The 288,358-nt window shown below is 40.1% G+C and overlaps 11 protein-coding genes across 14 annotated transcripts in view; 6 read left to right on the plus strand and 5 right to left on the minus strand.

Moving 5' to 3' along the window:
- Nucleotides 1-4,231, plus strand: part of snap47 (synaptosome associated protein 47) — a 6,679-nt gene extending 2,448 nt beyond the window's left edge. For both annotated transcript variants that reach the window (XM_070919480.1, XM_070919481.1), the window contains exons 5-6: nucleotides 2,335-2,536; nucleotides 3,703-4,231. In XM_070919480.1, the coding sequence (XP_070775581.1) occupies nucleotides 2,335-2,481 (147 nt within the window). In that variant the 3' untranslated portion in view covers nucleotides 2,482-2,536; nucleotides 3,703-4,231. The remainder of the gene's footprint in view (nucleotides 1-2,334; nucleotides 2,537-3,702) is intronic.
- Nucleotides 4,232-65,906: 61,675 nt separating this feature from the next.
- Nucleotides 65,907-82,757, minus strand: wnt9a (wingless-type MMTV integration site family, member 9A). Its single transcript, XM_070919428.1, is given in 4 exon segments — nucleotides 65,907-66,576; nucleotides 69,194-69,456; nucleotides 69,610-69,869; nucleotides 82,552-82,757. Coding segments are annotated over 4 exon segments (1,239 nt in total). The 3' UTR covers nucleotides 65,907-66,066.
- A 10,785-nt stretch (nucleotides 82,758-93,542) lies between these two features.
- wnt3a (wingless-type MMTV integration site family, member 3A) lies at nucleotides 93,543-107,047 on the plus strand. Of its 2 annotated transcripts, none has more exons than XM_070919676.1 (4): nucleotides 93,543-93,591; nucleotides 99,804-100,046; nucleotides 106,210-106,475; nucleotides 106,568-107,047. In XM_070919676.1, the coding sequence occupies exons 1-4, from the start codon at nucleotides 93,552-93,554 to the stop codon at nucleotides 107,045-107,047; spliced, it is 1,029 nt and encodes a 342-aa protein (XP_070775777.1). In that variant the 5' UTR covers nucleotides 93,543-93,551. The 2 variants fall into 2 exon arrangements, with proteins under 2 accessions (XP_070775777.1, XP_070775776.1); XM_070919675.1 differs by lacking the exon at nucleotides 93,543-93,591 and adding an exon at nucleotides 94,659-94,729 and having other exon boundaries at nucleotides 99,805-100,046.
- Nucleotides 107,048-122,381: 15,334 nt separating this feature from the next.
- arf1 (ADP-ribosylation factor 1) lies at nucleotides 122,382-126,233 on the plus strand. Its single transcript, XM_070918282.1, has 5 exons — nucleotides 122,382-122,435; nucleotides 123,811-123,999; nucleotides 124,189-124,299; nucleotides 124,471-124,595; nucleotides 124,717-126,233. The coding sequence occupies exons 2-5, from the start codon at nucleotides 123,855-123,857 to the stop codon at nucleotides 124,873-124,875; spliced, it is 540 nt and encodes a 179-aa protein (XP_070774383.1). The 5' UTR covers nucleotides 122,382-122,435; nucleotides 123,811-123,854; the 3' UTR covers nucleotides 124,876-126,233.
- Nucleotides 126,234-127,557: 1,324 nt separating this feature from the next.
- Nucleotides 127,558-131,989, minus strand: c14h1orf35 (chromosome 14 C1orf35 homolog). Its single transcript, XM_070918134.1, has 8 exons — nucleotides 131,388-131,989; nucleotides 130,071-130,221; nucleotides 129,933-129,978; nucleotides 129,737-129,819; nucleotides 129,185-129,257; nucleotides 128,914-128,993; nucleotides 128,640-128,762; nucleotides 127,558-128,083 (listed from the first exon to the last, which is right to left on the minus strand). The coding sequence occupies exons 1-8, from the start codon at nucleotides 131,482-131,484 to the stop codon at nucleotides 127,828-127,830; spliced, it is 909 nt and encodes a 302-aa protein (XP_070774235.1). The 5' UTR covers nucleotides 131,485-131,989; the 3' UTR covers nucleotides 127,558-127,827.
- A 72-nt stretch (nucleotides 131,990-132,061) lies between these two features.
- On the plus strand, nucleotides 132,062-140,031 carry guk1a (guanylate kinase 1a). The gene is made up of 7 exons (XM_070918136.1): nucleotides 132,062-132,133; nucleotides 135,707-135,820; nucleotides 136,398-136,439; nucleotides 136,559-136,794; nucleotides 136,995-137,079; nucleotides 137,164-137,249; nucleotides 137,824-140,031. The coding sequence occupies exons 1-7, from the start codon at nucleotides 132,100-132,102 to the stop codon at nucleotides 137,860-137,862; spliced, it is 636 nt and encodes a 211-aa protein (XP_070774237.1). The 5' UTR covers nucleotides 132,062-132,099; the 3' UTR covers nucleotides 137,863-140,031.
- On the minus strand, nucleotides 139,446-192,438 carry obscnb (obscurin, cytoskeletal calmodulin and titin-interacting RhoGEF b). Its single transcript, XM_070918133.1, has 77 exons — nucleotides 191,352-192,438; nucleotides 189,034-189,303; nucleotides 188,560-188,820; nucleotides 187,923-188,228; nucleotides 187,552-187,818; nucleotides 187,244-187,350; nucleotides 186,514-186,682; nucleotides 186,070-186,345; nucleotides 185,700-185,981; nucleotides 185,041-185,322; nucleotides 184,240-184,521; nucleotides 182,369-182,650; nucleotides 181,871-182,146; nucleotides 181,506-181,778; nucleotides 181,138-181,404; nucleotides 180,774-181,043; nucleotides 180,411-180,677; nucleotides 179,962-180,228; nucleotides 179,758-179,870; nucleotides 179,518-179,671; nucleotides 179,256-179,417; nucleotides 179,047-179,151; nucleotides 177,885-178,151; nucleotides 176,862-177,131; nucleotides 176,459-176,725; nucleotides 176,070-176,336; nucleotides 175,526-175,792; nucleotides 175,158-175,427; nucleotides 174,795-175,064; nucleotides 174,295-174,561; nucleotides 172,434-172,700; nucleotides 171,936-172,202; nucleotides 171,437-171,703; nucleotides 170,938-171,204; nucleotides 170,439-170,705; nucleotides 168,570-168,617; nucleotides 165,409-165,489; nucleotides 163,874-164,140; nucleotides 163,119-163,385; nucleotides 162,367-162,636; nucleotides 161,013-161,279; nucleotides 160,205-160,483; nucleotides 159,413-159,670; nucleotides 158,888-159,154; nucleotides 158,373-158,645; nucleotides 155,312-155,578; nucleotides 154,805-155,080; nucleotides 154,452-154,724; nucleotides 153,941-154,231; nucleotides 152,077-153,405; nucleotides 151,515-151,796; nucleotides 150,813-150,894; nucleotides 150,571-150,692; nucleotides 150,243-150,440; nucleotides 150,119-150,151; nucleotides 149,927-150,025; nucleotides 149,604-149,822; nucleotides 149,450-149,483; nucleotides 149,279-149,331; nucleotides 149,033-149,131; nucleotides 147,908-147,964; nucleotides 146,976-147,115; nucleotides 146,235-146,435; nucleotides 146,052-146,128; nucleotides 145,798-145,968; nucleotides 145,466-145,625; nucleotides 145,160-145,276; nucleotides 144,870-145,034; nucleotides 144,601-144,759; nucleotides 144,308-144,485; nucleotides 144,076-144,189; nucleotides 143,772-143,939; nucleotides 143,435-143,537; nucleotides 143,177-143,306; nucleotides 142,836-142,929; nucleotides 142,578-142,620; nucleotides 139,446-141,852 (listed from the first exon to the last, which is right to left on the minus strand). Exons 1-77 carry the CDS (start codon nucleotides 192,436-192,438, stop codon nucleotides 140,739-140,741), a joined length of 18,630 nt encoding a protein of 6,209 aa, XP_070774234.1. The 3' UTR covers nucleotides 139,446-140,738.
- Nucleotides 192,439-200,837: 8,399 nt separating this feature from the next.
- Nucleotides 200,838-208,872, minus strand: atg9b (autophagy related 9B). The gene is given in 14 exon segments (XM_070918480.1): nucleotides 200,838-201,104; nucleotides 201,158-201,186; nucleotides 201,720-201,814; nucleotides 202,117-202,210; nucleotides 202,339-202,577; nucleotides 202,815-203,060; nucleotides 203,214-203,393; nucleotides 203,601-203,754; nucleotides 204,187-204,935; nucleotides 205,138-205,279; nucleotides 207,113-207,283; nucleotides 208,099-208,163; nucleotides 208,507-208,550; nucleotides 208,694-208,872. Coding segments are annotated over 14 exon segments (2,424 nt in total). The 5' UTR covers nucleotides 208,803-208,872; the 3' UTR covers nucleotides 200,838-200,997.
- An 858-nt stretch (nucleotides 208,873-209,730) lies between these two features.
- Nucleotides 209,731-215,242, plus strand: abcb8 (ATP-binding cassette, sub-family B (MDR/TAP), member 8). The gene is made up of 16 exons (XM_070918911.1): nucleotides 209,731-209,834; nucleotides 210,449-210,779; nucleotides 210,895-211,050; nucleotides 211,667-211,761; nucleotides 211,917-212,022; nucleotides 212,128-212,289; nucleotides 212,818-212,903; nucleotides 212,999-213,096; nucleotides 213,207-213,312; nucleotides 213,415-213,448; nucleotides 213,569-213,705; nucleotides 213,816-213,910; nucleotides 214,004-214,137; nucleotides 214,219-214,366; nucleotides 214,448-214,698; nucleotides 214,885-215,242. Exons 1-16 carry the CDS (start codon nucleotides 209,731-209,733, stop codon nucleotides 214,966-214,968), a joined length of 2,127 nt encoding a protein of 708 aa, XP_070775012.1. The 3' UTR covers nucleotides 214,969-215,242.
- A 1,304-nt stretch (nucleotides 215,243-216,546) lies between these two features.
- Nucleotides 216,547-221,667, plus strand: cdk5 (cyclin dependent kinase 5). Of its 2 annotated transcripts, XM_070918337.1 has the most exons (12): nucleotides 216,547-216,587; nucleotides 216,921-217,009; nucleotides 217,104-217,171; nucleotides 217,318-217,378; nucleotides 217,460-217,516; nucleotides 217,722-217,817; nucleotides 218,046-218,120; nucleotides 219,892-219,988; nucleotides 220,276-220,345; nucleotides 220,505-220,565; nucleotides 220,673-220,753; nucleotides 221,012-221,667. In XM_070918337.1, the coding sequence occupies exons 1-12, from the start codon at nucleotides 216,551-216,553 to the stop codon at nucleotides 221,096-221,098; spliced, it is 879 nt and encodes a 292-aa protein (XP_070774438.1). In that variant the 5' UTR covers nucleotides 216,547-216,550; the 3' UTR covers nucleotides 221,099-221,667. The 2 variants fall into 2 exon arrangements, with proteins under 2 accessions (XP_070774438.1, XP_070774439.1); XM_070918338.1 differs by lacking the exon at nucleotides 217,722-217,817.
- A 5,821-nt stretch (nucleotides 221,668-227,488) lies between these two features.
- Nucleotides 227,489-243,516, minus strand: asic1c (acid-sensing (proton-gated) ion channel 1c). Its single transcript, XM_070918238.1, has 11 exons — nucleotides 242,875-243,516; nucleotides 239,824-239,974; nucleotides 239,120-239,247; nucleotides 234,571-234,721; nucleotides 234,420-234,476; nucleotides 233,810-233,963; nucleotides 233,489-233,580; nucleotides 233,065-233,144; nucleotides 232,136-232,207; nucleotides 228,738-228,790; nucleotides 227,489-227,567 (listed from the first exon to the last, which is right to left on the minus strand). The coding sequence occupies exons 1-11, from the start codon at nucleotides 243,514-243,516 to the stop codon at nucleotides 227,489-227,491; spliced, it is 1,659 nt and encodes a 552-aa protein (XP_070774339.1).
- Between the last annotated feature and the right edge of the window lie 44,842 nt (nucleotides 243,517-288,358).

A 288,358-nucleotide genomic window follows, 5' to 3' on the forward strand; every position in this document is an offset into this window, starting at 1 on the left:
AGATCATTTTAAAGCTTATTTGATATAGGAGACAGATAAATAATGTAAACACCTCCAACACAGAAGTAACAAAACCATCATTGCAATCACTGCTACAAAGGTGGGACATATCAGTGTGAATGCCAGTTAGAACTGTAGATGGTGGGTTTCTGAGGCTGATACAGATAAATGACCAAATGTGACCAAAATATGTACTGAGAAGGACAATACAAAATTAACTTACCTGTACTCTCCGGTTGACAAAACATTGTAATATTCTAAACAACTTCAAACTTATCTTTGGCATTTCTGTACTGACGTTTCTTGTTGCTTATCAGCCGGCTTATACGCAGACACCAATATATTTGCGATAAGCTAAAATCGGTCGATATATCAGCCCAGCCAATTTATCGGTTGGGCTTTAATTGGAGCTATTTGTTAGCTATAAAAGATGTTCAGCAATGTTTGATATGTGAGTTATGAAAGCTACATAAGACTGATTTGTACCAACATTACAGACACGGTGATAAAGAATTGGTACATGATTTAATATGTCACAGAGAGCAGCAGAAAAAGTAAAGACTATATTCGCCAAACTGAAAAATTCGGAATTCTTGTTGGTTTGAAGTTAAAACCAACAAGTAAGAATGTGATGAATATGTACAGTATATTGGGGCTCACAAATGCCGGGCACTTGACCCACCTTTGTTGCAATGTTTTCCATTGTGGTTTAGTTACTTAAAAGTCCTATTTCATGATAGGACACGTTATTTTGTTTATCCACTGCATGAATCATATCTCAAACGAGACATTGTTCACACTTTATACCTAATATTTAGTTAATTATTGTACTTAATAACAATGTACAGTGTTTCACTATTGTTTTTGTCACATTCACATTTATCATAGCAGTAATAGCGTTGGGCCAGTCATACAGGTTGGCTTCTCTATTGTGTTTATAAATGGCGTATTGTCTACAGCTGATAATGGTTCAAACTTCAAAGGCTGCCAATTTGGACTTAATGCCATGCTTCTGCACACACCCTACTCTTAATGTAATTCATGTCAAGATTAGAATCTACAGTGGGGCAACTTGTACAGAGGGTCACTCAGTTTAATGTGCTGCCCTAAGTGCTTGAGCAAATACTCCCCTTTGTCCAAGCATTTTTATACGAGTATTATTGTTTGAGGTTGGAAATTCTTACTTGTTAACAGTACAAACTGGCTCACTCATAAGAATGATGAAGCGTTTTTTAGATTTCATGTGCTGTATTTTTCTGTTAATTCACAGTCCTGAAATCACCCCACTCATGCACAAGGCATTTTAGCTCATGTATTTTTCTATTAGTTCTAGCCTAAATGTTTAATTTTAGGGGTTTCTACATGACTTAAGTCCTCTAACCATTGTATAAGCAGCAGCTAAAAATATTCATTTTCTATGTTTTTCTATGACACACCAAAACTCCTGTGAATGTTAACTGCAAGGTGGGATTCAGTCATGTTCTCCCAGTTGAAATTGTAAAGTCGCAGACCTCACTGAGTGAATACAGTCGTTCCACGGTGTGTATTGACATACTATCTGTTTTTCAAACTGCTGTCTGGGACTGTTTCTGTGCTCGGTTGCAATGTCCGTGTGTACCGGCCAGTGAAAACTGACATAATGTCAGTGTGAGTGTGTGTGTGTGTGAGAGCATATGTAGCATAACATAATATTAGTTTAGAAACCATGGTGGTGGGGTTTGGAGGAGTGTTTATTAGGTTTTGCTTGGCACATCATCGTGTATTTAAGTTGTTCCATCAACCATAACATACACAGATGTTGGACTATGGAGGTGCAGGCGCACTATTCCTTAACCCACTGAGAGCAGAAAACAGTATTGTATGATATCAATGATCCCAGGAGATAAGCCAAGATGTCTCTCTGAATATCCTCTCAACTTTCATAGACTGCATAAATTAAATATTATCATATCTGCCATGTGAGTAGCTGTTATTGCATCATAGCCAGTGTTGAATTGCAAATACCCTTTCTCATCTGCAGACATTAAGCAGCAGGCTGTTGTCTTGGAAAAAAAAACTCTGAATTAAATTAAAATTTCACTGTCATCTTCTCCTCTTTCTCTGTTTTACTTACACACTTGCTTTCTAACTCACTGACCCCGTCTTTACACCTCCCCACATATGGTCCACATGTTCCACCCTCCAACTGCTCACCACTGTTCTGTAGGTTTCAGTATTTAATCTTCTTTTATTTGTGTCTTGCTCCTTAGTTGTCCATGTTCACTGGGGGCCAGTGTGTAATTACTTAAAAAAATGAGTGTGTGTGTAAGTACTGGCTTGTGTGTGTGTTTGCAGATGCTGATGCAGCTGAAGAACCTTGCCCTGGAGGCAGAGACGGAGCTGGAACGTCAGGATGAAGTTCTGGACGTCCTGACCAGCTCCACTGACCAAGCCACCATGCACATAGAGAAGCACACCTGCCGCATGAAGAGGCTGCTGTAGCTCTGACAGTCCAGCAGACACATGCGGTTGCCTTGTCCCTCCTGAGAAATGCACTGTAAGCTTCCTCATTGTCCTCACGGGATCGGTACAGTGTGAGAACACTGGAGTACAGCCGTAGGGACGTGCATATACTCTAAATAGTTCATAGGATTTGTGTTGCATTTGATGGAATAATCACATGGGTTCAAGTGTCAGTGGTTTCTGGGGAATGCAACAATGTTAAGAGCAAAGAATCCCTGAAATTTGCACATCAGTGATTACTTTAAACGAGAACATACCTAGGTATTTCTAGAAATTTAGTGTTTCGTATGTGGGCTCATAGGTTAATCCCTTGTGTGCTGTTATTTCGTTTGAAACAATTAAAACGTGTGTGACTGAGATGAATGAACCATCTTTTTGAACGGTAAAGTCTGTGCTCTGCCCTCTGAATGTGCGTCCTGCACCACTTAGCAGCTGTGGCTAGCATTGTTAGCATTGCATTTGGCTTAGATGCTATCAGCCGCGCAACTGTCATTTTGAAAACACGTTTTTAAATGTTCTTACTTTTTTGAGTTGCCATATTCAAATGATATACTTGACCACCACTTGGGCCAGATTATGTGGAGAGAAAAGTGTGCTCTCATAATTGAACTCACCCAGCACTGGGTTCAGTGCCTGGTAGTGGTGCATATGACTTGGCTCAGCCTTCTGAACCCTATTGGTGATGTCTGTGGTGGGAAGCCGGTGAGGGATTACATCCTTGTGCACTGGTGACTGCTTCTGATTGGTCGTGGCACATGAATAGGATTTGGGGGGAATAGCATGAATCCTCATTACATGTCACGCCCTCCCAGTGACGCTGGCAGGTGAAATATAAGCTGATGACTCCGTACGTATCAGAGGAGACACATAGCAGTTTACACCGTCCCCCGGGCCCAGCAGGGAGACAGCAATGACAATGACTACAGTGAAGGGAAAAATAGACATTAACTAGTTTAACTAATTTATTCTCTCTGCACAAATGAATTTAAAACAAACTGCATGTTGTTTCCATAGGAGTCATAGGAGTGCAAGACATATCTGTTGGTGAAGGATAAAATTTGAGCTTGTTGACGTAAGTTGGGTGAAGTAGTTTGCCATAGACTGACAGAGTAATATGACAGTAATATCTGTGTTTCTGATGATGTACTGCCATTATTCCTTTTTATAACCATTTCTGTCCTGATGACTTGTCTTTCTCAGGTCCTAGGTGTCACTTATCCTTTCTGGACACGGTTTCCTGTGGCTTAATGTTGCATGTCTCAATATTACTGCTTTGTATTGCATCAAGTGAAAATGTCCAATCAATAGCAATATAAGACTGTAAATGCGCAACTAAGTTCTGGGACTCTTGAAAACAGAACAGAAAACACTCCCTTCTTTGTTTTTAAATATTATACATTAAATACTCCTTGTTAAGGTCCACATCTACTGTATATGTCTTGCTAAAGATTGATACAATTCTAAATCTGCATTATCTGTAAATGACTGACACACGTGTTGTAATTAAGTGATTTTATTGTGGTCTTGTAATTATCTGTCAGTTTAACTTGAAATATCTGTCCCATGTTTTTAAAATAATGATTTCAACGCTGTATAGAGGCTTCTTTTTGTTAATGATGCCAAATTTATCTTGACGCTGGATACAACTAAACAATTAGCTCTGAATATGAAAGGGAAAAGAACATCTGCATCTTCCTTATAGCAAACAAATGAATACATGAAGCCTGTAATAGCATATAATCTGCAATAAAATACAATAAGTTTCAAATTATTATAAATAAGATCAGTCATTTGTTATTTCAGATACTTTTGTTGGTATAAAGCTGCTATATTTTTAAAAATATATTAACAATGGATCAAATTATGTAAAAGGTGTCGGTCGGCGTGACGAACCCACAGTTAGGGTTCCCTTCAGGTCTGTGGAACATTTCAGCGTCTTTCAGCTCATTGTTTTGTTTCACTCAGTGCTCTCATCAGTTTCTAGCTGCAGTTGTTTTTAGCAAAAAAAAAAAACTCTGATGAATCCACAGTACGCCACCTACCCAGCACCAAATGGCAGACAGACAAAGTTAGTGACTAGCTGGTGAACATAGTGGATCATTTAGTAGCTAAAGAGCCAGATATTTTCCCCCAGGAGTTGGTGGAGACCAAAACAGAGCAAAAAACAGAGTGAATACTGAACCCCAAATGAAATGTGGCTCAAAATGAATGATGCAGAATGACAGATTTGCAGCAGCCTTTCTGAAAGAAAAGTTTGTCACCATGATACACATAAACTGTAATGTAAACAGTATGTTTATCCCATGAACCTAAGGGCTAAGTTGTAAACAGCATCAACAGGCCTGAGTCTGAGTAAAGGTGTTGACAGCATCCTCATAAAGTGTTTCCTTAATTACGAACTAAAAGAAACAACACCCTTTGTTCTGCAAGACATTGTAAAATAGGTGCTGTTTTCACCCTCAGTTTCTTAACTGTTGCCAACGTGTGTTTTGGAAGATAAATTAGGCAACATGTGGATCTCACTAGTTGAGAATTTTAAGCTCTTGCAAACAAGGTAATATGGGTTTTATCGCCTTTTAACACCAGTTGGAGATGAGGGCCTTGGAAATATTTTTAAAGGCAAGCTGAAGGTTTTGAACAACCAATTGACTGAAATCGGCAGAACACTTGGAGTATAGTATCCTGGCATAAAATGACCATTAAAGCCGAAGAAACAACATAATTTATTAACTGGAAAGCAAATTAGGTTTAGTTGTTTGGAAGAACTCAGAGCCAGTGAAATGAGCCTCCTGAATCCTAACCAGGCTTTCTTTCTTAACAAAAAGTCAACAGGCAACGCCCCTCGTAGTCGGATCCCATGTGACAAATTGCAACAGAGAATATCAAAACATGTGCAAACTAGAAACGGATGTTAATTACTGTTTCAGCCGCTGTGCATGCTGTTGTGTGGAAGTGGCTCATTTTATACGCTCTACTATTATAACGTTCTGTTGGCATCAGTTGACCACTTTCACCAAGAGGGGGGGGGCTGCTTTATGTCCACAGTGGACCAGATTTGATTTGGCAAGTGGTTGGGCACTCAATTATATATCAGGAAGACGCCTTACACAAAGGGGTCTGAAAGAAGACCGACAGCCTCACTCAACAGTCTGGTCCCAGTTAGCATGAACTTATCACTTCTGTTAAACCAAGCCCACCATGAAAGATGTGAGTCTGAAAGCACAAGCACATGATAACACAAAAGGGATGCCTAGTTATGACATTATGAACAGTTCCTCTAGCACGGTTGAAAATGTTTTCTCTGTGGACTGTTTATTTTTGTTGATTTGAGTGATAAACAGTGAGATTTTGGAGATCCCAAACTCCAGAAGCACACCACATGGTTATGTGAATTCCAACCCTTAAAAAAGGTTAGGGAAATAAAGCACACACTGGCGTGGTTTTGAAGCAGCCTTGCAATACGAGGAAGTGGTGGCGGTCTTGTCTGACCACAGATACATGAGATCCGGCTTTGCCTTCCTAACGGATGGTATGGAGACACAAGGGATTTTGCTGGCCTTGACTTCCAAGTCTGTTTACTCGATAGTTCTGTGGCGAGCGCTCTCATTCGAGGAGCGTGTCTCCGTTGATGGCCAATCAATCAACTCTTGCTCGGAAAAAAAACAGCCCAAGTCTGTGGGCTACGAGGGCACATGTGGGTTGCAGTGCGCTCCAAAATATAGAGCCATGTGACTGCAATACAAAAAGACCAGAGTCATCATCCACAGGAATATGTTTTTCAATGTCTATTTGTAACATATTTGTAAAGTTAAAGCACTTCACTCCTATTTCTTGTTTTATTTGGCAAAGTTTAAATAAGGCAGCAATTATCTTTTCGAATCACGTGCTCTTATTTGGATAATGTGTTTTAGCAATGCACAGTATCTGTCACCAGTTACACGTATAAATGTATGAGTAATTGTTGATGTTGAGCAGACCTAGAATATATTAACAAAACATTAGAGAAATTTCACTTCCAGTGCACTATTAGAGCATGTCTCGGTCTAATGGCCTGATTTTGGACTCACGTCCTGGCCGTCCTCTTACTAGTGCAGGTGTTGCTGGGTTTCCTTTTGCTCAGGGAGTTTCTGGTTTCAGGAAATAAGGCCTGTTGGTTAATGTTAGAACTGGGAGAAAACGTTCCTGGAAGGAAGGTGCTTGAGTCCAACCAGGGAGTGTATATGTAGTCTGCGACAGAAAGTGATATGATACTCAACATCATCTTCTTGTGTCTGGCTATCATCGTGGTAACATTTTCTCTTCTGACATTACTCTACAGGCATAAGTTAACCTTACATTCTTTGTACATACATTGTTTGGATTCGGATCTTTCTTTGGTTTTGTCAAACCATAAATGTGCTCTGCATGGCTGTTAATATGGTACTTTCCCAGATGCTGAGCTGCATGATGATATCATGTGCTCTTGCACTTATTGTTATGTTTTCCTTGGTCTTTGAGGCGCACTTTGGTTTTCTGGCTTTTATTTCACAAACTTTTCTCATTTCTGTGCGACAGAGTTAACAGCTAGGCAGCCAAACCAAACTTGGCTGCGGTTTTATACAGTAGTATCAGTCTCAAATCAGCTCCAGGTGAAATCCCACATTACAACCTACCTGAACTCTGCTGAAGTGCTTGCCTTTCCAGCATATATGCACTGTATTGCTTGTTACTTTGTTCAGTATTGTTACTGTGATATGTGATATAGTGATATGTTCAACTGAAAGGAACAGTTCAGCAGAAAAACAGATTCTAATTATGTTAACATTGTACTGTATAAGGCGTTTTTAACAACTTGAGTCAGATCTCTTGTCCTGTTATGATTCTTCTTCACCCCCAGCCAACAAAACGCAGGGTTAACTAGTTTAATGAATCATCCTGCTGTCCATGAGGTGACAAAATATTCCATAAAAAAACAAAATTATTGTTAAAGCATTGGATTCAGTAGAGGGCAGCAGTGAGTTGCTGGTGATGAGTTTCAAAAATATTGCATTTACATTGTGTGGGGTCAGGTACTGTGTGGGGTACAGTGCTGTCTACTGGGTATGAAGTACACATGTAAATGTAAATCAACATTTTCTTGGGTTCAGGGTCATATATTTGATCTTAGTAGCTGAAATTAATGGCTGCTCTGTATTTTAATCTTTGCGTATGCAAAGCACAGTAACAGTAACCAACAACAGAAATTTCTTTGCAGGTCTTGTTTATTTTCTTTGGGAAAACTCCTTTAAAAAAGCATCCCACTCCTCTGCATTAGGTGAATAAGACCACAACAGTCCTAAGTTGCAACTTTGGCAAGTGTGAAGAGTCCTTTGTGATGGCTGGATTATGTATTCATTAAAACCCCATCTATACAGCTCCCCAAACAGGTTGTCAGGCCATGAGCCAGCTCACACTGCATCAGAACTTTTACAAGCAGGCCCCCCAGAAACCTTCAGCGAGTCTGTTTTTAGTGGCTCTTACTGCAAATGGAAACACTTAGCTCCCACTATAAATTACCCACCCAACTGATGCCACACTGCATAGACCCCCAGCTAGTCGCAGACAGACTATGGATTTATATTTTAACATTAAATCCTCTTGGAATCTGTTATAGTGACTTTGGGTCACATGAGCTGACCAGAGGACAGGAAAAAAATTTATCACGCGAAGGTTGTTGCACTAGCATGCAGCCTGCAGGGCCGGCAGTTTGATTAAAGTTAAGGATGTGTCCCCCCCTCACCTCGGTGGGGTTGACACTGGGGTCATTCCAGGATAAAAATAGACTTTCTTGGTTACTTATTTTCCCTGGAAAGTAAATAGCCATTAGTGCAGCAGGCCAGTGATCTCAAGGGCAACACCAGTGTTCAGTCTAAACTATTGTTTATACTGTAGCCGGATGATTAAAGGAGACAACGGAGTATAGCAGGCCCTGCTGTTAAATAGAGCATCCCCAGCAAAAACAGTAATGATGGTGCTCCTGTGAACACAGTCCAGTGGGGTCAAGTTCAGACACTGTGAAAACATACTTAAAAGCACTTGACTTAAACTTCTGTATTAAATGTCGAGGTGTGTTAGGAAATACGACCAGCGTCTAGGACCCTTGCTAAGACTGCCTGTGAAATAATCCTAATTATCATTCCAGCAAACTAATGTGTTTGACCACCTAGTGATGTAATTGCAGCTGACCAAATAGATTGTTGTTGAAATATTGCCCCGCTGTTATAGCTACGTTGTGACAGCGTTATGTGTTCACTGAGGGCCGGCGCAACCATAACAAACACAGCTGAATCTGGGGTTTACATTTCAGCAGGATGACAGCGCACGCAGCGTCTGGGTGGAACTTGGGAAAAAGGAGCAAGGGCCGGCCGTCTCACCTGGCTCTCTGCCAGCATGGTAAGAACTTGACAGTGGGACCTGTGAAGTCATTGCCCAGATGCACCAGTTTATGAATGCAAATTAATGAATGGGCAACATTGGTCATATCTTTGCATCAACACAAGGCAAAGAGCCTTGCAAGTTTGACAAAGTAGGTAAAGCCATGCCAGGACAATAGATTGGGCCTGTAAGGAGGGTGTGGACCTTCAAGTTCAGATTGGAATTGTTGTGACGTGTTCTTTGAAGAACTTCCATAAAGGAAGCCGCCAGCCTAATACCATGGGCTGCGACTTTTTGAAGTCAATGCAACCACAAACGGAAAGAATAATTGTAACCATCTTTGGCCTAAGAATGGGTTTGATTCAGAAACAAAGTGAAACTTTTGTTATGCTCTTGGTCCAGCAATTTATACATGTCCTCTCTTCTTTAGCACAACTAAAAACATAATGAGCCATTAAAGGTTTTGTCTGTTTTTACGTGAATGCCTGTTGAAAGATTTTGCCTCTTAAATTCTTTCACTTCATCGCAGATTTTGGAGATGAAAAAGTTAAAAACAAAAGAAAACAAGTCCTGGTTAAATGTACCCAAAAGGCATGCCCATAAGCTCATTGTCTCTACTCTTCCCAGTCTCTATATTGCATTCTCTTTTTGTGGGTTTATTTCCATAACTGCAAGGAATTTTTGGACAACACCTATTTTGTGGAAACTCCTTCCGCAATCCCAAATGGTTGTCCACGTAACCTCAGGGGAGCAGCCAGCGACTATGTAATTGGAGAAGATTGAGTACACACAGAGAGACCATAGCCTGGTGAGCTATTGAAAAGCTGAAACAAAGATTACCAGATGTTTACCCAGCCCTGCCATATGTGAGGTGGTTACTGAACCTATGTGCAAACTGTGTGAGTGGCAGACAGAAGGAGTGTGAACCTTTGACCCAGTGTCCATTACAGGTACAGAAAAAAAAAAACTGTAATGCCGATTGACCATGAAGCCAATGCAAAACAATGACGTGTTACCCTGTTTGGTTTTCCTCTAAAAGGAAATCTAGTGTTCCTCAGGATATCACTCAGGAATCCCCTTTTACTGATGGAAACCATGGAGCCGTCAAAACAGAGCTCTGTAATTCTGCCGCCTGGTTTCAATTAAAGCATTGAATATCAAAGACAATCACTCCCATTTTAATGTGCATTTTTTATGTGTTCCCAGTTTATTTTGATGGAAAATTTGTGGGTGGAGCACTTGCTAATTGGTATGGAAAACTTGCACCTGTGGTAGACCAATGTTTTGAGAGTCAGAAACTTGAATATTTGCGTTCTCTTCTTGAAAGAAGGAGCCCAACTTCATCCCAAAAACAATTCCAGACTGGATCTGATGTGTAAGATTGTCTGGAACAATACAGTTACACAGTGGTTGTGAGGTTTTCAAGCTTTGACTTCACAGCGCAGTATAATTTGTCATTCATCTTGACCATTTCCAAAGCATTTAACCATTCACTTACCGTAAGTTACAGGCATCAAAAAAACAAAACGTAAGAAAACTTTGATACCATACTCTTTGACACTGATACATAGATCTTAGTAAACGTAAAAGATCATGTTATGTGGTCTTACACTGGTGGTAATAACAGTTAATAATGATGTACTTTGATTAGACAATCCCCGGTCAGAATTGAGTTTTAATATATGTTGTGTCATTGTTTTTGTAGCACAGGTCAAACTTTCTGACACATAGCACTAATGGAATGGAGTCTGTGTGATTTGCACTGCCACACTCACATGATGCACTCCATTCAATGCTTACATCTTACATCTTACATTAAACTCACCCTACACAAAAAGACTGTCTATTTGCTGCTGCCGGCTAACAGCTCCAATCAAGTCGCTTTAGGATGGATTTGTGGAGGAAATCATCATATTTGCACTGCGTTCCTCGCCGCTGCCTGCATTTCTGTTCATCTACCATTCTTCATATTAGCTGTCAGTTCACCTCAAGCATAACGCCAGCGTTTCCTGTCTGTGCTGTCACACCGTTGGATTGTGGCAATCCTTGCCGATTCTCTGCTGAAATGATCAGAATCGCTGCTTCACTTCACCCAGGTATTTTCTGCTTGTTCAAATATGCTTATTGAGCAGGTGTCTTGGCTCTTTGCTCTGTTTCAGTGCTCTCCTGCTGGAGGTCTTCTTGAGATAATGTTTGGGCGTCTGGTGGCTGCTAATTTACCACCTGCCACCAGGGGGAAAAATTATTGTCACGCCCCAATCTCTCCCTTGCTGAAGTTGCTTTATGCTTGCTGGGAGTGACAAGGTCAGAGCCTAGACAGCAAATATAAACTCTGTACATATGCTGATTGTTTCACAGTTTAACTTAATAACTGTATAGTGACTGTTGTAAAATACACATTTATTAAGCATTATATTCACAAGAATGGCTGCACATTCATTTTAGGTTCCTATGTTAGCGCTATTTTTCTGTATGTGTGTATGTATGTGTGGGGTGGATCTATGAAGAAATTCCTTCCGTTCTGGTGAGAGAGAGGTGGAATCACCGGGTCTATATATATGACAAAGTGCGTCACTCTCCGCCCTCCTCTCCTCCTCTGTGGTTTTCAAGACTAGAAGGAGATCTATAAGTTACTGTGGTGTTCTGTCATTAGTGGTGAGCTTTAATCTCCAAATTAGAGGGGTAAATCATTAAATATTGCTTACATCTGCAAACAGGAGCACATATGATGAGTTTCCCTTTTAATAAAACAGCTGGCTGACATGTAGTCCATGTGGTACACTGGCTGCTAAGTGACTTATGACCATTCTGATATGAGTGTAAAAGAACAGTTTGAAAACACAACGACAAAGATTTATTGCATCATCATTATCTATATCAATAGAAGCATTAATTAAACTCTTTGATTATACACATCTGTTTAAACTGTACATCTGGGTGTGAACTTACATTATGTCAAGGCCATTCATTTTGCTGTAGGGTACTTTTGGTTTCAAAGTAAGCCAATTGTATAATCCTCATTAAGTTTTACAAATGAGGCTATGCATGACCTGTTACATTATGTGTCTGAGGGATTGTGATAATGAAATGGCAAACTATAGTCTCAAACTAACCTTAACTAACTAACTCAATGTACCTTTTAAATGTAAATGCATTAACTGCTGAGTGGACCAAATCCTGATCTGTATTTTAAGATGCATCATCAAGTAATAGCCTGTTATCATCTGTCTGATTTGGAAGCCATTAGCATTCACACAATTTAAAATATTTTAGTATCAGTAATTGTGCTATCACATTTCTTTAAATTGAGCCTGTTGAAATCTAAAATAATTCAGTTGTATAGCTCTATACAAAAGCATAGCTTGTAAGGAAATGTCATTATTCCATTCATCATTTCATTACTCTTAATTATTTATATGAATTGAAAAAAAGTAGCAGATCAGAAACATTGGATTATCATATTTATTCCCCCCAAAAAGTAAAAAAAGTCCAGTTTGTTCACATCCTATTACTGAATATATACTGTGTTTAACCTACTGTGCTTTAATTCATTCTCATGAAACTCCAGTGGGTGAAAGACCAGAGTTTTGGTGGGTCACTAACTTGCTCACGCCCATTGTTGTCAGGTTCCTTAACTTGATTTATAGTGGTTTAACATTTCACGACGTATTAGCGCTAGAATTTATTAGTTTGGTGCTCACAATTTGTTTTCCGTAGAGATATGATGGACCTCTGAGAGGACCAAGAGTAAATGTTGCGTTTGTTAGATCAGCTGCAGAGTTGTGAAGCAGCTAGGGCCATCGGGGTCTACAATCCTCCGAGCACAGAAACACATCATTCAATGACGACATGAGAACATCACGTTGAGGTGATACCAAAACCAACCACCTAATTGTAATTACATCATGCCTCCCCAATGAGTGGGCCAACATAGATGTCACAGCTTTGCGTAAGCATTAAATTGGACCTGACCATGGAAGGATGACAAGGAAAATGACTTACCTTGTTGTAGACTCGCACGATATCTGAACTGTTTTGGACTGCTTTCCGATAATATTTCCCTTCATGGCTATGGACCCCTATTAACCTCCTTGGATGATTGCTTTAGTTTCATATGCCCAGTGCGCAGTATTATTATTTTTCAGGTGTCGAATAAAGTTATTTAATCTCTTCATTTTGCAAAGTCATATGCTGTGATTTTGTTATGGTTTTTATATGTGCACACCTGCTCTTGATACGTTCTCCTTGAGGTCTTTGGGGAGGTAATAACCACCATCGATTATGTGAATTCATGGGACACATCCTGCATTTTTACAGTCCATTGAAAACGTACTGAGAACCAGAGAAGCAGTAAATGAGTGTTCAACTATGACACCATGTCTGGTTTTATTATTACCCTCATATGTCAGTTCACACATTACTCCCCTCATAACAAGTGAATACTCTGCGCTCATTGTCTTGCACATCATTTAAAGTAACTGCTATGCATCAGATTTACTCTTCGAATACATTTTCTTGCTTGAATCAGAGCCAGCTTCTCTTTCCTTCTCAATGATCGAGGGATTCACTCCATTCTGCGCTCTTAAGGAGCACAAAGGACAGCCCTTCCTCTGTGGAGTGTTTGGGGTGATCAAGTATCTTCTCTCTGGTTCACCCCTCAAACTGAAGCTACATCTGGGAATATTTCCCTACAGTGACCAAGCCGTAATTTAAGACTTGCGACTGACTATTGGAGATGATGACCTCTTGTGATTTGGGCTTACGCTGCAGCTTACAAGGCCACCACACCAGAATGGGGGGGGAGTACGGGTTTTACGGGCCCACCCGCAAGGAGAACGCAACTATTTCCTCTCCATAAATCAAAACGGACACGCTCTGTCTGGGGGCTTTCAATGGGAACAGAGCATGTTCATTTTTAAAATAAAAAGAGGCTGAAATTAACCTTTTTTGTGCTGCAGTGAATTTGGCCTTACACATACACATACCGTACATGCAGTGTGAACTTACTTTACTTATTTTTATACGAGACAATCATCAAATATTTCATTGAAAACTTTTGTACACCAGAGCAAACTTGTGCCGAAAAATGTAGATATAATGTAGATATCACCAAAGACTATAATTCATGTCCATGATCTTTAAACAAAATAAGTGCTGTTTAAAAGCTGCATTCAATTATTAATTTTGTCCACTTGGGAGCAGCACAACTAGCTTTAACCACAACAATGATAAATTTTCACCTTATGCTGATATAGCCAACATGTTTGCAAACTGTTGCATATTTACACATCCAGCAGACACAGAACAACATTAGAATTTCATTTGGAGTTGTGTTTCTGTCCACCTCACGAATGTAAGTCCAATATTCACTCTCCTTTTAGTTCTGTTTTGGTCTCCACCAACTCCTGAGGGAAATATATGGCTCTTTTGCTTGTTAGCTAGTCGCTAACTTTGTCTGCTGGTTGTGTGCAGTGGGTTTTTAGAGTTTTTTTCACTGAAACATAATGATGAGAGTGAAACAAGACAGTAAATTTGCAGGCCATGAAACCAAAACAAGCTAAAAGATGCTAAAACACTCCGTAGAGCTCTGCAGAGTTGAGTAACCTGTGTGGGTTAGTCACTCTGAGTGAGCCCTTTTACATTATACATAGTCGATTGATCCACTGTGAATATAAGTATTGATTACAGCTGCTTTGAGATGTTTTCAGGATTTTCTATCAGGGCAGTAGACACAGCAGTCCTTTTGCGTCTTTACGTCTTGTCATTAATATTACTTCCACTCTGCAAACTTTCCAACACGGTGTTCGTCTGTGCCTTGACATATCTAGATTCCTCCTCCCGTCACAAAAAAACAATTACCAGAATTTTCCTTGTAATGAGATTCTCTGCAGGGACCAGGGGTTATGGAACACACATACAGACGAGTCATGACATGACTCACCCCACCAAACAGCGTCTACAAATATGTGCCGGATGTCAATGACACTATGTCTCGGATACTAAAAGCATTCACATCCCTGAGAAAATATCAGGGAGTAATTACACATTTCCTCTGAGATATGACAATTATTAAAATGTGTTTTAGAAGTACGAGCAATGATGTGTCACTGAATGCACCTTTAGTGATTATAAAAAGGAAAGAAGAGACAAGAAATTAAGAAATAATTCTTGCCTCAATGCAAATGTATGTCCACCAGCCACTTACTGCAACTGGCATGTACAAAATCAAACCCTCACGTCCTCTGTGTATTGGTTAGTTGATGAAAAAATGTCAGTCGATGGCAGCCCATATTTCCAATGTAAACCCACAGGAGGATGTCCTGGAACAATTCAGCCAAAGCGTCTGGCTGAGACTCCGCAGAGCTGCGTGCGTGGGTAATTGGTCCAGCAGCAGAGGAATGACCTTAAGTTTAGATTCAGGCAGTTAGGAGACCTTGGAGACGGCCTTGATCCCCAGGCTGTCCCTCACATGCTTATACTTTTGAGACTCTGCTTATACTTTGCCACTGGGGAAGTGCACATAGACATTAAAGTGCCTGTGCAATGACAGCACAAGGCCTTATATGATATAAGTGTTGTAATAATCTCTTTATTAATGAATTCTGAGTACTTAGTGAATGGCAGTGGAAAGATACAGTTTTCATTTCTCAAACTGCGGAGCATGCACTCACTTCACCGGCTCCCCTGGTGTCTGTATAAGCACATTTTCAACACCAGAACAGCAAAGAAACATCCATCAAAAAGGAGGAGAGCCCAGTCCTCCCAGTGAATAAAGTTCATATCTGTGTTGAGGAAAAGGTTTCTTCTGGATGACCATCAGTGTGAGGCCCTTATAGACACACAGCCGCAGTTCCATACAGAGAAAACTGGCTCCCACTCAGCAAAGAGCTTGATAGAAGAGCAAATTGTACCCTCAGCGCCCCTCCTCCTCTTCGATCCGGTCAATATACAGCACCAGTGGTGGCTGTAAGTGCAGGGAGCTCCCCATTGATCAGTAGTGGAACAGAATCCAGATCCAGCCAGCTGGGGCTGTTAGCTGGGGAAGCCGTGTTCTTTGCAGTGAGGTAATACTTCAGACATCTGCAGCAGGTTCTAATTATGCCAGAACAACTCAGTGTCTGGCTGCGTTTGGCTAGAGGAATAGCCAACACAAGCCATTCTCCTCTTCTCTGTGCGTAAGACATAAAGGCCAAGGGGATGCCCTCATACCGCCCAGCTTCGTCACCGGCTGTGTAAGAAATTCTCAAGAGCGAAAGTTGCCTTATATTAAAAGATTATGAGATTATGTTACGCATCTCTGGTCTCTATTCTTTTCCTTGCATCACTGGTGAGCTTAATTTTCTTTATCTTTAATGTTAATAATGCAGGTCTTTTATGTTCCTCAGTCTAGGGACCATTCTGTCCACTTAGTTTCCCTGTTAATGTTAAGTTAAGTTTGATGAAGATTAAAAAAAGGTATTTTTGCAGACCTTTTAACCTTTTGACTGTGCCACAACACAAGGTGGTGCTACTGTATCTTCCTGTACTGTTGCTATGCAGTTGCACGTCTGCAACACAGCCAAACAGGCAAACAGGGTAAAGGCCATGTGTTTAAGGTCAGGACTGTTTTATAATCTCAGCATCCAAACTGACTTCCTGTAAGTGGGGAATGATTAAGAATGTCATCCTGTGCTCAGACTACACGGCCTCAGGGGTAATGCATTCCCAAAAGTTACAGCCACGTCATTTTTTAAAATTCATAGTCAATCTAATTATCTTTGATCTTTACCCACCTCGAAGGTTTCTCTCATAAAAAGGCACAGCATGGAAAATTCATTCATTCATTTCATTGTCAGAATTAAACTGATATTTCCTTCCATGTGACAAAATTAAAGGTTAGTCAACAACGCCCCGGTCTTTAACTAAGATGGTAATAAGAGCAAAACTGCACATTGCAGTGAAACCCTTGATTTGACTGAGCTGTAAACCGTAAGTTGACAGTGATTAACACAAAAACATTTGCTGCTATAGTAACCGATCGGCACACTGTGTAACAGAGGTGCCTGTGTTATGGTGCAGACATACCTGACAATTATGTTTCATCTGTTTTAATTGTTCTTAGTGAAGGACTATAATTCTGCTTTAATAAAGAGTTTTAGATTTACAATCAGTCAGATGACGAGGTTGCTCTGGTAAACCTCACAGGTCTTTTACATTACTGTATGTGCCGTGCTGTTGCCCTCTTTGACCTCATCCAGCACACACACATATGCACACGAGGACACATATGAACAACATGTGCCCGCAACACCTCCACATGCACATACTTGCCGCAGCTCAACGGTAGCTGCAAATGCAATCTTGAGTTTTGATTACACACACAGCAAAGTGGCTGACTGACCTCAAATCTCATCATTACCAGTGCTACAGGGGACGAGAGAAAACCCTCTATAGTCCCACCACAGAAATAGAGTGGTGACAGTTTAATGGTCTCCGAGCTCAGAGCACCACACCCTTTGCCACTCTATATCAAAAGACCCTTCTCCCACCTCAGCATGTGACGTCAGGTGCTTGAACCTGCTCTGCAAAGCTTTCTGGGATTGTTAATCTACAGGGGGGTAAAATTCCCTTTAAGTGATGACATTACTGTGCGTGACTGCAAATGGAAATTTTTCAGCCCTCCATCACTGTCAAGGCTCCTAACGCTAACATTTACTTCTCATTTATTTATGCTAATCAGTAACAACTGGAATTTTTCATTGTTTTTTTTAATGATTTGCAATTTGATATGTCTAAATGATTAAAACCTGGAAGGACACGTAAAATGTTATCATGCTTTGGGAATTCTTTCTCAGCTGTGTGAAAGGGAGGAGAGGAAGCTCATTCCATCGTAATGAATTCTCTACGCCTGCCTCTGTCCCCCACATCCACTCTGAATATTCATTAATTTTCCCCTTCAAGGCTTTTCCAAATAATATGACCACTTTTTCCTGTGCACTCAGCGAGCCATCCGTATGGAGAATTACAGCCCACAGACTTTCTGTCTCTCTGAGCCCCATATTCCACAACACGGGGACCTGGTTGAGACAACTGTTGAAGGTTTGCTGGAGCCTCAGCAGCCTCTGTGGCCTGACAGTCTTTTGTGTGAGACACTCCAGATGGGATCCCACACTTTTAGCTGTCCTAATGACCGGCAGTATCACCAGAACTATAAGTGAAAACCTCTGATGTGACAGAGAGGGAAGTAACATCATTAATAAAGATAATGAAGCAGATGGGTGCTCTAATGGGTGGCTGGAGTAAAAACTGACAAGTCAGTCAGGGGTGAAGGCATGGGGTGTGCTTGTTGGGTGACACTCGAATATAGAAACCGGATGCTTATCGCTGCATGCTTTTGACCTTGAATAACCACAGTAAACACATGTCAGTCAACTTTGCCAAAAACAAGTCAATTAACATATATTTCATTGTCTTGATGGCCACAAGTAGCTGTTTTCTATCTCTGATATGACAAGCAGTGGAAACAAAGTAAGCAATTTCATTTGCTGTTTGTGCCAAGGTTTGTTTGAATTGGCCCACAGGACACAAAGTTCAGGAGCCCAAGAGGTCAGGGAGCCCAAAGACAGAACCACTGTATAACATGACTTTAACATTTCTTGTTGGAGAGTCACAGAATTTTGTCTTGCATCTTGACATTCAAGATATCCCATTGAAGAAAGGAGAGGGGTCTATGTGGGATGAGGGCCTTTTTAAGCATCTGTGCCCAGGGGCCCATAAACTCATAAACCATCCATGCCAGTGTCTTTCTTAAAAAAGGAACTCTGTAGAGTTTTTCACCACTTGTAGAGCGATGGAGTAATGTTTTTACATGTGGGTTCCCTTTTGTTTGCAGAAGGACATTACATGCATGCGCACATGCAATTCCCATTCTTTGCCACTATTCCACTTATCGACAGGTGGTGACAAGAAACGTAGCAATGTGCCAGCAAAGGCAGGAAAGAAGAAGCCTAGTAAAAAGCCAAGTAAACATGGATGTAGGTTTCATAAAAATCGGCTTCACAGATGTTTTATGAGGAAGAAAATGCACTCGACACATTTGCAATGTGTTTTGGTGAGTAATACTGGATGTAAACGAAACTTTGTATGTTTACAAGGAAACTCCACAGGCCACCTTTAAGTTGTCTCATAAGTTTAATTCCATTTATATGTACTTTGGTTCAAGGTCCGACTCCATTTACATGATCTCCACATAAGATAATTACATGACTCCCATTTTTTCCCTGTTGGACGAATTGGAAGAAACTCAAACATAAAATTTAAAATATCACATATGAACATTTACTTTTAAGGCATGTCTATGTTTCCAGCCTTGTGTACAGTATGCCTTCACATTTTTAGCCCTGAGGCCGGGAGATACAGCCCTCTGAGAAGGGAAACAGTGTGTTGATACGCCCAGGGGCAGTGGAAAAAAAGGCCTGTGTGAACTGTCAGCACCAGATAGACACAGGAGCAGCTAATCTGCTCCCAGGCCACCATTCGCTACCATGTGCCACTTGCACTCTCACTGACCGACTTCCTCCATATGCACACAGAAGGAGGTGGAGAGGGTCTGGGTGTACCCGCGGCTGGAAATCCTGAGTATAGATATACATGCATGAGGAGACGATTACCAAACATCAGATGCAATTGAACTCTGGGAAACACACTTCCTGGCAAAAGACCCCCGTTTGGAAAACCACTTTGAATGCAGGCTTAAGTGTGTGGGTCGCCTACAGATTGAAGACACAATGACATGTGAGCACAACTGTATTATCTCATGCTGTACACTGGGGGAGGTGTTGACATGCAGCTTGTGCTTTAATTAAATATACCATTTTCCAGACAATGGAAAATGGATCATTTAATCAGCCACTCCTGGCTGAATGAGAAGAGCAAATAAAGGATTGTTTGCTCAGTGACTAAGATTTGGAGATGGATTGAAGATGGATAGCTGCGAAGGAGACCAAACCCCATGATATCATATTCTTTTCTGTAAATCTCCTCCATGAAACTTACTTCACGATTCATTTGTGCTAAACAAAGTCTGTCTTCTCATTAAGACTGTTTAAATCCTTTGATTGCAGTTGAGCGATCAATAATAAATAATACTTGATTTGGATGAAGCGGGGAGTTGTCATGACACTGAACAACATAACATCATGTGTAGGTATGTTTTGGGATGACCTGTCAATCATTTACAGTGTAACAAAGGTCAACAAGTCTGCACAAGTTAGACTGCACCTGCTGCTATTCCACTGGATGCAGGAGTGTTTATGCCTTTTATCCAGACAGGTGCTGTCCAAGCATCAAGCTAGACCCTTTGTGGCTGACACAGTGACCTTATGGCTTCTGCTGCCCACAAGGCGGTCCAGGAGCTGGTCTGCAGACAGATCAAAGTGGGAATCATGCCCCACCAACAGAGATAAATACACACTTCCTCTCTTCCCTTTCACACTGGTGTTTCCCACACTCCTCGAACCCCCATGCTGTAGCAGAGCCAGCTCAGAGGAAATGACAGACCACATCAAGAGGCTCACTGCTGCTTTGACAGGAGTGCTTGCGCCAGCCTTCAGGAGAGAGGGAGACGGTCTCGCATTCATCAGCGGGCTGCAAGTTATTTGTGTGTCTTTTGCAAATGCTGGCAGTGGCAGCAAAGCACATCCAAATAAAAATGGTTTCACACTCATTTTGTACGGTGAATGGCTACGTTCACCATATTCACACCAGATGCTGTAAAAGAATGCTATTTAACCTGTGCCAGTATTTTTATACTGTAATCAACCATAACTTGGTCATCAATTGCTCTAATGGCATTTGTTTATTATTCTGTTTGTGCTCTATACGTTATCTACAGAATCTACAAACTGAGCCATTTCAATGGACAAAAAGAAGGGTTGCAGGCGAACACAGTGAAAATGAACTTTTGTTCACTTCGTCATGATGTACATTTGCAAACCGGTGAAGTCCATTACAAGAATTGACCACCAACATCAGTGAATGATGCAAAAAGCTAGAAAAACTTGTAAACAGCCTTTATTGAAAAATCTGTGACAGCTTTAAACTCATCTGCTTTCTGATTTCAGAGAGTTAATAGAGAGACATTAGAGATTATTAAGTCAAATGTAATGATGTTCACTAGTGGTTAAAGGAATACTTTGTCATTTTGGGAAAAATGCTTCTTTGCTTTCTTTCCGAGAGTTAGATGAGAAGATTGATACCATTCTCATACTGTATTTGTCCAATACAAATGAAGCTACAGCCAGGAGATGGTTAGCTTGGCTTAGCTTAGCACAAAGACTGGAAACAACTAGCCTGGCTCTGTCCAAAGAAAAGGGAAAAAATCTACCTAACGGCACCTCTAAAATGTCTTAAATTTACACATTATTTCCCATTTTTTTCAAAAATCAGTGTGATGGTGGTTGACCAAAGATGTGGTTTTACAGGGGGTTATTTAGTACATATTTCCAGGAAGTCACTGCAAAACCACAACTTGTTGTTTTTCACTTTGGTTTTTGTACAGATTAAACACATGAGATACAATGTGTTAATTTGTGAGTGTTAGAGGTGTTGTTAGGTCTATTTTTGAACTTTGGACAGAGCCAGGCTAGCCGTTTCCCCCTGCTTCCAGTCTTTATGCTAAGCTAAGCTAATTGGCTACTGGCTCTAGCTTCATATTTAGAGGACAGACATGAAAGTGGTAAAGATCTTCTCATCTAACTCTCGGCAAGGAAGTTAACAAGGGTTGGTCCTAAAATGTTGAATTATCCCTTTAACCTGTAACTTTATTAGTTATGAGATACTTGAAACGAAACCACAAACAGAACATTTGTTATTTGTGTAACCTATGAATGCCCTGTCACTTTATAAATAATTTATTGACTTGTCCCCTTCACTAGTTGACTGATGTTCTTCCCACTGAGTGGTATATCACAGGCAAATACCTTCCTAATGGCTTAGTTTTACTGCCTATTAGGCTGCTAGCTGTTCCTGGGCATTGCAATGTAACACACCAGAATGCATTTAAATAGCATTTAAATCCTACACATCTGATCTCATCTGAGCCGTATAGACTCGACAGGCCTTGCTGGAAATACGAATTTTGCCTAACTGGTGCTAAACAAAAACCTGTGAGAAATGAATAATGATCGATTTTCTTCTTCCAAGGTCGAGTCATTTTATTATCTGTCCTGTCCTTACTTTCTCAAACTGCCCGTCACAAAGTACTGCACTGTAGACATGCCTCTGTCCTTGACGTCAAGAAACAGTAGCTCAGAAACAAGTTGTTTTTCTGGGTTTGGCCTTGATAGTTACCTGTTTCCTCAATCTGTGTCTAGCAACAAAAGCCCCTCTCATTTTGAGCAACTCATGGAGTAAATCAAGTCTACTTCTAGCCAATGTTTCTCCAACATGATCCTTCTGAGACATGTACTTGTCATGGCAAAATATGGCAGCTGCAAGGAAAAACCTCTCCTCAAGCAATGAATTATGTTTGGGCATTCCCTGAACAGCGGCTGTTTATATTTTCTTGGGGGGATATGCAAGGCCACCCAAAACAAAATTGTGTAATGTTATATTATTCCACTGCTTTACTACAAACAGGAGAAAACGCCAGGTCCTCCTAATAGGGCTGTGCTGCTTTTCCAGTTTTCTGCTCTATTTTATGCTTCTCCTCAGGAAATCCACCCATGCTCATAAGTTTCTCCACCTGTTTGGAAATATCTTTGAATGGTTTCTGGTCCCTGTGACGGATCATAAGCAAGGCCCTTAATGAGCAAATAAAGTTTGGCAATGCTTTGCACCCCAAAATCGGAGAGAATGAATCATTCTACAGATTCATCTTCTGCAACACCTAATATTGTTTGTGATTCATGTAGACATGTCAAAAGGAAGCTGTGGGAGAATGGGAGAACTGAGCCTTGATGTCCCATAGCTGAGTCCAGCTCCATTAAACCTAACTGGACAACTGTGTCCAGCTCCATTAAGTCTGAACATTTAATATTTGTACGCACAAAAACTACACTGCTTATGGCTGGAACAGATCTGAGAGCGAATGTGCTCTGACAGCACAATTTCTATAAAATAAAAAAACAACCTCTAGTCTTATATAGGATAATATCTTTTGACACAGATTCCAGCACACATAGAATCCAAAACACAAGAACATTATTTTGGATATATAAACTAATGTAATTAATTTAATCTTTCTATAATTGATGGGGGAAAAAACTTTATATCAGGCAGCTGTGACACCCAGAACTGTTTTGAAGTCTGTGAATGCAGATGCGCATGCACGGCCGTTCAGAAGGAGATAGTCTGATACAATGGCGGAAAACACAGCAGGAAAATTTGGCATGGCAATTAAGGGTAACTTTGTAAAAAGCAACCGGTTGACCCAACAAACTCCTGGGCTGGCTTGCTGGGGGTTGCCTGTAGTCAAGATCAAACTTGTTGCGTGTGCATATGAAATGCGTGGACGTGTCCATGCTTGTCTGATGGGCGGGGCGTAGAACAGAGAGGGGTGAGCTGCTTCTTTTAGCCTTTTCCAGAAAACTGCCTACCCCAGCTTTAATGTTTACAAGACAAATTCAACAAGTACTCCAAATTAAACAACAATACGTTGTTTTTCCATGACCTCTAAAAGAACACAAGGGACAATATCATTTGTCTGTGCCTTCCTAAACCATGACATATCACTGTCATGTGAAATAAATCTGTTTAATGATGCGACAATGCTCTGGTTAAGGTTTGGTTAGGTTTAGGCACAAAAACAACTTGGTTAGGTTTAGGGAAAGATCATGGTTTGGGTTAAAATAAGTCATGCCATGTGTAGTCGTGATGGTTACAATAATAAACACGTGGTTAAGGCTAGAGAATGACCGTGGTCATGTTTTAAAAAAAAACAACAGTCTCTGTGTTTTGAACATTTCTTTCAAACTTCAATGGGACTAACTAAACTTCTAAAATTCAATATTCAAGTTGTGTGACTATGCAAGGCCTGCTTGTTGCAGTCTTGTTTATTTTCAAAGTCAAAACTTCAGACTTGAATGTTTTTACATAAGTCTCAAGAAAGTCAAAACTCACAGCAGTCAAGTCCAAGTCAAGTCTTAAGTCCTAATTTCTGTGACTCAAGTCTGACTTGAGCCCAAGTCCACAGTTTTGATAGCACCTTATATTAACAAACACTATGCTTACATAGAGTCACAGTAACACAGTAGGTAACAGATAGAATACATGTTCTGTGGATTCACCAAAATGCAGATAGGTACAATTTATTTTGATTCCTGCCGAGTGCAAGAAAAGGCCTTTTAAAAACCACTGTGAACTATACTCCTGCCAGCCAGGTTTAGGCCATGGGAGCAGAGCGGCTGCCTCAGCTAAGAGATGTGGAGGGATACCAGAAGTATGTCTGGCCAATGAAAAACAGGTGGCTGGAAGTGAACGAGTTGTAAGGACAAGTGTTAATTTCTGTTGGCAATAATTAAAAGGACTTTAAGGCTAGGTGGGAGTCCCGTGGGAGATGAGGTGTTCAAGATAGGACCATGGCCTCGTAGATACATTATGTAAGACAGTGGAACAGGTCACTTCGATGCTGACCATTTAGCTTCTTCATCATTCTCTTTGTTCACAGCCCACTGAACTAATACGTCTCATGTCATGTCACTGTTCATCATCAGAGATCATGAACCCCAACCTCAGCTACCTCCGCTTGACAGTCGGTGTCAAGGGAATGTCAGAGAAAAAAAGTGCCAGGGCTTTTTAGCAATGTGTTTGTTTATTTTTCTTTCAGTTCCTTTGTGGCTCTTTTAAAGCCTTTGGCACGGGATGATTCCGCCTGGCAGCCCCCCTCCTCTCTACCGCACACCTTCCCTCTTGCCATCCGTAATTACCACACTGTTCGAGTCCTAGCCTGTCCAAAAGCCACTGCAGGTTTGATTTTTTTTGGCTTGGCTCTTCTCTGACATGCCTGGGAAGGGCAAGGAAAGGAAATGGGTGGACCAGCCGCTCTCCGTTCCCCCAGAGCAGGCCTGGGAGAAGCCAGCCCAGTGTTTTTCGACTCAGCCGAGCTTGTAAGGGAGCACAGCCCATCTGGTTCTAATAAATCCTCCATGCGGCTTCGCAACTGGAATTGCCTGACCTGTTTGGGGACGTGATCACTGATACAGTCATTTTGCAAAACAACAGGGAAGAGCTCGAGAGCAGTTGTGAACGTCAGACTTGTGGTCCCCAAACATCTTTGTACTGTAGTGAAGAAAGCTCACACTAAGCAGACCTCCCCAAAAATGTAAAGGGCTAGGTGATGGATGTGTGGGGTAATGGTGACCATATTGTAAATATGCATTCCTGCCAACGGTGGGCAGTATATCACTGTTTTTTGCTTCATGGCTCTTGGTAATTTACCAAACACAGACTAAGGGGTCACGGTCATATCAACACTGATTTTTATAATGGGTCTTAAGTGCTCAATTAGCAATTTGTTATTCCATAACAATCATGCAAGTATTAGGTCAAGGACATCTCATTGGCATGACCTCTGTAATAAGTACAAAGTTTAAAAACACTTTCCTGCCGCGACCATGCAAGTGTAAATCTTCTAACTTCTCTTAGGTTTGCATTTTATATCATATCTTTCACCTCAAATCAGAAGAAATGGCACCCTAATTAATTAGTATCACCTTTACTTCCATTACAGAACAGTAAATGTATTTTGCTGTGTGAATGAATGGTAGTATGGGCACACCAAAACAGCACACTACGCTGTCTATAGCTTGCCAGATCATTAGGTCATGCAGCGCTATGTTGGTAATGTCTGCCTCCCGATCCCAGGCACATATTTATGACCTGTTGGCTGCGAGAGTCCTGCTGACTCGCGCTCATGAGGTCAAAGCCATCAAAGTGACCTCACCATCAGAGACAACACAACATCTGTCCTCATCTTTCACACCTTCAGTGGCTGGGTTTCCTCAGACCTCCCTGCCTCTCCCTGCACTCACTTCCCTCTAATTAGAAACAGTTTGATTTAGCACTCCGAACACAGTAGATAAAATAACAGAAGTCAAGCCTATTAAGACTTAACAGGGAAAAATTTACAGCAGTGTATTTTACAGATCAGCGTAATGCATTTAAAATAACACTCTACATTTAGAATCAGAAATGACTTAATTCACAATTCACATGACATGAAAATAGAAGGAGCAGTTGCTGTCTTCCAATATAAGCTCGTCCACTCTGTCTGCTGACATTTGACTGCCAAAGCTTGTGTGGAATGTGTGGGATTCAATGGTAGCGCCTGTTTCCCCATTTAAAAACACATCTACTGTATTAACAGTAGCAGTCTCTGTTCACATATTTGTCTTCTCGAGAGTGAAATGGCATCTTAAAAGCAAAGCATGTGATGCAAGTGTCAATCAGTTGTATATTAATAATATTAGCAACAATAATGATACAATATCCCACAGGTATTATCCTGTAAGTAAAATGGGTAATAATAGGATTTGGGTGGAGGTTTAGGGCAGGAGACCACACATTGGGTAAGCTTGTATTGTACATGCTTAATCTGATTAAAACTTTAAATGTGATTATGAAAAAGAGTGACACAGACTTCACAGGAGTGTTGACATCCACCGGGTTTGTTCTTACAGTCCCTCCTGATAGGGCAGGGCTATTAATGTTACTATAATTCTCCTAGCTGCAGCTTTAAGAGACATTTTTTGGAGGATTTACACTCCCAATATGGGCTGACAGAAAGTTAGCGAGCTGCTCGTATGGATTTGCACATCTGGTACTGGATCATCTGGGTTCAGTAAAACATAGCAAAGTGTAATAGGACTTGCGCTTCGAGGCGAGGGAGTCCACATATATGATTCATCATTGTTATTGCGGATTTTTGGGGGTGAATCATACTGGGTCGGTGTTTGGTGTTACCTACACTAATTATTGTGACAAAGGCCTGTCCTGGCAACTTTATCTACTGGTGGACATGACCATTACCTCACTTGAAGAAGTCATGCAGCTCCTTTGTCAAACACCCTCTGATCTAAAGGATTGGAAATTAGCTGATAAATTAAGGACATTTTTTTTCTCCATACCAAAATGGTATGACAGATATGAGTACATCACTGTGATAGATTCACAACAGAACTTCACCCCACCTTTTCCATGCATTTTTCTGTGAAGTGTGTGATATTGACCACCCCTTGACTATTAAAAGGAGACACCCATCAGCACAACCTGACAGGCAATGAACAAAGCCTCTCATTCCTTCCTCTTATCTGTTCACTATCTACGCACAAAATTCTTGTGGCAGTTTTTGTTCATTTTGTCAACTGCACTGTTGGCCTTTGCAGCATGTGTTTGGGGAAAAAATTCATGCCTCTTTCCTTCACTTTGTGTCCTGGAACTCTGCTATAATAAATTGTCTTAGCACAGTGGTAATAACAGAAACATCTGAGGGCCACATGGGATGCAGCAGACCGCTTTTCCTCTTAGACAAAGAAATTAGAATCCATTTCAGCCACAGGATAACACAATATATTTTGGAAAAAGGCAGCCTCTTTCACTGTAGCAGACCAATATGTATTTTTTTTCCATTTTCTTCCAGGAATGAAACCTTTATCTTGAGAAGGCGACATGAAAAGTATAACACCTGGTATGTATCAGTAAATTGAAGGGAGGAAAGGGAAAGCCATATGTCCACCTTCAGTCTTCAAAGCAGCCAGAATGTCTATCTAAGTGCATTCGAAGATTGAAACAATCCAAAAAGGAAATTTATCACTGAGCTGAAATTTCTGGGCTCTTAAGGATTTAGTTTCATAAACATTGCATGCTGAATGCTTTTCAGCTCAGACTGATGCCATTTGAGCTCGTGCATCTGCAACTGTCAGTATATTTTCTATGTATTTGCTCAGGCCGTTCATGAGTTTCTGTAATAGTTTTAGTAATGCCACATTTTTAATTTCTGTCTTTACACACAAGATTACACAATACACAAGATTCTTATACATATGCTTATTTGCTTTCTTCTTCTCTCAAGTGAGAAGATCAATATCACTCTGTATGTCTCTTTGTAAAATATGACGCTACAACCAGCAGCCGGTTAGCTTAGCATAAAGACTGGAGGCAGGGGGAATCAGCTAGTCTGGCTTTGTCCAAAGGCAAAAACACCTCTAAAGCTAATGAATTAACACGTCATATCTTGTTAATTTAATCCATCCATTAACTGAAGTGTAAAAATGATGGGTTGTGGTTTTACATGGTGTTACATGCCAGACTATTTCTAGGCCAGTTGCATTGATTTCTTCGAGTCTTGTCGTCACCTTAAGGTTGCCAGGCAACCAGCAAGACTCCAGTCTTTATGCAACGTTAGCTAACCAGCTACTGGCTGTAACTTCATATTTACACACATATTGATGTTCTCATCCAACTCTCAGCAAAATAAGCGTATTTCCCAAAATGTCAAACTGTCTCTTTAACATTCATTTTATTCACGAGAAATGTAATCATGTCACATTTGGGATAACGGTTGGATTATTGTGTCTTGATCTGGACTCCCCCTTAGTAAAACAGGCTTGAACATAAAACTTCGTGCTGGCTATCCAGTTTCCTCTTTGTGGTCCACCAACTGCGACATGATGTTGATAGGATTTTTAATGGTCTTCCTGTGTCATAGTCTGCCTCCATGAATCATGCCCACTTCAGTAGGCTCTCCGGACAGTGAGGTGTCATTTCATAATAAATAACATGCACACTGGTTGGGGGGGCGGATGATAAGTGGACAGAGAGAATCATCATTTACTCTACTGGGGAAAACAAATACATATGGTAGTTAGATAAACTTCAAACAGGGGACAGACATCCTGAGACCAGAGGGCTGCTTTGCGTGTCTCTTCAGACCAGAGAGGAAAGAGAGATTTGGCTGTGTTTAGAAAGCAGAAGTCCCTCCCGATAAGATATATTTAAGATGTCTAAACAGAGATAGAAAAGGTATTTGTTGTGTTTCGCTGCTTTGAATGATGCAGTTTTGTTTTGCCTCTTATCAAAAGCGCTGTAGCAGTTCAAATATTTATCATGCTAAATTTATAATAACTTTCAGTTTTAAATATTTGTGTTTCCCCCCATTTAGAGGGTTTGATTATCATATCTGTCACATCAAACAGAAAAGGTGAGATTTGATTTGGTCTACTGTGGCAATGTAATTACCACGTTGTTGCTGAGGATATTTCTATTTTTTTTTACAAAATACTTTCATCAGTATACCTTTACACTGTTGGAATACACCACATGATGCGTTTTCTATCTACACAGTTTGCTATGTAAAAAATATAATATTTTTATAATATAAAAAAATATTCAGATTGCAAATTAATTATATAAAATAAAATACAAAAACACTGATGTTTATGGAAACATACTGTGGCTCTACCAGTAAGTAGGTTAGTGATTAAGAGTCTGCCTCATTTAAATGTTTAATTGTGAAGTTTAAATAGATTTGAATAGATCACTGGTTGTTGTTGTCAAAAGTGGTCAACAGCTTCTTACATCAAAGACAAAAATGGGGAAAGGTTTGAAAAAAAAATACTACAATATAGTGGCCTCCAAACTTAAGACTAAACAAGCAATGTTTTGACCCTATGGTCTAAAAAACATAATATTTGATGTGCCACAAACTACCCTGCAAAATAAATGCATACGATGTTAATAATGATTTTTTAAATCATTGGGCATGAAGAGTTCAGCATTCATTTTGAGTGAAACCACAGACATATACTTCAAGTGAGATCTCACTGTAGTCTTGAATTGACAACAAATAGGAAAAGATTGGGATGGTAACAGTAACAACATCCAAGGGGACGTTTTCTTCTCATTCAGATGTAGATTATTCAGATTTGAGCTCATTTGCTGTGAATGAAGCAGCTGCAAGTTGTAAATCTGTAAATCTTGATTATATGAACAATTTATTGTATGATTGGTGTTGAGGTCTTAAACTGGTTATTGACTATTCCAGGCCAGAGCATTATATGTAATTCATTGTAAGTGGTATTCCCTTCATAATGAGGGGAACATTTGAAAATGTTTCCCTCATAAGCCAGACGGCATGCAGAGAACTAAACAAACAATTAATTTGTAAAACAAGCAGACAAACATGTTGATGGACGGGCCTCACACCCTCCCTCTTCAGCTGTCTGTCTCTGTTTTCTCACTTTAGGTCATCTTTTACCTCCTGCTGCACTACCTTTCCCTGTGTAACTGGCTCAAGGTCTCTCGTGGCCCTCCACCCTCACGGGGCCCGCAGCCTACATGTGTGGCACCCATCAAGCTAACACCAACAGATAGCATCATTGCAGTCCTGACCGAGGCACGGACAGTGAGTGATGGTTTCCCCTGGGTAAAAATTGGCCCACAGAGAATGAGAGAGTTTGAGAGAGCGCTTGAGCTGAGACACACAGAAAAGGGAGTTTCCCAGTGTTTTCTCCAAGGGACTGCATGTTTGTCTGGTACCTGCACCGTCAAAACAAAACATTTATACATCTCTCAGTGATATTTAGGCTTTTCAATTACCCCCACACATGGAAACATGGTGGAAAACACCCCGTCACAGAACTTGGGATACCCTCAGAGCCACCATAGTAACATGATAAACATCATGTCTGCCATTAGACGGAATAAAGCAAATAAAGTGAGTCACCGATTCTCATTTTTCATTCCTCTATCCATCCTGCATCAGCAACATATACGCTAAAGAAAACAAGTGGGCCAAAAAGCACTGGGTGGGTTTGTGCTTCAGTTTCAACCTTGGCTTTGCACTCATAAAAAATTGGTGGGGGAAAATGTGAGCTGAGGACGGTCACGCCCAGTCAGCGTCAGGTGAGTCATGTTATGTGGCAGTTCAGGTTGCAGTCGGTCCAAACCGCCTGCGTCTTCTTGTGGCCAGCACAGGTCAAATGCTGGTTGTGGGAGAGAAGGGAAAAACGAGGTAGACTTAATTCATCTTCGCCTGTGACAGGTGTGTTTTTATGTTTTTTTTTTTTTCTAGTTTACCTAAATAACTCTTTGCTGGACAGGAGGCAAGTCCCTGGTGGCACTGCCAGATGACTGCATCTGTCACTGTGAGGCTTTCAAGGCCTCTTCACCTTGTTGTTTAGACAACCTGCTGAAATGTTATTTTGACAGAAAATGAGGTAGATCGAAATCATGTTACTCCAATCCCACCAGTGCCGTTACAGACAGTACACAATCGGTTTTAACTGTTCACCTGCATAGACGTGTGCATCTGACTGTTTTTCTACTGGAATAATGGGCGAAATATGTGTCTATTGTACAACTAGACAAGCTAGGCTGAAAGAAACAATCAATACAAATTAAAATAATTCAAGCCATTACAGAACGTTTTTTTCTTATGTATCATGTAGGCATAATGTTAACATTAAGAGTCTACAGCATGCTAGCAGCTCTGTGAGGCTGTAAGCATAGTAGTGTTTTGAGCAAAATGTTCACATCCGCATGCTAACATGCTCACAATAACAATGTTGACGATGTTTACTAGATATAATGTTTACCATGTTCACCATCTTTGTGTGTTAGCATGCTAGAATCTGCCAATGAGCACTAAACATAATGTACAGGTGAGCCTGATGGGAATTTCACCAGATATGCAAAAGCTTCAACCTGCTGGTGGCACTATAAGAAAAGTCAGGGGATCACAGAAGTTAGCAGCCTTTATCATCTGGGGAACATGAATGTTTGTACAAAATTGTTTAGCAATCCATCCTATAGTTGTTGAGATATTTTATTTATCTGGACCAAAGTGGTGGACCAACACTGCCATCCTTTGAGCCACTGCTATGGCTAAAAACATACAAATAGCTTCCTTGTAAGTCAGCTTTGACTGTCCAATTAGCTTCCAGCAGTGTGAAAACTTCAGTGTGTGAATTTCCCACAACTATTAGGAGGAGGAAATATGTAATGTCTCACAATAAGTAGTGGAACCAATTAGACAAGAATTTTCATGCAGATTATCAAGTGCTGCTGCTTAAAACCAGGTGATGGCCATCAGAGAAGAAACGGCTGGGAGAAGGGTTGTGCTTTGGGGGGTTCCATCCATGTGTTTTTATTTTAAGAGAAATATATAAAACTCTTTGTTTTAGAATCTAGAAGTTGACCTGTGCTGTGCCTCCCTCCTTCTCACCCTCTCCAATCACGTTTAAGCCTTTAATCAAATGGACATCTGGATTGCATTGTGTGTTGCAGGGAGAGAGGCCTGATTGCTGTTTAGCAGACCACGCGATGATGTCACTTTTCATTAATAATGATGCTGCCCATAGCCGTCGCATTTATCTTCCTGTCTAACATTGCAGAGACCACAGGCTGAGGACATGACAGTGGCCGTGGACGCTCGACTGGCCAGCTGAGAAAACAAGCAGACGCTGCGTGACGGCTCCTCGGTCCGATTGACTCAAGAAACACAACAATGAAACCAGAAGAGGACTACTTAAAGAAGACAATACCTAAATGACCACTGACAGCACATGTAATGTGAAGATGATCACATGACATGAAACTAACAACTGTATCACTGAGAGTGATGGTCTGCAAAATGTGGAAGAAAATGTAACTGCAGTGTGACCAGGACTAGCCAATTTAAATTTCAATAACTATGATTTGTCACATTTTCTTATATTTTCAGGCCCATAATCTCTTTATTTTCGTCCTCTCAGTCATGTTCTTGCCGTGTCATCTCATCTGGGTTGTTGAGGTGAATTCTTTAATGATTACTTTGAAACCAATTATTGCACAATTCGCTGACAGCAGAAATAATTGGGAAATAAAGTGAAAATCAGTGAGATACTTGTGTTTCTTGAATATGAAGACACATTTGGCGATTTCTGTGGTACTTTCTTACATTTTAGAGTTCCCATCACACAAATGTTGCCAGTGCTTTGATGTGACTACAAGCAATCAAATCCAGAGCTGATTTATGATGGCATATCCATATCAAGACAAGCAAAAAAGAGAAAATCACGCACGCAGGTATAAAATACATCAGCAGCTCTTCCTCATAATGAGTGATGTTACGTTCGTGGAATAAAAGTTCACGTCTCCATGTGCACACGAACTGGACGACCCAGCAAAAGTTCATTCCTGACACACGACTACTCTGAACTTTCCGAGCCTTTTCTCTGCACTCAGGTTTCGTTTAGTTTTGACAGTCAGGGGTGGGCTCAGTTTTAGCCCATTGTGTCCATAAATTTAATCTGTTACTGTTAAGTCTACGCCCTTTTCCAAAACTGTGTTATGACTGGTTTATATGCTGTGCAACAGTGTCAATGCAGATTAAAAGCAAAATGAGGAGGAGGGGGGTAGAAGTAGGCCTTTTTCTCTCCTATGAAAAAATTGCGTTATGGTAGAACACACTTAACTCACAGTCTTACTTTTTAAATGAATATTAAATTAATATCCCTCAACAAATTAGTAAGTTCATTTTTAATTGATTTATTTGATTTGATTTATATGGAAAGACAATGCATTTTTACTTTAACCATCTCAACTGAATTACAGTTAATTCAGTATCATTAGTGTGCAGATAAAACCTCTAATAAAATAAAATCAACTCATTTCAGAAATTTGCAGTGATGTGTGGCAGCACCTGTTGCTCTGCCAGCCTCACTTCAAAAAGTCAAATGATAATGAAAATGTTCCCGTTATTTCCGTCAGGAGATACAGACTGAAGGTGAATGAAAAAAAAAGTCTGCAGTTTGTATAATGTGGGAAAAACATGGAGCACCAGGAGAAAACTCATGCACCCAAGGGATGTATTTCTTGCCAGCAGGAAATTATAATCATGATGTACTAATCATATATTAGAACATGGTTAATTATTTTTCACCATTTTTGCAGCCTACTCAGAAACAGTGACTACAGACACCAATCACCCTACTAACAACGCTGCCTTGCAAAATGACTGGCCATGATGACTTGGCGAACATTTTTTGTGAGTTTGTGAGGCTCCTACATTTGGAAGATGTCAAGCTCATTCGCTGATGTTTTTACACACTTCACTTTGACCACTTTGTCTGGAGATGCAAAAGGGAGCAAATGTACAAAATACATCACCTTCAAATTAGTCATCTGAGAAATTATACAGAGAAACATTTCTTTTCCTTTATGTCCAGCTGAAAGTTGGTGTGACTGATGTGTGTCAAATATACACGGCTGCTTTGTAAACAATTTCTCAATTAGATATTAGGAAAGTTCCAACGAGGATAGTTTCCCCAAGGTAATGATATTCATTTAATTAGCAATAGATGGCAAAATTGGAATAGGGTTTTTGTCTTTTGTCTCTAAACAAAAACAAAAGTTGTTATTAGAGATGAAAGTGGCCCCTCTCCATCATCCATGAGCAAAATAGAAATCATTCAGGTCCTGTGTTTGAGGTAGGAGATCACACATGTAGGTTTGATGAGGAAAAAAAGCTTTTCATCAAAATTAACAGCAACCAAAACAGAGATACATTTTACATAAATACAATGGCATAGTGCAGAACTGTGTTCAAAAGACAGAACCAGACCAAAGAGGGAGCAGAGAAGGAGGAAGGAAGTGAGCAGGTCGGCAGCCCAGGTGAGCCTCGTCGGACTAACGACCCACCGCCACTCGGCAGGCTCATTTCCTGAGAGGACAGAAGAACCTGCGACAGAGAAAACACAACCAAACCTGGTCGGATAATGTACACCCCTGACGTCATTCATGAGTTTATGAACAACCTGTCCACTTGCTTCCAAAGTCTGTGCACTCTCTTATATGTCAACAGAACTGCAGTCCGTCAATGTTACCACATGATATACCTAAATCTATATTTCTAATCTCAATATTTAAAATCTAGAACCTATTTTTTCTCTTTTTGCTGGAGAAATGTGTGCTGAACTTCTCCAAAAGGAGCTAACTGTATCGATGGTAACACACACTCAAAATAACAACTTGGAAATAAAGTGCAGGCTTTTTGGAGATGTTAAAATGGTAAATCACCCCATTTCTTTCTTTATTTCCCTTCTACTTTTCAGCCCATTGCTTTCCCAACTGAATTCAGCTGTACAGTTATTGGATTATTGTTAAAAAAAAATATCTTATTGATTATTTTCATGTAGAAGGAATATGTTCACACACAATTTTGTTTTAGTAATATTTACATTTTTCCTAACATCCTACTATTTTCCTCATATTTCAATTATTTTTTACATATGAAAAATACGACTACATTGTCTTACCAACCAAAAGAAAAGTGTTTACAACTGGATAAATCACTTCTTCAGAAATGTAACTCAGATGAGTACAGCACATACTTAAGTGTAACCATATGTTGTATTGTATTTCAGTTTGTCTGGATAACTGTAGAGTGTAATTGAAAACAGCAGGGGACCTCATGTTGGGTGCTTTTAATTTGACATCAGCTGATGGTTTCTAACAATGGAAAAACTTAATCTTCACTAAATTAAATTTGTCAAATGTTTTTGGTGTTAAAACAGTTCCTGGAATGAAGCGATAGTGTAACGCACCATTTCTGAAGTTAATAAAAGAAGCTGTTTTTTTAGCACATTAGTGTTGTTGAATGACCACATTTAAGCATAAGACACATGTGAAAAGTGCTTTTTTTTAAGCAATGAGAGGCCTTTTAGGTATTTAAAATGTTTTAAAACACAGGATTAGGCAGAATTACGTGTGATTCATGAATATTTTGCATTGTAGATTTCACATCAACAAGAGGAGCAGAAGTCTCTATATTTGGACATCTTTTCAGCATTTTAAAACATTCCTCTGCCATCTGCTTTTGATAGTCATTAAGTTCTGTTTCTACTCTAAATTATGTCTTGCTGTTTTGGTCTGTCTGTTGTAAGACTTGAAAGTTATGTAAATGAAAACTCAAAAGGATCGTTTTATTTAAAAAATGTGAATCTGCAGCTGGGATGCTCCTTTGTAATTCTGACATAAAACACTTGGGTAGATACAAAGCCAGATTAGATTTTTTTTACATGTATTTTTCATTTTCACTTAGAAAATTCCTGTTTTTCATGTTCTTTTTGTCAAAGCCAAAATAATTGGAGTGAGTGACATCTTTCTAAACCCATTTGCTCGTGAACAATGAAGCTTCAACTTTTCAAAGGTTCAACAGAGCATGGACTATATCCAAACTGACTTGGGGTGCAAACAAGAATGCCCTGCTTCAAAGTGTGCTAACATTAATGAGGGAAGTGTTTTGCTGATTATGCTGCTTATCCAAATGAGGAGTGGGACCTTTCAAAAGAGGAAGCCATTTATCTGCGCAGGGACAGCAGAGCTGGTCTGGAGAGGCTCACTGTGCTCCTCTTATCATGAAAAACTTGAGGAGATTCAGTGCATAATGGCACTCATTTGATCTTGATGGGGCGGTGGACTGTCTACTGTCAACTACTGACCCTATCAGTTTTATATATCCAGAGTATTTCAGCATTCCACCAAAGTGATAAATTGAACAATTATTATTTTGCAATATGCACACATGGGCCTGTGAAAACTGTGAAAACGATGGCTCGATGTGGAGAAGTTGTCAATAATAGCGTGAAAGGTTTTCACCCCATGACTCGCAGAGAATATTTCCATGAAATATTCTCCAGATTCAGAATAATAAACCACATGCCTGTTCTGTCCCCGAGCAACAGCATGCTATGATCATACGCAGGCTTTCTGTCAGTGTAGAAATCATCATTACCGCAACTGTGCTTCTAAAAAAAGATGAAAGACTGCATCTGGACCAGTGAGGTGGCCTTTAGTTGGTCTGTTGCACCATTGCGTGCTATCTGCTCCATCCTCTAAAACCTCAAGGTGAAGAGGATGAACAAAAACATATGTGACCTGGGAGTGATTTCACACTGCAGAGCCGGGTCAGGTCATTCTCCATCTTCCTTTGTTTCAGGATGGTTCTTTGAACCCAGGGGCCAGAAGCCTGCTAACTCCATCATAAACACGACATGAATCTTTCAAGCCAGTCTGGTATGCGGCCAGAATATTTCAATAGCTAATACACTGGGATTTGTAATGTTAGAAGATGTTACTATAACCCACAGTGCTGTAAATCAACTCACCTGTAATCCAAAAATGTTAGTGGATTTGAGTGTCATTCAGAACACTAAAACATAAAAAAATAAATGCACAAAAATGATATATATGAATGCTTTAGCCCATTTACTAAAAATAACATGAACATGAACAACCATTTTACAAACCCTGCTGCCATGTTTTAGATTTTTTAACGTCTTTTTCTCACCTTGCAGGCACCCATTAGTTTGTATTTATTTATTTCCTCTTGTTCACTGCGATAGATTACACAACTGCTGACACAGTTCAATGGAAAGTAAGCGCTACTGCGGGAAATATTCCATCTAGCATGCCCGTAACCTGAGTGTCTCTCCATGCATGTTAAAGTGTTGTGTTTGACCCATCCATCCATCCCGACTTCCTCCCTACAAAGTCTTGGGAGTTGTAACAATGTCACCTGACTCCTGTCACAGTTACTACAGCCCGTAGAGGGCTATGTCACTTAAATGTAAACATATGTCATTTTGGGCACAATTGATTCTGTTGCTCTTCTTGGGAGGACAGTCTCCATTTGGTTACAGACATCACAGTTTCCACTTGGATATTTTCCACTGAGGTATAGAGATTGATTCCGTCTTTTGTACGTCCCGATCTCTTCCTACAATCTAACATCTCCACCGTTGCTCTCCTGGTGTTTCTCAAGTGTCGCATCAGTAGCTAATTACCAGTCAGTCCCGTCCCCCCATGTGTTCAGTTCTGACCCTTAAATCTCTTTCTACACATGCCTTATTCTACAAAAATAAAAGGACTTGAAATTGTACATATACGATATACATAAGGTAGGTGGTATGGTCCTTTTTAAAGACCAGGCACACCTACAGAGGCGTTATTCTGGTTGATTAGACCTCTTCTCAGGTTGAAGTTGGGCAGAGCTGCTGTATGCTGGGAATTGACTTTCTATCCTAACAGGTGCACTTAATGAGAGAGTCGGGGCGATGTCATTCAAACACTCTGTACACGCCCACACAGTTCTGAGAGGTGGTCCACTCAGCCAAAACTGAAAACACCTGTGCTGTCGGGGCTTCATATTATCTCACATTATATATCCTCATCCGAATGGAAGGTCTAAGGACAGAGGGTGTTGCATGCCATCGTGATTTGTGATACTGGGCTATATAAATAAAACTGGCTTGACTATATTGTGCCAGGGTGGATCTACAATACTTACAATTTTACAAAAAACAAGACATTTTGAAACAACGAGAGAGTTTTGAGTTTATTTTCATTCAATGGACGAATTGTTTAGACTATAAAAATGCCTCCTGCATGTTCATAAAGCCTAAGGTTTCATCTTCCATCTGCTTATTTTCTGTCAATAACAGTTTAAAAAGCTAAAGGGATTCAGTTTATAATGACAGGGAAAAGAGAAAAGCTGCAAAAATTCACAATGGACAAGCACGAACCTACAAATGTTTGTCATTTTCATTTAAAAAAGAACTTAAGCATCTACAAGAAACCCTAATGTGTTCAGGAAAAGGGTGATTTGAGACTTCATATCTCTATTGCTGTCCTCCAGCATCTCTGATATTACTTACTTTGGTCTGTGTGTCATTGTGTTATCTCTGTCGAGGCGAGCCCTTCCCAGCTGGTTGGCAGAGGCGAGTTTGTAATTGTTTGATGAAAGGCATCCAATTAAAAGGAAACATGTAGGTCCTGATGTTTGTGTCCTGACAACGCTGGTGGTCACGGAGGCCTGCTGTATAGCAGACTGTCATAGTGTGGGAAGTTGACATAAGCCTTTGAGACATTGCCGTGGCTCAATATTAATTCCTTTAGTCATTAATGGCCTTTGCGCAAAGTCTTTCGTATATTGTTTTAATAGGGGAGCAGTGCTGACGTAAGGAGGGAGCAGTGTTCTGACTGCTCTAAAGGGAGGGGAGACCAAAAGGTTTCCATTGTCTCAAATTAAGTTGGCAGTGAGAGTGGTTTACTTGGATTCTCCCTGCATGGTGTAATTTGTGAGTATTATATTGATAACCTGCATTCAGCTTCACTTGTGTGTCTGTAATAAGAAATGATGCCACATGTAACTGAGGCCAAAGGGAATAAAATTTCATCCAGACGGTTAAGTGAATCACCAACTGTGTTGCATGTGAAGTTTACATTCGCGTGACTTGTTGTTTATTGCCCACATTCAGCTTCGTGACTGTCTTCCAAATTTGTGCCAAGTCTGAGGCCACGTTTTTAAATCTCTCCAGTTTGTTGGTAGAGAAAGTGGCTTGTTTTCTTCGCTGGATAATTCTGGTCCATTTCACATCCATTATATGTCCTGGGACATATATGTTATATAAATACAGTACTTAACCCAGTGTGTGGCATAAATGATTAGAAATGTTACCCCGAAGATTTGATTTCTGCCCAGTTTTTGATTCTTGTGTAACAATGTCCTTTTTCGTTCATTTATATTCAAATATTTATGAAAATTAGCGACCGTTTTTTTAGATGTGGAGCCCCATCCCTACTTAGAACTCAGTGGAAAAAATTTACCTTCCAGGATCAACAATCTGAAATAACTTTGACATGAAGGCAACATGAGAAGAGACTCACATGACTGGCTGAGCGCTGCCAACCAGCATGCAGGATTGTTGCTCTGACTACTGGTCCAGATACAGCTTTGAAATACTGAAACATCCAAGATTCAAATCAGTCAGTCATCAATAATCAAATTAAGCTAACTTCTCTCAGACATAGACCCTGTTCTCTGTACATGGATAACTGTGTTGATTGTTATAAAACATGCTCACTATTATTTGCTATTTTCATTTTAACCTTCTGTTGCTAATAAAAGCATAGCCTACTTGTATATTAAGGATACATAGTTTTCATAAAAACCATCTAATATTACTATACGATCAGATGCATGGCAGAAAGTAGTTATGAAATATAGGTAAAGTTTGATAACTGTGTGTCTGCAGCTGAACTTCACATGTTGAAGCTGAGAAGCAGCTGTGAACCAGCGTGTACCACTGAAAGCCTCATTCAAATCTGTCAGATGTAACATTAATGTTCGCTAGAGACACATCAAGACACATGAGTGAAAGGAAATGAAGGAGATTTAATAAATAAAAGAGCAGCACTGAATGAAAAGGGATCAGTCATTACATTTATTACCCTGCACTTCAGTTATTCAAAAATATATTTGCTGAGTGAGTGGTTGGCTGATAGACTACAAGACCGACTGCAGGTAAACCTATTTAATCCACTCTTTTCTCACTGTTTTTACTCCAGAAGAAAAGAAGGTTTACGTTTATAGTGCATCATACAGATTATATATTTTATATTTCATTCGTAGTTTTCTCCTAATGTTTTCAAATGAAAATGAAGAGAATTTCCTTGGGGTTGTCATACTGATGTGCAGGCCTCTCTTGCACTCTTGTGGATCCATGTGTTGTATTTGGCAAGCTGGCTGAGCACGTAAATGTGTTTGGCAGATCCATAGCGCAGTTTTGTGACTCATTCACAAGTGTTACATGTTAGGTTTGTAGAGGCGAACTCAGCTGGTTTACAATTTGTCAAAGGTGCCCCTGCCAATAGGTCCGTTTTAATTTTATGGCAGTGCCAATCAAATTTACAGGGGGGACCTCTGAACACTCCTGTGAACTTAAAAGGGTCAGGCCTTAAAAATGCAGCGTCTTAAAATCCGATGACATGTATATCTTTCCTACGAGGATTGTACCATTTGCTTCACTCAGCACACTCAAGGGAGGAAGTGGGGCCACATGCCAAAACTAATATCTTAATTATCAATATTGCATGTTAATGTTTTTTACATGTTTCCTGTTTTCGCAGTGATGAGCAGCATCTGCAAACTATTGGAAGTAAATATAAAACAATGGACTTAAAGTGGAGGTTCACAAATACTATCGGTAGCTGTACTGGTATCAGTGGTCATACAGCTGCTACTTCACATCAGCAAATACATTTGTCTCTTTAGCCACATTGGCTGCATGGCTGTCGGTCGGTCCACTACTTTTGTCCTGACTGAAATATCTCAACAATTATAGGATGGATTGCCATGAAATTTTATACAGACAGTCATCACCCCAAGAGGATGAATCCTTATAATGATCCCCTGACATTTTCTCTACAACCACCATGAGGTTCACAGTTTTGGTTTTGAGTGAAATTTCTCTTGAACTATTGGATGGATTTCTATGAAGCTTTGGTACACACACTCATGCCCCCCTCAGGATGAATTGTAGTAACTTTGGTGAGCACCCGAATTTTCCTCTAGCGCCACCATCAGGTAAAGTTCCAATACTTTGGTTTATGACCAAATACATCCAAAACGAGTTTTTAAAAGGATGCGCCTTCCCGGTACTTTGTTTGTGGTGCTAAACCAAAGTCATATTTCCATCTCTACTTGTGTTTTGTGTTAATTAGCAAATGTTAGGATGCTAACATGCTACACAAAGATGGTGACCATGCTAAACATTATACCTTCTAAACATTGCCATGTTAACATTGTCATTGTGAGCATGTTGGCATGCTGATGTGAGCATTTGCTCAAAGCATCTCTCTGTTTCAGTACAGTATTTTCAAACCTATAGTTTGTTTGCTAATGAGAGAACGTTCACTCTGCTCAATTGTTATATGTGTCTTGGGCGGGAGCAAGAGAGTAAACACTAAAAGAAGGCCCTGAAAAAGGTCCCAAATATCAAGAAAGCAACATACTTTGTTACTTGAAGAGTACACCTTGTAGTTGGGTTTGTTCAGAGTTAGGATGTCGTTCCCACCACGAACAAAACCACTGCAAAATGTTGAATCTCTCCTTTTGTAGTCATTTTTCATCAGTGAACTACACAAGCTGCTTAATTTTTTTGCTGTTATTCAACTTGTAGAGGTATATCTTCTTGTGCATCACTGACCGAGCACAGTATGTTACAGTATTGTGTTTAGAACAGATTTTGTATGAATAAACATCCACATTCATGTAGGTGTTTCTTTTCTTCTTATGCGACAGACCATGCATCTGGCAAAAAGCTAAATTATTATTTATACAACACTTGAATCAGTGCTGTGCATTAGCCAGTCCATTTAATGAGGAACCTACTATGACAAAAATATGTATTGGTTCATTTTTATGCTAAAAAATCAAAATGTCCATGAGTGAATGTACACAGATGAATATGTCTGCAAGTTTTGCAAAAAGATAACTTTTTATATGTTTTCAATTCAAGTCAAAACTTCTTATCTTTTTGATTCTGAGTTGCTCGTCAAGAGAGCCACTTTTATCTGCCTCCATCTCCTTAGGGTTAGGGTTAGAGAACTGTGCGTAGTTACCGGCTCTGCTAAGGAAATTACTGTGACATGTCAGGTTTGTCGTATTCCAAAGCCAAGCAGGTTTCTAACTGTTGGAGCTGAGGGACTGCGGCGTACATCAGCAGACGATTGTTAACAGCATCAGCGTGTTTCAGACGACAACGTCTCTAGGACTGGGAGGAGGTGTTCAGACAGCAACAATTAAGAGTCCCATCTTGAAGAGTGATCATCATTTCAGTGCCACTTTTATATACTTTCCCACAGCCTGTCCCCTGCCCAGTGGGACTGCCGATGCTATCTACTGCCAAGTGTTTACCTAAAATGTTAAAAGGAAAAACATCAAGAAAATTTTTAAATCATGTTGATATATAAAATATATGTGTCTGTGTTATACTGAAGCTGTCATATGTCATCTGTAAAATATCATCTGACTGTTTGGGTTTTGCAGATTTATGGGAGAAAGTTAGACGCCACACAAGTCCATATTATCTACAAACTGATACAAGTGGAGCTAATCCAAACACTGACCCACCCTGTGATTGAATATAATTACAGATGGCCTTCCCGACATCTCATTTGCGTTTCAGTTTGCGTCAGATTTTAAGTAAGTAATATTAAAAGAGAGAAGTTAGAAATGTTGTTTATCATTTATCCATTTTATTGGAGCTACTGAATGACCAAAGTTTTTCTTTGTTTTTTTTTAGGGATTACAGTTTTTTACGTCAAACCCAGACTGACCACGATGCGAGGTAAGGTTGGGTTCAGCTCAGATCAAGAGGTCACATCCTTCAGTATTTGTCAAGTTGATATACTGCTGGCAGCATAATTGAAAGGCAGGAGGTTGTCGGGCTGGCGGCGCAAGCACTTTACAGAGTGTTGTTTTCTTTGGGCGCATGGTGAATCTTGAACTGCATATTTTTCTTTTTCCTGTATGGATTTCACATTTGCATGGAAAAATCTTTCTTGTGTGTTTGGATTTCCATTGTGTGGACAACATAAAGGGCTCTGGGATGGGATGTGGGAAAAGGGAGTGTGCAGTTTGCCTAAGTGCATGTTGTTATGTCTATTTGACAGCCTTGGTCAGTGGCTGATGTCAGTACATACACAAAGTTAACAGCCATCCTCTTTCCTACTCTTAAATTCACTGAGGGAAACCAGTGAAAGGCTGCTACTGCAGATATCCCACAATATAAAAATGTGGAACACCTCCAGTACATACAATGTTCAATCATTATGCTAGGCCTGGAGCACTTTAAACAACCGAAAAATGTAACATTTGTGGTTGCAATGATATAAAATAACTTGAAAGCTTCAAATTGATCAAGAATCTCTGTAATGTGGACTGTAAACGTGCTTGCCCTTTAATTTGAAAATAAGGGCTGATTTTCATATTTCAGTGGTTCCTTAAACACTATTTTGAAAGGAAGTATCTCAGTCATATGATTTGTCCTGACAAATTGTGGTCATGGACCAATTGGGCAAACAATCACTTTATAACTTTCACAGAAGTATTTCTTTTTTAAACTGGAAATGGATGTCTGCTCAAAATGTATCCGATTTTATCCTCAGTGCTAATTATTTGTATAAAGCTCAGATTTTCCCATGACTGATCTTTAGTCTGGTGCAGCAGACACTGAATCGAATGTGGACATTGGCATTCATTTAAAATAAAATAAAAATATATACTTTTTTTTTTTTTTTTTCAAAATGACCATCTGTCTTCTGCAGTCATCTCTGTGTCTTGGCTATGCCCAGCTGAAGAAAGTTTGCTATGGCTGGCCCTCATGGAAGAAAGAGAGCCTTGCTGCTTCAGCTGAGCATGAAAAGTACCTGAGCACTTTGTCACCTCATCAAGTCTGCATCATGACCTTAGGTAAAGCTTTTGACAAATGCAGGGTGTTGTCTCCAGATTTAACTTCCTAAAAAACTGGCACACTTACTTTCCCCATTCTTCTCCGGGTTCCCCTCTTTATTGCTTTTTCCGGCTTCTTTCGTACAAAAGTCCCGAGTATGAGGTGTTTAATAAGTGTCCACATTTCCTCTGTGAGAGGAAATAATAAATCCCAACTCACTATTTCAATAAACAAAATGTACTACTATCCCTCAACAGCTAATGAGAGAAAAGTGTGTTTGGCACATGCATGTAACAATGATATGCCAGGTGCTGCTATTCTGTTATTGAGACTGTCTGGCAAAGATGGTTTCTTGGCATAAACCAAGGCAGTCATAATTTTGCTTGACACTTAGCAACTGAGCGTGAGAGTTTTTTTTCTGGGTTATAATAGGAACTGACCTTGTGGTCATAAGTATGGAGTCATTGACTAAATATTGGAGCATGAGGTAAAGAAATGTCGAGCTTCAAGCAAACGTCAGCAGTCCAATTGTTCCTGCTCTTCTCTGTGCACCGAAACTCAGATATGTCAAGCTACCTGCAGCCAGCTTTGCAGGCCTGGATCAAGGTAGAAGTCAACCCTAGTGACATCAAGAGTATGAGGCTGTTGGCATGAAGGATTGAAATACCTTTCACATCCCTGTGACTGATGTCACCTCCACAGGCTAAATAAAGCCATCCTGGGTCTTGTTACACATGCAAGTTATCTACCGCTCACAAAAGTGAGACGGACTACACACAGTTTTCAATACGGACTAACTTTGTTGTGTGTACTGAATATGCAGTCCTGAGAGCACCTTGGTAGCCAAGTGGTTACATTGCATGCCACATAACTGCAATGTTGTTCAATTCCGGCTGTCGAGTTTGTAGCATGTCATGCCCCCCACTCTCCCCCCATTTCCTGTCTGCTTCTTCACAGAATGCCCCAAAAAATATATGCTGTGGTGGACAAAGTACTTAGAGTCTTATATAGAATATCTCACTGTTAAAATACTCCATTACTGTACAAGTAAAAGTCCTGCATTCAAAATTACACTTAAGTAAAAGTATAAAAATGTTAACAACAAAATGTTTTATAAATTATCAGAAGTAAAAGTAATTATAATGCAAAATGATCCATCAGAGTGTCACGTTATTATGTATTAATGGATTATTATTATTGAAGCATAGTACAATATTTTTCCTCCTAGAGTATAAGTGAAGTAGCATGAAATAGAAGCACAATGTACTGTACGGTAACTTGGTGTGAGTGACCCATACAGGTGTGAGTTGCAAGAAATCAACAAATTTAAAACTCGGTTCCCCCAGTTTTCTTTGTTTGTGGCCCTCTGCACAGGGAGGTCAATGTGCAGAGTCAGCAACAGAAGATTAAGTGTCATCCTCAAGGACTCTGCAGCAGGGTGGATGTTAGCCAAAACCAGGGCTTGAACCTGGCTTCTCCAGTTAAAGGACAGCTGTCTCCCTCCTAACCGCAGTAACTCTGGCAGCAGCGGTATCACCGCCAACATGGGACGGAAAGAGAGCCGAAGAGGTGACCCAAGTGCAAAAGACAATAGAAAATATGACATGGGAACGTCTCAACTCTCTGGTTCTCCAACACTGAACACCACGAGTCAGACCAGTGAGGGGATCCCCAGTTCCAACTTGGGAGCCTTTGCTTTGTTGAGGGAACTGCCCCTCATCCTGTCTTTTTTTTCCCCTGTCCTGCGGGTGACCACGGCCAGGGATCCCCACGCTTCTTGAATGTGGAAAATGATGGCCCTGTGTCATGTGGACAATGACTGACAGTCTCTCACATACTCCAAAGCTGTGAGGGAAGAGGAATTTCCACGAGTGTAAGCAGACGTGGGAAGCTTTGTTACAAGTCGGAACCGGGTGATGTGGTCACTTTTGAGGCACTGACTCTTTCAAGACATCTCAGTCATAGGAAAATTTTAATTAACTGATGTCAGAAATCAATCACTAAATCACTACTGACATACCAAAGTTCTGTTTTTTGTGAATAACAACCTGCAACTGGGATTCTGGATTTAATCCACTCCTACTAGTCCCATGCATTTAACGGGTGCCTTTCAAGTAACAGTACACAGTACTTAACTAAGTCCCTTTTCTTTCATTAAGATATTCATAAAATATATCACCATGAATTTGAACTCAATTGAAATCAAATACACAGCTTGGAGCATTTAAGTATAAATTGAATTAAGGGTTTAGTATGCTTGAAATTAAGCGTACAACATTTTGTTTGACCATGTCTACAGGAAAAAGTGTTTATACCTGTTCCGAATTGCATCATGGCCTCCTCCTGCATCACACTGTTTCCCTGATCTCTCTCCCGAAGCCCTGACTCTTTTTGTAATCTTGATCAGATGACACTTTCTCCTCAAAGGCATTTATGGTGTTGCGCTTCGATTTATGCGCATAAAGTGATGGAAGTAGTTATGCAAAGAATGAGAAAAGAGAGAGAGAAGTTCAAATCCTGCCTTAACTGGCCAATGGCTGCCGGAAGTGGGCAAGATTGTCAGATTGTCTGTTTCAGAAAGTAGACAGCTCCTCCTGATTCTGACATTGGAAATTGTTGTTTAGACGCTGGTAGAAGATCCAGCACACACTCCAGTATATTGAGGCCTTTAGTGTCATCTCCTTAGTGAATCTTGTTGATAGAAAATACAGTCTTCTGACCCACTGGTGTGTTCTTTGTGTTGATTTCTCACCTATCTGACTAATCTCCATTTGAGCCCTGTGCTCAGGATTTTGCTTTGTTATTTGGAAAGTCTTCCATTCCTCCAGTCTCCTCATCATCTATTTGCATTGGACTCCACTGCTGTCTGTAGATATTGGCCTAATAAAAACATAGCTTTCATCACACCAGGGGGTCAGTTCAATGGTCAGGTCAGGGGGTGGACACAAACATCCCACCCCTCAAACCTAATTCTCCTGCCGCTCTCTCTTCCAAGACCCATACAAATCCCACAGCCAGCAGCCTCCCACCATCCTAAAGTGCATGCTGCAGGAGCACAAAAAAGGAACAAGAGCTGCCTGACCAGTGGGGCTCTTTCTTTTGTTTAATCGAGGTTGGCATTCTTTCTCCCAGCCTGGGCCTGCTCTGTACTACAAGGGTGCAGCTCCAGTGGCTTAGGCCACTGGTGGCACCTGTCTCCTCTTCAGCGCCAGGCCGGGGAGACTGCCCTGCCTTGATCCCTGCGCTAATTATTTTCAAAGCAGCCGGGATTTATATCACACTCATGCAGGCGCCAGTGGCGCTACAGCTCCCCCAGGAAGCAGCTTTTCTGGCTTTTCTCTCTTGGTTGGTGGGCAGAGATTGTTACCATGGACGTGAGCGGTGCTCAGGCACCACAGAAGCATCTGGCCAGCTGGTTGGATTTGGATGTTTTCCAGATTCGGAATGCTTCAGTACATGCACAAATGGTCTCAACATTAGTTCCTCAGCAACTCAACAAGGTGATTCAGTAAAGGAGGGAGGAGCTACACTGGAATATTTGACTACAACTGAGCCTGACCTGATTCTTCCTTAATGTTTTTGTTTTTTTTTGAGAGGAAGTCAGTGGGATCATGAAAAAAGTTTATTGATCAGGATGGAGCAAACAGCACAGGTTTTAGGAAAAACATATATTTAAAAGCACACAGTATTATAATGTTGTGTGCATATAATATAAATATTTTTGCACACTAATTTTCTTACATTAGTCTTTACTAGTTCCATTATTATCCACTATATTTAAGGCCATGGATACCTAACGGTTTTCTTAGTGTGTACAAATGAACTACATGCAGCAACAAGAATTCAGTTCCTTAAAGGACCTTAGACCGCTTGTCTAGTGGAAAGAAGGGTATTTTAAGAAAAACTCAAAGGTTAAAACCTTGAAAACAAACAATACAATGGAGCAGGAAAACCTTATCTGTCTCTCCTCCAAGCAGACACTGTGGCAGATGTCTAGCTCATCAACACTTACAGTAACATTATGGCTCTATATAAAACAAAGCAAGCTAAGTGTCTTAAAGTAATAACGACATTTTGACCAAATCAGGACATTTTTATGATTTTTAGCGGTTTACAGCATGAAATTGTAGAGAGCAGCACCCAGCCAGCCATTTAAAAAGAGAGTCCTCTACTAGCAGTGCAAGTGTTTGAAGACAAGCTGACAAAATAAGGTATGATTCTAGTAAATGGGTTTGCAACATGTCCTTAAATTGTATCAAAGCAGTTTACATTTTCTTGGCATGTGCCCAGATTCTTCCCAAGCTGACGCCACATCCAGTATGTAAAGCTTGCCCATTTTTAAATAGGTGAAACATTATGGTTCTGCAGATTGTAAAACACACAGGAACTTGAACTGTGGCCCCTTCCATACAGTAGCCTTTTTACTCCTCTCTTTGTTTTGTGCAGAAGTCAATCTGGATCATTAATTTTACGGGCTCCTCGGGGCTCGCTGCATTCTTTGATGTTTTCTGATACACAGCACTTAACATTCCACAGGTACTTCTCGTCACTCTCAGGCCTGACGTGACCAACGAATAAGTTATATCCCATGCAACACGCACTAATCTAAACGCAGAGGAAAGTAAGGAAAAGGAATTCAGCCATTTCTCCTTAATCTATTTTCTCTCTCCCCCATTTAAGCCCATTGTTACGAAATGTTTACACTTCCCAATCTGGCATGTCCATAAAGAAATGTTTGTCTCTAATTGACCAACTGGCAGGGGTGCTGTTGCTCCTTATTGCCTACAGGTAAAAAACCTTAAAGTTATTCACTCTGCATCCCAAAGGAATCCTAGAAAAAACAAACCACCATGTTTGACCTTTGCAGAGACTCTTGTAGCAACAGGCTCTTCTTACAACTCATATCAGCTTCCATTGAAGTACAAACAAAGGCTCAGTAATAGTAACCAAATAGACAAGCTTAGCAGAGGTCTGGCACAGGTGGGGGAACATTATGAACGTGAGGCAGATCCAGACTACATTTAGACACTTATTATAACCAAAAACAATAAATAACGTTTTTTAAGTGGGTTTCCATGCCCAGTGTTTGTGGACAGGTGGTCTGGTAGCAGCAACAGTTTGATCATTTTTATCAAAAAAAACATTTTGTTTAAATTTTATGAATAAAATCTGATCAACAGAAGTTCACATTTGACATCGAAAGTCACAATTTTCCAGCTTATATCCACAGTGACACTGGACAGGATGGTACTGCCAGGGGAGTAGCCCATTACATTTATTTAGGCTTAGCCACATTAAGCTGATTTGGGTACTTTACTCTGCTGGTCTGCCGTGAACACTTGAGTCTAAATCTGCTTAATTTGTACTGTGCCACCCCGCGCGAGTTTTGCATTCCCTTGAGATAATATAAATGCCTGATTTTGCAGTTACATCATCATGCATTTCTTTATATTTAATATGTGATTCATGGATCCTGGGAGGCTTTTTACTTAGTCGCTGATGACAGTTTCTTAGAATTTGATCTGGTGTTTTTGGAGGCTCTGGGTACAAAGAAGGCTCCCATCATCAGCTGGGAAAGTCTGAGCAGATCTGTGATAATTGATTTGGGAAGCCGAAGACCCTAGAAGTCCTGGCAGTTGGGAGTTAGTGAGTAAGTATCCAATACCAGGTTATTGTGGCGAGACAGCGGAGATGTTGTGGTCAAGGGCTAGGCTAAACTCTCTGGGTGAAGGGTAGTGATACCTGTGGTTGACTGAAAGAAACAATTACTGGAAGATTAAAAAGGGCTTCTCAAAAAAGCATGATGAGCATTATAAAGGGCTGAAATTGAGATGTTTGTTTTTCCACTAAATGCTTCACTCCATTTTATATGTTAGACATTTTTGTGGAGCTCAATCATAAAAGGGGATGTAGACGAAGAGACTGTGGTTCATCTTTGATCCCTGGTCTCAAGGTGCTGGCTCTGACCACACTGCAAAAAAAGGGGAATTTGATTCTGTTATAAAATGAATCCCAATGGGTGTGTTTCATACCAAGTACTGGACAATTTGTAAGAAAAAAAAACATAATTGCTCTATTTCAACAAGACTAAGAATCTACAGCCATGCTAGTGTCTCTTTGAGGCTGTACTTAGCTATCTCAGCAGTGCTTTGAGAATGCTAATGTCAGCATGCTTACAATGACAATGCTAACGTGCTGATTTTAAGCAAGAATATTGTTTACCATGTTCATTATCTTAATTTAGGGTTAGGGTTAGGAGCAAGCTAACATTTGCTAATTAGCTAATTAATTAGCACTAAATACAAACTACAGCTGAGGCTTATGGAAAATGTATTTGTTTTTGTTTTACAGGTGTTTGGTCATTAATCCAAGTATGATGATGATGATGGCACTATATAGAAAGTGAAGGGATCACCAAAGTTGTTACAATTCATCCTGATAGGGGCAAGAACGTCCGTACCTAATTTCATGGCAATCCATCCAATAGTTGTTGAGACATGTCACTCAAAACCATAAATGTGAACCTCATTGTGGCGCTTGAAGAAAAGTCAGGGGATCCCCTAAGTGATTAGGATTCAGCCTCTGGGGGCCATGAATGTCTAATGGCAATCCATCTAATTTCAATTTCAAATGCTGTGAGATATTTCAGTCTGAACCAAAGTGGTAGACCAGCCGGCCAACATTGCCTTCCCTAGAGCCACCCCACTAGTACAGCTAGAACATTACTTTGGAATTAAATATTGCATGTTTATATTCTTGCAAAAAAGGCACCCAAAATATTTACAGTGATACCCATCGAACGCCCCTCCTTTTCTGTGCATCAGCGCTGCAATTCAATCTGTGGAGAGCCTGTTACCCTCACCAGCCTCTCCCTCACTGAATCTACTATCTTGGGCAAAATTCTTAACACAGCCACCGAAGAGCCAATGACAAGCTGGTCACACAAGTATTATGTTTTATGTTTTCCCCATTGCTGTCTAATGTTTCACATTGAGGTTGGGACCATCAAGCAAACTACAGCTCACAAAAGAATGGGCCCATTGATTCCCAGAGGAATAATTTTAGTGGAGGGAGTATTTAGCACAGGCCCAGCTAGAAAGAGCTATTAGCTGCTTCTCCAGCTCTGTGATCCATGACTGGAGAGGCTCAGTGTGAGGAGAGAAAGAGGACCCTCGCCTGGCACCGCATCCACACTCATTTCACCCCGCACAGGCAGTGTTTCGCGGTCTCATCTCGGCCATAAAAACACGGCCAATATGACTTCCTTCTCTAAACAAATAAAGGCATCTGATTTCAAACAACATCATTTTACAGAAATGCTATCTCTTGATATGATAACACAAAAGAAAAAAAAACACTGGAAATGGTCTGTTGCATCTGAACAGCAAACTAGCAGAAATATAACATAAACAATGTCAGTGTGTGTATATACAGGTCTTAGTCTAGTCAGGACCCTCTGAGATTGGGCCTGAATTCCTATTTCTCAGGAGAAACCAAAGTGGTCCATCATTACCTCCTCCAAACTCCCCCTTTTCCCATTTCAGCACCACACTGAGCTAAGATATCAGCTAACACATTATCCTCTTAGCCCTGGAGACTGATAGCCAGTGAGGGCCTCGAGCCAGGAGCGGCCATACAGGTCAGGGAATAACACAGGCGTCACAGTTACAGCAACAGTAAATTAAGCACAGATCAGATTGCTCACTTATTGATCTGTTGACCAGTTGTAATGCATGCCGATTGCACGTTTAATTTTCCCTTTTTTGCAAATTTTTTTTTTAAAGATAGAGTTGAGAAATGTGTTTTTCTTGCACTGAGCATACAAATCTTATCAACTTTTGGATTCAATAATTGTTGTTTCAGGACGATAAAAAGCAGCAAATATGAGGATCGATTAGCAGTGGGACTGTAAAATCAAAGTAGATATATCATTTGTCATTTCAAATGTTTGCTTTTTTAGTAATTCACACTCAGTAAATTAGAATAAATTAGTCCCACCCTGCCCATTAATACACTAATACTACAGTAATCATTAGTATGAGACAGTGTCTTCAAACCATTATCCCAATATCACTGAATATCAGGTGACACTATCCTGTCTGTGTTGCCCACCATGACGGACTTTTTTCAAGAACATTTGATTGTATTTCTTGGCTCAGACCGCTCTATGTCAACACAGGAAGCCAAACCCACCAGGTTTTTATGATTAAGTGGACAAAGTCAGAAGGGTTTTATTCCAGACTTCTTGCCAAGCCATTTTATATCACTTCAACAAGCCAAAAGCCAAACTTATGAAATTACATTAATAGCTGTCAATGTAAGAGAAACAAAAGTCCATAATGGCTGAGAGATGTTTTACAAGCATTCCTCAGGCACCATGTTTTTCATCAGAGCTCAGAGGCATTTTATGTAATAGCTCGTGCCCTAAAAGTGAGATGTCATGCAGCTAAAAACATTACAGCAGCCCCACATGCTGGCAGTGGCCCAAGATGCACCTGCACTTTCAATTACTCAGCGAGTGAACTTCTCTCTGCTAGTCTAGACACCCAACACCTGCTGCACATTAATCTGTAATGGTCACCACTGCCGGATATTCCCGGTGAACAAGACAACATCTGATTGCCACACCTTTCCCTCCTGCCCAGTAGGGCCACGCTCCTCGGTCTGTTTTGCAGAGGCCGGCATGCTCAGCTTCACTTAAGCTGAGCACAACCAACTGATACCTGTCACAGAGTATGTGGTTTGGGGCTCAGCGGGGGAAGCCAGGAAGGTGGCAGACCCGCTTCATATGAATTTGCCTTTTTGGCAGGGGTATCATGAACTTGGATGAAATTGAACACCTCCATACTGCTTCATTGGATGGTTACAGTGTTTCTGGATGTGGTCCATGGGCTTGGTCCTCACCAGTCACCCTCTTCACCAGCCGCACAGTGACGTCATTATTCCCTGTAGTCACAGCTCAGAGCTCGCTACAAGTTAAAAGTAATCACAATTTGAACTACATGCTTACATTTTAATGACCTCCAATTTTTTAATACCACTAAACTCAGCATGCATTCTGCTTGTGCACACATACCGCACATTAGCCACCCAAATGTTCTGGTAAGTCAGCTGGAACTGAATACTCAGTCTTAAAAGGGGCTTTAATATGAAAAAAGGTCTTTCAAAAACAGTGACGTAATATGTTTTTTCAATAAAATACTATTCAGTTTCTTTTTGTTTGAGCTTCATTTTAAAGCCCGGAAAGTTCTGCAGGAATACAGGGTAAGAAATTTATTGTTTTTTAGAACAACAAACCTGGAACAACAAACTACTCAAGAAAGGAAAGGCTCAGCAAAGTGTCAGTACACAGCTGTGCACTCTCGCAGAGTCAATACATTACTAATACTAGTGTATTAGTGGCCAGTGTGCACGTTAAACTCAAATGTCAGAGGTCATTTTACAGAAAACACACCTGTTCTATAATTAATTGTATTCTTTGGCTGGAGCAACAGGTGGTACAGTAACAGCCTGCAGCATCAGCACAATGTTTAATACGTTTTCAAAACTGGCAGACAGTAAATTATTCTGTTAAACGTGAACACATTTCACTCCTCTCAGTTGTAATGTCTGAGAGCTTGCACTGAGATGAAACACCCCCTTAGAGGTCACATTAGCCTCTGGACATACTATAGACTAAATGATGAATTGATTTGTGGGAGAATAATCAGTTAATTAAATTACCAAAATATTATGAAAATAATGATCAATTGCTGCAAAGTGTAGCGTGACATACTACTGATCAACTGACAGAGGCTGCTCCATACAATCCTGCTCCAGTTTCATTGGTGGACCAGCAGAGCAGAATGATTGTTGAACTGAGGCCTCAACCAATTCAGAAACTTGTGAATTTGCAAACCCTATCACCAGACAAGTACATCAATAATGGACAATTCTGCAAAAGTCTGACTCTAGTCAACTGCACTAAAGTCTCATGTACTACATGCCCATCTACATCCTTAACTCTCCGCTTTACTACATAAAGAGAAAACTACCTTCTGCATTGAATGTTGGCATTGGACGTAAATCGGTAGGTGCAGAATCATCCAACATGGACTTAATTCCTAGGATTACTGGGCTGAAATTGGCTGTTGCCGGGTGAGTTTCTTGAGTCTCTTGACTGGTGTTTTGAGGTGCAGGATGAATGATATCGACCTGAGGTCACTGCGATCTGAGCCTACAAGGTGCACTCATCTACCCTGTCTGGCTGCAGCCAGGGAATGGAGCGCACACTGACAGCTGCAGCGCCGTGTTGAGTTAAGTGAACGTAAGGAAACACAGAGAGAAGGAGACAGTTGCTCAACCTGTCGACAGCCTCTCCATAATTCAATAAGTCAAGGTGGAGGACCATTCCTGCGAGGCTACAGCAGCTCCGTAAATAGCTGTCTAGCATGATGAGTGTTTTTTTTCCATGGTAATCTTGCTTGTCTCTCTCAACAAGCCTGTGAACATAATTGAAAACACGGACGTGAAAAAACACAAGTTTCACTGACACAAGGAATGTTTCTTTGTCCTGGACGGTTACACTTTCACTGTCCTGTTTTAACATGTTCCAAGAATCTCTGAATCCGTCTACAGGTCAACGTGCTCAACAATGCACTCCTTGTTCCATTATCTTTCAAATGAAATTATTCATCACTGTTTTCATGCACGATGACAATGTTTCTCATGTTTACCTTACCAAGGACATACTGGTCTGTCAGTGTGCTACAAAGGAAAACATTTATTTAAGATTTTTGGGCTTGATTGTGGATTTATGAAATTTGTCTTTTCAATAAATCAGCTGATGGGGCCTGCCTGTTTTTAGTATGTCAAAGGTTCCTCTGTGTTTTTCATGTTTTACAATCTCAAAATATTAGCAAAAGCAAATCACAAAGAGTAGTGTGGACAGTTGTTAAGGACATTACGACAAACCTACTGCAGACTGTTGCTTCAATTTCCTCTTCAAATCCCCCTTTTTGTCAAAGAAAAGAGGTATTTCAACTTTCCCACCATCTCCTCTCAATATATCTGCCTCACTCCAATTGTGGCTTAAGTCTCTCTTGGACCCTGGCCAGCGTGTTAACTCCAGCTAAATCAATGGATTAACAATTTAGCCCAACCCCACCACACACACACCACCACCACTACCAACACTAATCTTAAGGAGCTGACCTCGGCCAACAAATGACCAAATTCACACAAAATGGAGACCCGCCCCCCCACCGACATTGTGGTCTTTCCTTTCTTCTGTCCTTATGAGAGGCTCCTATTGAAGCAGCCAGCCACACTTGTTGAGATCGTGGTGACAGATCCTCAAGTACCTCTCTGTTAAACGAAACCCCACTATCCTTTTGGGATTCAGTTTAGTTGGCAAATGCTTGTCACCAAACCAGCAAGGGTGGGAATCCAGTTAAAGCAAACTATCTTGCATTTATAAACGGGATTACTATCTCCTTAGCTCACATTCCCACACCAAATTTGTTGTTGGTGTTGTAACGGTAGAAGTGGTGAGTGAATGAATGAGTTGCCTTTGGCCTATTTGTGTGACACTGTCTTAATTTATGGGCAATAGCAATGGTTTCACTGCCTCCAGTTTAGCAGGCAGCGCTGGTTGTGACCCATGAGGTCAGCGTTACTGTTGAACCTGTGCCACAGCGTCTGGTACAGTCAAGTGGGCAATGTGCAGCTGTGCAGGGCTCGGGCCTGGAGGGGCCGCTCACACACACACACCATGTTGTCACACTGTTTGTCATTCCACATGTCAGTCATTCTGAGTTCTCCCAAGCCAACATGAACACGTTTTTAGTGAGAGGATGCAGGAGGAAAAGTACTGCCTCTTCCTGTGTTAGCATCAATGTTTCCCATATTTTAAAGCTTTCCCATGCTGTCCAGTGTGAATATGTTCCAAGAGCTACCATTCATGACAGTTAGCACATGTGTGAGCCTTGATTTAGTTTAGGCTTTTTTTAATGATCAGCGTAGATCATGCCACACCAAGATTGGATGCTTTTTAAATGTCCAAAGCAACTGGATTCCAAGAATGCGACCTGTGACTGTTGGCAGATTTTATAATTGGGCATTAAGGGGTTACAGGGTACCTAAAGAGGCTATATGTGCAGGCTGTGTAGGTGCAGCATAGCTAACGTGCACCTTCTCAAAAATCTCCCTTCGTCTGGGCAACAGCAGAGACCACAAGAACTGTGATTGCGATTTCTTGTCTTTTCCGGGTAATTCTTAATTCCACGTAACTGTAATTCCCTAATCGTTTCCTAGAAAGAACTATGTAATTTGATACTAATTACAAGGGGGAAACTGACTGAATCGCTTCATATAAACCCAATTAAATATGTATTAATTATTGAAAACTTAATTCTCCATATAGTATATGTTGAATTTTATGCTTTTCTGTTAACACATTTCCCATTTTTTGCATGTTCAGCTGCCCTACAGTGCTCTGAGTTAAATACTCTAGATTACCCTAGTAATTCATTGTAATAAATAAAAACAAACACTGTCTTTTTTTATTCTGTCATTTCCAGTCCCAAATTAGATATAGTTCTTTCCAAACTTCTTTGGAAATTATTAGGAAATTACAGATTTGTAAAATAAATCATTTTCTGCCTGCATGTTTCTGATGACGGTGGAGAAAACATCAAGGGCCCAGTAATTTTCTACTTTTCATTAACACTAAATATATTTTGTGATCCAGTCTCCTGTTAAGGAACATTAGCAAAGCAGACCTGTGCATTGTATATCACAAAGTGGTTTAAAGAATGAAAGCAACCTGACAATGTATAACACATTCATCTTATGTTGCAGCTGTGCTATCAATGGGCAAAATTGAGACTGAACTAGAGGCATCGACAGCAGGGCCACCATACGCTGACACACATGTATAGATCCAGCTTTAGGAATAAATATTGGTCAATAACAGTCAAATCCTGTTTTTGAGAACGACTCTGTCCTGATTATGTCCTTTATGTCACAAAACTACTGCCTTTGATACCTACAGTAAGCAACAGGCTTATTTTCCCCCACATGGACTCAACAAACCCAGGTGCTGTGTTGGGTGCTCAGTGTTCGTGCCCTCCGCAGCATCACCCGTCCATCCTTTTTCCTCCCATCTCATCTCATTCTACATTCTCCGGGTCAGAGGCGCCTGGTCTAGCCGCGGTGCCATGTATCCTAATCACATAAGCACACGGGCTAATCCGCAGGACAGCTGGGGAATCTTTACTGCACAATTGAAGCATGAGCTGGACAGCAGCTTCATGGGCCATCTCTGTTAACCCCCTCCCTTTCATCAGCCTGCCATTGTAACCCCCCTCCCACCAACACACACACACACACACACAGTCACCACAACTACAAGTAATTTCCCCACCATCACCCCACACACAGACACAAATGAGTGGTCGTAGGTCAGAGCAGCTGCTGATAGAAACTTCCATGTCCTCCTCAATTCACAGTTGTACAACTTTTCCTTATGTGCTTATATAACATCAACATTTTGGGAGAAAACAAAACCCCAAATTTGTCCCAGAAGTTAATATTTCATACATGTCTGATGCACAAAACAGGTGGTGACCTGGTTGAAGCAGATTTCTCCTTCACAATTGTAAGTGGCTATCCTACTCTGACATTTAATGCTGTGTAGTTATGATATTGAATATCCATTCAGTGATCTCCAAAGTACTTACTGTCCAGGTAAATTGATGGACTGAGGAGTATATGTCCATCGCATACATCCTACTGGTGATACATCAGAACACTCTCTTGTCTAAGATATCTACTATGATGAACTGTTTTCCTCCTAACGGTCTCTGCTAGAGCAGTTAGAGCATCTATCTCCTCAGAGATTCTGATGAATAATGGAGTAATAGGAGGAATTTCCTCAAGAATAAAATGTCTCTAACCCTGCACCTCTCCTGGCAAGCCCTCCAATTCTCCTGGTGCAATTGCAAGTGCAGCAGGCTTGCCAAAAAACCCAGGCGTCCACACAGATCTATGTTTATCCCATCCCCCTAGAAACCCCGCTATGGGGTCTCTGGGGCTTTCCCCCCTCTCCAAGTATGTTTGCCAATGAAAGAAACACATGCTCCATTATTATTTATAGAATAAGTTGTTTGTTTATTATTCTATTTTTCCAGAAGCAGAATGTCGACTCAGGTCCGCTCAGATTTTGTGCAATTTATGGATTTGGAGCGCAGCGGTTTATAACAGAGGGAGGGGTATTTGAAAAATGAGCTTTGTCATGTGAAGCTGACATTTTTATGATTGTGAGCAAGTGTTGAAAACCTTCTGAGCCAGTTATCATCATTATCCATCGCATCTTGTGAGGAGGCCTTGGACATGGTCAATGAGCTGTCTCCCTAGTTGAGGAGAAAAAAAAGTGTAGAGACCTCCAGTACAGAGCAGCTCACTTCCAGTAAGAAAAACACTGATAGTTTTTACAGCGCATGTATCACAAGACATATTCAAGGCATATTACACTTGAATGCTCTTCCTGGTGTTCAATCATTTGAGCAGCCTGTCCTGTAATCTTAGCTGAAGTTATTATTGAGTTAATATTGTTTTTGCCCAAGGAGCATATAAATGAAATGTGTCTCTGTGTCACTAACAGCACTATAAACCTTTTCACTCACCTTGACTGACAGTCTGCATGCTGATTCAAACAAAGTCATCCTTGTTTGAACAGCAGATCCTCAGCAGCAGATATATACAGTGCACTAAGTATTTTTCCTTGATGCACAGCATTTTCTTCATTCGCTCCTGTTTAGAGAGATGCTGAGCTCACATGTTTTTCCAGGCACTAGGGACAAGCGGGAGTTTTGACAGGTACTTAACAACAATCAAAAACAGTTATAAACAGGGTAAGCTATTGGGCAGGGCGCAGGAAGGAGGCAAGGAAGGCACATACCCTTCAGACCCCTATCACACTTTCCAGAGAGGAACTCGCTTTTTCCCAACACGCTGAAAAAAAATCATAAATCTGTGAGTTCCACAGACCTGCGGCATGAGCTAAGGTGTTTTCATAGTGCTCGGCACATATGTTTCATCCAATGAGTCTGTCTTTGAGGAACTAACGCTTGGATTCTCATTAATTACCCACATTTTTGTTGAAACCTTTGTCAAATGTCATTGTTTTGAAATCACTGAATTGAAGTGAGACTATGTAACTTTTGAAGGAAAGAAAATAACACATTCTTCTTCATGAAAATGAAAAGTTTGAATTCACAACCAATACAGTGCTACAGCCTTAATTGATCTGGTTTGACAAGTAGCTTATGGTGAGGTGGCTAATATTAGCCCATATTTGTAAACTTAAGATATTGCTGTGCAACATGCAACTTTTGAAAACCTTCAGGGCCTTTAAATCAATTGCTTACTATGGGCAGTGGGCTCCAGGCTAGCTGTTTCCTCCTGTTTCCAGTCTTTGTGCTAAGCTAAGCTAAACATCTGCTGTTGGTAGCTTCATATTTATCGTACAGACACAAGAGTGGTATCTTCTCATCTACCTCTTGGCAAGAATGCAGATGTTTCCCAAAATGTTCAACTATAGTTTTAAAGGCCAGTTAATTTGTCTTTTTTTGCCACTAGTTTTACTTGTTCTGCATCTTCAGCCATGCATTTAATGCCATGAAGTCTGCATCCACTGACATATATCCAACACAACTAGACCACAATCAACACTCCTCAGTAAATCCTCCACAAGGCAGCACGCATACATCCTGTGCAGTAGGGTGATGTTGGAATAACAAATCCTCTGCCACTTTCAGCAGTTCAAGAATTATCTCACTATCCACTCTTTCTGCTTGACAGCCGTATGCATGTCCGAGCAAACCAGGAGGATGAGAGTGGGAATGGACGTAGTCAGGAGGTGGGGGGCGTGCTTGATTTTTTTTTCTACCTTTTTTTCAATATGTGCTTTAGTTGCACCCACTTCCTTCATGCTAACAGCTGTCAAAACATTGTCGGATTACAGTGCACCGCAAAGTTACAGCTCATATTAGAGCCTGGTACAGGGCAGGAAGTTAGGAGGAGTCCAGCAAGCGGGGTACATTAAAGCCTCTCAGTTTCTCAGAGCAAAGCAGCTAGGACCCAGGGGAGGAATAGCTAACACCAGGAGGGTGCTGCTCCTGCACTGCTAATTTAGGTACACGTGTCAGGGATATCATGGGCTTTTCCACTGATGTTTTAGGTATTAGGACAGATACACTCCGTAATTGTGTATTGTTTTCGCAACCAGGCATGAAGTTCCTATTCGCAGCCTGGGATCACAAAGCCCCTTTTCTCTTGGATTAGTCAAGCTTCAGCGCTTGTATGATGAGGCCGCAAGATATTTGCAAGATTGTTGAGAGAGAAAACTCCCTGAAATCTCCTTTCATCTGCTGAGGGAATAGAGCTTGTTGAAATAATATCAGTTCAACAGGGGTAGTTCTCCGGCACATACATACGTCTGAACGCTGTAAACCCAAAACAGAAATGTTTATATCTTTCACTAATGAGTTTCATAGTAACTTTGTTTGACATGGAAGTAAAAACATCATTGCCATGGCACTGCGCAGTGTAATATGACAGAGGCCTTGATAATCACTTTACTATAAATCAATATAAAATGTCATAGCAAAGTGAGGGTGATCCTGCATGAAACTGTGAAAATCCAACAACGTCCGTATCAGATTCCGATAAACATTTAACCTCAACAATGACGTCTGATTACATAGACGGAAGGCTTTCTTGCTTCGGTCACTGTTCTTCTATCAAAAGGTGGACCTCAGACATTTTCCCAGCCAGTCCAGGGATTTGAACAGGAGACTGGTCACTTCCCATTGCCTTCCCATCCCGTTTGCTGCTGTAGCAAAGGGGAAAACCTGTAAGTGACTGTGTTTTTTGGAGATTTTTTTGAGTTGGAGGCAGAACTGTATGAATGATAACCAGTACACAAAGGTTTACATTCTATCCAATCCATTTTTAAGTTTTTGACTAAACAATCTCAACTCAAGGTCCACTTGCTTGTTCTTGATTTTCGACTCCGTCACTTTTAAGTCAACGTGACTGAGAGGTCCCAGAGGCTCTGAAAACCAAGGAAATAATAGCAATTGAAAGCTCCAAAACGAGTCAGTAAGTGCACCTTGAGTTGAGATTGTTTGGTCAACTGCTGTTTTAAAGAATGAACTGTCAGGATCAGCGTTTTAAGTTTGATTTGCTTCCACTGGCAGAAAATCTATTGCATAAGATGTTTGCTGATATTCTCAATGCAGTGGAGTGACAACTTATCATAATCAGCTGCATATTATTTATTTTTGCAGTTATTTTTGCTAAAGGCAAAGGCTGTTTAGATTGTATTTAGTTGATTCTCCAGCAACACTGTAAATGTGTTTGTTAAAGAGTTTTGTTAATTTTGGCAAAAATTGGCATGACTTGAAAATATGCAGCAGTACAGGGCTGCAAGTGGAGAATTATTGACTATTTAATCTACAAACTGTCAAAAAGTTATGAAAAATACTCATTTAAAAATACATTTCCTCGAGCCAAAGACAATATTACATTTTATATTTGTGTTGTTTGACAATCAAAAGCCGAATGGTATCAAATTTACAAAGATAAAAACCTGACAAAAGTAGTAAACTCTTATATTTGAGAAGCAATTACCATTAAACAATTATTCGATAAAAATAAATTGTTGCCCATTATTTTTTGTCAATCAACTAATCGATTAATCAACTTGATTCAGCACTACGTGTCAGTGTACCATTCCAAGCCATTCTAAAAGAACTAATAAAAGATTACTATTTCAGGATTATCATATCATATCGTATTGAATTCAGGGTAACCGACTGAATAAACAAAATAAAACGCCACTAAAGAATGAAAGCACACATGAAATAATTTAAAAATTCATTTATTATTTCAGATTTTTTTCGCCTTTGTTATACAAAGATGTTAAATAACTTAAATACATTCTTACCAGTCATTTGTGATCTGTTTATACCTACAAGCTATACACATGAGGTAGAGGAAAATAATTTAGGGTTCCCATAAGACATGAATAAGTGAACATGGACAAAGCTTTGTTGGTGTAGTATCATCACAAAGGGCAATACATGGTTGGTGTGTTTTATCTTTGTTTTACAAGCACAGCACAAATCCTAACAAAAAGTACATGTACATGTAAAATGATCCAAAGGTGAGTATAAACTAGTCAACACTGATGCAATCATGACTTTATGCCGCATCATGTGGTGATAACCAACATTACAAAGTCTTTTCACAAAATAGTCGATTATACAAACAGATCAAATCCTATAAAAATATATTGCTGATGAATGTGATTTTGTTTGAATACGCTCAGAAATGTGTCATGATCGTGCGCATGAATAAACGACAGCTAGACATGAGTTGATTCTAAATTTGTTAGGATTTGTTAGTGCTTAGATAACAGCAAATGATGAGATATGAAATGAAATATGTTTAAAAGTATACACTGCTTCTCGAAGCCTCCACCCCAAAAAAGGAACAAACACCCAAAAGAAAAACAGAGTAAAAAATACAGGATATAAAATCAATTTAGACTTTGACGTTATTTACACTAAACACATGCTCATAATATATTTAATAATAATTTATCTTTTTTTTTCTCTACAAAACAGAATTTTGTACATGATCCACTGACGACTAAAACAGTGCAGAGTTTTGGATTTGAGAATATGGACGACTGCGACATCTAAAAACCGACTGGCTGCTGCATCATGCTCCTCTTTCTCTGGAGAAATTTTTAGGCCTATGTACAATCTATAAACAAACAAAAATGCACTCAGAGTGCATTCTGTATTCCTGTTATGTGAATCCATTCAATAGTAGTGTGTGTGTGTGTGTGTGTGTGTGTGTGTGTGTGTGTGTGTGTGTGTGAGGAGAACGCACACACCGAAAGCTGTGGGAAGCAGGCATTTATGCTTCGAGTCTCAGCATAGCTATTATGGTTTCCATGTAGCGTGCAAAGTTCTATGTATATGTTTTGACCAGTCTTTATTTGGCATGCCTTCTCATATCAAAATGCTTGGAATTCATCTCCTCAGGACGAATAACCCATGCAAAGGCTCTCTTCATAAAGCATGATATTGCTGTTGAGGACGGTGGTTTCTTTTCGAGTATTGCGATAATAATCTTTAAAGGCTAAACTGTCTGTTAAAAGGTAAAAGCCACTTTTAAGGATGTTTGGCATGGTGCTGTATCGCTGATTACAATCTGTAACCATCTTGTTACAGCAGCTGTGTGCTGTTTCCACAAACGTCTCAGCCTAACGTTTCTTATTGCTACCCATTTCTGTTTCAGTTGCTTGTGAGAGTTGAACATGTGCCTCACTCTTGTCTCTATACCACAGGAGAAGAAACCTTTGCTATTTACAATTTAAAAAAAGAGATTCTGCACTGCACTGTATCCATAAATACAGATCTTAAAATACTTTAAAGGGCTGTTGGGCTTCAGTGCGTGAATGGCGCTATATTACAAAGCTGGGTCCCTCACTCAGTAGTTAATTCACACCCATCTAAAACAAGGCATATCTTATAGTATATAACATAATGTTCTCAGAAGCTAAGTGCTGAGAATACAATGAAATATTTCTTGTCTGCATTGTTTGTGTGTACAGAGGCATCTCTTTTTAAGTTAAACCTTTGATTTCATGGTTATGTCTTAAAGCAATAGTTCGACATGTTGGGTAATATATTTAAGTCACTCTCTTGCTGAGAGTTAGAGAAGGACATCGATATCATTCTTATATCTGTCCAGTAAATATGAGACTACAATTTGGCTTAGCATAAAATATGAAATCGGGGTTAAACAGATCGCTTGGCTCTTTCCAAAGGTAACAGAATCCACCTAGCAGCACCTCCAAAGTTCACAGAGTAACATGTTATATCTTGTTTGTTTAATCTTGTTTGTACAAAAACTGAAGTGTAAAAAAGACACAAGACAACACAAGATGTAACACGCTAGTTAGTGAGTTTTACAGGTGCTGATAGGCTGATTTTGTTACCTTTGGATAAAGCCTGGCTTGCCATTTTCCCATTTCCAGTCTTTATGCTAAACTAAGCCAACTGGCTGCTAGCTGTGGCCTTATATTTACAAACATGAGAGTGGTATCAATCATATAACTCTCTGCAAGAAAGTGAATGAGAATCTTTTCCTAAAATGTCAAACTCTTCCTTTAAACTGTCACTGTAGTTGCATGGCAGGGTTCAGTATGCTGCATTGTGTTAATTGTGTCACTTTGTGCCAAGCAACAATATGAAAAGGCAAATTAACTCGTGTATCATAACAACTTCACTGACTTCTGAATGAAGACAGCATATTTGCAAAACCCCAATGTTTGCATTTAGACATCAATTTGCTGAACATTTCACAAATATTAGTCTTATAAAATATATTTAGCTATGAGGCTTACACATTCATCTTCACTCGAGCAACTCTGCAGACACGTCAAGTTAGATTACCGTCTCAGTTGCCCCATACTGTTTGGACTGACTGACGGAGCTCCCACTGTTAGTGCTGCATGTCTACATGTGTTGAATATGGCTCAATCAAATCGTGGCAGCTGAAGAGGAAAGAAGGGTGTGAAATGGTAGGGGGCTACATTCCTCCAGTTCTCCACAGTTTACTTTACAACTTCAAAGTATTAAAAGTCAAACAAAGACAAAAAAAAATAGATTTAAGCTCCGCAGAGCTCCACAATTTCTGATCTGAGTCACACGTGGACCGTTTGCTGGTCAAGTGATCACCTGTTGCAATGATGTTGGCTGTAATAACAAGGCCACTGTCATCTCCAACTTGGATGATTTCTCTCCTATTTTATCCAAATAGTTATAGTGGTTTAAGTTATTCCCTGAACACTGGTTCGCTCAAGGCCGAGAATAGCCTAAACTGACTGGTTTAGTTATTTTCTGTTAATGCATTTACTAACAGCTTCATATTATATTATTACAAAAACAAAAAAGAAAAAATGAGATCTTTCTTTCTCCCTGTGAAGGAGTAGTCCCAAAGGATCTATAAATTATCCACAGCAAGACGACGGACACAAGTGTGCTGCTTTCCAAAGGGCCTTGTCGACATGAATCAAGAAGAAAAACGAGCGAGAGCACACAAACAACAAAACATTTGTGTGGTTAGTGGTTTGTTTTAACATAGTTAGATAAGTGGCTTGTATAATATCATTACAATATAACTGAATTTATTTACATACATATGCAAACACACAATGTGTGTGAGTGTAAATATGTGCGTGTAGAGTAAATCTTACACCCTGTCTTTTTTTTTTTTCTTTTTAGCAGTCTCTGAATATGGTTTTCATTGCCATAAAAGTCGTCATTCGAACCCCCCCCCCGCCCCCGCCCTCACTATCTATCACATGCTCACATACAAACACACACATGTACAGATTGACAAAACACACACACACAGACACACACCATTCTCCTTTGGGCAAGGCCCCAGAAACCAGTCTGTTGGTGTCCTTGTGTTGGATCCTCATTAACCGGGCGCTAATCTCTGTTTGTGAAAAGATGCAATTGGATAATTTTAGTAGGAAAATAAAAGCTTCTCTCTTCAAGGCAAAACCGTGATAAAAAAAAAAGCTTGAGATGTTGACCCAGTTGTCTGAGAAGGTTTTTTTCCATCTGCAGACCCCAGACACGGGGGGGTCACAGGAGCTCTGAAACCAAACGCACAGAAATCCCTCAAAGTGCTTATTGCTTCTCCATCGGCTCGCTCCTCTTTTGTTTGCAGAACACTGTTTCGACAGTGGAAGCAAAACCTTGCTTGAGAACAAAACAACCACTCCTCTTCAACACAACCATCTTTCACTTGCTCCACTGATCGTAGGGGCTGACAGGTGACTGGTTTACCCTTTGCAGGTGTAGACCTCTTCTCTCTGCGTGCACTGCTTGCATTCGACGTAGCAGCACCAGCGCACCTGGCACTGGCAGGGCCGGGTCACCTCCCTACTTTGAGTGTTGTGGCCTCGCCCGCAGCAGATAGCGTCGCAGTTCTTGTCCTTGTAGCACTTGCGGGCTGCCGTGCCCGACGAGTACTTGCTGGGTCTACAGAAACTGGGCGAGTCCTCAATGTGGAGCAAGTCCATAGTGCGAGGGATCTGATCGTTCAGGCCAGGCAGGGGCAGCTGCTGCTGCTGCTGCTGCTGCTGCTGCTGCTGGTTCCGGCCTGTGGAGATCTCTCCCTCCCCAGTGGCCTCGTTGGTGGAGCTGCCGACCTTGATGGAGGTCTCGTAGCGCTGCTTCAGCTGCTTGCCGATCTCGTGGAAGGGCAGGAGCTGCCTCCAGCAGGTCTGGACGGTGCAGGAGCCGGAGACGCCGTGGCATTTACAAGTGGTCTCTACTCCGGCCTTGATTACCTGGTTCAGAGACAATGAAATGCTGTTAAGGAATGCAATGAAAGCTATGTGATTTAATGAGCCTTTGTCTAGTAAGCAGCATTTCAAAGAGCCAAATTACCCAAATATGCTCACAATTAGACGATTAGGGTGGAGTGCAGTGGTTTGGGGAGGAATGTAAAAATACAATGGAAATGATTACATTCACTGCTCTTTTTGATATCTTAATAAAAAGGGAGAAAACACAGAGCCTTCACTTATTGCATGAACTATGATCAACATAATTCTGAAGGAGAACAATATAACACTTTGTCTAAGCCTTCATATAAAAATTAGTTAGTGGGAGGACAGATTTGTTATGATAACCTCCAATGACATTTTGATTAAATTCAAAAACTGTTATTATGATAAGTGAGGGGAGCTAAGAGAAGTACTCTCAAATAGACAATCCATTCAGATAGCCATGGGAAAGAGGGGACTTTAATATGTAGACGCTGGGCAACCTTTTATTGTAAATGTGTTTTCTAAACCCAGAGTTGATCAGTCTTCTAGTGTGGTAATTATGTCATAACACAGAGAACAAGTTATGCAAACAGGAAAGAGAATAGTAAAGAATGTCTTCTCTTATATTAAATCATCCATAATTGCAGGTGAAACATAGAGATCATCAGCAAAAACTACCACAACAAGTTATTATAACGCTGCTTGACCTCTTCGCGGTCAGCCAAAGTTCACTTCAGCATCAACCACAATGTCAAAAGCAGTGTGTGTGCGAAAAATCAATGACAATAACACATTGTCTTAGATGGGGGTTTGGATAGCATCTACTGTTCTTTTCTCAGACTGTGAAAGAGATCGGGGAACAGGAAGTGCATATTCATCACACCAGCAGGTCAAGAAAATTTGATAGGTCAGCTTTTAAGTGTCGGGGGGATGCAGAGGCTAGCACATTCCAGTTTGGTCCTCCGTGTGGGAATTCATCCTGAACGAATGCGGTGTACCTCATTACATGTGCAAGTCACAAAAAAAAGAGCAAAAACAATGTTGTAAATCTTTTATCACAAATAAAATCTCCTGAGAGATTGGATTTTGGAGAGCCAAGCTGAAAAGGAAGAGCCTGCATTGGTCTTTTGGGAGAGTTTTGTGTCTGCTAACATTTGGGAAGTGTGCCTCTGCTATAATTCATTTTGAAACCAAAATGAAAATGGCTACAATATGAGAAAAGCCGAGTAAAAGCAACAGATTCCAGACCTTTAGTTTGCTTTGGCTTGACAGATTTAAGACCATTCCCTCTTTTATATTTTACTATTAAAAACACTTCCAAGATGAAAAACCCATATTTGCTCACCACAAACAATTGCTGAATTGAGCCAGAGCACAAATGAGAGTCGTTGCCTATCTAATCTGGGAGAGAAAACCAAATATTGACTAATGAGCACTTTTGGATTTCACCAAATTTACAGTGGCAATTACTTTAATCAGTTTAGGTTTCTTTTTTTTCCCAAGTTTCTTGGAGGTGCTTGAAACTCAACACTGTTTTTTCAGTAATTTCACTCTCCCAAGATGCCCCATGTATAACTCTGTCAACGTCATTCTTTTGTAGTCATATTAAATTCCTTTTTGGTCATTTTAACCATATATTTGGACAGTGTGTTTGGTCTTGGACAGCATTCATTTACCAGCACTGTAATGTTTAAACTCCAGCATTACAAAAGCAAAGATATGGTAGTACAGCATATCCGGGATAAGACACACAATGAATTGGCACTTCATGTTGCTGTTTGTCTACATAATTGCACAGAACTCAGACTGTATTATATTATCGCAGTTTTCCCACCAACATTTTTGTTTAAATACTGTCTGTGACTCCAAATGAACTCTGACCCCATTCAAAGTGTTTTCTTGATGAGTGTGTCCTGGTTGGCCTCATGTGTGCGTAATAACTCAAACTCTTGCTTTCAAATTGTTGGAATTATTACTTTAATAAAGATACTGCTATGAAATTATTGTGTAGTTAACTTTCTTTTCCTTTGAATGTTACTCCTTAAAAATTCTTCTAACATCACTAAGTCATAGTTTAATGTTTCAGACAAATTATTAGCTTATAAAATACTGTTGCTGTCAAAGTCACAAGCTTGATAATCAATGAAGGAGTGAATGGGAAATTAAATGAGACCTTAAAAGGTGCGCTCCGGCAATAAAGCATTGCACTTTCATGAGGTTTTGGGACTCAAGAGAGACAGATTAAAGCAAGAATGGTCAAAATCGATGCAGAAGAGGACTTTTCGTCCCTTGTATGGGTCAAGCTCCAAAAACAGTGGAACCTACACTTCCCATAAAGCAACATTAGCATTCATTTGACGTTGTGTTTCTGATGAATGCAATCCATAATTTACTCTCCTTTTAGCTCAATTTTTGTCTCCAGTAGCTACTGAGGTAAATATTTGGCTCTTTCAGTGCCACATGTTCCATTACGTTCACCAGCTAACTTTGTCTGCCAACAACACTGATGAGAGCGGTGACATTGACATATGCAGGTCAGAAAACTTAAACAATGACCTAAAAGATGCTAAAACGCTCCGTAGAGCTGAGGGGAATAGCAGAGCCAGCTGATAATTCCCTGATCCTGCACACTTACCTTCATGCCCACATTTGTGTTGTGCATGTCCACGCGTGCACGTAGGTCCTTGTTGGAGCGTTTGCCCAGGAAGTCCTTGACAAACTTGTTGGCGTATTTGAGGTTGTCTCCGCAGCCTCCCCACTGCCACGCCTTGCGGTTCTCCAGGTCCGGGGCCTCGTCACACGTGCAGCGTTCCATGCGTCCTGCGCTGCAAGCTTTGGCCATCGCATGGGTCAAGCCCGCCGAGGAGATGGCATACAAGAAGGCGGTCTCTTTAAATCCTGGAAAAGCATGTTGGAGAGTGACAGAGTGCTCTTTTATTTCTATTTTTCATTTTCTGTCTTAAGCACGGGAGTAAAATGCACAGATGTTTCAGTTGCCTTCTTCACTGTGCAATATTAGAGAGATACCAAGTTTGTTTTTAGAGTTCATACCTCTCTTTAGTATGTTGGCTCGGTGGCGCCCCTCTAAGGTGCAGTTCCACCTCTCAAAGCGGAATTGGTACTGGCATTCTAGGGCGCTCATGGTGATGGCCTCTCTCAGGGTCTCCGCCACGCCCGGGTCTCGTCTGCACATCCTGCGCTGCTTCTTTTCCAGTTTGAGCCGGTCGCACAGCTTGTAGTGGGCCCTGCCCACGTTCTCCTCTGGTAGAGAGTTCAGTGGCAGGATAGACAACGGTTCATTACCTGTCAACCTAGAGGGAAAGATCACAGACACACTCAGGTCAGTGGATACATCTAGATAAAGGTTCCAATAAAGCGCAGGATGCTGACCTTCCTGGATAAACAATAAGAGTTGCAAAGATATACTACATAAACAGCACAGGAAGCACAGCTGGGGCATATAATGCTCAAAAGTTTGGTTAATGTTCAAATGAATTCAGCTGTTCAGTGGTTAATGTTCAGGGGAATTCAACATTTGCTGGAGATTGAGATCAACCTCCAGCACAGGCGTGTCTGTGTATAGAGCAAATTCTCTGCAGAGGTGGAAGAGTTCCTTCTTTTCATAAGAAGTTCCTGACACTCTCTTGTCCCTGTTTTAGACCTCACACACGAGTCAAGTCACAGCACCAGCAGCTCACCGCCTGCAGTGTTGAGAATTTCAGATTTCTTTATTATAATTTGTATACATAATAAAGCATTCAGATGGTATGGAGACGTATTTTAAACAAGCAGCGTGCAGTGAACGTGACAGTCACACCCCATGCATGTGAAACAGTAGCCAGCGGATACTTGGTTTAATATTTATATCACTTCCTGGGGGAGGGGGGTGTCACTCCCAGCAGCGTTGTATAGATTTGAACATGATCACACAGCAGGATTTACACTCTCATTATAGAATCCCCATAACAAAAGTCCCATATTCAGGATCTTAAAGCTGCAATCCATTTGAAATATAACAAGCAGCAGTATCAGTTCTAAACATGGTATGGAGAACATGTGGTAGACTTGCACTCCTTTCGTCAGTTTATTTAAGGGAAGCGTATATAAAACACACAAAGCAGGGGCTGCCACATAGCTGGCAAAACCGACGACCAGCGTTCTGAGGTTGTGATGGGGAAAGCAGAGCATTACTTTCATAAACACACACAGGGGACATGACTGTCAGCCTGTGACCATTTTGGTCACACCAACTGACAGGATTGGCACTGTAGTTGTTCATTATGTGGAATTTCTGGCCTCCTTTACACCCTTAAAGTGAAACTGAAGAATAAATGGATTTACAGAACTCACAAAAGCACAAGTCTTCGGGCCAGCGTGCCTTTGCAGACGGACAGTTAAAGGACACTTTTGTGCATGGATGGACGCCTCGCCTAATGCTGCACTGATAAAATGCAGGACTCCTACTTTTTGCTTTCACTGTAGAATGAAGAGTTCATTCCTCTTCTTTGTAAAAAGTGAGCAAAAACAAGGATTAAAGCACCCAGTTTTGCAAGTGAATGTCTTGACAGATACAGAGAGTTACAATGGGATTATTTTAGTTTAAAAGGAGGGCTGGGTAATGTCCTTGAAATCAATATCACCAATCATTATTACTTTCATTTTTGGCACTGACATAGACAGTATCACGGTATAGTTTATGGAAATTTGATACACTGAACTAGATCGCAGCATTATTAAGTAAACAATCTTAAATTGTTGTCCGTTCCTTCGTGCTTGTTAAAAGTGTACATACAGCAAAATAAATTAGAAGAAGTCCAACTGTGAAGAGTAACCACAACAAATGGGAAACCTGCCATATACTTAGATTTGTGTAATAGAAATTGTAATAGAAATTATTCCACAATATTTTTGTAAAAAGGTGCAGAGCACCTGCTATTAAGTCCAATAACTGACAGAAATGTTTCCCCTCGAGTCCTCAGTTTCATACCAATGGACTGAGGACATATGGACATATGCTATACAATATTGTTTTACAGTGCATTCACTGTCTGCTTGAAAATCCAAGCAGTCGAATCAAACAGGAGGCATCAGGATCTGCTTTCAGATTGGGTCAAATGGTTTCCTATTTACAAAGCGTGTTTGCCTTTCCTTAACGTGTCTGACAGCTCTGAATTTTCAAATGGAAACCTGGCAAGCTGTGTCTTGACAAAGATTGCTCTCCCAACACACTTAGTAAAAAAAAAAAAAAATGTATGGTTTGAGGCATACAGCAACGCACTAGGAGTGTGTCCCTCAGCGAATAACTAAACATTTTCCTCTTATTTGTTTCATGCTTTGTTAAAATACGCTGTTTTAACAACGCCAAGGAAACATATTCAAAGTGCCAAAACAAACAATTCCAGCCGACCCAGTATGTTTCATGTGACTGACAACCGTTTCACAACATTTCTATGGCAAGCAAGCAGTCAAGGATAGAATGATGGCGCCATGTGGAGTACCTGCCTGAGTCCATTTGGAACACCAGTGGGGAATTAAAGGTCATGTAAATTCAACATGTATTTCAAATTCACACTACACCAGGAAGCAGTTTACTACTGCATATGTCTGCAATCTGTTGTACTATAGATAGCTTAGCAAAGAGATCCAACCAACAAATGGTGGTCTTGACTTACTCAATACCACCAACATGACGCGCACATTCCTCAGTAAGACATGCATAGTAGCACGTATCAGCGTCAAATCTTCCAAAAGCCCTCATGCCTGCCAAAACAAGAGGCCATTAGAGTGGCAAGCCTCAACTGTCTGTGTGACGTCCGCCTGTCTGAGACAAAAAGATGGTCTGAGCGGAGCTGGAGGGCGGCCAAAGATGACACGACACTGATCTCAGCGCTACTGTCTCCGCGGCTTTTTTTACACAAAGGCATATTTCTAGCTAGTTACAGAGACAGCCCGGGGGGGGCAAAGCGTGGAGGGGAGAGATTTGAGAGTGGAGGAACACTTCACGTCTCCTGAGAAGAAACTACTGGCCGGGACTCGCTCTCGCTCGTGATTGTTTCCACTCTGTGGGAGACCAGAAAATAGACAAATAGTATCACAGATGTACACTGAATCCATTTCTCTCTGTCCAACTATCTATTCGTGGACGCACTTTGATATTTACAAGATTAAAAGCAGAGTTGATGACAATCTGTCCTCTTTATTAATTCAAATCCACTGGAAATTAAAGACAATATTTTCACTGGATGCAGGACCGTGACCCCTGCTGTCACACAAAAAAAGGGTCACACATTCCAATATGGTGATCTGCAAAATAAAAAAAAAATATCACTCTGCTGTTTGCTGAAGAATGAACTCATTCAACTCACTTAGAGGAAAGGAGAATTGGAAAACAGTGCAGTGGGTGAATCACCAAAAATCATTACAAATATGAACTTGAAATCTTCGGTCAAACGGAAATCATTATTGTTATTGTTTTCCCATAACGATGACCGCTTTTATGGGAGGGAAAATGGAAAAACACAACCACACGTCACCTCTGACAACTCAATGAAGCTCAGTTATTCTACGAAATATAACCCTTTATAAAGGGTTTATAAATTGTAACTAATGGCTTTATTAATGTTTAATAAATCATTTACTAAAGCTTTTATAGATCAGTTATAAGCCATTATTAAGCACAACTTTTTCTGGTGCCAAACTCCCCAAAAATCCCTTTGACTGATTGACCACTGTAAGACCACTTTCCTTCCACAAAAGGGCTGCATTGGATCTGGACCAAAATCCATTTACTAACAGGAATTAATAAATGGATTACCAACATTTTAGGTCTACATCAAAAGATTATTTTCTTTAATTTATCAATTGTTTTGGTTTTTAATATGTGAATTTAATGATGTCAGTTTAAAAGAAATGCCCAGAGCTCATTGTGACGTCTGAAATAAGTTTTTGTCCAAAGAACCCAAAGATATTCGATTTACTGATGTATAAGACAAAGAAAATGTTCACATTTTAGAAAATTTAAAAGCAAATTTTCAATTACTTGAAATGTTTTAAAGATGAATCACTAAAAATTGTTGCCCATTAATTTCCTGTCGATCAATTGTTCGATTAATCATCTAATCTTTCAGCTGTACAACATTTATAACACCATTTGTACCAAACAGAAAGTATAAATAATCTAATCTAATAACTGATCTGTAAAGTATTCATTAATTATTTACCAACCATTAATAAAGCCATTAGTTACCTTTTAGAAAGGCTGCCTTTTTGGAGGGTAGCACCAAATGCAGACTGCAGTTGCTTATCTTAAAGGCAAACATTAGTTAAAGAGTAAGTGAAGCTCACTTACACAGTATGTCCGCCACACTGAGTTAGAGAGTACGAACATGTAACTCTGTGTTTTCACATCATGGACCATTTTCTGTAGGTGTTTTTGTTTGAGGTGTTGTTTGAGGTGTTGGCACAGCAACACCAATTACACGTGGAATATAACACCAACAAATAAAACTCATTATTATCCTACGTGAGGTGGGATTCTTGCTGATGTTTGCTCAGCTTTGCTTTTTCCAGTCACACACTTGCCTCCACACACTCCTCGCAGACATCACTGACCCACTCTCTCACGCCGCGCCTCCTCCACTGTCTTTCACTTGGTAACACTGGAGTTTGTTTAGTCCTTTCTCTACACCTGTCGGCACCTACCACTGCCCGTGACATTTACTTTATATACGTTTTCCAATGCAGCGGGTTCAGTGAAAACGGTTAATTTCACACCGCGGAGCCTCTGAGTCGATCCCTCGAGGAAATCATTGACTAGCACTAAACCTCGCCATCATCACTCCCTCTCTTGCTTTACATTACAGTCCTGGAAGTGACCCTCAGCTGGTAATTCTGCTCGTTCTTCACTGGTTTGGTATGTAAACAGTTAAGAAACTGTAATAATACCTAAACTCTTAGGCAGTGGAAAACATTATCTCTCGTACTTTAAACTTTCTTGACCTAATTGAAGTACCTGCTCCGTGTATAGGGTGCAAACACACTTAGCTGTGTAACTGCTGGTGTTATTCATATACTCACACAACCATATATAAACAAAGGTAGCTCCGAACATGTGGTATAGATTAATCTCAGGAGACCAAAGCAGTCCAGACAGAAACTTCACAAATATTAGATCTAGTGCTAAAACTTGAATAATCAATGAATCACTGGTTCCAGCTTTTAAAATGTCAGGATTTGCTGCTATTATCTGTTTTATATCATTGTAAAGAGAGTATTCTTGGGTTCTGGACTGCAGTTTTGGTAACTCTCAAAAGTCTGATTTCGGGCTCTAGTTGCTGCCCTATTTAGAGGTTTTTTCACAAGTAATGTTACCAATACCTACAATAACGTCACAATCAATACTTCAGTGTTTCCAAAGGAAAGGCTCTCTTTGGCATTTCAACTGTCGGACAAAAAAATGTTTAAACGACAACATTTCTGGCATTTGGAGATAAGAATGAAAACAGCAAAGCGAGATTTTCAGCCATGTTTATCATCTCCATTCCACAAGACTAACAGGTGCTGGCTGCGTTTGTGTATGTAGTTACCATATACACATGCATATGGGCTCTTACTACCTTAAGTCAACACCTACAAGAGTCGGTCGTGGCTGAGCGCGCCCAGGCAGAAAAAGCACAAAAGCCACGGTTTCTCCATCAGCCTGAACTTGCAGGTTGTGTGGTCTGGTGTCTCCTAGATCACAACGAACCCCCCTCCTCCTCCTTCTCCTCCTTTTTCCCCTTCTTCTCCAAACGTCCCCTATTCCCACTGGTCAATTACTCTAAACGAATGCCAATCATTCCACCCAGCTGTTGGCTCAAAACAAAGCCCCCTCTAGACAAAACCACCGCTGTCTACGAACGTAACCTACACAAGACAATGACAGACATGAACATTTGTCCTGGAACAGTTCAACTGTCATGAAGACAAACTACCCTGCTCAAATGAGATGAATCTGTGTATATTTCCTTAAAAAATTAAACGTTGAGTTTTGTAGGAAATTAAACTTGCCAGTGCTGATCTCCTTTTCTCTCTTTCACTTTTTCCTCCTACCTTCGCAGTGTTTAAAATGCTCCTTTTGGGGGGAAAAAAGTGTGTGCTTTTCTCAGAAATGTTGGATGAACTTCAGACCACCCTGCCCAAGTCCCATCTGGTGTATCACAGCCCAGGCCATGCCAGAGGTTGTAGGAATGCGAGTGTGTGTGGTGTTTTCCCTCTGGCCCACTCTAACTATGGCTGACAATGTGCTCCACAGCTTAAACTTGAATAATTGAAGAAACCATGAATCAGTGTCGAATGACTCTCTGGTACAGGGAGTCTCCAGGCTGTTGTCCACCTCCAAGAAGTTTATAAGAGAAGAAATCCTGCACTGAACTCAGACATTTTCTCCCCAACAGCCATGGTGACACCATTCATTCCCAGAGTCATTAAAACCAGAAATAGGGGAAAGAGTAAACGATTATGTATGAGGCTAAGATAAGATTAGTCACTGGTTGAAAGCACTGGGTGTTGTGACTACTCCTAACAAGCTGTGACTGACACAGTACAGTAACATGACAAAACGACTTTGAAAACAAAGTGGTACCGGGGACTTAGCAAGTCATTATTAGTTGAGTAATGAGCCTTTCTGCGCAGTGGGGATGTCATGCAACGTCTAGAAGCACTGCTATTTCACAAAGTTAGGGGGAAAGTCCACTATCTTGTATGACTTAACAGGATATGACCCAATGTTATGTCATCTGCTGTCCCTTCTGGTCACTTACAACCCACACAGGCCGTGTCAGACTACTCCCACTAATGGACCGATCGGGTCAAGTTCCTGTACATGTGCTCTCTTGATATTTTAAATGTGAATGACACGATGCATTAGGCATATTTTCTTTTGAGTCAATGTATTCTCAGTTTTTCCACACAAAAAGTTGCACTAGAAAAATATTAATTCATAAAAAAAAGGGGGGGGGGGGGGGGTTACTGTGCAGCCTAATTTTTTAATCCACAGCCGTGTATGCGAGCGCTGGTAGCTGAGCAGCAGGACTGCAGGACCTGGGTTTGGGAATGGGAGTGTGGGGCATGGTAAGAGGTTTAACTGCTATGTGAGAACTCAAGGCTTCTAAGGTCAGCAGCTCAGTTATAGTCACTGTGTGACTGGCACAGATTGGGCGCGCAGCAGTGTCCGCATGACTCCCCTGTTCTAGCCTACACCATGGCACAGAGCAGCCCTGTACCAGCGCACCGACGCACCAAACACGTTCAGGCACACATCGGCTCTCACCGATTCGCACATGCTGACACAAGACCCAGACTGCGGTTGTTTGGTGAGAAAGCAAAACAGTGTGACAATAAACTTGGTGCAATTCTTTAAAGCAGATATTCAAAATTGTGCAGAGGCTGGAAATGTCAGGTTTGTTCAGTCCTGTTACGCTATGCTGAAGCACTTCTGTGAATAAACCGAGCATGCAAAGTCAGACCACAAAATCCAAAACAAAACAGTAGCTGTTGTGAATCACTCATGCCTCAGTTACTGCAAGTGGCTGAGTTCATTTACGGTTATTTACCCTTACTACTGAAATGCAAAAAACTGAAAACGCAACATGTTATTGCTGTGAAAAACACTTGTTGTGGCAGTAATTTCCAAGTTAAGACGGAAAGTGTGAAAATATTCCTCACCAGCATGAGTTTCTGTGCACATATACGCACATTATTTTATCGCCTGGAGTGAAAAAGTTGGACTTTTGACAACTGACTGATGATTAAAGCAGCACTAACCAGTTGAAAGTCATGCAAATGGGCTATTTTCAACGTGATACAAAAACTCCTTCAGGGTTAATCGCAGCGGAGAACGCCTGCCATGCCTAGGCCCATTCATGTCACTGTACATCTGACTGCGTCCACTCTCAAACTAACTCCCAGGCTCTATGGATAAATATGCCTGTTGGGTCTATGTAATAACACCAATCTGGCAAACAGGCTTCTATAGGATTGTGTTTATGCAAGATGATTGTCCTGATAAAGTGCAGTAAAAGTCTGACCCTGCAGTTTTGAAAAGGTACAGTCAACATTCCTTCATTCTTTATGAAATGATACATCTTTGCAAACAGGTGCATGAGATTTTCATGTTGGCTGCTGGAGAAAAACAAGTTTTAAAATATGGAAATTGACCAAAACAAAAACTCCTGAAGTTAGACATGAGATATGCGCTGATGTTCTCTAGAAGGCCAAAGCCTTAAATGAGGGTTTGTCAATCTGCTAATCTTGGCACACGTGAAGCACCATGTCCCTTCTATTCCCACAAACCAGGCAGAGAAAACGCCTGTGGTCAAGGATGGAAAACACAGGACATAGTGGTCGCACTAACTAGCATCATCTCATCAATGCCTGACCACTAAAAGTATCTTGAGTCTATATTAGTTTTCCTGTTTTGCAAATTGCCCATGTCTCCAGCTCCATCTGCAAAGATCATCACGCGTGCACAGTTTTACCAACAAGAGTTTCCTTCAACGACAGTTTCCTTGCCATATCTTCTGACTATCCACCAATGAAATGCACAGCTGACTGGCGAGGACAGTCCTTTTAAAAATCAAATAAGTCTTAGCTGCGGTCTCTTCGGCATGCTGATGACACCAGAGCTGTAAGTCCTTAGGATGTGAGCAAGCCAAACACATTTTAAAACCCTTACCAAACCATGTAATCTTCAAAAATATTCAGAAAAAACATGTTATTATACAGTGTGAGCCCCATAACAACCCACTGCAGACACCACTGAAACCTTCATAACAAAGGTGTGTACCACTCTCTGCAATTTTTGATGAGTCAAGCTGTAAAATAAACAGTAACACTGTGCATTACTTAGTTCAGAGAAGACATGATATTCTGTGCGAGAGGTGAATTTTTGCTCTGTAAGCTGAAGTTGTTAGACACTTCGTACATGTCATGCAGGTTGACCACAGCTAAGCATACGTAGAACTATTTTCCTTCCCTAAATTATTTTTACACAGACTTGGCTGCCTTTACATTTGATGTTTTCACATTTCATTTCCCACTCTCCTACAGTTACAAAGGTTACAAAGTGCTGATTGAGAACCATCCTGCACTCTCAGAAGGCGCTGCACCACCCTGTGGCATCCACGGGCATAGCAGGCCTTTCCACAGGGATGTTATAGAGCAGAGCACTCAAAGCACAGCGTGGCTTAGCTCAAATCCGGATGTATCAAACAGAAATATAAAGAAAGCAAAGCTCTCTCTTTTCAGAGGCCATGCGATCTGTTATCTAAGCCTCCAGATTTGCGTGATCTCACCACGCTACATGGTCACAGCACCAGCGCTGAGAGAATCCTATCTTCTTGGCTCACAGTAAAGTGATACCCTTTGAGGTGTGGCTATAGCCACAGGATATCCTATGAAGTTGGGAAATCCCTCTATCTACGGTGCTCCCTGCCCTGCTGCACGTCAGGGCTAATCAGTCCTTAAGGCCTGGTAATGAGACGCCCGCCACCACTGTCTGCCAGGCAACGCCAGCCTGAGCCCACACTAACTCTGCTGCTCCTAATGAGTGGTAATCACCCAGCAGCTCCCCACAAACCACCGCAGGGATGCCGGCACGCACATGAGGCAGGCAAACCAGCCGATGGGAGAGAGAAAGAGCAGGGGACCAAAGGAAATGTTTACATGGAGCCGCTTAAAAAACAACTTGTAACATTTCTGTGCTGTGCTAAAGAAATGAGGCTCCTCTAAACTTTAAAATGCGCTGCTGTTTGATACACACCAGGAACTAATTCAGCACAGTGATAAAAAACCTTTTACAGCTGCAAACTGAAAAATCACTCCTCAGTAAATTTACACACATCCCATTTGTTATCCTGTTGTTTTTGGCATCCTGCCTCACTTAATGGAGCGCTGAAAACAATGATACCATCTGAAAGGGCATCAGCTCTGCTTCGGGAACAAACTGATGATAGAGTGTTTAAGGATATGGCAGTAATTAAAAAGCAACCACTATATTTGCTTGTTACGGATGCTGCGGTGGCTCTGAGATTGGTAAGTCCCAGTTGCATGACTGTGGGCAGCCTTCCTGTATATGTCGCACATGAACTAAATAAAAACAAACTCTTGACTCAGTGTTAGGACTCGCATTCAGCACACGTTACAAGACCACAGAATGACATGCCTTTTACCAAAAACTCAAATTTAAACCAACAGTCGTCTCTCAGAGCACCCTGAGCTCTGACGGGGTCAACAGAGCAAACAAATCACTTCCTCCTCCGACAGTTTACACAATATCTCATCAACGTGCTGTAACCGATTAAGTCAAGTAACGAAAGCTCAGCGACCATCTCCGATTCAAACTGTAATGATAACGGATTTAGCAGAACCAGCACCTGCCACAACAGGCTGAGGGAAAGAAAATGAGTGCTCGCATTCTTGTGGCAAAGGATGACAATTTAAGCGGTTGCTTGACTACGCCAGGAATCCCACCCCACCCTCGGCTGCGCAGACTATGGGCAGGAGAGATTGTGTTTATGTTACACTTACGCTCCACCGCACTCTGGAAATTGGGTATGCAACATTGACCCTCTATTTTGAGTAAATCAGTACTCAAGAGGCCCTAGGATGCCTCGTGCTCGTGGAATATTTATTTGAACAGGTTTGTGTTAGCGTGGCCCACAGTCAAAGCCGAGCAGGACTGCGCTGGAGTGTCACCGGTGTCGAGTTTCTGGGAAGTTGGCCACGGGGCAGTCACATTTTGTATCTGTGTCACCTGTGCAGGCTCTTTCAGTATGTTTCGTGTTCCTCAGCTGCAGGGCTAAATCATTCACTGACACTCATTCATATTCCCTCCTCACCGAGCCGCAGAATAATAAATCTGGAGTATCGTAATACCACATGTCTCTCTGCACTACACAGGCCACAGATAGAGAACAGACTGACAGAGGGAATTGAAAACAAGTGCTAACCGAATAAGTAAATATGCATTACCATTAGGACCATTAAGGCTGATGTGAGTGCCAATTTGGCACGTCAACCTTAATACATACTGCCTGCCAAGGGCGACACTGCTACAGGGAGGGAGACAGAAACAGAGAGCGGGGTTACATTTGTCCTTCTAATGCAACTTAAGAGCTGAAACCAAAGACAGAGACAGAGAAAGTGCTTGATGCGTGCATGAGCATTACAGATGATGACGTTTTCATGAGAAGGGCTGAGATATTTCCAGCATACAGAGCTATTACAGGTGCCATACAGCCTGTTTGCATCACTCAGATGAGTGCCAACACTTTGGTGCAACACCCAAGAGAACAACATTTACACAGAGACATAAAGAACTGCGGAAATTACAATAATCAGGTTTATTCAGATAGTTGGATGTCTAGAAGCACTTTTCCTGCTGTTTAAACTTTTCCTAAGATGTTTATACCAGCATATCCTATTAAGGATGGTCTAAGAGAAGGTAAAACCCACTTCAACAGGTGGGCAGGTCTAGCACAGCAGTCTAACGGGCCCTTATGGGACACTTCCTGTGCTCTCCTGCAGATTGACAACAGTTCCCAGATCACCTAACACTCCTGGATTCTGCACAACAGCCATACCTATCATAAATTTGACTCTGCTGGAAAGACTTCAAGTGTCATCACTCCACAGTCTACAGCCATTTGTTTCTATGCGCGTCTGCAATGTTTGCAGCCAAGGGGAGCACTAACAACACCCATCAACACAGATATTTGTAGATACTACAGAAAAGCACTACGGTCTTGCGCTTGTAGGAGGTGCCCAAAAAGGTACATTTTGTTCTGTCAATTTCCAAAGATTAGGTGTCACTTTTGAGGATTTTTTGGGGATAAAAACTCTTCAGTCCCAGCTGAAACATGGCTGCTCTCCCACCTGACACGCTGACCTCATTCGAATGACCTTGGCTTCCCTGCAGGGTAAATGTTCTTCTGTAACTAAGACAGAGGAGAAGACTAAGAGTGCAGTTCATGTGAGCAGACAGACCGGAGTTCGATGCATTAGTAGCCACTCTGAAGTGGAGGTCACAGTGGGCTACACCTAAATCCAAGGCGTTCCCGGGGAATGACTTACTTTGAAATATACACCCTTGTGCTCTCTCTAAATTAAACATTATTGTGTATATGACATGATTCATGAAACGCTACATTTTTTCAGATTGATTTCATAACACGTGTTCTAGTGTTTTTTAAAGATGATGGAGGCAGCAGAAAAAGAAAAGAAAAGAAAAAACCCTGCCAGAGTTGTGTGATGTTTATGCTGGATGGGGGAATTTTTCTGTGCAAGCTGAGCAGACGTTTCGGGCCACCAGTTCAGTCAGTCAGATTGCTTTATTGTTACCAGCTGTTGAGTCTGAGGCATATATACACTCACCTTTCGCTCCTCGGCTGCTTTCAGAGTCGACTAACGATGTGATTTCACAAGTGTTTCAGCAAAAATAATCACTCGACTGCTACCTGCCATTCAAACGTGCCGGGGGTTTACTTTACAGTGGCCGCTGGCTCAATTGTCAGGGAAAGAACGGGGTGAACTCCCCCCGGCCAACATTACTCCGAGGCTGCGTGCATCTACCTATAATAGACGATATGTGCCCGTTGCCTGCTAAGATACTCACTGACACTGCTTGTCGCAAAAAAATGTAATTGTCAGCAGCTTCAGTGAGGCTAAATCATGAGCAGGCAACCTGCTGCAGCCACCAGCTGGGCGCTGCGCAACCGCCGCCAAATGACACCTCACTGACCCGCAGATATTAACGCAATCAAAACAACTCATAAAAACAAAAAATCTAAATGAATGAGACTGATTTTTGTTGCAGACTCGCTGAAATAAACTTCTGTTAAATGAAGTTTTCAGTGAGTTAAAAGAGAAATAAAAAGTTGTTACCTGCTTTCAGGAACCAATCAAATCAATGAAAGCAGCAGCATGGACACACACTGCACGTCTGTCAGTCCTTACCCGAAATATGCTGCGGTTGGTCCAGGCAAGTTGAGAAGATACACTATAACTGTGAACGATAACCATCCCAGGAGTAGGTGTCCATCCAGCATTTTGCTGCGGCTCCAGGGCAGATCATTTCGTTTCTCCTGAGTAGCTGTGTAAAATCCCTTGTTGAACGTTCAACACTTCTTATACAGAGAGGAGCTGCGCTGCGCTCCTCCCATCAGCAGAGAGAGAGAGGGAGAGAGGAGAGAGAGAGAGTAATATGGCAATACATACAGAGAGCTGAACTGATTCAACAGTTGTCTTAATTTATGATTGGCAGGACGTTTTAAGCACCATACCGCCGGTCTGAGGTCAGTCTGAGCTGGCCTGTATATGATAAAATACTTGTTTACCTTCAGTCACTGACAGTTTATTTCCAGAGTGGAAAACCCTGAATTTGTATAATCCAGCACAGGCAGGATAATACAGTAAAAGTGGTCCATATACTGCACTGTATGGAAGTGTATGAAGCCCATATTGGCTATTGTATTGTTGACTTTGCATTTTAAAATAGTTCATTTTTTTGCAGTGGTGGTAAGTAGCAAAATATGTTTACTTCATTGTTGTATTTAAGTACTCACGTGTTGCACTTTAGTATAGTTTTGACATAGATGACGCAAGGGCAACTCCATCTGCAGAGGAAGATCGAGTGATACGACCGAAATCTCCAGAACAGATACTGGAGCAATTTTAACACAAGTGGACCTCATTGTTGAAATTGTTCTGTCAACTGCTGTTTCCAAGGTCAAGAATTAGAAGTTTTGACATATTTACTTGGTTATTGAGAGGACTACAATGCTTTATACTTCTACTCCACAAACTGGCAGAGGCAAATGTTGCTTTTCATTCTACATTTGTCTGACAGCTGGAGTTACAAGGAAACATATGATGGGATGTCAATACAACTGTATTAACAAGTTTAAATTAGCTCCACCTCGACCAGTTACAACAGTAAAAATGTATTCACCCAGGGGCCATTTTGCTGCATACTTTTACTTTTGATACTTGCATTTTGCTCAAAGAGCTACTTCTGGGTTTTTGTTTTGTTTTTTACTCAGGTAAGAGTATTTTTACATTGTAGAATTGTTATTTTTACTAAAGTAAATGATCTCAATACTTTTCCCACCACTGCTGCATTGTATGGAAAGGTTTACTCACTATCTCAAACTTTTGTTCCAGACTTTGCATTATAAACCAGTTCACTCATATGCTCCATACATCGTCATGTCTGCGTTGATTGATCATATACTGCAGAAAAGGCTTCCTGTTTAGTAGGTTTTTGGTTAAAGATTGTCTGTCGAAGTTAAATATCAGTCTGGTCTTGCCTCTTGTGAGACACAGCAATCAGTTCTCCTAAACCACATGCACTGAGGTGAGTTCATCAGCAGTTCACAATGATGAGAGCAAATTTGTCCGCAAATATAACTGCAGGCGATTTCGCAAGAGCTGAAGACGAAACCTTTAATCACTTTGCAAAATATCATATTGAGCACCATAAATCAATTGGCAAACTATCAATCACTCTGGGAAGTAATCTGAACCCTTTGGCAGGCCTGCACTTGAAAAATATTTACTCTTCCTACGCATTTGATTGCATAAGATTTGGAGATTACCAAAAGGTTTAGTTATTGTTACAGAAAACCTTCTCTAACATGCAAACACTATTGACTCACTTGAATTTGAAAGTTACATGTTTGTAAAATACATACATGAACATGTAATGTAGCGAATCTTTATTTGATTTAACAATGGATTCTTTCACAACTAAAGTTAACTAAATGACTATGGTTAATATTATTTGTTTTTCCATTTTATATATATCATTTCAAAACATTGACTTAATGGTTGGTTAAATGACAGTAATTCCCAGGAACATTTCACTGGTGTGACAGCAGTATTGACAGGTTTATTCTGAAGCATGACAGCCATAATGAGTAAGAAGCAGCATTACAGATTTGTTGACAACATTGACCTCTAGATTAGTAAATAATATCCACAGACTGTTTGTCAGCTGAGAAGGTCTTTAGTCGGGGACAACCCTACTTTACTCCTGTGTAAACACCTTTCAGTGGCTCAGCTACCAACTGACATCTTTTGTGTCCGCACACACCTTGATTTCTGGCACGTAAATAAGACAGAGGTATCTGAACTTGGGAAGGGTCCAGGTTTTCTCAGCTACACCTGGGGAGCGCTCCTGCCAGGATTCAGGATGAATTCTATTCATTCCCAATCTCAAACAATATCCAGCCCGTTCACCGCAGATCACAAACAGCCACAGATGGGCCAAGTGGCTTCACAGAGCCAAGTTTGTACTTACTGTGTGTAAACAAAATAGAATTAGAGATTAAAGTGAGAAAGCTCGATAGTTATGGTTGCGTGTTTCACATGATATTGGATCTCCCATGATCACGACCATCAACACATCACCAGTTATTCAGCTTTTGCATGGTGTGCTATCTGAGTATGAGCGAACAAGTGACAGGTTGACTTGCTGCACTTTGGAAGGCTGTTTTACAGCAGCGGTTTGACATTTTGGGAAATATGCTAATTCGCTTTCTGGCAGATAGAAAAATTACAAAATTGATCCCATCGTCATATCTGTCCGTTGAATATAAGGCCACAGCCAGCAGCTGTAACTTAGCATAACAAAGAGCTAGCCAGGCTCTGTCAAGTGGTAACAAAATCCACCAGCAGCTCTAAATCTCACTAATGAACACATTATATCTCATTTCTTTAGTTGTTTTAAGTGTAAAACCTTCATCTTGGTTTTTGGTTTTTGACTGCAAATCATGCGTGGAACTATTTCTTGGCCAAGTGCAGTGACTTCCTGAAGTCAGGCTAGCTGTTTCCCCCTGATTCCAGTCTTTATGCTAAGCTAAGCTGACCAACTGCTGGCTGAAGCTTCATATTTAACAGACAGACATGAGAGTGGTATCGGTCTTCTCATCTAATTCTCAGCAAGAAAGCCATTAAGTGCATTTCCCAAAATGACGAACAATTCCATTATTTGTCAGTATATTAGGAATGAAGAGGTCACACCTGATTTCTGTGTAAACTTAAAGGCCTAAAATCAGTCTGTGCATCTGCATGTGCAGCCTGTAAAGTTATGTTAAGTGCCATATTATTTCTTAACTTCCTAGAGTCTCCGCTGGTTGCCTGGCAACAGCTCAGAGCCAAGGAAAAGTCGTGCACATAACCCCCAGTAAAATAGCGAAGTGACGTTTTTACACTTTGATTTTTGTACAGTTTAAACAAACGCAATAAAGCTTTGGCTTTAGATGTGCTGGTGGCAGATTTTGCTGTCTTCAAATAGAGCCAGGGTAGCTTGTTTCACCGTGTTTCCAACCTTTGTGCTAAGCTAAGCTAATTGGCTGGCTGTAGCTTAATTTTTAGCAGACAGATGTGAGACTGGTATCTATCTTATCATGTAACTCTCCACCAGAAAGCGAATAAGCGTATTTACCAAAATGTCAAACCATTCCTTTAACATTTAAATGAAATGCTGCTGAACTGTTCAAACAAGATGACAGACACATACTAAGCAGTCACAGCTAAGGTTGTAAGTCTTATGAATTTGCTGTGTGCGTGATTTCACTTTCAACTCACGCTCAATATCATTTGAGAATTCACACAGATGAGCGCATGAAAGCACAGGAATGTACTTTTTTTTTAGCATTATAAGCTTGTCAGTCATTCCTAAAGGGCAGTTATTCAAAAGCCTATAGGCCCCCAGTAAGGGCCCTGCTTCTTAATAACACCTGGTTTTAAGGAGATCAGCGGGAGGGTTTGTCAGTACATGACAAGAATGGACACTAATCCCAAGCAATACCCAATGGTCCTGCATGTCTCTTGAGTGGGATAATTGATTCCCACACCCTTCTTAAAACACACTCGCCCCCTCTTCTCAGACCCGGCAACGAAGAAAACAGAGCTTGTTTCATTCTGGTGTCGAGGGAACATGGCCGTGAGGACAAAAGCGTGTGGGGTTTTTTTTTTTTTACCAGGGCTCCTATGAGGGTTGAACTGAGGGCTGTCATAAGTGTTGTAGGTGGTAGCAGAAATTTGTTTGGTAATGGACACTAATCTCTTTAGGCTGTCAGGAAATTTTCCCTCCCTGCTGTTGGAGATACTACCTTACCCTCCTCTACCATTTTCTGCCTTTCCGATTCTCTCTCGGAAGCTAACACGCATATATAAATGAACAAGATGCATTTTAGATGTGAATATTATAGATCCATCGTATCAGATATCCATGAGAAAGTCACCCTTAAGTAACGGTGTAGAAAAGTCAGCTTGCTCCAAGTGTGACTAGAATACTCAGCTCAGATTAGACTGTTTGCCTGCAGTGTTACATTTCTTTGCAATTACAATGAGGCTCCTCTGGCCATTGAGGTTAGTCTGTGCACCGATTATTCAAATGAGATGGAATGTGCTATGGGATGTTCATGGAGTTTGAGGTATTTCCTTGAAAGGAACAATCTCCTAAAATGCATTCAAACATTTCATTGTACTGTTTATATTTTTGACAAACACTGTGTGCAAAGGATCTGCTGCATGTCCATATAAATTAGACAAATAAAGAGATCTAGAAAGATGTAGATAATCAATATAATGCGAGAGATTGTATCTCGTAGAAGGTTATGAGTTAACATAAAATAAGGTATTGTATTCTACATAAAAAAGTCATTTTGAGTAAAGAGCAAAGATTAGATTCCTCCTCCCTTTCCTCAGAGTCTTATGTATTAGCCTTGGTCTGACCTTGTCTTGATATCACATCCCTGGAGAGGAATGTAAATCGTATCCGTCCAATCCCAACCCAGTTACCACCAAACTCCTCGTTCTCACCACCCCTACTCCGCTGCAGGGCCACATGATCTTTTCCATGTACCAGACATAATTTGTGGCTTAGGTTTGGAGGCTGACGGTGCGTCTGCGCCGCTCTGCTGTTTCAGGCGTCGGGTGCACCATGTGCAGCAGTTCTCAGGAATCAGGAAAAAGCCCGTCCTTAGGGGCTGGAGAGGTGGCTGTTGTTTTTGAAACCCCAGTAAAAGAACTGTCAACCTCCTGTCTTGGTGTGATTGCATCGCAGAGAGAAAACAAATTAGACATTGCTAATGAACGCAATTTAAAGGAGGTTAAAGGAGAGCAAGAAGCAAAAAATTCCCAACAGAAAAGTAACTAAATGAAGAAAAGATAGCAGGATTACAGAATTATTGCTTAATACTGTCTCCTGGATTTACCTTGTGTGCAGAAACCAAAACAGTAGCTGCAGTTTAAAGAAGCACCTTACTATCAAAAAACACCGTAGTGGAACTTAATCCCAGTGCTTCATTTGTGGCATGTAACCTATGGTCCATGCACATTTTCTAGTGAAGTGTTATGACACACTTGAGCCAAATTGTATGTGTGCATGTGGCGGCTTGTCCGTTCTTGAAAGAGTTTAAGTAGGCTCATCTAAACTGCTGCTGTGTAACTGTGGGAGGAAACATGGAATACCTTTAATGCAAGGTGAAATGGTTGGTTGTAGTAAACATGATCTTCCAAAAGCCAACATTAAATTATCTTTAAGGCATTTTTTGGGTTTATTTTATTAACATTTTCATCCCATTGTCGGCCAGCAGCTTTGCTCAATCAAGCATTACTTACATTTCCGGTCTTGCAAACAATGGCATTAATATCTGACATTAATATCAAACCGCAGTCTACTAGGTTTTTTTTTGCCAAAGCCGCATGATACGATCCACTCTTTGGTTTCCCAGCAACCTACGAAACACCTTGCTTGAATGGTGTTTACATGATCGCAATTTTCTATTTGCCCTTGAACAAACACGGCCATTCATCCAGATTCACTTCATCTCACTGGAGAACGCATCTAACAATGACACGACACAGTCTCAACAGTAAAGTAGTGACATGTGGAGAGTTCGAGCCAGGAAAGTACAGGTTGCTGTACGAAGACAGACGATATGGTAGAAGTACAGTGAATGGGTCGTGCTCTTGACCAGCAGGTGGTGTTGATGGAATGGTATGATCTGCTTTACTTAGCGTTAATGAAACAAGACAGAGTCCAGCTGAGCAGCTGCAGTCGGTGCAGCCTCCCTCACAGCTGATTGCGACCTGGGATGACCCAGAGAAAAAGTGTCCTTGTGTGGAAAAGACCAGAGAAGAAGAAGAAGTGACTGAAGAAACAGGGAGAAATGGAGCCGCGCACTCTCGCTCTCAGAAGTTGATGTAAAACACTGCACCCTGATATGACACATAGGGCTGTTCCTGTAATTAAAGCTGCGTTGTCTCTTCTTGTTTTCTGGCCTCCGGAGCTTCATCTCGCTTGCTTAATGTGTGACCTCAGCACTAACATAACTATCTGAGTCCCTCTGAGGAAAAACCTTCTGACCAAAAGCTTAAGACTTCAGTTACAGACAAAATGAGACAGGCTACACATGCAGACAGACAGAGGGATTCTAGGCCTTCAGGTGCATCTATTTGCTTCTCGTTGCCGACATTAGTTGTGAATCCTTTTAAATTAAAGGATTAATTAATTAGATGTGTTTTATCTCTCTGAAAGTACAGTTGTGTGGCTTGAGATAACTGTAAGTCCTCCAACACCCATTTCACTCATGGAGTACCGCAAGGATCAGTCCTCGGTCCTCTACTATTCTCTGTCTACATACTACCTTCATGCTACCTTTAGGTCAAATGTTTCAAAAGCAGCATATCTATATTAACACAGATAATTCTCATAATTAATAAATGAGGAGTTGTTATCAAATGTCCAGACTCGTCACTTAATCAAGATTCTCACATTTAGGGTTCTTGTCATTAAATGTTGAGCCACATTGCAGAAGTCCCATTTGATAACAAGCTTAATTTTGATTGTCATGCTGAGACTGAGTCTTGCTTCCTGTCTTTAAATATCTTTTTTTATCTGCACTTGGAAACTCAAATTTCTTTTGTTACATTCTGATTAGATTGCTGCAACTCTCTATATCTATCAGTAGCATCTATCTAAGCTTCAACTGGTGTTTTTATGGTGGTGAGGAAAGAGTGCTATCTAACATATTGGTCTAAGATCTCACATCATACTACTGCATGCATTATGTTTCTCCACTTATTCATTCACATGTTTCATTTATTTTGCTATCCGTCCTCATGCTCAGCTAACATACAGTACAATTAATGACGTGTGTAGGTGTGTGCTGAGCTCAAAAGCAACAAATGTGACCTCAGAGACCACAAAGACAGTTTACATTAAGATTTAGAAGTTTTCTCCCATGATTTCTCTTATCAGAAGCCTTTTTACACCCTGTATTGCCAAGAGGGCAAGCAGACGAGATAGGGACGTCAACGCCTGTGGTAATGCCCATCCTGAAGATAAAGTCAAAGCAGAGGCAGACCCTTTGCTTTGTTTCCCATGTCTGGAGACCAACAGAGACGTACAAGGGAAAGTGATGAGTTGTTTCCAGGTGTGAGCTCGTGGGATGTGTCACAACTTACTGAGGCACAACTCTCCTCCCTTTCCCTTGGAAGGATTGTTACTCAAACAGAATTACACAAGAGGAAGAGTCGTTGTTTACAAGTCCTGTTGGTCTGCATTTGGTCATCTTCTCTCTGTCCCTTACTGAACATCTGAGTTTGTTTTTGATGATCATCTACTGAAAGAATTTAGAAACACAACAGAACAGATTCAGTTGGATAGTAAATTCTGATAGATGTCACAATGCTCAGCCTATATTTGTTTTAGTTTAGTAGTTTCTTTCATGTTTGCTCGAACTAAACAGCATCAAAAACTTATCAAACTTCAAAATTGTATTTGCCAAGTCCCCTTCTAGATAATTATAATCTCTATATGAGATTTACTGCCACTGAAAACCTCCTAAATATGAAAATAATTTTACAATATTGGACTGTGGTATGTGTATTTCCGGTCTATTACTTTTTGTATTGTTTTTTATTTTAAGTATGCATGTTTATTCATTGTGTTGTTCTAATGCATTTCCTTGCTTTATTAAAGTACTTTGAATTGCCCTAATTACCATAACGTTGTAAAAATATATATATATATATACATTATATATGGGCCGCATGTGCTTCCAGTTGAGATTTCTTTCTATTTTAAAGCTCAGCAGTGACAATAGATATTGTAATTCCATTACAATGCTGACATCTAGTGGTGTGGTCACATTTGTACACAACAAAGATCTTGAAATGTTATGTGCAGAAGCTGTGGTTTAATCAAATGTTCTTTGTATGTTGCGTCTTATTAAGACACTGGAATGCACAAATGAGCATTAACAGCTTTGTGGCACATCGGAAAAATATTCATGGAAAACTCAGTGAAGTAATGAAAATGTGATTAGTTCAATATTTTCATATTACATGATGTTGGTGTAGCTGTGTTGTGTCAAACAGAGGGAGTCTGACTGAGGCCTATGATGCAGAGGAATGACAAGACTCACTTGTCGGACATGACTCGCCGCTAACGGCGCTAAATGACATCATGATCACAGTGAGGTCACCGTGGGCGCACAGAGGTGCCATGATGTCCTTCTGTTTGCTTGAATGGATGGACTGCAGAGACAGGATTGGTGTTGGTGTTGATGGAGATGAAATTAACATAAACCAGTTTACAGTTTGCTGAATAGATTATTTCAAAAAAGTGTACTCACTGTGCGACCACTGTACATAAAACTCTAACTTGATTGATGTTTATGGTATGTAGAAGTTAAACGTTTCACACACATTTTAGCACTTATTAAGTTTCTTGTTGAACTATATGATCTACAGTCAGTTGCCATACGCTGAACAGGCATCACATTTTTCTCATGCATTTAACACCCTCGCTGACTTGGCCTCTGTGCCAGTGCTGACAGCTACTGGGGAGAAAAAAAGGTCCCAGTTCATAGCTGCTCAAACTCCCAGATTTCCCCCTCTGCAGCTGCCCAAACTCTCCAACTCCTCCTGTGCAGCTCTCCAGTTATTAACTGTACGTATGGAAGTTTGATCATTTAGTGACAAATCATTCAACATTACAGAACAGATATTTACTTGATGATGATTATGAATATTATTATGGTTAAAATGAATGACAGACATTGCCTCTTTTGAATCTTTCACAAGGACTAATAATAATAATGAAGTCTGGTCTCATTCATGTACATAAAGAAAGAAGCATAACAGATTTAAAATGTTACCACCATTTTTTTAAATGAAAATATGCTACTTCATTTATGGTGTACTTATGTGGTATTCTATTTATACTTTGAGCCCCTTTTTTTCTTTTCTTATTTTGTTGGTGAGGCATATTTTACTAAAGTTACATGTGCCCAGATTTGTTCTGTTTTTCTTCGTTGATTTACTATCATATGTTGTCTTGTCATTATGTTGTTTATATTTTGGAAAACGTAATAAAAAAAACTTGAATTACAAAAATAGTCATAGTGATAGTGATATTATTATTATTTGTAGAAGTAGCAGCAGTCATTGTTGTCAAATGTATAACTTCTTGAATTTGTTATGATTGCAATCATCCCTACTACTGTTAAGATTATTATAACTGTTACTTCATTTATAATAATTTGAATCACGGGTCTGTTGACTCTAATTTTGGTGGAATAAATCCTTATCAGAGTAATATTAATCAAAAGCCATTCATGATGACATCCTGGTGAAAGAAGTGTTCAGGTCTTACACTTAGTAAGTAGGTAAGTAACGGGTAAGTTATCTTTAGCTGTCAAATAAATGTAGTGGAGTAAAAAGTCAAATATGAAATAAGATAAGATAAGCGATAAGATAAGATAATCCTTTACTGATCCTTCAGCAGGGAAATTTGCATTGTTCCAGCAGCATATAGGATAGTGCAATAGAAACATAAGCAGAAAATCAAGTTATAATAAATAATAACAATAAAGACTGTTACAAATAAGCTACTAAAATTTAAAAAAACAACAGTTTTTTACATTTACAATTTCACAGAAAGAAAAAAATAAAGGGAAAGGGATAATAAAGGGAAAATAAATGTAGTGAAGTTGAAGTATAAAGTAGCCGAAAATGTAAATACTCAACGTACAAGTACCTCAAAATTGTACTCAGTACTTGACCAAATGTACTTACTTCCCACCTCTGGTGATGAAAAGCAGTTATTTTAGGTGGCATGCTTCAGTCTGGTTTATAACTGTAATATGAGGAGAGTTTTACTGAATTTTGCCAGGGTTGCAGTGCACAATGATCTCCACTAGATGGCGCAAACATCTCGTCTCTCTGCTGCATTCAGGGGCTTTGAGATGTGTGTAACCATGTTTCCCTCCTCCAGGCGAGTCATTAAAGTTTATAGTATATGAACACTTTTTGGAAGTTGGAGAACAATGGCAGGTTTGACTGAATAAAATGTTGTATGACTGAACGACGAGTCAGTGGAAAGAATCATGGATGAGCAGGCCTATGTATCCGCACATCAAACAGAGTTGATACATCTCCCTGCAGTTTGGAGATCAGACACTGTGAAAGGTAAATAAACATTTTTTGGCTTATGTTGTGATTACACATCTAGATGAAGATGAGCTCCAACAGGTCAAGTAAACTTCAACTCAAAAGCTCGGAATTGGAGCAAGAAAACAAAATATTTGAATAAGAAATTCTAATTCAATTCGTTTCAGGTTTTAATATTAGCTGTCAAACAAATACACAGTCCATCATTTGGCTTCTGCTCTCTCTCCATATATATATATATATATATATATTATTAATCAATCATCATTGTTATTATTGTTATTTCATAGCCTACAAAACAACAACAGATGTTGACTAAAAATAGAGAAAAATACAGTGAGAATGTTAAAGAAATGGCGACAACTCAACTGATTTAATTTATTGCGTTAAATTTAGAAATTGTCTTTTTGTTCCCTTTTCACAACTCTATTAGTCCTCGTGTTGCACAACCGGGACAGTTTTCATCAGGTAAGCGTCAGTGGCTGTCAATGGAGAGACCGATCAGCTATCAACAGCTACTTGACATTGAAAGAGGGAAGCAGACACTCTGCCATTTAAACTCGGTGGTGCGGCCAATTTTATTCAATATTTTCGTTGGAATAAGCAGTCTGGCACCTTATCATGCGGGCCGGTTTAAACAGTGCATGAAGTAATACCATTTGAGAAAGTAAACTTTCCCTTCCTTAATGAATGCTCAGAATATGTTCTTTTAAAGCTCAGGATGCGTCTAATTTATGATGACAAGAACATTAACATCACTGTTTTTCTTTTGCCATTTTACAACCTCAGAGCACAATTTAAAAGAACACACAGTGCAATAACAGAAAGCCTGAGATTTTAATCTTTATTTCACATATTAAAGTTTAAATGAATGCAATAGTTGATGAACTCTTTAATCATGTCTTTGGGAAAAATTTAAAGCAATTTAGCAAATCTAGTTTTATTCATTGTGAATCCATCAGTCTGTAGGCAAAAAAAAAAAACTTCTCAACTTCTAATTTTACATTCATGGCAAACAGGCACAAATAAAGGACTAGAGACCTTAATAATGGTCTCAAGCAATTCACACATATTTATTTCTGCATTTTAGAAGCTTCAAGCCAGGGAGTGAAATCCGGACAGGTTGTTATAGCTACGCAATCCACAGGGGTTCCGATGTCTATTTAAAACCCCTCAGACCCTCCCTCTCTCCTTTAAACAACATTATATATCACACACACTGCATGCTAATGCGACCAATTCCCAATGAGCACTAAAACACATCTTAAAATTAGCTCATTCTGGTGTCTGAGTTCAAACTGCCTGACTAGGCAACAGAGGGAACATATCATCAGAATTCCCCCTTTGGCGATACCTGCTGATTGGGTCCTACAAGAAGCAAGCAGCTTTTAACTTTTAATATTTGGCTCCCGAGTTCTGCCACGAGTAGTCGCGAAAGAATCTCCCTCGGTTGTTTTAGGAGGATAGAAATAAAAATCGATCAGCGCAGGTTTTTTTTTTTTTTTTTTTTTTTTTTGCTCTTCACTTAAAATCTCAGTGCGCGTCTGAGCGCGCATGAAGGCTTTCTACTGGAGAAGTTTTGCGAAACTTTAAGGATGATATACCTTGGATGTTTCCTGCTGCTCTGTGGGCTTACTCACGTCATGGCAAGTTATCCCATCTGGTGGTAAGTTTTATTTACATTATATCCCGGACAAATGGAGACATATATTATTTCTGAGAAACTGTTGAGAAGGATCCGATCATCTCTTCTGTGTGACTTTGAGAGGCTGTGGTTCTGATTTCGTTTCTGACAGCAGCGGAACATTTAGCTGCTCTGAAGGTAAACGCTGTTCCAGCTTGATTTAGAGAAGTTTGACTGTGTTAACTACCTGAGGTGCAATTCGAGTAAAAACACGTGAGTAAATGACGCTTTTAATCTGCAGAGAACAGACGTCTAGAAACCAAACTCACTGAACACATTATATTTTTTATATTTTTTATATTTTTAATGCTTTAGACTCCGACATTTGCAGCATGAACGATGCAATTTGACTGAGAGCAATTTTCATATCAGACTGCAGCAGGTGCAAAGTTTGTGTGCTTGCAAGTGTGTACGTGTGTGTGTGTGTGTGCACGCGGGTCCACTCCTGTGTGTGTGTGTGTGTGTGTGTGTCTGTGTGTAGGTGGGGGGTCAAAGTGGCACCGAACAAGTATGAAATCTTGCCCAGGGTTTAGCCTTAAGAAACTGATAATGTAATACATGCTGTATATGCACAGTCTATTCTTTATGTAGGCTAATTGGTATTATTTGTGGTAATGTTATGATTACAATCAGTACAACACTTGAAATAGAATCATGTAATTTTTCTTATCAGACTTGGGATGCTTCTTTCACTTTTAACTAAACATAACCGAAGGCTTATTCAGCACAGTTTGATGTGTTGTAACAGCATTTCCTGTAATAGATATCATGGGTATGGATATCTCAGTCCACCTCTGATTGTTTCCCATCTGTTTCTTCACTTTCAAAATGTCCTCAAAAATCAAAAACCTGAAAAATCACGTTGAGGGTTGCAGCATTAACACTCACCTCACCTACAATAACTGATTTTTCTTTCTGTCTTTGATCCCACCAGAAGCACAAGGAGTCCCTGTAGTGCACGCACTAATGATATTGTAAATGAATGGTGCAGTAGCCGAATCATTCCTCATATTTAAGAAACTGAGAAGTGACGTTTATTAGCACTATTTCTTCGCATTCTATTTCTTGGTTAAATGGGCTGTCTCATCTCCTGGAGAAGTTCCTGTCTGGTTTCACAATGTTCATGCTTGATCCATCAGCTACACACTACAATCCCAAACGCCTTTTTAGCACTAAGCAAACAAACAATGTCTATTTTGTAATTTTATGATAAATAATTTCATATTTGGGGCTGCTTAGACATTGGGTGTACCCTAATCTACTTCCCTTAATGGGTCCCCTGGTGGTAATACCGATGAGAAACTAATTACACGCACAGCTGGAAGGAAATCCTGATATAACAGTGGGCCCTCTGGACCGAGAGGTGGGAAAAAATGGACCCAAATCAGTAGAGTCCCGTTCTAAAAGTTAGTGCATGCAGTCAAAATGGATGCTTTACCAACTGACTTGATGTTCAGTATATTTCTTTGAACGTTTTGTGTTTTATCATCTGATATGAGCGTGTTTTGAACTTTTGTGTTAGTGTGTTAGCGCCGCTGATTGACACACTGGCGAGGAAAGGCCTTGAATTTCAATCTCCGTAAGAGCTTCTTTTTTTATTTCTTTTTTTGTGGAGCCAGTTATGAATGACACAGTGGAAGGCAGGTTTCCATTCTGTCATAACAAAGTCAAGAACCAACTTCTGTGTTGATGCTTTGATTCTGGAGGGTGGGTCAGGTCTTTGATTGAAGAGTGTAACTACAGAAGCAAGTAAACATAACGGGAGCAAGTTTGCTGTATCACTCCTTCCAATACAAACAATCTTTGACTGCAGAAGTAGCACATGAAGTCACCTTAAGTTGAACATTCTTGACGTAATACTGTAGTTTTTTTTTTCTTCTTGCAAGACTGCTGATGTATTTTTTGTTTCATGGCAACTCATCCCAAGTCAAACAACGTGGTTCCTTTTGGATAGCGCTCAATACGCCTGCATTGTCTCTCCGTTTTCAAACGGCATGTCGGTTATCTAAAAGCAATCGCTTCTGTGAAAAGCAACCTGTGATGTTTTGATGACAGACTTCGCTGAGCTTGGCTTCAAGTGGCCATCGGAGCTGCATCGCACTCAACCTCCTCTGTGCCACAGGAGTCTCCGGGGATCGGGATATGCACCAAGACAGGTTCATGTCTGTCTCTTCTCGACCTGCCATGACATAGCCTGGCTGCACCCGCCACCCCACCGCCCCCTTCCCTAGTCCACCCCACCTTAGAAGATAAATACCTGGAGGTGAAAGCTTGCCGCACATTCCTTTTCCCAAACATATTCTCTTGATGTCAAAGTCGGCTCCAAGGCCCCAGGGCCCACGAGCAAAGTGGTAATTCTAAGGTACCCTGCTTGGGCTTGCTGAAATATGCATTAAACCTGCGCTGGATACACTTAGATGAGCGGGGGAAAGTCTGCGCTGAGACAAAAATTGAATGTGATATATGTTTTGCTTAAGTATTTATTGTAACAGTTTTCACTCAAGTGTTCATTTGACAACATAAACCTCAACAACATGAGGGAATCCTCTGTTTCTTTTTCACTTATACTGAACATCAGTTTCTTTGGAGGTGCAGCTGGTGTGAGGAGGATAAATGAAAGCGAGAGCACTCAATCGATGCTTTAAATCCACCATTTTTTAACTATCTGTAAGAGTTGGTATCCAACAACACTGTTCTTTATGCAATTGTTCCTTTTTTTTAAAAAAATCATAAATCATCCCTGGTGGAACATGCCCAGCCTCCTCTCTTAGGCCATTTCCTAACACAGGAAGAGGTGGCATGGATTACTCAGCCCCACTGAGACAGACACAGAGACGCATGAGTGGAGCAACCAAAGCACACTGACTCATGATGGTTTTGTGTGACACGGTTCAAGAAGACGACCTGGCAGAAATGCACGCAAAAAGACCCTCACAGGTGTAGTCCTGATGAGTAGTGAGGGTTCATTACAGACTCTGGCCAAGAGGAAACTCCTGTGTTTCTGGAAGAACAAATCCAGCTGTTATTCCTGCCTTGAAAAGAGTTAATCTGACCTTTATTCTACACTGGTTCCTGCTGTTGAGATACATTTGGTGCTCATTCACTAATGCAAAATGCTTTATCAATGATGGAGTGGATGAAAATGCCATGGAAACTCAAAGACGACACATTTTTTCTCTGTAGAGGAAAAGGAAGCAGAGGTTCAAAACCGGACTGACAGGGGACTACTGCTTTAAAAGAATGCAGGCCTGCAGCACTTGAGCGATGAATTGTGGTACATGGTTTTCTTAGCATTTCAGCTCTATTTGTTATGCGTGTTTTAGAGGTAAAACCAAAAGTCTGCACCAGTTTGGGATGTGGACTCAGGTTTCTGCTGGGAATGATGTGCTTCAGGGTATATGGACTGACAAGGGCCAAAGAGAGGTCAGCTTGTAATAGGAGTGCCCTTGTTTACTGATGGATGTTGCAGACAATCTGCAGACAAATGCGATTTCCTCTGGGGTCATTTTCAACTTGCCATTGCTCGCTTACTGGATGTCTCATTTATGATTAACTCGAGCGGTCTAGTCTGAAGAAATTAGGCGAGAAATTCTGTTTAATTCTGTGTGACACATAACTCTGACATTTGCTTGCGGGAAATAGCAGTGGTTCACCCACCAGGTCACCTGATGGCTTACACACACCTTGACACCTGACAGACAACATTGAAGTGTAATATAGAAAATGGAATTAGCCTTTAAATTTCAAAATATAACTGAGGTATTCAAGGTCAACATGTTTGCTGCCATCAGACGTCGTCAGTCAGGGGTCATTCGACTGACAAGATCTTTTCTTGGTGAGGTTTTAAAGAAAGCAGCCTGAGGCCAGTGTCAGGAGTTTTGGTAATCTTGTTGTGATCAGCGATTAGTCCGTGAACAACAGTGAACAGGTCAACAGACAGTGAGCTAACTGAGCAGCAAAAGGACTGCACACCTGCTCTGTGCAAAAGCCACAGTAACTGTTATCAAGCCCATATCACTCAGGGGAGGATCAGCATTTTACTGCTGCCAGTGTTCAGTCTTTAATAGACAGTTGAGGTGAAATGAAGACCTGTCTGGATTGCCAACAAGCTACTTTGTAGCTACTCTGCAGGGCATTTGCCAAAAATAATAGGAACTCTGCTATTAAATAATCATGTAGTCAAAATATTGATTTAGGTGGCATTTCAATAAAAACTAAAGAGCTCAGGTCAGCAGGTCATGCAGTTCTAGAAAAAATGGTATCTAAATTACAATAATTAACACACAACATTTATACATGTCCTTTAATCAAACCCATTATCCAAACCCAGTACAGCAAAATGTCTCTTACAATTGGCAAAATGACACACTACACAATGACACAATGGACATCCCATTTCTATGATTGCTGGTTACTAAAAGTCCTAATTGAGAGGACACAGAAAAGAAAGACAGAGAGAAAGCAAGAAAGAGAGCGAGACAGTGAGATGTAATCAGTGAACCAAGTTTGCACTTGTTGTATCCCAGAATACCTTCCTCAAAGGAAAAGGGGGCGGGGGGGGGGGGGGGGGGGGGGGGGGGGGGTTGGGTTCAGTGTTACACTTAATACACTCTCTGAAGTTTCAGTGTAGGGTTTGCACTCTTATTACCCTAAGCTGAAGGCCTGTTAAGTGTGCGGACAGTTAATAACAAGGTGTAGTTTTCCAAGTTGTCAGCTTAAGGCCTATGAAGATCTCTAGATGCATTCTGGACTTTCATCTTAGACAGAAGCCTTGCTTGATTCTGTTGTAGCAGGGCTGCAATTTCAATGCACACAAAGGCCAGGTGTCTGCAGAGAGGGTAGTTGAAGGGATAAAGGATGGACGCCTAATGGTAGCATCTGATACAGCAAATAAACACACACAATCAAACCCACTCAGACGTAAATTACACTGCACCTGCAGAGGGAAATTAGTCTCCCACTTCAATGGTGTTGAATCAATAGATAAAGACACAGGCAGACAGGTAAGATGCAATCATGAAAATGCACTGACAATATGACTTCCTCTCTCCTTGAAGGTCACTCGCAGTGGGCCACCAGTACTCATCACTGGGCACTCAACCTATCCTCTGTGGCAGCATCCCGGGGCTGGTGCCCAAGCAGCTGCGTTTCTGCCGGAACTACGTGGAAATCATGCCCAGTGTGGCCGAGGGGGTGAAGATTGGCATCCAGGAGTGCCAGCACCAGTTCAGAGGCCGACGCTGGAACTGCACCACGGTCAATGACAATCTGGCCATTTTTGGGCCAGTGTTAGATAAAGGTAATGTTACACAGCAAACACATTCATGTTGATTTTGATGAGATGTGCAGTGCCCTGTCTTTAACATCATCATAGTGCACATATGTGACCTGCCTTTGCTACTTTTTCTTTATGCAAAGAACCTGTCAATGTACCTCGAGCACAGGTCGGCAATATTCATGTTTCAATTCCTACGAAAGATTCCTGGAGTTTTAATTTGGTACCATCCCTGTTTACAAGGCTCGTTTGTAATTAACAGAAGTCACCTTTTCCAAACCTTTCACCAGCTTTTGAAAGGTCAGACAAAACCACTGGCTTGGTAGCATTTGCCAAAAGTGCTACTTGTCCGTAGTTCAATTATCAAAGTACATTGCTGTCAAGAGTCTACATTACCGAGAAAAATATGACAAACGTGACAGTAACACATATATTCTACAGGAAAAGAATGAATTAATAGGCCTAGTTTCATCATGTAAGACCTAGTTTTATGTAAAGATTGTATTTGGAAGGAAAGTATAATGCTGCTAGTGACTGTATGTGACTTTACACCTACAATACTTTTACTTTGGTGATGCTGTCTGACCCAACTGCCCCCAAATTATGTTTCCTAAGTTCTTAGAAGTTCTTAGATCTTCAAACCACCTGGAAAAAGACTAGACCTGAAAAAAATGAACGTGACTTATTGTATCTCCATGCTGATTAACTCTTCCATTAACAATTCTGTATTCTCTTCGTCTTATATTTGCATTAGAAAAGCTGCACTCCCTGCGTGCATCATTCATTACGCTCATTCAAATCCTTGTTTAAATAGACTTTAGACTGGACAAGCTCTGAGCAGCCTATATGCATGAAATAATGTACACAATTAAGACGAGTGAGTTCTGTCTTGTTTGAGTTTTCTTTAGGAGGGAATCCCCTGTGATTGTTCTGCTCTACGATCCTCTGAAGTGCCTTACACAAGAATGTAAACTGAGTTCTGGTGTTTTCCAAAATACATTTTCCCCATTAGATTCTGTGATGATGTATTACAACTTTCAGGCGTATGTCAATTCTGGTCTAATCATGGGCTCAGACTGCAGAAATCCCCACTGCACAATACACAATTCAAAAAAAGTTGTGTAGTTTGTTTTAAGTAATCAGAGCACTTCAATATAATTTATCTTAAAGCATTAGTTTGACACTTTGGGAAATTCTTGCAGGGCGTTAGATGAGAAGATGGATACCACGCTCATATCTGTCTGTTAGCTATATATGAGGCTACAGCTAGCTTAGCTTCTGTCGTTTTTACACTTGTTTTTTGTACAGATTAAGCAAACAAGATATAACGTGTTAATTAGTGAGCTGGTGGTAGGCAGATTTGGGTACCCTCAGACAGAGCCAGGCTACTGTTGGTCTTTGTGCTAAGATAAACTAACTGGCTGCTGGCTGTAGCTTCATATTTAACGTATCGATATGAGAATGGTATCGATCTTCTCACCTAAGTCTTGGCAAGAAAGTGAATGTGGTATTGCCTTAATGCCTTCAGTGAGAAGAGCAGATGCTTTTTATAATATAGTGTTCCAGGACGCTCTTTTTTGCTAACTCTAAAATGAGTTACAGGCTTCAAATTGAGAATGAGTGCAAGGCATAGGGGTAGAGGGTCGGGGATCTAAACCTGTCACCTAGTTTACAGAGGATTGATGCAAACACAGGGGGTTGGAGGTTAGTCAGGGCAATTGCTTTTAATAAACTCCTGAGCCAGTTGATAGAAGAGGCTTGAGCTCAAGTAGGTGGCTAACGATAGGGGTTCCCCATCTGAGCCCTATTGTGGTGCAAAATGCCACCACATCTCTCCCATTGCCTCCCTTCCCAGGCCTAAATTGCAGGAGTACTGAGTGGAAAGAGGAGGCAGCTACTGGGCTTTAGTGAATCATTTTGATTGGATTAAGGTCACTGAGGCACCTTAATAATGTGAGAGGTCAAAGTGGCTGGATTAAGTGCCTTTGTCAGAGGCCAAGGAGAGTGACTCAGGGGCTCACAGGCCTTTGATAGGGCTTAGTAGGAGAGGGCTTCCATTTCATTGGATTTGATTGATGCTGGTGTTTGTCTGTGCAACAGGGCCATTGTCCTCACTGGTGTCTGTTTGTCTGCGATTCAGACTGTTGTGTGTCGGTTTCCTCCTGCCTTTTTGGGGTCCAAAGCTGAAAGGAAGAGTAGGCGCCTTTATAGGCTTCAGAGGCTTAGTTCCTATCAGTTAGCCCATCACTGCCCGTGTTCTCCTCACCTTCGCCGAGGACATTAGAAGTTTGTTTTACAGAGGCGGATTAAGCAGAGTACTAGAAGAATGAAAGACATGGACCATTAAGGAGAGAAGGCGATTCTGTGAATTGAGTTGAGACTACAGCTAAAAGAATTAAAGACTGAATGGAAAACATTTTACAGTTGCTGCTTGTGGAAAAATGCTTTGATCACTAACACGACCTCCTTTCAAATTCATATGCATAAGCATGCCAAATGTGATCATAGATTGGCATGGACACACACAAACATTCATCCATCTAAATGCACACTGTCACGCATATATCCAACCTCATGTGCCAAAACATTAAAGAGTTAAGTTATTCCTGTCTTTAAAACGGACAATGGACTATGTGCATGTTCTCTCTCCCTTACACATGGCCTGATCCTCTCTCTATGTCTCTCTCTCACTCCACACCCCAAACCACGAGCCCTGCCTGTAGGCTATGTCTGCGTCAGCACTCATTAATTTACATTAACTAAAGTGTCAAAACATGCACTGCTGGAATCTGCCTGTGATGAAAGGTAATAGAAATCTGCGCAGGTGTTCTTAGTCCACAGAGCCGATCCCAGAGCTGTTTCGGCATTCTTGGTATTTACAGAACACCTACCGACTCTATGGGTATAATCAGGCTCCATATGAGTCATATGATTATTAGTGAATTAGTGAGGGCAACCTTGCTACAAAATGTGGACATTCACAATTTTGCAGGTGTTATCACCCACACAGGCATAGACATGCACCGTCACTATTCTACTTGAAACCATTAAATTAAAATGTGGTTCATAGGAAACTATTACGTAATATGTAAAGCATGTGGAAGGGATTGCAAAGTTTCACACTGTTGTAGCTCTGACCTCTCTACCCTTCATTCCCTGTACCTCTGCCTTGACAAAACTCTGTTTACCAGGAAAACCAGCCGATAAATTAACCCAAATAAGTCCCATCTAAACTAACTGGGAAAAGGTCAGGGGATGTGGGTTACGACCTATGACCTGAGGATGAGAAAGTGTAACTATTTAGGATGAGCTAAGAGGTCTCTGCTTTTCATGAGACGTATGTCTCTCCTTGCTGGGGGAGGGAAGCTAGCACACCAGTATATCATTAACTCTGGGCAAGAAAGAAAGAAGGGGTGTGGTAAATGGAGTTGATGGGGGGACCTTAGCCCCACTCCCTGCTGAGCACTGCTCAGAGCACAATATCTTCGCAACCATGAGATTAAGCAGGAGAAAAAGTGCTTTTCCCCATTCACACGCCCTTTAGATTGTTTTATTAAACCATTTGAATAGGGATTTCCCCGTCTGCCGACAAGCGGGGTCCGGCCAATGCATAGTTCTCTGTTGCTATGACTTAACTTGGTCCCCACTAATCACTGGCCAGGGCAAATTTCATATAAAATATCTGGGGCCATTGTGGGACTAACACAGCGTGACAGTGGCAGCACAATAGGGGATTCAACCCCCCAGCAGGTTGTAGGGACCACTTGGCCTGCCATGGTCTGGCAAAGTTTGGTGGAGGAGCACAGTCGGAGTAAAAGTGTCCTAAGATACCATAAATTGGTCGTAAGACCAAGAAAAGCTGAGCAACTAATGTAAGAGCTGGTGTTTCCAGGTGGGGTAAATGCTAGTACAGGTGTCTATAGCCCCTGAATGCTATATGAAACAGAAAGTATGATACACAAGTAGTAGTTTGATAAACATTTATTTTTTTCTTCTAAAAATAATAATTGTTGAAGCACACCCAGATGTTCTCAATAACATTTCAAAATTTGAACTTTTGTTGGCTTTTTGATACAAAGTGTAAATGTCTCAACCACACACCAGCTCAAGAATATTCCTTTGAGTTGGCACCAGGTTCACAACGTGGTGTTGAGGTGTATATAGAGACTAATACTCCTCAAAAACCAACTATGCTCTGTAATTGCATGTGTTAAAAATATGTTGTGAGTGGTTAAAACAACCGATTTGATCAAGTAAAAAGTGCAGGTTTGCAGCTTAATTGTGAAAGTTTCTGCACAGCCAATAAGAGTTTAAGAGCTATATGGACAACAGCATAAATCCTTGGCATAGATATGCATATGCTTGAATGCAGTTAACCTGTTATATGTACAGTATGTATGTATGTATCAACACCAGTCTTCGTATTATGTAAATAGCGATCATGTAATGTACTGAACTATGACCTGCGACCTTAGAGACCTACTGTTTTTTTCTAGGTTAGCCTGTCCTCTCACACACAGAGACACCAGGACTTATTTAATTTGCCCTGATCCTTCTCCTTTGCTCATTTCATCCCAAGAGAATCCTCTATTCCTCTCCCATTTTAAGTCCTCCACCCCCTTACGCTCTGCAGCATCATTGCCACTCATCCGTAAGATCACATTTCCAAAGGGGTTCCCCAGGGTTCTGTTTTAGGTCCACACAGGTTCTTCGCTCTTTTCATAAATAATGATCAACGTTTTGAGACACACTAAATTAAATTATATTTCTATGCTGATGATACAGTCTTGTGTAGCAGAGAAGAATCTAACTAAAGTGACACCCAAATCTTGATTCAAATACAGGCAGAAGCTTTTATTCAATATCACATTTTGTTATTGTCACCCCAAAACTAAAAACATGAAGCTCACATTTTGTTGGTTTAAGATTATGAATGGTGATATATAATTGATCACTGTTCCCTAGGTTGTGATTTACATCTTAAAGCCTTCAGCTACTTTGATTGCAAAGAAAATAATACTATATCAAAGTTAAATGATCTGGATTTGAGGAAGGAAAGCAGAGGTTCAGATGTATTGTGAACGTTAGTAACCTTGTGTGCACACAATAGTAGTATGAAGTGGGTGGTGGAGGATGCCAGTAGACCTTTTCTCTTGCATCATTGTTTATAATGCCCTTTAGTCCTCAAACTGGTTGGAACCTGCTGTAAGGGAGGAGCTCCTACTCCCTTTAGCTTTATACTCCTCCCTTCTTTCTTTTCTTTCTTGCCCTCTGTCGTTCTTGTTCTTTAGACAGAAGCATGCACTGTCTCTTTATCTATCTCATACACCCACATATATGCACACACACAATCCCAAATTTCTTTTATCTTTTACCCTGTCTGTCCATTTCTTTACTCTGTTCATTTCTGGTGTTTCCACTTTCTTTATCTTTTTCTCTCTGTCTCTTTTCTTGTGATTGTGCAAGACCATACAAGTATGTGTATTCAAGGCAACCTCCCCATCATAATGAAATCTGTTAAAGCAGGGAATGCTGAAGCAAACAGTTGTTCGGGATTGCATATCTGGACACTACCATCCCATCTCCATGTTGGGGTTAAGATTTATCCCCGCAGTGTGAGGCCGTTTCCTAACCTTTCAAAAGCTTAATTGAGTCTCTTAATTATAGGCCTGTCAGGCTCGTCTCTTCCTCTCATCTCTCTGGAAGATCCTGATCCCTCTGACTCATCAGTTAGCTATGTCAGACAGAGACATAGAGGCCTTACTGGCCTTATTCAGAGACAGGACGATTGATGTCTGGGCTGAATGAACCCACACACTGGTACACCTTGGTAGATACAACCTAAACACGTGTAGCCAACAATAGTAATGGACTCTACAGTATGTATAGGTTGTTTGATGTGGTCTTGTTGGCTTGGGTTGAGAAATATTTGCTTGTGCAATCATACAAGACCAAGCACAAGCGGATATCCATATAAACAGGTGGTGACCTACATTCTCTAGCAATTATAGTTATGCAAGTTTTCTATAAATGAAATCTTGAAAATAATCATTAGCTTTTAAAATTCCTTACTCATGTGCCAATCCATGATTATTTAATTCTGCAGAGGTGTTTCTCTGCAGGATGTTGCCTCCGAGTATTTTTCCAATGCTCTATGTCTTACAGATATCTGAACTTCTCGTTCCAGCCACTCGAGAGTCAGCGTTTGTTCATGCTATTGCCTCGGCGGGAGTAGCATTTGCAGTGACCCGTGCCTGCGCTGAGGGTTCAGCCACCATCTGCGGATGTGACACGCGCCACAAGGGCCCCCCTGGTGAAGGATGGAAGTGGGGAGGCTGCAGCGAGGATGTGGAGTTTGGGAGCATGGTGTCCCGGGAGTTTGCCGACGCGAGGGAGAATCGCCCTGATGCACGCTCAGCCATGAACCGCCATAACAATGAAGCAGGAAGAATGGTGAGTTTTCTTAAAGCTCTTTTTGCTGATTGTGTTGTAGTTGTTTTTCTACTATCAGATGTTTGATTAACGCATTGATTTTCTATCCTTAGTCCCTCAACGACAACATGTTCCTGAAGTGTAAATGCCATGGGCTCTCGGGCAGCTGCGAGGTCAAGACGTGCTGGTGGTCTCAGCCTGACTTCCGAGTTATTGGTGACTACATGAAGGATAAGTATGACAGCGCATCAGAGATGGTGGTGGAGAAACATAAGGAGTCCCGTGGATGGGTGGAGACCCTGAGACCCAAGTACAACTACTTCAAACCCCCCACAGAGCGCGACCTGGTTTATTATGAAAGCTCACCCAATTTCTGTGACCCTAATCCTGAGACCGGCTCCTTTGGCACCCGTGATCGCATCTGCAACCTGACGTCCCATGGTATAGACGGATGCGACCTCCTCTGCTGCGGCAGAGGTCACAACACCAGGACTGAGAAGAGAAAAGAAAAGTGTCACTGTATTTTCCACTGGTGCTGCTACGTCAGCTGTCAGGAGTGTGTGAGAGTCTACGACGTGCACACCTGCAAATAAAAGACGTCTGGTTCTCGTCTTTTCTCACCAAAATTGAAAGACTTCAGTAGGCAGAAGAGCAAACACAGCAACTTATCTACAAGACTGAGAGACTGTAAAGCTGTCTGACCTGTCTGTGGACTCCAGTGGCAGACATGCCTTAACCTACTGAAACGGTTGAGTAGATGTTGACATCACAAAACATCATCCGTATGAATCAGGATGATGGTGACGATGACAACAATGTTGATATCTTTAGCGATGACGAAAGGCTAATTGACAAACACCATATTGGTGATTTTTTTTCTGTGTTTCTAAGTAGTTACTTTTTTTGAGAATAGTACGGTACTGCCAGTGCTTTCAAGTCCATGGGGAAAACAATGAAAATGTCACATTTTCTTCAATGTTTAATCATCACTTGTTTTTGCCACAGAAAGTGATAAAATGTACATGATCGAACACTCAACAGCAGGCATTCTCCTCCTCAACATTATAAGTATGTGTGTGTATATCTGAAAACTAACATTATCGTTGTGTGAATGAGTTTTTTTTATAGTGTTAATATGTTACTAATGTTTGGGTAAGAATGCACTTGCACCTGAGTGAATGTAGTTATTATGCTGCAATGTGTTTACATAATCTCAAATCCTTAAGCTAACGAGTTAATATCTGCTTTAAATTACTAATTTTATCTTGAGAGTAGACATGAGCCACATCAAGTGAACATAAGGCAAAACAAGAAAATACACAGTCTGCACATTTCCTGAAACACCTGAAAACACTGGAAGCTTTTTTCTTAAGAGCAACAATGCTTTGAACAACGTCGAGAGTTATGACCAAAGACCAGAAAAGAACCCCCCCCCCCCCCCCGCCACACCGCAAGTCTGCGGTGGTCAGAGAGGTATAAATGAATCTGAAAGGTCAGCACTTGTGTCCCGTTGAGAAATATGAAGCATGTTCTCCTTGTTTTTATCAGTATTAGCAATGTCTCATGTGACTGGGTGTGGGGAAAAGCTGTTATTTATAAAAGGGATAGTCCCACTATATTTTTGTTTCATTTACACACATATAATATTCTTTTATTTTGATATTTGATGAAATAGAGGTCAATTCTGTTCTCCCTGGTAAAATGAAACACAAATGGCAAACAAACCGCACACTAAGCTGTATCATATAAGCTCTGTATAATGCAGTATAATTTGCAGTTGTAGTAAAATGATGACCAAAACCTGTGACGATTCTCACCTGTGGCTTCTTGTTCCCCAAACTAAACAACAAGCAGCATCACTGAAACTATCAATACTTCCCTTATTTTAATGCTGCTAAGTAAAGATAATATTTGTGTGTGTGTGTGTGTGTGTTTGTGCATGTGTTTAGGTCCTTACATACAGTATGTCTTTGTCTATTTGTGTTATGTGTATATTCTTGCTTGTTATGATTCTTTCTGTGAAAGAAATCTGTTATATGTAGTTTGGAAAAAAAATGTGAAGTTTTGACTAATTCTTGCATACAGTAATTCCCATTTTAACCAGATAGACCAAAATAGAGTTTATGTTATTTTAGTTGCCTATGGATTTGTAGTCCTACCAAACATAAGGGCAAAAATGATTCATGTTGCTCTCCCTTAATTTGAGAAGAAATACAACACAGTATTTATTTATTTGGAAAGTGAAAAACTACTGAAAGCTGAGACAAGACGTCTAGACAAGTAACATAATGTTTATGAAAAAGTGTGCGTGCCATTTCACTGATAGCCTCGACTATGGAGAGATGTGTAAAGTCACTGATGAATTATTGTTTACAGTCAATGTAATGCTATGTCTCAGGCATATATAGTTCTCAGTTTTCAATCAGAATTGCCCACCCATGATTACTATTCCTCCTGACTGAAAACATTAATGAGCAGTCTTAACCAGTTTCACAATTTAAGTCATCTTAATTAACTACACAGCAACCATTATCGGTACAAGATCTGTTATCTTGCATTTATTACTGTACACTTTATATGTGATTGATTGCTTGTGTGGACAATTCGCTTATGTTCTAATTTTTCTTTAAATCCAAAGTTTTGTACAAACTAGTTTTTGCGTTTTTATGGATTTCTAAAAGTTGATGTTTTTTTATAATTATTTATTTCATTCTATGTACATATTAGTAAGTAAAAGTATATATTTGCAGAAATACATTTTTTAAACAGTGTTGTGACTTGTAACACTGTAGCCTTTTTACCTCATGTCTGTTTTTTCACTGACTGCACACAGGTATTGTTTGTCCTACTGCCTGTAATAGATTTCTAAAGTTAACTCTGTAACACCAAAATAAAGCAACATAAACAACCAAACTGTTGTTCGGTTTGCTATGACTGAACTTATTTTGTAGATTGTTGTGAATCATGAGTGCCAAGAAATAAGTACAGTCAAAGATGGATCAATTTGCAAGTGCTCATTGACCCCTGACCTCTGGGGGCTGACCTGAGGGAAGACACACAGGCCCTAATGTCATATATATAATATGTGTACAAATCTGAAGATGATAGCAGAATATGCCAGTAACGTTATCCTGGATCTTCAGCCTCCAGATGCCTTGGACAATGAAAACTAGTTATTTTAAGACAGCACAGACCCAAAGCTCTGACTGTCTCAAATTCAGATCATTTTGTGTAATAGCTTGCTCTGATCTTGAAGGAAAAAATATGTTTAAACAAAGCAGTTTTCCTTTTGATTGAGTTTAGGGTGGTCGGTGGTGGGAAGTGGTGTCGATGAGTTTCAGTTATCTTGAAGAGCTAGTTAGCTAGTTTATTTTGAAATGTGTTAAATAATTTGTATTGATGGATAAAAGAAAAAAAACATACAAGATAGTTTATCTATAGAATTATTTAAAAAACAGCCCTGAGGTGAAAGTCATACAAATCTACACTTTCCCAAAGAGTAGTGGTCCAGAATTACAGCTGTAGTTGTACTATGAAGCGCGAATGTCTAAAAGTCAATGTTTTATTAGCTCAGAAAAACAGCTCTGTTTTCAGCTTTCAGGAAATCCTGGGGGGGGGGGGGGGGGGGTTATATAGTTTATTTAGCTGAAGAAGTAGAGGAATGTTCTCAAACCACTACATCTGTCAGACTATCAGAAAAAAATCAAACTCAAAATCACCAAATGTGGAGATACATGGTCTGAAAAGTAACTAGAGCTATAAAATGTAAATATCCCCCTCTGACATGTAGTGTAGCAGAAGTATAAAGTGGCATAAAATAGAAATACTGAAGTAAAGTACAAGCACCTTGGATTTTTTTTAAGTACAGTACTTGAGTAAATGTACTTAGGTACATTCCACCACTGCCAAAGAGGACACAAATATGTGTAATCACACATTGTTTGCTATGTTTAAACAGCAGTATTTCACATCACAGTAATGCAGCTTTTCACAATCTCTCTCCACTGGCACCCAGTAACAAAGTAAGTTTTATTGATTCAAATTATGTTGAATTAAAGGACATGTAGTGGTGCATTCAGGTTCAGCTGATGGCAACTCAAACAGGTGGCCATGTTCAAAACAAAAAAACAAACAAAAAGAAATATCTGTCACAATATTACTGTTTGCAAACAGGAGCATTAAGACTACTGACAGGTCAACAAACTCTGAACCATTTTCAGTGACACTGATGCAGGTAAGCTTGTAGCACAGAGGATACAACCATGCAGTTACCATGTTATGGTAACTACTATGGTAAATACCACTGAATTAGCCGCAAGACTGTCTGTTTGCAGATAGTGCCTCATTATCTAGATGCTATTGCAACCTACCACAGATAATACTGATGCCTTCCATTGATTTCTTAAGCACAAAATGAAAAATCTAATCACAGTCACACACAAGTTAGGCCATAGTGCCTGGAGTGGATTTGTCATAGAACGAAAGAAGAAGAAAATAAAGCTGGACTAATAATTTGATTCCTTTGAGAGACTGCAGAAGCCGGCTGTGCTTTTTGGAGAAACAATAATAACCGGAAAAAAAATCTCAGTGATGAGAGTTTAGAAATAGATGGAGCTTTGTTGAGGAGAAAGACCTGATCTCAAGATAGATTAGGGGCTGGTTGTGAATAGAGCCCACCGGTGCTCCGGCTCAGCCGCTGGACCCCTGATAGTCTTTGAGCCCTGCAACAAAGTCACCACCAGAGGCCAGGTCTCACTGCTATCTAACCCCATTATCTCACAGAAAGATTGATACACACCCCCTCCAGAGTGGAAGCACCACAAAAAGTGATACCCTTCCGTTCTCATTCATGTGGATTCATTAGTCTGCCCGCCCCCACATCAAACTATACTTTAAGCCGTCTTTCATAGTTTGTCATACGACTAAACCTCATTACTTGGGTGTACTTATTTTCCCAGACGTTCATAAAAATGCTATGGCATTTAAACCCTGCCTCACGATGGGAAATGAATAAAGACTTGTTGATGACTCTGTTGTGTATGAGCTCCTGGGAGCCAGCCAGGTTCAGGTTTGGTTTAGTGACTGGGAGGCTGTCAGCGGCTCATTCCACACCTCGACCTTTGGCACTTTTCACACCATCTGAATGGGAGAAAACAAGTACAAAACATGAAACAGATCACAGGATGGACAGAAACTCCAGCCCTGCAGCAACGCTGTCTTTTGGCTGAAGGAAATGGGCCCTTCCCTTCAGCCAGACCCACCTAGCAGCTTTGTCACCCAAGTGAGATGAACATTGTTAGCAGATAGTTGCCAGAGGAGGCTACGGCGGCTCCAGTGAGAGAGATGGCATCCTGACTGTGAGAACTTCGACGCGACCAGACTGCAAGAGGCACCACCCAATAACCATATAAATGGGAGACAATGGGCCCTAATTGCAATCAGTGTCCTCTTTTTATTTTATGTCCTGAGTTTCACCCTGACATTCACAAGAGGCCACTGCATGCATTTCAATAAAGCCATGTCGTTGCGGGGCGGACCAGAGCAACATATATACAGTGGAGTGGTGCAAAGGCCCACACTTCAATGACATGATGCAAATACTCCCACAGGAGATACACTTTGGTTACAGCCAGCTTCTGATTTGCTCTTCTTGAGGCCTTTTGATGAACATAAAAATCCCTGACGACAAACACGCATGCTGGGATGATTATTGATACCTGATGAGTTCAATTTGATGTTTCATCTGCGTGCAAGAGTTTGAAGAGCAGCGATCTGACATCAAAAGATGGTTGAGACTCAGCTGCTCTAATGCTCAACACTTCTACATGAGATGTGTTTGAGCGCAGAACTGTGGCTTTAAAGAATGTGATTCTCAAAGCTCTTCTTGTTTATAGGTCAGATACACCAAAGGTGACGGGCCAAAACTGAGCTACAGAGGGGAGTGCAGTGTGTGGGCATTCCATTATGTAACTGACTTTGAAGCCAGCCTTTTGATGTCTATGTGTTCTTCTGTCTGAAATTAGATCCTTCCCTTGGATTCAGTACATGTCTTGAACACATTTAGCACATCGGGAACAATTCAGATCAGAAGATTATATTAAGTAAAATATTTTCATTGTTTGACAATTGCATGAAAAACAGTCTTGGTTAACTGCTACAGTCTAATTTGAGAAACTGACACATGGGATTACTGTATTTGACTCCCAAATTTAAATATTACAAAGTCATCCCCCTCACAATTACATTATTTTGCCTTATTAGTCCTGTTTCTTATATGGCCCGTAAGTGATAATATTTCTCACTTCTATTTTCTAAATAAATAGATCCTGATAGCACTCACACCTTCATCCAACACTTCAGCCACTAAATTCTAACTTAGGATTCACCAATGTGTTGTTTATCACACAATACTAATCACTTTTTTACCACTTTCAGATAAACATACGACACAGTAGACAGCCAAAATAATCTTCTGCAGATAACTCTATTGCACTGATACAAAACAAACCTTTCCCTAATAGCTGTGTTGAAACATCTTAACATCTGTAGCAATCGTGGCATCATGTTTTCTCTTTTACAGCCAGGGAGGGGAACGTGCGAAGTATGTCGCCTGCCTTGAATGAGGATGATGGGTTATCTGTGAGATTTCTAAAGAGGACAGCCATCATCAGAAGAGATGTGACACCTGTAAAGCAGCCTTATCCCCTTTTGAAGTGCCTGTTTGTATTGTTGAAGGCAACAAAGGAATTTTGCCACCTCTGTACTTACAAGAGAACATTAGTCAAACTGGGGAGATAACAAGGAGAGAGGGAGGGGGGGGTTGATATGGGAGACATACCGATGCACTACACATTCTGCAGGTGTGTGTTTGAATGCGCATGTGTGGATATTTGATTACCACACAGACTGCTATGACTCTTTAAGGAGTTTTTCAGGGGAGCCCTCTGTGTTCAGGTATGCTGCATGCTGCTGTAAGATGTGGTCTGGTGGTGGTGTTGGTGGTGGTGGGGTGCAGAGCCTGGAGGTTGACAAGGGGTCATCCTCCAGATCAACGTGGGCTGGGGTTGTAGTGGGGAGGAGGAGGCAGACATGATCACTCATTAGTCACCTTTTCACCTCACTGTAGCTCAAAAAGCAATTTAGCTCATTATTTTATACTTGTGCAGTCATCTGCCAGCAAAATGATATAAACACCTGAAGAAACACATCTGACCATTTTTTGATTGTCTGGTAATTTCAGTGGGGACGTCAAACTTTCTGAAATGAATCAAAATATGGTCAACTTAAACATTGAAAACATATGGCATTTTCAGCCAGCCACAGTCACATGTGGTCTAATCATCACCTTCACCAATAACCAGTTTAAATCAAAATGTACTATTGCAGTTATCATGTAAGCATCATGATGAAATTATTTTACTTTTCGTTAAAAACATAATTGTAATCTCTCGACTAACAGATCAGTTTCTGAATCTGTTTGTTTGAGAAAGGATGGCTATTAGAGGTGGAAAAAGCAAAACTTGTGAAACAGCTTTCTTGTTAAAATTAACACTGCAAGTAACACAACCTGTGTGTAAATTGATTAACACTAAATATCCACAAACACCTTCCATTTTCCTGTTCTATTCCTATTCCTAGTTGGTTTCCACGCAACTTTCCATACAGTAGCTCCGCTAGCAGACAACTCGTGTAAATTTGGGAGCCTGGAGACAGAATTTGGCTTAATGCAAACCATATTGGTAAGTGCTTCAATAAAACATTACCTCAATCTATGTATTCACAGACTTGTTTTTATTCTCAAGATAATCCACCCTTTTTTCATTCTCAGCGATTGTAAACATCAGCTTGGTGCGGATGGAAAGCCAAAGTGAAGAGAGAGGAAAAAAACGATGCCCAAATTCATCCGCATTATTGTGGACATGTCCCGAGTGAGTGAGATCGGGTATATCAATTACAAGGTGGCTAGCAGGGGAGAGGAGTGGGGTTATCATTAGCAGGGACTGGCGCTGGCCTCTGGTAGTTCCAGTAATTACCTCACAAAGGGTGGTGCTTGCCTTCCCACTGCTTTTCCCACACTGCACTCCAGGCTCAGAATTCCAATCGGCCCCAGACCTGCAATCTCCTCGGTTTTAGACAGCAAATTACTGACAAGTCCCATTCTTCAGAGCACTGTAATTGCTTTTTAGTGCTGTTTTTATTGAGGCAACCCCAACCCCCTTGCCCTTCCCTCAATAAAGCTAAGTCAGGGAAGGGGCGAAGGGTTAATATAGATAACATTAGCTCCTAATTGGAAGGTCTCGAACTTCAGGAAAGTTTCATACAAGTCCTGTCATCTTTTTTAAATCTCAATTCTTGAGTGAATGTGTTTCTGTTTTAGATCTATTTTGTAGTGATCAAGAAACTGAAATTTAGAGTTAATTAGTTCCACATTCGTAGTGAAGATACGTGCAAACTCTGAAATAATGCTTCTGCGTGTGTCTGCTCCAGAGAAGTGATACCATTAAGGCTCTTCACATCCCATACAAAGAGAGGCACTGAGCATCTTGGCTACTCTACGACTTAAATCAGTTTGTGTTGTCTTTCCCACCCCTGCGCATTACTCTCTCAATCTATTACTTTGTGGAAATCATTAGTCTCCATGTCAATACAAGCTCCGAGCAGAGAAAACATCTCATTATGGGACTTAAAGAGATCTGTAGCATTCTTGGCTCTGTCAAGCTGTTCTTCCTTTCTTCAATATAGTTACTTTCCTTTCACCGAGAGGACAAATTCTCAACGTTCCAATGCCGGACAACCAAACAGTTGCCATTTGAAATGAGAAAGAGAGAAAGAATGGAAAATGGCTGAGGGATTAGAGGATCTAACCAGGATAAAGGGATGGGAGATTCTTGGTGTGATCTAGTTTAGTTTGAAAGATGGAGGGTCTTAACAAGGATTTGAGACTTTAGAATTCATTGTGCCATTATTTCCATCCTGTGCAGTTTCAGCTAAATTGTTTGCTGGTTTGGGGCCCTTAAAAGCCCATAGTTCTTCTGCATCTTCACACACAAGTGTAAAAACAATATTTAAAATGATTGGGACATAATGCGCTAATTATCTCTTTATTCATATTCCATTTAACCATTTCCAGTTTATTTCCTCCATATTTGATCTTTTTTGACAGGCGCAAAATGCATTTGAGAGGTGAGCAATCACATGCAGCTGGTATTATCCATTCACCGTGCAGGTATTGATCACCCAAAAATGTATAATAGCTCTACAGAGGCTGTTTCTTCCTTAAAGGGTAACTACACCTTCAAATTCTGCTAGAACCCTCTCTCCCAGCATATTAAAGAAATGCAACAGAGGAGAGGGAACAACAACTGTAGGAGGCGTGGCTACGTAGTGTGTTGGTCTATGGTCAAATTCTTTTTTATATACATTTCATGACAGATAAGTCCCAACAGGTCGACTCTATGTCAACATTGGTCTTGCAAGGTTCAGGGCTGATTTAAAACAGTAGATGGCGTGTTGAGCCATTTAAATGCTGAAAAGTGGTCTACATTTCTCCTGTCTATGCACCAAACGTGTCTACTTCCGGGCTTTTATTGGCAGAGCAGCCCTAGGGCTACAACCTGCAATTGACTCGGGTAGCAACCTAATTCGCCTGTGCCCTTATGTGTCCATCTCCCTGTCAGTCTGAGCAGGTTGACACCTCTGACCCTGTCAGGGGTGTCAAATAGCTTGTCAGAGGCCTTCAATAAAGTACAATGACAAGCCCTTTAATGCATTACCACACGAGTTCCAGCCAGAAATGAGAGGCTGTAGCCTTTCCAGCCTCAAGGCAGACAGGTGCGCAGTCGAGCAACACACACACAGCAAACAGCCACACACAAAGAAGCCTTCCCTATCAAAACAATGACCAACAGAACTGTAAGTTGATTACTCTGCTTACATGTTAGATATCTATTTTAACATTTGAACCAAACATCACGATATTAAGGAGGAATTATCAGTAGTCAAACTGATCATTATATTATTTGGCTTGTGGAGCACATGCATGTTCAAAATGCCTCAAAATTCATTATTCAATCACTGAAGGATTATCTTTGAGGGGCTTACATAACCAAGAGAGATCAGTTGTCAGTAGCAATAAAAAACACCCTCCTTGGACCACCTTGGGAGCATGTGCAGCCTGTCACCATGAAGCCTCTCGAAAGGGCCCACAGGGCCACTTACAGTCAACTTGTCAATGTCACGGATGCCTGAATGTTGGAGAAATAAGATGAGACCGTGTTACAAATAATTTGGCATCAAAATGACAAGTGAAAAATCCCAAATGCCAAATCTGGACACCTACCTGGATTTGATGCCACAGGTTTTGGTTGGTGCTGATTGTCCTCAAGGCCCTGCTTCGACATGCTGTGCATTCCAACCAATTATCTACCCCAAGGTGCAACAGGTTCACACTTTAATCTTTGATGCCTCCTCCAATGGGATAGAGCTGGATTTAAAACAGAGAACAGGGGTGGGACAACCCTTAAAAACCTGTATACATAGCAAACATGAATCAACATCAAACCAACCCACTGAAGGAAACAAAAAAGGCTTTCAAAGAAATACCTTTATCCTCACTATTGTTTCATCTTGCAATAGCTCGTCATAGCCCATGTGGATGCTTGAAGCAAATTTCAAAGAAAGAGTTGCAGATGTAGCCTCACACATTACACCAGTCAAAATGTAATTTGAGTTCATAGAAGGGGGTTAAATGTGGGTCATTTAAAGGGTGCTGAGAATTTTAAGAAATGGACCATGGAAACCTCACGTCTGACCAAGTCATCCTTCACCAGGAAATCCAGTTTCCTGGCATGGACGTCGTGTTCTATGTGTACCCTTACACCTTGCCAGTATACCCGCATCCCTCAAGCCAGCGATTCCCATTCTTAACCCCCCCCCCCCTTACCCATGCCAGAGGCCCCCATGTTCTTTCTGAGGAAGTGCGTCCTTGAAGAGCTTGTCTCAACCATCTGTCACGGATGTCCCAGGAGATCTCCCATTGACACCAATAGCTCCCACATATACTAGGCCAGTTGTCATTGGAGGAGTGACAGGGTTACATGGTGAATGAAAACCAATATTTGAATTACATCATATGAACAGTAGCACAAATGCTCACTTCATGTTACAGTTAAAGATCATTTGTGGCATCAAGGATGAAGAAATTTGTCTTGCACAAGTAGTTTTTTGGGAAACTGATTAATGCCAAAAAACATGCAGAGGTGAGGCTTATGAATTTTACCATGCATTTCATACTCTTCATTGCCATTCAACTAGATCACCTCATTACCTTTGTTTCCATGACAAATGTGCTGTCAAAATACATGAGAAAGGTTATGACTCAATATGGAATCGAACATTTCCGCACGTACTCTGGGCGGAGTGCAAAATGTTATGTAAATCCCCTTAACGACCTTTTCAGGCTGCCGACAATCACCATACAAAGGTGATTGGCAGCCGACACTGGTGCACATTTATCCTTTTGCCCCAGTCTGTCTCTCTCTATAGCGCCCCCTACTGTGAGAGGCATGGGGTAGGGTGCCCAGTGGCACTTGTTGCCAATGGATGAAGCCAGCATGGATCCTCTCATGGCAACGATGCTGGTCGTTGTAATAATGTTCGGTTTGTTTCCTGCTTCACACCTCCTTTGGGATTTTGCCTGACCTATAATCCAGTACATGAGACGCAGAGGGAGGCATCCCATGCCTGTCCATCCGAGTTCCAGCCCTGCTTAGCCCAAACCAGCTCCTTTGTACGATTCACACAGCAGTCTATTGGTTGCCCGTGGGCCATTTCATAATGTGCATCTATTTTCATGATTATTATGATGATTGAAGTTTTTTTAACATAATGTGAAGGCTCACAAAACTGCGGATAACACATTCTCTTATGCATACACATTTATGCATACACACACATCCTCTCCCTCTGTATCAGTCACACACACACACACACACACACACACACCAGATCAGCGTTCCCAAGCCCATTACTTTTTTATCCTTGCTAGGCCTCGTCTCAGAGGGGAGCAAGGCCCCTACTAAGATCCTTACCCACTTCCTACTGTGAAGCCTGTTTGGCTCCTTGGCAGCCCTTCTCCATTCACAAACTGCAGAGGAGCCTCACTCTCTGCCCCATCAGCCATAAATTTACTTTGATTTGGGCATGACTGACTCAGCGACTTGGATAACGCTCAGGTGATGACGTAGTCTGTATACATTGCCCAGAAATGTACCATAAGTATATTTTTCCTGCTGAAAAAGAGGTTACTTCTTTGTCCTACTGTAGCTATCCCCAGGTGCCCCCCAGGCGGGGATAGGTGCTCTGGGGACACATTTGACACAAATAAAGAAAGAATTTTTCTTTTTTTAAAGTGCACATGTGTGTCTGTGTGTGCGCATGTTTGTGGATGTGTGGGAGAAAGTTGTTAAGCGTGTGCACAAGCGGGGCCATCACAATGTGTGTGTGTGTGTGTGTGTGTGTGTGTGTGTGTGTGTGCATTGAGGGAGTGTGTGTGCGATATATGCACCCCCTACTGTCCCCTATTTCTAGTCCTCTGTCCACACATCACAACTGTCAGTATCTAGAGAGATATGAAGCCCAAAAGGAGAAAGGAAGAAGAGGAGAGCCTTGAAATGGATATTACCGCTGTGTTTGCCTGTGGAGCACGGAAAGATGGATTTAGCACGACCTCTAGGATCTTTACTGTACCGTCGGCTCACTACCTGGTACGTTGTAAATGCATAATATCAACCTAATAAAGTCTGCTTTTTAAAATTTACGTTACAATCCTGATAAGATAAAAAGAGAGGTCAGCTACTATTGGAGATATTCTTGAATTCTGAGATTATCCAGTTGATCCCTGAGCATAATTTCTGCCTCGTATATCTCATTTGAATTCAAAATGCAAAGGGCTTACCTCAGAGTGATATGTGAACTGGCTACAGCAGAAGATACAGCAGTATATAAAACACCTGCACCTGTCGTCCGGGGGCTTTGACTTCTGTTTTTTTCCCAGTTGTACGGAGGATCACCAAATCAACAACAGTTTATAGCTTCAGTTTACTTCTTGCCTTGTTAAACATTTTTCTTTAAAAGACAATTTTTGTGGTCTGAGTTGTAGTTTTTTTAACTTTGAGGAATTACAGAACAGTGCAGAGTTCAAGCCCTTGTTCTATTACATTTATGTTTTTTCTGCTGCAATTTAAGTAGTATGATAGATCATATAGGTCCAGCTGATACTGTTAAAAGGAAAGTCACTCACACAAAAGTAAAGATGCTCAGTAGTTTACTGTTGAGTGACAGGTGAAACAGGTTTTGTTCTGATAAGCTTGTTTTTTTCTCTTGGCATGGCATTAGATATCATTATTTTAGAACATTTTAGAAAAATATTTGCTTTAGATGATCAAAAACAGTACAATGGAGAGAGTGAAGTTTTTTTATGCAAATGTGACTTTTCCAAACAGTACTGCACAAAGTTTGGCAAACGTCTAATTTACTAAATACTAAGCATAAGTAGAGACTGACTGTACGTGCTGGTCTTCATTCTTTAAAAGAAAGAGATATCCACATTGCAAAACACAACCTTTTCTAGAACTAAGAACATGTCTTGTCTTCAGATTTACTGTCATGTGATTTATATTATTTTTCATTGCTTTTGGGTTAAATAAACCCATTGGTTGTAGAATTCCTTATATCAAAGAAAAGCATGTAATGTGTTGAAACCATGACTCTCACCAAAACTGGCACTTTAGAGATTGTGATTTCACCTGAAGATACCTGACCCTCAATGAAATCTTTGGTTCATGAACGTTTTCTTTTTTTAAAGATTGTCACATAGCTGCATTTTTTCTAAAATTTAAACAATTTGTTGTATAACTTTTGGCAATATGCTGTAAGACCTACTTCCCTCATTGTTTGAACAAAGTTATTTTGGGTTCAAACAACATCTGCAAATGAAAAAGAGAGAGAGAAAGTTTTATAGAGGTATATAGATGGTGAGGGTTTAGTTACTGTAAATCAGGATTTGAAACATTTCTATCTTTGATTTTAACACTGACTGAATCTACAAGAATCTAAACAATTGCTACTCAGGAAACACCTTCCACACACATGGGAAAGACAGCAGTTGCTGTGAAAATATGCTGAAAGCAATCTCTCAGACATTTGGCAGGGCAAAACCACAAATTATGGTTGCAGAGTGAGACAGCATTATGAGCCTTCACTGTGTGGTCCATCACCAACTATAGACCCCTCTCCCCTCCTGCTGTTCTCTCCTGCCCTTCTCCCCTCTTGCTGCCCCCTCTGCTGGGGGTAGCAGGCATAGTTGACCCTGGTTAAAATTCAACTGGCCCAACAATAAGGTGGTTAGACTTTTCCTTAATGACCTGGTCGTGGATCAAAAGAAAGTGGAAGTCGCTGAGTTTGAAAACAAATACCTCTATAGATTTAAATTCATTTAGACTGTACAGCATGACAGAACAAAAGTCTAGACAATGAATACACAGGGCATAATTCATCATTTCACACTATTATTCCATGCTGTTTCACATGAGCATCCCCTAAATTGATTCACGTTAGACTTCAGATACATGTAATCAGATTCAATTGTGCACAAACCTCATTTTAGAAGTTTCAGATATTCCGTTTATCTCTCTCCATGATATATTTATTAAAATTTCGACTTCTGTCTGTATGCTGTATAATTGCATATATATTGAATTGCACAATGTACTTTTATAAAACCCCATCTAAGGACAATTGTTGCAAATTAGGTTGAGCTATAAATGCTATCATATGTGACATTAGACTATTCACTGAATATTCTATGTTTAAGTGTCTTTGCCCACAAGTCACTGCGGGTCTTCAGACGGCCTTTCAGCCATCTTCAGACTGTACAGAGCTCAGTGTCTTGGCTGAAGAAGAAGAAGAAGAAGAAGAAGAAGAGAAGAAGAAAGTGGGATTCTTTTTTTGGCATAATAAGATCCAGTTTAGACTCACTTTTCCCTTTAAAATTACGATAACTGGCCACCAAGCAGATTTCAGTAACAACAATTCAAAAGAGGAATGTCACTGATAATGGACTGTATTTTTCAGGACTTTCAAAGGGTTATGTGGAAAAAACAGAAATATCATTATAGTCAAAAAACCTGTTATTCATATATCACAGTAGGAGATCTGTCTACTTTAAGTTCATCACATGACTAGATAAGAATACAAATAATAACGATTGACAATATAAGACAATTTGAATTTTGTTATATGGATATGAAAGATATGTATCTTTTTTATGAATACTTCACTATTCACGACAAATGAGTCATGAGGACCATGAGATGCACCTAAAAGCTCTGGGACAAACCTAGTATTTGTTTGTGTGAAACTACTATTCCCAAGGTCCCAATCTTCAAGCTCAACATGCCTTTATGAGTTTAGAACACATTTATTAACAAACAATTAACAACAATTAACAATCCACCTGTAAATGATTTGTACATCAATAATAAATGCTTCAAAACACACTGTAAGGATTTGTTTATGTGGGTATTCATATATCATTAAATATGATTACAACTATATACTTTGCTGTTATTAATCATTCATGAACTCATTACACACTGGTTACAAATGTTAAGAAAAGTTGTAATTGTTGACAAATACATTCATAAACATCAAATAAACATATTCTGTGTACAAATACATTGTGTGTGTTTATACACTGTTTATAAATGCTAAATAGGAGGGTTAAAGTAAGCCAATTTACCGATATTTAACAATGGAGACTATCAGCTGTGCGTGTAATTCTGCCCTCAGCCACAGGGGGCGACGTCTTCCTGCCTGATGAGCACGGAAGCTTTGCTGGAGCGGAACCTCTGACGTGTCAAATTGTCGCCATTATCCTGAGGAAGGAAACGCCTTGAAGAGGGAAGGAAACATATCAACTGTGTAAGTGTTAAAGAGAAACTTTAACAAAGCCATTTTTTTTGCGTTTGCCATTGCTGAATGTAGTCGTACCAAAAGCCTTGTCAGCAAAATCGTCTTTGTGACCGCGGTTACGTTAGCCATGACGCGGAGAGAAAAACAGTGACTTACAGCTACGAGCTAACTTTCCGAGTAACTAGCTAATTTATATGAATCGACTAACGTTAGTTAATGTTACGTTCTCCTGGCATTTCCTTATCATCTAATACATGCTGTATTAAGTTGTCAGGAAAAAATCATTAACAATCTTAGCATACTGGAAAGTAACTCGTTGTCAGTATATAAAAGAAATCTGAAACTGGTCGGACGACTATTAACATGTCACCATAGCAAGCTAACGTTGTTTGTTTACGTGGAGCTAGGTTAGTCTGGCAACATGGCATTGCACCTTGGCAAGCTATATGTCAAAGTACACCAGTGAGCCGCCTGTGGCTCTTTAATTGCGAAAATGCTAACATTTAGACTAACTTGTGAAGAACAACACATTTGTGTACAGGATGACTGTTACAGGTTAGCCCCATTTGTGACCTCATCACTCCGTACGTTACGCCCAAAAGTATGTTTGTGATCCTCAAACGCGTTACTTTGTATGAAAATAAAACCTTTTTTAGAAAGAATTTTTGATCCTTTAGTTTCCGGGCAGAGATTTTGCCACAGATGCAGAAGCAGACATCTGTGATATAATGACATTACCTGTAATATCTAATACCTTTGAAGAAAATATATATATAATATAATATATATATATATATTATATTATATATATATTGAGAAAATATATATATAAATAACGTTTCAAATGTTCGCCTGACGTTATGTGACCTATCAAGGAGTAATGCTGAGGTCACAGATTAGGTGGTAGACGTTTCGCATTTTTAGGATGGAGAAATTAACTTTTTAAGACCTTAGAGACGATTCACTCAGCTGACATGTAAATGATCAGTTTGTGGTAATATTTCAGCTTCTAGAAAATACCAACGCCAAGTGGGTTTCCAAAGGGGTGCAAAAAGGATTAAATCAATTTACATCTGCCAATCATGGATTAAGAATTTGGTGCAGAAAATTGTCAACTGTCCAAAACCCAACGAGTGTCAGTTTAATATCACATGAGACAGATAACCAGTGAATCCTCACGTTTGAGAACTGAGCTGAGCTGGAACTAGGTTATGTTTGGCATTTTGCTTTAAAAATGACTCATCAATTATCAAACCTTTTGCAGATTGATCCTCTGTCTATTGACTAATTGTTTCAGCTCTACTCTAAATCCTGTTTGATTATTAGCCACAAGCTTATTCCATGCCACCCTGATTTCAACAATTGATCTGTTGTTTCTCCTCAGGTTTATTTTGTTTTTGCCAAAGTAGGTTCCCCTCACCAGCCGCCATGGGTAATGCATTTGCAGGGCTCTTTAAAATGTTCATGAAGAAGGAGATGAGAATCCTCATGGTGGGTCTGGACGCTGCTGGAAAGACGACCATTTTGTACAAGCTCAAACTTGGAGAGATTGTGACTACCATTCCTACAATAGGTAAGCCAACATAATGTAAAATAATTATGTTTAGCCTGGGACTATGACATGGCTGTTGTGTGTTTCACATCACACAGTTATAATACTTGTCTAGGAAGCCAGTTGACACGTGTGCCTTTTATTACTGTTAAATGAGAACTTTAAGTTAGTTTTTAATGTGATTATTACTTTTTTTTTCTCCCCCTTCAGGTTTTAATGTAGAGACGGTAGAGTACAAGAGCATCAGCTTCACAGTATGGGATGTCGGTGGTCAAGACAAAATTCGACCGCTGTGGCGTCATTACTTCCAGAACACACAGGGTACGTTTGTTATGTCAAAACCTTAGAGCCTGATATTTGTTGGCTTTAAACCAATGACTCTGCAATGGGCTGTTTTTTATATTCACTACATTTTTGCTGCTTTGTATTTAAAATATGCAGCACACATCGCACACCACACACTCATTTGTTCCCCGTTTGCTCTTGTTCCAGGTCTCATCTTTGTTGTGGACAGCAACGACAGGGAGCGAATTACGGAGGCTCGTGAAGAGCTCATGAGAATGTTGACAGAGGAGGAGTTGCGTGATGCTGTACTATTGGTGTTTGCCAACAAACAAGTAAGTCATACTTACTTAAAAAATCTAAATCATTGATGTAAGCAGGTGTGTGTCATTAACAGTTTCCTGTTGTATTCACAGGGTTGGCTTCTAATGTTTTCTCTCCACTTATTGTTTGTAGGACCTTCCAAACGCTATGAATGCAGCAGAACTCACAGACAAGATGAATCTTCACTCCCTACGCCAAAGACACTGGTTCATCCAGGCAACTTGTGCCACCAGTGGGAATGGACTTTATGAAGGACTGGATTGGTTGTCTAGTCAGCTCAAGAACCATTAATAATCACCTGCTCTCCACAACCCAACCCAACCCAATCTCTGGCCTTGCTCTCTACTCTTAAGGTGTTGCAAAAACTGAGTTACCTTGTCCAAAAAAAAGTACTGAAAGCTGCCGACCTCAGCTGTTATTACCACAAACATATAGGCCAGTGTCGGCGGTGAATTATTCTTGTAAAGCTGCCGTTTTTTAATTTTATTTTACTGTAAATATATTTGGTAATGGGGCAGCTTATTGCACTCTCACAAATCCTACCGTGGTTATTTGTCTTTCTGGCTGTTGGGCAGCCATGTGTAAATTGAATAAGAAAAGGAAGGCGAGGACTACGAATTTACCAGCACGTTGGCCCCAGGACCTCAATGCAGTCTGATGACTTGTTATCTGGCCACATGTACTGTAGGGGTTGATCCATGAGGGGCTTTCTACTTGCAGCTACAATGGTAACTTTAACCATACACTACATGTACCAACCTCCCAAATGACCATTTAGTAAACACTGGCATTGACTATTTGTACTCTGTACTGACATTACTGTGTTCAAGTTAAGAAGCCCTGTCTGTGAACACTTACCAGCCTTTGTTATACAGTGTGTTGGCTTGAATTTATAAATGCTGCAATGATCTCACTTCTACCTGCTTCATGGTTGTTTGGAAGTCTGTTGAGTCAGCATTGGGTTTTTGTATTTCTGAGTCTCAGGTTTATCATGTGCTGCCTTTGCAATATACTTGTTAGCAAAACTGCATGATGTGGTCTGTTGGTCTTTAAGGACTTGCATATTTACTGGGTGTTAACGTCATGAGGCTGCACAGGAACTATTACCCCACTGAGTACTTATTTCAACAGCCCTATACTATAACTTGTGTGTACTGTGTTGGGTAATTGTTACTAAAGGAGTGGCACACTACAATGGCCCTATTGTCTTCACTAAAGGCTCTAGCAAGTCATGCCTTTTTTTAAAATTCAGTTCAAAATATGGGAAATGGCATTTTGATGACAATACAAAATCAGTTTCAGTCACATGTTTAACGTATTTCTTGTTTTTGCAGCACATTGTCGTCGGAGTAAACAGGAAGCCAGACATATGCATTCTTATCTAAGACACACATTGCCTCTTATTTCCTTTTGTAAAAGGTGTCGGTGTTACTTTACTGCTCTGAAGATGTCTCGGGGTGTACATTGAACTTTTATTTTTGATTTATAACTGCCTAAATATTTCAAAACTATGTTAATCTCTTAAATTTTTCTGTTTTTTTATGTTAAGTTTTGTGAGGAAAAAGCACTAATTAAAGTTACTGGATAAAAAATGTTTCTGCAACTGATTCTCATTCTTTCATTCTGCAATAAAATTGCTGAATTTTTACTTTTCTCCCTACGTGGTAGTATTTTGTCATTTCCTTTGCTGTTAAAACATATGCACACCTAATCTTGCTACCTTTTATATATGTCGTAGTGCTGAGATGATTAGGCAATCAGTGGATTCAAGAAAAACCATCAACAAATCTGATGTTTTAGTCCTATATGAAACAAGCTTCTCAATTGTATGTTCTGTTGAACACAAAAAAAGTAAGCAAAGATGCCACTTTGGACTTGGAACTTAAAATGGGCAGTTCTCACTTGTCAGACATTTTATTGACAGAACAATTAATTAAAAATAGATATATTGATAATGAAAAAAATACTAAACTTTAACAACAAACCCCAAAACTGGTGTCATAGCAACGAGTTTGGGCCGTGACCCTTTGACCCACGGATATGTGATGCCCCAAGGTGGTGTAAACCACCCAATGTTTGGGTTAAAGCAGTAATATGGAGAGCACACCCTGTTTCACATTGTGTAGGGGTGGCAATCTAGGACAGCATTCTTGCAGGTTGATTAGGCTGCTATGGTTAATGCAGCCAAGCCTATAAAACATGGCAGGAGAGTATGGTGGTGGTGGAAGGGGAGGGAGTTCGGGTCTCGGGTCCCTCATAGGGCTGCTTTGTGTGGCCTCCTCTCCTGCTGCTCCATCAGCTTGGTTTGTGTGTGGCGGTCTAACGGTACTCGGTCATATAAAAAAGGACCAGCCTGGTTTTTTGCACTCTTCTTTATGAATGCCTTGCTCTTTTTTAGTGCACCCCCCAGGTGTCTGCCAGCAGAATACCCTCTTTCAGACCAATTCAAGGCAAATGCAAACACTACACTCTATTACGACCAGTGGAGTGCATTCCAATGGTATCGCGCCAGTCAGGGAGCTGATCCTAGAACGGTGAGGGATTAAGGCGCACTGGCGTGATTGAGAAAAGAAAAAGGGCTGGAGCTGCTGAGTAGTGCAAGAGGCACAGTGGGATGGAGGAGATGTGCAAGAATGAAAAAGGCATCAAGGACCATCTTGGGGGAAAAAAGAAAATCAAGAAAAACTTACTTGACTCTTTTCAAATGTAAGCTTACTTGTTGCAAGAGACAGCTGCAATTTCCTACATTTAAATAATCTCTGTAATGCTGATGTTTAGTGATAGAAACATTACTGTGCTGCTGACACAACTTGCCCAAACCTTTGCTAAAAATCCTGAACAGTAACAGCCAGACAGGAATAAAAGATCATTGTGTTTGATTTGCAAAATATTTGGTCCTGCATAGTATTTTAACTATGAGATAAAAATAAATAATAAATTAAAAAATCACAACCTGTGACAATAGAGAAAATGTGATATTTGGTGGTTTAATCACATAAAATGTGTTTAAAAAACTTGTTGTCAAACACAACAGACTCCAGTGTCCTATGACCAACTGACCAACTTATTGGGTGAAGAAGTTAAAACACGAGGCCAAAGCCTGTTAGTGAGACACATCGACCCGTCTCTGTCCACAGACCGTTTGGCTGTTTAGGGTAAATGAGGTCTTCAGGGCCAGTCAAGCTGCTGTAGAGCATTCTGTCCGCGTTATGCGTCTTTGAATTGGGGGTGGTGGGAAGGACATTAGTCGTCCGAGTCTGTGTCGTGGCGCCGCCTGTGGCTTTGTGTGGCACCAGCAGGGGCCGTCTTGTGGCTGACAGGGTTACAGGGGACAGGAGACCCCCCATCAGAGGTGTCTGTGTCATGCCGCTGCTGTCGATGATGGGGGTAGGAGGGCTGTCGCTCGGCCTTTGCTCCCCCCCTTGAATGGCTGTCATGGGGTCTGGCTCCACTCTGACTGCGGTATGATGGATTATGATGATGGTGGTCCTTTCTCTGCCTGAAGAGTAAAAGGAAACAAACAATCCACGATTGGTTTGAGGTGGATCGGGTCAGATGTTGTGAGGCTGGGGGAAAAGAAGCTGCCAGATGAGCTTTATAGTGAAATCCATGACAGCTGTAAGTGAATATAACTGGCTATAAATGTATGTATAATTGACAACTTATATCATGAATTCTGTACATTACCATCATATGTTGGTTCATAATACGATTCCTCTCTCACCAGCACAAATTATTGAAGCACATAAATACCATTATTCAATCTGGTATGTCCCCCCCTGTCCTACACAACTGATCAACAGGATGTTTCTGAGGTCTTGTGATACATGCACCCCAAATTTAAAAAGGTAATGCCTGAAGATGCTGTGTGTAGGACAGTGCCTTAGCGCCCTCTAGTGCCGACAGAGGAAAGCTTTTGTTTCATAGCAAGTCTGTAAGTTTGCACATTTGGCCAGAATACACGAGGTGGACACAGTAACATGAACAAATGTGCAATATACTTAAACAAAATACAAAACAACAGTCTATAGATCTTTATGGAGAAATGAACCAACCTCTTTCTGTCGTCATCTGACCCCGAGGAGGACGAGTCTCTTCTTTGCCTTTTCTTCTTTTTCTCCTTCTTCTTTTTCTCCTTTTTGCTCTTTTTTTCTTTCTTTTTCTTTTTGCTTTCATGCCTACCAAGGTAAAAAAAAAAAAAAGTAGCTAAGATAATTATTACTGAAGTAAACATAGGAAACTGGATATGGGGTCTGGGTTTGTGTCTGAAATATCATATAGGTGCTCAGTAAGTTAAATTAGGTGGTAACTAATATGAAGCATACTCACCGTTGTTCCACATCCCCCTTTTCTACACTCTGAGACGTCTTTGTTGTTGAGGTTTCTGGACAACCCCCTGTTTTGTGGTGCTGTAAAGAAAGCATCAATTTAATATTTGCATCAAATTGTAGATGTGGGGTAAGTCTCTTCACTACACGCAAAAGATATTCAAAAGGCCTGTTTTTCCATCCATCAAACTGCTTTGCACACACATTATATTATAAACATCTGTGTCTTAAAATGTTCAGTGACATTTATCAGTGAGGAAAAAAAAACTTACTGTAAAAACTGGCAAGCCTATTTTAGCTGCCTCCTTTTCCTTTTGGGAAAGCACCATTTTCCTTGACCCTGCACTGTAGATGGAAACATTCATTTATACAACAAACACTTTACAATCAAACTGCATTAAGGCTCTCTTGCCACCAAGAAGAGGAATGTCTTAATGAGTTTTAACAGAAACAGATATTACCATTTTTCCAACCCTCATGTTGTTTTCTTTAAAACAATTTTCAAGATAACCTCACAAACATTAAAAAGTAGCACCTCAATGAACTGAAAACCTGAAAAGTGGAGGACATTTAAATTCTGAAATGCTGTATTTACATATGAAGAGGATAATCAAAATAATCCTTCTGACATTATGTAGGTGAATACTTCTTAACACTTGTTGTGATTGTGACTTTCCATCTTGATTTCTGCATATCCTTGTGTGTAAATTCTATGTATATTCAGTACAAGATTATATATTTTTACATCCCATTGCATTTTGCTGCACACACTGTCCTTTTAAATTTACGAAGTTGACAATGTTCTTAAGAAAAAATAGAGCCACCTTGAGCTTCCCAAGCCTGAGACGCGGTCCACATTTCTCTCTTCACCATCAACCTCTTCCCTCCTGCAAACATCTGCAAGGTCCTGGTATGAAAATTGGAAAAATTCAAATCATTCAAACGTTTTAACGAAGGCAAGTTCTTTAAAATATGTTCACAAGCGTTTGAGCGAATGCCAGACCAAACAAACTGACATACCTCTTTGGTCAGGCCAGTTGGTTGCCTCTTCATATTCTTGTGCCCTCTAGACGCGAGAATGGAAAAGATAAATTGATTATATGTGTTGGCCCACACCTGCGTTTGTCAACCATTTATTTTATAGTAAGTTATACATACAGGGCAGCCATCAGTGCCTCGTGCTCTGCAGCCTTGACGGCAGCAAGTTCATCCTGTTTGGACAAAGCTGCACCTCCTTTTTTGTCTCTTGTGTACCATGAAAGATCTTTGCCTTTCTGCCATCGTCCCACTGGTGCCATCAAAGAATTTCCTGGAAACAAGACAAAAGAAATGAGGGCGGTTGAGAAAGATGTGTTATACCTGTTATACCTACCACTCCATCCTTATGCTGAACAGCAGACAAACATTGCTGTAGTGGTAAAGCAGTCCTGAGACAACCCCTGGAGCTGCTCTATAGACAGTGAATAAATATAAAATTGTTAAGTGCTATAATAGCACTCATGGGGATCACACATATAGGCCCTACATTCAAGGAAAACTCATGGATGCTATAACCCAAACAAAAATGAATCAAGTCAGTCTAATTCAGTGTCAATGGAGCGAATCCATCCAAAGGATGTCATCCAATGGCTTCAGTCACTTCAAATCTTGAAGCTTGTAGTGATCTAGGGCTGCAACAACAATTCTCATTATAAATTAATCCCCCAATTATTTTCTCGATACGGTCATTTATCGCTTCTCTGTCTCTCAAACTATGAAAATGCCTCGTTTGTCTAGTTTGTCTAAACAACAGTCCAAAGATATTCAAGAAAGTCTCACATGTGAGAAGCGGGAACCATCAAATATTTGGCATTTTTGCTTGGAAAATTATTTAGTGTTAAGTTTTATAGGTTGAGTAATTGACTAACCTTTGCAGCTCTATAATGGTAGTGTTTAGTGATACTGATTTTTCCCTTTGATGTAGCACAGAATGAAGAAGAAATGAGGCGTCCTCTCCCCAGTAACCAGATCTGACCATACTTTAAAAGAATGTACCTATTTCATGTGTTTACTCAAGTTCATGTCCCAAAAATAATGACATTTGCTGAACAAGTTGTGTTTTCTAATCCATCCTTTATGCCACAGCTATGGAGGGTGCTACGTAGTTCTTATTTGGCATGCTGGCATGTTGACAGTGGCGTGAGCTCTTTTAGTAGCGGAGGGGCTACGTGTGTCTGATCAGAGAGAGGGAGCAAAGAAAACCAGGACCTACTGTTTGTAGAGTGGAAAACAAGACTAAATTCCGAGCGACTACACCAGCTCCACTGTGTAATGAGGGACTCTACGACAAAAGGTACGGAAAAACAGCAGGAGCCATCGTATGTAGTTTAACTGTGGTTTTAAAAGTCTTACTCTGTTGCAAGTTAGCAGACAGCTATTAGCAACGTGTCTGGTTAGCGCTGATAGCGGACTTGGCTACCAAGTTTTTAGACTTACCGAGATAATTTTCTCTGTGTTTATCACCTTTCACGTCATCCCAGTTGAACTGGTCCTGACCCCCTCGGACCCCTCCAGATCTCGAGGAACCAAACATTGTAGTCAGTTACTTTGAAGACTTGGCGAAAAGCGTGTGTGCCGTTAGCTCAACCGGCTGACTTTAGCCACAGTAGCACACGAGCAGCGCGATTGGTCAGGCCTTCAGCATTCACTCATCCGGGGATTTTTAGTTAAATTTCCCTGTGTGGCTCGGAACAACGTGTTTCCTGGTGGTAGTGTTTACTTCGGCCACTGAAACTAATCCGGTAACTAATTTTGCCAGTTATTCCTAAAAATAACTATAGCGCACGAGAGAAATAGTTGGGTTAAACAGTTTTCAACTCAAGCTAGACTATGCTATATAGCTAACGTTACTCTGCCGCCTAAAAACAAAGCTACAGTAATAAGAGTGCGCATGTGTCTTCCCCGTTAAGGAATAAACTACAGATACTAGTCAGTTACATACATATATCTACAACGGCTGCGTTTGTATCGTCTATTATCTGGGGCTAATGTTAATAATAAAACTCGACGTTTCTGTGTTTTGTCGCGAACGTAACGTGTTGATGTTTTGGCCCGCAGTGATGACGTAGGCAGCACAATTTTCCCTAATGGCTCTCACAACAAAAAGACAGAGCAGAGGAGGGAGAATCTTGGACTAACGTAACTCCCGATGTACATGAGATATTTTTCGAGGCTACTTTCAGGTAGGAAGGAGGATATTTATCTATTTTATGTTATATTGGAATTATCTGTTATATTTAGCTAATACTGCCATTCATTTCCTTCAGTGTGATAGGAGTCAGATTGTTTCTGCTGCGTTGTTGCAGGGGAAGATGGTTGTTTTGTGTTCACTGAGCAAGATTAAGTTTAGCTGATGCAGCATTACCAGAAGTTTAATCATTAGTGTGATTGCTGCTGCACAGCAATGCTGTCAGACTATTAGTGTGATTTCTATGCAACAGTTTTAATGGTACCCAAAGTGAGTGAGAAGCCAAATCGTGAGTTATTCCTTGTAGATGGGAGCCATCGGTGATAACTGTTATACTTTTGAGTTGTTAAGTTTTATAAACAATCCCATAGACATCCGTTGTATTTACCAAGTACAAACTCTATTGCTATTTCAAAATGTGCAGTATTGTCCTCTGATCAAATGTACATATGCTCATTATGTTGTCATTTTATGGGTTATACACCATAATGTATAAAAGCCTATTGCTGAGGTGTTTTAAAGCCTAAAAATCCTACCCATCAAGTATCAGTGCACAATTTAATCACACACACTTGTGTATTCATTTTCATGCAAATCACAACATTTTATTGCTCCTAACAGTGAGCAAAGTACAATTTGCAATGCCTGAGTTAGTTGTTTTTAATCTGCTAGATGATTCTGGCACAAGATTGTACACTTGTAACACTCACTCTATAATAATAAAACTACTCTGCAGTTTCTGTGTGCTATATTTGGATGGACAGAACATAAAGTGAGTTGGAATGAAGAGATCACAGCATTAGGCTGAAAGAGAACTGGTTGAACATGTGCCCACATAATCCTCAAATCACCTCCTGCACTTTACTTCAGGGTAAACTGAACTAACAACACTACTGTTTTGACATTACATACTGTATGTTGTACTGTTCTAGAGCTGCAACAAATTATTATTTTCATTACTGATTAGTCTGTCAATCAATCATTTTGATTTGAACATTCTTTATTTTGTCCAACCAACAGTTCAAAACCCAAAGATATTCAGTACACTATCATGTAAGACAAAGACAGGCATTAACTACTCACATTTGAGAAGCTGGAACCATAAAATGTTTAACACATTTTGCTTGAAAAGTGGTTGCTGATGCATTTTTGTTGATCAACTAATTGGTTAACACCTAGCAAACTGTATCCGGACCTGATAGATTTCACATGGTTTAAATTTTGCTTCAGGCAAATATCAATCACATGGGGTTTAGGACACATGGTCAAGCTTCCAATCAGTGTCAGCTTGTGCTGATTGTAAACTCACATGTCTCTCATTTCCTGCCTCACAGTGCTATGCCAGTTTCACACTGAGGCTGCAACTAACAACTATGTGCATGAGAAGGTTATACATTATTTGTAATTATCTGTTGCCTGTAAAATGTCAGAAATGATCAGAAATAGTGATTTATTTAAAATAGCATTTAGTCTGACTGGCAGCAGCTAAAAATCAGAAAATCACTTGATTTAGTTGATTCAGTTGTCTCATTGTCTATGAGGCCATCTTTGAATATTGGCAATAAATCTATTACCAAGCAAAGTTATGAGGCTTTTTTAATGTTTTGTTTACTAAAGATTAAAATAGTTAAAGTAAAAAAAGCCCCTCTAAATGACAATCATAGGCATTCCGATTTCCTTTGTTTCTAGAGCGATAACAGGTAGTTGATCAACAGAAAATGAATTGGCAACAATTTTGATAATCAGTTAATTGTTGAGGTTATTTATCAAGCAAAAATGCTGAACATTCTCTGGTTGCAGCTTCTCAGATGTGAGGATTAGCTTTTTAGCTTTTATCTGTTTAAAAATCGCTGTAAATTGAATATCTAAGTTTTTGACATGGTTTTGGGCAATCAATTTTGATTATTTTCTTATGTTTTACACAATAATGAAAATAATGTTTTGTTGCCGCCCTAATTGTTTCCATGTGGTAACAGGGATCAGATGCAAATTGTGGTGGAGGGTTGGGGTTTTGGGGGTGATACCTGAATAAATAGAACGAAAAATGTTGACGCTTCTGCAGTAGCTTCTGAAAAAGGAACTCCTGCATCTTTAATTAGTCACGTTGCTGTTTACGGGAAGCATTCAAGAGGCAATGGAGAATGCCTCTTGTCAATTGCACCTGCAAAACCAACCTGGCTGGATCTGGTTTGCCTGGAGACAAACAGGCTCATAATGCTGTGATTTTATTCTTGGCTATATATTCTATATATTCTCGGAGTCCTGCCAAAGTCCAGCACAGTTTACTTTTACTTTTGTTTTTTGTTTTTATAGATGTGTGAAAGGGATCTTATAATTAGAACAATGGAAACAGAAAACAGTAGACTTTCCTACTAGATGGATTAGCCTAATATAATTTGTAATTTGGTGGATGTCATCATGTCATATGGAATACCTCATTTTTGGACTGATTGCCTACTTGCCTGATTCTTGACATTGATGTAAGTAATAGACCTATAACCAATCACGACGACTGACAGTTCTTTTAGTAGCTCAATAGTACGCCTATAGCTGGTTTCCTGACACTAATATCAGTTTGGAAGATGCTCTCAGTTGTTACTGGAAATCCTGTTATTCTACATTGTTTTTCTTCACAGACAGAAAAGCGCTCACAAACACTTACCTACATACTTAATTACACCTCTCAGCCTTTAGACTAGAAATAAAACACACATTTACTGTAATATCAGATCATTATGGATAAATGTACTCAGCATTTTAAATGTATCTTGGCAACGAACACTACTAGTGTGTAAACATGGCCCCGCCCCTCCCTCTCCTTCCGGCTGCACTTGTACATAATCCACCAGCACACAATCACTCGCATTCCCTGTCTGCTCGAGCTCTGTGCGTATTGAGGAAAGGTAAGGAGGAACACAACAGGCTTTACGTCATTCTTTACTTGAGTAGCTTACCTAAAAAAATCTCTGTAATGAAAGAAACTTTGTGCAGCTGAATATATGGTAGTATAGAGAAGTTAAGATGCTGAAGTAGCTATTTATACAATGCTTTATGCTTATAGATTAGGTGATTGGATGGCTACATCATTTGGTAAAAGGGAGTTTTAAGTCATTGTATATTTGAATATGAGCCCATATCTGTATTAAAAGCAGGTTTTCCTCTTAGCCTCTTATTTCTTAGCTGCTCTGTTCTTTCCTGTCATCACAAGCAGAGTAGGGCCCTCCAATTAATGATTACTGCTCCTCGATAGCACCATGGTAACCTCACGGCTTGCCAACCAGTTGATTGCCTCTGCGCTTGTGGGGGATGTTTTGGTCTCATCATGTGGTTTCGCCTTTGAAAACTGCCGGCTTGTCATTTTATCGTGTTTATCCCATCAGAGCGAGGGTTGTCTGAACATGTTAACCCGTTGAGAAATCTCTTGTCTTCTTTTTTAAAGCCATATGTTTGGCAGGTTTCGTCCTGTAATGATGCATGCCATAAGATTCCACTGGATGTGTGTTATATCCAGCCTCACCCACTTGTTTCCGATGCTGAACTCTCCTCTCCACCTCTGCCTCTCCTTTAGCTATGGCTGGACCCAGGCCTGTGGTGCTTAGCGGCCCGTCCGGGGCAGGAAAGAGCACTCTGCTGAAGAAGCTCATGAAAGAATATGACAGTGTCTTTGGCTTCAGCGTCTCCCGTAAGTGTGCCACTCCATGCCAAAGCATTTAACATTCATTTTGGTGAATGGAGATGTGAATGTATCATGTGTACTTAATGTCACTGATACAAGCAAATGCTTTTATTATTATTATTATTATTATTATTATTATTATTTCAAATAGGACTGGAACTAATAAATATATTAATTATTTTCTCGATTAACTGATTAAATTGTCCTAAAAAAAGTAAAAAAAATGTTCAAGGTACAATGAGAAAAGCAGAAAATATTCACATTTCATGTCATATGTGAGGAATTTCTACTTTTCTTTGTCTTATGTGACAATAAAACGGAATGTTTTTGCACTTTGGGCTGCTGGTAACGAAATAACAAGCAATTCAAAGACATAACTTCCTGCTTTAGTAAAGTGTGATTAGAAAAAATGTTTTCTTTCCCACTGTTTTTCGACATTGTATGGACCAAACGATTAATCAATTGAGCAAAAATATAAATCAATTAAGAAAATTCTTGCATTCTGATTTTTATCGATTCATTGTTTCAGGTTTAGATTCAAATAAAGTACTGACTATGACATAAATGTCTTATCAACCCTCAGATACAACTCGAAGTCCTCGACGTGGCGAAGAGAATGGCAAAGGTACAGCATGGTCCTCCTCTTTCACGACCACTGTAACAATAAATCACGTGTTTTGAGTTAGTAGTTTTGTAGCTTTTTTTTTTTGCTGCATTCTGTAAATCGTCTTTTACTGGTTTCAGATTACCATTATGTTACGCGGGAGGTGATGCAGGCCGGGATTGACAAAGGCGATTTCATTGAGAACGCAGAGTTTTCTGGGAACATGTACGGGACGAGTAAAGCTGCTGTGCAAGACGTCCAGGCCAAGAACCTCATCTGCATACTTGATATTGACATGCAGGGTGTGAGGAACATCAAAACGACAGACCTCAATCCCATCTACATCTCCATCCAGCCGCCATCCATGGCAGTCCTGGTAAGCACAGAAAAAAAAGGCACTTCATCTAATTGATATACATCTAGAATTTCTTGTTTTCCTGCCTGAGAGGAGTTCCTGGGTGTGACATTGAGTTTGCTTTGTTCCACATGCGCTTAGTCACAAAGGTTTTGGAAGCTCTGAATAATTCTGAATACCTTTCATACACTGAAGCCCTTTGTTGATTTGTATTGTTTCAGGAAAAACGTTTAAGAGACAGAAAAACGGAGTCAGAGGAGAGCCTCCAGAAGCGTTTACGTGCAGCCGCGGTGGACATGGAGATTAGTGAGTATTTATTGCTTGTTCGCAAACATGTAACCACGTAAACTTTAAAAACACAACTCTGAACATAATTATATCTCCTCCTAGGTAAAGAACCTGGTTTATTTGACACCATAATCATCAATGATGATTTGGATGAGGCTTATGGGCTGTTAAAACAAGCTCTGCTGGAGGTGAGTTACTAGTGCAGAACACAACATTTTTAATACTTTTGCACAAGGAATGAAAATGTTTTCACGTAAACAAGATTCAGTTAAAGCGAGACTGTGTGACTTTTTAAAGAAGAAAAATCTAATATTCAGCGATTGTCCAATCATAGCTTGGCAACAATAACTAGGCACAGCAGGCCTGACAAGCTTTGGATTTGAATGTGTGCATGGGACTCTCCTTAGAGCAATACGTGTCATTTAAAGAGTTAGTTATAAGGTGTAATGAATGGATTAAACATCGTCTGTCCAGCTACGGTAATAACCCAGTGTTACTTCCAAGCTGTTACACTTAATTTTAGCATGTCACAGTTAAACATGATGATGCCTTTAATGCAACTGACTGAAGAGGATCTTGGGAAATGAAGGCAAATTCAAAATGTGCCATTGTCCTGTAATTACCACTTGTGGCCACAGTGGTCGCTGTTCAGCAAAAGTTACGTAGTCCCTCTTAAAATCTTATTCCGTTGTTGTAGATTAGTCTGTATTTCCTGACCAACATTAGGTATCATAATGCATCATCATTTTTTTCCCTCTCTAGGAAATTACTACAGTCAAGAAAATCAACATGTCTTCGTAGGAGACGGCAGCATCCTGACACCTTGTAATCCCGTCCAGCCACTCCTCCAAAACCACAGACCTCCATACCGTGAACATTCCCTCAGACAAGCATCCCTTAGCGGATACACGAATATGTACAGTAGGTTTTACATGGTGTTTAGAAGAAGTTATTACCAAATGATAACATACTGTAAAGTGCAACATTTTTTTTTACTGACAGGAAGCGCTTTCCATAGTTTTATTTTCATTTGTATCAAAAGCTGCAAACAAACTCCAGCACACTGTAATTTGCAAAAATAACAGCAGGTCTAGCACTGAAGCGTCACAAATAAATGTATTTTTGCAAGTTAAACAGTGTGCAGGAGTTTGTTTGCAACTTTTGATCCACTCGTCACTCTCCTACGCACCTGTCTCATGAAATAGATGTGCAAAGTTTTGTTCAGTTCTATTTTCATTTGTATTTAAAAAAATAACAACTCCAATAATGCTTACTTGATATGTGATGATTCCATCGTGTGGGTAAACTGGTATTTCAAGGGTATGAAAAAGCATGTTTCTGCATATCTTGTTGGTTAGAGGCAGTGAGTTATGCTACGCTGATCACTTGAGGGTTTTTTTTGTGCAACCCGTCAGACTATGTTGATAGTGAAAGAAGATTTAGAGAGACAGTGAAATGTACTGGTGACAGACACAGTGAGAGTTTGATGCACACTTTTAGTTCAGGAGGGAAACTCATCTGAAACTTCATCATTACACAACTGATTTCTGAAAAAACATGGCGGCTGTTTACTTTCAAGAGGTACATGCAAGTCAGCTGTACAATGTTGAAATAATGAAACTATTCCAGTGCTGATAAATGCTTTTCTTTTACAGATTTTTGTGAATTGCCACAGAATGTGCTAACTCCATTAGAGTTTGGTTTGCTGCCATAACCATATATATCATGTTGTGCTCTTGTAGGATTACATCACATGATAGAGGTAGAAAATGTTGCTTAGAGTATAGCTGTTTTTATTTTTGGGGGGGTTATAAAAGAACAATTTTACTGTTTATTTTACAGTTGTAAATTTGTAAAACTTATATTGTGTAACTCTCATTTTGCAGCTTCACTTGTACAGTGAAATGACATTCAGTGGACTGTTTTGACTAAAGGAGATGTTTTTTAACTTTGAAGGAAAATTAAATGGCCTGTTTATCTTTTTTTATATTGCTTAGAATAAAGCACACAATCTCCTTTTACTTGATAACTGAGAATATTTATGACACATCTGTAATTTGGTATGTTTAATCAAAATTCTACAATTTTAAAGTGTCCACTTAAATCCAGTAATGAAATGTTACATCCGTAATCCCTTCAGTGCTGAGATGCTTGCAGTCCTCTGGTTTGCCATTTAACACTTAACCAGCTCTTATAACAATGTGCTTGTTGTGGGAAAATGTCATTATGTATTCCTTAAGTCCATTAAACTATGTTGTCTGTTAAAACTTAAATATGTTACACTACAATACTGGAAGAACAATGATTTGTATGTGTGCTATAAATAAGAAATGTGACAGAAAGTGGCTATAGTTATTATTTGCAGTACATTTATTTAACACGGAGTACTCAAACATCTTTCCAAAAACTACACATGTACAGTACAAGCAATTACAATCTGTTAGTGCTTTAATGTTAATACATAACATGATCTTTGTAACTGACTAAAAGACCTTTTAAAAACAACACAAACACCACAAATCTTTAAGGGGGCAGTTACTGTAAAAGTAGTAAATTCTTTTGCTCGCAATCGATTACGACATTACAGATCTGCATAAACACGTCCTTCGGAAAAGCAAATACATGCAGTCACTCATCTAAATATCTATCACCTGCATATGAATATCCCTGTGAAATCACAGGTAATCTCACTGCATTAACAGACACAAAAATGGTGACACAAAAAGCTGAGTATAACATTCAGTTCACAATTAACGGTAGAGTAAATGACGTAAATGCAGTCAAATACAGAGATCTGATGTTAAACAGGTTGTCAGTTCACCTACCAAGTGATTTGCTTGTAGAAAATGTCATATGTTTATAAGCTGCTCACCAATAAATCACTCGCAAACAACCCAAGAACTAGAGGACTTCTGTTTGATTTTGCCAAACTGACTATAATTTGACTGCACATCTTTGATTAAACTTGAACAGCTCACAGACCACCAAAGTTCTGTTGTTAATTTTACATTATCAGTGTTGCATATTTAACTTTAACTTGTAGCACTACTGAAGTAGAAACGTGTGGACGTGACCTCATTAATAGTCATTAACTCCAACATTTGCTGCTCCAGGAATCCAAGGCACTGCAAAAGGCAACATTTCTTGAAAGGTACAAAAGGAAAACCGAAAAGATATATATACCTAAATATATTGTATAACTATTTGTTTATGTATATAGCAACAGTCATGACTAATAATGCCTGGATCAGTTAATATCGGTGGGTCACGCTTCATGATTTCTTGAAGGTATGTATCAGTGAAACGTGATGTGTTTTATAAAATTCAACTCAACAACAGTGGATGAAATTGTTCGTCAGTGAAATGTCATTTCTTGGTTTCTGTCAACTGTGTATATTGTACAACACATACTGGATATGTCATAAAGCAGTTGTAACTGAATTACAGTGACATAGTTATACCTACATTTTCCATCTCGCCTCATCTAAAGAGACCATCTGACTCTAACCACTTGTCAAGAAAAAGATTTTCTGACGGGCAGCTTCAAAATGGAATGGTTTGTCAAATGCAGTAAATGTACTTCAGGTTAGGATATGTCTTATTCATCATGTAAGTAGAAATGTCCTCGTTTAAGACTAAGACGGTTTGTGGTACCAAATGAAAATTGTTTGCCACTACTAGTTCTGATAAAGGTTATCACTGATTTGAAGAGTGACTGGGTTGCCCACTGATGTGTAGCCGTAGGTCTGAGTTGACACTTTGGTTTTAAAGCTCTGCTGCCCACCCTCAACTCTCTGCACCTCCGAGCAGTATGAAGGCTTCACTTCCAGCTTTGCGTGGCTAACTTGGATGGGGACGTGCCTTTCCGTCCTGGACCGGGCTCCGCTGGCTTGGGGGGCAGCAGATGAGAAAAGGCTGCTGGAGAGGTGCTCCCTGAAGCGACCGAAGAAGCTGCTCCTCTGCCTCGGGGCGACGACAGGCCGTCCCACGTTGAGGAGCACCGGCTGCCCCACTGTGGACCCACCGATCTCCCTCTGGAGCACAGAGATCTCACACGGCTTCTCTGCTGCAGCGGTGTGGGTGCTGGAGGAGCCGTAGGTCTCTCCCTCTTCTGGGACGTAATCCTCCAAGTCTTCCAAGGTCAGGACTCGGCCTCCTTGTGTCAGAATCTGAGGCTCCTGCTTTCCGAATGAGTTATGGTCATTATCCTCATCGTCAGGTTCAAAGATGACAGTTTGTTGATCATCCAGGTCCTCGCTGTCCTCTCCAGCTGGAGTGAGGACAGATGAGAGCTCATGTGGCTCTCCGGTGATCCCAGAGACAGAATCAGAGGTAACATTACCCTCCTCTTCTTCCCAGGAGAGCGGCTGGCTGCTGACGTCTCCCTGCAGCTGGGCCTGCTCCACCAGCTTGTTGTTGGAATTATTAGCGTTTGGGTTTTCCAGTGGAGACCTTTTGGGTCTGGAGGGAGTGGCTGCACGATCAGACCCTGCCGGCGAGATGCCTCTCCTCCTGGACAGCCTGGGGGATTTATTGACCTTGTACTCGATGACCTCCTCTACCTCAACCCACCTGGGCTTGCTCTCCATGGCCCTGGCTTCAGCACGCTCGGGTTCAGTAACATAGAGGGTTGGGATGGTGGTCTTTCTCGGAGTGGGCATCCTCCTCAGCCTGGCTGCAGGGGGCTCGGGGGTGGAGGTCTCCGAGCGGTGGGCTCCAGCAACAGTCAAGCCAGGGGACCTGTGCCTCCTCATACGTGGGTTCTTCACCACAGTGGTTATAGTTTCCTCGCTGGAATTAAAAGTAAAAGAGAACACAGACATGATGAGAGACAAAACACCGGGCTGCATGTAGTCATCACTCTGATGATAGAAGCTGGTGGGCTCATGAGCCAGTAGAAGTAACACTGAGCTATGTAACTAAATAGGAAAAGCTGACTCCCCAAAAACTAGAAAAGAAAGTCTGATGTCAGGTCAGCACTTGCCACCATAAGCTCGCTGCACTGCATGTTGTGTGTGGTGACAGTAAGAAGTGCTGGATTCAAATATAAATGCTGTGGGAGGAGCTCCAATAATAGAGTTGTTGGTTAAAGAAGACAGCACCCTGGTGAAGACAGCCAATCCTTTCATCATCTTTGTGATAGAATCCTTTGCACTCTTTAAATAGTACAATGCATACATGGGGGCAGAGAGAGAAACACACACATACAAAGGTGCTCCAAATGGCCTTTAAAAAGTCCATTTTATCTTTTAGGAAGCAATATCTACACAGCAAGGCCAAAACATACAACATTCAGTGCAACTGTATCACAAAGCCAGCAAATACAGAGGATTGTGAAACAAACATCCTTGAAGATTCTTGATGTTGACAAATGATCTCAGTTAGATATGAACAACATTTCTTACTGAAGAAATGAGGACATGTAATGCACAGAGGAATTTTCTAGAGGATGATCTGATGTCCAACCAGGCAACATGCATCAGGCACAAGGATAATTTTAGCCTGTTCACACTTACATGATGATGGTTTTCTTTGGTATTCTAGTCTCCTGCTCAGTAACTACAGGAAGAAACAGAATACATTAGATTTAATAGACAAAATAAGAGAATTAAAGCTAGAGTTGAAAATAAATCACATAGTCCTAGTGTAAAAGATGCATCAACTGATTGTGCATCTTTAAACCTGCATTACAAGCATTATTATTCATAACCTGAAAAATGTGCAAAGAGTCTAGAGAGAGTCTCCTTTTGTAAGGACAAAGTCAGTGTTCCTACCTTCGATAGTTATGGCCTGCTCACCAGTGCGAGCCACAGCAGAGGGTGGAACTAAACCAGCAGCACATTTGGCACTGCCCAGACGGTTGGACAACTGGCAGAAGCAGGGAATATATTTTTAGAGTGCTAAAGATGACTTATTGTTGCTAATTGATATCAACAGAGTCCGCTTATAGGTGCAGAGACAATTATAAGCCCAAATTTAAGTGATTGATCGGTTATTCTGCACAGAATTTCTGCCCATAGGCAACATTTATACGTTTTCCCTTCTCTACATATTAGTTTAAATCACACTATAATAAAGTTTGTGATTCAAGTATGATTTTCTATTGTTGACCTACCTCACACTCATAGTGTCCGAGGTCTCTCTCTGTCAGGTTTTTTATTACCAAGACCAGAACCCCACTTCGGAGCTCGCTGTAGGTCTGATACTTTTCCTGGTCAGTCAGCAGCCTGCCATCCTTGAACCACCTGGGCCATAAACAGGGACACACAGCCAGAGGAGACAAGAAGAGGTTAACGCACAGGGCAATGGAAGTTTCAAAGGACCTCCTGAATTTAATTAAAATGTCCTGCAAATTTCATTGATGTGTGCATACCTGATCTTGGGGTTGGGGGCGCTCTGTATGACGCAGGTGAACTGAGCATCCTCCCCCGGGACAAATATAGCATTCCTCATTTTATTCACAAAACGAGGAGGCACTACAAGAAATATGTCAAAGTATAATACATGTTTAAACACTTAAGAGGTTAGTCATGAGAATACTGTGCTGGAGTGTTCTCTGCAACAGCTGAAGGAAACAAACAAACTCCCTTGTCTAACTGTTAACAGAATAAATTGGTTTCACAGAAATCTAATTACTTTAATTCCAATAAGTCTTATGAAATGAAAGCATTCAGGTATTCTAGGACACTATCACACTGTATGTCACTTACCCTGAACAGTGATCTTGCCAAGAGTGCTGGCATTGCCAGCTGCGCTTGTGGCAAAGCACATGTACTGGCCAGAATCATCCGCTGTCATGTTATCCAAGATCAGTGTGCAGGAACCATCAGGGTCCTCAATGATGATGTGATGAGGATCTGCCTCCACAGTACGTCCATCTACATCCAGCAAGTGAAACACATTCAGATACTGTTTGTATACAGAAGTTAGTCACTCAGCGGTTAAGGGCACGTACCATTACTCCCAATTAGTCTATATACTGTCTATCTACAAAACATGGTGCAAATGACGTACCCTTGTACCAAGTGACCATAGGTTTGGGTACTCCAGTGGCTTTGCAAGCCAGCTTAACAGTCTGTCCCAGCTCTGCTGTGCAGTTGGCCAGGATTTCATCAAAGTCAGGAGGACCTGTAAAAGGAGATTCATCATGAAAGGTTATATTTATATATATATAAAGTTCTGAGTGATAAAAGAAAGATTAAGATACAGAAGAAAGTCAAACGGTATGTGTGTGTGTTCCACTCACTCCATGCAGGCATGCTGTATCGCTGCTGCAGTTCTCTGAGGTCTCTCAGCCACGAGTTCTTGATGGTAACAGTTCGGGCCTGCAAGGTGTATTTCCTGACTGAGTCCTCACGTTCATGCCAGATCTCAAAGGCACGGTCATCACCCTCCACTGTCTCATTCACATCAATGTTATTCAGCTGCAACAGGATGAAGAATACAACATAGTTCAGGCTGCTGATCAGGACAGATAGACAGTAAAGAAGAAAGTCTTATAAAGAAAAAAAAAAGGTATGTATGTATTAAAAGTCTTGCCTTCATCATGTTCTTAAAGACGTATGCTTGTGTATCAGTGTTGCTGTCTCTCTTGGGTTTGCAGATTATACAGTAGTTCTTAAACAGGAAGACGTGGCGGTGATGACCTCTAGAGGACGTCCTAATTCCTGGAGCACCTTCCCACACTTGGAAGGGTCCCTGGTTTTAAAAGGAAAAAAACTTACAATACAATACATAAAAAATCAAAAAAACACAACCATATCCCTGATGACTGTACTAATCAGAAATGCCACAGTAACTCCACCTACCTGTCTAATTGGCTCTCCTAACACTTCCAGTGTGGCAGGATAGTTCTCGATCATGGAGACGTGGTGGGTATTCTCAGAGCGCTGAGGGAGTGCAGACACCATGGCATACGCTTGTTCCAGTAGGCAGCAGTTCTGGCCATTTCTTGCCTTGTTTCGAATGAGCTCCTGAAGATGTCGAGGAAGATATTTCAATAAAACTGCCTTACACATGCAAGTGATGTGTTCCTATCTGTAATGCAGAGAACTGAACCTCACAAGAGTTCATGCATATTGTGTGTGAAAGCTGTCACCTTGAGGACAGCCTTGTACTTCTGAATCCTCTCCAGTGGTTGTTGGAGGCAGGCGTTGATGCTGCGTACAGGGGGATCTGCAGGGTCTGCACTGGCTTGCTCTTTCTCAGTGTACTCCTATAACGTAGTGAAAGGAAGATTTTTAAATTCAAATGATTGTACTGGTGCAGAGTCCTTTCACTGTCACCCTAATGACAAGGTTATTTACAAGGTAGCAAATACAAATAAGTAAGTTACCAAAGAAATTACAGCTTTAACTAGGCTGGCAAAACAAATGACCCACAGCAGTAACGGCTCTGGTGTTACCTTGAAGAAGCGGTGGACTGTCTTGTCACTGACAGCAGATTCAGCCTGACCCTGACCAACAAAATACTGGAGGTACTTCTCAAAGCCCTCCTTGTTCTTCAAGAAGCACATGGCTACATCATCATCTGTGTCACAGTCGTTCAACTTTGGGAGGAATGCCCTAAAAACAATAATTGTGGGGAAATGAATGCATTGAAAATCTTACTATGAATCTCACTGTTTTTTTATTACATTTTTCAAAAAGGAGAATGTTCTCTGGGTATGGAATACAGATGTTCTTTACTTTTTCAAATATCTGACTAAAATGACAAGTCATCAAAAGGTTGGCTCACTTGCTATGGAAGGATTTGATATCACCAATGTTCCTGAATATGGCATCCTTCTGGCTGCTGACATCAGGCGGGGCATCAGGGCTGTCTGCATGCTTCAGGTGATGGGAGGTAAAGAAGTCTACCTCTTTTACAAACTCTGATTCACTATTTATCAGGTCTTGGATCAGTTGGCTAGGGACATGAAACAAAAGTTGGTTATGATGAGTCCTTTAGTCCCAGTATTTGCTTAGTGCTTGTAGATATGCTTTACTTACAATAATTTCTTCTTGTATTCACCCTCAGACACCTCCTCTACACTTGTCTCTGGAAGGTCACCCGCATCAGCAGAGAGCTGGAAGAACACACATTTTTACTATTACTTTAAAATGCCTCAAGACAATGAATTTAAAGTGTAGATGTTCTGTTGGTGGATCAGTGGCTCCAGTTTTAAGACGTACTTTGAGTTTCTTGTCCAGGTAGGCAGGTGAGACCCAGCCTTGGCGGGATGGTGTAGTTTTGGTGGGTTTGGTCCGGACTAACCATTTGAGTGGATGAGCTGAGTCTAAAACCTCAACATACTGTCCCACCTTTAGAGAGATGGACTCTTTGCATGCCATGGTGGGGTTGTAGTCAGCTGTTGCCACATAGATGTCAAACATCTTTAAAAAAAAAAGGAATATTAATGACACACATGTCGTTACACAAAAAGTTGTGATAACATTATATAAATTCAGTAAATCTGCTTATTCTTGCAAAATCATGGTTCTACTGATATTCCTACTTCTCTGTGTGTAGAGCTGTTGAGGATGAATTATTACACTAAGCAGACACTGTTTCAATGAGCATATATGGGGATGTGAACATTGTTTTAAGACAGACTTGTCTGTGAATCTGTCCTTTATGTATGTAAAGGTGATGTACCACAAAACTGAGTCAAAATACAAATAACTAAAGACGTAGTCTCAACAAAATCAGAGCACTGCAGGGATATTGTATTGCATCCCACTATATTGAGCAGGTGTCTCTATTTTTCTGGTCAGTCAGTGTATCATTCACGTCTTTACCAGATTACATTTCTAAGTGATACCTGTTTTAGGGTGATTTCTCCATATCTATGACCAATATAAACACTGGGGTTTATAAAGTAGTAAAATATTTCTGGACAACAAAATATCACACTGAGAATCTCTATATCTGACCTCTCCCCTTGCATCCCCCTCATCAGACTCAGAGGAGGAGTCAGCAATGAGGGAGGGAGGACGAGAGCGGCCGTGATGAGGTGATGGAGAAGGGGTCTTGGTCTCATCATCACTGTCAACACCTGGTACACGTAATGAAGCTGGGGCATCAAGGATGGAGGAAGGCAATCACAGGAACACAGGTCAGTTTGTCACTGTTATGTACCATAAAAACGTGATGTTACGACAAAGGAAGGGATTATCATGCTGGCTGTACTTTGCTCTAAATGAAAAACATGTTTCTTTGGCTTGAATTTGGTAGCAGTTATTAGTACCCACTCCACTCAGTTTGTCAGAGCTTGGCTGTCACATTTCAAGCCATAACTGACTCTCTGCTGGCATCTACTGGTGCTTTATTAACTTGTTCCACAAAACATTACCCCTTTATATCATTTTAGATTTACTTCAAAATAATACAAATATTTTGAGATCAAGAAAAAATTCCAATTTTCATTCCAACAATCATTTCATTCTAAATGCTTTGCTATGGCTGTATTAGTATTGTGACAACATGCAAAAAAAAGCTACAGTACAGATAACACTTATTATCTGAGCTCTCCTCATACATGTCTGTCTGTGAGCATCTATTTCAGCTATATGTTGGTGAGACTTCATAGTCATTGAAAACACAGGCTTGATGATGCATAAGGAGGTATAAAGGAGCACAGACAGCATTAAAAGGGAAAAGACGTTTTAACGATTATAAAGCTGACACAGAAAAAGAGGAAACTATTGCACCTTAATATATAATACATGTTCTTTTCCTGTATGTAAAATGAAATGTAAGTTAAAATTGTTTCCACAAGTCATCTGCTCAGCCATATAATGCTAGAAAAATATCTCAATGGAAAAATGTACATTAATTGTGAAGCTGATGCACTTGGGATACATACTGGTAGTTTTGGGCCAAGATTTCATCCACTGGAGCACTTCATGATTCTGTAAACTGTCTGAATAACAAATGAATGATTGGATGAGCATGTAATTGGTTTGATTGCTAAACTGATGGATGTAAAAGTGGTAAAGAAATGATGTCCGTATGAAGCAATGAGAGGTTTTAAGTCACATACTCATGGATAAAGCAAAACATGCTGAAAAACAAGCACGAGAATCCTTTGTCAAGTTTGGTGTCAACCTCAAACCAATTGGAAAGTGAATTTCTATTCAAGAATTGAAGTGCTAAAGCATTCAGATGAAACAACACGTTCACAATTCTTGAATAATTAATTCACTGAATTCAACCAAACCAGACAGGCATGTAACCAAACACTTAACAGAAGCACTGTATCTGTAGCATTAGAAACTACCAAAACCATTCATGGCAGCTTGCACGTTTCAAAATGGAGTATCAGAAAATTACTACTCAGTCTAATTTAGTAAAGGGATAGGCAACCTTCAGATTTCTATTCCAATCACAGATAACACCGGGTGATTTAAGAGATAGGGTCTCCCCCTGGATGAAGCTGTATGTTATTTGGTCTCAGTTAGCTAGACAGAATTAGTAATTTCACACTAAATAAAACACAAATCTGTGATTCTATCTCATCCCACCCTAACACCAGGGGTACCCAGTGCTGGATATTAGTTGTGCATGCATATTGAATGTTTACTATTTACAGATAGCCAGCGTCCCAAAACTAACTAGTTTCCTAGCTAGCCTCTGGAGCTGAAACATCTTCCTGTGTTTTTTTGTCCATATTTTAAGCTAAATGGGATATCTACCACTGTACTTGACACTAAATCTGAAAACCTAATCAATGTGTCTAAGCTAAAATGATTTATTCAACAACAAGCCTGATTATTGTTACTCTAAACTTGGTTTGTAGAAACACTTCAAACTGAATCAACTGTTTAGGTTGACTCAAGTCAGGCTTTTTACTGTAAATCCAGCTTTTAGCTTCCCTTCTGGATATTGCTCAGTATTTCTTGTAAAAAATACTGTAAAGTGTAACTAGAGTTAAAATCAAATACTTGAATATTTAACGGCATATAGAGGATGGTGCATAACATACACTTACCTTGGGTAATCTTTGCTGACACCATTTCAGTGATCTGGGAGGTGAGTTTCACAAGGAATTCCTCTGTACCCACTTCACCTAGGTAGGGTATTTTACCTTCTTAAGGCACGCACAAAGAGGAAATAACACCATAAATATTGTAGCATTTACTACTTCAAATAATTTATGTTACTATAAATGACATATAATATTACTAAATAATAATAATAAATAATATATGCCAGAGTATAAGGTGATATGTCTCACCTTTTACTCTGCTAGCCTCCTCTTCTGGAGGACTAACTGTAATCCCAAGAACCCTGAGGAGAATTAAATGTTTTATTTTATTTTCACATGTATTTAAAACATACTGTATATATATATGTCTTTTTTATGTGCAATGCCATTCTGAATTTTAAATCACAAAGAAAAACTTACTCTGAGGCTTTGGTCTCTTTCTTTGGTTGTGGTGCTAGGGAAATGGGTGAGAAACAGATTTATACAATTACATTCAAACTCAGGAGACAAAGTATCAATAACATTTCAATATAATTTCTATATAAAGTTCCTAGATGACTTTGCTTTCCCTTACTGTCATCAACCTCGAGGTGGGCAGTGCAGATGGACTGTCCTGCCCTATTTGTGGCAATACAGGTGTAGGCGCCAGTGTATTCGGTGCCCACGTCCATCAAGATGAGGCTGTGCTGGCGTCCTGAGCTTGCTATTTTGTATCCCTTGGTATCAGGCTTGATCCACAGGACATCTTCCAATGATTCCTCTCTTAGCCAGGAGACCATAGGAGTGGGAGACCCTGGAAAAGTAAAGGTATTGAGAATTTTTAAGACAAGATGAAACACACTTTTAGGATGTCCCCAGATTACTGTAGATGTCGAAACAACAGTAAAGTAAACAAACCTTCTACTTTGACAGACAGAGTGATGCTGGCTCCTTGTTTCACCTTTCTGTTGCTGAACCTTTCAAGGAAGCGGGGTGGCACCAGGGGCTCCTTGGGGTCTGTGAAAATATAGTGTAAAACAAAAGCACAGTCACTTATAATATATTATTATATCTACTAAACTAAATTTTGTAGGATAAATGTAAAATTACCTCTTTTATCTTGTGGCATAATCTCCCCTGGATCTGTTGCAAAATACAGTTGTTACTGTATCTATAAACATCTTAACTGCAATTTTTAAGCTCAAAGTGACTATTCATGCATTTGCATACATACTCAGAACTATCAGTCGGGCGGAGGAGTAAGCAGAACCAGCTACATTGCTGATGTAAGCAGAGTACTCCCCCATATCCTCTCTCTTCACCCCCATGATCTCCAAGCCATGAACATCTCTCTCTGCTAGCAACAGAATCCTTTCTGAAGGTCGCAGAGGGTGGCTATCTTTGAACCAGTATACTCTGGGTTTGGGGAAGCCTGGAAGACAAAAGATATTTCAAAAACAACATTCTTTAGTCATAAGCAATTGTCTGTGAGTTGACTTTACTTATAAGACAGTTAAAATGAGCTGACTATTAATTAATTAATTATTGGTTAATAAACTTACCCTTTACTTTGAGCTGCATCTTAGCAATAGGTGAACCTGGACTGACATGTACATCATGAAGCTCCTCCACAACTTGTGGTAACTGATCATCTTCAGCTACAGACTCAAATGTCTCAGTTTCCCTGTACGAGAAGAGTAAAACAGTACACCTCAAGAATTCAATAGTTATTAATATTGTAAAATATATGTATCAATACATTTCTAAACACCATATAACAGAATTCACACAACAGTAAATTCACCTGGACATGTAGCCCTTGGCGCTGACATAGGAAGATGTCTCAGTGGCATCAGCAGCAGTGTCATAATCTGAGCTGCAAGACACTGATGGAAAAGATTGATGTACAGCATTATACAGTGATCAGTGAAAGCAGGCACAAAGTGTGCGTCAGTGTGTACATGTGATGGTGTAATTTTGCTAGCCTTCTGAGAGCCAGGTTGAGTTTTAGACTATGTCTACACTGAGCCATCTAATTTTTACTCCAGCGTTTCCAGGTCGCTTTTGTAACGAGCTCCCAAAGTGAGGACATTTTTGCAAAGTCCTTTTGACCACTCTGCTTTTTAAGAGGCTAGTTTAGGATTGAGACTTTTGTTTCAGGGTAAGAAGTTAGCTGGGATAAGGTTTAAGATTGTTTTAAGTAAAATGCAGATGTTGGATACTCTTAAACTGAACATCAATCAGGTATGTTCAATACACAATTATTTTGTGGTAAATGTAATATTTTGGTGTATATACTATCTATAAAACCAGTACTTCAGCTTCAGTTATTAGACAGATATATATAGAGACATTGCCAACAGCTGTTTTTAACAATGTTACAATCTTTTGGGGATTTCCTTCCCTCAGAAGAAATGTAGTTGAGTAATTACTCCAGCCAAGGTACTCACAAGTATTTGTAAAGCAAACAGGTGTGTGTGTATGCATGTAATGTATGTTTACTCACTGTCAACCCTGAGTTCAGCCTTAGTGGCTGCGATGCCGCTGCTGTTTTCAGCTGTGCAACGATAGACACCCATGTCAGTGGGCAGCACGGTGGTAATGATGAGTTGGTGGCAGCCCTCCTGGTCTTCATTGATCATGTAATGGTCATTTTCCTCCAGCAATTTTCCATCCTTATACCAGCGAACAGTGGGAGGGGGCTTGCCAATCACAACACAGTCAAAGCTGACTGGATAACCGTCTGGAACATCCTGACTTTGAAGCTCTGTCAAGAAGACTGGGGCAGCTGGGTAACAAGAGCAGACGGTAAGAAAATCAATAAGTTAAAAATGACCACACAAAATATTTTAATCAGAGACATGTACACATATATTGGTTGGACTTTAGTAGGCAGACAACAGGACAAAAAGATGAATGTGGAATTACACATAATGTACATCACTTATATTTACATTTTAAATGCAAGTTATTGTCACAATATTGTTGATTATCAATTGAAATTAAATTAAAAATCAAAAAAGTGTATACAAAATTGTATAATGATCAGCCTCTCATACGTTTCTCACCAGGGGCTCCAGTCATCAATGCAGGAGGCTGTCTATCTTGTGTGGGGGTCTGTGTGCCATCTTGGGTGTAGCCCATCTTTCTAATTCGCAGCTCCACTTTGAGAGGCCCTGCCTCCAGGATGGTGGTCTCCACAGGAACCCCATGGACTGTAAACATCTCCTGGAACCTCTTTGAGGCAACCTCAGCCTCTACCCACGAGTCAAAGCGAATGTAGATGTAACTGTCGTCCTCCCGGTAAGAGTGGGGATCTGGTGGACACAGGTCGCCTTCGTCTGCGCTGACAAATGGTTCTTCCTCAACATCTGGTGGGAGACGTGTGCGCAACAGGCGCCGGAGACGTCTGCTTGCCTGCCTCAGCGAGTCATCCATCTCACTACCTGAGGAGCTCTCAGCCTCACTGTCGGCACTGTAGCCCACGGTCAGTGGCCGTCGCCCAGACGATTCTCTGGCCGTTCCTACTGTGACCTTACCACTGTGAGAAGAGACTCCAAACTTGTTGGTGACCTCACACGTGTAAACCCCAGTATCCTTTGTGGTGATGGCAGTGATGACCAGTGAGCAAGTACCATCATTGTAGATATCAATATGGTGATGCTTGCCATCCGTCAGTGGTTCTCCATCCTTCAGCCACTGCACCTTATCAGGTTTACCTTCTGCTACACATTCTAGATGTATGGTGCCATTAGGTTCTTTGGTCTGGTCTTTGAAGGCCTCTTTAAAGACAGGGCGCATGTCCTTGCGGGCTTTGTAGCCCTTGAAAGCAGCTTGAATCTTAATGGCAGCGTCTCTGAGCTCAGGTTCATCCTCTTTACTGATCTCCATGATGTCAGTCTCCTCTGTAGACAACTGTTTTTCATCTCTCTGCTGACTTGTGGTTGTTTTCACTTCAGTCTGCACTGTTCTCTGCTCTGCCATCTGGAAATGTGCGAAGAACCTCTCAGTAGTCATAGTCTCTGTCTCATTGACTCCTGTGACAGTAGACTTGCTGCTCTTCTTAAGGTAGGACACAAGTGTTGAACCGCCAGAAACAGACTCATCCTCAGAGCTAGTGTACAAGTTGGACTCCGTCTGCTTCTTAGACACAATGGCCTGCTCCTTCTCTCCTGATTTTATTTCCACTTTCTCTGAGGCCTTCAGCTCCTTCTTTTGACCACCTTTACCGTCCTCCTCGGGTTGTTCAGAGATGGAGTCCAGAGTAGGCTCTCGACTCATGCGCCGTTTCTTGGCCAATTCCTCCCACAGCTCATGGACATCACCTTCTTCAGCAGCTTCTGGAGGCAGACTGGGCTGCCCCAGTATCCCAGTCTCTTCCTGTTTTGCCTCTATACCTATAACCACAATGGAGTTTTCAATGTTACTATGTTGTTTTAGAAAGTTACTGTCACACAGCACAAAAGAAAAAAAGTGATGCTAGACACTGTCGATTTAAACTTGTATTGCAACTTAGCATGATGGACATTCCTAAAGGCTTTGGTGTATAACCAGATGAACTTACAGGATAAATACAAAACACCTACACACCAAACAATGTCTTACCTGGGGAAGTTAGTGGCTGCATGGGTGCCTCTGTGTAACAACGAGAAAAAAAAACACACTTCTAAATGTCTCTACACTGCTATTATCATACAATTTGGTAACAGACTGCAAATTTGTAAAGCTGTCTATATACGACAAAAATAAAACAAAATAAATATTACAGTTTTAAGTAAATAATAGCACAACATTATATTATAACTTTTGCATGCTGTTGGGTTTTGATCCATCTCATGTAAAAAATTTTTTTTTACTGAGCAATAATAAGTAAAATGCCCCAGCAAACAAGCAAGTACATTATTTCACGAATTAAACCACACATCCACTCACCAAGCTGCACAGTCTGAGGCAATTCAACAGGCTCTCCGGCCCCAGCTCTGTTGATGGCTGCCACTCTAAACCTGTAGCCACTCCCTGGGATAAGATTTTCAACCACAAACTCTGTGTTGCACACAGGTTCAGAATGGCTCGGAAGCCAGAGGGCACTGTCTACCAGCCGCATCTCCACCTTGTATCCCAGAATAGGACTGCCTCCATCGTGTAGAGGAGTGAACCAAGAGAGGCTGACAGACTGTTTAGTCTTACTGAGGACCTCCGGGTCCTCTGGAGGATCAGGTACAGCTGTTGGGAAGGAAAGAAGCAGGAGTTAGATGATTGCAATGTTTATCTGTCACACTCTGTTTTCTATATTGTCAACACTATCTGTCCATCCTGTTACATGTAAAGTTACCATGGTTACATCTGTATCCGTCTGATTCTCTCTAAAAATAACTTTAACATTTAAAAAAAATCTTAAAAATAAACAGTGAAAGATTAAAAACAGTTTTTGTCAAACACTTACTGATGATGGTGAGATTGGCCAAAGAGAGAGCATCTCTAGCAGCAAATGTAATTTCCTGCTGTGGCAAAAGAGGTGCGTGTCTCAGGACAAGGCGATAAGAACAGCCATCAGCCCTCATAGCCCAGAGGTCACTGGGCTTGATCTCAATTCCATTAGCATACCAGGCTACTTCTGCCGCAGGTACAGGCTCTGTGAGCTCAACACAAAACTCAACCTTCTCTCCCACTGCAGCCACCTTGTCTTCAAGACCCTTCACAACGTCCAGCTGCCAGCCTTATAAGAGAAAATCCACAGAATGTTTATTATATAAGTATGCATAATTAGGTCACGTGGCATTCATTTGGATGACTCACCTTTGACAGAGAGTTGGGCAGATGTGGATGCTGTTCCAGCTTTGAAGGTCACTGTGCAACTGTCTTTAATATGCAACTCTTTCAGCAGGAGCAGATGACGACGACCATTCTCAAATGACACAATCTCCGCATTAGGGGATTCCTTCACTGGTTTCCCATCAAGAAGCCAGCGACAATCTTTGTTCTCAGGACGAGAGATGGCACACTCAAACAGCGCTTCGCCTCCATCAAAGGTTTCTACATTCTCCAGGCCCTGGACAATGTCAATGGATTTGACTGTAGAAAACAAATGGAAAAATGTAGAAAGAAAGAAAGTTCGATCAAAAAAGATTTTAAGAAGACTGCAATGTTAGGAAGTCAAATCATTTTGGGATTTGTGAAGAAAGGGCACGAACTTTGTGTTGATCAGCAACTGATCAGTTTATCTGGCCACAAAACTGTGAGATATGAGGGAGCAGAGGAGACTCCCTAAAGGTTGGTGCTCTTTCCATGTGGAGGGAAGCTCACCTTCCACATGAAGTGAAGCGACCACGCAGGTCCCCTCTGCTTCACAGGAGTATGTGCCCCTGTCCTCAGCGAACACATGGCTAATGTACAAGCGAGCCACATTCCAGTCCTGCTCCACTACCACCCTTCGGCCATCAGGCTGCAATGGCTGCCCGTCTTTCTTCCACTGAGCCTTGACCGGCCTTGAGTACTGGCAGATGAACTCAGCCGGTTGGTTTTCGACCACCCGAAGGTCCTCCATCTCGCTCACCACTTCAACTGAGGGATCTGAGGTTGGGGTCAGGGGTCATAGGGTCAGGGCTTGGCCATTAGATATAAGGATAAGTGCAGGACATGCCGAATGACATATGGGCTTTATATCCCCCAAAAGCATGTTTAAGTGATGTTCATATGTGAGTGGTATTATGTTTTTATGGATAATATGTGCCATGGTATTGTATCTTAAAGTACATTTCAATGTCCACTGTGAACACTGTATGGTCCTATTGGAGCTCTCAAAACGAATAGGGATTCAAAAAGCCCAACTGTCAAGGTTCATGGTAAAGGTCACAATAAAGGGCCAAGAAGTGCTGGCAGCTAATGAGAGAGGAGGGGGTGATCCGTGGATAGAAATACCAAACTCAAAAAGGTAGGTGTAGGGGGGGTTAGAGTTTTAGTACTTGTAGGTTAGGGGCAGGGCTTGGTGGGATGTGATAGTGGAGGTCAATGGAACGTGAGTATTCAACAGCAACCGGCCTGCATGGATGGGTGGAGCAGCACTTTCCTAACACAACATTCCTGTTGTCAATATCCAGTGGTTCATTATCTCTCTATAATAAAACCATAACATCATCAAAGCCAAGCCTACAGTATGTTATCCACTGAATCCAATCATCAAATTTCTATAAATCATAATTTACATTATCAAGGGACACATACAATTAGGGCTGCACATTTAACCACATAATAATCACGATCATGCTTTCTGCTCCTGCCATTAAACTTCAACAGGCGCAACTTGACAATTTAAGAGTGCATGGTCTGAAACAACAATTCGAGGGACCCCAAATCACAAATATATGTTTCCAGCATGTTGGAGATTAACTAATCTCTTCTTCCCAAACACAGTGATGGCTGCAGGTGAGGGTGCTTTCAATGCACAGTTAGAGGTTTCACTCAAAATATTTCATTATCTCTTTTTAACAGATGTTTCCAATAGCAATCACAATACTTGGCAGTACTTAGTGCATCTCTGAAATGCAGCTAACAATGTGCCAATGCTGACAATCTGCCAAATACATAACTGACACAATCATTCACTGGCACAGTCCTTCACAATCCATGAATGAATGTACCTCCAATAGGCACTATTCAGTGTTTGTGAATACTGTACCTTGACTCTGCACCACTTTTATGAAAAGATTTGGCCAAATGGAGTCAATGATGCTTACAGATGGAATCAAGTTAGTTTTGGTGCAGCGTGTCTCCCCATTTATTTTTGGAATTCTGAATGGGTTGCGACACGGGCTCGGATCTGGGATTGAAATGTAAGAGGTCATTTTTATGAGCTAAATGACACTGGTTCATATACACTGAAGAGGAAATTGCGAAAGAGCAGGGAGACATCAGAGACATCAGTGAACAAGCAGCAACACCCAGTTAGCCACCAGGACTGCTAGCGTCAACAATAGTGCGATCGACCCAGCCGTCAGGAAGACTTTTGGTGGGGATGATTAAGACTTGATGAATGAAGCCAACAGGTAGTCTGTCTGGGTGCAATAATAGCCTTGAATCTGTTTACAGAGACAAATACTATGTAGAGACAACAACAAATGCCAAAATAAACAAGACAACAGTTGACGACTGAGTGAGTGTTTATGTAACCAAATTCTTTATCACTGACAATGTAATTTTCTGTTCTTGCGTGGTTACTAACAATGCTAGCGCAGATTATCCACCCACAGTAGCAGATTCTTGCCAATAGCACAAAAGTACAGCCATGGTTGTTGAGTGACATTTGTAAAAACACCTGCAATGCATGCTAATAGTCACTGACTATAGCTGGACAACGTTACGGCACGTAGGTGAATAGACAGATATCCGTCCATCTATCAGCCATACCCGCTTTTCTTTTAGGGGCACAGGGAGGTCGGAACCAATCCCAGTAGACATCAAAATTAATCTTGTTCCTCTTCTTCTTTTTCTTCTTGTCCAATTGTATTATGATTTTATTATTTAAGATATCCTGATTGCATGTCACACCTCATATTGATGACAAGATTTGTACAATTAGAGCACGCTTTACATTGCAACAGTAGAGGTAGCTTCAAAAAGTTCAAGAGCTATGAAACTACTTTCTTCCCAAAGATGGATGAATAGTTGTGATACATAATCAGGGTTTCAAAAGAGAAACACAATCGTGATTATTAGTGATCTATCATTTCAGCATCCCAACAAATGGCACATAGGAAGAATTCAGAGAGAATCCAAAAGAGGAGCAGAAATAAAATTAGCCTAATTAATATTTCGTATTAAAATTAATTTCTGATCTTTTTTTTTCACCAGCTCATCTGACTAGGTTCAGATGTTTGCGTTTCGATGTTACTCTGCCCTACCCTAATAAAACTTTGCTGTGGTGCTGCACCCAGTTGTATGTTCTGGTTGTATCAAAGCATACAGCATGGAACTCTCTACTGCCATTATTATTACTGATGAAATGAGAAACAATGCTACCCATGCATGGTGAAGCACTGAAACGTAAAAATATCCACTATTAATCTATTCACAAACTTCAAACTTTTTATGGAACCCTGCAGAAAACATCATAATTCATGATGTATTTACTCATATTCTTCAAGAAGAATTGCACCTAATTCTGTTTGGTTAAATCCAATCATTAAGTAGAAAACTCCTCTCTCCTGTGCTATTTAATTCAAACTTGTGTTATATATTGCCATTAGTTAACTTACATTGTGGAGTGTTTGTAAGATTCGAAACGTAGAATTAAAATTCTGCAGGGTCTAAAAAAAGACTGAGATAATGTTTATCTCAGTCTCTGCTGATTATCTTTATAACGTGATACCTTTGACTAAGAGCTTGGCTGTTGATGTTAAACTGCCAGCTTTGAAGGTGACAGTCCCAGAGTCATCTGTGGCCAGGTTTTTTAAGGTGAGTGTGTGGATATGGCCCTGGCTCAGCCCAATATCGCTAAAGCGGCTGTTCTCCAGCAAGGTGCCATCCAGCCACCACTGCACCCTTTCAGGTGCCCTACCAGACAGCTGGCAGGAGAAGGTTGCCCATTCCCCGACAAAGACGTCAGTGGTCTTAAGACCACACACAATGAAGACTTCTTTCACTGTAGAGCGAAAAAATACACATATACATACACTGAGCCTCTAACTTACTGACAGAATTATATCAACTCGACAGAGCAACATATCACACAAGACAGACGGAAAATGACACCATGCAACATCACTGTTTACAAAGACGCAGGCCAGTCTTAACCTACTATTCTATTCGTAAGAATAAATTGTGGAATATATTCAGAATTAATCAGCCTTAAGTAAACTTGAGGACAGTATTGAGATAGGCTACCTTGCACTGCCAAAGAAGCAGTAGTGAGCTGGTCTCCTGCGTCACAGGTGTAGTAGCCACTGTCTTCAGCCTCCAGGTTCCGTATAAAGAGTTCTTGAACACACCTTTCCTGCCTCATCTCATACTTCTTACCGGGCTGGAGGATCATGCCTCCTTTCCTCCACTCAACACGAAGCCCTGGCTTAGACAGCTCACAGTGCAGGGTAATATCATCACCCTCTATGGCGTCCTGGTTCTTGAGCTCTTTGTGGAAGACCGCCGGGGCACCTGGTGAGAATTTACAATGGGAAAGTTTGGCGTCAGATGTTGAGATGTGAAGCTTGACATCAGATAGTTGAGATGATAAAGCAAACATCTCTGAGGGACTTTAGACAAAAGTGATGCCAGACTGGGTGTGTGGTTGAGGGAAGTGGAAGTTCAAGAATATTTCAGCTGTTTATTCCAATCCCATCTTGGTCCACATTCTTGAATCTGATCAAAGGAAAGAGACTTTTTTTTTTTTTAAGATGTGGCATCGTTCTTTACCTTCCACAGTCAAGGTGACGTCACACTGTGCATCTCCAGTGTCACAGGTGTACGTTCCTGAGTCGTCAGGCACCAGGTTGTGGATACGAAGCTGGTGGGATGCTCCGTTGCTCCTCAGGTCATACTTGAGACCTGCTTGGATGGCCACATTGTTTCTGATCCAGGTGACGGTGGCCTTGGAGTCAGAGATGGTGCAGGCCAGAGTGACAGTTTCACCCTCTAATGCCACAGTGTTGTGTGGCTTCTCTAGTATTAGCACTGTAAATATGGAAAACCCGAAACTAGATTTAATAATGGTAGCATTTATATGCAGTCTTTTCCTTTTCCCTTCCTTTATGGCCCAGGCATAAATAATTTAAAAACTGTAAACATAAACATACATGCATGCAGTGACAATAATATGCTATCACAAATTTTACAGCTTAGTGAATACAAATCTGACAATTTCATCAGAAATATAACTAGCTATATATAGGTGTGTATATATATATATATATACAATAAAGAAAGAGCTATAAAACATTTGATAAATTAAATATTGAAAACAATCAATTTTCCAGAAACACTTAAAATCTACTATGCTAAGTAGTTACAATATTTGTGTTAGCATTTAATACCATTGCTTTTTAATAGCAAACACTAAAAGCAAAGAATGGACAACACGTCTAAAAGTTAGGATGTTGAAGATGACGGTGCCAGCAGATTTCCATTTGCCAAGACAAAGCTGTTTGGTGGTAGATGGAGATGGATGTGAGGACTGAAAATCTCTAGTGACCATGATATCTCCTTTACCTTTGGGTTTCTCCTCCACCAGAAGACAGGCCATACTCTTCTCTTCTCCCACTACAAAGACAACATCCCCTGATTCATCTGTGGTTACCATCTTCAGGACCAAACGGTGCACTCTGCCCTGGCTGCTCATTTGATTCAGATCATTATTTTGGAGGAGGTTGTCTCCAAGCCACCATTCCCCGTTTGTCACGCCAGAGTGCGACAACTCGACCTCAAAGACAGCATCCTGCCCAGTGATCACAGTAATATCGCAGAGTTCTCGGAGGATGCGCACATGCTCTGAGGGTGAATGGGATAATGGGAGGTCAGTGATCAGATCACAGCTGAGCTCCCAGAAGGCATCAGTAAGAAGGTATATGCATACCTACTGAACACTTAATGCCTCAAGTTTGATCTCAGGATCATGGATGTAGTACTCTGGCATGCACCATTCTAATGACAAATAACAGGCAATCCACAGTAGTACTCGATTTTACAGAAAATACTAAACTAAACTATACCACATACTACAAATTGAACAAACCCTCATTAAAACCCATTCACTATATCTGTAATTTGATGACTCACAACACATAAAGGAAAAACATAGAATAAAAAAGTGCAGGCAACATCAGAAAATTAAATAAAACTCAAACTACATGCCAACTAAGACATCGCACTTTTAACTCAAGTGTGTGAAATCCAAGAGAGATAGATGCTGAGTAGAATATTTGATCCAGTGCTTGTTAGTGGGACGGGTGAATGTAAAATGAACTTCAGGAAGGATGAAGACACAAGAGAGAGATGAAATGAAGCTGTGCTCTGTTACCTTTCACAGTCAGGGAAGCAGTACTTCTCCTGTCCCCTGTATCACAGGTATATTCTCCGCTATCCTTCACATTCAGCTTGTGTACGACCAGGATGTGAGTGGCAGCTCTCTGCTCCATACTATACTTCTCCCCATGGGTGAGCACAGTTGAGCCCTTCAGCCAGGTCACCTTGCAGTCAGGGCTAGATGTCTCGCAGGACAGGGTGGCCTTGTCTCCTTCAGTGGCCTCTTGACTTTCCAGCTCCTTCTTGAACAGTACTGGTGCGGCTGCCAGAAAGACCATTATTGATTAGGATGAATGATTTAAAAATGTATCTTGGGTAAACAGCCACCACGAAACACACTGTACTCATAAGCGACACTATTTATACTCACAATTCTACCAATTCCATACCATCAAGACGCTTAAAACAGAGCATGAAAAGTCACAGGCTTATCTATAGTCTCACTCATTTCTCAAGTTTGAGGTAAAACACTGACCAGAAAAAAAAGCAATGAAATTAATTAAGTCATATGTTTGTGGACGAATGATTTGGCTGTTACACCATGGAATATGGTGAATCATTAAATAGCTGTTTGTCTGTGAGCACCATAAAACACCACAAATGATTTAAAGAGTGCTAAGAAAAATATACTCTTGACAATCAAAAGACTAAAAATACTTTTATATTTTTCTTTTGTGGGAATTGTTCCCCTTTCCTACAATAGAGAGGTGACAGGAAGTGAGGGGAAAAGAGGTGGAGGATGACATGCAACAAAAAGGCTCCCCGCAGGATTTGAATTTGGGACATTGTGACTACATCCGTCAGTGTATTAAACCATTAGGCTGACGGGACACCACAAAAATGCATACATTTCCATTACTGAATAAAATAAGATGTGGTCAATTACTAACTGAATTTTGATGTTGTGCATCAAGTTATCTGAATAAAGTGTACAGTAAAAATAACAGTCAAGAAAGTGTACAATGAAGAAAACTTGCTATAAACAAGAATTACAAGGAAACATATTACCAAATATGACCAATATGTAATTTGAATACTAAACAGAAAATAAAGGGAAATGTTGTTACTCCAAGTTCAATGGAAAGAGGATGCATATACTGTAGAAATATGACGGAATATGCAGTGCAGATTTTATACAAATACGCAAGTGAGATGAATGAATATCAGGTCAGTATAACGTGACAAAGTGAGAAAGTTCAAATAATTCTTTTGAAAAGGTAGAGGGAAGGTGTCCCACAAGAAAGATGATGTAGACAAATGAACAGAAGAAGTCCAAATGTTACTTTAGAAGCCAAATGGCAAGTATTCATTCTCGTCCCAAGAAATAAAATGCATAATATATCGCTTACCTCTGACTGTCAGAGAAGCTGTGGAAGTGTGGTTACCCACTGTGAAAGTGACAGTTCCTGAGTCAGCTGTGGTGACCCCTCTGAGTGTGAGGCTGTGTACCCGGCCCTCTGTCTTGATCAGGTTCATTTCATTATTCTGTAGCGGGACGTCCTGAAGTTTCCACTGGGCCAGAGGTGCCTCCTCATGAGAGACCAGACATTCAAAGCGAACATCTTCGCCCTTGTATACAACGCAGCTCTCCAAGAATTTCAGTATGTTAACCTCGACCTCTGTTTGACAAATACATTTCAGCAGAATAGTCACATATTTGTGGTCTGAAGTAAGCTTGACAAACTTACAGTTCAAGTTGTGCAGATTGTGATAGAAAGTGTGATTAAATATATAAAGATTTCTGTTGAGTTGTTATTGTAAGTACCAAGTGAAGAAAAACAGTATGGGGCGTGTTAATATTTGTGAAGAGAGACCAGAGACAGGCAAAGGACAAAGGATGAGATGAGGTCAGGGATCAACCTCAACAGAAACGTGATTGTGTGAATGACTACAAGTGCTTTGAAAACAGTGAATTGCAAAGCAAGAACACACATGGGATGAGAAATATTACTTTTAAATGCAGACAAGAAGACAGCAAACAAGATGTCCAGACGAAAGGTTGATGCACTTCATGCTCAAGTATTGAGTGATGTAGGACACGCAGAAAGATGTGACTCCGGAGGGTGAATGAAAAGGTCGGTCTTAAATAGACAGCTCCTACCCTGCACAGTGAGGACAGCTGAAGTCCTCTGGCTGCCTGTATCACAGGAGTATTCTCCTGAGTCAGCTCCCTGCAGTTTATAGATGACAAGCTCGATTATGGTTCCTTCCTGTTTCAGGTGATACTTGCTGCTGGATGCCAGCACCTTGTCACCACACCTCCAAACCACACTGGCTCCCAGCTTTGTGGTCTCACAGCGAAGGCTAGCACTCTCCCCTGCCTGTCTTTCAAGGTTCTGCAGCTGGGTTTTGAAAAGGACAGGTTGGGCTGCAGGGGAGGAAATGGAGGAAATACGGAGAAAAAACTTAGGACAACCAAGAGAAAGCTGGCACCACCACACACATAAAACCCGCTGTGTTGAATCAAAAAGTAAGTAGCCGAGGTGGAAGTGTGTCATACACATCCAAGTCTCTTAGTCTCACGTCTTAGTCCTTAAATCGTGTCAAATCCAAAATTGAACTGTTCCTCATTGATCACAGTCAATGTTAGCTTAAGCATAACTAAAATGCCACAAAAGAGAAGCCTCTCTTGTATTTGTGGTTTTCATCACACACTACTGTTATACAATAAATTATAAACAACTAACATTAATTAACATTAGATAAAATAAGTTTATCTTTTCATACTGTTAATATAAAAATAACTAATGTACAATGAGGAATATTTATAGTAATCTTTTAGACAAGAAAGTCTTCAGTCAATTCATTTGCAACTCAAGTATCTCCACTACAAACAACAGGTTTTAGCACACATACCCTTCACAGCTAGTTGTGCGGTGCTTTGACAGTCACCAGTGTCACATGTGTAACTCCCAGCATCCTCTGAATCTACATTATGGATTACTAGTGTAGCCAGGTGGCCTGTTTGTCTAATTTCGTACTTGGCACAAAGACAAAGACCAAGTTCTCCTTTCCTCCACTCCAAAGGAACACCAGGTTTAGAAAGCTCACAGTGCAGCGTTACACTGTCTCCCTCATCAGACGTTTGGCTTTCCAGCTCTTTTGTGAAAATAACTGGGGCAGCTGGTGAATGACAAGAAATAACCAGATTTTCATCTACAGTACAAGGTCAAGAATGGTGATGAAGAAATACAGTGTGATGTAGAAAAGATGAAATGAAAGACTTGATGGCAGATGGTCTCCATCCTACCATTTACTACAAGAGAGGCTGAGCTGGTTGTGTCCTCTGAACAGCATGAGTAGCTTCCTGTGTCTCCAGGTCTCAAATCAAAGATCTGTAGCTCATAGCTGAATCCCATTTGTTTCATTTGGTACTTTTCTCCACAAGTAAGAACTTGAGTTTCCTTCTTCCACTCGATGTGGAGTCCAGGTTTAGAAAGCTCACAGTGCAGAGTGACACTACCTCCTTCCTCAGCCTCCTGGCTGTCCAGGTCTTGAATGACTATGACTGGAAGAACTGGGGAATTAATCAGTTAGATAAGGTGTTGATGTGTATTGTTGTATCTCGCTTTCAAATTAGACACCAGCTGAAGACTACAGTAAGCTACATAAAAATTACGTTCATTTTTAACTTACCTGACCTAGCATATGATTTTTTACAAAAGTAAAAACAAAAATAGAAAATAAACACTAGCAAAATGTATGGCCACTTTAACATATACACACAAACACACACACACACACACACACACACACACACATATGATAACACCGATGCACAGCCAATGATCCCTATTCCCATTCAAAACAGGGGGCCAGCTAAGCATTTATCAAGTCTGTCAAACAATGCTCTTAATTATTCCTAGCTGGAGACAACAACAATCCAGAATACAGCAAATCTAACATTCACAAGTGAATACGAAGTGAGCAACAACAAGCTGGACTGATTACACAGCATACAAACCTCCACATGGAAAACATTACAAAACTGAGGGGACAATATGAGGGTGCCACAAAACTTCTACCATGTCCTTTCACTTTGTTATCCAGCTTTTCAGGTTCTGGCTTTGGGATGACTTCAGAAACAGCAGTCTTTTGAATATCTGCAGGTTTAATTAATTTAATCAGACCTTAAATATATATATATTTTTTTTACATTTATTGGACAGGGACAATACATGTCGACAATGCCAATATGCAATTTTCCACTCATCAGCCAACAAGAACGAATGAGCCGGACAACTGACAAAACCCTCAAGAGACAAGGATGTTATATCACAGCGTAACAGTGTGGATGTGTAGCATATGCTACCAAAAACCAACTGAATACAATCAGAATCAAATTTACACTCAGAACAAACTGTGTTCTTGGACTTTCTTTCTAACACTACCTTCAACTCTCTTCTTGGATTCCTGCTTCTCAGGTTCAACTTTGGAGGTCACTGCTGAAGCTGGTGACTTCTCTGCTGTAACTGCAGTTATTCATAGACATATAATGTAGGTTTTAACTGAACTTACATAAACTGTAAATCTTCACCAAAAGACTGACCAAGACAACAAAATGTGCCGCACAAGTTTTAGAGCCACACTGTCCAAGACAACACAATTCCATCTACATTTGATTTCCATTTGTCTGAAACTGACAGTAGCAAAAGTTCTTCACTTCATTTTTCAGATGATGTATATATTCATGCAATGGGCAACGAAAAAAGCTGTATCTTCAAAAACATACAGACAGTGCCATGACCAAGAGCTTGTTCAACAAAGACAATAGTAGCACATAGGGAAATTACATACCTTCCACCACTTTTTTTGAATCCTCAGAGTGTACTGTCACAGTTGCTGGAGCATTTGGCGGCCTCACTCCTGTGATAAAACATTTAAGCCTGATTACACCTGAAAGATGGCGCCTACAGAGCCAGCAGCAACCAATGTCCTTTTTTAGTCTATTAATCCAGTGAGCATTTTCTGAGCACACATGCTTTATTTCAGCAAGTTTAACTGGATCACATCATCAATAACTCAAAACTCTGTCCTATGTATGGAGCTTTTAAAAGAAGTAAACATTTATGAACCACACAGCACACCAATATACAGACTGAAGCTTAAGCACAGGGCCACAAGTCACAATATACAGTAAGCCTCACAAACCCGTCAAACACGGCTTGATTGCTTTGACAGCAATCTCTTATTTGATACAGTCTTTCAATCACGTCACTTCTACCAAAAACCACATGAAGCAGAAACATTTACCAAAAGGAAACACAAGGAATTGCTGTGCGACGACAGTTGAAAAATATCACAGCAATGGCCAAGCATTAATACAACATCCAATATAATTCAACATTTTTCATTATTTATATTTTGTTCATTTCCCACCCCTTATAGCACCGAAAACAAGCTACAGCCAAACATACAACATGCTTGATACACCATAGAAAGTAGGAAACATCAGTAGAGGTAGAACAATGCAACGCAAAGACTTAGCGGGATGAGGCACAATGAAGAAGCAATAAAGAGCTAAAATCTTTGCATACCTTCTACTTTCTCTTTGGTCCCCTGCCTCTGTGTATCTTGTTTTGCAGCTATTCCAGCAGCAGTCTTTTCAACTTGGAGAAAACACAACATTAAGCTCACAATCTTACAGTGATTGAGTTCTACAACCTGAAGACAACAGCCAGCCGTAGAGCCAGTAAAGCACACATACACACAAATGACCCAGCACACCCTGTCTACTGTCGCCTGTTTATAACTTGGCACACTGACAAGAGTCCTTATGTTAGATTAAACATGTTCATGTCGATACAGTAAGTGTCAAAATGAGGGAAAGCAATATCTGTGAGAACGGAAAGCAATCAAAATCAATAAAGCTACATACAAAACAATGAAAGCTTCTTTCTCCTCTCACACATCATTATCAATGACCCAACACACAGCAACAATCCAATACAGTACTGCCAAAGTTCCATAAAGACATAGCATCAAAATGTTCAGAACTGGAGTAAACAAACAACTCGACAAAGGACAGTGTTTGCCACAAAATGAAATTGACAGAACAGCACGAGGGCGAACAAGAAAAACACAAGCCATCTTCTTCATATATTTTACGCATTCACCAGGCAACATAACCTACAGCACAGACAGTAAATCCAAACTGAGATGCCTACTCCCTCCACATTTTACAGTCCTTCTTTCTTGTTAAGCATGTTTTTCGACAAGCTTTCAGTTACATCTAGAATAAAACAAATGACGACCATGCTTACAGTATTGACAGATGTCACAATATCAGACAACAGCCATGAAAACATGTGTCTCATTACCTTCACCTCCCACTCTGGGCTCTCGCGAATCTTTCTGAATCTCCTGTTTGAGGAGCTGCTGTTTAGGAGTCTGTCCAGTAGTTGGCAGTGTCACAGCTATGAAATTGAAGACAACATAGGACCCTCAATTTGAAATTGCCTTAGGGTAGCTCTAGCTACATGTAATAACAGCTGATGGAAACAAAGACATGTCTCTATACCAATATGTCAGCCTCCATGCAACAAAGTAACCCAGAGACCAATGAAATCCACAGATGTTGAGACTGAAACACAGATTTTTTTTTTTACAATAGAAGCACAAGCCCCAAAAAAGACACAGATCATGACATTTAACCACATTTACCAGCAGGCAGATGAAACAGTGCAGGTTAGCTAAAAAAATATAAAGGTTGGGCAAGCAAAGCAATTCCTTGAAGCAACAAGACACAATGTAAGCCAATTCATAACCCAACAAGTTTCTTTCTGATAACACCAGTCGGCAGCCAAGACAAGGAGTGACAGTGTACAGTACCGTGTGTTTCTCATTTATTCTTAACATAGCGATGCATTGCACACACTGATTAATTACAAATGTGCATGGGCTAAATAACTGAGCAAAGCTAATAATCTTCAGAGAATTACCTTCTACTGTCTCATTTATCTCTTGCCTCTTGTGCTGGGCTTTAGCAGCTGTGAATGGAGCTTCGGGCGTCTTGGCTGAAATGCAAATATGATATGGACATAGAAATGCTACATAAAGTATACTGGCAGCAACCAGTGACATTGCCAGACCTGCAGTATTTAATATGGCCACCTGAGCACAGCCTGTATAACTGCCACAAATTCAAAGACCTTCAGTCTTCTCAAACTACGCACATATAATGCAAGGGCAATGAATCATGCCACGCACAAGTGAATTATGCACATGTAAACTCCTATAAACTTTGTATTTTTAAATGAGCTGGTTATGTTACATATGCTGCAATACAACACTGAGGAAAAAGACCCACATAAAAACTGCAAAACACAATCTTACTATAAGACATTTGATACAGCAGAGGCACACAAAACTGTAACCTAAACAATCTGGTAAACTAGAAAGAAATAACGCCACAAGAACACATCCATCATAACATATACAAGCCAAAAAGAACAGGCCCAATTTAAGGGCAGGCTGCACATGGCAACACAAAGGCCATTATCAAGATGGACAGATGACATAAAACCAGCACATTGACATCTTCCTTCCATACCTTCCATTGTTTCTTTGGTCTCCTGCCTCTTAGATTCCAGTTTAGTAGCTGAAGGAGGAGCTGACAGCTTCACAGCTGAGAGGAAACAATCTGAATTCAGAATGCTGTAACATACTTGATCATCTACTATATCTACTCTATCACCAGATAAAATGGCTCACAACTTGTAAATTCAAACAATTTCAGAAATCAGCAAGAACCATGAAACACAGCTGATAACTACAATACAACATGGGCAACTATCAGTTCACTTGTCTAATTAAATAGACAACAACAGTTTATGGACCAGCATACATACATTACCAATGGTCAACACTTCCACCAAGAAAAAAAACATGACATAAGACACACAAAAGAGCAGCAACAAGCAAGGTCTGCACTGTGTGGTGTGAAAAAATAATCTTGTTTTGTAATCTCAACTGGACAGTAAAAAAAATAAAAAGTAAAACGTGATGACAAGTCTTCTAAAGAAAAGATCAAAATTCAAACTCTGTATCAAAGCACAGAGCACACTGCAAAAAAGCGATCCAGGCAAAGACATCCAACCTATTGATCCACCACAATGTGAAGGTATCATCTGATGAATCTAATGTTAGACACACACAACAAACGCTGACATTTTATGAGCCAGCAAACAAAAACAAGACAACAAAAAACAAAGGGACAGTGACAGAAATTTCATAGAAAAAGCAAGTAACACAAGTGCTTCAGTCAAGACAAAAGTGTAATACAAATATTCGTCCTATCAATGCAACATACATTTTTAAAGTAGTCTGTGATTAAATGTGAACAATAAATCTCCTGCAGTGACAAAGAATAAAAAATGTGTTACACCATAAAATGTATTTTTCTAAATTACAAAGACACGTCTTAATACACGGTAGAGGTTTAAATCACAAATCCTCCTACCGTTGATCTTGAGGCTGGCTGTGGTCTTCTGGTCCCCACACACACAGCTGTAGTCTCCGCTGTCTTCTGGCAACACTTTGTTGATCAGGAGTTCATTCACAGAGGCCTTCTGCTTCATCTGGTACTTTTCTCCAGACTTCAGGACCTGTGTTCCCTTCTTCCACTCAACAGGGACTCCAGGTTTAGAGATCTCACAACGCAGAGTAATGTCGGCGCCCTCCTCAGCCTCCTGGCTCTCCAGCTTCTGTTTGAAGGTCACTGGTTTGGCTGAGCATTTATTAGTTGGTTAGTAACCAGTTGCATGCCATGACATAAAATATAAAGTACATATAAAAGAAAAGAAAAGAAAAAACTGAACACTGAGAAGTCAGAAATGTCAAAATATGTACATATAAAATGTTGCTCTAAACAGTTTTTAAAAAACGTTACTCAGACTGACTCATTGAAAATCCTCTTCCTACCCTTAATGTTGAGGCTAGCTGTGGTCTTCTGGTCTCCACACACACAGCTGTAGTCTCCGCTGTCTTCTGGCAACACTTTGTTTATCAGGAGTTCATTCACAGAGGCCTTCTGCTTCATCTGGTTCTTTTCTCCAGACTTCAGGACCTGTGTTCCCTTCTTCCACTCAACAGGGACTCCAGGTTTAGAGATCTCACAACGCAGAGTAATGTCGGCTCCCTCCTCAGCCTCCTGGCTCTCCAGCTTCTGTTTGAAGGTCACTGGTTGGGCTGAGTATTTATTAGTTGGTTAGCATTCAGTGGCATGCCATGACATAAAATATACATATATATAAAACAAACAAAAGACAAACACAGACCATAAAAAACAGACAATTTGGAATCCATGATGACAAGCGGACTCCAAAAGAAACATGTCTAAATATGTACATATAAAAAGCTGTGCTGTACAATTGAAAAAAAAATGTTACTCGGACCGACTCATTGAAAATCCTCTTCCTACCCTTAATGTTGAGGCTGGCTGTGGTCTTCTGGTCTCCACACACACAGCTGTAGTCTCCACTGTCTTCTGGCAACACTTTGTTGATCAGGAGTTCATTCACAGAGGCCTTCTGCTTCATCTGGTACTTTTCTCCAGACTTCAGGACCTGTGTTCCTTTCTTCCACTCAACAGGGACTCCAGGTTTAGAGATCTCACAACGCAGAGTAATGTCGGCTCCCTCCTCAGCCTCCTGGCTCTCCAGCTTCTGTTTGAAGGTCACTGGTTGGGCTGAGTATTTATTAGTTGATTAGCATTCAGTGGCATGCCATGACATAAAATATACATATATATAAAACAAACAAAAGACAAATGCAGAGCACAAAAAACAGATAATTTGCAATCCATGATGACAAGCGGACTCCAATAGAAACATGTCTAAATATGTACATATAAAAAGCTGTTCTGTGCAATTTTTTAAAAAATGTTACTCGGACCGACTTTTTGAAAATCCTCTTCCTACCCTTAATGTTGAGGCTGGCTGTGGTCTTCTGGTCTCCACACACACAGCTGTAGTCTCCACTGTCTTCTGGCAACACTTTGTTGATCAGGAGTTCATTCACAGAGGCCTTCTGCTTCATCTGGTACTTTTCTCCAGACTTCAGGACCTGTGTTCCCTTCTTCCACTCAACAGGGACTCCAGGTTTAGAGATCTCACAACGCAGAGTAATGTCGGCTCCCTCCTCAGCCTCCTGGCTCTCCAGCTTCTGTTTGAAGGTCACTGGTTGGGCTGAGTATTTATTAGTTGGTTAGCATTCAGTGGCATGCCATGACATAAAATATACATATATATAAAACAAACAAAAGACAAACACAGACCATAAAAAACAGACAATTTGGAATCCATGATGACAAGCGGACTCCAAAAGAAACATGTCTAAATATGTACATATAAAAAGCTGTGCTGTACAATTGAAAAAAAAATGTTACTCGGACCGACTCATTGAAAATCCTCTTCCTACCCTTAATGTTGAGGCTGGCTGTGGTCTTCTGGTCTCCACACACACAGCTGTAGTCTCCACTGTCTTCTGGCAACACTTTGTTGATCAGGAGTTCATTCACAGAGGCCTTCTGCTTCATCTGGTACTTTTCTCCAGACTTCAGGACCTGTGTTCCTTTCTTCCACTCAACAGGGACTCCAGGTTTAGAGATCTCACAACGCAGAGTAATGTCGGCTCCCTCCTCAGCCTCCTGGCTCTCCAGCTTCTGTTTGAAGGTCACTGGTTGGGCTGAGTATTTATTAGTTGATTAGCATTCAGTGGCATGCCATGACATAAAATATACATATATATAAAACAAACAAAAGACAAATGCAGAGCACAAAAAACAGATAATTTGCAATCCATGATGACAAGCGGACTCCAATAGAAACATGTCTAAATATGTACATATAAAAAGCTGTTCTGTGCAATTTTTTAAAAAATGTTACTCGGACCGACTTTTTGAAAATCCTCTTCCTACCCTTAATGTTGAGGCTGGCTGTGGTCTTCTGGTCTCCACACACACAGCTGTAGTCTCCACTGTCTTCTGGCAACACTTTGTTGATCAGGAGTTCATTCACAGAGGCCTTCTGCTTCATCTGGTACTTTTCTCCAGACTTCAGGACCTGTGTTCCCTTCTTCCACTCAACAGGGACTCCAGGTTTAGAGATCTCACAACGCAGAGTAATGTCGGCTCCCTCCTCAGCCTCCTGGTTTTCCAGCTTCTGTTTGAAGGTCACTGGTTGGGCTGAGCATTTATTAGTTGGTTAGCATTCAGTGGCATGCCATGACATAAAATATACATATATATAAAACAAACAAAAGACAAACACAAACCATAAAAAACAGACAATTTGGAATCCATGATGACAAGCGGACTCCAAAAGAAACATGTCTAAATATGTACATATAAAAAGCTGTGCTGTACAATTTAAAAAAAATGTTACTCGGACCGACTCATTGAAAATCCTCTTCCTACCCTTAACATTGAGGCTGGCTGTGGTCTTCTGGTCTCCACACAGACAGCTGTAGTCTCCACTGTCTTCTGGCAACACTTTGTTGATCAGGAGTTCATTCACTGAGGACTTCTGCTTCATCTGGTACTTTTCTCCAGACTTCAGGACCTGTGTTCCCTTCTTCCACTCAACAGCGACTCCGGGTTCAGAGAGCTCACAACACAGAGTAACGTCGGCTCCCTCCTCAACCTCCTGGCTCTCCAGCTTCTGTTTGAAGGTCGGCGGCAATGCTGTACAACCAAGTTTTCATTACTTGTCAAAATTACAAGAAATAAATAGTTTAACAAAGGTTTTAACAAAACTAAGAAGGCAACAGAAGTGGAACTCCGCTTGGAAATACAACATACACACTTTTCCAAAACTTCGAAAGGAAAAAGACTTCATGAATCCATACCATTGACTTTCACAGTTGCAGATGTCTTCTGGTCCCCACACATGCAAGAATACTCTCCACTATCTTCAACCTTCAAATTCTTAATCTGAAGCTCACAAGAAGCCTCCTCCTGCTTCATCTGATACTTCTCTCCAGCTTTGAGAATTTCAGAGCCTTTCTTCCACTGAACATCGGCCACAGGTTTTGATAACTTGCAGCAAAGTGTCACAGTCTCCCCTTGCTTCTTCTCCTGGTTGTTGAGTTTCTCTTTAAAACTGGCAGGCAGGGCTAAAATAAAATGAACAATGGCTTGATTATATAAAACAGACTGTTGCATTTTGTTGGGTTGTGATGGAGGATGGAAAATGGATTAGAGGCGAAGATGATGCGTGAGTTGTCATGCTCCAGTCGTCCAATGTTAACCTTTGGAATCCAAAAATGATTCCAACAGCTGGGCTGATGTTCCTTTTGATGAAGGTTTAGGTACAACAGTGCACTTTATCTAAAAACAAAACTCAAAGAAAACAAAACTCATTATGATACTACAGAATGAAATTCTTTTTGAAAGCACAAAGGTTACCAACAAAGGAAACATTCATTTATGCAGCGCGCAGTCCTTGCATAACAAGACAATGTATTTGGGAAGAGGTCACTTTGAAACATTTGCACATGCTGATGGATGTCATTCACAATTTGTGGATGTGCAAACGGTCTCTCAATCATACAAACCCCAAGACAAAGAGGATATAATAGTGCCAAACAATGCAAAATACTGAAAACACATTTCTTTTAGGAAAATACAAAAGATTTAGTAACAATTCAATCTAATCTATGGTTCTTTTGACAAATCTACACTGTAAGTAGATTTGTGCGTGACAGTGGGCGGAGTCAGTTACCTTTGACGACAAGGGACGCGTATACTTTCTGATCCCCAGCGACCACAGAGATGGTGCCCGAGTCCCTGGGAGTCAGCTCTCTTACAGTAAGAGAATGGTAACCCCCCTCTAAAACGTGCATATCATTGAGGGTGCTTGGCTGCAGCGGGGTATAATCTAAGCACCACTGCACATGAGGCAGATCAGTAGGACTGACACGACAAACAAATGTAGCAGATTCCCCTTCAAAACAGTTAACATCCTGTGGTTTTTCCACTATGACCACCAACTGGCCTTTAAAGCAAAACCAAACCAAACTGTGAGTCAAGTCAACACGGCATTCATCCCACTGACCTCAAAAGCCTTGCAAAATACATTAACAGTGGAATTGTCTCAGTTTTTTAAAACAGGATAAAAATAGCTAGCAGCTAAGTAATAATTATTTACCAGTAATTATCATCTTCCACACAATACCCTTAATATTCAAATAACTTTAAACAGATTTCATAAAGATAATCAGCTCTGCAAGACAAAGACTTACCCCAAATTTCTATGAATACATACTTAAGTTCTTACCGTTGACTGTCAACTTTGCCATGCTCTTGGCAGTGCCCACGTCACAAGTGTAGATATCGGTGTCTTTCTCCTCCAGGTTTTTGATGGTGAGAGTTAAGACCCCCTCCCTATAGGACATCTCATATCGACCTCCAGCCTTGAGCTCTGTGTGACCTTTAAGCCATATCACAGCAGATGGGGTTTGCGCAGTCTCACAATGCAAGGTCACTGAGCTCTTCTCCTCTGCTTGGCTGTCCTTCAGTGCTTTAGTGAATTTATGGATTGGCTCTGTAAAAAGAAAATAACAGTTTACAGTTTCAGGCACAGTATGAAAATTGTAGGATATATCTATGGTTTCAGAACATGAGATTATCCCAGAAGTGGTTCTATACTTGTATTATTGATTAGCTTTTCACCACAATCTCTAAATAAGTCTCTTCAATACTCTAATGCTGTCAAACATGAAGAGTGCAGTAACATGGAAGTAGGTAAATATGTATTATAAATATGTGTTGTCTTACCCTTGATTTCCAGCTTGGCTTTAGTGGTTGCACCTCCAACAACTTCACAACTGTACTCTCCAGAGTCTTGAGCAGAAACATTATGGATGGTCAGCTTCATGACTTTATCCTCTTGGCTAATGTCATACTTCTGGCTCTTTCTGATGACTATGCCTTCCTTGGCCCACTTTACTGTGGAGCTAGCCTGTGTCACCTCACAGGTAAATACAGCAACTTCCCCTTGAAGAGCACTGACACTCTGTAGTCCTTTCAACACAGAAGAAGCTTTGCCTGCAACAAGGATTGATAACGTGTTTATTTTAATACCTTCTCATATTTGTATTATTTTGTCTGGGCCTTCTAAAAAATAGATATATAGCTTACCTTCAACTGTTAATGTTGTTTTGGAGTTCAGGTCTTTAATGTTGAAGACCACCTCTCCAGCATCAGCAGGAGTGACATCCTTGATGGTCAGCATGTACTTGCGCCCTTTACAGGTGACTTTGAAGCGGCCGCCATTTGTAACAGTTTGGCCATTAAGAGTCCAAGAACACTTGTCTGTGCTCTCACGAGATAAGATGCACTCAAAGCTACATGTCTCTCCCTCATTCACCTCAGCTGACTTCAGCCATTTGGTAATTCCAATGCCAATCTCTAAATTTGGGACAGAGAGCATGTCAGTGACGATGGCAAACAGCATATGTATGAAGGCTAACACTGAAAAACTGCGTATCTCAAACAGCAGTACCAACCTCTTACAGTGACCTTTGCTTTAGAAATCTCAGTTCCAAGATCACAAGTATACTCTCCAGCATCGTCTTTGGTGACGTCCTTGATGATCAGTCCCAAAGACTTGCCTGTGTGAAGGAGCTCATACTTTGGTCCAGCCTTCAAGACTTTGCCTTCTTTTCTCCATGTGGGAGAAACCCTGGGCTTGGACGCCTCACACGCCAGAGTTATCATGCCTTTCTCCTCTCCGATGACATCATCTAGAGACTTGAGGAACACAGCACGCTTCTCTGGAGGGGAATTGAGAAAGTAAAGAATGACTGAAGGATATATTGTGTTCTCACCTTTTGGGTGGACTAGGGTAAGCCACATTGACAGCATATCTAAAGAGTTGATTTTCAGGGCACAGTTTCAAGGTATGGTATGGGCTAGGGGAGAAATGTGATTCATGACCAAATGCTTCAATTAGTGTATGTAGCTGCGACGTCTGATTTCCTGCCATAACCTTATATTCATATAGTAATCTATTTTTGTGTGCTTGTAAACATAGTGCACGACAGTTCTTACCTTTGACCTTAAGTGTCACAGACTCTTTAACCTTGCAGACTTGAAAGGTGATAGTCCCCCCATCTTGAGGTGCCAAGTTCTTCAGTGTGAGCTTGTGAACCTTCCCTTCATGAGTGATGGTGTTGACTTCATTGGTGAAGAGCACCTTGTCCTTCAGAAGCCACTGCACCTCTTCATCTGCATAGTTAATCTCACATGTGAACACTGCATCGTTGTCTTCATCAACCTCTGTGTCAGCCAAGTGCTTGGTGATCTTGATTTCACGCACTGGACAAAAGAAACAAGACTTTAGTCCTAAACCATCATAAAACAGCTATTTTATGTGATGGTTTTAAAAAGAAAATTCACCCTTGCTGTATGTGTGTGATATTCAAAGGTCCATACTGTACCTTCAACAGTAAGTGTGCCTTTGGTCTCAGCAGGTCCAGACTGGCAGCAGTACTCTCCACTGTCTTCCTCAGTCAACCTTTGAATGGTAAGTTGAGCCCTTGTAACATCTTGCTTAATGTTATACTTATCTGACGCTGCCAGAGGTACCCGACCTTTGAACCAATTAACCTCTTTAGGTGAGGCTGAGAATTTGCAGGTGAGTATGGCTGAGCTTTTCTCCTTTGCCTTCACATCTTTGATGGGCTCAGCAATCTCAAGTGGACGCTCTAAATGTGAGGAACAGTATGTGATTAAACTCTGAATAATGAACTGATTAATGCTGGATATATTTACTTTCAACAGTATCACAGTACACAAGTTATTGTGGACAATTGCCATACAAACCTGATTCAACATATTTACCTTTAACTGTGAGCTGGGCTAAAGATTTGCTCTTCCCAGCTGTAAACTGCACAGGGCCTGTCATCGATGCTTTGGTCTTTTTGAAAGTGAGGCGGTGCAGAGTGCCCTCTTTCTCCATCTCAACATCAGCACTCTCCTGCACAGCAACTCCATTCAGAGTCCATATAGGGGGTTTCACCAGTTCCATACTGATTTCAACTTCAAAAACAGCTGCAAAGGGTTCTGTCACTTCTACTGAACTAAGCTCCCGCACAATGCTGATGGACTGCTCTGGAGGGGTGATGAAAAGAGAATGGTTTAGTTAGAAGTCAATGATATGATTCCATAAAATAAAAGTAATGTTTATTTATAGTAGAGGACCATTCCAATGGTTTAGCCTTTTTAAAGACACAAATCAAATCGCAAATCCCATATACTTTACACTTCTTCGGGGAGTTTTACCTCAGTCGAGGGTCTAAGTACAGAGGGTGTTGTATGCTGTACAGACTGTAAAGCCCCTTGAGGCAAATTGTGATTTGTGATATTGGGCTATATAAATAAAATTGACTTGACATTACAGTAAAGTCCATGGTCGAAGAATAGGCCTTTTTCACAGATATGGATTTGGATATATCACAGTAGAAAAAGTATAGGTGTAAATAATACATTTAATGATGGCTGAATTCAATTTAGATGGCTCATATATTTCCCACCAAACTTCAACCTGATCAGAATGACTGAAAACACCTGTGGGTACTTCACCTGCCCTGGTAATACAGTTTTGTTTATTTCTTTCTTGCACAAATAATTTGGAATACTAATTAGTATGTTAATTAATTTAGTAGGTCAGACTTGTTCAGACACAAATAGATAAATAGACAGACACATAGTTACATAGACAGATACCTCATTGACTAGGAGTCTGATGGCTTGTTTTGTGTAAATACTTTGAGTATGTACACATTTATCCAGGCATATACATAAACAAGTGATAAGCCTGACACTAAGCTTACAATCAACCTTTGCCGTCTTCCATCACGTTACCTTCCACGAGTAGTTTACAGGACGTCTTGTCATCAGTGGCGTCACAGGTATACGTGTCTTCGTCCCCGGATTCCACATCGTTAATGGTGAGTTTTCGGTACACATCTTCACTTTTGATCTCGTACTTCTTGCCGGGTTTGATCTCCATCTTGTTCTTGTACCACTTCACGTTTGCACTGGCACGTGACACTTGGCATTCAAGATGACCACGATGCTTATACATCGCTATCTTATCCCTGAGTCTCTTCACAAACTTGACAGGCAGCTCTACAATAACAATAACATTGAATCAATGAAAACTATCATGTATGGCAAAGAGGAAGATTAAAGGCTGTTAATGCAGAGGCCTTGCCAAAGCCCTTGCCTAAGAGCACTATAGGAGAGGCAGTGTTCATAATTGAATTATGTTATAGCCAAAGCAAATGGGGCTAATATGTAAAGGAACATTAACGCATTTGATGTCACTTCCAACATTTTTTGCAAAAGCTAAAACAGTTAGCAAGAATCTTGTGAAGACACTACATTAAATAGAGCAAGTTATGGTCAACAGCAAAGTATGCTAATCTGTCACAGAATATGTGCCTCTAACACAATTTTGACTTTTTATTTCTCATACTTCTGGACTTAAAAGACTCCAGAATGTCCAAAATTACTGGACCAATTACACCTTCTCTATAGACCACTGCAGACACTCAACCAAAGAAAGCTATGATAAAACCCCTTGAAAGTAATCCTAAACCTCACCTAGTTGTGTTTCCTATGCCATCAGGCCTCAATGAGGCAAAACAATGTACATGCAAGTTGCAACTGGATTTTCTATCTCACCAGTATCGCCAGAATGATGCATTGTGTTTACTCTTTTAGGAAGACAACATTTCATCTAACTTCAGTGAGTTAATGTTGCGGTCAGCTTATAAAATGACTCAGGATTTTTTGGTTTGAATGCAAACATGATGATTGTTTGTCATTCAGAAGAAAATAAGGTTTAAGATGTGCAGAGGTATTTCATTATTTGCAACTTCCTAACAGCTTTTGTCTTAATGATGATAGAAATAATCCATTTGCAACCACATCTGAACATTGTAACATTATGGTTAGCTAATCCATGCAACAATACACAGTATTTACTGTACATTTCAGCACATAACACAGACTTATTTACCTTTCACTTTAAGTTTTGCAGTTGAAGAGGCCTTCTCAGCTGTGAACTTAATCTCACCCATATCGTCTGGGGTAACAGACTTAAACAGCAGCACATAGGTTCTGCCTGGAATAAGAATTATCATTATTAGTGACAGGTAAATCCTATAACAGTGCATGAATATACAGGTCGTGGCATCACATTGGTTTACTAATTTCTTGAGACCTTACCCTCTTGTCTCATCTTGATGTTGTCACCGACTTTGAGTTTGCTACTTCCTTTGTACCACTGGTAGTCCACTTCATCATGTGAGACTTCACAGACAAATGTAGCACTCTCCTTCTCCATCACCTCCACATCCTCCAGCTTCTTAACAATCTTAACATCTCTGGCTGCAGGGAAGATATTTTTAAATATATTTCTATATATTAAAAATTGTTATACAGTACCCTAAATAATGGTACCTGACTGATTAGGGTGCTTGATAATTACCATGAACAGTGAGCTTGGCAGAGGTGTTATCATCAGTAGTGCGACAGATGTAAGTGCCTGCATCTTCAGGGGTGCACTTGTTGATGACCAAAGAGCGCTTTCTGCCCAAGGAATGGATTCCAAAGTTCTTCCCTGGTTTCAATTCCATATCATCCTGCAGATTAATCATTTTTTCAAAATGTTACATATGCACTTTACACTTTTTAAATCTTATCATTTCACTCTGCAATAATTTCTCACCTTGAACCATTTAACATCTGCATTTGTTCTGGACACTTCACATTCAAACATAACCTTGTCCTTCTCAGGAACACTGGTATCCATAATGGGCTTGGAGATCATAGCAGGAGGTTCTGTAGAATCAACACGTTGGTCACAAATGTGACGAGACTATGACTCTCGTGGCAGAATAGGTGCTGTACAACAACAGAGGTTTGGCCTTACCTGTGACTATCAGTTTGCCAGAACTATGTACTCCTTCTGCTTGGAAGGCAATAGTACCTGCATCCTCCCTCTTGAGGTTGGACAACGTTAAAGCATGCTTCTTTCCCAGAGCTGTGATACGGCAGTTCGCCCCTGACTTTAACTTGGCTCCATCCCTGGTCCAGAAGCCTTCAACATCAGCCTGGCTGAGTTCTACCTCAAGAGTTGCTGTCTCTGTCTCATGTGCCTTTGTTTCTGTTAGGCCCTTTATTACCTGGATCTTCTTCACTGAAGGGAGGAGGAGCAAAATGTTTGAGTTTTAACATGCAAGCAAGGTTTCCTAGCTTGTAACTCAAAATGTATATCCAAACACACATTACTAAAGAATGACATTCTCTTTCTAGGGTTAGGATATTTACTTGCATACTGTATATTATATCTTAAAAAATGTAGTTGTGGATCAGTCTTACTCTCCACATTGAGTTTGGCCTGGGTTTTGTCATCCAAAGTTTCACAGGAGTAGATGCCCCGGTCAGCATAAGCCACACTCTTGAAGATCAGAGCCTGCTTAGCTCTGTCTACCCAGATCTCCATGTTTCCTGCAGACTGCAGCACCACGCTGTTCTTCATCCACCTCACTTCATCTGATGGCTTACTGAGCTCCACTTCCAGCTTCACTTCACTCTGCTCCTCCACTGTCACGTTTTCTAGCTTTTTCTTAAATGTCACAGGCTCATCTAATTGGGGCGCAAATAAATGTCAAAGTTAATGAGGAAATTTAATTACTTAACATACTTAAAACAGCTATCTTAATGAGAAATGCATTTTCTTACGTTGCACTTGTAGGGTAGCCTTGCAGCTTTTGCCTTCTGCGTCGACACTAATCTCTCCAGCATCTTTTTGGGTGACAGAGGTGATGGTGAGCGAGTAACTGTTGCCACCATGTTCAGTCTTATACTTGGGCCCAGCAGTGATGGGAATACTGTTGTGGAACCATTTAACACTGACATCCGCAGGGCTGACAGCGCACTTGAAAATGGCGTCTTTTCCCTCCATTGCAGCCACATTGTTCAGTTTGGTGGTCAGCCTCACTAGTCTGGGTGCTGAAACAAACAAGTCAAATCAAATGAAGCAGACTGATATGAAAGAAAAAGTTTCTCCCGTGAAATTTTTGAGTTTAATTAAATGATTGATTACCCTTTGAGGAGACCTTAGCAGAGGTCTTGTCATTTCTACATTCACAGCTGTATTCTCCTTCATCTTCTTTAGTCATGCCAGTCACAGTGAGAACCCGCTTAGCACCATCTGTCCTGACACAGTACCTGCCTCCAGGTTTAATCTCACGACCACCATGCTGCCAAACAACATCCCCTGAGGCTTGATTTAGTTCACACACCAGGCTAAGTGTACCTCCCAACTCCACTGCAGCAGGTTTCAAAGGGACAACAAACGTCAAAGCTGAATCTGAAATGAAAACATGGGAGTTAGACATCAATACAAAATCTGGCATCCAAAAAGGTCAATACAGCAATTATCAAAATGTCATAAACAATTCTATGACGTGCCTTTAACTTGAACTTTGAACTCCAGTTTGTCGTCAGCAGTGTGACAGGAGTATGATCCACTGTCTTTGGATTCGGTGGATTTTACTATCAGGGTACGAGAAAGGCCATCTTTTTTCATTTCATACTTGCTGCCCTCCTTGAGCTCCACACCATCTCTAAACCACTTCACGCTACCACTCTCTGCGGTCAGCTCTGTGGTTAAAACAATGTTTTCACTTGCTTGAACAATACATGTATCCTTGACAAGCTTCTTCTGGAACTTGACAGCTGCATCTAAAGAGAAGGAAGAAGGAAGCCTTTCAGTGCTTTGTGCAGAGAATTATCAATCTTGTGGCAAAATCAATTTTATTTGAAACATATTTCACCTGTCATCTGCAGCTTGAATACCAACTTCTCTGTTCCGGCCTCACATGTGTACTCTCCAGCATCTTTTTTCTCCATTTTTTCTATCACCAGCTCACGACTCTTGCCCTTTGTCTCCATGTGGACTGCTTTGCTGGAAGTCAGCAGCTTGCCATCCTTGTACCACTTCACCTGTGTCTTGGAATCAGACACCTCACAGCTCAGGGTGGCCTTCTGCGAGAGAGTAGCTTTCACCTCCTTCTGGACCAACTCCTTGTTAGAGAAGCCAGCTGGGGCTTCTGCAGAGCAATGAAAAATGTGATGTAAACAAATGCCATCATATCAGTCAACCAGAAATGTATAGACACAGCCAAAACCTTTCAGCCACAATGAACAGAATTAATGATTGAATGCAAACAAGGAGGACACAATAGAAAAATAAACACGAATGCCGCAAAACAAATAAGGCAAATTCAATTCACATTTGCAAACTCTCTGAAATACTAGTGACATCCTCCTACCTGCCACCTGTATCTTGAAAGCCAGCTTTTCTGTCCCAGCCTCGCAGGTGTACTCTCCAGTATCCTTCTTCTCCACGCTGTCAATCACCAGCTGGCGGCTCTTGCCCTTCGACTCTGCATGGATTGTCTTGCTGGAAGTCAGCAGCTTGCCATCCTTGTACCATTTCACCTCTGTCTTGGTGTCAGCTACCTCACAGCTCAGAGTGGCCTTCTGGGAGAGAGTGGCTTTCACCTCCTTCTGGATTGAATCCTTGTTGGAGAAGGCTGACTTGAGTTGGACCTCTGCAAAAGTAATAATGGAGAATGTCACAGCATCGCCCCCCCTTTATTTTGTAACAACTCATTAAAACATTGTGAAACTACTGTTTCAGTATGATACAGGCCTAAATATAACCAGGAAAATTGCTTGTAACATCAACAAGTATGAAATAAAGTGGAGAAATGTGCAGCCAAGAGCAGCAAACCGTACTGTGTAGTTACATTAAAAAAAAGAAAAAAACAATGCAAATATTTGTGATACCAACATACTACAACATTCAACATTCAATCCCGAATAGCAGTTAAGCGAAACAAAAAATTAAAATCCTCCACTGTAGCTATTTTTGGTCTTTGGACATTCAACCTTAAACAAAATAAACACAAATCACATATTGTATACTATTTATTCCCTTTGATTCCTCATACCTGTCACCTGTACTTTAAATGCCAATTTTTCAATTCCGACTACACAAATGTACTCTCCAACATCTTTCTTCTCTATGCTGTCGATCACCAGTTGACGAATCTTTTCCTTTGATTCCATGTGAACTGCTCTGCTGGCGATCAGCAGCTTGCCATCCTTGTACCATTTCACCTCTGCCTTGTTATCAACTACCTCACAGCTCAGGGTGGCTTTCTGGGAGAGAGTAGCTTTCAGTTCCCTCTGGACAGACTCTTCATTGAGGAAAGCAGATTTAGCCTGGACTTCTGTAGAAGAAACTGTAAAGGAGTGTGGTGGCAGTACAATTACCCGTACAAAAAAGGGACTTGACTCCACAGCACAGACACCGATTTGGATTTACTGGAAAAAGGCAACCAAACCTCACAGATGCAGTGCACAGAGCAATAAGCTCTATTAAAGCATGTCAAATCCAGGAAGACACAACATTGCACTTTTCAGTCATTAAGCAAAAGAAAACTGGGAAAATCTGCCAGTTGCCATGGAGATCCACAATGAATACATCACAAACAACTCATTCAGAAAGAAAAAGACCAAATCTGTGAACAGGAACTGACATACAACAGGACCACATGACCACATGACCCCAGAGCTGTCTCAGCAAACAAGTGCTACAAGAAATCAAACCATGAAGCTCAGTAGTGCATACAAGAGACAAAGCCCCAAAATATTCACATAATTGTCATCTAGTCTAATAACATTAGACTCCAAGTCAATATTGGACTATAGGCCTAGATGTTTGAGCAAAGCATGTAAAATATCTCATAACTGAAGCAACCAACGATGCAGCCAAAATTCATCGTGACATTTACAATCACAAATCAGAGGAGACCACAGACTCAAACAGAAAACAGAAGATATCAACCAGTTTCACACAGTAAATAAATTGTACATTTCTTTATTAAAAAAAGCAAGCATAAGATTTAGTCTGATGACTTGAGCATAAAAAATGTTCTTTTACAAATTTCCAAATTTCGAAAGATTTTTGTTTACTAGGCTTTATATTTTATTTTCATGTTTATTACAATGCAATTGCCCTTGTATGAGACAGTCATTAAAACTGTGATTTAACTAAAATGTATCTAGGCTTTATGTTTTACATGCTATGCCATCAAAATAAAAGTAAGTAAATTGAGTTCTGCATTCTCCTTACCTTCCACATGTATTTTAAAGACCAGCTTCTCAGTCCCAGCCTCACAGATGTATTCTCCAGCATCCTTCTTCTCCACGCTGTCGATCACCAGCTGGCGGCTCTTGGCCTTCGACTCTGCATGGATTGTCTTGCTGGAAGTAAGAAGCTTGCCATCCTTGTACCATTTCACCTCTGTCTTGGTATCAGCTACCTCACAGCTCAGAGTGGCTTTCTGGGAGAGAGTGGCTTTCACCTCCTTCTGGATGGACTCCTTGTTAGAGAATGCAGGCTGGACCTGTGTGTCTGTGGAGGAGACCATGAATGTGGATGACCAAAACTTTTTCCCTGTCCATTTTATATTATACATTAACACTTGCATCAGTCAACAGAAATACTGTAAGCCAAATCAGTCCTTGTCCCTACCTGCCACCTGGAGTTTGAAGGCTGACTTCTCAGTCCCAGCTTCACAGATGTACTCTCCAGTATCCCTCTTCTCCACACTGTCGATCACGAGCTGGCGACTTTTACCCTTTGACTCTGCATGTATTGTCTTGGTGGTTGTCAGCAGTTTGCCATCCTTGTACCATTTCACCTCTGTCTTGGAATCAGAAACCTCCCAGCTCAGAGTGGCTTTCTGGGAGAGAGAGGCTTTCACCTCCTTCTGGACCAACTCCTTCTGGACCGACTCCTTCTTGGAGATGGCTGACTGGGCCTCTGATGGAGGAGGCAAGACAGGGAAAATATCAGATGCTATTCATTCAAAGCTTATTAATAAGCACCCAATAAGTAATATTATTATGTTGAAAATCCCCCCTCCCTTACCTGCCACATGCATCTTAAAAGCCAGCTTCTCTGTCCCAGCCTCGCAGGTGTACTCTCCAGCATCCTTCTTCTCCACGCTGTCGATCACCAGCTGGCGGCTCTTGCCCTTTGACTCTGCATGGATTGTCTTGCTGGAAGTCAGCAGCTTGCCATCCTTGTACCATTTCACCTCTGTCTTGGTATCAGCTACCTCACAGCTCAGAGTGGCCTTCTGGGAGAGAGTGGCTTTCACCTCCTTCTGGATTGAATCCTTGTTGGAGAAGGCTGACTTGAGTTGGACCTCTGCAAAAGTAATAATGGAAAATGTCACAACATTGCCGCCGCTTTATTTTAAAACAACTCATTAAAACATTGTGAAACTACTGTTTCAGTATGATACAGGCCTAAATATAACCAGGAAAATTGCTTGTAACATCAACAAAGATGTTCTGGACGGACTCCTTGTTGAAGAAAGCTGACTGGGCGTCTGAGGCCAACGTCAATGAGAAATACAGTGTTGTTATGAGCACTGTGTAAGATAAGTAATGACTCCAAACCCTTAATTCAAATTATATTTATCACATAGCTCACAGATACCCAGACAGAATCTATATTAATAATGTAAAACTGAAAATATTTGTTAAATTCTATATATCAATTAACCAATCGAGCAGTCCTACCTGACACAAATATCTTGAAGACCAGCTTATCCCCTCCTGCTTCGCATGTATACTCTCCAGCATCGCTCTTCTCCACCTTTTCAATCACCAGCTGACGAGTATTGCCTTTTACTTCTGAGTATATTGTCCTACTGGATACCAACAACTTGCCATCTTTATACCATTTCACCTCTGTCTTGCTATCCGAAACATTGCAACTAAGAGTGGCTTTCTGGGAGAGAGTAGCTTTCACCTCCTTCTGGACCGACTCTTTGTTGGAGAAGGCAGCTACAGCTTGAGTTTCTGAGAAACAAAATATGGTAAATAAATGTATATCTGTGATTTGCAGTCAAGTGTTGAATAGTACTACAAAAGCATCATACAGTCTTACCTTTTATCTTGACCTGGAATGTGACTTTGTCTGCTGCTGTCTCACAGGAGTAATGTCCTTCGTCACTTTTCTTGGCATTCTTGATGATGAGCTTCCTTTGAGTCCCTTTGGAGATGATGGTAACTCTTTGGTCCTCAGTGATCTCCACTTTATCTTTCCTCCATACGACGGCCGCATTGGCAGGAGACACCTCACAGCTCAGCTCAAGATCTCCTTTAAGGGACGATGTCAAACCCATGGGACCTCTAGCTTTGTTCAGAAACTTGGCAGGTTCATCTTACAGAAAAAAAGATGCAAATTGAGTCATGACTATTTAATTAATTATATGTCAACTTATTTGTTTTCATGCAAATAAATACCCGTGTTACCAAATTAGAGAGTAGATTGTTGACTTTGCTCTGCTATAAGTTAAACTGTAAAACTGTACTTTTTTCATGAGCACACCTTTTAGAGCGAGTTGCAGGGACATTTTGTCATCAGCTAAAACACACTCGTAGATGCCCACATCTTCCTCTGTAACATTGTGTACCATCAGGATCCTCTTGCGGTCGATGATCACATATTCATACTTCTTTCCCACCTTCACCTCTCGCCCATTCCTCATCCAAACCACCTGAAGAAACAAACACAGAACAGATCGCCAAAATAGATGCGATAAAGTAAGCGATAGGGATAAAAGAGTACTTGAATGTTCAACTCAAGTAGAACTACTGTTACTTCAGTATTACCAAGTAGGAGTACCTGTGTTGACAAGTACTCAAATACTGTGTCTCCTTTGAAGACTCTTCTTGGTAACAGCAACACGAAACACGAAATGTGGCTAACTGATTGTATTCATTTCCATATGAATATGCCCTACCAGCTTCAACTACAATACATCAATTCAGGCCAAAGTGATGACTATCTTTTCTTTCTCAAAGACTGTCTTACAATGGAAAGGAGGGTCAAAGCTAACTTAAATGGAACATCCTTCCAATGTCCTTCTACCATTTCTAAAGGTAGTGGAATATAATGCTTCAGACTTATAATAACACAGGAAAAATCTACTCACTAGCTTAACTTATAGCGCCTTTACATTTTCCATCCCTGCAGACTTGTAAAGTTAAAGGTACATCAAAAGAATATTTGAAAGCTAAAAGTTAAACCGGAAATGATGTATGATCCCATAACAAACCTGTGCATCATAATCCGACACCTCAGCAGTCAGCTGAGCAGTGTCTTGGGCACTACGGGTTATCACCTCCAGCAGATCTGACTTGTTGGTGAACCTGACAGAAGGAACTAAAAATACAGTTGTCAGGTAAGAAAGCATTATTGATTTGCTTCTGACAGAAAAAATTATAGTAAATACCAGTGGACTTCAATTAAAAACAAGGCTAAGAAAGAATCTACAAAGTTTTAATACAGAAAAGCAAATGTACGATGTACTAATATATTAATATGATATAGGGCATTTTCTTTTAAATGGCTATGAGTGCTTACCCTTCACAGACAGGATGCAACTGCTTTGCGAGCCTCCGCCCACAAACTTGACTTCAGCCCCGTTCATCTCCATGGTCATGACACGGATGAGCAGAGTGTGTGTGTTCTTGGACCTGGTGATGAGGTAGTCGGCTCCACTGCGCAGGAGGCGGCCATTTAGAGACCAGAAGCCAGAACAAACAGCAGACAGCTCCACAGAGATAGAAAACTCCTCACCAGTGATTGCAACACTGTTCATCAGGCCTTTCTTGATTTCAGCAATGGGTTCTGGAGACAACAGGCAAGCCAGACATGAGAAAATAACACTTGAATGCATACAACAACAGCACATAGCCATGACTGACAAACGTCATAGAAACATCAGCTCTTACCAAGGTAGAAGCTTCCAGGCACCTCCAGGTGGGGACTCTGGCCAAAGTCATTCATAGCAGAGATACGAAACTGGTAGCTGGCTTCTTCAGTGAAGCTGCAGATGGTGATCTCTGTAGAAAGAATGGTTTCTCCAGCATTGCACCTCTGCCATGTCTGAGTGCCAACCTTCCTCCTCTCCACAATGTAGCCTTTGATGGGCACAGGGCGGTCGCTGTCAGGAGGAGACCATTGAATGGTGATGGATGAATCAGTCTTGCTCTGCACCACAGCATCGACTGGGGGATCGGGAGGATGCTTCCTTGCAGCTAGAGCAGAAAGAGTGATGATCATGCTGTTTATATGAGCAGATTAGCATTCACCAATTGTATTGAATGGTTTTACTTTCCTTGTTGCCAATAATTTTTGTCAGTTATGATAATATTTTATTCTAACCCATTAAATGTTTCATATTTTGCTTGAATCTATGCATGTGCTAGATTGTTGGGGTTTGCTGTAGAGAATATTAAAATAATAAAAAGAATGATAAAGAAAAATGCAAGACAATTAAGATAATTACAAAAAAGTACAGTATGAAGTCTGTTTAGATTAGTTTCATGTTTTGTAATGCAATACATTTGGCCCAGGTGTCATCCTCACCAGTGACAGAGAATCGAGTGGAAGTCTTGCAGTCTCCAGCCACAAAGGCCACTTCTCCTGAGTCTTCTGCCTGGCAATCTCTGATTGTGAGGGTGTACTGTCTGAGCACGCAGGCAATAGAAATACGGGAATCTTCCTTCAGCTTCTCGCCATTGCGGGTCCAGTAGGCATCCGGGCAGGGATGCTCCAGCTCCACACAGAAGATGACAGTGTCACTGACAGGAACTACTGTCCTCCGGGGAAGCTTCTTAGTAATGTTGCCTGGGATATGAGAGGAAGTAGACGTTACATAAAGAAACGCATTCAGTAGCATAGTAGACACACTGACAAGAGAAATTCCAAGGTGTATGCAGTAGATTCATTCTGTACAATTTCACAACTTTTAGGAGTATTTCACATTAATTACTCTTGATAATGGCAATGCTTGCACATATTTAACAACAAATAAAGACATAAAAAAAGTCTCAACCATACCCAGGACAGTGAGCTCAGCCACAGTACGACTGCCCTCTTTCATCTCGCAGATATAAACACCATCGTCGTTGGTGGTGACGTTGTGTATGGTGAGACAACGCAGTGTGCCTTCCTGCTCCATGCGATATTTGGTACTTTGCTCCAGCCGCGTTTCCTCCATGAACCAGTTGGCCTGGGTGGCACTAAGAGGCACCTCGCACATCAGCATGGCTGACATTTTCTCCTGTACTTCCACGTCCTGCAGCTTCCTCCTGAATGGCACCTTAGGCTCTGATACAAGGAAAAGTAACAGAACACAACCTTGTTGAGGGTTTTGCATATGTCAGTCCATCAACTACAAATGGCAGCTTATAGGCTACTTTGCGATACTGTCAACAATTTTAGAAGCTTTCTAAATTGATTTTCCCATGATCTTAATTGTAGTTCAGGCTAGGGCAATACTAAAGTCAAGTTTGAGAAACTTGCTTGAGAAATAATATATCGCTTTGGACACGTAATCTGTCTTATTTTGAGAATTTTATTCAACGTTTTCAATAGTCAAAAGTTCTAAACTGACATGTGTGCATAACCTTTAGATTACATTTATTACAATATAACAAGTGATTTAAAAGCCTTTTGTTAGTCAACTGTGAAACCTTGGTTGTTGAAGCTAAGGTGCAATAGTTAAACTATCGTTGTCTCAATGGTGGGAAATCAATAAAAAAAAACACGCTGTATGCCCTAGGAAATGCTCGTAACTCGTAAAAGTTAATGAGCTAAAATATGCAAAATGCTGTCTGCTTAATACCTGTAACAATAATGTCAAAAAATGTTACTGAAAATGTTTCACATTTACGTGACTTTGTTTAATGTGAACCAAAGGTTTCAACGTGTTTACTACACCCACTGTTTCAATGGAGGTTGCAGAGTACATCTTGTACGTTTCCCCTAGATCTCAGTTTTCTTACTGCACTCTGCACCTCAAATGAGGGTTTCAGTTTCAAACAGTATCCATATCCATACTTTGGATCTGAGCCAGCAGTTTTAACTTTGGGAATCAAGTGTTGAAACATGTGGAACTCCCCTTTGAATTATGGGATGAAGTCCACTGGGTTGAGTAAATAACTCAAAGCGTCTATGTTTACAATGTTTCCTCTAATGTACATTCTAAAGGACAAGTGACACTGTAACTGTATTTGTTGTTGCCATTTCTCTTCTATTTATTGTATTTTTTCTTTTTTTCAGGGCTGTATTTTGTGTATTTATTGGAAAATTGATAAATGGTTTATTTTCCATTACAAACTTTCCCTTTAAATCCAGCAAACTAACAAACTGCAAGGAAGGCATCAGAAGTATCCATTTTCCTGCACCAACAATAAACAGGCACATCAGAGGCACAGCCTTCATTAGCGGACTGAATGGAGATTAACAACCGACATAAATCTTCAACTCTACTATTTCATCCCTTGGGATAATTTCTTCTCAAGGGAAGTCACACTAGTAGTGGTGCCAATATGCTCCTGTAAGTGAGTGACCATCTTAGCAACTGTGAACTACTCATCACCAGCAGAAAATAGATGCAACACAACACCCTCCCGCAGAGGATGAGCCAGAATTCAACCTTGTTGTGAAAAGCCAAACACATTTTGAGAGGTTTAAATGAGGCTTTGGTATAGTGCTTTGGACAACACGTACAGTAGTGCAAATGCCAACAATGAGTTTATCCAACGAACATATAGCTTATTCCTCTGTGTCATATACCTCATTTTTATTGCTATTAAAAACACATAAATAAGCCATACTGCTGCACTGTGTGTAAGGTCCCTTCCTTCTTTGCGATGAAAATACAGTAGGCACTGTAGTTTATTTAGAGTAAATTACACATACACCATCCTGGTGTTATAAATACTCACTAGAGCACCAAATGTGTCAAAATAGTCCCAAACAAATGACTATTTACTCCTGTTTGAGTAATGCTTCTAAAAACTACAGTGCTCAGCTGTTTTAGGAAATTACTTAGCCTGTATAGTATATATTTGTGAGCCATTTTTAAAGATTTATTTCTTAAGTGGGAACAAATTGGGACAGACTAAGGGGGGACACCGGTTTTTATGGGATTTGTTAATATTAAGAAGAAATGCTGTAAATATGCTGTTGGACATAAAGTGGTCTAGAGTGACAGCCTCTATGATGTTACACATGCTGACAGAAGATGCATATAATTCATGCATATGACATGTCTCTAATGATAGCTTACTTGTAGAGAATTCTCTTAAATGTGTACATAAAATGTATCACTGTACTGTATGCAGCATTTTCTTAAGACAAGACCATCTTACCTTTGACTGTTACCAACACAGCACTGTAGGTCTGCCCAGCCATATTGGTTGCATTGCAGGTGTAGAGACCATTATCAGTCTGCTTGCAGTACAGGATCTTGAGGATGAAGTTCTCAGCTTGGTCCTCATAAATGACATGCCTGCGGCCCTCGCTGATGTTTGTTCCATCCTTCCTCCAGATAATGTGGGGTTTAGGGTGACCCGTCACAAAGCAACTGAGTTTGGCATGTTTGCCTTCAGTCACTGTGCAGGTACGGGTGAACACACCTTTGGGCAACTTTGCCAGCGCGGATGCCCTCAGCTCATGTTCCAGACTCAGAGAACTCAAACCATCCCTGATGTTGGCCTTGGAGGAGGAAGAAAAAGAGGAGCTGCTTTCTTCAGTGCGATAGATAGAGATATCCTTCTTCATTTCCTCTTTGCGCTTTTGTAGGTGAGAAAGGAGGGAGGTGTTCTTGTCTGCAGCCAGGTGGCGGGAATCCTGGGCATCAACAACAAGAGCTGCTGCAACATGAGCACGACCAACAGTGTTCTGGGCCCTGCAGGTGTAGGTGCCGCCGTCCAGGTTACGTACACTTTGGATCTTGACGGTGGTGCTGTCACTGTCAGAAACAATCTTGATACGGTTAGACTCCCCCAAGTAGCGCCCGTCTTTCTCCCAATCAAAGCTGGTTTCAGGGTAAGCTGCAACCCGGCAGTGGAAAACAACATCGCCTCCCAAACCTACACGTGTAGAGGTAGGCTTAACAATGAAAACAGGGGCCCTCTGAGCCATCTCTGTTGGCAGGGCCACTTTGAGGGTTACAGCAGCATAAGCTTCCCCAACACTGTTTTTGGCCCGGCACATGTACTGGCCACTGTCCTCCAGAGTTAAGTCATAGATGGTCAGGCGGTACACATCTCCATCATCCACGGTCTTGAAGCGCCCCCCAGATGTCAGCTTCAGCTTCTCCTTCTCCCAGGTAATCAGCGGGGTCGGGCTGCCCACGATAGTGCAGGTCAGGGTGGCATCCTTGCCTACACACACTGAGAATGCCTTTGGGCGGGTCAGAAACCTGGGGACTCCTCCAAACAAGTTTTGATCCATTGTTTGTTCCTGAAATCAAAGAAAATGTGAATATTACAATACAGTACCAGGCAGGGGCTTGTGAGAAAGAATATGTAGCATTGAACAAAACGTGTCACATTTGTGCTTATAAAGCAGGTGGTGTTTGACGTAGTTCCTATTAGCTACCAAATACCAAAATAATGTCAGTTACTAATTTGGGTACAATTATGAATAATGGTTACAACTGCAGTTTTATAATTGCATTTAATAAATGTTTAGGAAAAGCAAATACAATTTCTTCTGAACTGTAACAAATTAGAATACACATTCTGTATGTTCATACAAAGGTTGTGCCAGTGATTTTATATAACTTTCTGACCACACATTAAATTACACATAACTCCTGTCAAATGCAGCCAAACCATTGTGAAACGTGACAGTTTGTTAAGTGTAGTCTATAAATATGTTATGCTATGAAAATAGCCATAAAACCACGGTTCAGATCGGCATATTTATGGCTGGCAGTTAAGAGGCAGTCAACATGGCTACTACCGCCCCCCCCCCGACATTCATCAACACAAAGGCTTAACTTCTTCATGCCATGCAGTCTATTTAATAGGAAGGTAGTTTAATAACACAACAACAAAAGAATTCTCCTGTAACAAGGTCGAATAGAGCAGATATGTGCCTTTCAAAGAGTGACATTTGCCAGCTTTGTCACCTCTGTCGCTTGAACCGCCTGTCCCAAAAATAACCTCAGCTGTCAGACCCCGTCTCTGTCCATTGCCATTTGTAGAAGCAAAAGGGACATCAGCTGTTTGATAAAGCTCCCACTTCAGAAGCATACTTCATTTCTCAGTGTCCGTTTTCTATACGCCAACTAAAACGTCTTAAAACTTATGTTGGCACTAACAACCTGCGAAAACTGGAGCACACAAGCTTGTAGGCTAATTGGTTAAATAACATAACGTTAGCCTAACCAACACTCGAAGTTGTAGTTAGGTTAGCTAACGTTAACTCAAAGCAGCAACGGTTAACCGTTACAGGTGTGAAAGTTTAACTGGTATTCAGTTACCCATGAAAAAGTGAAATTGAATTAATTAAAACAGCTATAACTTAGGTCAAGTTCTCGGTATAATTATGGATGCAACATTAGGTATTAATGCTAGTATCATTTATTAGCCTAACGTTACTTGTTCACCTTGAGTCTTCAGCCACTCAGGTAAAACGGGCGCTGAATCATGTGGGCTAAAACGTCAGTTGGCCGTCAAGATTTCCGGATGATAGCCAACTCCAATATCAGTGTTTAGAAATCCCACCAAAAACCAAATAAAAATAATGTCTTCTTTGTGCTCAAATATCCTTGAAATGGTTGTAAATCCAGGATGGTGGAACATCCCCCAGTCTCCTGCGGTGGGCGGTTGACTAGACTTATTTTTTCTTTCTTCTCCGGTACCTCATGATGCCAGATAGCTGACGTGCCTATTTTGGCGCAGCCTCCTTTCCAAAATAGACTTGTCATTTAGTGTGGAGATAGGAGATGGTCTGTCGGTGAGCTCGGGAAGGAGAGTAGACTGGCCTGGCCTCTGCCGGGCTGCACACTGCAGCAGGCTGCACACTCCAACTCAGTCGTAAACAACTCACAATACTGATTTTTTTACTACCAAAATGGCTTTCATCTGCAGAATGGAAGCTTTCAGTAGCAACACTTTTATTTATAACATGTAATAACTAAATAGAATTGAATGGGCATACTAAATCCTAAACCCTATAACATTCTGGTTGCTTTAGTTTAGCTATACTTTGAGAATATTGACCAGATCCCAAAAAAGAAAGTGTAAAAGTTTCTACTTTTTCATATCTCATTTGTTCAGTTATATTTTCTGCATATTTTATGTCCTCACACGGTCTAAAATACTGTTTCATAGTCTTCCCACACAATAAAACACAGGGGAGATACTGAATTCTTTATTTTTTTTTACATTACATTAATTTAGCAGACACTTTTGCTCAAAGCGACTTACAAGAAGTGCAATCAAACCACATAGGAGAAATAGCTAGATATCATGTATCACTTTTAAACAAATGCGTATTGACATTTGACATGACCTCAGTGTCCTAAATGTTAGCTACGGCCCAGCCTTTAGCTTTTCAGACATCATATTCGGGTCAGCCTAAAATAAAGGATTTTTTATCATAGTGACCCCATGTTTGTCCAAGGAGGTGGAGGGAATGTATTTGTTATTTTTGTTTTAATGTAAAATATGCATGTGTTTCAGACTTCCACTTATGTAATTAAGGGTAGTTAAGGTAAGTAATTGATCACTCATTTAGTGTAACCAGGGATGTGGACTTGAGTCATTCAACTCGACTGAATCACTGTGGAGTCAGACTACAGATCCACAGGCAGCCAGAAATGCCCAAAATGTGTCTAGTGTAGGAATATTGATGACTTTAGATTCAACTCAACAAAATCTAAATAGAATTGCCACTTCATTTTTCTTGTATGTGCAACTTTGTAACCTGCCACCTCTATCTGTATCAAATGATCTTTTGGCTCAACTTATCACAGGTTATAATGTGAGCTGAAATTAAATGTGAAGTGGCTGAACTAGTTACTAATGTTGTGAAATAAAAGTAGTGGAGTAAAAAGTACAATACTGACTTCCAAAACGTGGCGGAGTAGAAGTAAAAAGTTGCATAAAATGTAAATATGCACCCCTGCAAACAAGCATATTTCCCAGAGTGTTCCTTTAAACCCCATTTTCTAAAAACAATGCATTATTTGCACCTCTCTGTTTATTCTTGTCTTCTTGCTCACTGCTCTGTGTTTTTCTTCAGTGTCATTACGCCCATTTTCTGAGTAACCTTCCCTTTCTAGTAGAGTAAGACTAGTATATTCCTGTTATCCATGTGTACGTACGCAGCATGTGTTAAGCCTATATTTCAATCGAATGTAAACGTGATTGGGACAAGCTGAGAGATTGGCTGAACTTGACCCCAGAGCTTGTGGCACATTGTATTCCACAATCACCATGTTGACAGCTGCTTTACCCAGCTGGTCACGTCCATAATTAAGTTATGACTTCATATTGTACAAAAGCCTAAAATACAGTAATGCGTTAAATGTATCTCCCATGGCTTCTTCTCAATGATGAAAACACTCAGCAATCATTCAGAATGACGTTGCAATCCTTAGGTAGCAGAACATTTGTGTGCCACTTTCTGCTATGCTCTACTTTATCACAGATTTAGAGACATGATTATATTTCTTAAATTTAATGCTCATTGTGTCTAGCAACACAGCAAATCTTCCCCTGTTTCTTCCCCTATTCTTTGGCTTCCATGGTATTTTCTTGGTCTTCCAGAGTGGGCTTTCCCCCAGTGCCAATGACTGACAGCAGCAGGTCGCCTGGACCCTGATTTAAACTCCCCGAAACTCTAGCAGACGGTAATCCACTGTTGCTGCTTGCCTCTGCTTCATCCTGTTCTGGCTACTGTGTTTGGTTTCCACACTCCTGCAAGTATACAGAGAAAAAGAAAAGAGTACAAGAAATGGATACATAATTCTTTTGTCTGTCTCTGTCCCACATTCATCCAAACCTTTTAGATCACCAATGTGTAATATGAGGGAAAAGGAATTATAAGAATATTTTATATAAAGTTAAATTTTAACTCACCTCCAATTGTTTTTCTCCCACTCCTTTGCTCTCTCTGTAGCCTACATTTCTTCATGCCCAACCACTGCATTCAAATCACATCATGGATGGTATTTACACAACCTTTGGAAATCATCTAAAAATCACTGTGCTCCAGGTGCCATGAGGGGGTGACTCATGGCACCTGGAGCACAATACAGCATATATATATTAGCAACTGTATCTAGCTAACTATAGAGTGGGATTCCCAAGTAAAACATGAACAACAACTTTGTGATGAGACAATTTTGGGTGCGATGTATACTCTCCAATATCTGACCTATGGTCTTCCACCTGACCTCTTAGCCATTTCAAGAATAAGGTCACGGTTGTATCGTGTTCACAGCCGAAACACATGAGTGTTCCCTCAAAAGAACATTTACATAGCAGATGACAAGTTCCCGTTCTTTGGGGACTTGAACAAATGATAACAACCATAACATGTCCAAAAATAGAGGCATGTGGTGTTTATTTACAGTGTGGAAAGTTTTACAGTATTGACAGAGCACCAAATAGGACAACAGAAGACACAGGTCAATGAGGTGCCAAAACAGGAAACCGTGAAACAACTCGCAACCTGCAAAATGAAACCAAACTAAAATATCTAACTAATCTACAAAAAGTACTTTTTCAAAATATTACAATGGGGGGGAACCCGCCATTAAACCTAGTGTGTATAAAAGAAAGTTCCCCTAGGATACCTCATGATTTACAGTTCCCTTGCACAACCAATCAGCTCTAATTAAAATCAATCTAAGTAAAGTACAAAATGTCCTTATATTTGGTGTTCATAACAAAGATTAGGACAGGATTTCAGCTGAGCCCATGTGTGTTTAGTGTATTCTGGTATGCACAGGAGAGGTGGATCTAAACTGTGCGAGGAATCAGCTGATTGCAGAATCTGAAAAGAGACAGTGAGTGACTGAGCGAGAGGGAGAGGCAGAGAGCAAAAGAGACACACATCTCTTTTAGTCATCAGGTACATAATTATTTTGTTGGTTAATTTTATCATTAGTGGTTGATTGTTTTGTCTGTATTGTTACATTGTCCATGTTACACCTTCATTGCACATTGCTGTCTATTATAGTGTCTTTTTTCATACTACCACTAGGAGTCGCCAAAGTCAGACATTTTTTTCATCCCACACAAAGGGGCTTTAAGTATCCATGGGTTTATTTAGGTCACCCACCTCTGTACAGCGACCTCTCAGACTCAACTTGTCATGCTCTTCTTTATCAGCCTCAGATGCACTCAGAGTCATTAGGTTTTTGGCTAAATGTATGCTAACATCTGTTAGAAGTATAGCTGGCAAGTTAACAAACTAACAGCATCTGACTGGCATGTTAACAAATACTGGACGCTTGATTAAAAGCAATGACTTTACCAATCTCACCATTCATGAATGAAAGATCATGAATATCTGTAGAAAATCATTCCAAAAGTTATCAAGATACGTCACTCTGGACCAAAATGTTGGGCTGACCAACTGACATTCAGCCATGCTAAATAAACACCATGCTGTGATATAAAATACCTCTTCAGTTCAGAAAGACAAAAGCATCAGTACCGATACATCAGTGTCAGACATGTCCAAGACTATCTCACAAGCTGACACTGCAAACCAGCAACAGCAATATAAAAACAGAGAGAAAATTAAAATATATTTTTATTTCAAATAAACATCACATGATCAACCACACATGAAATGATTAAATACACTCAAAATAAGATGTATTTGCCTCTCTACTCACTCTCAGAAAACAACACATGTATTGTAAAGCTGTGCCGAAAACAAGTTCTTTTGGCATGTTTCATTTTTCAGCTAGTGTTTCTTAATTTACAGAACAAAACAAAAACAGACAAACCTATGTAACAAAAAAAAACACGTCTTAAAACATATTCAACACTTCAGGATGAAAACTTAGCACCTTGTTCCAGTCACTGTGATTCTTAGACTGGTGTGTAGTGGATAAGAAACGATAGTATGATGAGAAGGTTGGCCATGATGACGCTGCCAATCACAAGGCATACTCCTGCTTCTTTAGGATATTGAGGGCAGTGCAAATTTAGACACCATGATAAGAAGACAGTGTGCCGTCAGATGCAACAGACTGACACAAGATCTCACGATCAGTTTGCAACTCATTTCACAAGCCAACATCCACAACTTCACTACATACTTGATGCTATACACAATGACTTGCCAAAAGAAATACTGTACATAGTATGTGCTGCTAAATCTGTGAAAGTAAATCCAATGTTTTACATGAAATGGGTTCTATAAAGAGCAAATACTAATCCTTAATACTAAGGCACTGCTTAAAATAAAAGGACAAACATAACAGTGAGGTGTAAATGTGGAGACTGTAGAAAGAAATCAACTCCATGCACAGAGCTGAGCTCCAGTGTCTCTACAATAATAAACTCACTGCACAGACAGTGACCCAAAATACCCATGTAAGCATATTTAACAGTGTGACAGAAGCACACATCATCCCCTACAGGGCGAACCTTTACTGACCAGAGGTAAGTACGACCCTATGTGATTGGCCACAGTGTTTCTGGGTGGTCTGCTGTGGACAATGACAATACAATACTCGCTCGTGCTTTGCTTATATACAAACAATGAAAGAGGTCATTCAAGATGGAGACTGACTCAGTGTCCCTTTTGAGACCTACCCTTTCTAAAATGTAAGTGTTGCAAGTATTGTATATATATATATATGCACACGTTAAAAAAAGGTGTATTTTCTTTCAGTGCAAAATATTAGCATAATGACGCAAGTGTCAAAACGCATTCCTTCCACAGATGCGCTCACAGAGAAAATGTAATAGTTTTGAAACACACACAAGAGGGCAAAGACATATTTGTACCCTCTGAAGTCTTGCAGTCGAGGAGGATAAGATCTATATTACTGTGATCTGTGCAGAATGCAATAAAAAAAAATGGGTAGAAAGATATTTGCGCACCGCATCAACGAGCAGATTTAGTCCCAGTTTATTTTAAGTGTAAATCACATTCAACATCATGCAGCTGGCCATGTTATCTTTGCATTAATAAAACCTTTTTTTATCAGAATCAAAAACATGTTTTTTAACTTTCAGTGGGAGGGGAGGGGGCACATGCCATTTCTTTCATTAACAAGATTACACGTTTTTGTGAAAGCAAATTATTTGACAGAAACAAACGAAGTCACACATTTTTTCAAATAAATAATACATATATATCTATTAAATATCTGGGGGGAAACAGGTAATAAATAAACCTAAAGCTTACAAATGATGCTGACTGTAGAAAGGCTTTTTAAAGCCAACACTGAGAGGAACTGCTGTCCTAAAATCTTCAAACCTAAAGCTGCAGAAGCTACAGCACACACTCTGAAATCAGCCCTTATGATGACGTTCCATTCTGGAAAAAGGACACAAACAAAATGTACAACAAAGATTTGTAAAAGCAATACACCCTGTTTTGTTCTAAAAAGTAATGATTAATCCCCACCATTTCTGGGACATCGATGCTTGACTCAAAACATCTGCTGAGCAAGAAGTAAGAACAGAAAATGAACACACATTTACATCTGCCATTAAAATCAAAATGCAGTTAAAAGATGCACCTGTACACTGCAAATAAACCTTTACATACTGTATATATTTTTACAAGAGTAAATACACTGCAGAGGTATTGATTGGAGTATTAGTTAATCTTCACCACCACTGAGGTAATACGGAAAACTAGGATTTAAATATGTGTTTTTATATGGGTGTTAAGGCATAAAGCTGACTTTGTGTCCAGCCTAAATATACTAAAAAGACATCTTATATCTGCATCAGATTTTGACGCCAAGTGTATTTGGGGCCCATGATTTCAGCTCTGTTTTTGAGGAATAGTAATGTCTTGATACATATTAATACTGAATAAAATTTGTATTTAGGACCACTAAACACAGACAGCAGCATCAAAGCATGTGTATGTCTGGTTTAAAGTTTTGTCAAACCCAATCGGGCTTTGCCAGGTACACATGGTACATGGTTTTAGTGGTACAGCTACTGTACAGTCAGCTCTTTATCATATCAATACTTGGTATCTTTTTCAAGGATTAGATCTGGTAGTAAAAATGTGGACTTTAAAAGGATAAGTAAGACGCAAATGTGTATTTACAAATCACCAGGGTCAAACAGCACAACTTGAAACATTGAATTCATTTTTTTTCTCCAGGTGATCAAAATTGTTCAGGCAGCTACGATACAGTTTGCAGTCTTTATAGCACAGATCAAGACACCACTCTTGTGAGAAACCTCAATTAGACTCATGCTGTAAAACTTTGTGATGCACAAATACATGAATTGTGCACACACAGGCTCAGCAGGAGCCGCGGTGAGCCTTTTTGCATTCCACACTATAAACTTGGCCACACCCACCATCACACAGTGATCCTATGAATACATTACATTGTCCCTCTGTCACTTTACACTCAGTCTATCTGTACACGTTTATGACAAAATCAGGTTGGAAACGGACGGAAGACATATGGTTTCCCTGATGCCATAGTCTGCCTGATGTGACAGGATGAGGCGTGGAGGTGCGGAGACAGTGGTTATTCAATGAGCCCCTCCTACAACAAACGCTGAATGGTGTTTTAAAGGTCCATGCTAAATTCTCCATGAAGATCATCTAAGGCCACAATGTTCATAGAAGAAAGTAAAATGTAAACACTATAAAAAAAAAAACACAAGACAGGAGAAATTATCATGGCGATGTATCCCTTGTAGGATAAAAGGCCATCTGTTGTTAGGTTCAACAAAGTATGTCACAGGATACAGAACCACAAAGCATAGATCGTAGACAAGTGTCGTATTACAGAGTTTAAAAGAGAGCATATACCTTATGACATAAGGCACTTCAACAATTACTCCCAGTGCCCTGTTTTGAAGTAGATCCACTGTTAATCTCCTGATCATCTTCGTCCTCCTCTTCCTCCTCCTCTTGCCAGCCACCAAGATGGACAGGGGTGGGCATGGAAATACTGGTACCAAGGCCACTATGTGCCTGGAAACCTGATAAGAATGTGGATACAAGGTCACAGTCTTTCTTAGGCATAGTCTCGTCTATTTCAAGCTTATCCCACCTCTGATTTTAAACACTGCAGATTTAATGATCAGTGTTTTACACTTTCACATACTGCTCCATGCCTTGTGTACAGTATAAACCCTTAACATATCGTGTTATGCATCATTTTGTGACCAAAAAGGAATATACTTGAAGGATCATACCAGTGTTCTGTCATGTTTCAGCCCATTTACTACAAATCATATACATATAGTAGATATAGATTTTTCAAAGCATGCTGCAATGTTTTACATTTTTATATTGCGTTTATCACCTTTTTGGCAGCCATTGGTCAGAGCAGGTTTGGTTTCTCTACTGCATTACCATGTAGTATAAGGTAAGTTGGACAAATATTAAAGCACAATTTCTTCTAAAATATATTCTATTTAAAGGCTCTGCTCAATATGTAGTCTAAAATCGTCACTCAAACTTAACGAACAGAACTGCACACTGAGAGTAATTTGGCATTTGTTTTTCAGCTATTCTGAGGCTGCAAGGTTCTTCAAAATCAATACTTTCATTTACCAGCGTTTGTGTGCAGATCTCTCATTGGCACTGGGTTCTGCCACTGGCCTGAAGTTCTCTGTGGGTGGGAGCTCTGCTGGTGGAGCTGGAGAGACAGGCAGTTGTCAGTGTACAGAAGAACAGAGCACTAGACTAGTGGTCTACAAGAGATACTAAAAATTGTTACTCCGCCCGAAATCTATCTTTTGAGTATCAAATATCTATCACATGTAGACTTGAAAAAGGATGTTTTGATGTGTTTCAATGTTTTGCTCCATGAGGGACAAAACTGAAAACTTTTTAAGCACTTTTAAGATGTTTAAATTGCTTTAAATTCCAGGCAGAACAGAGAAATGCTTGATGTCAACTGTAGCGCCTGGAGGCTACAGTTCATGGTCAGGAAATTACCTCATGCAGGTAGATGGCATGGAGACTCATCTCAGCTGAGGCAAACTCTGAGTGCAGTGCATTGCTCCGAATGCGAGAGTCACTGTTAGACATACTGAAAAAAAAATACACGTTAGCCGAAGCTGATGAGAAGCCTTTGCATTTATTTTTCAATTTCACCACGCACTATTCTAGCTACAGTATGTAAATAATGCAGTACAAAATGTAATGTGTGATAAGTACCTGTCAATGACAGTGCGATCGCTGCGGTACATGGTGCTCTCGGGGTGGACGGATGAGGGCAGGAGGCCATGTGAGCGGCCGCGGGTGGGATGTGCGAGCTGGGAGGTGGACAAAGAGGCCAAAACACTGGCAGCAGCAGAAGCAGCGGTGCTCGGTGGAATGAAGCGATGGTCTCGCCCTTGTAGTCCAGACGCAGTTAGAATGGGGTGGGCCAGGACACTGGCCAACAGATTATCAGGCTGGAAACAACGACATACATCAATACAGAGCCACTAAGTTAATAAGATTACACTGGAATAGAAAAAAAAATGACACAAATAAAATACCTGGTAGTTTATGGATTAAAAGCTTAAGCAGAAAAATGTAATTCTTCCAATATTTACAGACAATGCAATTTGGTTATCATGACTAATATTTTTAGTTCATCTGTGGTACATGTTAATTGCGGGATCAACATGGTCCTCAGGGTTTCTTACCCCAGTGCCAGACTCGTTGGACTGCAGTGAGGTGCAGAGAGGAGCCTCAGAGAGCAGCAGCTGGGTGGAGGGGCCGCCCTGTGCATCGTGCTGCACCTTTTCCTTTAGATGGCTGATAAACACTGAGCTCTCCTGAGGCGGCTGCCAGCGTGGGTTCTTAATGGTGAAATGCATAAGAGACAACTCCGTCTTGCCATTTTCAGCCTGTTGGTATATGGAGGCCTCCGTCTGGCCCTCTGACATCCACTGCAAAAACATTTAAAGATACATATCAAGCAACAACATCAAATTATATATTCACTAAGACCTTTGCTCGTTGAGTCATGCTCTCTCCAGTTTGATAAAAAGCTAATAAACTGACTGGCTTGAATCCTATGTAACAGAAGGAACAAATCTTACTGTTGGGTTTCCATGACGTCTGATGTCCATCTGAGCAAAGGAACAGATGTCTCCGACTCCAACCACCTCCACAGTGAAGTTCCTGAAGAAGTCAATGATCTCTAAAGACTTATTCCTCAGGAGGAAGATGAGAATGAAGGGTGTGACAATAGGACTGAGCAACTCCTCCAAGATGAACACCTGATTAGGATAAAGACAAAACTGATTATATGTTCTCAAATATATTCTACACAAAGTCAAATGTATATCAGCGTTCCCAAAAATGCCTCAATAAATCCACTGCTGCATTAAAAACTTCCATCAATCACAACAAAAACTAACTCATCCATCACTTAAGTTTGACTGTGACAAATGTGTTCCTATCCGCTGAGTTAATCCATTCCTCACCGCTTTGTACTGGAACAGCTGCGCCACCTCGTCACGGGTCTCGCTCTTGTTAGCATTGCCCCTCCAGTGGTCTGGCATGTAGTGAATGTGTGCCAGCATGCACTGCAGCAGCTGTTCTGGACACCACACCATATGTTCATCTGGGATGAAGGACCTGGTGTAGGACAGGTACAAAATGTGTAAATGTTTCGACAAAACTATTCTTCCTGTTCAAAAGCAGCATAGTTTTGTACAGCATCGTTTTTTTGACTGAAAATCTGTGACTGATTAGGGGACAAGGATGCCTCATATTCAAAAGTAAGAGATATGCAGGATGTCGACAATTTCCTTTACAATTAACTTTCCACCACAGCTTGAAAAAAGCTTCTGTTCACCAATAAAATATAACTAAAATGAATTCATTACTCAAATGAAATAAACAAAATAAAAGCTATTGCAAATCATAATCTACAGTATACAGCTGTCTGTATGACATGGTATAAACAGCAAGAGTAACAATTCAAAAGTAAACACAATTTCTTGTTTTACATCTACTGACAGTGATCCTGGAGTGGCCTCAGGACAAAGCCTGAATCTGAAAACTCACCTGGTGATAGTAATAACCAGCCCCAGCACAGTGATAGCAGTCAGAATGTGCTGCACCGTCAGAACGTCCTCATCATAGACTGTCAGTGCAATGAGCACAGCCAACACTGAGCCTGAGAAGAAGGCAATGTTCTTAGCCAGCACAGTCAGCAGTGGCGATGTAAAGGAGTTCATGTATTTGGAAGTGGGTTTGTAGCCACGGCCTAAACGTCCGTGCAGCTCGTGGTCCAGCTCATTGAAGTGTCGCAGGTATAAACGACCGTACAGGGACCAACGTCGTGCACCCAGGCTGCCAGGTTCTCTGCGGATGACTTCGGTGTAGCTGAAGAAAGCGTAGAGCACCTGCCACACCAGGATGAAGGGACACAGCAGCAAGTTGGCCAAACCCATCAGCAGGATGATTCTACTGAGCTGCTGTGCGAGCTCGAGGCGGTTTCCACTCCGCTTGTACTTGGGGTGCAGGTTCCACTTATTCTGAAACAGAGAGCCAGGACCCCAGAAGAGGATGAGCTCAAAGTTATACTTGAGGCCCTGTGTGAGGAACACAACATTGCCCAGCAGGGGGAGCTGCAGCTGCACTGGCAGCAGTGATTTGTTTATCATGGCCACCATGTAGTTCTTGAATCGCAGGATGCGGTGATAGATGTCAAGTTCTGTCAGCTCTTTCTTGTGTATGCACATTTGCTGCTCTCGTTGAAGGCTGATGAGCCGGTCCTGGACTTCCTGCCATGTGAAGTTGCATAGTTCATCCTGGGACAAGGAGGCAAGGAGCGCAAAGTAAACTGACTAATACTACAAAGCCAATGCATGACAACTCGACTAATCATTTTGAGTATGGCTATCTGCATGGTACCGTTTTATAATCATAAGCACAAGACATTTATCACAAGATTTATTTGAATTACCTTTTGCTGAAGCATGTAATGATAAGGTCTCCGGGCATAGCACTTACCATTCTGATCTTCAGTGCTTTGATGTAGAACTGCCTGATCTCCCAGTAGCTAAGAACATTGCAAAAGACTTTAACAAGTCGATAGATCCAGAAGATGGCTGCCATGATGAGAAGGAATATAATCCAGCTGTTCTCTTGAATCCTGAATAGAAACAGAAGTCCTTTTCAGACATTTTGGCTTTATGTATCTGTTAATGTAATGGCTTTTTGTCAGTCAGACATGGGAGACTACGTAAATGTTAGTTACAACTGTATTCAGACAACGTAAGGACATTTACAGAAAGAGCCACAACGCTGACGTGACATTTGGAACCTGACAAAGTGGTTAAGCGGGAGGTTAATTTTATATCTTCGATTCAGAATTTCTGTAACATCTAGAGGGTATTCAGAGGCACACGTACGACACCCCCTCTCCTCTTATGACATTGTAAACTGACTCTCTCAGTGTATGTTGTAAGCTATTAAACTGACACTGAACTCCTGTTTACAGGTTGTGGTTGAGGCAGGCAGCCTGCTTACTTCATTCTAAACTTAAGGAATCTTCCGGGTACAACATGTCAAAACACAGAACACACTGGGCATTAGTTATAAACATACTTATAAACATACATTAGCTAATATTAGTGCAATCGTTGATGCTGCTTTATATCATTTCTATATCATTTTATATTACATCACTTTCAGATATAATAAACAAAATATTAGAATGTTTTCAGGACAAGCATCTGGCTTCAAAAGTGAAATTAGAGAGGGACTATGAGGAGGACAGAGAGGTTCAAACTGCAGGACAAGCTGTTCCCAAATTAGAATTCCAAGCGGTTGTACGTCACTGACTTTGATATAAATGACTATTGAGCCACAGTCAGAATCAGGAACAAATTGATGACAGGCCTATTAGACTAGCTGGAGAAAACACGCAGAGGCTAGGCTACAATTTGGGGGAAGAAATATGACAACATGGAGGGAAGCATCTGTCCCTTGCAGCCTGCTAGTGAGGTGTCATGTGGGTGTCAGCCTGCTGGCCCAGCCGAGTTGTCAGTATTTCGGCTGGCCAGTTTCACCTCGCCGAAGATATCAATTACAATGCCCTGTTCCCTAAAGTCAGTCTGAACACAGCGCACAAATACCTTCCTCCAAGTAACCATCAGTTGGAGGAATGTTGCAACTCGAAGCTACCAATCTCATGTTGAAATAAACAACGAAACTGAGAAAGAAAGACATTTCATAGAACAAGACTTCCCTTGTATTTCCTATAAAACATAAATAACATATCAATCCTTGACCTTTGGCTTGACATTGAATGCTAGCTAATCATTTTTTTCCAACACAAATAACTTAATTTGGCAGATGTCTTCAAAGGGCTAAAGCACAATAAAAAATATAACATTTGGGTCACATTGTCATATTTTGGATGTGTGTTAAAGTTGTTTAAGAATAAAAACAAGCAACAGATACTCAGGTCAGCTAATAACTAAGTGTTCCTGGTCTCATATGATATGGACTACACATAAAAAGGCTGTTTCTGCTAAAATCACTGCTTAAAGTGTTACAGTTAACAAAAGAGCTTGAAGAGGCATTGCCTACCATTACAAAATACAAGAGCGTTCTCATGATTTTCTGGGGAAAATAAAGAAACCTACAGAGTACAGCTAAATATGCTACTGTTCCATATTCCTTCCCTGTGAATGGGACTGTATCTTGTAGTCTAAAGCCACATCCAATAAGAAATTAAGTCTGAAAGTCTGATTACAACTGTATTAAGCCAGACAAATTAAATCCCTCTAAAGGCCTGTGTCTAAAAGCACTCTAATAATATCCAAGACCATGTCTGCTTGAGAACAAAGTATCTAATCCAACTGGCTGGGATCTCATCCCAGGTCAGGCACATCACTTTATGCGACTTTTCCCACTTATTTTGCCCCCATAGGAAAAACACACTAAAGCTCTCCATAATAAGTGTTTTGAACATGATTACCTCTGAGTACACTGCTGGCTAGGTAGAATGGCATCTGGAAGAGTGACCTTGTTCCTGTCCAAGGGGTTCTGGCCCGGTCCAGTGTGGTTAACCGCTCGATTGGCAAACAGGACATCATATTCCACACAGTTGACAAGGAACGTCGTGAACGTGACAACAAACAATAACTGACTGTTGTGACAGGATGAGACGAAAAATAAGATTAGGCATCATACTTAATGACAGTAAAGACACAAGCAATAACAACAATGACAAAGAGAGATTAATATTGGTATATATTATTGAGATAAGTGACTATATTTAATTTCTAGCCATCAAGCCACAGACAGTGCACTCTGCATATACTGAGGAGTGATTACTGTGGAATAGCGTGGTTAAGACAGATCAATTGCAGTTCCCTTATCAAATATGTTGACAGGTTTGTTTTGGGCTATCGTTATGTGGACTGATTCCAGCTAATGGTTTAAGGGGCCCCATATGAATAAGCCAACTGTGGCCAGATTCAGACAAACATCAGACCAGGGCCAAATAACAGAGATGGCCTGCTGGCACAGTAGCAGCAGGACCGGAAAATAAACAATATGTTGCACTCACACACTGGCCTGGTGATGTGATTGAGGCTAACAGAATAAGTTATACTAGACACTAAACACTAAATAACTAATAATAATAGTAATAAAGTAAATAGTAAATAAAGCAATAAACAAAGTTTCAGTGTTTAGTGAGGGGAAATTGTTTCACATGAGTTTCAAGTACAGCTGCTGTTGAAATCATCTGGCTGAACTTGTTCATGCTGAAGCCTGAGGCACACTTAGCTGCCATAACAACATGACAAATTACTAGTGACATAAATGAGGCCCAAGTCTTACTGAAAACAAGCATCCTATTGGAAACTCAACCTAATGCTTTTAATTACAAACACATTACTATGCTTCATGATGTATTCTAGGCATCTGAAATCAGTATTTTGTACATGTAATACTTACACAAGTTCAAAGAACTCTGACAACATCATACAAGCAAAGCCATTCTTTTGGTGGAAATGATAGATGTGGACAGGCTGGTTAAGGAAAATCTGAAATATTATTAAACTTTATACTTGAACAGTCACTGAAAGTACCCTGATTAAGCAAGACAAGATATCACACATATATATATATCATAAAACTCAAGTCTCACTTGACAATTCATTTTCCCATTGATCCCTGTAGTAACACTGTAAAAGTAAGTGGCAGTCAAGAAGTAAACATCGTGAAATTCAACAGATTCTAAATATGACCACTGAAAAACATCTTGATGAGTCTGTGTCAACATGGCATGATGCCACTGGTATACGCAATGACAGTACGCTTTGGGAGACCTGCTATTAACTGCACTGTTATTTAAAAGGATATTCTTGTGAAGAAGTTATCCAGGTTCTTGATATGGTGCCATGAGTCTGTAAGATAAATGAAAGCATTATAGTGACCTAGATGTATCATTTTTTTTCAGCCTATTTAGTATTAGGTACAAGACTTTCAATGTGCAGTTAGTCACTTATATTAAAGACTATTTATATTTTTGTCGTAATAACATGTTTACCTTTCAGGCCTTCGGGCACGTGCACCAGTAAATCCTCCTCCCCTGGTGGTGAGTCCTCCTCAAAGTCCTCAATTCTCTGATACTCCTGGTAAGCTTCAAAGTTGGCCATTGTGCTTCACATTCTTAAGGTCACTCCCAACTGACGAGCTACTTGTAGTAAACACTGAAGAAAACGAATGCAGTCTCGCAGACCTCAGTACATTCTGCAGCTAGTTAGCTTCTCAGCAGCTCAGGCAGTTCAAACAAGGGTAACGTTAGCTACAGCTAACATTAGCTTGCTAACTTGCTAGTCTGACGGGCAACGCTTATGTGACCCTACACTACCATAGTAAGGTGTAATATACTGGGTAGCAGTTACGTAAAGTACACGACTCTTCGGTAGATTAACTGAGAGTGTTAGCTACCTTTGTATGAGATTACAACCTAACTCAGCCGCCTGGTGGCTGGTTAGCCTGTGAATGATTCAGCCTCTCCTGTAGTCCGGGTGACACGGTTTGTTTTGTTCCCGACTTGGTCCGTCCATCTGCTAATCTAGATCTTCTTTCGTCTTTGCTGAGAGTCCAATCGTGACCAGAGCTCGTTTAATACACACAGCTATGTACTAATCACGATGCGGTGGTCTTCAGTCTGTCCCGACGTCCCTTAGTTTGGTTTCCAAAAATACACCATACTGGCTGTGTCCACTGTTTTTGTCTTTCACAAACAAATGTCAACAAAACGTCATTGGCGTCACTTCTGGTTTAAACCGCCGTCATTTCCGGGTACCAACTGTAGTTTTCTCAAAGAAAGTCCGATTTTTATCGCGTTTTTGTTTAAAAATGTTGCGCAAGTCGCTTCAAATTCGTCAGTCTGTCGTGTGTTGTGAAATAAAACAGCACCCTGTTGTGACAAACTAATATTCACAGGAAAGATGTTGTTCCGTATACCCACGGAAATGCACTCTGGGTCAGAGTCAACATGGCAGCCTGCAGGTTGCTTGTGGATTACTGTAGAGCTTAACGATTACATTGCTGTTAGCATTGAAATAAGCATAAATCATGTTTCAGTTATTCTGCTGTAGAGCAAGCATCACTGCTCCAGTGCGGTCATTGCCGTTATACCGGCGATGCAATAAAACAGCAGACATATGGAGACTTTCACGGTAATGTAATGTGACCGGTGGCTAGTTTAGCTAATGACAGCTGACCTGTAAATAAACCTGAGTTACTAAACACTGACAAGCATGTCCTACTTTTATTTTCTAAATAGTAGTTTACACCTGATTTAGCTAGTTTCCTCTTGTGTTCAGATATAGATGGATAGATGCAGTGGGATGTACTTGTGTATATGTGTTTGTAATCAGAAACACACGATTAATCGATTAGTAGATTGACAGGAAATTAATCAACAAGTGTCATGCTAAAATTTATTTGTCTTTTCAACTATAACCCAAAAACATTTAAAATGAAATAATGTTTCTTTAGGTCCAGTAAAACTGACGAAACATCAGACATTTAGTGAATTTTAATCAATCGTTTAAGTCGTTTCTGAGATTTGCTTGGTTTTATGTCATTGAAAATTTAAGAACTTTGGGGTTTTGGACAAAACAAGCAATTTGAGGATTATACTCACATGCCCATGTGTAGTGAAAGACTTGTTGGTCACTGTTCATGCTGCCAGTGACGCCATCCCTTCATAGTGCGATTCCAATGTAAGACGGAAAAAAGATTGATTGCTGATGTTTAATTGAGAAAATAACCATCTTTTCACATCTAGGTGGTATACTTCTCCAGGATCTAAAGCATACAGCTCCTCGCAGCAGCCCGGAAATGCTGTCAGTCGTATTTGGAGCCTCACTCAGAGAGCTGTCCGCCAGTCCACCACCCGGACATCCAAACCTCAGGGAGTGCCCCTGAAGTTCATCCTGGGACCAGCAGCACTCACTGTCTCTGCTCGACTGTTTTGCCATATAGCTCACTGCGAGGCAGAAGAGAATAACAACACCCCAGTGGAAATTGTGGCCAAAACCCCTGTGCCTGAGTTCAAATGGCATATCCTGTGGGAATTTGTCAAACCTCAACTGTTTGCTCTCATCGGTGCTGTTGTGGTAAGCTTAAATCAGTAATGTCAGTGTTTCTAAAATGAAATATGATGTGACATATGTGTAAGAAAGCAACATGTCACTTATGCTGATGAACTAAATTGCATATTTTTCTTTTCAGCTTGCTTTTGGTGCAGCCATCTTGAATATTCAAATTCCCTTATTGCTTGGGGATCTGGTGAATGTTGTGGCACGTTATCTGAGAGAACATACTAGGAATTATGTCCAAGAGATAAGAGGTCCTGCACTCAAATTACTCGGACTGTATGGTATCCAAGTAAGTACACAAGAAATGAAAATGTGGTGAACATTAGCAGTATTACTGCATTGTTTTTCTGCTGTCAAAAGGAGATATACCTCTGATATAACTAGGATTGCCCAGTCAGGTGTTTTATTTCCACAAGGAATCTTGGGCTATCATTTAAAATATATAATTGTAACACAGGGGATTATACCTGGACATTTATTTCTCGGTTAATTAACTGAGAAGAAATGCAGGGGGTGGACGCAATAAAAACAACACCAGAACAATACAATGCATTCCGATTTAACAGCTCTGAAATAACTACCACCTTTATGAAGCTTCTTATACTATAATTTTATTGAAACTCTGCCAGAGAAGTGTTATTCAACTCTACGATACCATCACTTTTGAGGCTGTAGTTAGTGTGTTGTTGTCTTGGATTACATTATAAAGAGTAACTGTGGTTAACACATTTTCTTTCAGTAATTCTTCCCATTCAGTTGTGGTTTGCAGATGTCATTGTTTGAGAAAGTTTATAGTGGTATGATAAATGTGCCATGTTAAAATGTGCATAAAAACTTGTAAATGTCACAGCTGTTTTCTGGAAAATGGTCTGTTGCACTGGTCAATAATCACCTCCTTTGTGCAGGGCCTGCTGACGAGTGGCTACATCATCCTGCTTTCAAGGGTGGGGGAGAGAGTGGCAGCAGACATGAGGAAGACCCTTTTCGCGTCCTTACTGAGGTACATATTCCCCAATGTTAGAGCACAATGATGCATGGATACAGTAAAAGCAATGGTCAATAGACAGGATGCTATCATCTTTATGCTAATGGGTGGACTACATCTGCAGCCCAACAAGCATTGTTAACATTGTCAGTGTTATTTTTTTGTCTCAGGCAAGATGTGGCTTTCTTTGATGCCAATAAAACTGGGCAGCTGGTGAATCGTTTGACTGCTGACATTCAGGAGTTCAAGTCATCCTTTAAATTGGTCATCTCGCAGGTATAAAGTGCTATATTTGTGTTAATAATAAAATAATAAGTAATATGCTAACTAATATGTTATATAGTTTTAACATTCTAACTCCTATTCTTTGCATATTTGCAGGGTCTACGGAGTATTACACAGACCGTTGGATGTTTCGTCTCTCTCTATATCATCTCCCCCAAACTCACAGGTTTGACGGTAGTTGTCCTCCCCTGTCTAGTGGGAGCAGGGGCTCTCCTTGGCTCTGTCCTCCGCAAACTATCCCGTTTGGCTCAAGAACAGGTGATACCAAATGAAGCATTATCATTTTGCTCATCTTTGTTAGGACTGCACAATGTCTTGTATACAGTTTGAGTTTCATTGCCGTGTCACAAGAGGCTGCAATATCAGAACAGCCAAAATTCAAAAACCAGTAGATAGGAGCAACATGCTCCTCCTCTCTTAACACAATAAAGATCTGTTTTCACTTCTGACCACACTTCCACCACTCATAATTTTATGGGCTGACATACAAACAGAAAGATATGTCTATGTCTGCGCTTGTATTGTGAGGTATGTCATTGACACTCCAAATAAGCAATAGTCAGAAGTGACAGAAAGTAGTTTTCTTCAGATTGCTGGCGGATTTTAGAACCAATCTTGTGCCATCATGAGTCTTAAGTATGTTAATACACAGCAAACTTGACCTATTCAGTGTCAGTGTCTGTACTCACAGCATGTACAATTAAATTGATATTATTTTGCAATTTACAAAAGAAGTTTAATCTGCTGTCTGACTCTGTTGTGACTTAACTTTGTGTTTAATTTAAGGTGGCAAAGGCAACAGGCGTGGCAGATGAGGCACTCGGCAATGTGCGGACAGTGAAAGCTTTTGCGATGGAGGAGCGGGAGCTTCAGTAAGTGAGAGTATATTTTGATATACTCATAGCCTTAGTGCTTGTAGAGACGCAGTATACTGTATGTTAGAGATAATTTGTTTTAATTTCTTCAGGTTGTATGCATATGAAGTTGACAAATCATGTGAAATGAATGAAAATCTTGGTGCTGGAATAGCAGTTTTCCAAGGACTGTCAAACATCGCCCTGAACTGTGAGTGTATTTTACTATGTTAACTGATAGACACAATATTGAGCAGGTTGGTTCTGTGTCTCACGATGTCCAGTATAGTAATGTTTTTGTGTTGTGTGCTGTTAATGCAGGCATTGTCCTAGGAACTATTTTTGCTGGAGGGACTTTAATTTCTAGCAATGAAATGTCCCCTGGAGACCTCATGTCTTTCCTGGTTGCTTCCCAGACTGTTCAGAGGTAAAAGACACAATTTGCTCCACTATGACTGTTCTGTATTACCATTTACAAGTAAATGTAGCTGAGGTTAGGGTATGACTCCTGTATTCTCTTTGTGCTCAGGTCATTGGCCAGTATCTCTATCCTTTTTGGACAGGTGAGTAAAAATGAAATACATGTCTAGAGCATGCAATTTAAATGCAGCATTATATCATGTGTGCATTGGTATAAATATTATTTAGGGAGAAATCAAGCCAATCTCTAACATTTGCTACAGATGGTGAGAGGAATAAGCTCTGGGGCGCGGGTTTTTGAATACCTATCTTTGAAGCCGACCATCCCGATGTCTGGAGGAGGACGCATCCCGTACCATTCTCTGACTGGAAGAGTGGATTTTATGGACATTTCATTCAGGTCTTAATTAAAAACAAATGTAGATGTCAAAACAATTCTAGACATTAACTGAAAATAAATATCAGAGGATACTATCTATCGATTTCTTTTTTTTTGTTGTATATTTATAGCTATCCAACAAGACCCGGCCATCAGATCTTGAAGAAGTTCAACTTAACGCTGCCACCTTGTAAAACTGTTGCCATCGTTGGAGAATCTGGAGGAGGTAATTTCTTTGTTAATGATTCTGATTGTAAATATTTGACGTGTACACAATGTCAGGGGCGAGCCTATAAATGATTTATTCAATACATTTTAGGAAAGTCCACTGTGGCGTCCTTGATGGAGCGTTTCTATGACCCGACCAGCGGTTTAATCATGCTGGACGGAGTCGACATTCGAACACTTGACCTGTCCTGGCTCAGGGGACAAGTCATTGGATTTATCAATCAGGTAAAGATATTTATATTTATTCATTCCAAACATTCATAGCTGTGCAGTTCTCACTGTATCTTCCACCCTGTATCTTCGCAGGAGCCAGTTTTGTTCGGATCATCTATCATGGAGAACATCCGCTTTGGGATGCCTGAGGCCACAGATGCTGAGGTCATTAATGCAGCCAAGCAAGCCAATGCTCACCGCTTCATTACAGGTTTCCCAGACGGCTACAACACTGTGGTTGGTATGTGATCTCGTTTAGGTATTTACAAACATTAAAATGTGTGTGCCATTTTAATACTAAGCTCTTAATTTCTGAACCCAGGTGAGCGAGGTGTGACGCTATCAGGTGGCCAAAAGCAGCGCATTGCCATCGCCCGCGCCTTGATCAAGAACCCCAGCATCCTGGTGCTGGATGAAGCCACCAGCGCCCTGGATGCAGAATCCGAGCGAGTGGTGCAGGAGGCTCTGGACAGGGCCACAAGGGGTCGCACTGTGCTTATCATCGCGCACCGGCTGAGCACCATTCAAGGGGCTGACTTCATCTGTGTCATGAGCAATGGCCGCATTGTGGAGGTGAGGCAGCAGAGTATTCAGAGAAATGGAGGTGCTCTTATCTTCTGAAAGTCTCGGCTAATTTATTAGACTACCTTGTAAGTTCAAAGAAGCACTGAAAAGACTTCATACAGGTATATTGGTTGAAGTACTGACTGTGTGATTTAAGTTTTAATTATATCTAACAGCTTCCTCTTTTCTTTTAAGGCTGGGACTCACTTGGAACTGCTGGGCAAAGGAGGACTTTACTCTGATCTGATCCGCAGGCAAAGAGCTGAGGGGCAGAAATGAACACACCACAACTTATTTAGTGTAGATCTACAATGAGACTACAATGATTAGTGGAATTTCTTTTGAATGAAATTCATGGAAAAAGCTTGCCTGAACAGATAAGTTATGTAAAACAGGTTTTGTAAATCTACCAGCTCTCTGTCTAGTTTCATGACAAACTCTCAAATGTATGTATGTAAATGTAAAAGCGGACCAACTGGATCACCCTGTGATGAATAAACTACACTACTGTACAGTATCTAACTACATGGGAATTTCATAACACTGGTTTCTCTTATCCTGTATAGAATGATACATTTTAATGTTGTAGAAAAAAAGAAATAAACTTTACTTTAATGAGCAACTGTATTTTTCTCCTTTTTTATGGAACATAACACTGGATTTCCGTATTTTGTCACAAATACAGGGTTTAAGAAATTAACACCAAATAATAAGCAGTGTATGTTTTGTGGATAAATTAATTTCGTGTAGTGATCCTACAGTTAAATTCTTCTAGCTCACTGGAGGATAAAGAAAGCAGAAATGTGATTTCCATACTGTGCTTTAGTCGATTGTTCCTTACAATCATCCCTTCTGTTCAGATGTGGTACCTGGGGAGGAACTGCTGTTTTGGCACCAATATTACCTCCCTCATGCAGTTAATAAAAGTTAACCATATTTTAAAGCTGGTGTCTACCTCTGTATATATGATTTTACTAAGTATAAGTTAAATCTTTTAAGTAACCACTGAAATCTGTTGTGACACAGCTGCTGGAAACTACAAACTTTTTGTTTGAGCGTTTGATGCCTGGAAGATTTTGGGTGGAGTAAGTAGTAATGTCCCTTTTTGATGTGGCATTATTTTGTCCATCCCTTTGTGTATCTGTACAGTCTGACCACTGACACAATCTTGCACAGGTGAATATTAGTCATTATTATTCATTAGTTGTATTATGGGCTCATTTGCCAAATGTAAAAAGCTAAGATCTGTATCCCTTTAAAATTGTGTTTACATAATTAAACAGGCAAATTAGGCTGTCTGTCCTTAATAGATACACACAACATATAGCCTGGCAGCTTCCCAGCAGAATACATTTGCAGTTTGAAATTAGATTACAAACAATCAATTTAAGAAACAGAAACATTTAAGATATTTAAGATATCGCATAGCCTACAGTAAGTATACACATCCTGCACAGCTGTTATCTTTGACTGCAGTATGTGGGTCAAGTTTCAGAGTCTGAAAATCTGGTACTTGGAAATGATTAGTGTGAACTAGTTAACCCAGTGTATACAATCATTTTGCCTTCCCTTTTCAACCAAAGTCTGTCAGGAAATGTCTTCAAAGAACAGAAAAATGCCTATGCTACTAAGATGTGCTGCATCCAGCAGTGTTTGGGTATCTTTGGTCTGGGCTTCAAGAGTGTTGCAATTCATCTTTTAGCCTCTAGATGACCAACAAGACAAGCTTTGCCGCAGACCGACTAGGAGGGCAGGTAGCGTTAAGCTAACGCTAGCTATCATAACATTATTAACCCCAATTTGGGGCTTTAATCAGCCATTGGTTTGCAAGCTTGTTCAAGGCTGGCTTCACTGGCCAAACATGCAGAAATATGAAAAGCTTGAAAAAATCGGAGAGGGTAAGTTTCATGCGCTTTTTACAAAGTTAATATTAGCTAGCCAGGCTTGCTAAACTAGCGTTCATGTAGTTGCAGTGCTAGCTAACGTTAGCTAGATTGTGAGCTTTGTGCCTGCGTTAATTAATTCCATAGTTAACCGTATACAGGCTGTGTGTACAGTTTTTACTTGCACTAGTATGTGTTAGTGACAAGATCTGTCAGAAGCTTTCTGCCTGCCGGCTTTTATGATATTAACGCTAGCTTGGTAGCTAGCTAACGTTAGGACCTCTCGACGTTGCTATGCCATTCATCAAGACGATAACTGTGCTTTAACTTATCGTTATCTGTCCGTAGGTACGTATGGGACAGTTTTCAAGGCTAAAAACAGAGAAACACACGAAATTGTGGCTTTGAAAAGGGTCAGATTGGACGACGATGACGAGGTAAGCTTTCAGAATAACATAATTTTCATTTCAGTATTTGCTAGCAAGCTCTTAGCAGGCTAGTGCTAATCACACTGTGTGTCATTTCTTTCAGGGGGTGCCAAGTTCTGCTCTCAGAGAAATATGTCTTCTGAAGGAACTTAAGCATAAAAACATTGTCAGGTCAGTCTGCTGCTCATACTGCATTTATCTTGTTGTTATGTGGTAATGACAGGTGGCCATTCCACCTTTTTTTTCTGACGCCAAGCAGTTTGCATTTAGCCCTGGTGTCTACAAACATTAACTTAAAGCTTTTCTGTCTTATCCAGACTACATGATGTATTGCACAGTGACAAGAAGTTAACCTTGGTTTTTGAATATTGTGATCAGGTGAGACAGAGTCATCCCAAACCTACATTATGTTTTAATGTGTACTTTCTGAGGCTAATGTGTGTCTCTTGTCAATGGCAGGATTTGAAGAAGTATTTTGACAGCTGCAATGGGGATCTAGATCCTGAAACTGTGAAGGTAGGAGATAAACATCCTGGATAACCAGAGTTTAACCAAGGACAGCATGCCTGCTTAAAGGCATACTGTATGGTATGATGGCTTGGTGATGGCATCATCTTTGGCCTCTGATTGTCATGTAGGCCTTTTACATCTTGTGAAACATGGAATTAACTGCTTAAAGATTGTTTTGTGTCTAAACTCAGTCTTTCTCTCTCTGATGCAGTCGTTCATGTACCAGCTGTTGAAAGGCCTTGCTTTCTGTCACAGTCGAAATGTTCTTCATAGAGATCTGAAGCCGCAGAATCTCCTCATAAACAGAGTGAGTGTTTAGGTACATTTGGACTTTGACTTGAGGGCTGGTAAATACTCATTACTGTATGATGTTAATCATTTGGCTCAGTATATTATGCCTATAATGTTGAAACCAAGAGGATGGCAAACTAAAACTATGCAAGTTTGAAATCAGTAACAGTATGTGTGGCTGCAGTGTAATAGTCTGTGTAAAAATCATCTGGTAAGATTTGTTAACTTGTGTCTCTGTCTATAGAATGGGGAGTTGAAGCTGGCTGACTTTGGGTTGGCTCGAGCCTTTGGCATTCCCGTGAGGTGTTACTCAGCAGAGGTAGGTTGTACTTCATTAACACAGCAGCTGCTAATTACTGTCTGTGTGAAATTGCATTGTTTTTTGGCACATTCGATATCTATAGAGAACCCAAGTCAGAGACTGATTTCTGAACATTGTAACTGCCATTGAGGGATTTTAAATCAGGTACTAAATAAAAATATTTAGAAGTTTGTGCTCTTTGTTCTAGGCTTTCATAGAAGTTGTATTACGTCTGTGTAGCCAAGGTAGACAATCCCTAATCACGTATTCAAACTGAACAATATCTCATCAATATATTGCGCTTCCAGGCTTTGTTTTAGGGCTGGACGACCCAAAAGTCTATACCAGAGTATAAAAATTAATATAAAATATGGCACAGTGGTAACATCTAACTAGCAATTTGCAACAACATTGGCAGATGCTTGGCCTCTTCCACTATGTTCCCATCTGTTTTAGGCTATTGAAATGTACTTATTGTGCTCTTATTATTTGTGTGAACAGTCGACGGCCTCAATTTGTTTCTTTGAGGTCCTGATGTTAAGCCGAGCCAAGTAATGATGGGAGAGAGAGGAACACACACCAGCATGTAGTTTAAGTGGTGTTTGATTTTTTTTTTTTTGTTGTCGTTGTTGCTGATGCCATCAAAGAAATGACAGGCAAGTCTCAGATAGGTTTAGTGGTTTTGGTTGGCTGACCTAAGGGCCCGGCGAGCCCAATCTCATGAGGGGACACTTGACCCAGGGTGACGCTACTGATCTGAAAACGTAATAAACAGAAAACCTAGAGGGAAACAGCATTTGAAGCTTTGAGAATTTGAAGTAAGGTCATTTTGAAAGGTCATTTCATTTCAGAAGCTGTATTATCCTGAGACGCACTGTTTCAGCAAGAAGGGATGAATGATCCCACAGTTATTTCACTCTACATGGATATTCCTTATAATGTATGTAGCACATGCAGCATAAATTAAACACAGTGACATTCTTATGATGACAGTATGGGGATTTTGTTTAATTTATCAGCAGTATTTTTCAGGTGCATAAGTATTTTTTATGCAGAGTTCCCCACATTTATTTTGAAATTCTAATAAAACCATTCTCCCGTATTAATGAAAAATCTCCCACAAGCCACAGGTGGGTGGCGCCTTTGAAACAGTACATGGCATGAGAACATGTTCAATTGATGTCATCTTTGCATCTCTGTGTTACTTTTTTAGACATTGTAAATAAAAAATGAAATGCAAATGGTCGTGACTCAATATGTGACGTTTTCAAAGTACTTAGCAGCTTAAAGCACATGTATGTCATTCCGGTTGGAGGATCCACAAACTTTGCTTCATTATTCTCTGTAAAAATGACTTATGAAAAGTTAGTAGAGATTCTGTAGCAGGTGGTCACATAATTAACATCTGTACTGAACTTTGAAACTTTGTGAGCGGAAACCAAAGCACTTCCAACTGCTTTCAGTCAGCCCACACGCTCTCTCTGGGAAATAGAACTTTTCTATAGTTTCATTTTATTCTTTTTACTCAGTGCACTTCACCAAACACATTTTAACATAACCTGGGAAAAATGTCTGTAAAACACTCGACACTTGACAAAGCAGCAGTTTGTTAAAATGTCAAGTCGGTGTGATGGAAACCAGATGGCTAAGTGACTGTTAAGCGTTAGTGACAGTGCTGCCAAATCAGTAGAAAATAACACAGTTGAACAGTTGTGTTAACACCAGTTTGGCTGTGATAATTGGTGTAATTGGTCTAATTCTTACACTTCACTCTGTGATTTATACGTAGGTGGTGACATTGTGGTACCGGCCTCCAGATGTGCTATTTGGTGCTAAACTTTATTCTACCTCAATCGACATGTGGTCTGCTGGATGCATATTTGCAGGTTTGTTTGTGATTGTTGACATAAATGAAAATGTAAGTTACTCTATTCTTTCTATCTTTGTTTTGTTAGTGTGCTAGTGTGAATAGGATACTGTTAAAACTAATAATAACTATATATAACTAAATATAACTTGTCCATTTAAGTATAGGGCATTTTGCTCTGTATATTTTCCTGCTTTCCTGCTTTTTTGTCCTTATCATCGTCATGTGCCTGTTTATGACTAAACCAAAACTAAACCATGTGTAAAATGTTAATTATGTTTCATTTTGATTCCATGTCTCATTCAGAGCTGGCTAATGCTGGAAGGCCTTTATTCCCTGGGAACGATGTGGACGACCAGTTGAAAAGAATCTTCAGATATCTTTTTTGACATCATTTGTAGGTTTCGACATAACTAGTCTTCTGCTTAGGCAGAACTATTGATCTACTACGTGATCAGTGATTTACAAACAGTAAGTCTAAACAGGTTGGACACACCTCTATTTTGTAAAAAGTTTTTCTTTAACCACTTGGTACATTGCTGGGTACACCAACTGAAGAACAGTGGCAGACAATGACGAAACTCCCTGATTACAAGGTAAATTATTGACTGACATCATTCATCTTGTAAAACTCTCAGTGGAGGGAGTATACACCATTTGTTACTGATATTCTATTCTTTCCTGCACCTTTTTCTACCTGCAGCCATATCCCATGTATCCAGCCACCACCTCACTGGTGAATGTGGTCCCCAAACTAAGTAGCACAGGACGGGATCTACTCCAGGTACTTTCACTTTCAGCTTGCCTTTCATTTTTCAGAAAAATGTGTCTTCAGTAATATTTGGCTTGCAAGACACGCATGCACTCACTCCTGTATTCAATTCTGTGGTCAATAAAAATGTTTCTTTTTTTATAATTGTTCCTGCAAATAATTCAGTAACCTCAGCTGAAATGTACCAGTTGTTGCTAATATACAGTTTTGCTTGCATGAAATGTGATATTGCTGTTCACATATTAAAATGTTTCCTTTGATCTCACCCAGAACCTGTTGAAATGTAATCCTGTCCAGAGGATCTCTGCAGAAGAGGCCTTGCAGCACCCTTACTTTGCTGATTTCTGCCCACCCTAAATGTTAAATTGCCTCTCTCTGAACCTCAGCAACAGAATCAATCATCCTTCACTCTGTTGGGTCATTAGGACCAGTCCCAACAAGGCAAATCCCTCACCGGTTTTCAAACACTCCCCCGCTTTAATTCTGCTGTGCCTCTGTGCGGAACAAAGTCCTAGTGGCTCTGCAAGGTTTTAGGTTCTTTTAAGTTGTTTAATTTGGTACATATATGCCTCTGAGTTAATTAGCACTAACGTGGGAGGGTGCACTATGTTGCATTGAATACATTTTATACCTGTGGAAATGGTTGTCAACGAGAAGCCCCTCTGCTCCAAAAGACTGAAGTTAACGTGCGGTTTATTTCTGACTTTTAAATGGTTGATCATGACTGAAAAAAGGCCCTTTTGAATCTGTGGTGATCAGTGATGATCACGGCATCAGTTTCCCAGACAGCCTTTCTAATATTATGGTCTCTGTTCCTACTGTAATCTGTTCTGCAAAGCAGTTTTGCCAATTTGCTTCCATTAATAGAAGTCTTAACATCGCTGGAGACCAATAAAGGAGTTTTTATTTCAATACCAATATTGATATTTGGGAGTTTAGAAAATGTGATAATGATATATGGTCAAGTATTATTTCTTTCCGTAAACACAAAGCATAAACAAACATTTTCGATGAGGATCACTTGAAATTTGATTATTAAAGAACTGTGATGGAGATCTGTGTGGACAGACTATGTAATAGTGACACTTATTTCTAAATTATCTCAAACACATCTTTGGTATTTCTGTACTGCAGTTTGTTGTTACTCATTAACCACAATATACGCCGCCACATCTGCGATAAATTAATATCTGCCAACACAGATTCCTGGGGCAGCTAATGCTACACAGTTGCTATTTCAAAGCTAAATTTTATTGATTGATTGATTTGTCAGTTTTGGTATCACAAGTGAGCAATTCATTTGAACATTGTAAAGGCTTAAATCAACGTTTGTTTGTTTTTACACTTTATCTTGAAAGTCTGTAAGTCTGTAATTTCCAAATCTTCTGGGAATATAGAACTACTGTATGTAATTTGGTACTAATTATTGGTATTAACTTATTTCTTTGAAAGAACTGCTCTAATTAAACCTAATATGAGTAAATATTCATAACTTCTTCACTTGTTTTTGGAAACTTCATTCTCCATATATACTAAATTATTGTATATTGAGCAGCTGCTTTGCAGTGACTCAAGGTTACAGCTATTAATTAGAAATGATTTATAGGAAACTTCTCTATTTTCACTAAGTAGTACCAAATTACATACTTCTTTACTGGAAACAAGCACAGACCTGTTATCATTTGTTTTTTTACTTTATAGACCAAAACAGACTACAAACTTGTAATACTGAAACCAACAGTATAACTCTCTGTCCCACTACCAATTACAAGATTGTATAATAGCATGGGAAGCTAATTTATAATTTTCTTTTTTTCTCAGGCTTTTTATTTCCCCTTTTTGTATTTGTCTTTTGTGCACTTTGTAACAGACAGTTTTTATTTTAATTTGTTTAGTTATCAATATTATGAAATATGTTTAACACTGACAGCCAGGATTATAGCCGGTTATCAACAAATGGGCCAATATACAGTATATATATATATATATATATATATATATATAGAAATATATGTTAATGACTAGTGGACCATTAGTGACACGTTACTTTTTTTTGTTGTTGACATCTTTATTGTACTAATGTCTTTTAGCCTTTCTGAAATGCTTTTGTAATAGTTAAATTAGAGATGAAAATCCAAGATCCAGATAATCCACTGATAATCTGTATTTTCATATATTGATTGTTTTGCACCATTAGCTGTTTCCATTTTGGTTACTTATCATATTAACATGGTTAACAGCTTGCAGTGTTATTTTACTCCAGATTGTTTCAGTGCTACTTATCCCATAAAAGCCTACATAATGAGTTGTGTTTGAAGTAGCTGTGTTAACAGGGAAAGGATTTATTTTCATTTTGCTGATGTAAGACAAGATAATGGATGCATGTATTTATTAATGATGGAATGTTTGCTCATGTTTTTGCATTCGTTTAAATGTAGAACAACTTCATTTGGTACAGAAACTCTCCTTTTGAATGATTTAACGACACTCTATAGCATTTAGCAGGCACTTTTTAGGATTTAAAATGTTTGAAGGTTGTGTGTGTGTTTGGATTAAGTTATAATGAAAAAAACAAAAGCATTTGCTCTAGTATTTCATTATCCTGTGATGACGGGACATTTCAGACAAACTGCTGTAGAGCTACTTTGTGCAGCTTAAAATTTTAGTTTTTAATGAAGAGTGGATTTTGCACTTTGCTAGTATCTTTGCTTTTGTTGGTAGAACTTGGGACAGCTGTTGTCAGTGATTCTTTTTGTGTATTTTTCAGCCAATAAGACTCCGTATTCAGTAAAGTCTACATAAATACATGTTTGCTTTTGAGGTTGGAAGTTCATTCTTGACTTTGGAGACAGTAGTTGACAAAATAATCTGGACAAACTCAATCTTTTGAGAAAGATCGTGATACGATCGAAAGCCCAAGAGTAGTTACTAAATATACTCTGTGGTGGGATTTGATGGGATTTTCTTTTGTCAACATTTGCTTTTCTTTGAAAATTATTTACACAGCTTGCTTATTCATAAGTCACCTTGATCTATATTGTGTGACAACCATGTTTTAAATAGTAGTAGACTGGATCTCACCCTCTTTTAATTTTGTCGTCTTCAGTGTACAATGTTTGATTACACTAGGTGTAAAGTTTGTTTAAAACCCTTGAAAACTTTTCAAATGTGACATTTCTCTCAATAACAAACATTTATAAATAAGCAACAATCCAAGTTAAGGTTTTGGAATAAACATCATAAGGTATTATTAAGGACTGAAGTAAGCAACCCTGCTAGATTCTTTTTCAAATGTTCCTCAAATATCCTGATTGGTGCGTAGAATCACCTGACTAACGAGAAGAGCTCAGAAATTCACAAATTCAGAAATCTCTTGTGTTAAATATCTGAAACTGCTTTAACTGTATCAGATTATCTTGTGTTCATGTGGGATCCCATCCCTCACGGTGAGAAGGCGAAAAAGAGAATATGTTTTCAGGGCCTTTGAATTGGCACTCAGTTTGTTTTTTCAGTAAAGTGATTTTAAAATGCTCATAACAGTTTTGAGTTAAGACTGACTACGTTACACATAGTGAAGTGTGTATTAACTATTTAATGTACAGTTCAGAGGTAAAATCACATATCTACAATAAAATGCACATAAAGCACGTAGAGCCAGATGAAGCAAGTTCAGTTCCCCAGATGTTTGTGCGCATGAAAATCTTGATGTCACCTGTAAGAACCAGTCTTGGAGGCACATTTTAGTTTCACTTCAAGCCACATTATGTTTATATAATCCGTAAAAATTGATAGAAAGATATTGCAGTTTTCCCACATCCGCATAATATCTTTCTTTTGTTGAGTATTGCATGATCCCAAGCCTGGTTTGAGGAGGATTTTTATGTTATAAAGTTTCAAGACGTATCACATGATGTGGGGAACACCATTTTGATTCATCTGGCTCCAAAAATACATTTCAGACCATACAAAGTGAATATCATGGTTAAGGTTACATTAAGAGACCAGAGATAATAGGAATACACAATGGGCATGCAAGGAAGAAAATGGGTGATGTGACATAAATTATTAATTGTAAGAATGAAATATTTCAAATCTAGGTGTTGGGTGACAGAAATATATAGAATACTGTTTTCTACTTGGCCATAACTATGCGGTAAATATCAATTGAGGACTACTTGATGAGCACAAAGAGTTAAGTAATAGTTTCTGCCAGTTCACATACACTCTGCTGTTCTTTGACTGGTAGTAAGGCAGGGGGTGGGGAGAGAGAGGTAAAAGACCCAGGACATTTTCACAAATCCTTCATCCACAGTTTGCGGTAAATGCTGGGTCATTTTTATGCTTTTTAACCCAACAACATGACACACACACACACACACACACTCAAAATCATCATGGCAATGCAGCATCATCAGAATAGCATCATTGTGTAACATGAATTGGCATTTGTGTCCCTTTATTTGGCTAATGATGGTTAATATACAATCGTCATATCATACATCTGTGTTGCAGCTGTTCACTCTACATCCATTCCAGCTGTTGAATACGCCATGAATTGAAAATGGGGATCCCAAATCAAATAAATATATTTTGATGTCAATTTGATAACGGTTGTATCTGATTCAGTGCACTTATTGCTCATGACACAACGCCACTGATTCACCTGTTCTATTTCCTGAAAGGTAAAATTTCCATTTGGATAAAGTCTCTTCACGAGGTGATCTCTCTCTTATTCCTGTTAATGCTGGAGCAGTGAACACACCTCGTGTGTAACAGTGTGTGTAGTTAAAACTAGAGCCATAAAAGGTAGTCGCAACCATAGACGTCCGGTCATTGGCTTTCAAGTGATGGCTGATCTCCAAGGGTTTGTGCTTCACATCAACAGTCATCTAATACACAGACAACAGAGTAATAAAGCTACAGTGTTATGAACACCACTTACTTGATTGGCATTATACTTGAAAGTTTCACATTTAAAAAAAACCAAACTGTCCTCTGAATTCTCAGTGAAGTATTTATAGTGAGGATATGTCCCGACAAGTCCATAACAGTAGAGTCAAGGAGTGAACGTTAACAATAGAGGAAGTAGACTCACACGAAGATAAGAAGAAAAGTTGTGTACGTGAGTAAGATGGGTAAATATAGAGTTTATTATACTTGATCATTTATACATCACAAACTGTTATTTGTGACTTATTACATGTTCCGGATAATAATAACATTGATAATAATAATAAAAGGACACAATGGTAAAATTGTACAATGCATTTCTGTTATAAATCAACTGAACTGAATGGGGCTGAGGTGCATGGTGGTTTTGATATTTTGAGGCAATTCTCTCTCTAATAAAGTCTATTTAGTTGTCAGTCACATTATAATCACCAGAAACTGAAAGACACTTATGGTCCACCCAGATAGGAAGTCCAAATTCCTTCTGGACTAAGAAGAGATGAAGTAACACTTTTTATCTATATATATCTATATAGATATATTTAAATATATAGCTAGATGTATTTGACCAATGTCTCACATGAGCAGTACAGAATTTCTTCATGGCATTTGATTGTGGGTATTTACAAATTTCTGTCAAGTTCAGGAATGTCACCATCAAGCCTTTTAAATTCTACTTATGTTCCATAGAGAATAGATTACTATCACAGGGGATTGTGCTGATGAACACCTTTAAGACACAGTAATGAAAAAAAACAAAGCTGAGAATTATTTAAAAAAGGCAAAAAGGAAAGCCTGATTGTTTCTCTTCTAATGAATTCAATGTAAAGCAAGCTGCATGCTAGCATTTATTTTTGTGAAAGTCAGCACAGCAATACTATCCCCCAAAAATGGGAAAACAATGACAATTGAAATGTCAGCTATATAAAGATATAAAGAAACAATCAACAGCCATTTTTGGCCTGATTCTCTTTTTTTACCCTTACTGTGTGTAAAAAGTGACTCAAGTTAACAAAAACATCCAATTCTGTAGTTTCTGTCATCCTGGGATTCATGTGGAACAAAACCAGATACTTGCATATGTACAAATAATCAAGTTCCTTTTCCGTCTTTTTTTAATTGAATAAGCACAGTCGTCTAATTAATGAGACTATTCAAAGCCTCATAGTAGCAAAAGGCAACGTTAAGCACTTGTCTTGTGTTTTGATTCAGGTATGAGCAGCTCTTTTAACCAACAATCAGCTCATTAAAGTCGAGCAGATTTCTAGAAAGGCTCTCCTGTTCAAACTGGTGAAGTATAAGGTCACTCGATACAGCATTGGTTAGATGCTGGAGCTGTAACACCGATAAGAAACTGCAATGCTACACATACCAATCCACATGTATTCTTCTTTCTTCTTTTTGGATTGATGTACAGCAAAACTTGCACAACAGTACTATGTAACTCATCTCAACAAACCCTTCTTTTGGGACACATTTATCTTCACTGATTATATACTCTAAAGTGACCGCATAAGAGAAACAAATCCACAAAATGAAACATGAATAAATTAACACTGATGCCTTGACATGGCAGTTAAACCTGAGTTCTGTTTTGGAAGTGGTCTCTTTTTCTTCTGATGATAGTATTCTATTCAGGCATTGATAAACTCTACTATACGTTTTTTGAGTCACACACTCAATCGTTTTCTGTTAAATACATACATTATTTCACAGTTTGCTGTCAGGTCCCCAGATGTGCCACCCCACCCCCAACCCCTACTTTATGCTGTCAACAAGCAAACTCCTCAAAGTTGCCTAGAGTCGGGTGACGAGGTAACATGTTCGGCGTGAATCCGAGACTGTCCGAGTGACTCCGGAGGGTGTCACAGGTGCTCTGCAAAACAGAGGGAAGGGAAGGAGGGAAGACGAGTTCAACCGGGTTAAGGGAGGGGCGATGAAGGGAGTGATGATGGTGATGATGATGTAGGAGAGAAATGAGCCACAAGTAAAATGAGAGCGACCGGGACGATGGAGGGACGTGGAGGAAATAAAAAAGAAATGTGGCGAGGAGAAATTGAGCAAAAAACATACAAAAAGATTGAATGATTATTAACGCATCAGACACAAGGACAGGATATGCAATCGAGGACATTGAATGACAGAAACATATGTGGGCAATGATGAGGTGATGAATACAACAGATTTTGAAGTTCCAAGATCAGCCACATCGCATATGTTTCACAGGTAGTGAATATAGAGTTTAAAGAAAATCAGGGGGAGGTGGGGAAAAGATGAATGAAAGGAGGGAGAAGAGAAAGAAAACAGCATATTTTTAGTCCTGTTTTTACACTAGCATGTCAAATTGTTATAGTTACGGAAGTTGAAACATCCACATATGTCTGCAATTGCCTGTATGTGCAAAAAAGGTGCTCGCTGAGTAGATAACTGCTGATATGTGGATAACAACCATTGGTGGTCCCATTGGCAAAAACGGCTATTCCAGCAGACAAAGAACCATTTATATTTTGTGCAAACTCATTGCATGCAGACCTGTGATAACATCACAAAGTAATGCATCTAGTGATGTTATCTGGCACGAGCCTGGAATGCATTGCCTCTAAATGGACTTTTGTGCTGCGGGGAAACAAATAGATCTCATGTGGTTCAGCTTTTTGTACAACAATTCAATAAATACGTAATCTGTTTTCACAGGAGTACTGCGCTTTATCCTATGGGAAAGAAAGCATTATTATTCAGTGGAAGGAGCAAGTTTTGCATAGTGCAGAGAGTCAGATCTTTATGCACTTGGAGAATCCAACCAACTCGTGTTTTCTGTTGAGCCGATGAATGCAGAAACACACCAAACTAACCTGTCCTGACATGACTGTAGATATCGAAATGCTCACTGCAGTTGGATAATCACCCCTCTTTTTGCTGACTGTCCACTAAAGCCAGCCAAATAATTTGTAGCCAGTGAGGAAATGATGTATGAGATGGTCTCAAATATGTATGAAAGAGAGGGACAGCATGGGAGGGAGCATCTATTATCAATGGGGTGTGCTACCTGGGGGCATGATTAGGCGTGACACCAGGGCTGGTTGGGTTCTCTGGAAACTCCTGGAATAGACATGATGAAAAGAAAGATGGGTGAGGGTGACTGAAATGAAAATAAAACACAATGCAAATGCTAATAGTTACACTTGCGAGTGAATACTGGAAGAGAGCGCCTTCCCCTCAGTGATATCAGTAAAGTACTGAAGGAAGATGGTGAGTTATTTCACTAAGCAGGAAAAGCAAAAGACAGTTACTGTCATCCAGAAGTGTTGACGATCATGGAATGAAAGTCAAACTTAAAATAGAGTCTAAATCACTAAACGCATTAGTTTATTGTCGGGCTGTTTGAGTGGAGATGTGACAATGGACTAGTTGGAAAAACGGTTATTGAATATGAGAGAAAGGGAGTACAAAAGGATGGTTTATTGTAAGCAGGTGAACATATGACATGAATGGGGCAGAATACAGTAAATATCACACTATGGAAGACTCCAGTAAAAGCATGACATGCTGTAAATATCAGCCCACTAAAAAAATGCTTCTTCTACTGCCACTTTTAATTTATAAAAACAGATCCTCCAAAAACCAGACTGACTAAAATAACCTCCTCCATGACTATGTTGGCTTAAATGATCATATCTCCATTTCTACAAAAGAGAATAAACAACTTCTTTCAGTCTTTTCTTACACATCAGTCATCAAACCAAATCCTGAACCTGAGGCAACTGAGCATGCAAGAAACACAATCCACATGCAGAGACAAACCCATGGCCTTTTCACCGATTTGAAGAAAAATAAGAGGCAGTGTTTATCACATCATGTCGAATTGCTGGTTATGAAAAAGTCTTGGGCTTGTGTGACACATAATGAAGAATTAGAGCTTGCATTTCCAAGATTCTGCCAATTAAGGCTGGATGCAAACTGGTAGATACAGTATACTCAGGGACAAAAGGAGACGTCTGCGCTTAACAAAAATCTGCTTGAATGCTTTTGATTAAAACAGCACCAGAAAAGAGGAAATTTTTAGCTTTTGTTAGCTCTTCCGCCCGTACAATGAGCCACAGAGAGGAATTAGTGGCTTTTAGCTGTTATTTGGACTTGAGACATGACCAGCGGCCCCCCATGTGTTAGAAAGAACTGGATTAAGAACAAGTTAAGATTTTAAATTAAGTTCTATTTGCATTGAAAGGAAAGTTTAGTTATTATTTGAGAAATGTTATGGTGGTTACACTGGCAGTTAGATAACTTATCAAAAAAGGTTTTAAACATAAAATAAACTGTAAAAAAGAAAAACAACTGACACTAACTAGAACCAAACTACAAGTCTGATGTAAGATGGACCAGTTTTATATTCTCAAACATTTTAGTGAATTTAGATCTGTCTTACATTAGTGGGTAGCATTTCCCTGATAGAAGAAGCTCTACAGAGAACATTTCTCATCATACAAGAACATGGCACTACCAGACAACACGTGTTCACTTTAATATTACTATGATGCTGTTTTTCACAGAAGAACCCTTTTGCATGAACAACAGATTTTAGCTAGCCTCCAGTTAGTCTTGATGGTTGTTTATGCATATCACACACAACAATCATCTCATATCAATTCATCTTGCTGTTCTGTGTAATCTGATTGAACAGATAACTGGGCAACATATGAAAGAACAAGTGACCGAACGTCTGCCATGACATTTTCAGCAAATATTCTTTCTTATCATAGAAACAATGTAACCAATGATGGTCAGACCAAGACAGCGAATTAATGAACTTAATGCCTAATCATTTGGTGTTTGTGAGTTGCTCGGTTTCTCTGCAACATACAAACTAAACTGAGTGACAATACTACTACGAATAATAACACATTTAGCTTTAGCTATGTTCATTACTAATTATTTTCGCCCATTTTGTAATAGTATACAGCTCATGTGCAGTAGTCTCTTAGCTCTACTCATGCTGTACACTAACTAAGTTGTCCACATACATAACTAAATCATTTTAAAGACATAGGGTAAATAATTTATACAAATCTGACAATAAAATTGGAACCAAGCATCTTCCTTGTGGCACTCCTCAGGAATTAATTAATTAATTTGCTTTATTCTGATTTAGTTAACACTCCATCCAGGAAAGAGCTGAAGGTGAAAAACCATAACGTTTAAACTTGGCATTAAGTGTAATATGGTCAATCACATCAATTTAAAATCTGCCTGAAAATAATAATCTAGAGTATTTTTCTCAGCACAGTGAGTATACAGAAGGTCGTACAACTGTAGCCAGTAAAACCATCCATATTTTGGTAAAGGTTTGATTCAGCAGTATGAGCTACACAATTTCTGAAAACTGCTATTAAGAAGGTGCATTTCAGTTATAAATAATTTTGTTAACTGCTCTGTATAAAGCTTACATAACAGTCTGCAGGGGAAGTGGAGGCGCCTCTGGACCCAGTGTGTTAAACCACTGGGCTCAACAAAATGCTGTGATTTAGGGCAGGACAGAAATGCCTCACATTACTCTCGTTTTCATTTTGAAGTTAAAATGGGTTTTATTGCCTTGAAGGCTTTGAAAACGAGTTGATCATGAAATGTTAATAAAATCTCCAGACCTCTTGTTCGTGTTCTGCTTTCCGCTCATTCTTCTACTCTCACATGAATCCGTTCTGAATTTCCTCTGATCATACTGCCAGACATAAAGCGGTAAAACCAGAGTACAATAACAGCTTTTCCTGCGCTAAGAGAGCTGTAATTACATGATTGAGGGTGACACAGAGAAGCTACTGTATATTGTGTAAATACTGACAAGTGGGTTGGTGTGTGGCATCTACTAAGGTAAGGGCTATAACCTCTGAATGTAAGAGCAGGTTATGAGTCATGATAAAAAGTTAATCGAGAGCAGGTCAGACAATTAACTTCTACTTGTCCATGCACTGTAATTTAAGGGACCTCAAGTAGCAAAACACTTGACAAACCTGAAAAAGCTTGAAAAAGAGGCATACAAAGTCAGTTTGCTTGTTGTAAATGCTCCTCTGCATTCCTGCTGTTAAACTGTTATAGTTTTTGTCATCACAGCGAATAATTCATCTTGCGTCTCTGTAATATTCACCATGTAAATAAAGAGTACTGCATGTTTGTAATACTAGACACTGATTATGCATTCGCACTGTGCAATAAAAACACTGTTTATGTATTATTAATGATTATGTTTTCTAGCACAATACATATTTTCTGTCTGGAAAAAAAACCTAATGATGACATAATGTGTGTGGCTTGGCTTTCGCTCTGGTGCTGTTCATTAAAAGCATTTCCAGTGTCAGCAGACATTTTTTGTTGTTATTGTTGTTGTTCCTGAGCTCATCTAACACATCACATTCATTTCACTCAATCAAAGGCATTCTGAGAGACTAAAATTACCAGATTGTCGCTCTGACAACGCTGTGGCCGTTTCTTGCGTATGAAGTAGCCCAAAACCTTATCCTTAAAAACCTAAACGCAAAAACAACAGATACACATTATTCAGAGATGGAATACATCATGGTCAGTGGAGTTAAGTCTGAACATTAACAGTTCAAAGATATTTAATTTACATTTTGGGATATATGCTTAATCACCTTCTTACCAGGAGTCAGATGAGATGATTGATACCAGTCTCATGTCTGTATATTAAGCATGAAGCTACAGCCGGCAGCCAGTTAGCTTAGCTTAGCATAAAGATCCAGAACAGGGGGACACAGCTCACTTAACCTTACTAATTAAGTTATATCTTGTTCATTTAATCCGTACAAAAACCAAAGTGCAAGAACTACAAGTTGTGGTTTTACTGGAAGTCATGTGCTGGACTAGTTTTTGGAGGGAGCAACCGGGTATTTACTGCTCCCAGCCAAACACTCCGATAACTCCCCATAAAGCCACAACTCGACATTTTTACACTTCAGTTTTTGTACACATTAAACAAACGAGATATAACATGCTAATTAGTTTACTTTAGAGGCACTAGTAGGCAGATTTTGTTACCTTTGAACAGAGCCAGGCTAACAGTTTCCTCATGTTTTCAGTGTTTATGCTAAGCTAAGATAACTGGCTGCTGTCTGTAGTTTCATATTTATCATACATGACATGAAAAACTGAATAAGCTTATTTCCCAAAATGTGTAAAAAAAAAAAAACAAGTAGTACAAATATATTCAAATGCTTTCTTTCACTTATTTTACATGAGGTATATTCTAAAAGCTATTAGCTCTAAAGTGTTACACTTATTGTTTGCCTTTATATACACTAGGACAAGAATAAATTGAATGGGTGTTTACAGGCTTACATTGTAATTGGACAAAACCATCACCTTACCTCATATAGGTAGTCAAATATTTCCAGTATTGTTAAAACACTGGCTCCGATAAACAGTCCCATCTGACCTCCAATGTCACCTAGAAAAAGAGAGATTAACAGATATGGGCAGGTACAGTAATTGAACAATGGTGCGTGAAACCATTCCCTGCGCTGTCACTTCTAATTCAGTATCTCTCAGAATAATCTGAGCACAATTGTCAAAAGTGTCCATCCAGCCCCAACTTCTCATCAGAGCCAACCCAGCTGCCCTTGCAAGAGCATCAGATTATGAAAATGTGTTCAGCCTGTTTCACAAGTTCAAAGAGGAAACCTCAAAGCACCAGGCGTGAACACACAATGTGAAATGTGTGGTGGGGGCCCGCTGAGAGTGCTGATACCGAGGTCAACCACATTTTTCTGTCACAATGAACCGGAATCTTACCGAGGAGCCCTGCAATTTCATAGGCCTTCTTCTGCTCAATCTTCTCATAATTCAGAGCTTCAAAGAAGATGTCCAAGACCAATATATTTTCTCTGGAGAGAGGGCAGACAAGAGCACATCCAATAGAGTTCATTTCTGGCGATATTACATTACACCAAATGATATCTCACATTTCCTGTGTAACTATCTTTCATTATTGTTACATTGAAGGTGAACGATGGAGACCCAAGTCATGCTATGCCACAGTACATCCATCCATCAACAGAAAAAAGAAAAAGAGGCTAAGATCTGAAAAACTGACTGCTACCAAATAATACTTACCCAATATATTGCTCAGTTTTGTTGAATTTCTTAGCCAGATATTTAGCAGATGCCTTACTGGGGATCTTAACCATGGACAGCTCCTTGCCATAGCGAGTCATGTTGCAGGGGGTCTGACAGACACAGTAATCGTTGTCTTTCTCTACCAAAAAGTCTGTGGATGATCAAAGTCATTTACAAATATTGTGATCACTGCGAAGCACCAAACAAACCTGCACACAGAGGCTCTCAGTTTCTGCTAAAAATATCTCTGCACACGACAGAAAAACTACAATCGCTGCCATCGTTCACTTTCCATGAAAGCAAATAATGACTGAAGCTATAATACAGAGCAGAGAGAAGAAAGCTCCATGGGATTTATTTGATATCAGCGAGGCATAGACACATCACAAATCGTCCTAATGGAATTTTTAAACAATAATTTTACTTTATTATTTTTGCTTTAGCACTGTCTGAGATTAAAGCAATTCCAAGTTAAAGCTACAGAGGTATTATCTAAAGGCTGGAATAGTCTCATGGCACTGCTGCTGACACTTGGTTGAATTCAGACATTACTGCAAAACTATCACACTAATGTTTCATACTTATGCAGTAGAGTGTGTGGGCTCACCTAAAGCTGGGTCAGCACAGTCTTTGTACTGCTCAGGTGTACAAACTGTTGAGGTCCCTGTTTGAAATAGTGAAAATAATTACACATATAATATAAAAACTACATGTTTTTGCCACATTGTTTAACTGGCCAAGTTGTTCTGAAATCATACCAGGCATGTGAACCATCCTGCAGTTGCAATTCTCCAGCAGGTACCGGGTTTCACAGTCAATGCGGCAGGCGGTGATGCTGTACGTGGAGAAGAACTCAGAGTCTATGGGAGTAGACTTGCAATCTCCCCAAGGCGGAGGGAGGTACTGAAGCTGAAAGAGCAAACAGCACATGTTTTCCCTCAGTATATCAGCACACAGGATTACAATGACTAACATAATGCAAGCCCAGCACAGCAGAAGTACAAAAGAGGACAAAAAGCTGACAAAACCCAACACAAATGTCTCAAACATAAAAACAAATAAAAAAAAACAAAACAGACGCACTTAAATGAAAATGCGCACTGAGACAATATTGGCACAAAATGTCCAGTTAGAGCAACATTATTGCTCATGTGTGGCAGCAGGCAGACGTCATGCAGAACATTACTGATGCAGGTCTAGTCCCCGGTAGGAAGCAGAATACCATGGGAATAGAGACAAGCTTAATAGAAATCTGTAAAATATGTAGATTCAGACAGGACACCACAATCAATGGACAAATTTTACATTCCTGGGAACAGAACAATAAACAGTTTACAGTTTTCGAATGAACAAATACATGAACTGTACTGAATTTAACAGACATCATACAGAGAATTACATCCTATTTCATAGTAAATATTTGAAATAAATAAGTCCTAATGAACAAACTACTCTCCAGAAGCTTATAAAAGTGGTTTTATTATTATTGATTAACTATTTAGATTTTCTAATCTAAGCCCATGAGACTTTATTACAGAACTACCCTGACTGCATAGTACTCTGAATTTAACAATGAAGTTAAGATGAAGTGTAGCAGTTTGCAGTCTCATTAGAGGTAAAACTCTCATTAAAAAGGTGAAGAGCAGGTCATTACATTTATGAGTAACTCTGGGAATTCTAAATGAATCCACTAATGAGGAATATTTAATGCCTGAATTTTAAGGTTTTGGTTCACACTAAACATTAGACCCCTGGTGCTCGTCTTATACTCTGTGTGTGTGTGTGTGTGTGTGTGTGTGTGTGTGTGTGTGTGTGTGTGCGATCTTTAACACTTTGGTGCACCAAACACACTGACATCTAACCACAAACAAGTATTTCAGTCTGATTTCAGGTCTTGTTTACAGCAATTTATGGTAATGAATGCCTACTTCTCATTTTCATGACAAAAAAACCAAACCAATTATTTAAGAAGGCCACCGATGTTTGCTTGGGTATTTGAGCATATAGCTACTAATTGCAATGGGAGCTAGGCAACAATCAGTGCCAAAGGCTTCTTCCTGACAAACATCACAGGGAAATGATGCTGCTATTGTCGCATTATGGCTCACTGTAATTCCCAATCATCTTCACCGGCTCTAACCAGGCTAACTCTGACAATCTAATGGTCATCTAGTCAATAGAAAGTGACAGAGATAGAGTGAAATTCACTGAAGGAGTGCACCTAAATTGGCAAACATGATTAAGCCTATATTGAACTTCTATCCCGCATACTCTCATAACTGGAGTTGCACTGAAAATAAAACCCCAAGTGCAATAAATGCTTGACTTCAAACTGATGCCAGAGTCCTCATGGGTAATAAAACCTAATGAATCACATTGTCTGGTCCCTCCACATGACATTAAGAAGCGGTCCAGTGGATCGCCCCGAGAACACATAAAAGCAGAACAAACAAAAGAAATGTCAACAGAACTGTACATGGCAGTGAAAGGGTAAAGCCAAACAACAGCTTTGATGAAGATACAGACTCGGATGAATGGCTTAAAGCTGTAATGAAACACATTAGCTGCTCTTTACTGATATCTATTAAACACAGAAGACAATGACGATAAGGACGGACTGCAGATGTTGTTGCATGTCGTTGCTTCAGCCACACAGACGGGGGGACAGATGGATCCATTCCTCGGGGGTGAGGGGGAACCAGCAGATGAAAGTGTGGAACGTGATGATGGTTGTGTAGCTATTTAACAATACAGTGTGGCATGCAGCAAGCCCAGACAGTCATACGCTACCCTCTGCTCTTGGGTGCAAACGAACGTTTGGAAGCCGGGGGCGACCCCGAAGCCCAGCTCATGGAGGAAAGGAGGCTCTGACTGAGTGTGAAGCTGTACCTTTATGCCGGCCTCATAGGACGTCTCATCTAGGGCGAGGGGTGAGGGAACACAGCCCACATTATTATCAAAATAATAGGAGGAGCAACAGCAAGGCAAGGGGCAGACAGTGGTCAACCCCTCCGGACACAAAGACAGCCTGTTGTCAGTATAACAACAACAAAGCTACAACTCCCAGCGGTGCGTGAAAACTTGGCAGCATTGGTGTACTGGTGGGTTGTCATTCAGCCATTCTCTTCTTACATACACTCAAGCTTTAATGAAGACAGTTCAGTTTCAACCATTACATAATTCTAGCCCAAAATTTGGTGGTGTGGTCTTCAAGTCATAGCCTTCTATTAAAAATTTAATTCCTCTGACATAAGCTTTACAAATGAAAAGTCTTGAAATCATAAGTGCTTCATCCAGCTGACTATTATTACACTGAGAGCAGTGTCACTGTACTCGTTGGAGACTGACTGAAATGAATGCTGGCCAGACTTTAATGACAGTCTAATTAATTCAGCACATCTTTTAGGTGGTAAACACGTCTTTTAGCTGTCACCGGTGTGGGTGCTCGTGTCATGATTATAAATGGCAAACCGTGAACTTTCAGGAGGAAACTTTACGATGGTGATTAATAGATTGGATTCACGTCTTGGAGATGGCTGAATGATGGCACACTTGGAGCATTTTGCAAAACTTGTACAGAGAAAAAGAAAAACAGTGAGACATTACAGATATACAGATATTACATGTTTCAAAACGGCTTCCCAAAAATAAAATTTGTCATCTTTGTGGTGTCCAAGTGTCTGTTTTAGGAGACAAAATCTGCCTCAGTCATCCCATGTTATTCTGCCAAAACATGGGTTTTATTTGATCATTTATCTCATGCTCATGAACTGACCAAGACCATTAACTTTAGGAGCAAAATCATCTAAATTAGGCTCAATTGACTGCTTGAATAATGAATTTGATTAACTGCTGAAGTATCCATTACTTCAAGACTTCACAAGGACTGATTATGTGGTAGAAATTTTAATGAGCCTGCAGCACAATACAGAAATACACTTGATCTCAAAGGTAATCGCTGCGGAAACCTAAAATCCTTTGTGGCACAGTCACCATTTTCTTGTGACTTAAAATGAGGGTTTGTCAGAGGATATTTTCCTATTCTGTCACTGTTTCTGTTTGGAAATCAAAAGATTGGTGTTTGACTTGTGTGCTATTCTAGTCTAGACAAAAGAGACAGTATTTGAGTTTGTTGTCTTGGCAACATCACATAACTGCTGTACAGTTTCATTAAATTTGGATAGGAAATCCATGTGAGCTCAGTGTTATGACTTTGCACACGGACTTTCCGATCAATTCAGGCTTAGCTGTAGATGCTACTTTTCATCCTTCACTGACGGCTGAAGGGATAGTCAACAAACCTGCCTTAGGCCTTTCTGCTTCTCTTTATATTGTGTGCTAAAACACTCATTTTACTGTGTCCCTAAATCACAATACATTTTAAATCTTCAAAATAGCTGTGGGTCATGTTTCTCATCTAATGATGCATCATTTAAGTGTTAGAGGAATTGGGAAATAACCTAATATTATGACAGGTGTGCCAGGCTTCTTTTAATAGCCCAATTTAACATCAAAAACATGATGATCATTTTAATACTTTTCCCTCAAGATAGTCTTGAGAGGGAGTCTTCAGAGGTCAGTTATTTATAGTGGGTCTTTAAAGCAGTCTGATTTATGCTAATCGCTGCTGCCAATAGACTATTTTAGCAATAATTTCAGCTAGAAAATCTATGTATAATGTTTAATATTACTTTAACAATTCCTTTAAAGGCTGTTAATTATACGGAATTGTTCATTCTCTCTTCAAACACTTTAAATCAAGTTTATTTTTTATTAATCAGAGCTAATGTTTTGATCATTAAAGCCTTCTGACCATGGCTGTGTGAATTCTGTGAGTCTTCCTCACAGTTTTTCCTCTGCCTTCTCTTTGAATGTGCCACTAGAGACAACTTTCACAGCATTCAAATAAGCTGTATTTGCTAAAAGTAGAGAAGACTCAATATGAAAAGTAAAACAAACACTCTGAGCTGCCAGATATTTCTGCATGCTGTGTAGTCTAGAGTTTCTTTTGGCTCAGATGAGCGCAGTATGCTTGTATGCTTGCTTCCAACCATTACTTGGCCCTGCTCTATCAATATTCCTTGGCTGCTATAATTCCTCTGTTTCATGTACACAGAATCACTGGGTGTTTATTTAACACCTTAACTGCACCTTTCCCTCACAAGGTAAATCAAAGAACTGATTTTGCTCCAGGCTCTGTGACACAGAGGTAATGGGCACTGGCTGGCGAGGATTTGGGGACAAACACAGAATGAAGCGGAGCAAAAGAGGTCGAGGTTGGAGGGGAGGAGGCTAAACATTAGGTACCAGTTGCTGCTGACATGACACAAAAGTTTGAAAACCAGGGGCCACACCAAATCCCAGTTGGTCAATGAAGGGCGGCTCGTCCTGGCTGTGGATCTGAACCTTGATGCCTGCTTCGTAGGAGGTCTCATCTGTGGATACAGCACGCCAGAAAATGTAACAACAAGTCTATTGCCTATGGAAACCCGCTTTTTGGCTCTGGCACTGATACTAAGTGCTCCTAAACCCCATGCTGAAAGCTAATATCAGAGAGATACTCATATGTTAGTGTGGTGGATGGATATTAAACAGATTTACAACCAAAGATTTATTACATGCTGTATACGTTGTGAATGTGCGATACAATGGTGTTGTTGTCTGCCATAAATTGAAGACAATATGTCAATGAATGCAATTTATGAGACCTGATGTCAGTTGTAGACCTGAAGAAACATATCAAGATAATGCGCTATTAAACATCCTAGTACATCACGTCTGTGTAGAGCAAATTCTGACATTTAGACATTTAGTGGTAAAGTGAATGAGAAGACCTGTAGAAATCTTGGGGTTTTGTTATCTAAGTGAAGTGATACATCATGTTATAGAAATGACAAAAGACTAGAAGAGTAGTTGGGATTTCCAGGGTAACCCAACAAGATGGAACAGTTCTAACAAAAGCGACATACGAAGTTAAAATGTCACTGTAAATATCAGAAAGCTGCACTGACCTGTCTCTCCCCAAACAGGCAGGTATTCATCCTGCTGAATATCCAGCATGATCTCCAAGCCGTTCCCCGTGCCACCTTTTAACGTCGTCAACAAAGGGTTGCCGTCTAATCCCGAGTTGAATGTGTAGCATTTTCCGTAGCGGGTGTAAATCTGTAAAAAAAAAAAGAGCATAGAAAAAACAGGAGCGTGAATGAAAAGTCAAACCCTTTCCTTTGCTCTGTGGTAAATTGTGCACCTGTACAAGATGTATTACACGTCAGCCTGTAATTGTACAGGACAGCTAATCATTGCAGGGGTTTTGTGATTATCTGAGAAAGCAGTACCGGCTTTAAACAGGCACCTGGCTCTGATTTGAGAAATTAATGAGCGTTCCTTAGCAGCAGCAGCAGCAGCAGCAGCTATCAATCTTTACCCAATTTTACTCCACATTTCCCCTGAGCAACTTAGAGTGAATGTACTATTTTGCCGTCATTAAATAAGAAACATCTTAGGCAGAAGCTCTCTGGACACACAAACAAACTCTAAATTGGGTTTGTAAAAGACATTTGTGTGTCTTGACTTACAAACTTCTTAAGAGGCCGAACCTGTGCCAGTAAAGCTCAGCGGTACTTAATGTCTGATGTGCAAACAAATATCTTTCTGATTTAATTAATCCAGTTGGCTTGAGTTATTTACTTTCAGCTTTTGCTTCAGCACTCACAGTTGACAGATTGACTTTTTTTTTCAAATGTATGTATTATCCCTGCGATTGGAAAATTCTTCATCCTTTGCCAAACAAGTAAAAATAAATATGAGTCATGATTAGAAATGATGACATTTTAAATTGAACTCTACAATTTGGATAACGACTAAGAAAGCTTACAATTCTGAATACTGCTTGAGGGGTTGAGTAAATTCACGATAAGTCTATCAATTTGAGATAAGACCATGAGACTGTGGAATTGATTGGTTATGCAACACTCTGGGGAACTAGAATATCTATCCCTCATGCATTTCAACACAATATAAAATCCTGCAGTGTTAAGAACCCCTAAAAGCAGCTGTCATATTAGTTTTATACCATTTAAAACTGTGACAATACCCACGTGTGGCTTCCACACAGTCACAAGTAAGTTCATCACAATTACACATGCAACAATATCTACTTGTTTGTGTCCCCAGCAAACAACTACATATTCAAATGGGAGTGTGAACGAGTCATGACTGTACTGGAAAATGAAAAAATCATCATAAAACGCCAAAAGGATTTAAATCTTATAAGCAACTGAATATCTGAATTTATATGGCTCGCCAGTACGTAAAAACAATCATTTTCTAGGCTTCACAAAGAAAATTCAAGTGTCCAATTAAAAAACAAAAAACAAAAGCAAGTCAGACACCAAAATTAAAGATGAAATGATAATGATAATGGTTCATTTTCAGAATTGGCTATTCTAGGAGTAGTTCACAAAATTTAAATAATTACGACCTTTTTCTGCTTCCATATAAAACCCCCTACTGTAAAAGTTAAAATAGCAATTTTCCACATTGAGCCGTACTTCCTACATTAAGGATCATGGTTGTCCAAATATCCTTACATGGCAAACAGAAGTAGGTCACACTGCACATATACTGTAGCGCCCCGACAAAAGACTGTGGCTGCTGAGATGATGTTTTTCCGTCTTCACTACATTTCTTAAAAACAAGTAACGCCTGAAAGGAAAGGGATGTCATCTAATGGTTTATTTTCACTATCCAGTGTGGTGAGGTCGCGGTGAGAGGGCTGCTGGCAAAAACCCAACCAGCATAGCAAAGCTGATCTCAAGAGATCAGAGTCAGTGGTCCGTGTTCAAAGAGACTTACATGCAGCTCAGACAGATAAGACAGCGCTTTGGTCCTTTCCTCCTCTGGCTATATAATGAGGTGTACGTTTAGATAAAAAGGGACCTTCATTCAGTCACACCACAACCACACCGTGTCTTGCTTAAGATGCAAGCACACAACATAGTTTAAATCCCAATTATGACCCCAATCTGGCCATCAAGACTGATTTTAAAGCGCTGGTTTGTGCAAAACAGGGAAGCCACCATGGATAGCTGACATCTTCTAGCGTGCAGGACTTTGCATTTTAACTGTCTCAAGACAAGTTGAAGTCACACAGTTTCTGACTGGTATCTAGATGCTCAGATCTACAAAGGCCAGTGGTTAAATGTGATGCCAGTGACAGGTTAGTGTTTTAAATCTACAGGCGTGTTTCCAGATTTAAAACATTCTCAGTGCTGTAGAAATTAATCAGTCACTCAGCTTCTCGCTGCAGAAGTTTCTCCGTTGAGCCTTTCAAGTACTTTCTGATGACGTTATAAGCTGCCAGTTTGTGTGGAAAGTATTTCAGAAATATTACCATTTGGGATAGTAGACTATGGTTTGCAAACGTCATCCACTTCCTCCATGCAGCATTCAGTGCTCACTCTAAAATGAATGGGTTTAATAGACTTGCGTCTGGTGTTTTAAATGGGGAACACAGCTGCATTTTTGAAACAAGACCATATACTCCACATGCCCTCCAGATGTTTAATTAGAGAAGCTAAAATTTTAATTTGAACTGATTTACAACGTCTGAATTATTAATTCTCTCATTATTCTTCCTTAATATTGTTGTCGGAGGTTTTAAAGCACAAAGGCGTTAAAGCAACTGGCAACTCAAGAACTCGCCAACATATATATATAATACATAATAATATAACTGAATAAGAAACTCCAAAAACTGTAAAGTAGGTACTGAAGTCATTGATGATGACATGACATTGATTTTCCACCACAACATGAGAGTAACATTGTATTTCCTTGAGTGACTTTTTGAAGACATCAAGTTAAATGGAAAAAGCTGTCACATCTGAGGGTTAAAAACAGACGGGCTTGTTTGCAGCTTTGAAACAGCAGCACCTTAAAACAGCCAGAAACAATGCCTGCAGGAGGGTGCGTCGTGAAATGCTTACATGAATTATTAATGCACCTTGTAAACAACACTCATATCCACACCTGACAAACACCATCTTTCTTTCTGTACATACAGTGCTGAAGTTCTTGTAGGTGCAGGTTTCCCCGCGGAACCTGCACTCCAGCAGCATGTCCTCCAGCTGGTGTCCGAGGCGCCCCATCATCTCGGTGGTGTTGATGCGATAATCAGGGGGCGGGGTGTAGTTGTTGAAGTCCAGAAGGCTCAGGAGACCCTGCTTGTGGTTGTCTTTAAGGATGGACAGGCTCCTCTCCATCACTGTGTGGTTAGGATACATGAGGTCCATCCAGTAGCCGCTGTGATACAGGTCGTCCTTGGTCAGAGTGGACACGCGGAACACATTTTTATTGCAGAAAGTAACAGCTGGGAAGGACATGTTGTGAGCCCACACCATGTAGATCTTCGTGATAGCCGGGTACGACATCAGGTAGAGGATTCGATTCCAGGACCAGGTGACGAGGAGACTGAGACAAACGAAGAAGGCCATGATCCAGATGACTCGCTGCGGTTTTGACTTGTCCGGGGAGAAGACAAACTTCAAACCATGGATCTTGGTCCTCATTATGAAATCTACCGTGATCTCTTTCCACGTTGGTTTAAGCGAGCTGGACTCTATGTTTTTGAGAGGGGTCTCTTGGGCATCACTTTGTTTGCGTGGCCCCAGGGCGACTGATTCGGATGTGGGTGCTTCAACCATAATTGCTTGTGTCAAGGCAGGCGCTTCTTTGCTGTTTCTTAGTAGCCCACCCTAGACATCCCCAATTTACACACAGTGGCTTTCTCCACAACCATCTCCAGATTTATGTATCACAAATTCCATGTAGCAGCGACTGGAGTCCTAATGTGCAGCTGTCCAACTGTTCCGGCTTGAAAATTATTTGTCGTGAAGATATAAACAAAGGCACTGAGCTCCTTGGGGGAGGTAAAATTGATTTACATAATGATTCCTTTATGAGAAAAACAGCTGAATCACTCCATTAACAAAAACCATCAAGCGTAACCATCACCAGTCCTTCATCAATAGATAAATGGACATGATAATTGCAGATGTAAGCGACGACTTCACTCCCAGAGGCAATCACTTTGAAAATCCAGAGAGGCTTACCCCTGTTGCTCAGATCTTTCACTCCTCCATCTCTCCTCACCAGTGCCAGACAATACTTGCAGATTTCGGTGGATTCTCTCTTTGTGCAGTAGCTGCCCAGAACTCAACTCCTCCCTTTTTCCACAGATTGAAGAGATGCTTTTTAGTCTGTTGACTTGCAGCTTGCAGAAAGGAATATAAAGCTTGTTGCCCCCCTACACACTCTCTCTACAGTCGAATGGAGAATGAGGTGGAGCCAGTGGATGAAATTGTTTTCCTCCGGTGATGAAGTAGATCTCCAATGGTATAGAGAGGCGGGGGAAGGTATCAATCAAAGTAGAAATAATTGAGATAAAGAAATTCTGCTACAGAAAAAAACGATGAAGTCTGAAATTCTTTAATATCGAAGTATCTGCAGCTTGCTCGTGGATCAATAAATCTATATAATTGATAGCTGAGGGGAGCCGGCAAGAAAAATCCTCTTCAAAATGTGTTAGAAATATCCGTTCCAGCACATATTCTTGTTCATCTTTTGCCAGTTTCAAATATAATTTCACAAATGCAGTGTAATGAGGGCTGACATCTTGCTGCATGCAGATGTGGCTCTGGCTGATATTAAAGGTGCTTTGCTCCGTTTATGTGAGGCTATCAGAGGATTCTGCTTGGCAGAGGACTCAGCTTGATACTGAGACAATTTCTTTCATTATGTTAGCTGGAATTTTTTCAGTCTGTAATGTGAGTGTTGGCTGAATAACCTGATCACAGCTGTGGTGATATATAGTGTAAAAAATGATTCTGAAAAGTGAAAAATAGAGAAAAAGATTACTGTGCGTACTTGGAGGAGAGGGTATCGTTTTCAAGTTTAGATGGAATGAATTGGACTAAAATAATTGGATTCGACCTAGTTTAAATATAACAGAAAGGGTGGAAATGACTGAATGAATACAGTTATGAAAATGAAGAAAATGTGAAAAAAAAGATTTACTTTACAGGAATAGTTTGACATTTTGAGGAATAAACGATTGACATCATGCTCATGTGTGTACGCTTAACATAAAGCTAGAGCTAGCGGGCTGTTAGCTTAGCATAGACTGGAAGCAGGGGGAATCAGCTAGCCTTGCTCCAGGAAAGAGACACCAGGAAGTCACTGCACCCGCCAAGAAATATTTCTGGCACATAACCCCCTGTAAAACCATAACTTGTTGTTTTTACACTTCAGTTTTATACGAATTAAATAAACAAGATTTTCTGTGTTAATGAGTGAGCTTCAGAGGTGTTAGGTAGGTGGATTTTTTACCTCTGGACAGGGCCAGGCTTTATGCTAAGCTAATCGCCTCCTCGCTTCATATTAATAACGCACATGAGAGTGGTATCAATCTTCTCATCTAACTTTTGGCAAGAAAGCTAATAAGTGCATTTAAATATATGTCAGTTAGGAATTCATAAATTACTTGAGCACAGTAGGTTTTTTCCACCTCAGACCTCTGCTGTACTTTTTTATTTACATATGTTGTTTTATTAGATTAGATTACTGTGTTGTAGTGAAAATGCCCAGTTATTCTTACTCTGACATAATATGCTTTCCTTTCATCAAAACCAATGATAAGTGACATAAGTGAAGTAAATGGAAGTGAAAGTGTGAATAGAAGAAAGGAAGCGAGAAATGTAATTGGATGTCATTATTACAAACTGTGAGAGAGATTTAGTAATCACATGTTAACTTTTAAAGACCACACTGTAATTTAGTACGGAGGATAAATATTTAAATATAAATAAATTGAACAAATTTTTCTGCAATAGAAAAATCAAAAGCTTAAACTATAGACTCCAGAGGGAGTCCCCCTCTGTTCCTACCAGCACAATTGTTATTTAACTAAGATGCAAAAACTTAATTTAAGAAAAAATATTATTTCACAACATTTAAATTTATCTCCTGCCAATTTAATTATAGCCAAAATCATTAATTCACAACAAAGAGAGAGGGGGGGAGACAATGTAGAGCAGTTTTCTCTGTGTTCAAAAGTTGAGGTAATAACAGTGTGATAACATTAATGAATGTCTGAATACTGAAAAATAAAGAGAAGCAAAAGTAACTGCTTCAGTACTGTGGTAATAGTTATTTTCCCTCTGTGTGCTTTCAGGGCTTTTTGGCAGCAAAACAACTAAATGAATTGCCTGGATCCAGCTCCCCCAACACCTACTGTATATCATGTCTGCACCACACCAATTTATTCCTGAGACAGATGGCATTGCTTTCTTTTTAGCCTTATATTCAAACCTTTGTATTCTTAGAAACAACCAGCTTTTTTTAAATTGTAGAATTAGGGATTCTCTTTTTGTTTGGAAAAGATCCAATCAAAGTGAACAATAGCCTCTATTTTAGCATCAACAGGGATAACTACCTCAGATTCATACCCAATAACAAAGCAAAACAAAGAGGACAAAAATACTAATGCTGCATGAGTGGCAGGCAAGTAAATAACTCCAACAATAACACCTTATCAGACTTATAGCTGACTGCCTGGTTTCTCCACTTAGTGACCAGCTGCAATGATTTCCTTTTTTCTTGGTTTCTTTGGAAACATGTCAATAGATAGGAGGCACATTTAACTGGAGAGTTAATTGCTTGAGCTCATTTTGTCCTATACAAGCTCAGTGGAGGCGTGAGGCGGACGGCTCTGCTGGTCTCTGAATCGTCCCTCGTCAGCAGTTTGATCCAAAGCTCAATTTCATTACTCCCAGCTCCAGAGGTTACACACAGGCAATGCATGACAATCATCATTACTCTTCTTACCATGTGCTTTCTGTCTTTGACAGCGGCTCTCCACCAATGGACTTTTATTTCAGCCTTTTACTGTGCGGTACATTTAAGCACAATTATGTTTTCAAGCACCCAATATGCAAAGTTTAATTAGACCCATCATTTATTTTCATAGATTTAACTTTGGACCTTTGTAGCGATGTCGATGATTGTTACTGGTACGGTTTGTGTATGTGATTTTGTGACTGCACAAAATTGCATACTGCGCTCAAATGCAAAAAAGATTGTCATCTTACTGAGATTACCTGATTACATAAAGGTTACTATTAAAGCTTAAACTTTAAAAACATTCTCGAGTTTCAGCCTCTCAATTGTGAGTATTTCCTGGTTTTATTTGTCTTATATCTGCTTTAACACAATTTTCTTTTTCACTTGGGGGCAGCAGAAACAGGCTGTAAACACAACATAGACATATTAGCAGTTAGTTGTTCATTTACACATCCAGCAGATACAGATTACTTATTTGGTGGGCCAAAATAGAGAACAGAGGGACCATTCAGAGTGACTGATGTGATTTCAGATTTCATGTATGTAAACATTAAACCTGCATTCATTGATTTGTTTGACCACTGTGGGCAGTGCAACAAGCTTTAAACACAACACTGACATCTTATTAGTTTATAAAGTTGATGTAGAGAACATGTTAGCAAACAGTTGCCTATTTAAGCATCCAGCAGACATGGAGCTATATTAGAGAAAGAGAGAAATATCTTCTTTGTCTCTTTAGCTGCTAAATGTTCGTCACTAACTTTGTCTGTTTGCCATTTGGTGCTGAGCAGGTAATATACAGTGGGTTTATAGAGCTTTTTTGCTGGAAACGTTGGTGTTGATGAAAGCGGCGAAAGTGAACCAAACATTTAAGTTGTGGGCTGGAAAATCAAAACGAAAAGCTAAAACATGCTAAAACACTAGAGAAGAGATGAGGGAAACTGTCGGGCGATAATTCCCCATGGGTTCACTACAATCACATCACACACATTTTTTTCCATTGTTGATATAAAATATTGATTAGTACAGCTTTAAATATAAATATTGGACTACTTGACTAGTCTTACCAGTACTTTTGTTTTCAGCAGAATCAGTGATGTGCTGGGGTAAAGATGAAAGAACAAGGCAGTGAACTGTGTGCCTTTGTATGTACAGGAATTCTGTATTCACCCTGCATCTGTTATTGGAAATACAACATGACCGTCACCATGAAATACAACAAAGCTTTCAAATCTGGTGTAACATTCTGTAATCACAGTTTTTGCACAGCACTGCAGTGTTTTAGAACTTTTTATGATGTGGCTTACACTTTAGTGTGACTTTTACTTTGAAAAAGTAGTGTTTATTTGTGAAATCATTTCACAAAATCATTAATTTAATTAAAGTATCCCCTCTATGACCATGCTGCAATCACTCAAGTATATAAAGTGCTCCAGGCAAAATAAATGATTTTTTTCTTCTCTATAAAATTGCTGTCCTCCTTATTGAAAACACATTTCTGCTGTTCACACATTTCCATTGTTATCTTCTGGGATGCAAACACATTTCATCTTTGTCTCAGTATTCAAGCATGTAATTAGAGGATCATGGTGTAATAAAATTTACCAAATTGAAACGAGCTGCTGATCGCTGTTTGATGAAAGAGAAAAGTAGAACTATTTGAAAATGAAAAATGTATTTTTCCAATTACAGCATTTATTGCCCAGCTTTAAGAGCAGCTCAGTGATCCCTGAGACTGTCAGAGAATGACACTAACTATCCTCTTTTATGTCAAAGCCAAGTTGAACCCCAGAGGTCTCATTAGAGGAGGAGAAGAGTTTTGACGGAGGAAAGGGAAGAGCTCCTTCAAGGGCCAGCGAGAATGTTCAACACCAAATGAAATACTGGCAGCAATTAGATGCACATCAGAAACACAGTCGGCTCAGACAGTCAGGGCGCAGACGAAGATGAAAAAGAATAAAAGCCACATCCAACATCAATGTCCAGTTACTGTAGAGCTAAACTGATTAGTTGATTAGTAGATTGACAAAAATGAACTATAATTTTGATAACCGATTAATTATTTGAGTGATTTTATAAGTAAAAATACCAAAAATTGGTTCAATCAATTGGTTCTAGCTTCTCAATTGGGAATATTTGATGTATTTCTTTGTCTTTTATGGTACTAAAGGCAACATTTTGGGGTTTTGGACTGTTGGACAGAGAAAATTTCATTATGTTACCCTATAGCATTCTATAGAGCAAATGATAAGTTAATTGAGAGAATAATTGATCAATCATGAAAAAAAATTACGAGTTGCCACCTTATGTGATTGCTCACTGAACATACATAGAAATAGGGCTGTAACTAATTTTTATTTTCGATTAATCCGCCAACTATTTTTTCGATTGATCAATTCATTTTTTCCCCCAAGTCCTTGTTTTATCCGACCTTCAGTCCAAAACCCAGATGTTCAGTTTAATAATAATAATAATAATAATAATAATATATGAATAAAGAAAAGCAGCTATTTATTATTTCCTCTCAATCAACAATGCATGAATTAGTCATTTCAGATCCACATAGAAATCTTGTAATGTGACTGCAATACATTCGACTGATCCATTTAATGAATTTAAGTTTGGACTGACCAAATGAGCAGGCCATCTGACATTCATGGATATACATGTAGTCTCAATCAAACCTTGAATAAATAAAGCTGATTTGTTGAATTTTAAGGAAATGTTCTCTATATATTACAGCAGAGTTTCACAACTGTGAGTTCAATATTAAGTTACTTGATATGCAGCATGTCACACTCAGATTCACATGAAAACTTCACAACACGACTCCCTGAGAATTTCTGGATCTAAAATCAAGGCCAGAGAAAGGCAGAGAACAGGCACTGTGATTTAAAATGACCAAACAAATGCAAATCTGGAAGAGACAGACGGCTGGAGCCAAAACATTTGCCATCAGGGATGTCACTCTGGTGGGCGGGCGGCTTCTTTAGCAGAGGGAGACATCTTGTGGCCTGCCTCTAAATGAAACTAACCTCTCACTGCCTCGCAAAGCGACACAGCCACTCAGTATGCTGCACAAGTAATGCAAGGGAAGCAAGAATGGATTTTAGCTAAGAGGGGCTTATACTGAAATACCTCATATAAAATTCATCAAAAGGGAGAAATACTGGCATGTACTTTGTAAGAAAAATTAAATTAAAAAAAACCCCAAAGCTGTTTTTGGAAGAGAGTACATTCACTGTACATTTTATAGGTCATAAAAAATATTTTAATCCCTTTTTTTTCTATAGATGTTGTATTCTTAAATTGCTGCAGCATGTTTTTCAGGTTCAGCAAAGGAAAATGCAGGACTTGTGCAGTGTTGCTTATTAGAAATCTACAGGAATTGTAAACATCTCTGACACAGCACATGTACAGTACATCCCACCCTGGCAGAGCAGGTGCAGGGCAGAAGCAGTCTGTATCAATAAAAAACAGACGCTGCTGGCTACACCTGTCGTCTTGTTCCCTTGTTCCATCCCAGGCAGAATCCAACTAAAAAAACATAAATGTGCTGTCACTCAAGCTTTCAGTCTGCAGCCTGCAGTCACACTTTGATAAACTCACCCCTCATATTTCCATACCGGTACTTTTATTTGCAAGGATAATCTGTTTTTTTTAGGCATGTTCTCATCTTGTTTGCTCAGCTGGAGGCTTTTGGTATCCATTCCTGAATTCATTTTGCCCGCTTGCCCAGAAATTAAGCAAAGTAAGCACTTGCCAGTTGCCTAAAAGTGCCATAAAGTACCAGCACGGAGTTTCTTCTGTGTCAGGTGAACATATTATCAATTCAAATCACATCCCTAAACATCCGCAAGGCTGCACAGACTATCTCTCTTTCCAACATTGAAAGAAATGTCCTTACAGAATCTTGAAAGTGGATTACGTCATCACTCATACTTTCAAAAAATAATTAACCGTTTCCATCAATGTGTCATACCTGGCTTCCCCTGTACACTGCCTTGTGGTGTCGAGGGGAATCTCAGTTTACTTGAAACAAGATAGCGATACAATATTTTAGAAGGTGCAAGGCATTGCTTTTATTGGCTGAGGGAGCAGGATGTAGATCCCAGAGGCCATTAGTGGAAACAAAAGCTAAATATGAGCATGACAGGTAATCTAAGATCAAAAAGACATGTGATATGAAGCAATGAGTCATGTTATGCCCTATCATTATCTAGTAAAATATGAAAATCTGGATATTAAACAGCCTAACACACAATTTTGTTTGGATATCACTCGATGCCAGAAGGCTGGTAATCTACAACATAATGGCACTATTGGTTTTGGACAGAGCCATACTTGTGTCTGGTGTCTCCACCTAACAAGCTAATTATCTTAAGAGGTTCTGTCAACTGGCACCTCCAATGTCTGCCTCTGGTAGTATCTGCTCCCCGATGTGCAAGTCAGCAAAAAGCTTCCCCGTGCAGCGTCCCCGCCATGAATTCCTTCACTATTCCTCTTCAGTGCCATTGATCGGGCTGCCAATACTGCACTTACAGTAACAGTGGCTCCCATACTGGCCTTTACTGACACTGAGTAATGGAACAAACACATTAGGTATTTGCTATCTGGCCTGTCATCTACACTCACTGCCTCAGATTTGTTTATTTCATTGTTTGCACTGTGGAGCTTTATTTTATCAGTCCCCTCCCTTTTCATGCTCCAGGCAGCACTGTAATTTTGTGCTCCTTCACACACCTCCTCCCTTCATCTCTCCTAATGCCTCCAGTTGTGCATCGCGGCGCTGGCTCGGCTCCAAAGCAGGCTGAATCACAATGATGGTGTCAGTCCTCAGCTGAGTCCCAGTCCCACTTCAATCTAAGCACAGCACAGCCTCCTTTTCCTCCGTCTCCCCTTATTTCTCTTTTGTTTCCACTTTGTCTTAGCTCTCTCCTTCAACTATTTCTTGCTTTTCTCCATCTCTCTTGTATACGCTCTCTTTTTCTATCTCTCACACTGCCCATTTTCTGCCTCTGTCTGCAGCCAGACTCATTGTTTCTGGACAGGTCTAACACTCAATCCTGACTCCTGCTTCCTTTACTCATCTTTCTCTTTTCTTTGACCTCCAAAGCCAACTTCAGCCTCCAGACTACACTGCAGTGCATAAAGTAAAACACCACATCCTGGTTCTAGTTTGGCAGACCCTGAACAAATCCCCAAACACCACAGACAGACCATAATGTAATATTAAAAAGGCTCCGGCTTTGGTTTCAACACAAGCTGATACCTCAACAGGATGTTCAATCACAACACACGAGAGCAACGGTAAAAGGATAAATGTGTTAGAATCAAGTCTCTGCATTGGCGCAAGCCAGCTAATGCGCTGAACTGGTGATCGATTGAAATTATATTACAGCAACTTCAGCATGCATCCTGCATATACACACTGACAGATGATTCATTTGGTCAGAGCCAATCATGCCGATTTAATCCAGAGCAGTGAGTTAGGCTGTGTTGGGTTGCTTACGCTTTTGAGTATTAATGAGGCAATCAATCACACACTAGTTCACAGACAGTGTGTAAGGCAACAAGATGGAGGCCTGAGATTAATTTTAATAATGAAATAAAGCCTCCATCTGAAAATGTTAATATAACGTTGAATGATATACACTGTCTCACATACAAAAACTGACACGTTTCATGCACATGAAGTCTTGCTGAAGCGCAAAAATCCTTCACTGTAATCTGAACAAAACTGATTACCACAGTTCACTCACAGATAAATACAGGGACATTCAAGGCCATGTTCCTGTATGTATTTATAACACTGGGTAGAAGATTTCCAGCATCTACCATCTGCCAGCCTTTTAATATCTGACACTCGTTCTCCTCCAGTGAATTACAGCATCCTCCCCCCAAAAAATATTTCATTACTTTATGCAGAGGGAATAATTGCACTTGGGGGCCATGATATTTCCTCTCCAAGATTTCTCAATACCACTGCACCCATATCCAGCTCATTAGTTGAAACATCTGGTCTTTCCTGTCACTGTAGGCATGCTGAGTTACTTCAGCCACTGTTTCTTTGTCTGGCTTTGACACAAAAATGTGCATTCAGGCAGAGCACACACACATGAAAAAATAGTTCTCTAAGGGTTTTAAATAGGAACAGATAATAGTCTAGTTATTCTAATGTTCTGCCATTTTAGTGCCATATCAAAATGCATAACACTCAAAAGGTAAATATATCAGTGGAGACATCTGAAAGAGTTTATGCATATATTTTCTCCAATTTTTTCCACATGCAGGGAGTTAATTGCCAGACGTTGTCTAGACCTTGCGTGAGTCATCTTGCAGTGATGTTGCTGAAGTATATAATGGGTAATCTCAATTCCAACACATCTCATCCTCTGCGCGAGGACCTGCCTCTGCGCTTCCCACAGTAAGATCAGCAGGCCGAGGAGGGGGAATTCAGGCAGCTCCATGAATCTTTAATTAGTCCCCTCTATACTTAGGCCCTCAGAGCGTCTCCAGTTTCTGACATTTAGCTGAAATTTGCCCTTTGAGTGTGGGGATGTGAAAGAGCCAAGGTCACCTGACTGACCACAACGATGTCAAAATCTGCCTTTATTAGCTTACATGTGCCATTTTGTTTTTGGAGCTAAGACTCAAATCTGGTGCGCCATTTTCACATACAAGTCTGAGGATCTTCTTCTAGTAGATGTCAGGTTTCGTGTGGCTTGAGAAGTCAAACCTCATCTTTCGATTTAAACCATTGTCTCTCATACAAAATAATAGTATTTCCACTGTAGAACTACTAAGTAATTAGTATAAATCATTTGCCTCACTTTCACCGCTGCTGGTTCTCAAAGAAATTGTGCAGCATGACAAGCCCATCTTGATGCTAGGCTTTCATCACTCAAATCAATGGCCCATTTCATCGAAATACAATCCTTCCCCTGTCTCTGCAGCAGGACGATTAAGTTCCATTCAAATTCTGCTGACATGATTTTATCTCTTTGGTAGAGGCCTGAAAATTGAGGCGAAAAACAATCTGGTTTAACAAAAATTAAAGCACACGAGTTAAGAAAAATTACCTTTTCGTTGCAAAAGTGACACTGCTTTGTTTTGGTGACATTATGTGTTTTTGAATTTGTGCGATGAGACGAAACACCAGACAATTTGGTGCCATTGCTGCCATGAAGACGATCATTCTTCTGAGGTATTTACAAAGAAAAACAATAATGTATTAAAAACTCTACTGGTCTTGGAAACGGCATATGTTTACTTCATAATGCATGATGCGTGATGTCAGCAGAGATTTGTTGAACCATATGGCACCTCAGTAGTTTACATCCTACTGAGGACACTTTTAAGGAAGTCACTCATTTCTCCTTCAAGAAAAATGAGTAGTTCAATGGTTTAGTAGTTCACAAAATGAAGAATTGGACATAGTATGAATATTGGCATCACCATAAAAGGCCAGGAAATATCTTTCTGCTTTTGGTGCCAGCTCTTGTAAACAGAGATAAAGCATAGCTTTATTAGTATTCCTCAGAAATATTTTCTGTCTTACACCCCCATACCTGTTGTTTCCTCTAGGGATACTTAATCATTCCACAAACATGCCATTAATTATTTAAAAATGGAGAATTATTGGACCATTACTGAAAAAACAATTAAGAAATGACAACATAATCTGAATGAAAATGACGTCTCTCTCCCTAATGGTATCTGATGTGGATGTGTATGTCTCATCATGACAATGCTCATTTTATAAAAAGAACCACTTTCTAACAGCAGACCTCTGCTGTAATGTCTGCTGGCGTTCATAAACATAAACTGACTCATATTTCATTTCACAGTGGGCAGAATAAAGCATTGAAACTGTAGCATTATAATGACTACTAAATAGCTCACAGTTGTTAGTATTGTAGCCAAAGGCTTCTGCATATCTTAAAATCTTGCTTTTAAGCTTTTCTATTAAATATGTAAATGTTTTCCTTTAATTTAATTTAATACATACTTTTAGATTTTCTGATAAATATTTAGTCTAAATATTTAATACATCTGCATTTATCCTACTGAGAAAATCTGAAATATTTATCATAGTACTTCTTCACTCTCTCTCACAGCTCACCACCTAAGGATCAGTGTTTTTCCTATAATGTTTCTGACACAGTTTACACTGATTCCACCCAAGGCTGGACCCACAGAAGGAGCCATACTTACTGTAGTAAAGTTCTCTGGACCGCAGTCCTTGCCTCTATATTTGCAGTCAAGCAACATTTCATCTATGTTGTGGCTAGTCCTCTGCACAAACTCCAGCATGTTGAAGGTCTTACTGGGGAAAAACTTGCTGTTGTCTGTGGGCTGCCCCAAAACAGCCATGAAGTCATCAAAGTCCCCTTGCTCCACACCCAAGAGCCCAGCCATCCAGAAGATGTCATTCCTACGGATCTGGGACTTTCGAAAGCTGTTATAGTTGCAGAGGGTGATGGCTGGGAAGTACATGGAGGGGCTGTCCATTTCATCCAGAATGGTGACATGGGGGTACTTGTAGTACTCGATCACACGGTCGGCCACTTGGTAGAGGAAGATGGAAAGGGAGGAGCTGAATGCAGCGGCCCAAAGCAGCCGTCGGATAGTCACTCCACCAGGCAGGAAGATGTGACTGAGGCCATGGAGGGTACAGTTGGCCCCGAACACTGTAATGTCTGACGGCGGACGTGGCGCTTCCTCCTCTGGGGCTCCCATTGTCACCAAAGAGTTTCCAAGTTAAGCTTTGCTGGATGTTGTCTTGCTGCAGTGGTGACCTGCTGAACACTGGTGCTAACAGGGAGGTCCACCCAAACTAAATGTACAAGGGAGGCTGGATGAGACAGGGTCTAGTTTCCTCTTTGCACCCGAGGGAGCGGAAGGGGTTGGGTATTCGGAGCCGGGAAGAAGCGATGGACTGTTATATCAACCAATCCTCATTGAGATCTTAGAGGGCACATTGAATTCAAGAGATCCAGTTTCATTTGGGAAGTAAGACGTGATCCCACAGTGAGTAGCGGTGGATGGATCAGACAGGGATACAGCAGAGAGGCAAAGATGAAAACTGAAGCAAATTCAATTTAGTGACCTCTAACGGTGCTGAATTATTTCTCTTTTGAAACATTTATTCATCCAGGGAAGGTTTCTGGACACACATCAATATTATTGTGTGAATAATACTTTGTAACTCCAACTTGAAGGACTTAATCATTTTAACTTCAAAAGAACGTTATTTAATGGGTGAAAAAACACTGAGACCCAATCAAAACCCATTGGAGACATCACAAATGTGTGTGAACGAAGTTAAAAAGCAAGGCTGCTCTTCTTAGTTCCTGAAAAGTTTATTCCCAATTCCCAATTAGCAACACTTTTAGTTACAGCAGCACACACAAAGCTTGAGCTCCCATGTACAACCACAATAATCTATTATTAGACACTGAGACGCTACACTGAGGAAATGGTTTAGTGCTTTTCTTAATGAAACCTTAACGGACGTTGTTGTGAAAGCAGTATTACTCATTCATGGTTCCCATTAAGCTTATTGCAGCTGGGGAAAGGATTCAAACCTGGCACCCTTCTCACATTTATAATTTTTAGGCTACCATCATCTCTCCTGAACTTGTAGATTTCTTGTAACGATTACACATAACACAATGACATAACACTGTGGAGGGTCAAAGTGGGTATTCATCTACTGTACATATCCTCAATAACCTCTTTAAAACCATTAAAAGGATCAAAAAGCACATCAAGTTCTGGTCGATACAACCATAGCTGATCTCTTAAGTTTGCAGCATACATCATCTTCTATCTTGCTGCAGCATCCCTATCATGTGTTTTGTAACAGCATCAATTATTAATGCGTTCTCCTGCATACATTTCAACTCATGGACAGAGGTGTATATCCGCAGAGTGCAGGCCTGAGGTGATTTTCAGTCCATCCTGAAGAGCATCGGTCCCGACTGAAATTGATTTGCTCAGAGCAGCATTCATTTAAAATGAAGTTAATAAGTTAACTGATGTTAGGAGCAAAGCAAAGACCTCAGCCACACCTCTAATCGCCTGTCAGGAATACTTACAATATACCTGGTTAACCCATCCTCTCCTGTGTGTCTCAGCTTTCTTTACCCACCAGACAATCTCTCTTCATCATCCACACCTCTTCCTTCTTACATACATCCCCTTATCTAACCTTCTGCACATCTATTCCTGCTCTCATCCGCCTCTATCCTTCCCCTCCTGAAATCAATTCTGTGCATACCTCTCTCTGCTTTATGTCATGCAGTTACACAAGTTTGTAGAGACCAAAAACAGAGCTAAAAAAGACTGAATACTGGACTTACATTCGCCAGGTGGCCACAAACACGACTCCAGATGAATGATAATGTTGCGCCATAATTGCTGGATGTGTAAATAAGCAACGGTTTGCTAACAAGTTCGCCATATAAACTTGACATGTTAATGTTGTGTTCACAACTTGTTTCTGCTGCCCCCAAGTGGCCAAAAAAGTCAGGTCTCAATAAAGAACAGTGAACTTAAAGAGTTATGAATGTGCACTGCATTGTGTGCAAAACTGGAGATATTGTGTATGTAAACCTTAAATCTGTATTAGGTAAGTACACTTAGAGGCAGCGCAACAACCTGTAAACACAACATTGATCTATTGACACCTTATTAATGATATGGGGACCAAAAAAGCTGCCTATTAACATGTCCAGCCGACATGGAGCAACATTAGCATGCATTTGGAGTCATGTTTCTGATGAATGTAACAGCAAGATTCACTCTCCTTTTAGCTCTGTTTTGGTCTTCACCAACTCCTGCGGGACATATCAGGCTTTTAAACTTCTAAATACTTCTCTGCGTTCAACAGCTAATCACTATGCTCATCTATCTGCTGTTTGATGTGTTTGAGATTTTCAGTGAAAACAGGTGCCAGGTTGATGAGAGTCATAAGGGTGAATCAAAACAATAAGGTGACTGGCCATAAAACCAAAACAATGCGCTGAAAGATGCTAAACGCTCCAGAGAGCTGAGGGGGAACTGCAGGGTGATAATGTCCTGCAGGTTAATCACCGCAAATGGTCCTTTCACATTAGGCTACATGTTGTCTTTTCATCCATTGTTAATGTAAAAAATATTGATTGGAGCAGCTTTAACAGCTCTAACATTACCAAAGGGGCTGTCATTGTGTGTCTGCACAACATTGACTCAGCCCTCACGTCATCACTTAAATCATGCCGGCCAGAAAAGGATTGTACATGAGGTGTAGGTCATACTTAATAATTACTATTACTTAATAATGCATATATACTGTACATAGTTTCACACTTGTCACTTGCAAGGCTGCACTGCCAAGGCTGCACAATCAAAACATAGTGAAAATCAAGGGATACACACAACATATTTTCATTGAAGTAAGGCCAGTGGTTTAATGGGGAAATGATGAAAAAGTTCAAAAATGCAATATCCCACAATATTAACAAATCTTTTCCTGGATTAAGTATTTCTTATTTCTGATTCTGATTCTGATTTCCAGCAAAAACGAATCACTTGTTCCCGGCTGATGTCCTATTGTAACTCAAAAAATGTCATTTAAATCTGTTTATTATTTGAAATAACTTAATAAACTAACAGACAAACACGCAGAGAAACACACACTGACCTCCTTGGCAGTGGAAGTAACTTCAAGAACAAGTTCAGAAAACACAAACCTTATGCCAAAGCTGCAATATGCTTCAGCTGAGCATTGAGACGCTACTAGGCAAAAATACAAAGGCAGCCAAATCTAAAAGCTGATGTCTGACTTGACTTTAAAGATAGTGTTTAAAAGAAATTCAAACCACAGCGACCTTTCCCTCAGCGAATATGTCAACTGACTGAGAGAAAAGTCATTTAGACAATGTCAGGTTTAGCACAGACACATCAAAACTACAGAAGTTCAGACACAGAGCAACTTAAAAGAATGTGCAGCTTCAATCTTTAGCTTCTTTCTCGCGGTTTGCCGAGGCACTGAGTTCTTCTCTTTGTTTAAGTGTAAGTAAATTACTTCAAAAGCTCTTCACTATGCTCACAGTTAGCTGAGCACTAATGCCCTGTGAGTACCATCTCTGCTGCTCTCTGTCACCTATGGGCAAAATTGAGTAATCTGTCTTCAACTACAGCAAATGGGGAAGTGGTCAAAGCACATTTCTGTAATTAATAGATGCACTCTGAGTGCAAGCCGCTACTCAATCAATACACTGGAGTTTTTCCAGATGCTTTAAGTTAGGTGTACTGGTTAATGCGCTGCCGTAAGAAATCAGCAACTCAGTACATTATGGTTTCACCGTGGCCTGAAAACACTTTCTTTCACTCTACAGTGAGAAGAAGCCGAGGCTGCATTCACACGTGTCAAGATTACTGATATCTTCAGAGAAGTGCTCTTTCTCATCAGCCACTTTGTATCCTGACTGTGTGGAGAATGTCAGAATTAGTCTGCATCTGACGGAGGACGTGTTACGGATGGCTACAAGAATGTCATTTTCATAATGCCGAAAGGTCAATTTGAATACTGTGTGGAGGAAAAAGGTTTCAACCTGTCCCTCTGCTCCTCAAAATCTAATTACCTCCCCTTCTTGTTTGGTGGACCCGAGTGCATCTCAGCAAACACCCAGCCATCCAAATGTTGAGTTCACAAAGAGGTTAAAGTGTTCTTGACAGTTTCTGGTTGTTTTTTGTGACACAAAAATTGCTTGGCCTCGTCCACAGGAAGGTCAGAGATCAAGAACAGAACAGTGTCCCTGCAGCTGGGAGGGATAAAGTGTCCTGTGCAAGGACACTTCAAGTCACAGAGACTTTATCCAACTGTCTCCAAATTCACAGTTTTTCCTAGTTTCCTTTTACCACATATAAAGAGGGCCCTTTCATGTATTTCCAAAATCAAACAGAGAGAAGGAGCCAAGTCTGAAAGTGCTGAGCTGACATATTAATGTTAACGACACATTTCACATCAATAAGCCTTTCTGAGATGATGATGAACAAGGATGCAAATAAACTCATTAAAATGCAGGGACAGAGCAGGATGCTGGAATTCACTTCAAAATGCTTTAAACCCCAAACTCCTCAGTGTTAAGCTTCAAGGTTCACTCAACTATCCAATTCTTCAACCACCCAAAGGTGACAAATGCTAAATAAAGAATAATTGTCAGCATTGAAGTTCATTTTGACCTTGAATTTATTTTGATATTTTAATAGCATCAAATTGTCATAAAACAGTAAAAAAAAATGTTAATTATGATTACCTAGAGGCTAAGGTAGGGTCAAATTGTTTGTTTTATCTGACCAACAGTCCAAAATTTAAATATGTTTAATTTACTAGAATACCATAGAATATTTATATTTAAGAGGCTTAAAAAAGACTTAAAATATCAATTGACTGAAGACTGTTGTAGAAAGTAGAAAGCAGAAGTAGAAAGCTTGTAGGAAGCTCCAGTAAAGCAAGTGCACTTTTGCTGTCTTTTACTTTTTTTTGTCAAAGACAACAATGTTTTCGATTGCCTGGGACTTGAAACTGTAAATGCAAATTACTTCCACAAACAGAAAACCTCCTCAAAAACACCATTAAACACATGATGATTTAGAAAACATCTCTTTCTACTAGCAATCCAGATTTCAATGTTTCATAATCGTCCTTCTTGGTATCACGAACTTGTAACTTCAATGACAATCATTTTATAGTTAGACACGTTTAGATTTACATCTTTTCATTCACTTCTTGTGTAAAATAAAAAAAGCAACATCCATTCACTGATCAGTTTTTGCCAACTGAGCCACCAGGACAATCTTTACATATCTTAATACCAGCTAAGTATCTGCTGCCTCTATCCACTACACCACTTTCACTTCATAAAAGCAGAATTTTTAAATGCCAATAATCAGAATCTGGGACTTCAGTGAATGTAGACTGCAGCTGGTTTCTCTTATGGCAAGCAGGAAATGGGTAATGAATAATGAGGAAATTCAATATTTCAGTATTGACCCTAACACATGAGAACCCTTGATAAATTGGGTATCATAACAGCAAAGGGAAGATGCTATAGCTGTTGTTTGCACAGCAGTGGTGTATATTCTGTGGATTTGCTTCATAAGGAGTTTGGTCTATAACGTTTTATGTCAGAATCCCTCCCCATTTTGATTTAATGCCTAATTCCATGCTGACAGTTATTCATCAGGCACAAGCAGAGGACTTCACACAGCTGCCAAAGTAATCACACAGAGGATAAAAGGCAGAAAAGCTTCACTCTGGGTACTTCAAAGGACCTTTCAAAAATTAATTTCTGTCCATCTAAGACGGCAATTAGCTGTAAGTACAGTTAAGGGGAATAAAAGGTGACTTTGCCCCCCCACCCATTTAAGAGAGCGGTTTGGAAACAACACTCTTGAGAAGAAATCTTATCTAGAATGACGTTAACATATCGTCCGTGTCCTCGCAGAGACCTTGAATCTTCTAAGACAGAACTTAGAAATATTAATTAGAAATATAAAAAACTGATTTTACAGGTTTGTCTGGGGAACATTGCTGAAGCACCTTGTCCACAGAGGAACTAATATCATATGATTTTGGACAACTTAGTCCTGATTTGTCAATGTCAAATAATATCTGTGCCAAAAGACAAGTTGGCAAAGGCTCTAATCTATGACTATGAGACAAACCTTTAAGTCGGAGGAATCACCAACTACTCCACCTTGAAGACGCCATAAGAGTAACCGCAGTAATTTTCTAGGGAAACGCTCTGATCACTGAAGATGGAACTTAATAGAAATGTCCACCTTAAAATTGAATGAATGGTTACTGTTACCAGCACCTCGGGTGATCTTTGACTTGTGATAATGAACACTTCTCTCCTGGGCTATCCAGATAATAAAGGCTCTGGTCTGAATTTGCTGACTTAGTGGAATTTGAATTACATAGGCTTGTTGGAGCTTTTATTCTCAAATCAATGCTGTTTCCATTTAGTATTGGTTGCTGTGAACCAAAGCACATGTCCGCAGGAAATTACAATGTCAGTGACCAGTGTCAGAGTACAGCTGCGGTGTCTTCCACTCACTTAACAGAAGAATTTCAGGAAATCCCACTTGATGAAATTACAGATAAGAGTCCCTGTGTTGCCTCAAGGTTTGATATAAATTCCTATATACAGTGTTTAAATGACAGTAATCTTGGCTATGTTATCCAAGGTCACAGAAATAACATATGTGAGCGCTGGTTCACAGCCAATTCGAGGACAGTCCTGGATTCCCAGTGGCCGGGCTGTAATACAACATGGAGTCCAAGTGTTGTATTTCTTGCCTTGTAAATGTTAAAGGGTAACGTCCACTGAAAATAAACATCCCAGCAGACTGACTCAAGGCCCCTATGCTTCATTCAACCAGTCAGGGCTCAGTTTACAGCAATGCCCAGCTCAGTATATGATTACAGGTATCTCGATGGCATCACACTGCAACATGGCCCACTACAGGTGAACGAAACCCCTTTTATGACGTGAGACGACACATAATTACACCTGAGCCATCTCCATGACACCCGACCAGAATCTGCACCAGCATCTGCAGATGATGCTGTTGAAAGCTGCAGAAAAAGCTAGAAAGTGAGCCTTGATTTAAAAGGAAGGAGTATTTGACATAAAACTCTTCTATTCTCCATCTTTAAAAGCTCTTCCTGCTTATGAATCGCGACAAATCCATGAAGTCTTTGTTGCGGTCTTGATTGATGGAATCCATTAGATCTTTTATCACTAATCATCACAGCTAAGTAGTCTGATCTCTTTAGTCAATATGAGATGTTTTAGAGGAATGCTGATATTATTAAATAGACTTGAGTATTTAGGCAGCTCTACAGTATAATGTCCTCTCTGCTTGCCCTGACTTTGCACTGCTGTACAAAGTCAGCTAACTGGATTAGCAATGACAGTCTGAAGGAGGCACTGGACAGTTCTTGTCAATAAAGACTTACTCCCTCTCCTCATTTATGCCTGAGTGTAGAGTTTGCATTGAGAACACAAGCTTGCTTCCGACTCACTCCCACAGCCATTAATTATAGTGGCTATAAATTGCTTCGGACCAATTAATATACTACTAGAGGGAGCTTGATTGTTTTGATAGCTGTCTGAAAGACGTCTGGAAAATGAAACCGAGGAGGAAGGCAGAATAACTGCGAGGGGTGTGACAGCCCTGTAGTGCTGCCTGGTCCTGTCTGCTGCCTTCTCCCTCAGGGAGATTGGCAGGAAGTCCATCAGAGGGATGGCTGACACCTGTGCTGGCTGGATCCTCAGCTTTATGGGCTGGCGGAGACTGACAGTCACTCTCACTGTCCCCTGGTATTTGGTTTGTTGTTTGGGTATGTTGAGACTTGTGCTTACTTCTTTAGTACATTGCAAAACATTTCCCACTGTGTCAGTGCTTATAGAATGTAAACAACTGGACGTGACTACATTTCCTTCAGTTAAATAAATAAAAGAATAATTTCTTTTTTTGGCAACAAGGAGGAACGACTTAAAGTTAATGCTCACCTTAATTCCAGGCGATAAAGACTAAAGCCATGTTAGAAACCTTGATGTTTTAATGGATCTCAGCTTCTAAGCCACACAGATGTAATCAGTAAAGCATGCTTTTAATGTCTAAAATATATGGTGAGAATTAGAGATTTCATATAAATACAAGATTTGGAGAACATAATTGATTCCTTCCAGCAGGATGGAATATTTCAATGGACTCTTGTCTGGTCTGAAATGACACTTGAACTGTAATACCATCAGAATGCTGCTGGTACAGTTATAGTAAGAATCAACCCTGTGACCCAAAACTAAAGTTTATATGCTGTTGATTAAATGGTTTTGGTGGATGGTGAGTGTACAAGGTGCAGGGCTTTGATGCCAGAGACCGGAGTTCGTGTCCTGCATCCTGAGTGTGGTCAAGCTTAGTCTCCTAAAATTCTTTGGTTAAGGTGAAGGAAAGTCCTGCTTTGTGTTACCACTGACATCTTCAATGTTTATCAATACCACAATCTTTCCCTAACCTTAACCAAGTGCTTTGAATTGCCTATTGGCCTAAAAACAATATTAATGCATTCCTGATATGCCTGAATATAAACCCTTTAGGAAGCAGTCAGCGAGTAAAGCCAATTCTCATACAGTAAAGTTGCATTTAGCTACTCTATGCTTCACCCAATCGTAAAAGTGGCTGAACTTTAGCCACTGTCAAATCTAAATGAGAAACTGTTTTGTCTTTTGTACCTTTAATTTTTATTTCCTGTATTAAGTGCGTGGCTATTTATTACTACACTGAAACTCTAGTATAACATTTATTCTTTTTCATTATTTCCTGTCTATTTTTATTTCATATACTTTCTCATTCTCATTTCATTATATTCCCATATATTCTATTTCCCTTTTCATAGTCTTCTCAAACATGTTTTCTATTATTTGAAAAGTGCTACACAAACAAACTTGCCTTGCCAACTCATCCATGCAGTGCACGCACACGTTTCTTATTTACATATTTGAGATTATTTTTCTGTTTGGTTTAATAAACCTTTGAAAACTCATGTGTGGTCTCCTCCTCTGAGCTGTGCTGTGACAGGGACGTGGTGTGTGAGCAACACACTGAAACCAATTACCTTCTTTCTGTACATCTGACAGGAAATTTTAAGCTGAGACAAAATAAATGGGCACGTAAGTCGGCTTGGGAATCAGCGGCATTAAAGTCTGTATTTTTACTGATTGCAAGAATCTCTTCCTATAACATCTGATCGTTCGGTGTGGCAGAGAACTGTCATCGGGCTGCAGGCTTGAGTTAACTAATCAGGCTATCTTTGGCCTGTAATGGCTGTGTAAGAAGCATGAGGAATTCAATTAAATTGGGCAAGTAAACATTCACTCAGCTACAACCTGTGACATTAATCCATGCGAACACCCTGCAGAGCCTTACTTCCCTTATTCCACTGGGATTAACTAAATCAGTCTTTCTGATGGTTAACCAAGCAGAACAGAAGCAAGGACACCAAGGCTTATAAGAAACATTTCATACACTACAGCGATCTTTTTGATTTTTTTAATTAATCAATAGTTTCTAAAACATGCTTTGGAGAGGTTACAACTTACACACCACAGAGACAAATAGCCAATTGCTCTGGAGAAATAAGCAACAGTACCTGACCTCTGCTGCTGTACTGTTGCTGGGTTATTACCTCCACTGTTTTACAGCTTTTTCTGGCTCTCAACTGTCTGGGCGATGTGTACAGAACCTGTCCATAAAGCTATGTAAACTTCAAACTGTGAAGGCCAACTTTTCATTTCAGCAGTGCAGAGGTATTGCTTCCCTGTCTTCAGGAAAAAAAAACTTTTTGGCAGTTGCTACAGGGCCATATGATTTTCTTTTTGGGAGGAGGCTTACATACAGTACCAGGGCCCATTGTGTTGGTGCATGTCTATTCTCAGAGCAGATGTTTTTTTTTTTCTTTCCTTTTTGTCTAGGCCCTTTAGCAGACAGTGAAGTGAGAAGCTTCCATTATCCTTTTCAGCTGCCTCCTTAACAAGCTCTCCTGTGTGCCTCAGAGCTATCTGCTACGCATCTCCACTGTTCATCCACCAAGCGCTCGCTACCGACACAGTCCCCACAAATTGTCTTCACCCCCCGGGTAGTATAGTATTCAAGACCTCATCCCTGCTTCTTGAACAGAGACAAACTTTTAAAATGTTAAAATTCAAACAGCTGCATTGCCTGTGCATGTCTGTGAAAAAACACACTGATGGATCATTGAGCTATGTTGTTAAATGATTGTTGATATAAGTGAAGGCATGCATTAAAAGGATTTGTGCTCCAAAGGTTCTCCCAGTCACTTAAATGATCTATTTGGATATGACTGCAAAACTAAATGTAAGTCAGTGCACCAACACTGCCAAAAAGTGTTTCAAAGAATCTTTTTGTTCCCTGATTCAATTAATAGAGGCTGGCAGCAGGTGGCAATGTTTATTTAGCCAGAGATATATTGTTGTAGAAAAGTGCTACTGTGTCTGAAACAGTGATTTATTTTGTTTATCTTTTTAATACATTATACAATAATTACTGTTTTCTACCTTCTTAAATCTGCTAATGTTATATAATTTGACTGACTTTGGAGACCACTTTGTGCTTATTGCTTGAAAAAAGCTCTATAATTAAATCTATTATTATTATTATTATTATTTTTATCATTATTGACACTGTTAGACAGGTATTCATTTAGTGATATGTTTATTATTGAGGTTGTAGTTTGCAGTGGCGTTGAACTGGACTGCTTTATATCAACAGATGTTTCTAATGTTTTGCCCACCGCATTTACAAACACGAGGGGGTGTAAAATATTAGAAACACATTTCAACATAACGCAGTCAAGTACAACTCCACCACTGACTACAACCTCAGTAATAAACAGATGAATTAACATCCCTAAAAGAGTTTTAACAAAAACTCCATTATGAGCTTTACAAAGGTCGCATATGTAGCAGAGCTGTTGTACTGGATTGCATTAGATTGTATAGGTGTACCTAATTAAGTGGCCAGGGAGTGTACTTTATCATTTGCATTTAAAAACTGCATTTCAGTGAGACGTAGCATGGATAATAACTTAACTAATAACTTAACTTTTTGTTAAACAAAGGGCTAAACCCCCTACACATCATGGATACAGCTGGTAGATCAATTCATAGTATTCAAGAAAGCCTAATAATAATAATAATAATAATAATAATAATAATAATACACACCTAATCCAGCTGTATTACATACTAACAGCATATGAGTCAACTTAGACCTGGGGAGACTAATGAAGTGATGAATATTGTGCTGTTAAATCCTAATAACATTGTGCGAACACAGAGGCACACACACACACACACACACACACACACACACACACACACACACACACACACACACACACACACACACTATATTCCATTATAGAGCAACTACTGAGCCACAAATCATTCTGTTAGCGTAGACAAACAAGCTATTTATCCATCCCAGTCCAGATATGCTCCTGTCAGCAAAGGCGAGCCTCCAGATTAGGTCTCGACGGGGACTTGTGAAGTCTGTTCTGTGAAATTTGATTTTGTCATTCTCATGGATGTCACATTCAGTTGCTTTCATTTCAAAATGACTCAGGCCCCCAAAGTCAAACAAAATGCATTCATATGATTGCACAGCTGAACATTAATAAATGACAGCCGTCATTCATCTTGTTCTGAGGCGTCTAAGAAAGCTGATTTATCTAATGTAAAGCAAACCTTATCCTTGTGTAAAATATAATATTTGTGCCAAAGGGCAAAAAAAAAAACACAATAAGTGCCTATAAGTAGTTAGACAAGTGGTTGCAAAAAAAAAGGCACTCATACATTTGTGACACTTGAGAATTTCAGTTTAATTTAAGTTCACTCGTGTGAGAGATTACAGTGGGTCTGGGTGCCTGTGAGAGGCGCTGGTACATGGCAGTGGAAGAGGACTTGGCTTTCCACCTATTACTCTCAAGCCTCCATGACCAACAGCATACAGGAAGGCAAACAAGCCTGTCCACCCATGATAAATGCTCTCAGGGCAAATCTGGGTGACAGAAAAGCCGTTGCCATGTGTTGCCATTTGTCCTTATGAACACAAGTCTATAATTTAAGGACAATCATTTTCTCTGACACTGTGATCAAATCTAGTGAACTGTGAGAGAGGAGAAAGAGAGGAGCAAGGTCTTGATGAGATATGTTAGCTACATCACTTCAAATCTACATCGATTTACTGGTGTAATCAGGGCAGTTAAGAGACAATTATGCACATAATCATTGGTATCTATACAGTATATAGACTCCTTTGTACACAAAACAGATGCTCAATCAGTCAGCACTAACACAAAGGCTGTTAATTTTAGTGATCTACTGGTCTTTAGATCTCTTTGTCCCTTTACACTGATTATGCAGTTTGTGTGCAGCCATGTGTCATCAGGGTGAGAGCAGAAACACAGGATTAGGTCTATTTCAATACCGACTGGTCCAATGATGGGCATGTTTTGATGGATTGGAGGGGATGACTTTGGTTTCAGGGGCTGCAGCTTTTTAATTTGTGAAGGATCATTAGCTGTAGAAGGCTCCTGCTTGTAGCTCTGGGGGGGTGGGGAATCAAATAGATGCAGCACAAAGAGGTACCTCTTCATCCATCTAGTTGCTGTTGTAGCTATCACAGCTGGTGAGAAGAGGATATTATTCATGCATTACAATGCAACGTGAAACATCACTGTGGACTGTAAGCTGCACGTGGTGGGTCTTGGCGTGAAAACTACCTTTCTGTGTGAATTATGTGGCTTTTGAAATACACAGGAATACCAAGTGAGCTTGAGTCAAGCACTATATATCCTGGACTTGTCATCCAATCCCCCTCCTACACACACAGCAATGTGTGTGGGCTCGGAGTGTCAGGCTGGGGTCTCACTTACTGCCGCAGTCACTATGTAATGTAAATTCATATATGCAAACAGTGTACACAACTGATTCAGATTTGCCCACAGGGTAAAAATAGATGCTTGCAACTTGTCCACTTTCCACCACTAACACAACTACTGTACAAATTTTGGCTTCATCATTAGGTTTATTTCTGACTGAAATGTAATGAGAATGAGAATTTACCTGAGGTATAGTACCCACAGAGCTTAGACATGATAACATGGGGGCTAATGATAATGTTCAGTATGTTTTCTGTGATTTTGCGTCAAAGAAAAACCCTCACTTAGACACAAATAATATAATTTTCATAGTTCTCACACCCCAAGATACTGTTTTCTATGGCTAAGTAGGGGTTAAATGAGCGTTTTCCTTTTTCCTCCTGTTTTGAAGAATAAATGCTCTGCAGCAGTGGATGCGTTTTTTATCCTCGAGCCCACTCAAACGGCGCTTTTTGATTTACCCCAAATCAATTGAAAGGAAACAATACAATCAAGTGCCTGAGGCAAACCACTCATTCTATTGAACACATGTCTACATTGTGATTGCTCCAGGAGATTGAGTATAATCATAGCATACCCAACATTTTCCTGTTTTCTTCTTTTTAAAAACAGACACTGAAAAGGAATAAATGAAAAGGATCAAACTCTTTCAAGTTTTCTTTTATAAATGTAAATCTCAGTAAAATTGAAACATACCTGATGCTCATGACTTCATTTCAACACAATTTACAATTGTTCTTAATGTTATCAATTTTTACTTTCAAGAAATAACAATTTTACAAGATTTTTAAAGTGGTGGATATGTCATCAAACCAAACTTATAAAACTGTATGTTGCATAAAAACATCACCAATATAGTAATGAGGAATGCAAATGCTTCATTATCACCTAACGCAGAGAAAAAGAAAGGTTAAGGAAGGATTTGTGCATGACTGAACTCATTTACTGCATACCTCCCTTCGAAAGGGAAGGGCGATGAGGCGGTTAGCTAATTAGCATGAGGCGTTTCTTCTTATTAATTGTAGGGAGGTATGTGTCATGTAGTTTTGCCATCCCGCCATCAGTGTAAAGGCTCGGTTATAAAACCCAGCAGGCTATTTATAGAAACATGTCGATGGGCAGGTTGGTGATTTAAAGCAGCATAGTGCTGAGACCTTTGGAGAAAATTTAATATGGTTGTTTCTAAAGGATTTTCTCTACAACGGGGAAGGGGAGGTTTTTACTGTGTCAGTCAAATTAGATGTAAATTGAAAAAATGATTGTGAGGAATAAAGGTATGAAAAAGATGTATGGATTAGTAGTAATCCTTAATGGTTTTGGCCCCTACGACTACTTCTTACAGTACGCACAGGCTACACATGATGAGAGATAATTAAGCTTAAAGAGAATGTGCCTAAGCAGTTGTGGCATGGAGACTGTTGATTTTAAACAAGATAGAATTTATATATTTATAATTGTTTATCTCTGCACTAACCGATCGGAGGTTATTAACAAAAGCACAACATATGACACATCTGTTGCTGGTGGCATGATCAACATGCTCTCACTTTCAACACTGCAACAAACTGAAAAGCTTTGTAGATATAAACAATTAACAACTTCAAAAAGTCTTTTCAGGAATTTTTGGTCCATGACCTATTAATTCTCACAACAAGGTAAATTAGATATTCATGAGGAGGAATGTTCCCCCTTGTCGATAACACTTCCATCACTAAGTGATAATGCAAAATTCATGATTCATTAAATTGACAGCACAATTTTCAATGCTCTTTGTCTTTGCCATTAACTGCCAGTTCTTGCCTTTTCATCTCTTGAACTTATCAAGTTTGTGCTGTTATTTTTCATTTCTCCAGGCATCCGTATAATGAGCACCTAATCTTGTCATCATTAGCTTGATTACGGTTAACAGTATGATCATGCCCACCTGGAAATGGATGGATTGTATCATGTTGGTAGATAACTTGTCACAATTGTGTAATTGCAAGTACAAAGTCTCACAAGGCCAACAATTAACTTCTGGTTGGTGAATAAAAATCCAAGGTATCCATCTGATCGAACTTCTGTTCAGTGAGCCCCGTGACTCCCGCGTCCCCAGGATGTTTTTTTATATGCATAATATCTCGCTGAATGGTGGCTGGTGCAGATTATTAGCATAGCTACGGATAAATAGTGTTGCCCCGACAAACAGACAGAAGACTGACACTGTATCAGAGCATCGCTGCACAGTTAACCATCCTTTTGGTTAACTGTACAAAAGAGCATGCAAAATGCATTCAATTGCTGTTGCATACAGATCTCACTCGCCTGGCTGAACTTGATTTGTGACATGTATGACTCACCAATACTCAGCCAGTACCAGACAGTATGACTGATCTCTCACTCGTATCCAACTTAAAATGGAGAAACCGCTGACTTGTTCGATGTGCCACAAAACACTGCCAGAGTGTGACTGGCAGATGAAAATAATGGATGAAATATGACAGGAAATTAAAGCTGGTAATTCCCCATGATTTTTACATGAACACATCAGTAAAGAGCAACCTAACACCGTCCTTGAGCTTGAACACATCCTCTTCACATACATGCACGCTCTCGATCTCTTTTCAAATTATAACCCCCAACGAGAGTTACGTATGTTACTACGTTTCTATAAATTCTGGATGACAGACATAGACACTGTCAGAATATGTAAGAGCTGGATTTTCACCATCTGTATCAGTCAGGAAGAATGAAACAGAGCTCTCCACACCACCAAAGGTTGACTTCAGTTTTTATATGTATTGATGGGGGACATTGCCGAATTTGGACTGAACAGATTTTCTTTAGTCAAGATATATGATTACTTGATTTTGTCTCAATTTATGGAATAATAAAGAAACTCTAACCTACTTTAAGCAAAGTGCAAGAGTCTCCATAACAATACAGAACCAAACTACTTCTTCTTTGGACTTCTAAAAATATTTGTCAGCTAATAGGGTTGTAAGGTTGTGCCTTTCCTGGTTGTCTGCTAATGCAACAAAATGATAATACCAGCAATATCACACATCACTAGCTGCAGAATTTCCAAGTTTTGCAGGTTGGGTGAATAAAAACAAAACAGCAGGCTCAGACCACAGTTGGGGCCAAAAAACAGGACATTCCTTATATTGAGTGCAATAGGTTGGGTGCAATATACTGCAGGCTATTTATAAATAGTACTAATGCATTTTTGCTCACTTCACTGAACCACTTCTCTCTCTTTTGTTTTGTTATTTGTGTTGATATCCTGTTACACTTACTGTAATAGTTGTAATATTTGGGCAATTTCCTTAAAAAGCGGTTGTAAATACTGGATTAAGGCGGGCAGTGTTGGGTATATGTTAGGTAGAAAGCACTGTAAGTGATGCATAATGGTAATTGTGCATATTTTTTTAATATGTGAGTAATCTCTATTTTAAGTTTTTTTTTCAATTAATTGATTCAGCGTAACATGGACACCCTGCATTAAGTGGTTGAATTGTTCAGTTAAATCCAGTTAAGCCTAGGTATTCAATCGATCGTGTTCTGTGCAGTACCAGTAAACAGTATGTTAATGTATGTCTGTACCTGGATAATGGCTGCCTCTCTGAAAGGCTTCTTCAGAGAACTCTGGTCTCACTCTGGCACCTGATGCAGAGACATTTGGTTGCTTTCTCTCCCTCGTACCTGATCGTTACATCTCTTCATGCTCTGATATGGGGAGGATGTTTATGTGTTTTAGAAGGTTTGTGATATTGCCACAATATCATACAAGCTTTTGAAACATATCACATTTTGCTTCTCCAAATGATGCTTTACTTTCTCTCTACCATTTCTTCTGTCTGGCTTCATCTGTCTGTGTGTTTCTCGGAGGGACTGTGATAATTCTCATTACAGTCACTGCTGTCAAGAGCAAAAAGGTCATTACAATAAAGCCAACAATAAAGGATTAGTTTCAGAAAGACTCAAAAATGCTGGCTCAATTCACCCAGTAGGATGTAAAGTTCTGAAGCAAATCCACTTGATATAGGAGATTACATTTTATGTAAATCAACAAGAATCAGTTGATAATCTGTAATAAATCCTCTGTAGCGTGCTGTAGCTGCCAATTGTAACTTTGCTTTACTTTCATTGCAAGTAAGCTATAAGACAGACTCTTCATATCACAAACAAACAAAAGGAGGGAGAAGAAATATTTAAATCAGGCATTATTGGGGCCGAAATAAAAATGTGTATTTTCTGTTATCAGCGAAACCATCCTTGAGCTTTCACTTAATAATGAGCCCCAGGGCAGCATCTGTATCCTGAGGTTTTATATATATATATTTATATATGGAAAAGACAGTGGAAAGCGTTGCTGTTATTTAAACCTCATTACAGTCATTATTTCAGCAGCACCAGTGAAATTGTTTTTTGAGCCCTTCCTAATTATGAGGCTGGTCTCGGCGTGTCTTGCCAACTCTCTCAGCATTCATGATTGAAGGTTCAGTAAAGAATAGAAGCACATTTTCTGATATACAACCTAATATGGTGCATCCATTTGTTCCCTTGTATTGAGGGAGAGCAGTGGTTTAATCAGGTCTGGTTTAATTAAATGTTGAAATTTAACATTTAAATTTTGTTTTTCTTTTGGCAAGAACAGAACGAGTCGAGGTCTGAGGTGTGTCTACAGAAAAGCAAAGGTCTTGCTTCAGTGGTGCAGAAGTCTTAAGCCAGGAAGTTCTTTCTCCTTCCAATCTTAGCTGCAGACGTACATTTCAGGAATTTTCCACTGCGCCACACTCTCTGATTTAAATGCAAAGCTTCAAACAAGTCATATAATGTAAAATGTCAACTCAACACTAATACATGGACATTAGAAACAAGTGATCAGTATTGACATGTCCATATCTGAGGTCTACTAATGTGGAGCTAATGTCTGTGGAGCTGAAAAGTTATGGTATATAATCATCAAGCTTGTGTTTTGGCTTTTATTTGCAGTACAAAGAATTGGTTCAAGTGATCAGAACATTTTTAATGTAATGGATAGCTAGATTTGAATTTTGAATGTTTTGATAAAAACTACATTGGCGCAGGACTAACAGCCAAGAAATGCTAAAATAATGAATCCATGACATCATTTAATGGACTGAAACTGAATCAACAGCCTTAATTGTTAAAGCCACAAACAATTTTTTGGCCACTACGGGGCAGCAGAACAAAATGTTAGCAAACACTTGCCTCTTCACGAATCTTCTGGAGACGGAGCAAAATTAGCATTTGGGTATCCAATATTCACTCTCCTTTTATCTCTGTTTTGGTCTCCATCATTTCCTAAAGGATATTTCAGGCTCTTTAGCTGCTAAATGCTCCACTATCTTCACCTGCTACTCTCTAACTTAGTTTGTCTGTCGTTTGGTGCTGGGCAGGTAGTGTAAAGTGGGCTGTCAACAGCTGTGAAACAAAGATAACCAGAGCAATGAAAGTAAACCAAAACAGCAAAGTTGCAGGCAGTAAAACCAAAACAATTAGCTAAAAAATGCTAAAATTCACTGTAGAGCTGAGGAGATGGCTCAGCATTGGACCACAGGTTTCATAATACTTTAGGGCACCGTACAATGTTAGATAAAAGTAGTTTAGTGATTTTATAGATTCACCAACAGTGAATACTCAGGCATTTTTTTCTAAAGAGCTGTTAGCAGACTGTAGCTGTTACCAAACGCTAAAATGTGAAATCAACACCAACGAGGGAGTAACAGTGAAACAACCATTCATGATCAATTCATTAATTAATTAATAGCCACCTTTTCTGAGTCATGAATTGCAGGGCTTTTCAGTATTGTGTGTGTCTTGGTAACGTATCCGACAATTTAAAAAAGCATATTTAAGAACACAAAAGGTGAAACAATTAACAATCACTGAAGATGTCGTACACATATCATACATATGTGATACACATGGGTGCAATCAACAGTGGAATGAAGATTTACAGGTGGCTACCATGAGAGAAATCACTTGTCAAACCGTAAAAACATGTGACTAACCAGCTCTTTTATGAGGCAGTCCACAGGGGGCATATTCACAGTCAATCTACTTCTTTTCTGAGCTGAGGAGTGCTGAATCATATGCTGTGTATAAGCTAGTCTCTGAAGCTGTTGAACAGAAAAGTCTGTTGATCAGGTGTTTTGAATTAAATTATGCTCAGGGAAAAAATATCAGTGAGGAGGAGGATGACTCAACGCACCTTCCAGGGTAATGAAGCCGATGCACAAATACAGGTCTTGACATGCAAATGAAGATGATCATGGACATTCTGTATGATTATAAATTATGTATTTTTCACTGTGGCGTCATGGATTCTCCACTTTTTTTAGAAGCTAACAAAATATCCTTCCCACTCTACTGTCAGACATGCCAGGCCTGAAGCTCCATCTTCATTCCTGCATTGCACTGTCATCTGCTAATCGGCAGACACATGCCTATATACAGTATACTGATACGTTCATTTTAAATTCAGATTTTTATTTTTCCTTTTCTTCCTGTTCATTTTTATGAAATGTGTTTACCTACACTCTCTTTACTGCATTAATGAGAAATGAATCAGTTAGCAGGGCAGGGGCATGATTAGGGCATCATTCAAAACCTTTTGATACGAATACTTTGATACTGGTTTCTTGATCCCTTTATTTAAAAAATAAATTTTACGAAAAGAAAATTATAATATTTGTAAAACTCTTTAATTTTTTTTCCAGCTCCTTTGCATTGTATGATTATGTTATACTATATCAAGTATCTAAAAATTGGACATACAGTAAATAGGTGCAAACAGTGCAAAACATAAAGCTGCTTGTGTTTAATGCCCACTGCTATACACTTAAGACCTTTGGGACTCAGCCATTCCCTTCCATCTGATTTTGGCTGTTTTGAGCTGCTTTTTTTCCCAGAGTTTCAGATCTTTCGTTAATTAAAACAGTCAGAAATCCCAGCTGAAAGAGCACATTTGAATCTCTGAGAGGAGTGTGTTTAAATCTCCACCAGGCAGATCAAGACATTTTAAGCTGTTTAACAGTGAAAACATCAGGAGTAGGAAGCGCTTAACACAGTCATTCAAATCTTACTTTTAAATTTCACACTTTTAAAACTTAACCTTGCAAATCCTAACTCCAGTTTTATGAACTGTGAATGTGATTTTACCATACAGAGCTGTCCCTAAAATGGTTGCGAACACAATAGTTGCAGTCCAGAGCCCTGATCGTCCATCTTAAACAGGAAGAACTCTGAGCTGTAATACTGTTTTCTTTACCCTGAGGACGGAGGAGTTTGTATTAGTTACACTAACATTCACTGCTGAGTGCCATGGCAAGCAACAACAAGGTTTTGCAATATCTCACCAATATGCAGCTCCATACAGAAAATGAAGTGTAAAAATACAGAGAAGGTGGCCTATCGGCACTTGGGATTTTCTAGTGTTGTGGGTACATTTTCTGGTTAGAGCTGATAGCCTTGTCATGGCATACTGTACATAAAGATGTACATGTAAAGCTCATTTGGATACAAATTCAAACAGACATTGGCCAAGTCTTCAAAGTCGGCTGCATGTAATGCCAAAGGAGCCATTCCACATTGTCTAAAAGATTCTTGTTTTTCCAGGATGTTCACGGTCACAATAGTGACTGAACTGTCACAGTGAAGTTCAACTGAAACTTATTATAAGTCAATAAGCTCCTGAGTAGAAGAATTTTCAAGCATTAAATGATCACTGAAGAAACCCATTCATTCTGAAAATACCTTTCCCTACTGTGAATTTCACGTCTTTTCAATATTTGATTTCCAGTATTACTGGTAACAAAATATTTTTTATGAGCATATGCTACTAAAAGGTAGAAATGGTACCGTACAACCACACTTTGACCTTAAAAAAGAAACTCCTTCCAACGGGAAACATTCTTCGTTAACATACTGTATACTTTAGTAAGAGATGGTCTTCCAGTAAAGGGCCCACCATACATGCATTGATAAACAGGCTCAGGTTATGGTCAGGTTGCAGGTACAGACTGTCTCTGCTTAAAATGAGTAGATGTATCTAGTGTAGACAGACGTCAGTAAGGCGTGAAATGAGCCATCCCTACGGAGGCGTCAGCAGTGTACAGCAGATACCTCCATTTCTCACTGCACAACACAAGTCTGCTTATAATGGCTCCATGGAGACTGTGCATCTGGTCTGCACTAACCTACAAATATCAACAAAGCTGGTCTGATGTTTATTATTGTCAAACAACAATAATCATATTCCTATGGCTGTAGTATTTTATCAAATCCACGATTGGAATCACTTTTAAAAATCAAATTTGGTTTAGCTTTCAACACTTTTGTAGCCACACACAGTTCACTTCTGGTCGTAGAGTGGTGTTTGTTTTCTTCCTAAAACAATCCCTGGCTGAGCAGAGACAGTGGCTATAACAACCATCATTTTAGCTGAATTAACATTAATAAGCTAAATCTGGTCAATGTCAGCTAAAAATGAGAAGCCTGCTGCCCGAAAGTTGTTAACATTTTATAAAATAAAGAGCAAGGAGAGACAAGAGTTTTAACAGGAGATTGGTTAGCGTCAGAGTTGAGAAAATCTGAGCATTTTGCTGACCACAAACTGGATCCAAAATGGAACCTGTTATCCGAACCCAAATCCACACACGGCAATTTTGCATCCATCAACACGTCAAATCTAGGTGGGAGGACTGAGATCTTCATTCTTTGAACTCTCTCAAAGTGAAAGTGAATCAAAATTCTAGCAGGGTAACATGAAAAAGACTAACCTGGGGTGCAAAACGGCTCAGTAAATCCTGCCATTTCCCTAAAGCCAAGCCACCAAAGCAAACCCCTCAAGTCATAATGAGGAGGAAAAATGTGATGGGAAACAACTGCGAAGCAACTGTGTGAGCGGGGAACACGGGCCAGCTGCTTACTAGATCAGCTTCAGCAGGGGTATCTCACTCCATCACCACTGCATCAGTGAACACATCACATAGACGGAGAGAGGCTGCATCAATCAAACACCGCGCCACAGGGAACTCAAGCTTTCAGGCCCTTGGGGAAAACTTTGGAGACAGTGTGGAAACGCAACAAAATATCAACAAATGAGCCTTGGGTTAGAGCACATTTCGAATGTAGAAATAAATAAATTTAAAAAAATCTACACTCCCTGCTGATACAGATAGGTGCACTTCTTTCCCATGCTTAATCCATGCTTAAACAACTAGGTGCACTCTAAAGGAGAAAAACGAAATATCCGGAGAGGGTGTGGATCAAAAGGAAGAGGGAACATTGAATCAAGATTATTTGTTTGGATCTATCACACACACAACAAATGGCTGCCTGGTCTTTCAGCACTAAGAATACCAAGGTGGGGTCAGTTGATACAACACAAATTTTACATTTGAAGACAGTGTCAAATGAAGCTGAAAGCACACTACACAAAACATAAATGTACCTGTAACATCACAAAACTGGGCCACAAAATATGATTGTGTAGTCTGCTTGGATCTAGTTGTGAAAGAACTTGATACACTTGTGAAAATGGATACAAAATGTGACTGTTTTTCTCCATGCTGCGCACAAACGCAGCTTGAGAAGGAAGCAGCACGCAGCAGCGACTGTGTGCACTGATTTGTGGAAAAAAAACACAATAAAGCAGAGTAGAGGGCTTCATGCCAAATGTGGAGGATAGAATGGTTAAGGAGACGTGAGCTGCATGTGTTGTTTGTTCTGCAGAGAGCTGGAGGTAAATTATAAAGCCAAAAATAATTAAGTCCAATCAAACTAGCAGGCTACATTGTGCCTTTTCTGACGTTCATACTGCTGCAGAGCAAGTTTCCGCTCCCAATTATTGTCCACCATCCTCCTTTTCAGTGTTGTCTCACAGTGCAAGAGCACTATGATTTTGTCAGCACAAAACATAAACAGGTTTGTTGTCTGAGGGGGGCTCAGAAAGTAGATCAGACTTCCTCTCTGCTCAAGTTTATAGAACAGTTCCAGCGTGGTTTCAGATTTTATTTAGACACTTTATTTTTTGACATTGTTTTTCAAAGTTGAACTGACATTTGAATGTGCTTTTTGTGTAAGAAAATATAAAGTGTAATGATACTCAGCATATTTTTGTATTTCTCAAAATAGGATAAAACTGTTTGGACATATTTGTGAAAAAAAACATCTAAGCCTTGGGCCTCTGAGGCATTTTTCTTTGGCAGTTGCTGACTGAAAACTGCGAGCCAGAGTTGCTAGGAGACGTACTGTCAATTACCGTGGTGGCCTACTGACCGCAGCATGTTGTGATGTAAGTTGATGTAACTTTTTCATAATGTTAGCTATTTAAGCTGTCCATCCCTTTACAACGTTCAGTATTTGGGAGGATCCATCGTGCTGGCAGGTTTGTTTCCCGCTCAGAAAGAAGAAGTTAGTTAGCCTGGCTTACTAACGGTATCACTGATTTCCTGCATGCTCAGTGCTGTGTTCTTCCAACATACAAAGGAGTTTGACTTTAATTGTTATGTAATATACTTTCAATGTTAAATGTGACAATAAAGTTACATATATTTCTTATTTTTGCCATACACCTCTGGCGTGTTGTTGTTGTATATAAAATATCTTCAGAATATTTCAATTTTGTCAGTAAAGATACTGAGAACCAGAATCGTGATAATCGTCATCTTTGTGGTTCATCACGACCCACCCTCTGTCTCTACTAGGGGTGTAACGGTACATGTATTTGTACCGAACTGTGACCCCAAAACCGAGGTACATATCAGACTGTGGATTTTGTGTACTGTCACTCGTCACTACATAGGACTAGCAGCAAAATGATAAACCAATCAGAGTAAGATGCCAGTTGCTTCATATTCAGTACGAAAGGTAGTCAGCTGGGACCTATTACTGCATGAGCACCATTTACCAAATCAAGACATATTGTGTTTTTGTCAGTTATGTATCTTAATAAGCTACATAAAAGCATTAAAGTGCAATGCCATTCAAACAGACTGTGGGAATATGTAGGAGTATGATGTCCCTGAGCATAGAGATTTTGTCAAAGCCGGTTGTATAATAACAGGAATTCACCAAGATACTCTGTTATTATGCTACTTTTCCAAAAGAAAATCCTCATCTTTCTGAGAAGATACAGACAAAATGCTCCATAAGCAGGTCAGAGTTCATACTATTGAACTGAACATCAAACATCAAAGGACTCATGGCATACATCCCTTATCCTCTGTCATTCATGCACACACATGAACACCAACACGGCCTCATAAAATAATTAAAGGAGATAATGACAGTACAGGTCTGAATGCTAAATTACTTTCCCCTTTTATTTTGCAAAGACCAGACGAGCTTCCTTTCAACTCCCAGAGCAAAAAAAAAAAGAGCAAAGGTTCAAAACACTCTGATGTGGACTTAAAAGACAGGTTGGATTTTAAATGCTCAGGACGTGACTTGTTTCATGGTATGTGTGTGTTTATGGGTGTGTATGATTTCTATGCTGCGTGCATACGTGTGTGGGAGGCCGCGTTGTGTATTTGTGTGTGTCTCTGTGTGTACAAATGAGTGGGTGGATAAGTGCATGTATAGGAATGTGTTCCTGTGTGTGTACACAAACATTTATTTGCTCGTCCAGGTCTCGTCTTGAATATACACCGTCTGAATTTGACCTTTCAACATCGTCCAAAACCTCCAAACAGGCAAAAGATCATGAAAACTGTGACAGAGATCAATTCTCTCATTTCCCCTCTTATGCTCCCCTGGGTTTTCTGCCTGGCCCTTTTCTCTCCGGCCTAAAACAGAATTAATTGACCTTCTGCACTATGAAACTCTGCTGAAAACTTTACCCTATCATCAGGAGTATAATGAAGTGACTGACTAATGAATTAATGCAGCACTTCCTGTGTTAATGCTACAGGCCTCAGCCGAGTAGATAATACTCATATCTGTACCTGTATTAGGGAGCCACGCTTCAGTGCTTGTGTCCAGAGAAAACGGCAACTGTGACTGAAACACCAGCCCGCCTGATGTAAATAAAACACAAGAAGAAGAGTGCTGCAACCCTCCTTCCCTCTACATTCCTGTACTCCTACACCAGAATGACATCTACAGTAGTATACTGTATGTATGTGTGTGTATTCATCAGGTTATTCATAGGAAATGTAAAGATTAAGGTACTAAATAGAACATTTTCAACAGATTAATCAAGTTTTTTATTTCAAAAGAGCTTCATTGTCATTGTTTCTGACAAAATTGCAGATATTCTCTTTGTCGGTTTAGGTGGTTGGCAGCAGCATTTGTGAACTGCATTTTGTCGGTGTGTGCTTACATGAATGCCAATTGCTGTCAGTTTTGATTTATTCAGTAATTTCTCGCTGATGTATTGTTGTGATTGTTTAGGGATGTGCGTGAAGAGGCTGAAGTTTTGTATGTATGTATATGCGTGATGCTTAGCTCTAGCTTGGTTTCAGACCTCCGAATCTCATATGTCAGTGATTCCAATATGTCTGGTGTTGTGCTCACTGATGGCTGCTTCCCCCATTGGATAAACAACTGAGTGTGATGAAGAATGGGGATGTCATGTTCCCGTGCCATGGCAAGGGAAATAGCAACACCAAAAAATGGTGACTAGCATGAAAGAGATTGACGCAGCTGTAAGTTGTTTAAAGTCGACAACAAAAAATTACTTTAAAATCTGAATATTTATTCGAGCAACATGACAAATGTACTCGAATAAATAAGTGCTCATAGCAAATGCTACTGCAGCTTTTGTGTTGAACTGAAAATGACTTGCCACTCGCTGGCGCTCACTATTGATCGGTTAGGGCAAACACAACATGACCACATTGTGAGACTCAATGAGTTAACATGAAACAGCAACTCAGTGCAGAGTAGAAATGATCAGTTAATGAATCAATTACTCGATGAACAGAAAATTTATCAGCAACTATTTTGATAATCAATTCATAAATGAATAATGAGTCTTCTATGATACTATACTGAATATCTTTGTGTTTTGGACTTGGTTGAACAAAAAAAGCAATTTGAAGATGTCACTTTAGGCTGTGGGAAATTGTGACAGAGAGGTTTAACTATTTTATGGCCCACAAGAAAATAATTGCCAGATTAATTGAAAATATTAATTAGTTGTGGCCCTTATTTAGTCTTTATTATCAGACTAGCTTGGCTCACAAAAGCTTTGTGATTGCTACATCCCCACTGTTTTTGTCTTACATCAATTCAACAGTTACTTAAACTTAATCATGACGGTTAGGCTGACAGAGCAACAGACTAGAGCATTACAGATATTATTGCACAGCACTTGGACAATACTGATGTCCAGGAAAAAAGCATATTAACTGTAATGAGTACTCGTAAAACAACAGCATCCAGCTCACCCCTTGTTAATACTTTGCATTTGGCTTCAAACCAAGATAACAAACAAATCGTAAATGCTGTTAAGTAAAATGTGCTGAAATATCCCTATCAAAACATCACTGCTAAAACAGTAACCATTAGAATAAAATAACATTGTGTATTCAATTTTTGCTTGGCACCTCACAGCAGCATTACTGTGTGTGGGGTGTGGCTATGGTTGTTAATAATGCCCCTGTGAAACCTGTATGCATTAATAATGAGCTCTTCCTCCTCCCTATCAGCTGTTCATTTAGTTAAAGCGGATAAACAAACCTCAGTCAGACTACACACATGACCTTTTAAACTTCAGCTTGGTGTCAGCTGAGCAACTGTCACTCTGACTCATCGAACACTGGGTGATATTTTCAGGCACCAGGAAACCTTTAGCCGAGGGAGACATTAAAAGATTCAACACAAGTGTTTTAATACCTATGTTGTTTGCCGAGGCTCAGTCAATATTCCACTTGGCTTTATCTAAACTTGCTGAATGCCTCGGGCTGATTGATAGTCCCATTTTATCTACTGAAAGCAATTCAAGCCACCCCAAGTTGCACAAAATCTGGACTCAAGGACGGTCAGGCAGGCCCTGGAAACGAAATTACAAGAGATTTTCTAAGAGTTACCTCTCTAAATTCTGTGCACAAGTAACAGCTGTCAGTAGGTGAAATAATCCCTCACACGCTTATCAAAACCAGCCTAATAGATCCCCATGCTCATGCAGACAAATCTCTCTCAGCTGTCAATCCGGTGCTACGAGGAGAAAAGTAATAAAAGCACAAAATGAAATGTGTTGCTTATTAAGCTTTTTTAAGTTTCCTTACAGCTGGGAAACAAAATAACAACAAAACTTCTGTATTTTCATGGTCTGCTAGACTGCATCTGATGACTTCACAGTAACATCTTAAACCACAATGTAAAGCTGCCCTCTCAGCAGTCTCAGCAGGAGACAGCCCTGTCCTGAAGAGAGAGGAATAGTAAGAAGGTACAAGTGGCAACGAAATTGGCTGCCACAAGAGACGTCAATTTCCTGATGTGTTTCAAACCACCGGCAGAGAAAAAATACAATAATATCATGGAGACATCTGAGAGAATTATCTAAAGAAAGGCTTCTTCTAAAGACTGGTGTGCTGGCTGGTGTGCCTGTCCGTTGTACTCCTTTCATCTTTTGTTTTTGAGTCACATGGTTGCACAGGTATGGATCTCATTCCCATCCAGCTAAGAAGTATTATCTATTTTGGTTATATTAAAAAATGTCACTGAATAAAAGGCAAAGACAAAGCTTTTAAGTTAGAGACATTTGTAGTGGCAAGAAAGCTCCCTTTAATTCAGGGAATTTAACAGATGTAGACGAGATGTAAACAGCAGTGGGGAGAAAATGTGAAAATTTGATTCTTATTTGGTATCCTGGAAACTCGAAGATTGCCTGGCTGTTTTTGCATCTTTCAACTGTAATACTATGTAAACTAATTACATATTTCTCATACTTTCACAATTAGTTTACTAGTCCAAGTACTGTCACCTACCAGAAATGAACTGTCCACACTTTGAAAAGACACAATATTTCTTTCCCTTCATATAATGGAAAATGTGTGAAAGCTTGTCTTTTCAATCTACCTGGGTACAATTTTTCTTTAACCCCCTATTTAGCATTTACAAGCAGTGAATAAACATTTAATACACGGTTTATAACAGTAGTTGTAAGCAGATATGAGGAAACCGGTAACTGTTTATGAATGTACAGTATTTGACAACAATTATAACTTCTGAAGCTATTTCATATTATTACAACTATGTTTTACAATATTGTTATTCATTATCTATTAAGCCTCCACATGGCTGCCCATAGTAATAGTTGTTGAAAAATACATTGATAAACACTTATCTGATATCTGATTACAACTACATTATAGTGTGTTATAAAGCATTTATTCAAGGAGGTTAAAGTAAAGTGTTACCTTCAGCACCATACAATTCAACATTTGGTGTCACAAGTGTTCACTTTATAGAAACACATGACCCTGAACACTCCCTCACCCCACGTTTCCTCCACCCACACAGCCTTGGATCTGTAAAAAAAATCTTGCTTCTGCAGGAGCTTTGTATCCTCTCCTATCCTTTTATCTAATAAACTGCACAAATATAATCAACTATTTTTGGTTAAAATCCCCCTGCTATTATCAACTACAATGCCAATTTGTCTATACTCTATATGAGTATTATTATTATATTGTCCATGTACAGGCAGTGAACTAACTTCCTTTCGGAGGACATACAGTATCTGTATCTGTCTGTCTCTGCCTATCTGTTTGTCTCTCTGTTTGCTGTATTTCTGTTCCTCCATCCATCTACATCAAAGCTGTCACAGCTGTAGTGAGCTCTCCCACTACTGTGTGATCATGCGTTACAACTTGTAATCAGCAAAAGTGTAACAACTTTGAGCTTGTACACTATTTTCTCTCGCAGCAATTAGCTGAGCGCCCTGCCGGGCTAACTGCTTTTCAAGTCTAAACTCCACACTTAAAGACTGCTGACAAAATATTTTGCCAGTGAAAAACATTAACTTAAACAATGGCTGTGGTCTGCACTATATCTGCTTTACAGCTACAGAACTCTCATTGGGGAAAAAATATTTTTACTACAGTTAAAACAATATAAATCCTTTTAAACATGTGTAGCTATGAAGTACAATATTCATTCATCCTTGACCTGCACACAAGTATTTTAGCAAGTATAAAGCAAACAGCTTATCATCAACCTACAAAAGGTGAAGCGGTCAGTCCAGTTTCCTGCCAAAAACCCGGCAGGGAAGGAAGCCCAAAAAAAGCTGCATTGTAGCTTAGAAATATACTCAGAAAAACAACTGGCTGAAATGTCCAACAGATTCGACTGCTATGCAATGTTATGATATGATTGTGCACCTGAGTGGTTTGCAAGTATTTTCACATCCTTGAAGGCGTCGCATCCACTGTCCCCACCTGAGGGCTGCAACAACAATCAACAACAGATGGACCTGGTATTAGAGACAGCCTTACACTCTATCACATCCGGTAGACTCACACATACTGGAAAAAAAAGTGAGAAGCTGTAAGCAGAATAAATCTTGTAGGTCGACTGTATTTAGCCATCATATCATATATGCTATATTTAAAATGACTCAAGATTTTCTGAAAACTTGAACTCAGAAAACGAGCAAAAATGCACTGATGAAGAATTGGCCCCACAGGAGAAGTCAACTCCTCGACTCGTATTTGACTGTGAAAAAGCAATTCAGGCAGTTGATATGCAATAGACTTGACTCTTTAACCCAGTATAAATCTGTGACTGATACTGTGAGAATCTTTGCTTACAGAGATACAAGTTATATTGATAAAAAGGACTTATGGGGCGCTATATCCCTTTGCTCATCTATCAGCAACTGAGGCAGCCACCCTCTGCCCTTTGAATCCCATGCAACTCTCACCTCGGGGAATGTGATGTCTGAATTGACAACATTCATATGATTGCGGTATGCAGGGAAGAAGATTGAAGGTTTGTTATAAAAAGACTTAACTGTACACTGACAAGCAGTCAGCTTTCACCCAGTGTCCCTGTGTACAGACACAGCCATATTCACATATTATTCAAACCATCTGTCCACAGTTGTACAACCACCAAAGGTTCTGGTGGCCAGAAAGTGCCCATGAAACATTACCACTTGACCATGAACGCTTCTCACTCATAAAGCACAGTTTGAGCTGTGAAGGACCGGACAAACCTTCCCGAAATCCAAACAAAAAAGCCTCCTGACACAGTCGGGTCACTGACTCGAAGTATGTCTGGGTGCTCTGTAAACAGAGCGAACCCTCAGGTCAGGCTGACAGAACAGATGCAACCATTACAGCAACTGGGTGTGTCACAACCTCACATAAATATCTCCACTGCACCACAGCCAGATGGGAGTGTGTACAGAAAGCATAAACTGCAGTAACACTCAGATCTGATTGTTTTTGATTTCTCCCAACTCCTGCAACTACTTATGCACAACACACACACACACACACAAACATACAGTGGTGCTGCAATTGCTACTGTTGTAATCCCAATGTAATCACTAAAGCTTGGTTTTCTCTCTGCTATTTTATTCCCCTTTGCCATCCAAACTATTTTAATTCTGTTCCTAATCCCACCTACAGAGGCCAAGGTAATTACATATGTTCAACACCAGTCCACACTGCAATATAGCAAGCGTTTGGAGGAAAAAAAAGCTCCAGCAGCTCGGTGCGCTGTGTCTGTTTGTGCTTCACTATGGAACAAAGGGACGATGCAGCTGCGTCGTCATTTGCTCACTCATGTTGCATTCTGTCTGACAGTGTTCGTGGACAATGACGGTATGCAGATGCAATGAGGTGCCCTGGGATTCTCACACCCATGTGGGACTGTGTGCTCTATGGCTGAGCTTCTGAATGCATGACATAGGCTTGGGGCACAGTGGATTTGGCTGGATATTGATTTCTGTGACACTGCCGTTGTGTTTGCAAATTAAGAACATTGGGAGTAAAAATAGATCCTTTATCAATAGATCAGTAGGCTTAATAAAGGCATAGGATAGGATACAGGCACCTTGTGATCCATTCAAACAGTGATCCACGGGATAAAGCCAGCTGAAAAAGAAGAATTTACATCCCTAAAGATTTTGATTTGGTGTGATTTGTTTGAAATGTGAGGTACATAAAGACCTTTGCTAGGCACCCAGCTATTCCATTAATCAAGGAAGTGTGCTTTCTGTGCTTAGATCCAGCTGAGGCTGACTAGATAGCTGATCGTCGTGGCTCTGTGATGGATTGTGTGTATACTGTGTTCCCCGAGCAAGAAGCAGTGCTCCCTGTGCCGGGCTCGCCCCAGTGGCACACAGCCATGAGAAATGAGCTGATTGTGGCCAACATTTTTCTGCCTTGACATGAATCTGGAGATCCACTCTGGTCAACATAACACACAGTCTGAGCTGGGAGGAGAAGTGCGTGGTGTGACTCATCATTCCTTCTTGTAAGGATGCTTGGTATCGTTAAAGTATGGAGTAGCATGTATGTCCTCATCCAGCTGCTTCCTAACATCTGCCTGAGAAAAATGTACAGCACTACCTACAACTAATCTGTTTATCTCTTTTTAAAATAGTACATAAGATTAAAATAAACCCATACTTGATATTTTTTACAATGGATCAAATGACAATGTGAAAGATTTGCTCGTACTGTACATTACCTGCTCAGCACCAAACAACAGACAGACACAGTTAGCGACTAGCTGGTGAACATAGTGGAGCATTTAGCAGAAGGAGTTAGGAGTTGGTAGAGACCAAAAACAGAGCTAAAAGTGAGTGAATATTGGACTTATATTCATCTGGTGAACACAAACACAACTCCAAATGAATGATAATGCAGCTCCGTAACTGCTGGATGTGAAAAAACTGTTTGCTAACAAGCAAGCTCTGTCAACTTAAAAGATGATGACGTCTGTTTTGTTCAAAAAAAAAAATCAGTTATTGCACGTTTAAGAATTGCAATACTTATCTTGTACAATTCTGAATCAATTCACAGATTCCCAAAATTAATTTTGTTCATTGTTAGTAACGTCATAGTTTTTAACTTTGACACAATGAAAATGACTTTGCAAAATCAAGGTAAGCATTTTGTGAGAACATTGTACGCTATCACTAGAGACAAATATTAGTGAAGTAGAGCCCCAGTCAGCCAACTCTGATCGGGCGAAGAAAATAACTCTGTCCACAGCCTGTTTCGTTGCAACAGATCTGCAGCAGCATTGTAGATAACGATGGGTCTGTGGTACAAGTGTTACAACAGAGCGATGTTCTTCTGTTGGAGACAAACGTTAGAAAAAGCACAACATCAGCATCATCATCTCACACTTCGTCAACAACAGTTAGCTTAACTGCCAGTGATGTTTCCTATTGCAAGTCAGTCGACTAAAAGCATGAGTGAATGGTTTGGCACACAGTGTACTGGAGTGAGGGTCTGAAACTAGAGAACAGCTTTTCTGTTTATTGTATTAAGAATCAATTCTGAATCGTTTGTGTTAACTATGACATGACTTAATGACCGTGGATGGGCAATTTCATTCCAATAATTAATAACAACTTTGATTAATAAGTTATTAGGCATTCAGGGACTTCAGTCACAACATGTTCAATTTCTAATTTAGTTTTAAATTAGATTGTCTGTGAATAAATTGATAATTGGGAATCATCAGCAGCAGTTGGCAGGACAGGAGTTTGTGCTGGAGCCCAGGACAGCAGCCCTGTCACCTCTAAGCATACGGCTAATGTGCTGTATTCTCACCAAAAGACAGCAGGGCAAATTACAAACACTAATCAAGAGCACGCTTTTAACATGCTGCCGATGAAGGCAACCTGCTTTGGGCAACAACTGTTTGATTTAGGCAAATGTTGTGGCTGTTTAAATATCACATACAATTTGTATTCACCACTCGCACAACCCTAAAACGAGGCAAAAAATGGTGGGCAGAGGGGAGGAGAGCGGGGAATTTGCTTGCAATGCCTTGGTGCTTGACGTTTGCTGAATCAATGAGATAAACATAAGGGCTCTGAATGTCAGAGTTTACATCTACAAGATTGAAGACTTAAATTTGGTCACTGGCAACTGCTCTTAGGGAATATTTCATTTAAAAAGGTCAGCCTCAACCCT

The sequence above is a fragment of the Enoplosus armatus genome, chromosome 14 (assembly GCF_043641665.1).
Source record: "Enoplosus armatus isolate fEnoArm2 chromosome 14, fEnoArm2.hap1, whole genome shotgun sequence".
NCBI classification, from domain to species: domain Eukaryota; kingdom Metazoa; phylum Chordata; class Actinopteri; order Centrarchiformes; family Enoplosidae; genus Enoplosus; species Enoplosus armatus.

Excerpts from the sequence above, each read along its gene's own strand:
- wnt3a (XM_070919675.1), top strand. The coding sequence starts at position 94,659 with ATGATATACCTTGGATGTTTCCTGCTGCTCTGTGGGCTTACTCACGTC. Across the intron at positions 94,730-99,804 it reads GCAAGTTATCCCATCTGGTG|GTCACTCGCAGTGGGCCACC; the intron begins GTAAGTTTTATT and ends CTCTCCTTGAAG. Across the intron at positions 100,047-106,209 it reads TGGGCCAGTGTTAGATAAAG|CCACTCGAGAGTCAGCGTTT; the intron begins GTAATGTTACAC and ends TTCTCGTTCCAG.
- arf1 (XM_070918282.1), top strand. The coding sequence starts at position 123,855 with ATGGGTAATGCATTTGCAGGGCTCTTTAAAATGTTCATGAAGAAGGAG. Across the intron at positions 124,000-124,188 it reads GACTACCATTCCTACAATAG|GTTTTAATGTAGAGACGGTA; the intron begins GTAAGCCAACAT and ends CTCCCCCTTCAG. Across the intron at positions 124,300-124,470 it reads TTACTTCCAGAACACACAGG|GTCTCATCTTTGTTGTGGAC; the intron begins GTACGTTTGTTA and ends CTCTTGTTCCAG.
- c14h1orf35 (XM_070918134.1), bottom strand. The coding sequence starts at position 131,484 with ATGTTTGGTTCCTCGAGATCTGGAGGGGTCCGAGGGGGTCAGGACCAG. Across the intron at positions 130,222-131,387 it reads ACACAGAGAAAATTATCTCG|GAAATTCTTTGATGGCACCA; the intron begins GTAAGTCTAAAA and ends TCTTGTTTCCAG. Across the intron at positions 128,994-129,184 it reads TAGGCTTGCCAGTTTTTACA|CACCACAAAACAGGGGGTTG; the intron begins GTAAGTTTTTTT and ends CTTTCTTTACAG.
- guk1a (XM_070918136.1), top strand. The coding sequence starts at position 132,100 with ATGTACATGAGATATTTTTCGAGGCTACTTTCAG. Across the intron at positions 136,440-136,558 it reads TGGCGAAGAGAATGGCAAAG|ATTACCATTATGTTACGCGG; the intron begins GTACAGCATGGT and ends TACTGGTTTCAG. Across the intron at positions 137,080-137,163 it reads CGCGGTGGACATGGAGATTA|GTAAAGAACCTGGTTTATTT; the intron begins GTGAGTATTTAT and ends ATCTCCTCCTAG.
- obscnb (XM_070918133.1), bottom strand. The coding sequence starts at position 192,438 with ATGGATCAAAACTTGTTTGGAGGAGTCCCCAGGTTTCTGACCCGCCCA. Across the intron at positions 179,871-179,961 it reads TGGCAAACTGATAGTCACAG|AACCTCCTGCTATGATCTCC; the intron begins GTAAGGCCAAAC and ends TTGATTCTACAG. Across the intron at positions 176,337-176,458 it reads AGGCACACTTACTGTTGAAG|TGCGTGAAATCAAGATCACC; the intron begins GTACAGTATGGA and ends TCTTTTGTCCAG.
- abcb8 (XM_070918911.1), top strand. The coding sequence starts at position 209,731 with ATGTTTCAGTTATTCTGCTGTAGAGCAAGCATCACTGCTCCAGTGCGG. Across the intron at positions 213,097-213,206 it reads GTCAAACATCGCCCTGAACT|GCATTGTCCTAGGAACTATT; the intron begins GTGAGTGTATTT and ends CTGTTAATGCAG. Across the intron at positions 214,367-214,447 it reads CGGCTACAACACTGTGGTTG|GTGAGCGAGGTGTGACGCTA; the intron begins GTATGTGATCTC and ends TTCTGAACCCAG.
- cdk5 (XM_070918337.1), top strand. The coding sequence starts at position 216,551 with ATGCAGAAATATGAAAAGCTTGAAAAAATCGGAGAGG. Across the intron at positions 217,379-217,459 it reads TTTTTGAATATTGTGATCAG|GATTTGAAGAAGTATTTTGA; the intron begins GTGAGACAGAGT and ends TGTCAATGGCAG. Across the intron at positions 218,121-219,891 it reads TGAGGTGTTACTCAGCAGAG|GTGGTGACATTGTGGTACCG; the intron begins GTAGGTTGTACT and ends ATTTATACGTAG.
- asic1c (XM_070918238.1), bottom strand. The coding sequence starts at position 243,516 with ATGGTTGAAGCACCCACATCCGAATCAGTCGCCCTGGGGCCACGCAAA. Across the intron at positions 228,791-232,135 it reads GTTGTCAGAGCGACAATCTG|GAGTTTCCAGAGAACCCAAC; the intron begins GTAATTTTAGTC and ends TGTCTATTCCAG. Across the intron at positions 227,568-228,737 it reads ACGCCTAATCATGCCCCCAG|AGCACCTGTGACACCCTCCG; the intron begins GTAGCACACCCC and ends TCTGTTTTGCAG.